The sequence below is a fragment of the Leucoraja erinacea genome, chromosome 10, assembly GCF_028641065.1.
Source record: "Leucoraja erinacea ecotype New England chromosome 10, Leri_hhj_1, whole genome shotgun sequence".
Classification (NCBI taxonomy): domain Eukaryota; kingdom Metazoa; phylum Chordata; class Chondrichthyes; order Rajiformes; family Rajidae; genus Leucoraja; species Leucoraja erinaceus.
In genome coordinates this window covers 8,434,425-8,722,782 of record NC_073386.1, presented here as the reverse complement: position 1 = coordinate 8,722,782, position 288,358 = coordinate 8,434,425, and the positions used below count along the sequence as shown (strand labels likewise).

The 288,358-nt window shown below is 42.1% G+C and overlaps 5 protein-coding genes across 10 annotated transcripts; 2 read left to right on the top strand and 3 right to left on the bottom strand.

Annotated features, from left to right (window-relative positions):
• The first annotated feature begins 25,579 nt into the window (after positions 1–25,579).
• On the top strand, positions 25,580–46,148 carry gfi1aa (growth factor independent 1A transcription repressor a). 2 transcript variants are annotated; one of them, XM_055641416.1, is made up of 7 exons: positions 25,580–25,859; positions 29,339–29,552; positions 31,195–31,374; positions 32,390–32,781; positions 37,159–37,296; positions 37,695–37,860; positions 44,182–46,148. In XM_055641416.1, the coding sequence occupies exons 2-7, from the start codon at positions 29,438–29,440 to the stop codon at positions 44,358–44,360; spliced, it is 1,170 nt and encodes a 389-aa protein (XP_055497391.1). In that variant the 5' UTR covers positions 25,580–25,859; positions 29,339–29,437; the 3' UTR covers positions 44,361–46,148. The 2 variants fall into 2 exon arrangements, with proteins under 2 accessions (XP_055497391.1, XP_055497390.1); XM_055641415.1 differs by lacking the exon at positions 25,580–25,859 and having other exon boundaries at positions 28,307–29,552.
• Positions 46,149–93,863: 47,715 nt separating this feature from the next.
• Positions 93,864–141,939, bottom strand: rpap2 (RNA polymerase II associated protein 2). The gene is made up of 12 exons (XM_055641409.1): positions 141,716–141,939; positions 138,467–138,581; positions 135,891–135,989; positions 133,723–133,788; positions 132,370–132,458; positions 131,838–131,870; positions 129,987–130,956; positions 126,043–126,134; positions 125,455–125,535; positions 116,272–116,340; positions 95,262–95,419; positions 93,864–94,029 (listed from the first exon to the last, which is right to left on the bottom strand). Exons 1-11 carry the CDS (start codon positions 141,922–141,924, stop codon positions 95,266–95,268), a joined length of 1,977 nt encoding a protein of 658 aa, XP_055497384.1. The 5' UTR covers positions 141,925–141,939; the 3' UTR covers positions 93,864–94,029; positions 95,262–95,265.
• Positions 141,940–156,405: 14,466 nt separating this feature from the next.
• On the top strand, positions 156,406–186,322 carry glmna (glomulin, FKBP associated protein a). 3 transcript variants are annotated; one of them, XM_055641405.1, is made up of 19 exons: positions 156,406–156,537; positions 159,821–159,889; positions 165,383–165,508; positions 166,497–166,616; positions 168,244–168,352; positions 168,856–169,102; positions 169,206–169,308; positions 170,036–170,226; positions 171,725–171,778; positions 173,728–173,758; positions 173,954–174,043; positions 174,156–174,197; positions 175,292–175,365; positions 177,971–178,055; positions 179,330–179,439; positions 181,218–181,281; positions 185,133–185,259; positions 185,571–185,653; positions 185,765–186,322. In XM_055641405.1, exons 2-19 carry the CDS (start codon positions 159,851–159,853, stop codon positions 185,888–185,890), a joined length of 1,821 nt encoding a protein of 606 aa, XP_055497380.1. In that variant the 5' UTR covers positions 156,406–156,537; positions 159,821–159,850; the 3' UTR covers positions 185,891–186,322. The 3 variants fall into 3 exon arrangements, with proteins under 3 accessions (XP_055497380.1, XP_055497382.1, XP_055497381.1); XM_055641407.1 differs by having other exon boundaries at positions 156,444–156,464; XM_055641406.1 differs by lacking the exon at positions 156,406–156,537 and adding an exon at positions 156,635–156,926.
• A 972-nt stretch (positions 186,323–187,294) lies between these two features.
• LOC129700751 (protein SPO16 homolog) lies at positions 187,295–196,741 on the bottom strand. Its single transcript, XM_055641408.1, has 5 exons — positions 196,225–196,741; positions 192,884–192,977; positions 188,977–189,148; positions 187,793–187,871; positions 187,295–187,466 (listed from the first exon to the last, which is right to left on the bottom strand). The coding sequence occupies exons 1-5, from the start codon at positions 196,270–196,272 to the stop codon at positions 187,344–187,346; spliced, it is 516 nt and encodes a 171-aa protein (XP_055497383.1). The 5' UTR covers positions 196,273–196,741; the 3' UTR covers positions 187,295–187,343.
• Positions 196,742–197,328: 587 nt separating this feature from the next.
• On the bottom strand, positions 197,329–281,557 carry btbd8 (BTB domain containing 8). 3 transcript variants are annotated; one of them, XM_055641401.1, is made up of 19 exons: positions 281,062–281,556; positions 270,993–271,179; positions 265,603–265,806; positions 251,935–252,230; positions 250,604–250,721; positions 249,973–250,062; positions 245,813–245,893; positions 244,282–244,378; positions 239,307–239,395; positions 239,118–239,220; positions 233,536–233,718; positions 230,126–230,263; positions 229,396–229,525; positions 214,217–214,278; positions 213,027–213,759; positions 211,801–211,879; positions 208,144–208,283; positions 201,238–203,517; positions 197,329–199,600 (listed from the first exon to the last, which is right to left on the bottom strand). In XM_055641401.1, the coding sequence occupies exons 2-19, from the start codon at positions 271,163–271,165 to the stop codon at positions 199,131–199,133; spliced, it is 5,466 nt and encodes a 1,821-aa protein (XP_055497376.1). In that variant the 5' UTR covers positions 271,166–271,179; positions 281,062–281,556; the 3' UTR covers positions 197,329–199,130. The 3 variants fall into 3 exon arrangements, with proteins under 3 accessions (XP_055497376.1, XP_055497379.1, XP_055497377.1); XM_055641402.1 differs by having other exon boundaries at positions 197,330–199,600; positions 213,171–213,759; XM_055641404.1 differs by lacking the exon at positions 265,603–265,806 and having other exon boundaries at positions 281,062–281,557.
• Positions 281,558–288,358: the final 6,801 nt, after the last annotated feature.

The window sequence follows — 288,358 nt, the reverse complement described above, 5'->3', positions numbered from 1 at the left end:
TAATGTATGGCTGCAGAAACGGCATTTCATTTGGACCTCCAGGGGTCCAAATGACAATTAAATATACTCTTGATACTCTTGATATACTCTTGATACTCTTGATACTCTTAATCAGGCATTTGGGTTTTCATACATGATTAACACTGTACATTAACACTGTATATGATTAACACTTATACATATTGATGATTAAAATGCACAAGGTTTTCTGCAGCTCAAGGACAGAATAAACAGGAAAGGTTGTGAGGCAGCTTTATCTCTGCAACAGCGGGGAGAGAAAGGAAACCAACTGTGGTGCAGCATAGCCTTTCTATTGACGTTGTTTGAGTGAGTGTATGTGCTTTTTAAAGAAACAACGATAACCTCTAGTTTTTTAACTTTAAGATAATGGCAGATTATTCTATGAACTGATATAGGTATGATCAAAACACAAAATAATACCTATGGTTTGGTGAGAGGAAATGGTAACTTTAATCAATTTAGTATAAATTGAAAAGTTCCAAGTGGTTCAAAATCTCAGTTGATGATCGGAGCATAGTTTCACTCAGTGTGTTACAAGCAACAGAGGCTGTGGTTATTCTAGATGATAACAACCATAATGCAGTTACCAGCATCTGCAGTTCCTTCTTAAATACATTTTGACAGGAATTGCTATAAATTGATGTGGTGTCTATGAACTTTCGGGCTGTGAAAAAGTCAAGTAGATAATGAGAAATAATGTGTTAATTCTTCAGATAAAGGTAAAGGTAAAGTTTCAGGTAAAGACATTCTCTTGTGTAAGTAGGATGTTTACATTTGAAGGAAGAGTAACCACAGGCGAAAGAAACAGTGTCCTTAGTGAGGCAATGCAAAAGAGAAAGAAGCGTTCTATAAAGAGTTAGCTAACAGAAACCACCAGAATGAAACTAAAATCTGTGGACAACACAGATGAGCAGAGGGGAAATATTAATGCGTTTGGCCATTGCAACCAGAGTACAAGACATTTCCAGTTGTATAAAGAAGTGAGATATTGAAGAAGAAAGAATCAACCAATAAAATGGTGTTAAAATTAATGATTCTTAAACTCTTATTAGTTACTATAGAAGGCTCTTCTATACTTGTGAGACTAGAATGAGACCAGTTGTGATATAAACAGTGATCTATTTTCACTGGGTTGGAAGCAAGTCAATGTGGTGCCCATTTTCAAGGAAGACAATTAAGTGAACCCTTTGCACATAATATTCAGATTGGGCTGGATTTGAACTGCTTCTCCTACAACCACTGTTCAGCCTGACTGAAATTTCAACTACTGGGCCAAGGGTTACAGATGTGCATTGGTAACTTGAACTCTGCTGAAGGACTGAGCTCTGAGTCCTGGGCTGATGTTCAATTGCGTTGAACAGAGTGAGCAAATGCACTTTGTATCTGGCCCCCTTGTCTTCAAGGCATTATGGCTACGGCAGTGGAATTGTGCCTTACGGCACCAGAGACTGGTTTGATCCTGATTAAGGGTGCAGTCGGTACAGAGTTTGTACGTTCTCCCTGTGACCAAGTGGGTTTTATCTGCGTGCTCTGGTTTCTCCCTACTTTCCAAAGATGTGCAGCTTTGTAGGTTAATTGGCTTCTGCAAATTGCTCCTCATGCGTAGGATTCGATAGTGGTATAAGATAGGACTAGTGTACAGGTGATCAGATCACGGGACTCGGTGGGCTGAAGGGCCTGTTTCACCGCTGCATCACTAAACATATATAAAGTGGTGGGGAGTTATCATGTTGAATAGGATAGGAAAGTGGATTGTGTTTTCTTTCCTTATTTATTACATTATAACTTTATGTTAACTATTTTTTCATTTAAAAAAAAATATTTTTTAGTTTTTCATGTTTTTTATTAATTTTTCTCAAATAAAAGACAATAGACAATATGTGCAGGAGTAGGCCATTTGGCCCTTTGAGCCAGCACCGCCATTCAATGTGGTCATGGCTGATCATCCCCAATCAGTACCCGATCCTGCCTTCTGCCCATATCCCCTGACTCCGCTATTTTTAAGAGCCCTATCTAGCTCTCTTGAAAGCATCCAGAGAACCTGCCTCCACCGCCCTCTGAGGCAGAGAATTCCACAGACTCACCACTCTCTGTGAGAAAAAGTGTTTCCTCATCTCCATTCTAAATGGCTTACTCCTTATTCTTAAACTGTGGACCCTGGCTCTGGACCCCCAACATCGGGAACATGTTTCCTGCCTCTAGTGTGTCCAAACCCTTAACATTCTTATATGTTTCAATGAGACCCCCTCTCATGCTTCTAAACTCCAGAGTGTACAAGCCCAGCTGCTCCATTCTCTCAGCATATGACAGTCCCGCCATCCCGGGAATTAACCTTGTAAACCTACGCTGCACTCCCTCAATATCAAGAATGTCCTTCCTCAAATTAGGGGACCAAAACTGCGCACAATACTCCAGATGTGGTCTCACTAGGGCTCTGTACAACTGCAGAAGGACCGCTTTGCTCCTATATTCGATTCCTCTTGTTATAAACCTAGAGGACTCAAGTTTAAGATGAGTAGGGGGAAAGTTTAAAGAACAATCATAACAACATTTAAAAAAAACATTAGAATGGTTGAATGGATGGGAAAGATATAAAGGGATAAGGGCCAATAGAGGACAAGTGTGACTAGTGTAGATGGGACTCCATCTTGGTTGCATGGGCAAGTTGGCCCAAAGGTCCTTTTTCCATGCTCTACGACTGAGGTATACAAGGTCTTTTATTTTACACGGAATGATAGCCAACTGGAACTTGCTGCCACTTACAATGATAGAGGCACATACGATAGCAATGTTTAAGAGGCTTTAGATAGACAAACAAACAGGCGGTGAATAGAAGGATACCGGCTGTGTGCAGGTAGATGGAGCTAGTGTGGCATCATGTTTGGCACAGAAATGGCAAGCCGAAGGGCCTCTTCCTATTCTGTACTGTTCTATGTTCAAGCCTTTTAATATGTCCCTGGCTGTTAAAGACATTTAGGGCTGTGACTGCAAGAACTGTCAGAAAGTGAGCAAGGCCTTGGGTTCTGTCGCCTGAGGCTGACTTGTCCCGTGTGAATTCCTCCACTTTGTGGGATGGCCATTAGCTGCCGGGTCTCAGGGTTGATTGGCCCCACCAGACCACAAAGGTTGAGCATGGACAGGCGAATGGAACACAAGGCACACGTCTGGCCGAGCACTATCTGACCCATTTATCCTTGAATCGATAAAACAGCTGGCCCCTGCAGATGAATTGTGGCACGTAGGGGAAAATGTTGAGTGAAATCATAGCTGATCTCCGCAAAGTTTGTGTTTAAAAATATTTGATCAAATTCATGGTTCATCTCCATCTTCACAACTTGTTCCATACAAGATCTTAGAAGTGAGAGCGTAAGCAAAGGTGTGGGAGAGGTTTACTGGGATGTAACAGTATTGTGCGTATTTGGCTGGGGAGAGGAAGTCCTGGAGTCCGGCTCATGAATTGCTGTCTTTTTTCCAGAAACTAGATCTGCTGTTGATGAAGTTACAGTCACAGAAATACCTTGTCTTGTAGATATAGGTGCGCTTGTAGCGTTTGTGGGTTGTGATCACACGAGTGCACTCCCAAGCACATTTCAGTTCTTGCTACTCTCCGCCTTTCCCAATAACATTGAAGTGATGCCAATTAGCTACTAAAGGGCCTGTCCCACTTACGTGTCCTTGGCACGCAAATTACGCGACCTCGTGGTCGCGTTGAACCGCAACGGTCCCGCGAAGGTCTGGCGCGATTACATGCGTACGCACAGCCATCTGGAGTGCGTGACATCATTTGAAGATGGGCACAAAGCTGGAGTAACTCGGCGGGACCGGCAACATCTCTGGAGAGAAGCAATGGGTGACGTTTCGTGTTGAGACTGTTCTTCAGTGTGAAAAGATGGGTCTTGACCCGAAACATCACCCATTGCTTCTCTCCAGAGATGCTGCCGGTCCCACTAAATTACTCCTGCATTTTGTGTCTATCTTCAATTTTCTTGGCCCCGCTCTGGGAGTAGAAGTGGGGGCGGATCCGGACCGCAACGGCCGTGAGCCCCAGGCCGAGTTTGGCGATCGTTTGCCGGCTTCTGCTGCAGTTGGAGGTGAGGTGTTGCGTCGCACCAGGGTCTTGGGCCTGTCCCACTTTGGCTGTCAGTTCCGCGACAGGCCGTTGGCGCGCAAAGATTTCGTTCACTACAAAGATTTCGGAGCCCCGCGCAATGTCGAGCACAACTACATCCCCCTTCACACTTCTAAGTGGGACCAGCCCCGTGCGGCCATACGATGCCCGTGCGCCTCAACGCGACCACGTGGTCGTGTAATTTACATGCCAAGGACACGTAAGTGGGACAGGCCCTTTACCCTGACCAGAATACTGGTTCTCCTACTGTTAAGGCAAGTACTTAAACAGTCCTTGCTATCATACTGTTTAAATGCACTGAGGGAAAAGAGCACAGCTACATCAGTGAAATAATGTTAAGCAAGCTCATCTCATTTATGTTTGCATATATCAACTGCACCATTGGGAGGCTATTGTAAATGTATCTCTTAACATTGAGCAATAGTTCCGTGCAGCCATAAACTACATTATCTGTGGCCAGGAATTATACAGCAGCCTCAATGGCGACTGGATTAGTCTGACATCGGTCAGTCCATTGTCAAGAGTCAGTTTGCCACTGTACCAAAAACAATGAAGCAATGTTTAAAAATGCCATTTAAAAAAATTATTCCTTACAATTATCATGGTGTATTTTAGACAACATCTAGCAGGTATAAATTGGGAGGGCTTTTCTTACAAATGATATCCATTACCTGCAAAAGAAATGAAGGTGCTTTGAGATATAATGTAGCCGTTCTGGTAACACAGATATATTTTGGTTTACAATTTGTGTTGGACAATACTTCTGTAGCTGTTTGCCTTTGCTCACTGCTGCTGTGATCTCTGATAAAAGTACATTGCTGCTGCCTTGGGGTGAGAGTGGGGTTCATTTGTGAGGGTTCTCACTCCTTATCACTATGTAGCCAAGATGTTCATATGTAAATCAAAGATTCTGTGGCATACTCCCTGCACCCAAGTAACCTAAAAATGTCTTCAAATGACTAAAATCCAAGTGGACAAGTTTACATAAGTTCAGCCCCTAATGTTGCCCCAATAATGCCCACTAATTCACGCTTTTTGGAAGAATCTTGAAGAAAGCAATTGTAGATTGGCAGATCCTGTTCAGCAAGATTTGCTCTTGTCAGAGCTTCAGATTCAGCTGTAGTGAATCTTTAATGCTGTGGTGTAAATAGTATTATCTCTGCTAAAATACTGTCTTTTTGCTCCCTCCTTCCACCACATGCATAAATGACTGGGGCAGTCTCCTTCAGGTAAGTAACTGTATATGTCCCCAGTCCATTCTAACTGGTGCAATTCATACCACTTGCATTTGTATGAGTGAAACTGCCACTGACAATGTAATCATTCTCATTAAATACCCATGTCTTGTATGAAGGTTAGATCACTTTTACACACCTAACCAGTGAGTGGCATTTTGTGTGAACTTATTCTGAAATTCCTCATATAGTTTGAATCATTTTTAAAAACATGTTTATGCATATTCAAAATGGTTGGCTTGTACACTTGTGCCTTTTGAGATATAGAAAAAAAATGTAACAACTGGACTTGTGACTAATTTACTAATATGTTATACTTCCGGTTCGACTGAGAAACTTAAGACTCAACAAGCTAACATCTTTGCACGTATTTTTTTCTTTTTGGATTTCTAGAGATTTGTGAGTTGCCTTGTATTTGCTGTGCTACTGAGAGTGATTAATAGATATATAACAGACATTTTTTTAGTATTCCTTGGTAACTGGGATTTCCAGCCCTTTATTTAAAAAAAAACTAATATCCTTTTCCAGCACAACTAAGGTATCAACATTGTATATAATATAGACATGTTTATAAAACTTACATATCTGACATTGACTTAGTTTATGCATGAATTTATTGCCAAATCTCTTGCTGATAGTTTGATATTTAATTGTCCTCTAATCGATTGTTATTTGCTCAGTTTAGTTTATTGTCACATGTACCGAGGTACAGTGAAAATCTTTTTGTTGCATGCTATCCAGTGAGCAGACAGATAGTTTAGCATTGGACAAACCAATAAGGCTATTCAACAGCTATTATATTGCAAGTCCAGGTTATTATGATCGTGACACCAATTTAGTCAAGATAAATGAAAACTGTGTATCTGGGCTGCCCGTTGGAATGGGGGAGGAGTTTGCGAGGCATTGGAGAGAGAAAAGTAAAACCCATAATCATATGGAAAGAGAATAGGGTGGATTATATTTGCCGTGTTGATTCTTTGTCTAAGGCGATCTGATGAAACCTATTCTTTCTCATTGTAATCTGTGTACTTACACTACTCACTTTATGGGATACATTTGGTTCCATGAGTTTATTTGCTCTGGCTATTAATGTGTACAATAATAATAATAATAATAAAAAACTTTATTATGGACTCAAGGTCCAGACAAGAGGCAACATTACATTTAAAATAATACATTGCATATTAAAAAATATCATAAAGTACATATAAAATCTTAGTATATCACTTATAAGCATCATAAATTATATATTTTTTAAACATGATACATAAGTTAAAAATCCAGATTAAAAGAATGATAGTGTGCCATTATTTTTTGATTTCATTTAGAAAGGCCAGTGTAATTCTATTCATGTCTCCACTAAACTAAAGGGAGGGCAACTGGATGTTCTGTTTAGATGTGATTAATCAGCTGAGTTCAAGGTATAGTTATTTTGCCTGAAACAATCAGATCATTTGATCAACTGTGATTAATTGGTGAGTATTAAGACAATGGAAATATGACTTGAAAAATTCAAGTTGGCGTTTAGGAAAACTTGTCTGAAGAAAATGTGGCAAGGAATGTTTTCATCAAATCAGAATAAAATCTAGTTCTGTTTAGTTCTTTATCATAGACAGTCAATATTGGAAATGTTGTGAAACGGGAATAATAATATCCTCCTTTATTTTTTTTCAACAGGTCATGTGTCTAAAAGGGCAGAGCAACTTCTCAGACCGACTCACTTTTGATAAGATCCATATTGTGAACCACATAGCAGATGATGATTCATTCCACTCCTCCGATGACGATCTGATTCCAAATACTCTGAGTGTTTGTAGTCTTCGGGGTGTTCCTCGCCATTTTCACCACCTTGGCAGAAACGTACAAATGGAAGCTAACGATAAGGACAGTGAGGACAGCACAGACAGTGATAATGAGGAGGCAGCAACGCACCCTCATCACTACGGCCAGATTAGTCATCAGAATGTCTGCCCAAAGGGTCAGGACCAGACAGAATCGTTCTCCACCACCGTGTGACCATCACTGTGAACATGAGGCTCTCCGGTTCATGTCAAAGACCAAATGGGCTCCAGTCATTCAGACTAGAATGCAGGTTTCAGCCTTGCCTGCCGATTAAAATAAAGTGACTGACATGTGGAAACAACAAGGGGGTGGGAGATCTGCCATTGAAATGGTGGAGATGATGTTCTGGATTTCATACTGGGTTTTTTTGGGGGGGGTAGGGGGGGGGGGGGGGGGGGGGTTACAAGGAGGGTGTCATTTTACCTGTTCTTTTGTCTGCCTTAACCTCTGCCAAACCTTTCCGAAATAATTGTTGCCACATGCGAAAACAAGAGAGGGCTTGTAAAATGGACAGGAGTACAGGAGATGAGATAGTGACAGTATTATATACAGTATCATCTTTTGTCTTTTTAAACTTGAAATACACTTCCTAATTTATTTAGAAAAGGGGGTTTTATTTTCCCTTTGCTTGATACTTCAGTCGATGGAATTGAGCTCTTGGATATTGGTTGATAATGGAAAAGATGCATCACCTTGTGCAATATTAATTGTATTTTATGCTAAAGAGAACACATTTACTAGTTTATGATATAAATGTACCATGATGGTCTTAAGAGGATTAATTAAAGAGCTTGTGCCTTTAAGGCATGGTTTGGTCAGGAGTATTGTCGGTTAACAATCTTATTCGGGCATCAGAGTTCAATATGTGCAATTGGAACATGTTCAGGATGCAGCTCCACAGTACGCTATGTCATGGGCTTGCTTCGTATCCCAGCACAAAAACACGTTTCTTCAAGAAAATACTTTTTTAAGTACAAAAAAAAAAAATCAAATGCTAAGATTGCTGTTTATACCTTCACATGATCTTATCCATTTTATTTTATCTGAGTTTTCATTTGAAGTGTTTGATAACAAATAGTGATGTACCAGTGGTATGTGTTCCAGCAATATCTAATTTTATGTGTTACTTTTTTATGACAGAGAAATGTAGTTACATTTAAATATAAATATGTTTTATTGTTAACTGAGAATGCATAGGGTTACATTTCTGACTTTATCACAAATCAACCACTTCAAATTTGGAGATTTCAACATAGGCATGGACTGATTACCCGAGTTTATACCATTCAAGGAAATGCAGAAACACCATCAGGAAACTGTTATTCAGAAGTAAGGAAACCTCCTCAGAAAATATCCGTGTTGAATATGTTAGCTCTGCTTGGCAGTTGTTAACAGTAGCTTTTTCACTTCACTAATGAGAATGCTTGTATAAACACTATCAGTACATCTCTTTTAACTTGAAATTATAACATAATCACAATAAATAAACTTTTCATGATTTTAAAGGGATTATACTGTACCTTGTTACTTTGCTTGCTTTTCCATTACTGATGTAACAGGGAATCTTAAAACTGAAAAGGGAATGCGAATTTTGGACATTGTTCCATGTTTTAAAATTGTGTGACTCCTTATGACCACAAATAAATTGTTGGTATCTTTCACCATCTTTCATATTTCTGTGCAAAGAGATTAATTTCAAAATTACTTCAGAGATTGGTGTGCTGACATAACTTATCTTTGCAATTTCTTTAAGATTTTTAATCCGTGTTACTAATTTATAATCAAATTACTGAATCTGTAGATTACTGCCTGAATCTGCTGCTAATATTGCATTTTCTCAAGTCCAGTAGCATCTATTCACTTGACTCCTGTAGGACAATAACATTTCAGGAATTTGGCACAATCATGAGCAAAAGACAAAGTGCTGGAATAACTCGGCGGTTAGGCAGCATCCATGGAGGGAAAAGGCAGAAGATGTATCAGGATGGGATCATTCTTCAAGACTCAAAACATTATCTGTGCATTTCCCTCCACAGATGCTGTCTGACCCGCTGCGTTCCTCCAGTACTTGATTCTTTGTTCAAGATGCCGGCATCTGCACTCCTTTCTGTCTCCATCTGACGGCAGCACGCTGAGATTACACTTGTATTTCCAGTAAAACGTTTGTGAATCCAATTGTGAGCTGGTAGAGCAGCTGCTCCAGAGACCCGGGTTCGATCCTCACCTTGGGTGCTGTCTGTGTGGAGCTTGCACGTTCTCCCTGTGATTGCATGGGTTTTGTGTTCCAGTTTCCTCTCATACCCCAAAGATGTGCGGGTTTCTAGGTTAATTGGCCTCCATAAATGACCCCTATTGCATAGGGAGTGAATGTGAAAATGGAATAACATAGACCTAATGTGAACGGGTGATCAATGGTTTGTGTGGACTCGGTGGGCTGAAGGGTCTGTTTCCATGCTGTGTCTCTAAACTAAACTAAATTCAGTGGCAGTTTTTATTTTGTATATGACTGTATTTATAAAATGATCTATTACTTAAAGATATAGATAATTCTTTTCTACAGTAAATTCCTATCTGCTCATTTCAATGCAAAATTGTTTACCTGTAGCTTTCATCTCCATTATTAAACATCTTTCATTTGTAATTTTGCTATAACTTGCATACAAAGTTCATCCACCTGCTGATGTTTTGTCATTTTTCCCCCTTTGAAGTATGAAGTGGATGCAGATTTCATGCAATTATTCAAAACCCTTGTGGTTTAATGTCTTGGTATATTGATACACAGTTGAGTTCCCTTCTCCCATTTACCTATCATCCTATCCTTAACTAAATTAATTATCTTTGTCCCTGAAGTGAAGGAAAAAAATCATAAACACAGAGGGCAAGAGAGTGCACCTTTTGTTGCATCGTGTTCCAAACCTGAAAGTGGCACTTTTCATTTCCAAGGAACTTTGAAAGATTTCCATCAGCATGTAAGACCTCATCCAACTGTCTGCCTGACAGAGGATGCTTTATTTTCTGGTGTTAAACTCTCAGTGTTATTTGCAAGTCATTGGACCTTGCTCAATCCAACAAACAGGGCGCCATCACTTTAGATGGGGGGGGGGGGGGGAAGGGGGAGGTGTCCGAAGGTCATGATCTTAATCAACAGCAACCACCACTTCTTCTGAAAACACACAAATAGGAAAATAGTAACAATACCATTCTCAGACAGTCAGTAATTCCACCATAAGTCGAGTTTCATCACCACATTGTTGCATGTGACTGAGGTTGAATTGCTTATGGTAAGACCTACATTGTCTCACTATCATAAAGCTGGCTTTTCAGCGTCATTGTTGACAACACTAATTTTTGACCTGATGCCAGGTAAGTTCATGGGCCATCAATGTTTAAAAACTCCCACAAATTCTCCCAGAAACCCATGACACAGAGAGGAGCCATTCATATTTTAGGCCACGCTGGTCAAAAAAAACCTCGTAGACTAATTCCACATCCCAGCCTGTAGCTATGCTTGTGCAACATTTCAGCCACTCAACCGGGTCCTTGCTCACAGGTAGTGATTTCTAGACCCCCAGCACTGGATGGAATTACCTATTTTCAACTTTCTCCTAATCCAACAATTTATTTTACCTGGCAAATTGGCTTGTTTGCAAAGAGAAATGGGTCTTTCCTCATTATCCCATCTGGTTGTCTCATCTTTTAAATGCATCTCCACTGGCACTTCCAGAGATTTGGGAGGGTGGGGGAGGAGAAGGGAAGGTGAACATGATCAAGCCATTCTCTCAATTCCAGCAACATCTTCTTAATGTGCTCTGCAATCGTATCCTTGAAATATGGTATCCAAAACTGTCCACAAAACTATGATCCAGTTCTTGCTTTATATAATCATAGCCCCCTCTCCCCCTCCCCTCTTCCCCCTCCTCTCCCCTCTCTTTGTCCCTCCCCCCTCTCCCCCCTCTCCCCCCCCTCTACTCCTTTCCCCACCTCTCCTCCTTCCCCCCCTCTCCTCCTCCTCCCCCTCTCCTCTCCTTCTTCCCCCCTCTCTCCTCCTCCTCCCCCCCCCCCCCCCCGCCACTTCTCCACTGCGCTTGTCCGTGGCCGCCCCGCGATAACGACCGCCGCCACCATGTTGTTGAACTTGAAGGAGCCCAGCGGAGCGCGCTGCACAACTTGATCACGTGTTCAATGGCTTCAATCCAGACCCCTGCGGGGGGGGAGGGGGAGGGACAGCTGGGCCACGTAACTCGCAGCACATTGAAAACTGCGCAGCTTGCCGCGAGGAGCAAACGCATTGTGACGTCACCCAGCTCGCTTCAGCACGTTAGATTTTAATAAGATGTCAGATTGGTGAACAATTTTAGTAAAAAAAACTCGGGAAATAATCAAATTTTCAGATGAGGGGTTTTTGAAATCATGAGGTAAATCTCTACCGGAATATGTAAAAATGTCACCGTTCCCGCATCGGGTTTTCAAGTAGACGTGAATCACATATGAACACACACACACACACACACACACACACCATCAGAGTTTTAATAGTTACTAGACCAAGTGCAGACCCGTTGGGTTTGTTCCCCCAACGTGCGGTTGCGGGCGAGGGGTGGGGGCTAGGAGGGGCGGCATGTGGCGTCACACACACTAACAACCACCTCACACACACGCTAACTACCCCCCTTGATATTATATTAATATTATTAATTCGCTCCTTTTACCCCATAACTGCCTTATCCACTGACGCATAGCCCCCAACTCGTAGACGCGGCTCGGGGGGGGGGGGGGGGGTAGAGAGTGAGGGCAGAGAGAGAATGGGGAGAGACAGAGAGGGGGAGCAGAGACAGAAGGGCTAGAGGGAGAGGGGAGGAGTAGAGGGAGGGTGGGGGGAGGGAGGGAGAGGGAGATGGGGAGAGAGTGGGGAGGGGGAGGATGAGGGGAGGGGAGGGGTGAAAGGGAGAGGGGGGTTGAGGGGGGGGGGGAGGGGAGGAGGGGGTTAGAAGGGGTGGGGGAAGGGGTGGTAAAGGGAAGGAAGGGTGGGTGAGGGGGGTAGAGAGGGGGAGTGGGGGAAGAGGAGGTGGAGAGTGGAGGGGGAGAGGAAGGAGGGAGAGAGAAGGGGATGTCAGAGAGAGAGAAGGGGGGATTGTAGTGGGGGGGCACTGTGATCATGGGGAGGGAGGGAGGGGAAGAGATCTCCCACCTCTGTCCCATTGTGATGTCATATATGTAAATGAGATCCGTTGTGATTGGACATCTGTGAGGTGGCACTGTGACTCATGCAGCAGTTTGATTTAATTTTTTTGTGATGTTTTGTGAACAATTTTATTCAAAATCTGGGGAAATAATTGACCAAATCTAGAGAGGAGTGGATTTCTGAAATCATAAGTTAAATCCCTGCCGAACTATGTAAAAATCTCCGCGTTTTTGCATCTGGTTTTCGAGGAGATACGTTTCAAAGGCGAAATGACATACACCCGACACAGCCACACACACACACACACACACACACCACACACACACACACACACGCACACAGTTTTACACAGTATATAAATACATGATTCCATGCTTTGACGTGCACACACACACACTGATGGCACACATTGGACACACACACACAAACGGGCAACCTCACAAACACACACAGACACACACGAACACACACACAGTTTTAAAAGTATATAAATATATGATTCCATGCTTTGATTTGGTGCGTAGTTCATGCTGATGGCACAGGACATTGGACAGGACACGTGGTGCAGTGGCCGAGCCTCTGCCTTACAGCGTCAGAGACCCAGGTTCGATCCTGACTACACGTGCTGTCTGGACGGAGTATGCACGTTCTCCCTGTGACTGCATAGGTTTTCTCCGGCTGCACCGGCTTCCTCCCGCAATCCAAAGACGTACAGGTTTGTAGGTTAATTAGCTTTCTGTAAATTGTCCCTAGTGTGTAGGGTATGATTAGTGTATGGGTGATTGCTGGTCGGCGTGGGCTGTTGGCATGTTTTCACGCTGTATTTCTAAGACTAAAGACACGTAGAATGATGCTGGAACTAGAAGCATTGGCTGTAGGTTCTGAAACAATTGTTCGACACATTTTATCCAACGTAGGCTTCAACTTCCCTCAAAACTGTTGGCTTTGATCAATGATCATCCCACACTGTTCGCACCACCAGTTGAAGGAAGGTTTTAGAAACTCGGTGTATGCGCATGTACGTCAGGAGAAGTAATAACTGAAGAATAACTTCCAAGTTGCTTTAAAAATGGAGTGTTTGTGCAATGCTCAGTGGCAATGGGTTGCGGGACCCCATCACAGTTCTCATTTACTTTAAACAACGTAAAAACAAGCTGCAGAATTTATTTATTTTCAGAAAGACTGACATGAATGTATGGTTATTAAGCCAAGAAATAATTTATATCTGATAAAGCTATTCTCACAAAGCAAGTATTTTATTAATACTATGCCATAACTTGCAACAAATGGAGAGAAGCTAACATTTTGTTTTCATTGTAATGTTGTTACATTCCCCCTCCCCAACACCCCCCAGAATAACCCAAATTTAATTTCTGAGAATTTTCAAGTGGGTTGCGCAACTGTTGTTTATTCTTTTGGTTCATATAACATTGCAGACGTCTGAACATGGAAAAGGATAGTCCAGAGATTCTGGACCAGAGGCGACTGTAATTCGGAATCCAAACCAAGTGTCATCTATTCGCCAATGTTAGCGGCAACCAATGCCCCTCGCATTAGGTCACAATACTTTCTTATTCTCAAGTGGTTGCGGCGCAGCGGTAGAGTTGGCACCTTACAGCGGCAGAGATCCGGTACGATCCTAAATGCAGGTGCTGTCTGTGTGGGAGTTTCTACCTTCTCCCTGTGACTATGTGGGTTTTCACCAGGTTTGCTCTCGCCCTCCAAAAATGTACATGTTTGTCGGTTAATTGGCTTTGGTAAAATTGTAAATTGTCCCCAGTGTGTAGGATAGTGCTAGTGTACGGAGTGGTCGCTGGTTGGCGGGGATTTAGTGGGTCGAAGAGCCCGGTTCCTCATTGGGTACACAAAAATGCTGGAGAAACGCAGAGGGTGCAGCAGCATCTATGGAGCGAAGGAAATAGGCAACGTTTCGGGCCGAAACCCTAAGGGTTTTGGCCCGAAACGTTGCCTATTTCCTTCGCTCCATAGATGCTGCTGCACCCGCTGCGTTTCTCCAGCATTTACATGTACCTTCGATTTTCCAGCATCTGCAGTTCCTTCTTAAACAACTGTTTCCTCCCCACTGTTTCTTTAAAGTCAAATTCTGCTACATCTTCAAATCGTCACAGCACAGAAGGTGACCGTTTGATGAATCGATTGATCTGTTCTCAATTTGTTGAACTGCAATCATCTTAACAACTGGGAGAGGTAATAACAAAAGAGATTTCCAATTTGCTTTAAAAAAATGTGCATTTGTTGAATCAGTCAGTAAGCAAATATTGCACAAATCCATTTGAGGCTTTGTGGTCTATGTCACTCGATTATTGTAACATTGGATTGAAAAAATGGATTCCGAAATTCTAGAGAAATTAACGATGCCCATTACTTGTGCGTGGGCCATGCAGTAAATAGAAATCCCATCAGTCGCCCTGTGAGTTCCAAGAAATTACTGCAAATTACGTTCAATGCAAGAAGTTAGGTCCAGTATTGAAGGAGCTTGTTTCATTCAAGCTGGGAATCCCAGATAAGAAACATTTGAAACTGGAATTCCTCTCCTGCAAGCTGGGTATAGTTTCTAGATTTTGCATTTTTAACCTTTCGCTTGCTGTCACTGTTTCTCATTTTGTCTCAAAATCAATCTTTTAAACTTGACTTCTCATTCTGCAACTGACTGCAGTTCATTCAGCTTTTCCAGGAATGTTGGCCCGTACATCAGTGGTCAAGGAATATTGCCGTGGGATCATTCAACTCTCAAGGAAGGGGAGTTGGTTTAATGTCTTGTCTGCAAGGTGACTCCACTGACATTGCAGCATTCCCTCATTACTGACAGAACTTGCATTAAGATAACAAGATGTCTCTTAGCTCTTTGCAAAACCATGATGAAATAAGATCCAAAGTGGAGCTCACAATTCAGTCTGTAAGCTTTCAGGAGATCTTGCACAGATATTTAGGAGGGAATTCCAATCAGAAAGTCTGATATTTGAAGGCCTGGCTACCAATGGAAAGGTGACAAAATTGGAAATCTAAAGAGGGTAGAATTTCTAAAGAAGCCGAGCTTTTGCTCTTGCCGTTAGGAGTTTTGATCTACATTGGATAATGTAGAACAAGTGCGGAGTGTTTTCTGGTTATTGTATGTTGGCCATTCTCTGTGCAATCTGAGCTTTCAGCTTCTGGGTTTCCTCTGCGGCTGAAGAGTTGCTTCATCATAAATGGTGAAAAATTGCCACTGGATGAAGCAACAGGTCCACTGTTGCAAACTGCCTCAGTCCTCCTGTGTCACATGGTTGTAGTCGGGACCAGGCATGAGTCACTCTGCTAAAGAACTCTGCAAATAGGTAGGGGCAACAAAAATGTTTTTTGTTTGTTGCGCTCATTTTGGTTGCTTTATCATCAAAAAGCTTACGTTTGATGAAATGTGCGTGAAGCCGACAGATGAATCCGTTAACCTTGTGAACTTTGTAACGATTTCTCATTACATTACTGTGTTTGCTTTAACCACTTCAGTTTGGTCGCCAATACTAAACCAGAGCTGCTTGCAATAATATCAAAAGAATTTCTTGCAACAACTGTTAGCTCACTTTACAGAAGTTATTTTACATTTTCCATGGTTTGTAATTTTCAACGCATTTTTAATGACAAGACCACGTGGTAATAGAGGCGATTTAATTGTATATTGTTAATACTAGTTTCTACTGTCTACCTCACTAGTATTAGATGTAATTATGCAATTTTCTAAAATTCATTCAAGGGATGTGGACTCCGCATTTAATCGTTCATCTCTAATTGCCTTTGGGAAGGTGGTGTTGTGTAGCCTCGAACTGCTGCAGCCCATGAGACGTGAGAATACCCACTATGGTGCTGGGGAGGGAGTTCCAGGATATTGACATGGAACTCCTGGAACATTATGAACAGTGACATATTTCCCAGTCAGCATAGAGTGCGGCTCGGCGGGCAACTTCTAGATGGTGGAACTGGTTGGTTGGAAAAGTGCTGTCAAAGATGTGTTGGGGAGTTGTCGCAGTGCATGGTGGAATTGGCACAAACTGCTGTTACTGTGCATTGCTGGTGGTGTGAGTGAAAGGTTGTGGGTGGGGTGCGTGTCGAGCAGGCTGCAAGATTAGATTAGATTAGTTTATTGTTATGTTCACCAGGGTGCAATAAAAGCTCATGGAGTAAAGAATATACATGCAGCAATGATAGAACATCGAAGAGTGCAAAACCGCTGAAGGGTGCAAGATTCCAGCGCACGTTCTGAGCAGTACAAAAGAATATTAAAGTACAGTAACAGAATAACCGATTGAGGTGGAGTTGAGAGTAAAGGGCCGGTCCCACGAGCATGTGACTGCATGCGGCAAGCGCGACCTAACGTGGTCGCTTGAGCTGTACGGCCTCGCGGGGCCGGTCCCACTTCGATCGCCGGAGCCGTATGGAGTTGTGCGGAGCTGGTCCCGACATCGCGCGGGGCTACGAAAAATGGACACTCTTCAAAAATTCCGCGCGGCAACGGCCTGCCGGCCCGCAGCGGCATTGAGGTCGTACGCGCCACCTCGACGGGCGTGTGCAGCGTCTCAACGCCGTATGTCACGCGCGGACTTCGCTCGAACTGCACGTCAACTCGTACGGGATCATTCGACCTCCGTGCGGCTTCCGGTTTGGTCGCGCTCGCCGCATGCTGGTGGGACAGGCCCTTAAGCGAGCTCAGCAGCCCCTCTGGGAATGGGGTGTGAAAACGCTGATTGGTTCAGGAGTTTTGATATCAGTTGGGAAGAGGCTGTTCCTGAGTCTGGACATCCAAGCTTTCAAAATCTTGCATCTTCTCCCAGAAGGAAGAAGAGAGACAGGAATTCTTGATGATACTTCCAGCTTTCCTGATGCCACACAGTGAGGATGGACTGGGTAGAAGGAGATGGCGACCCAGGGCCGTATTCACCACTCTCTTCAGCTTCAGGCAGTCGAGAGCAGAGAGGCTGAGATGCTTCCCATCAGAATACTCTCTAGAGCAGTGGTTCTCAACCTTTTTTAGCTTATGGCCCCCTTGGGATCTTTTAATTTTTCTGTGGCCCTCCCCTGACATTATTAGCGGAAAAAAAATACTTCAATATTATAATACCTTCCATAAAAATATCAGTGTCTATTAATTGCACATATATTCTCTTTTATTCTATTCCACAAACGTCAAAAATATTTAATACATAGATTTAATTTTATTAGAACTGAAATTTAGGAGGCAACAGGGTGGTAGCTCTGTGGCCACCTGTGGCCCCATAAACCCCAAAATGTTTCCGTGGCCCCCCTGAAATTTGCCATGGCCCCTTTGGTTGGGAATCACTGCTCTAGAGCACACCTGCAGAGTTTTGAGAGAATCCTCGTGGACCTGCTGAATCTTCTCGGATGCCTGAGTGAAAGTATATCTGCTGATGTGGTTTCTTGATCACTGCATCAGTATGAAGGGAACACATTCGGTTGCTGGTCATGGTCATAAGTAATAGGAGCATAATTAGGCCATTCGGCGCATCAAGTCTACTCTGCCATTCAAACATGGCTGATCTATCTCTCCCTCCTAACGTCATTCTCCTGCCTTCTGTCCATAACCCCTGACACCCGTATTAATCAAGAATCTATCTGTCTCTGCTTTAAAAATATCCATTAACTTGCCTCCATAGCCTTCTGTCACTGAGAACCCCAAGATGTTGACCATCTCAACCTGTCAACTATTTGCATTTTAGAGACTTGTGGTTAGCAAATGGATGTGCAGGAAATGGAGGAATATTAATTCAGTGCAGGCAGGTTAGAGATGGACTTGGCACGATGTTCAGCACAGATATTATGGGCCGAAGGGCCTGTTCTCGTGCTGTACTGTTCCATGTTCTGTCCACTGCAACTAGGTCCTGTACAATCCTTGAGTGATGTTGAAGCTGCACTCATGCAGGCAAATGGAGAGTATTCCATCACACTCCTGACTTGAACCTTGGAGATTAGGGAGGAGGGGCTTTGTGTTAGGAGGTGAGTTATTCCCTGCAGGATTCCTCACCCCTGACCTGCTCTTGCAACCAATTGTGTATTTGGCAACTCCAGCTCAATTTCTTGCCAATGTTAACCTCTGGGATATTGATAGTGGGGGATTCAGTGATGTTAATGCCATTGAATATCAGGGAGTGAGAGCTGGATTTGCTCTTGTTTGATCATGTCATTGCCTGGTGCAAATGTTACTGGCCACCTGCCACCCCAGCCTGAATATTGTCCAGGTCTTGCTGAATTTGAATGTGAACTTTCGTTATCTGACGAGTCGCAAATGAAGCTGTATCAGGAGATGGTTTGTCACCATTGGCTTACTTCCATTGTTACTGCTCTCATGTTTAATCCACCAAACTAGCAATCCACCAATAGGAAGAAACAAAATGATATTTAATTTCAATGCTCTCCAAACTCAATTGATTAAACAATGGATCATTTCTGAACTGACTTCTTCCAGATGTCCATGTATAACAAAGATGGGTCTTATGGTTAGGAAGGATCTGTCGATGCTGGTTTAAACCGAAGATAGACACCTTTTCACAAGGGTCAATTTTAGTTACCACTAAATAGCCTGAAGGAGGGTCCCAACCCGAAACGTCACCTATCCTTTTTTCTCCAGAGATATTGCCTGACCTGCTGAGTTATTCCAGCACTTTGCATCTATCTTCGGTATAAACTAGCATCTACAGTTCCTTTCTACACACCACTTAAAAAGGTGATATATGAATGCTTTGTTACAATTGGTTCAACCAACAAAAATGGCATGTATTGAATAGAACAGAGGATGGATCCAAGGAGCTGCAGATGCTGGTTTACAAAAAAAGACACAAAGAGCTGGAGTAACTCAGCGGGTCAGGCAGCAGCCCACTGCTGGAACAGAGTCTCATACCCAGTGGATTTACTGCAGAAGCAGAAAAAAAAAGACACTTTTTTCAGCAAATTCTACTCATGAGCTTTAAATGGAAGAAAAGTGTCACAGAATTAGAGGTACACTTGCACCTCCTCCAACCTCATCTGTTCAAGATGTGACCTCTAACACATCGGCAAGACCAAAGATAGACTGGCCGATCGTTTAGCTGAACACCTTCTCTCGGTCCGCCTGAACCTACCTGATCCGGTTGCTAAACACTTTAATTCTCCTTCCCATTCCCTAGGTCTCCTCTATTGTCAGAGTGAGGCTAAACGCAAATTGGAGGAACGGCTTCTCATAGTTTGCTTGGGCAACTTACAGCCCAGTGGTATGAATATTGATTTCTCTAACGTCAAGTAATCCCAGCATTCCATCTCTCTCTATCCCTCCCCCACCGAAGTCGCACCAGCTTCTCGTTTTCACCCAACAAACAGCTAACAATGGTTTATATCCTTTACCATTGTTACTTTTCGGAATACCATTCATTCACTTTTCTTTATCTCTCTACATCATCTCTCGTTTCCCTCATCTCTAGCCAGTTTGATGAAGGGTCTCGACCCGAAACGTCACCCATTCCTTTTTCCCCAGAGATGCTGCCTGTCCCGCTGAGTTACTGCAGCTTTGTGTGTCTATCTTCGGTTTAAATCAGCATCTGCAGTTCCTTCCTACACATGATTAATGGTCTTTATGAAAGCTGGCCTTACAAGATGCCTTCACTCTCATATTAGTGCAATGCACAGATATGCAACAATTGTTGGATGTTTTGCTAACATCACAGTGATTTTTTATCGATTGCTTTATGTGGACAAGTGCTTTGCAAAACATAGATCTGCACAAAACTGTTGGAAGGGATTGTATCGAATGATTTGCAAAAAAAAAAAAGTAGTCAGTGGTACATTATTTGCCTCATAGGGTCATAGAGTGATAGAGTGTGGAAACAGGCCCTTTGTCCAACTTGCCCACACAGGCAACAATGATCCAGCAACACTCGTCCCACTTGCCTGCGCTTGGTCCATATCCCTCCAAACCTACCCTATCCACGTACCTGTCTAACTGTTTCTTAAACCATGGGATCGTCCCAGCCTCAACTATCTCTTCTGGCAACTTGTTCCATACACCCACCACCCTTTGTGTGGAAAAAGTTACCCCTTGGATTCCTATTAAATCTTTTCCCCTTCACCTTGAACCTATGTCCTCTGGTCCTTGATCCCCCTACTTGGGGCAAGAGACTGTGTGCATCTACCCAATCTATTCACCTGATGATTTTCTACACCGCTATATATCTCCCCTCATCCTCCTGCGCTCCATGAAATAGAAACCCAGTCTACTCAACCTCTCCCTATAGCTCACACCCTCTCGTCCTGACAACATCCTCGTAAATCTCTTCTGAACCCTGACAATATCTTTCCTATAACATGATGCTTAGAACTGAACACAATATTCTAAACGCGGCCTCACCAACGTCTTATACAACTGCAACATAACCTCCCAACGTCTATACTCAATACTCTGACTGATGAAGGTCCGTTATTGTTTGTCATTTATATCAATGATTTGGATGAGAACATACAGGGCAAGATTAGCAAGTTTGCTGATGATCACCAAAAGCTTTTTTGACCACCTTATCCACCTGCGACTCGACCTTCAAGGAAAAATTCACCTGTACTCCTAGATCCCTCTGCTCTACAACACTACTCAGAGACCTACCATTTACTGTGAAGGTCCTGTCCATGTTCGATGTCCCATAACGCAACACTTCAAACTTCTCTGTATTAAATTCCATCAACGATTCCTCCGCCCACCTGGCCAATCGATCCAGATCCTGCTGCAATCGTTCACAACCACCTTCACTATCTGCAACACCACTCACTTTTGTATCATCAGCAAACTTGCTAATCTTGCCCTGTATGTTCTCATCCAAATCATTGATGTATATGACAAACAGTAACGGACCCTGAGGCACACCATTAGTCACAGGCCTCCAGTCTGAGAAGCAACCTTCCACCATCACCCTCTGCTTCCTTCCATGGAGCCAATTTGCTATCCATTCAGCTATCTCACCTTGGACCCCATGCGATCTATCCTGCCAGACAGCCTATCATGTGGCACTTTGTCGAATGCCTTACTGAAGTCCATGTGCACAACATCTACAGCTCTGCCCTCATCAACCTTTTTGGTCACGTCTTCAAAAAAATCAATCAGATTTGTGAGACACGACTCCCACGTACAAAACCATGCTGACTATCCCTAATCAGCCCTTGTCCACCCAAATGCCTGTATATCCTATCCCTCAGAATACTCTCCAGTAACTTACCAACTACAGATGTTAAGCTCATCAGCCTATAGTTCCCAGCATTTTCCCTGCAGCCCTTCTTGAAAAGAGGCACAACATTTGCCACCATCCAGTCTTCCGGCACCTCTCCTGTATTTAAGGACGGCTCGTAAATTTCGACCAGGGCTCCCACAATTTCCTCTCTAGTTTCCCGCAATGTCCTTGGATATATCTGATCAGGCCCTGGAAATGTTTCTACCTTCATACATGACAGTACCTTCAGTACTTCTTCGACGGTAACACTAACTGCTCTCAAGACACTTCCAGTGACTGCCCCAAGTTCCTCCGTCCTACTGTCTTTCTCCTCGGTAAATAGAGGAGAAATACTCATTTGGGACCTTGCCAATCTCCTGTGGCTCCACACAGAGGTGACAACTTTGATTCCTGAGTGGTCCCACTCTCTCTCATGGTACCCCTTTTCCACCTTATGCATTTATAAAATATTTTGGGATTGTCCTTAATGCAACCCGCCAGAGTTATCTCATGGCCCCTTTTTTCTCTTCTGATTTCCTTTTTCAGTTTACTCCCCAGCTCCCGAAACTCCTCCAGGGATGCATTTGATCCCAGCTGCCTATACCTGTCCCATGCATCCTTCTTGTTTTTGACCAACGCCTCAATTTCCCTCATCAGCCAAGCTTCCTTACATTTGCCTGCTTTGCCCTTCACTCTAACGGAGATACATAATCCTGAGCTTTCATCAGCACACTTTTAATAACATCCCACTTGGCCGATGTTCCTTTCCCCTCAAATAACCTGCTCCAGTCAACTTGAGCGAGACATTCTCTCATCCCCTCATAGTTGGCCTTACCCCAGTTGAGCATTTTAACACGTGGACCCTCTCCGTCTTTATCCATAACTATCTTAAACCTAATCGAACTGTGGTCACTGGCTCCAAAAGGCTCCTCCACACACACACTTCATCAACTTGCCCGTCCCAATTTCCCAATACTAGATCCAGCGTTGCCCTCTCACTTGTAGGGGGACCTCTACATTCTGCTTAAGAAAACTCTCCTGAACACCTTTGAGGAATTGCACCCTATTTAAATCCTTCACACTATAATTTTCCAAGTCTATATTGGGAAACTTAAAATCCCCGACTGTAACAACCTTATTTGACCACCGAGTTCTGCAATCTCCCGGCACATTTGTTCTTCTAATTCCCCTTGACTATTCGGGGGTCTGTAGGGTGATCATCCCTTTCTTGTTCCTCGGTTCCACCCATATAGCCTCACTTGACGGACTGTACGTAATGTCACCTCTGATCACTGCAGTGACATCCTCCTTAATTAACAATGTAACCCCCCCACTCTTATTCCCTCACCCCTGCCTCTCCTGAAGTTCCTGTACCCCGGAAACATTGAGCTGCCAGCCCTGCCCCTCCCCTTAACCAAGTTTCAGTCATGGCTACAACGTGCATATCCATGCCCTAAGCTCATCTGCCTTACCCGTCAGGCCCATTGCATTAAAATACATGCAGTTTAAACCAACCCTCCTTCCTCGCTCTCCACCTTGCACCTGCCTATTCTGTCCACTACCCTTCCCTACACCACCCTCCCCACCAACTTCTAGCCTCTCACGTGCCTGTGTCCTGTGCGGACCCCCCCCCCCCCCCCCCCCCCCCACCAATCTAGTTTAAACCCTTCCATGTTGCATTAGCAAACCTGCCCGCTGGGATGTTGCCCCCCCCCCCCCCCCCCCCCCCCCCCCCCCCCAGTTAGGTGCAACCTGTCCTTTTTACAGTACAGGTCACCAGGCCCCTGCCCCAGAAGAGATCCCAATGAGACCACTCACTACCCAGCAGACCCTGCACCCGAGGAGCAGTGAAATTTATCTTTGTATCCAGTTTAGTACAAGTGTCATTATACATAAGTACTTAGCTACATCTTAGATAAGCAGGATAATAAATATTGTTCATTCTTATAATGTTCTCCGTTAACTAAATTGTAAAACTCTGAAGAAGGGTTTCGGCCCGAAACGTTGCCTATTTCCTTCGCTCCACAGATGCTGCTGCACCCGCTGAGTTTCTCCAGCACTTTTGTCTACCTTGTACAACTCCAGTAGGTTTTGTTATTTTTGTTCAATATTCCAGCATCTGCAGGTTCCCGAGTGTGAACTTCTCTCTTTTATTCCCCAGCTGGATGTTGCGTGGCATTCGTGGTTTTATATGAGAGGAAAGATCGGGTCACAGCGGGGAAAGGGCGCGCCGAAAGCGGCGAGATTTGCTGAAAGCGCTTACTCTTAAATTAGAAACCAGCCCGCGCATGTAAACCCGCGGCGTGTAACACGCCTTCGCTTAATGTGTGATGAAGTCTGAGCATCTCACTGTTCAAAGGCTAAAACGAGCACCTGAACGAGAAGCTGACTGAGCTGCGACTTGTATCACCAATCAGAGCGCACACAACTAAATCAGAATAGAGACACGAAATGCTGCATTAACTGCCTGTCCCGCTGAGTTACTCCAGCATCTGATGTGTATCTTCGGTTTAAACCAGCATCTGCAGTTCCCTCCTACACATAAATCAGAATACATACGGGGTGGGGCCTGCATGTAGCAAACCCCTACACACGTTCTTGGTTGTTAAAAAAAAAAATTGGACAAATTACAAACAGCGACGAAAAATAGTGACACGAAAGACTGCAACTGGAGCAAAAAACAAACTCCTGGATAGGTGAGATATCCATCACATGCTCCTTTTCTCCAGAGATGCTGCCTGTCCCGCTGAGCTGCTGCACCAGCATTTTGTGTCTATCTTAGTTGTAAACCAGTATCTGCAGTTACTTCCTACATGTTCCGCCAACACCGTCTTGTTCATGTACCTGCCCAGTTGTTTCTTAAACGTCGCCACAGTACCTGCCTCAACTACCTTCACTGGCAGCTCGTTCCTTCCACCCACCACCCTTTGTGTGAAAAAGTCACCCTTCAGATTCCTATTAAATCTTTAAGAAGGAACTGCAGATGCTGGAAAATCGAAGGTACACAAAAATGTTGGAGAAACTCAGCGGGTGCAGCAGCATCTATGGAGCGAAGGAGATAGGCAACGTTTCGTCCATTTTTGTGTACCTCCTATCAAACCCCCCCCCCCCCCCCCCCCCCCTTCACTCTAAAACTGTGCTTTGATGAACATGTTAGTTTGAGGCTCTGGTTTGGACCAGGATAGCGTTCTTTGACCAGGTTTTTAAAAAAAAGGAGGGTGGGTTTTGCACCCTCCACTGTGATGTAGAGTCTGGAAGTCGGGCCATGGATCGTGAAGTGGCCTTTACCATAGCGCCCGGAATTCTCACTGTGAATCATCTGGTTGAGACTGTTGCAGGGAACGGCGGGTCGTGTCAGGTCGGCGCTGATCATTGAACAAACTTGCGTCAGGCACGTTCTGTTCAAAGCAAAACTCCAACTGTGCCAAAGAAAGCAGCCATCTCTGCAGAAGTTTCTGTCTCCGCTGTGATCAGAGCACCCCACTTCCCCTTCTCCTGGTCAAAGCCGGGTTCGGGACCGACCCCCCCCCCCCCCCCCCCCCCCCCCCCCCCCCCCCCCCCTCCCCCCCCCCCCGACCCCGAGCACGCAAGTCTGTGAACAATCAGTCTGAAGAAGGGCCTCGACCCGAAACGTTGTCTATCCATTCCCTCCACAGATGCTGCCTGACCCGCTGGGTTCCTCCGGCACTTTGTGCTGTGTTCGAGTCAGTGCCCAATTTGAACCGGTGAGTTGGATTTGGAGAATGTTCTACTGGTTGGTTGGTTAGAAATAATGGCGTTTTGAAATAAATGAGTGCAATAAATCTCTTGGCGTTATTTTTGGGCGCGCAAGCTCTCGGTATCCAAGAACAGACGAAGTTTCAAATAGCTGTATTTTGGTTTTTTTTTAATGCAATCGTCCGAGAGGGGCTGGCGGTGTGTGGCGAGCGCTTCACCGTGTGTGTGTGTGTGGCAAAGTCAGGAGTGGCAGGTGGATGATAAAGTTGCTCAGTTCTACACCGCAGTTCCCACTCACTCTCGTTACCTGCTCGAGTTGCGAACCTACATGTATTGAATGAGAGTTTACAACCAACCAGTCTATTGCCGCGATAATGTTGAGGAAGAGACACACAGTTTCGGCCGTCATCACTGACGCCGCACTTTGCACTTGACACGCTGAGATGTGGAGGCGCCTGCTCTCACTGACCCCCTCTCTATGACCCATCGCCTGGCCAGAGCCGGTAAGATAAACCATTCTCTTTTTTTCTCTCCCCAAGTTGCGTGATTTTTAAATCCGCCTAAAACGTGCAGGAGTCGCTACACTTAGAGGCATGTAATGATACAGTGTGGAAACTTGCCTCCACAATTAAGTTAAAGTGGACTTTGAGAGAAAGCGGTCGTTGGGGTCGGCTCGTTTCAGCTCTGGGTCTAGCTCGAGGTGTTATTTAAGGAGAGAACCGATGGTTTAAGACCATGTCGGATCCAATAACATTCTCCACTTCAACAGCGCAGATTCGCCGAATCTACAGCAGTAAACTCGCTCCCGCAGCATCTTGAGATCAGCTTTAAACCACGCGGGTTTGGGGTATTTAGGACAGAATTTGCCCTGATTCGGATCTTGCTATTAGGGATCTACGTGTAAAAACCAGCGAGCAGCCTCCGTTCTTAAAGCCAACTCGATGCGTTGCTTCATTTCTACTTCCTGGTAAATCCTGTTATGATTTTATTCCATACTCTCAAATCAGAAACATCGACAATTTTAAATTAAGCACAGGAAGGGCGAACTTATTCAGTGTTTAAAAATGTGTAGTGGAATAACATGAAACATTTCCATGTAATGTGCAAACTTTACATGTTTACTCATCAAGCTACTTCTCCAATCCCTGTCCATTGAGAGAGAGCCTTGTCTGTTTATATCTGCACTCTGGGTCATGTCCGGGTGATTCACCCCGGTCCAGGTGAATTCGGACATCCACTCATCCTTGTACTGCCTTGACCCAGGCCCGCCGTGGGGTGGGAGACGGGGAGCTGTTTTATATTTTATCTCCAATCTTACACATTGATTCTACACAAATCACGTTGGCCAACTGCAAGGTTAAGAAACATTTCAACGGCACCGTGCAGGTCCACCTTGCACCGGGGACCTTAAAAGCTCCGGCGCGGGTGTGTAGGCGAACCTCTGTCCCTCTTGCCACAAGCCGGTGTCATTGCAGTTGTACTTGGAGTTACGACCGCACTTGGCTCCGGTGTGGTGTGACATTCGCCAGCACCACGTCCTCTGCCTCCCGCTCTCCTACGGTTGAAAGACTTCAGTCCTGCACTGAGAGCGACTTCCACAGGCGGGGCCGCCCCGCTCGACATCCAGTCAAAGCCACAGTGGCAAAGATGCAACAATGAGGCAGAGATCCTGAACAGTACAGCACAGGAACAGGCCCTTCGGCCCACAGTGTCCACGCTGTTAAACTAATGTCTTCTGCAGGTGAACCCTGCTTATTCATGTGCCTATCTAAAAGCCTCTTAAACGCCACCATTATATCACCTTCCACTATCAACTTTGAGGCCCCCACCACCCTTTGTGTAAAAAAAACTTGCCCCCCACACCCCTTCCAAAGCTCTGTCTTCGATAATTCCACCCCGGGAAAAAATAGTCCCGACTGTCTACTCTATTTGTGCCTCTTCCCCTCCCTCACATTGTGACACCCCCTTTATTTTTGTCAAACTCGGTGCGGCTTAAAGGCGAGGGTGACGGGCAACATGTTTGGTGAATGTACTTTAATTGTTTGTCGGTTTCACGCTGGGAATTTTGATTGACCTCCCATTTAATGTGGGATGTGCCGCGTTTCAAAAGCAGGGAGAGGAAAATCTAAATCTCCCGAAACTGATCGCAAAACCTTGCCCATTTGATCTAAGTTGTATCCGCACAAATCGGCGGAGACTCATCAAGACAGGCTGTCCCACTCTCCGTAAGGGTCAGTCATTTACCCTAACGAAGGGCACAACAAACGAAATGTCCGCTCCATCGCACGACTTAAGAATCACGGAGCAAAACTGCAAAATAGCGACGCAGACAAAACCAAAACACTTCATAACTGGTGCTTAGAGAGAAACCTATTGACTAAGAGGCTTTGCAAATTTAATCCGCTGCAAGAATCTCCCCCCCCCCCCCCCCCCCCCCCCCCCCCCCCCCCCCCCCCCCCCCCCCCCCCCCCCCCCCCCCCCCCTCCCCCCCCCCCACACCCCCCCCCCCCCCAATAATATGACAAATGCTTTGAAACATTTACTTTGAAACAAAGGGAAAATAACCGCAACAATTGCTGAGGTGGGTTTGATACAGAATTGTAGGGTAGACAATCAGAACATTTGTCCCAGAGTGGAAATGTCAAATACGAGAGGGCGTAGCTTTGAGGTGAGAGGGGGCAGTGTTTAAATATGATCATTTAAAGTTTAAATGAGATGGTAATCTACAGCCTCCAAACGAATCAAATTTCGAGGTGATTTCAATAAGAACAACTAGAAGATAGAACAGCACAGCACGGGGACAGGCCACAATGTCTGTGCCGAACATGGTGCCAATATAAACCGATCTCGTCTGTCTATACGTGATCCATATACCTCCATTACCTGCATATCCACGTGCCTGCTTCCACCACCACCCCTGGCAACGCGTTCAAGTCACTCTGTTGTAAGATAAACGTAACCGCACATCTCCTTTCAACTTTGCCCCTCTCACCATAACGCTACGACCTCTCGTCTTTGACATTTCCACCCTGGAAAAAAGGTTCTGATTGTCAACCCCACCTATGCCTTTCATGGTCTAACAGACTCCTATCACGGCTCCCCTCAACCCCCAGAGAAATCAATCTAAATTCGGTTGAACGCCAACCTCAATTGGACTCTGGTTCTGGACTAGGTATTTAAAGTTGTAGTGGGCTTCTTGATGAAAACGCCCATCATGTCATTGGATCACCTGGCTGCCCGGTGAGTTTCGCCCGTGTTTTATCCCTTCTCTCTGCCCGCACCACACATGTACATGTGACACAGGCGGAATCCAGGTTACCTGAAGCTCCAACGTGGTTTCCAACAATGCAGACAATTGGGACCCTCATTATAACCCGGTGGGGAAAGGATAAATAATTGATTAGCTTCAACTGAAATTCGAATCAAGATTAGGTAAATGGGAATAGGATATAAATAGTTAACATTCTCAGCGTAACAGTTAGTACAACCCATTGGCCGCTGTGTAGGTTGGAATATTTCGCGATTTTTTAGCACCCTTCCGTTTGTGGGTGCGGAAGATAAGAGTTCCTCTCAAATTCTTAGGAGTTTTTTTTTGTTGTAGCTAGAACTTGCTTAGTGATAGCGGTCAGCAGGAAGTTTCGCAACGCTACTGTGTCAATGTGCGGAATCTCACCCTGGCTCCATTTCAGGTACAAAGCTATCATCGTGTCCACTGAGTTAGTATTGTGTAACAGAGGAGAATAATAGCGTCACTTATCCCGATTGCTGTCAGTTTGATTTCCCAGTGGATGAAAGAGAGATGTAAGATTAATTTTGAGTGTGGCCGGCGGTGCCTTGTCCAATCTGGTGGCAAGGATTTGAATGGGGAGCTTTGTGCTGGCAGCTGGCGGGGCCAACACCTGGTAAACGGGGAGCGCACCTGCGCAGGCGCCGAGCCGACTCGCCCAAGCCTATATCTAACCAATGATGTACAACTCCACAGCGCTCAAATCGAGGACTCTTCTCTCGGGGAATTAAAAAAAAAAGATTCAATTGCTGCTGAAACTGATTTTGTCCAAGACGAGCGAGTGAGGCTTGCGAGATGCCACGGTCATTCCTGGTGAAGAGCAAGAAGGCGCACAGCTACCACCAACACAGACCCATCGAAGATGACTACAGCAGCAGACTGGAGAACGTATTGAAACATATCTGCTCAGGTAACCCAGCGCACGCACACAACACCGCAGTAAAACATGTTCAACCCAACACCCCGAGCCGCTGTCAACATTTCTATCAATTGGCTTTATGTTGTAGGATAATGCATGTTAGAATTTGAAAATGGAATACGATTTCAAACAATTATATTTCCTTGAAGTGATTTTACTTTCAAATTATTTACGGCCAAAATATGATGTTTTCAACTGTTTGCCATGTTTTGTTTTTACACATTAGAAATTCGAAAATGGAATACGATTTTAAAACTCCTGTACATTTCCTTATTGATTTTACTTTTTAAATAATTACGGCAAAAAAAAAAAAATGCGTAGGGATGAACTGCAGATGCTGGTTTACACCGAAGATAGACACAGAATGTTGGGGTAACTCAGCGGGTCAGGCGGCTAAAAAGGGAGGACTGACTGTCTTTTCGGGTCGGGACCCTTCTTCAGACTGGGTCTCGATCCGAAACGTCACATATTCCTTCTCTCCAGAGATGCTGCCTGACCCGCCGAGTTACCCCAGTATTTTGTGTCTGTCTTCGGCTAAAGAAATATGATTTCAACTTGTTTGCAATTTATGCTTAGGATGAGTCGGTCACGTCGGATATTATCTTGAATGCATCAAACTGTTTTTGTCAATGTGACTTTAAACATATATTCAGTGTTTTCTTTGATCTTTTTAGATGTTTCATAGACACGTTGATTTATTGATGATTTTGGCTTGTGGTTAAATTAAGCCCTCTATTTCACGGAATGTGTTAATAATTCAGGGGTCAGTTAATTGTCAGCTTCTGTCGTTGTTATTGTTTGTCTTTTCACGGACGTGTAGTCGGCTGTTTAGTTTTGTCAGCTTTAACGTGTCATTTCAGTCAAACTAAAGTAGGGATTTGATACAGTTCCAGACAAAATAAAATTTCTTCATTGCGTAGTGATACACGTGATAATAACACAAGGTGAGGTTGGGGGGAACATGGATTATTCACTCAGGAATCCCAGAGGTGGAGATTTGGTTGAAGCACTGTGACTGTATGTAAAATTGTGAGAGGCATAGCTTTAAGGTGAGTGGGGGGGCAATGTTTGAAGGAGATGTGTGGGGTATTTAGGGGGTGGCGAGCAGCCAGAGTTGGTGGTGGAGACAGGTGCGATAGTGGCGTTTAAAAGGCTTTTAGGCAAACACGCGGAGAAGCAGTGAATGGAGGGCTATGGATCATGCGCAAAGATGTGAGATTAGTTTATCTTGGCGTCATGTTCGGCACAGGCATTGTGGACCGAACGGCCTGTTCATGTTCACTTTGCTATGGTCTGTGTTCTAATCAACCAGAACCAATATCAATACCAATCTCCGAAAGACGTGAGCATTCCACATATTTTCAAATATTTCGTTTTCAATTAGATTATTATTAATTTGTACAAATCACCATAAATAGTAAAGTCACACCGTGGAACTGGTTAATGCCTGAGTCTGGAGATGTGTGTATGTATTGTACTCCTATCTTCTGCTGTTAATAGAGGCGGCATTTACAATAGATCAATTAAAAGCTGATGACAGCAAAATGTTTTCACGAACCCTGCGCCGCCAGTTTGATAAGTTCCTCTGGTCCTTCCCTACCTACCTACCTACCTACCCCAAATGTGATCGCAGACAGCAAGGTGCCGGATGATGCTCCCTGCCCGGACTCCAAGGGCGGAGGTTCGCCGAGATCCCAAGCGGCGGAAGCGGCCGAGATACCGGAGTCCCCAGTGAGCAGCGAGGACAGTGACTGCGGCAGAACCACCGACTATGAGAATTTCTGGAGACCCCCTTCTCCCTCGGCATCGCCAGGTACTTGAGCGCAGCGCTTGTCCAGGGGCGGGACGGGGTCGGCATTCTGCACTGACAAATCATTAGGTGGTAGACACAAAAATGCTGGAGTAACTCAGCGGGACAGGCAGGCAGCATCTCTGGAGAGAAGGAATGGGTGACGTTTCGGGTCGAGACCCATTAGGAGGTAATCAGAATTACAGACGACTGGGGCAGTAGATGGGCAAATATGTCATTTCATAAGTTCATAAGTTCCAGGACATCCAGCTCATCAAGTCAACCCCGTCATTCAACTGTGGCTGGTCTATCTTTTCCTCTCAACCCTATTCTCCTGCCTTAGCCTCATAACCACTGGCAGTTTTACTAATCAAGAACATATCTATTGGCTGGGCCTCCCATATTCCAGATTCACCCCCTGACTTAACACACCAATAGGCATTTCATCGGCAAATCAGTTCCCAGCACAACTGCAAATGGGTAGATCAAATTTGTTATTGATATTACTAGTATTAGCGGAATCTTGTATCGAAATATTTTAAGCCACAATATTTTAAGGAAATGCAAATGCTGGAATCTTATGCAAAATACAAAATACAAAGTGCTGGGGTAACTCGCTGTGGCATCTCTGGAGAACATGGCTAGGCGAGGACCCTTCTGCAGACTGATTGCGGAAGGCGAGGGGGGGGGTTGGGGGGGGGGGGGGGGGGGGGGGGGGGGGGGGGTCGGAGAAAATGGGTGGGGGGTGACTAGGTCTGTCAAGTGATAGGTGCATACAGATGAGGGGGGGGGGGGGCGGTTGAGATTGACACAGTGGAAATATTTTCCTCAACGGGAGATAATGCGCTTTGTGCTGTCCGGTGTTTATTGAACAATTTAGTAACTAGATATAATTAGAATGTTTACAACCCGTTCAAATATCACCAAAACATGTGTTCGTATGCGTGCAATCGTGTGAAATTGGACAGTTTAAACTAAACTAAACTGAACTCAATATTAGTTATGATCTCAGTGCCTTTCCATCCCTGTGTTTATTTAGACTCTGAGAAATCCCTCACCCCGTCTGTGGAGGAGAATCATCCGTTCGCGATGCCAGTGAAGCAATACGCGTGGAATAATTACACAGGTTCCGAGTTAAAATACCTGGTGCAGAATTACCGCCCCCCAGCTCTGGAACGGAGCTCCGTGGTCGGGCTATACGACGAACGCAGCTCCATGCCCGGGATCTACCCCGGCTCTGCCCAGGGCCTGTACCCCGAGCGCGGCCGTGCCCGCGGGATTTACGGCGACCTGGGGGCGGCGCCCGGCCTGTACCCCGAGCGCGGCCGCAACTTTCACGAGAAAGGGAACGGAGTGAAAACTGAATCGGGCCTCCTGTGCACCCGACTACTTCTCAACAATGGCTCCTATAAGTGCATCAAATGCAGCAAGGTATATATCAAGGATGAGTCACACTCTGCTCCCCTCTCCCATCTCGCAAAAGGTATAGAAGTGTGAAAACGCACACCTCCAGATTCCGGGACAGTTTCTTCCCAGCTGTTATCAGGCAACTGAATCATCCTACCACATTCAGAGACCAGTCCCGAACCACCTCTTTTTGGCGTCTTGGACTATCCTTGATCGGACTTTGCTGGCTTTACCTTGCACTAAACGTTATTCCCTTATAATGTCGCTATACACTGTAACTTGATCGATTGTAATCATGCATCGTCTTTCTGCTGACTGGTTGGTTGGCACGCATACAACACAAGCTTTTCACTGTACCTCGGTACACGTGACAACAAACTAAACTAAACTAAACTAAACTCGTGCCCAGCTCACACCAAATGGTTCTGGTATATTGATTTCTTCCATTTTATCCGTGGTCTCCATCTACCTTCTACTGGTGTCTCACCCAATCCAGGTTGGCTGCCGTGTTGTCCTCCAGAAGGGCACATGGACTGCTGCATGGTTGTGGAGAAATGAGCTTCCCCCTGCCCTCTGTTGCTCAATTCATGTTCACGGGGTCTAGGATCAGAATTGGGCCATTTAGCCCAGAAGTCTTCTCCGCCATTCAACCATGGCTGATCTATCTTTCCCTCACAACCCCATTCTCCTGCGTTCACCCCATAAACACCTGACACCCATACTAATCAAGAATTTGTCAACTTCTGCCTTTAACATATCCATTGACTTGTCCTCCACAGCCTTCTGTGGCAATGAATTCCAATGATATCACGACTTAGCCCAACCTCAACCTAGTGCTTGTTTCTCGGGCCCAGATGCCAAACTTTCACGGTGAGCAGGACATCTATCAACATCCCTGCACCCCCAAGGAGACCACTTCCACTGATATTCCTTCCTCCAGCTTCACAATTCGCACCTCTGTTATCCGGATCACACACTTTTTGTCTTTTCATCTCTGTTCAATCATGGATGGGAAAGGTTGAGAGGGATATTGGCCAAACGGGGCCAGGTGGGACTAGTGTAGATAGGGCTTTCACGTCGACATGGGCAATGTGGGCCAAAGGGCTTGTTTCCATGCTGTATACCTATCAACCCACCCCCCTCACCTGTATCATCTACCTGTCACTTTCCAGACTTTGTCCCGCCCCACCTCTCTTCCAGCTTTCTCCCACTCCCACCACCACCACTACCACAATGTGTCTGAAGAAGGGTCCAGACCCCAAACGTCACCTACCCATGTCCTCAACAGGTGGGGCCTGACCCGCTGAATTACTCCAGCACTTTGTTTTTTTCTTGTTAAAAGTGGTGACACAAACTTAGTTAAGGCGTCCAGCCCCTTACCAATCACATAAGCCACTCGTAACATAAAACTATTCACATTTCCCTGCAATTACGATCACAATTAAAACACTAAGGACAGACACAACAAGTTGGAGTAACTCAGCGGGTCAGGCAGCATCTCTGGAGAAAAGAAATAGGTGGCGTTTCGGGTCGAGACCCTTCTTCCGTAATGATTTCTGGACCAGGAGGAACCATAATCTTCGCTAATGAACATGGAATTAATTCTTATCAAATGTTCTGCATTAATTGTATCCCCGTTGCAAAGGAATTGTTGGTAGCCCTTAAGGCATTGAGTTTCATTTCAGTTCATGTTAAATTATCATGCCTTTAATAACTCACATTGGTGATGGGAAATTCACCTAAGGAGATCCCGCCCTGAATCGAAATTGCTCCGGGCTGTTGACACGAACCAAAGTATTTCCCTGTGTGGCCTGGTCAATACATTCATCTATTTATCAGTGGCAACATTGCAGGGATGAAGCATTATGGCCACTTGTAACAAGAGGAAAGGAGCATATGAACCAAAACGCGATTTGCCGTGTGTACAAGCGACGTTTGTGCTTTAAAGATGGGATCAATTGGAATTACATTGGGGCAAAAATCAGATTTAAATGCAACTGGTGTAAAACCGAAGTATGCTGGAAAATCACCAGGCCAGATGCTAACGAAGTGTATATATGAGAGAGAGAGGGAGAGAGGAGATAAAACAGTTCACACAGCACAAAGTGCTGGTACAACTCAACATGACAGGCAGCATCTACAGAGGGAGTGGACAGAAGACGTTTCGGGTGGCGACCCTTCCCCAGATTATTTGTATCGTGTTGATTTGCATCTCTTTCTCTGTCCCTCTTCACCTTCTCTCCTGCAACTGCGAAACACGTCTTCACCACCCGCACCACCACCACCGGAGTCCTTCAATCCCTCTCGATCCCACCCCCATCGCATTACACTCTATTACACAGAGTTCCCAGACACCGTCAGATCCGCTGACAGATTACAATTGGCTATTTATAATTGATATTTTACTGGCTTTGTGTTTGTGGTTTTTAATTTAGTTTATGATGGTCACGTGTACCGAGGTACTGGGCAACGCCTTTGTTTGCGAGCTATCCAGTCAAAGAAAATACTATACATGAATCAATTCAATCCGTCTACAGTGCACAGATAAAGAATAGAGCGTAGCACGGCATTTAGCGCAAGATAGACAGATAGGGCCCTATTAAAGATATTAAGAAAGAACTGCAGATGCTGGAAATTCGAAGGTACACAAAAATGCTGGAGAAACTCAGCGGGTGCAGCAGCATCTATGGAGCGAAGGAAATAGGCAACGTTTCGGGCCGAATCTTCAGGCAGAGTCTGAAGAAGGGTTTCGGCCCGAAACGTTACCCATTTCCTAAGCTCCATAGATGCTGCTGCACCCGCTGAGTTTCTCCAGCACTTTTGTCTACCCCCTATTAAAGATAGTTCGAAGGTCTCTCCAATGAGGTTGATGGGAGATCAGGACCGCACTCTAGCCGATGAGAGGACGAAATGTGTAGGAATGAACTGCAGAACCGAGGATAGGCACAACATGTTGGAGTAGTTCAGCGGGTGAAGCGCCTTATTTCTTGTTGCATTACGTTGCAAAATATGGATGAGAATCATTAATTCATATCCATTATGTGTCTATGCCATGCTCAATATTGTGGCTTCTCATTCTAATATCAACGATTCCTGCGTGCGACAACACATGAATCAATGATTCCAATGGAGACCACACATGCAGTCTCATGCCATAAGGAGAATTGAACTGAATTTCATTTTGACTGTATAGATTCTGATCTCATGAGCGATTTTAATATTGAAAAAGGCTCAGCCGGTCGCTTCGCGCCCCCGGAGAGTGGAAGTTGACCAAACGGTTCAAATCAAGTTCTGATCCACCTTGAGGCAGAGGACATTGGGAGGTGTAGGGGACCTGAAACATTCTCCCAGTCTCATTAAGTTACTCTTCGTCCAAAGAGTTGGAACCGTCTTAGTATTGCAGTTGGCCAAGCATTCATTGCAAATGGCTGTAATAAAAAAAACAAACAGAAGTAGTTAATTCTAAATTAAATAGAAATATACAGGACAGGATCAGGCGCTTTGACCCACGATGGCTGTGGCGAAAATGATGCCAATTCACGAATGCGCACGGGGCACTTTGTTTTGATGTATTCAATCGGTTTTTTAATGTGTTTTTAAATAAACGTTTCACTCTCAGGAAGTGATGGGCAATACTTTTGCTGGGGTTTCGATTTATATTCAAAATAACACAAGGTGCCGGAGTAACTCAGCAGGTCAGGCAGCGTCGTTGGAGAACATGGTTAGGTGACGTTTCGGATCGAGGCCCTTCGATTTAAGATTCAAGATTTAAGAGAGTTTATTGTCATGTGTCCCAGATAGGACAATGCAATTCTTGCTTTGCTTCAGCACAACAGAATATTGTAGGCATAAATAAATACAGAACAGATCAGTGTGTCCATATACCATTGAATATATATATATATATATATATATATATATATATATATATATATATATATACACACGCAGCCATAAATAAGCATATACAGTGCAATAGGCTATTAAAGTTCAGATTTTTGTTTGAGTTGAGTTTAATGGTGGCTGTGGGGAAGTGGCTATTCCTGAACCTGGATGTTGCAGATTTCAGGTTCCTGTTTTTAGACAATTAATTCTATTTAAGGTAAAAATAGACACAAAATGCTGGAGTAATGGAAGGAATCGGCCGTGACCATTCTTCGGACTGAGGGTCAGGGGAGGGTGAGAGACAGACTAGAGATATGGAAGGGCACAAGGGTGTTAAAGGATGTCAGCGTTCACACGGCAACAATGGGAGTTTTGGGGCTCCGTGTTCCCGCTTCTCGTTTCTCGTCACCTCTCAAGGCCTTTGGTCGGGTTGGAGCCCCCGGGAGCACCGGGCGCGGTCGTGGTTTCCTTCATGCTATTGCTAATAACATCCCTGCCTTCCCCCACCCCCGCCAGGTCTTCTCTACTCCTCACGGCCTGGAAGTCCACGTCCGCCGCTCACACAGCGGCACCCGGCCTTTCGCCTGTGATATCTGCGGCAAGACCTTCGGCCACGCGGTCAGCTTGGAGCAACACAAGGCCGTTCACTCGCAGGTACGCCGCAACTACCAGCTTGTGCAGATCAGCGCAATTAAATTATGTTTGCCTTAATACATAGTAAATATTTTGGACGTTTTGGAAATCGGAAAATAGTCAACTCTGGAAAGACTGAGCGGGCCAGGCAGCATCCGTGGGGAGAGACACGCAGAGATCATTTTGCAGGACAGGGACCTTCTTTCACCTGAAATGTTAACATTTTCTCTTTGTATTGTAAACCCCGTTGAGTTTCATTTTCTATTGTATTTGCTTAATTGGGTTGGATGCCATTACCCACATCCGGTACCATGTGTGCCAAGAATTTCGAGCATTCTGCTCGATCGATTAAAGGTCAAGTTGTCATTTAATTATGTTAACTTGATTTGCAATTTATTTATTTATTTATTTTTGTTTAGGAAAGGAGTTTCGATTGCAAGATCTGCGGGAAAACGTTTAAAAGGTCTTCCACGCTGTCCACACACTTGCTGATTCACTCGGACACCAGGCCTTACCCGTGTCAATACTGTGGGAAGAGGTTCCACCAGAAATCAGACATGAAAAAACATACCTTCATCCACACAGGTCAGTGAATGCTCGGCGGATGCTAGTGTGACGACAATGTACATCGCTTGTCCTTTGTACAAAAGCTGAAACAAAGCCTGAAGAAGGATTTCGGCCCTATTTCTTCCTTCGCTCCATAGATGCTGCTGCACCCGCTGAGTTTCCCCAGCACTTTTGTGTACCACCAAGTTATCATATCACTACACAAATGGCGGGCCCTCGAGATAAATCGATTAAACTCGAACTAAACATTCACCGTCTGTAAAATACGATGGTGATTTTTTTTCCACAATGCAAAACGTCGATGTTTTTTAAATATAATATTCGAGTTCTGTTTGGACAGCATGTAAGGCACTGGTTTTCACTATACTTTGGCACACGTGACAATAATATACCTAAACCAATAATAAATCAATAGGTGCAATTAATAGATACTAAAGTGTTTAAGAGGGAACTGCAGATGCTGGAGAATCGAAGGTTACACAAAAAAGCTGGAGAAACTCAGCGGGTGCAGCAGCATCTATGTAGCGAAGGAATTAGGCAACGTTTCGGCCCGAAACGTTGCCTATTTCCTTCGCTCCATAGATGCTGCTGCACCCGCTGAGTTTCTCCAGCTTTTTTGTGTAATAATAGATACTAAATCCTGGTTATGCAGGGATCGAGCAGATATGGATCATGTGCGAGCCAATGAGGTTAATTTAGCTTGCCATTATGTTCGGCACAGATATTGTGGGCCGAATGGCCTGCCATGTGCTGTATTTTGCTATGTATTATGTTCTACATATTTACAAGGGCAGTAAGTTATGACCGAAATGAAACACAACACCTCAGAGAGGATAGCTTTTCATTCTGCACCACGATCACTGGGCACTGGAGATACAAGGACAAAAAGATTAAAAGCACCACCAGATCACCTAATCTCACGGGCAGTAGGTGAGGTGACGGAGACACAAAAGACTGTAGATGCAGGAATCGAGAGCAAAAACAAAACAAAACATTGGAAGAACTCAATCAGTCAACTCCTTCAATCCTGATTCAAAACGTCGAATGCCGAAAGACATTTAGACAGGTGTATGGGTCGGAAATGTTTCGAGGGATATGAACCAAACGCAGGCAGGTGGGACTAGTGTTGATGGGGCATGTTGGTCGGCTTGGGCAAGTAGGGAGGAAAGGCCTGTTTCCACGCTGTATAACTCTAAGATTTCCTCCCGCATTGTCTTTAATTTGTTTGCAGTAAATTAGATAATGGTCGATGAGCAGCAATCTAGCTGTTGAAACCTTCAGTTAAACCTTCACCTTTCCCCTACCGTTGCGAGAAACTCATGTTTCCTGATGTCTTTTCTCATTATGATTCACAAAAGCCCAGTTTCCCGGCTGGGGTTTGTATGCATTTCATGCTTCATAGTTTGCACTGCAACTCAATGCCTGCACAATAATGAATCTCTTCCTGAACAATATCCGACGAAAGAAACGGCTTTTGGCAATGATTTGATGAACGGCATCTGTTTAATAATTGAATCGTGGCAATCCAATCAGTGGTGCTTTAATATGATCCGCCCGCTGTTTATTGAGAGCGGCTGTGCGAGATGACAGTGACTTGCCTGGTATGACTAGCCCAGTCTTGATTTAGAGACCAACGCAAACGACAGGTGAATCACACTTTACTGTGAGGGAAGTCAGCTCGATGCTCATATGCCCTGCCATGTACAAGCTGTGACAATAGAGGGATACAGATCAAGGAGACGATCTTATTTCACATGGTTGAAAACGGGCGACCTTTGTCAGGACTCTTTAGTCATTGTAGAGGGTCAAAGGTAGACATTGGCGTTTAACATAGAAACATAGAAAATAGGTGCAGGAGTAGGCCATTCGGCCCTTCGAGCCTGCATCGCCATTCAATATGATCATGGCTGATCATCCAACTCAGTATCCTGTACCTGCCTTCTCTCCATACCCCCTGATCCCTTTAGCCACAAGGGCCACATCTAACTCCCTCTTAAATATAGCCCATGAACTGGCCTCAACTACCTTCTGTGGCAGAGGATTCCAGAGATTCACCACTCTCTGTGTAAAAAAAGTTTTTCTCATCTCGGTCCTAAGAGATTTCCCCTTTATCCTTAAACTGTGACCCCTTGTTCTGGACTTCCCCAACATCGGGAACAATCTTCCTGCTTCTAGCTTGTCCAACCCCTTAAGAATTTTGTAAGTTTCTATAAGATCCGCCCTTTAAGACGGTGTTAATCGGTTATAAACAGGCTGCCAATACCACGCACAGTATTAAAATCAGCACAGAGGCAAAAAAGCTGGAGTACCTCGACGGGACAGGCAGCATCTTTGGAGAGAAGGAATGGATGACGTTTCGGGTCGAGGCTCTTCTTTTAACCATTCTGAAGAAGGATCTCGACCCGAAACGTCACCCATTCCTTCTTTCCACAGATGCTACCTGCCCCGCTGAGTTACTCCAGCTTTTTGTGTCTATCTTCGGGTTAAACCCGCATCTGCAGTTCATTCTTTAACACGTTAAAATCAGCATTGTCTGTAAAATCCGAGGAAATGTCCAAACACCTTTCTGAATGTTGAGTGTTCATTGTGAATTTCCATTTTCGTTTTCATTTGTGTTCTTATTTCGGGTATCTTTCCAAGTAGTTGTATTTCAGCAAACTCAGGGGGCGTTGATGCAATTCGATGTACCTTGGGTATCTGACACATTCTAGTCTAATAAAAGCTATCGCTTTATTCAGGAGGAAACAGCGCAGACCAATAATGAGCGGCTCTCGTGTTTCAAAGTCAACATTCTCAACTTATCACCTGACATTTAATGGGGGGGAAACGACAAAGCAGCTAAAATCAGGGCTAACATATTTTAGACTGTGTGGTGTGGATATCAAAACGAATTGATATGTTGGAGTGTGTCTCATGGTTCTGGGCGTTGTGCAGCTTATTTATTGCAGCGACGCGTGTAGAAACACCATCGCTTCGCTCTGTCTCTGAACTGTGCTCTCCAGAGGTGAGAATGTCACTGTGCTCATCTCGACTAAAAATAAACACTGAGCACAGCATTTAAGGCAGATCGAGGCCGATGGTTACATTGACACATCACGCCTCGATTTTACAGCCCCCGTCTCTGCATTTCCTGATTTAGCTGCATCACATCTCTGATAGAAACCCTTATCTAACACACTCCAACTGACCAGGGGAAGGAATTACGTGGCGGCCACGCTATTATTACAGTAGGCAACAGACAATAGGTGCAGGAGTAGGCCATTCGGCCCTTCGAGCCAGCACCGCCATTCAATGTGATCATGGCTGATCAGCCCCAATCAGTACCCCGTTCCTGCCTTCTCCCCATATCCCCTGACTCCGCTATTTTTAAGAGCCCTATCTAGCTCTCTCTTGAAAGCATCCAGAGAACCTGCCCCCACCACCTTCTGAGGCAGAGAATTCCACAGACTCACCACTCTGTGTGAGAAAAAGTGTTTCCTCGTCTCCGTTCTAAACATTCTCCCACTATGTCATTCACACAGAGATACTTACAGATTAAAACGCCAGGTGCTGGGGTAACTGAGCGGGTCAGGCAGCATCTGTGGAGAGGAAGGACAGGCAGCGTTTCAGGTTGTGACTCTTAGGTTTAGGTTTATTATAATTGTGACATCGTTGATTATTATGTGTAGGGAGGAAGTGCAGATGCCGGTTTACACCGAAGATAGACAAAGAATGCTGGAGCAACAGCGGGACAGGCAGCATATTATTATGTTTCTTATTATTGTCTTATAGTCACACATACAGAGGTACAGTGAAAAGCTTTGTTTTGTTTGCCATCCAAACCGATTAGATATACCAGAGATATAATCCGTTCAAACCCAATGCCACTATGTAGAGCAATGAGGGCAGAAGATAGTTCTCAGCATTATAGGACATTTTAGAGTATGAGTTCCTTTGACAAACTGCAATACCTTCAATGGGGTAGAGTGGGTAGCAGTATCCCATCTTGTGGAAGGATCTTCCAACAGAAGCTGGGAGAAGAAGGAATGAGAGGGGAGGTCATTTAAGACTGAGGTGAGAAAAAACGTTTTCACCCAGAGAGTTGTGAATTTATGGAATTCCCTGCCACAAAGGGCAGTTGAGGCCAAATCACAGGATGGATTTAAGAGAGAGTTAGATGGCTCTAGGGGCTAGTGGAGTCAAGGGATATGGGGAGAAGGCAGGCACGAGTTATTGATAGGGGACGATCAGCCATGATCACAATGAATGGCTGTGCTGGCTCGAAAGGCCGAATGGCCTCCTCCTGCACCTATTTTCTATGGTATGTTTCTATGAGAGGGGTGACCGGAGTGGGGCATTCAGAGTCTGTCCATTTCCCACCACAGATGCTGCCTGACTCGTTGAGTTTTACGAGCACTTTTGCGTGCGATAGATTTCTAAATGCAAGAGGACTCAAGGAACAAGCCACGGGGTGGTATTGAGGTAAAGGGTCGAACGCTGACCCGGGGCCGAATGGCGTGCTCCTGCCCTGTTTTATATCAGTAATATTGTATACGACATCAATGAAAACGTTTAGAGAAAAACCCTTTCGCATTCTTTGTAGAAACAAAGAACTGCAAATGATGGTTTATACCAAAGATAGACACAAAATGCTGGAGTAACTCAGCGATTCACACAGTATCCCGAGAGGACAGGAATAGGCGACGTTTCGGGACGGGACCCTTCTTCAGACACTTGCATTCTTTCTCATTTCGTTTCAGCATTTCGATACCTTGCCTGCTATTTTGGGGGGTTTGATATCCAACTGTTTTTATACAATAAATTACAGATATTTTCAGATTGCGGATCGTAAAATCCACGGCGTGTGTAAAACACTAGAACTAAGAAGGTACACAAAAATGCTGGAGAAACTCAGTGGGTGCAGCAGCATCTTTCCTTCGCTCCATAGATGCTGCTGCACCCGCTGAGTTTCTCCAGCATTTTTGCGTACCTTCGATTTTCCGCATCTGCAGTTCCTTCTTAAACACTAGAACTAACGAGACCGGCGACAACGGACCTCAAATCACAAATAAACCGTTCCAGAGGCAGCTATTTTTGATTTACTTAACTCACGGGTTGTTTTCCGCGATAGTTTAGTTTATTGCCACGTGTACCGAGGTCCAGTGAAAAGCCTTTCTGTTGCATGCTACCCAGTCAACGGAAAGACTGTACACAATTACAATCGAGCCATTCACAGTGTACAGATACAGGATACAAGGGCATAACGTTTAATCTATGTGGTTATAATCCAAATATGATTGCCAACGAATTATACAAAATATGTGCATTGTATTTATGATATAAGTGCGATCGCGATCAGTCTAGTCTCGATCAAACAATCATTAAATATTTTTACATCAGAGATAGACATATTCTTGATTAGTACGGGTGTGAGGGGATTATGGGGAGAAGGCAGGAAAATTGGGTTAGGAGGGAAAAATCAGCCATGATTGATTGGCGGAGTAGACTTGATGGGCCGAATGGCCTGATTCTGCTCCTATCACTTATGACTTCATGAAACAAATGGAACAGGAGAAAGAGGATTGTCGTCCTTGCAAACCAGGCAGACTCGTTACAATCGGACAGACTCGTTCTCACATCTAAAATACCCGCTTTAAAATTAGTCCCATTATGTGAGGAAGACAATTATATTTCACTCTGCAGATTACAGTTTTCCAGCATTTTTGTCTACCCTCGATTTTTCCAGCATCTGCAATAGTTTGTACTCCGGTCATCTAATTCTCCGACAAATGAAAAGTAAATCAGTTTGCCAGTCTTTGTGTAGAAATAGGAATTCTTCCAAAAGCTTTGCAAAGGGACAGAGTTGCCCTTATAGGATGACGTAGACTTGATGGGCCGAATGGCCTAATTCTGCTCCTATCACCTTATGAACAACGCGACTCCCGCAGCAATGAATAGGAAGGAACTGCAGATGCTGGTTTAAACCGAAGGTAGACACAAAAAGCTGGAGTAACTCAGCGGGTCAGGCAGCATCTCTGGAGAAATGGAATGGGTGACGTTTCGGGTCGAGACCCTTCTTCAGACTGGTTGGGGATAAGGGAAACGAGAGATATAGACGATGATTTAGGGAGATTAATACAATATATGCAAAAAAAATACCGATGATAAAGGAAACACAACATGCCTGTTAGTTCTTTGTTGGGTGAAAACGAAAAGCTAAGTCGACTGTGTGGGGGGGGGGGGGGGGGGGGGGGGGGGGGGGGGGGGGGGGGGGTGCCGGGGGGGCTACCTGTCCCGCTGAGTTACTCTAGCTTTTTGCGTCTATCCCGCAGTAATGATTTTCTTGCTGTTGTGATGCAGGTGAAAAGCCTCACAAGTGCCAGGTGTGCGGCAAGGCCTTCAGCCAGAGCTCCAACCTCATCACCCACAGCCGCAAGCACACGGGCTACAAGCCGTTCGGCTGCGACCTGTGCGGCAAGGGCTTCCAGCGGAAAGTGGATCTCCGAAGACATCGTGAGACACAGCACGACATCAAATAGGCGGCGACAGATCTCGACACCCGCGCTGCAAAGGGGTTCACGTATGAATTACTGTCCGACCGCACGTGTAACCCCCCTCTACCTGTGTTTATGATCAAAGCGTTTGTGTGACCCGTGGCCCGAGTGTGGCCTTGACTCTAACACCGGACGCCTGCTCGTGTTATTGCAGTGTACGTGTTTGCATTCGCGTGCGAACTTTTATTGTAAATACGTGTCTGATGGTTGCAATATTGTTGAAATCCACGTTTTAAACTATTTGAGAGATGTTCTATTTATATACAGTGCATGTCCGCCCCTGGTTACGAACCGCCGACCTATGTACGGCCCAGTGTACGAGAGACCGGCGGCTTGGATGTGCCTTTTGTTACCGGGCTGCGGGAATCTTCAGCCGTGTGTGGACTCAGTTCGCGCCGGGATTTGAATTTTGTTGAGTTTAACGTTCCGGTTGAAATGCTCGTTTACGTTAGTTGGCCTATGCTTTTTTGTTAAATATGTTACTGAGCGGCCGCAACACGTCCCACCTGTGGACTGTTCGGGTTACAGGCAGCTCTCAGGAACGGAAGCCCGTCGCACCCTGGGGCAAATCTGCAAAGCCAATAGTCTGATTAAATTTATTGATTCACGCATGCATTCCAACATGGATTGTCGCGATGTGTACATACGTATCTAAGTTCTATCCAGATATGCTGCATGTCCCGCCGAGTTACTCCAGCATTTTGTGTCTATCTACATAAGTATTTGATGTCTATATATATGAAAAAGGAAAAACAGTAGCCAAAGACACGTGCTAGCCTCGGTAAATATTTCTAAATCCAGTTACAACCTAGCAAGTGAAACACGTTTTGATCGTGTGTATGTGGCGACACGCTACAAAACAGGCAAGATTTCCATCAGGTGCTGGGTAATGGTGACAATAAATCCCGGAACTTCCAGCGGGCAATCTGTGTAGTATTATTGTCTTACTGCTAGTCCAGATTAAACCATCGGACCCAGTCTCTCTACCTACCACCGACATCAGGAGGAGTTGCTGGAACAGACAATATCTCTATCGTTAATCTAAAACTTGGCAGCAAAGATCATTTTCGCTCAAATTTCCATGTGTTGGAAGATGACATGTGCCACGGACCCTCAGAGGAATGGTGATTATGATCATCTCCAAGAATCTACTTGCAGTAACTCCTTGCATCTTGCCAGGGCAAGTATGACCTGGTTCTCCTACCTTCCCAGAGGCTGAACTGCTATTCCTCCACCTAAAACGTGGATGCCATCCACATACAATCAACGTGAGCTTCACCAGGCAGCAACTCCACGAACAATGCAAGGAGCAATGCCAAACCATTCATTGGCCCTTCCTGATTTATCAACATTTTTTGACGCCATTGATCAATAGAGAACGTGGAGCAGTCGCTTCAAATTTGCTGCAATGTGATGGCATGCAAGCCAAGATTTTCCCCCAACATGTCCACAGCAGACCCCATCTCAGTGCAGAACTATGGCCGGCAAGGATGTATATCCCACCACTCGAACACTTCTCTCAACCCTCCTGTCTGAAATGGTGCACTTCACCTGCAACATGCTTCCAATGGAACCAATTCACCGGGCAAATGGGTTAATGTCCAATCCAAGGTGGCCACAACCAAAATGACTTCAACTTCAGTAATGGTGTGATCCAGGCATGCGAGAATTGCGTTTGCACATATTTGGGGAAACAAGTTCCAAGTCTTCATCAACTTATGTTCTGTTATGTTGTCTGTTTATGATGTCTTGTTTATTCTTCTGTACAGCACTTTGGTCTCCACAGGAGATGACACCTGAATGACAGAACAATGGAACCTGTACATAGTCTCCACACACCAAACGCCCTCGCTCTACCAAGCCCACGATGAGACCCTGGCTGACACTGATGATGAAGTTCACCATTGCCTTCAGTGTCCCCATGCAGACTTTGGACATCTGAAGAAGGTAGTCTTTGAAGGCCAAGATCTCCAATCCTATCCAGAAAGCCCTTGGTCTACAGGGGAGGCGCGATGCCCACCATCTTGTACATTTCTGATGGATGGGTTACCTTTGGTACCGGAGAGACATCCCCAACGCTACCTCCTCAAAATTCTCCAAATCCACCGGCAGAATAAATGGGTGAAATTAGTTCACTTTCCCCGGTCAATGATCCCAACACCGAAGCTCCAATTACCCTCAATCGTGCTCTGGTGGGCAGTCTGCATTTGTATACCCAACACTATGCTCCTGGATCACTGCGTATTGCAAGTGTTCACACTGCAAGAGATTGTTAGGTGGACAGAGAGAACAATTCAAGGATATCCTTAAAGCTTCCTTCAAACAAAAAACAATGCCGTATCTTCATGCAGTAGCCAGGTATCCCAGGCTCACGACTGCTCAAAATGCTGAAGAATGGTGGCCATAGCGAATCTCACGTCTATTTATCGGGAGAGCACAAGTGCCCAATTCAAATGGTGGAAAGGGAGGGAGCGCCTCTCTAACTAACCCACTTGTGGCAGAGTCTATAGATCCGGGCATTGACCCCTTCGCCTATCTTAGAACCCACACCTTGGAATGGGAGCATCTCATCAATGGACCCAAAGGGACGGTCAGTGAAGCAGTAGGGTCTGTAAAGAACATCCCCAGCCGTTATCGCAAGAGTGTGAACGTGTGGGACACATGGCATTGTAATAAATTACACCTATAACTGAAGTCACCCTGACACGCTGAGCTCTGGTGGTTCAGAGGATAACGAAAGTTGCATAAGGAAGATGTATTTTGATAGTTACATTTCCGTGACTACTTCTGAACTGTAATCCTTTGTTTTCAAATGAAACGACGAAGTCACTAAATGTTTCAGTAAATCAGTAACCTATTCCTGCACGAATATATATTTTGGCATCAAGTATCCTGCAGTATTCGAGGTTTGCTCGCTGTTCCATCAGTCCAAGTTGGGGGTTTATTTTCACAGCCAGAAGCCGGAGTTCACAGTGTATCCCCCAAACATTCTTTCAAACTGGTAAAATAAATGAAATGTCTCCTGAAAACGGCGCACTAAACTTGGCCTCATTTTGGGCCTGTAAACGGCAAATAGTAGTTAATGATTATTTGAAAAGCATTAGAATTTGTGTAAAGGTGAAGTTAACGTTATGGCTGTTCTGTGTCTGGCTACTAAATCAACAGACGTAATACGTAAATATGTTCATTTTCTGTTAAAACGTGTCGGGCGTGGCATTATAATGTATTATACTTTATTTATTCATTACGCCAATGTCTAAAATAAATGGAGGAATGTATTTAATGTGTTGCCGTTGTTTGCCTGTAAACCACGCCGCATTCAAAGACCAACTTTCCGAATAAAAAAAATTAAAAACCAGGAGTTGAGAGGTGAGAAACTTTGGGAATATTCAGAAGCTTTTGTCTCGGTAAATTAGAAACATTACTGTGCAACCGGAGGAAGAGTGCGATATTGAATCACCACAAGAAATTAATGATTGAATCACCACGATAAATTATTGCAATGATAATGTAATTTCAATGACATCACTTCAGTACAACCTTCAGGGCCTTATACGAGATGAATAGATGGGGTACAAGCACAGAGTCTCTTGCCCGAGTAGGAGAATCGCGAACCAGATGACACAGGTGAAGGGATAAAGATTTTACAGGAACCTGAGTGGGAACATTTTCACACAAAGGGTGGTGGGTGCATGGAATGAGCTGCCGGATGAGGTAATTAAGGCAGAGACTATTGCAACGTTTCAGGAAGATTTAAGACAGAAAGCATGGATAGGACAGGCTTAGAGGGATATGGGCCAAACAGGGGGTACTAATGTAGATGGGGCATGGTGGGCGGCGTGGGCAGGTTGGGCCGAAGGGCCTGTTTCCACGCTGTATGACTGTGACTCTCTGATTCTAAATACATTTCAAGCCTCTTGTAGCAGCTCAATAATCCGGCCGGGACCTATTACTAATGCTGATCATATTGCGAAATTTGAAGATTGTAAATATATTTCTTAACGCGGTTACTGGAGCCCTATTAAAAATGCATTATGCAGATTGCATGCCACATTATTCATGAGGTTGAAGTCGTACCTTTTGAGCGCGGCAGAAACAGTAGACTGGAAGCTGAGCACACCTTTGTCTAGCTGTGTAAATTTTTAATAACACCTCCAGCTCGCCATTTGTTGAGACACAAGTCAATGCACAAAAGTGGAATTTCAGAACTCTCCTATGGAAAGGCAAACCTTTCAAGGGCTTTGGAGACTTTTAGTGTGTCTTCTTCACACACTCGAGTGATGATTACATTACATATCAAGTGTACACGGATATCGAGATTCAGACACTTACAGCGAACCTCGTTTGATCGATTTCTTAATTGGACACGGCTAGTGTCGTTCAGTTTAGTTAATTGTCACGTGTACCGAGGTACAGTGAAAAGCTTTTTGTTACGTGTTAACCAGTCAGCAGAAATACAATACGTGATTACAATCGATCCATTTACAGTGTACAGATACATGGTCAGGGAAGAACGTTTAGTGAAGCCAGCAATGTCCGATGGAGGTTAGTCCGGGGGCTATCAAACAGCAAATGTACAAACCAAACCATTTCTATCCTCGGGCTCATTTTAACCATATAACCATATAACAATTACAGCACGGAAACAGGCCATCTCGACCCTTCTAGTCCGTGCCGAACACATAATCTCCCCTAGTCCCATATACCTGCGCTCAGACCATAACCCTCCATTCCCTTCCCATCCATATAACTATCCGATTTATTTTTAAATGATAAAAACGAACCTGCCTCCACCACCTTCACTGGAAGCTCATTCCACACAGCTACCACTCTCTGAGTAAAGAATTCTATTGATCATACACACACCAGCTCAATTTTAAATCCTCGTGTAATTTTATGTTCCAAATCTTTTAATTAGACAACACCCGAAGAATATAAGAAGAAACTGCAGATGCTGGTTTAAACCGAAGATAGACACAAAAAGCTGGAGTAACTCAGCGGGTCAGGCAGCATCCCTGGAGAGAAGGAACGGGTGATGTTTCGGGTCCAGAGATGCTGCCCGTCCCGCTGAATTACTCCAGCTTTTTGTGTCTAAAAAAGTAACTCCCAAAGAGTATGCTTTACAAATCAAATCATGTCATATAACGCGTCCTGCGTATCCTAGCGAGATTTTAATACTCAGAACAACTCCACCCAGAGTGTGTGTGTTTTTTTCTCTCTCTCTCTGCGCTTCAGTCTGGCCTTTGTGAACTGTTCCCGAAGTGTAGCTCGCGTGGCATCTGGTGCAAATCAAATACTCGTTCTTTTCACAAAACAAATATTTGTCAAATGAATTATAGGAACAACCTTAAAGGCGATGAACTCATCCCTGTTTTCGACTGAATATTAACGTCCACCTCATTTGCAAAGAACTCGGCCGGGATTAAAGTCACTTTAAAATCACTGTTTTATTTTAAAGGCTTAAAATGAAGAAAATGAAGAAACACGTGTTGTATGTTGAAATGGATGTCGGCAGGAGGGGATGATGCAACGTAACAGCCCAACAGTTTAACTCAGTGCAGGCTGTTGGGATAATGCAATACATTTGTCCTGGTTTTGAAAGAGCTGTTGGATTACTGCATCCGTTTGGATATTTCACTTGGGTTCCTGTTTTTTTCCTTTCAATCGAAGGGCAAATGATCAAATGGTGACAACATACCAGGTTGTTCAGCAAGAGGGGCCGGTCTCGTGTGCTTCTGGGAAGGTCCCAGGGACTGGTCGGGATCCCATTCATTTCTATCGGAAACTGAGATTTGCAGCCATCAGTTGCTGAACTGTGATGGAAATCTCTGGGGAAAAGGAATAGGCGACGATTCGGGTCGAGACCCTTCACCAGTTGCAACGTTTAAGTGGCAGTACTATATGAGAGCGTACACGATTACTTGCTTGTACCATTCAACAGGATTCCAACCCGAAACATCACCCACTCCTTTTATGATGGAGAAACAAAGAAATCAGGTCTAATGCCTGAAGAAGGGTCTCGACCTGAAACGTCACCTATCCTTTTACTCCAGAGATGCTGCCTGACTTGCTGAGTTACTCCAGCATTTTGTGTCTATCTAGGGCGTACAGATTCCAGCATCTGCAGTTCCTTCTTACATATGAAGGAAATATGTCTGATAAGGAGAACATATTATTGGTCCCAAGCTAAATCTGTTTCGTTGGTACTCAACGGAAATAATAGGATGGAGACACAAGGAACTGCAGATGCTGGAATCTTGAGCAAAATACAAAGTGCTGGAAGACCTCGACTGCTCAGACAACATTGAGTTACTCCAGCATTTTGGGTCTATCTGTAGCAAAGGTAGAATCAGATAGTGATGCGAGGTCTTTGTAATAAAGCTGATTTGTAATGAGAAGCTCATCTTGGGGTCAAATATGATATCAAGTTTGTTAACGATTTGGTTCAGTTTCATACGAACAGTGGGGGCGAGGTGGAGTTATTGAGCCAAGAATGGAGTTTATGACAGGGATTTATGACAATGGATTTTGCCCCTGCCACATCACCTCGGCTGTATGTAATAGAGAAAGGCACATATAAATGACAAATTCCATTTCAGGACAAAACTCTGCTCAGTTTTGGTGACTCTCCAGGCAGAAATCACAATGGATAACGACACTCTACCAAATCTTTATGCAAACCATTAAATGATAATACATTCAAAGCACCTTGAAGATCAAACTAAATACTGTACATCATTACTGAAGTGATCTATTCAAAATTACGTAAATCAACACGTTCAGATTGGTGGACTTTAAACATTGGTAGCATACATCTGTTAAGAGGATATTTCCCTTCAGGTACTATTTCAAACTACAACATTTCAATTTTCAAGATATTATATTTTAAGAAAATTATTGTTAATGATTGAGCATCCCTTGATGTGTTCAGATTCTGACATCAAATTTAGTATTTCATTTGCACACAGCTGTAGGATCACTTATTTTACGTTTATATCTTTAGTCTAGAGGTACAGAATGAGAACAGGCCCTTTAGGCAACCAAGTCCAGCCCGACTATCGATCATCTGTTCATGTTATCTCACTTTCTCATCCACTCCCTGCACACGAGGGGAGATTTACAGACCCTACTAACCTACAAACCCGCACATCTTTTAGAATGGAGTACATTTTAGTAAATGTCCTTCAGCAAGATTAGGAGCAATGTCTTTAGCCAGAGGGTGGTGGATCTGTGGAATCCATTGCCACAGATGGCTGTGGAGGCCAAATCATTGGGTATTTTTAAAGCAGGGAGAAGGCAGGAGAACGGGATTGAGAGGGAACAATAGATCAGCCATGATCAAGTGGGTGACCCGATGGGTCGAATGGGCTAATTCTGCTCCTATGTCTTGTGGTCTTATAGTCTTAGAAACTGACTTCTCAGGGGATAGTGAGATGGACTTGGCATTTCAGGCTACCGTTTTATGGCGATATCCTAATCCAGCCTTAAGTGTCTTTCTGAGGTTGACTGGTGCATGAGGTGGAAAACATTCAACTAGATCCAAAGATAGGCAGAAAAACCTGGAGTTTCTCAGCCGGTCAGGCAGGATCTCTGGAGAAAAGGAGTAGGTGAAACTTTGGGTCGAGACCCTTCTTCAGATTCCAGTTAGACTCCTTTTATCCAGTTTCATTTGATAATAGACAAACGTACATAAGGCATAAATTAGGAGCAGGCCAAATAATCCTCCATGTCTGATCTGCCATTTAATAGATCTTGGCTGATCATGGAGAAAATAACAATATTATTCCCCTTAATCACTGGGATATAATAGGGGAAATATGTATCTGTTGCTGTGCCACGTGTCCCACTGTAGTACTGGGTGTGAGTACATTGTCAGAGCAGGACTTAGGGAGGCTTACTCCACTGATGATGAAAAAACATAAAATACTACAGCTATGATCCAGGTACAATTTTTTTGGGCTTAATTTAGATCTAGATCTAGAACAGTTTATGGGGGCATGATGGTGCAGCTGATAGAGCTTCTGCCTCATTGGGCCAGAGAACTAGGTTCAATCCTGACATTGCGTGCTGTCCATGTGGAGCTTGCAAGTCCTCCTTGCAACCGTGTGGACTACCTCTGGTGCTCCGGTTTCCCCCCACATCCCTAAGACTTTCATGTTTGTAGGTTAATTGGCCTCTGTAAATACTCAACTGTGTCTGAGAAACTGGGTGAACATAGAACTTGTGTGAATGGGTGATCGATGGTCGGCGTGGAACACGGTGGGCCAAAGGGCCTGTTTCCATGCTGTATTTCTAAATTCTAAAATTTAAAACTGTAAAGGAAAGGGCCGGTCCCACGAGCATGCGACTCCATGTGGCAAGCGCGACCTAACGTTGTCGCTTGAGCCCTACGGCCTCGCGGGGCCGGTCCCACTTCGATCGCCGGAGCCGTATGGAGTTGTGAGGACCTGGTCCCGACATCGCGCGAGGCTCCGAAAAACTGACCGTGTTCAAAAGTTCCCCGCAGCAACGGCAACGCCTGCCGGCAGCCGCCTCGACGGGCGTGCGCAGCTTCTCGACGGGCGTGCGCAGCGTCTCGACGCCGTACGTCACGCGCGAACTTCCCGCGGACTTCGCTCGAACTTCACGTCACTCACTCGACCTACGCCCGGCCCCCGCTTCCGGTTTGGTCGCGCTTGCCGCTTGCAGGTCGCATGCTCGTGGGACAGGCCCTGAAGAGCATGAAGAAAACCAAATGAGGGAGGAAATGCAATGGCCAAGTTATCTTGGGAGCGTCATGTTGTAATGAAAGAGAAGTTGTGAATAGTTCCCCAAATGTCAGTATCAAAGTGTATTTGACATTCAGCACAGACCAGTGCAGGGATTCTACAATTGCTTTATCTAATTTATTGCACGCATTTTGAAACAAGGTTTCTACATTCTAATTGGGAAACTTTCACAGCAATGTGTTCTGTTATACCACAAGGTTCACAATTACCCTGACTGGTAACCTTGAAAGAGAGAGAAATCTGAAACAAAATGGCCTTGTGTAAACCATACTTAAAACGCCGCTCTCCCCAGCACCGGCTTCAGCTAAACTCTGCGAGCAATCTCGGCCATGTTTCAGAGCATCTTAAACTCAGAACTAATGTACTTGTTCTATAAAGGGTTTTTTTGCCCTTGGCTACATTAATGGAAATCTGGGCTGAAACAGGCTACAGAATAAGCAGCCTGTGAAAAACATTGTACTCAAGGGCCTCTGGTCCTGTTAAAGTAAGAGTCCATGTTATTTCCATTATTAATTGTTTAGTCCTATGGATGTTACCCACAGCTATATTGAGAGTCAACCACTGCTTCTTTTTGGTTGCACTCAATAAATAGAGAGATGATTTGAACTTGAGGGTTATACTTCTGTTTCAAATTCAACGTTTTATAATTGATGCCCTCAAAATTATTTATTCGTTTGGTTAATCTTAGGTATGAAATTATTGCCACGGATTGCAATGGGCTGCATCGTGGAACAGAATCAATACCCCCAGTGCTCCATGGCGCAAGTGGACTCAAGTTACTAGAGTTTTTCATCAGCTTCCCGAGTCCCCAAACAGCCAGTAGCAGTTACACAAACAAATGTTCGTGACATTTATTTGTCATGGACATCTGGTAGAGCTGCTGCCTCACAGCGCCTGAGACCCAGATTCACACTGACCTTGGGCGCTGTGTGCGTGGAGTTTGCATGTTCACATTGTGACCAAGTAGGTTTTCTCTGGGTGCTCCGGTTTATCCGAGTTTTGGTCTCCTAATCTGAGGAAAGACATTCTTGCCAGAGAGTGAGTGCAGAGAAGGTTCACCAGACTGATTCCTGGGATGTCAGGACTTTCATATGAAGAAAGACTGGATAGACTCGGCTTGTACTCGACAGAATTTAGAAGATTGAGGGGGGATCTTATAGAAACTTACAAAATTCCTAAGGGGTTGGACAGGCTTGATGCAGGAAGATTATTCCCAATGTTGGGGAAGTCCCAGAACATGGGGTCACAGTTTAAGGATAAGGGGGAAATCTTTTAGGGCCGAGATGAGGAAAACATTTTTCACACAGAGAGTGGTGAATCTCTGGAATTCTCTGCCACAGAAGGTAGTTGAGGTCAGTTCATTGGCTATATTTAAGAGGGAGTTAGATGTGGCCCTTGTGGCTAAAGGTATCAGGGGGTATGGAGAGAAGGCAGGTACAGGATAGTGAGTTGGATGATCAACCATGATCATATTGAATGGCGGTGCAGGCTCGAAGGGCCAAATGGCCTACTCCTGTATCTATTTTCTATGTTTCTATGTTTCTATGCCCCACATACCTAAGACGTGCTGGTTTGTAGGTTGATGGTCTTCTGTAAATTGTCCCTAGCGAGTAGGTAGCAGATGAGAAAGTGATATAACATAGAACTAGTGTGAACGGATGAACAATGTTTGGCATGAGCTTGGTGGATGGAAGGACACATTTGTATGCCACATCTCTCTAAACCTATCTGGCACTCATCGCAGAAACTCACTGTAGAGAAGGATGCCGCCCTGACAAAGAACCATTTACACTAAACCTTTAAGAAGGAACTGCAGAAGCTGGAAAATCGAAGGTACACAAAAATGCTGGAGAAACTCAGCGGGTGCAGCAGCATCTATGGAGCGAAGGAAATAGGAAACGTTGCCTATTTCCTTCGCTCCATAGATGCTGCTGCACCCGCTGAGTTTCTGCAGCATTTTTGTGTACCTTACACTAACCCTTTCTCAGCCCGCTGGCATGAGGGACAAAGGATCCTCTTGGTCGTTGGCGAACCCACATCAAAAAGCTCCAGATGCTGAACTTCGAAAATAAAACAAGTAAATGCTGGGAAAGGAAACTCAGCAGGTCAGACAGCATCTGTGGAAAGATAAATAGTTAACATTTTAGGTTGAAGACCCATCGCCAGAACTGAGGGAGCGAGAAAGCAAGATGGAGACACAAGAGACTGCAGATGCTGGAATCCTGAGCACAAAGTAGACTGCTGGAAGAACTCAGCAGATCAGACAGCCTCCGTGGAGGGAAATGGACAGACAATGTTTCAAGTGGAAACCCTTCTCAGACTGTAGAGAGAAAGCAAGTTGGTCAAAGTTAAAGAAATGTGGGTGGAACATAGGGAATGTAATGCTCTAACACTATAACACTGGAATGTAGTTACAGGAGCACAATTAGACCATTTGGCCCATCAAGTCTATTCCGCCATTCAATCGTGGCTGATCTAACTATCCCCCTCAATCCCATTCTCCTGCCATCTCCCCATAACTCCTGACACCTGCACTAATCAAGAGTTTATCTATCTCTGCCTTAAAAATATCTTTTGACTTGGCCTCCACAGCCTTCTGTGGCAAAGAATTCCACAGATTCACCACCTTCTGACTAAAGAACGCAGGTCCTGCCTGGGTGACGGCACAGTTCTGTTACTGAGATCAGTTCATACCTGGACAATTATCAAGTTGGAAATGTGGCCTTAAACTGTGTTTCCACAGCACAGAAGATGCCTGCAGCAGCCGGCAAATCCATCCCTCCGGTTCCTCCAATCATCGGTTGGAGAGACCTGGGTTCTGTGCAGGTAGATAAGTGATGGTCTTGGCAGACATTGTGGGCTGAAGGGTCTGTCCTTGTCCTGCATTATTCTATGTTCTATTTTTTATGTTTTATGACTGTTTAATTGTCATATCCACCGAGAATGGAACCAATAAAATTATTTCCTGCTGGTGAAGGGTGGATAAAGATGTATAACCATATAACCAAATAACAATTACAGCACGGAAACAGGCCATCCCGACCCTTCTAGTCCGTGCCGAACACGTATTCTCCCCTAGACCCATATACCTGCGCTCAGACCATAACCCTCCATTCCTTTCCCGTCCATATAACTATCCAATTCATTTTTAATTGATAAAAACGAACCTGCCTCCACCACCTTCACTGGAAGCTCATTCCACACAGCCACCACTATCTGAGTAAAGAAGTTCCCCCTCATGTTACCCCTAAACTTCTGTCCCTTAATTCTCAAGTCATGTCCCCTTGTTTGAATCTTCCCTACTCTCAGTGGGAAAAGCTTATCCACGTCAACTCTGTCTATCCCTCTCATCATTTTAAAGACCTCTATCAAGTCCCCCCTTAACCTTCTGCGCTCCAAAGAATAAAGCCCTAACTTGTTCAACCTTTCTCTGTAACTTAGTTGCTGAAACCCAGGCAACATTCTAGTAAATCTCCTCTGTACTCTCTTTATTTTGTTGACATCCTTCTTATAATTAGGCGACCAAAATTGTACACCATACTCCAGAATTGGCCTCACCAATGCCTTGTACAATTTTAACATTACATCCCAACTTTCACGCAGAGAGTGGTGAATCTCTGGAACTCTCTGCCACAGAGGGTAGTTGAGGCCAGTTCATTGGCTATATTTAAGAGGGAGTTAGATGTGGCCCTTGTGGCTAAGGGGATCAGAGGGTATGGAGAGAAGGCAGGTACGGGATACTGAGTTGGATGATCAGCCATGATCATATTGAATGGCGGTGCAGGCTCGAAGGGCCGAATTCCTACTCCTGCACCTAATTTCTATGTTTCTATGTAACTTCTATACTCAATGCTCTGATTTATAAAGGTCAGCACACCAAAAGCTTTCTTTACCACCCTATCTACATGAGATTCCACTTTCAGGGAACTGTGCACAGTTATTCCCAGATCCCTCTGTTTACCTGCATTCTTCAATTCCCTACCATTTACCATGATAGGTATATCTCTTTCAATCTCTTTCTTTTTATTTCCTTTCTTTTTCTCTATCTCTTTTTTTTCCTCTTCTCTTTTTCTCTTCTCTATCCCCTTCTACCTTTTCTTCGGGCTTTCTTTACTATCTCACGAACTAACACTATCATCACTGCTTAGGATAGATACTCTTTTCTTCTCTATCTTGGCTTGTCTCGTTTTCTGTTCTATTCTGTTAAATTTGAAACAAGAAGTTGTACATGAACTGTAATATCTCATTATGTATTAGGTACTTATGTACTACATTATTGTACAAACTTCTAATAAGAAAAAAATATATATATTTCCTGCTGCAGCTTTACCAGCCCATTAATGCAAGAAATGCAACAAATACATATTTAATAAACAATAATACAATACATGGTCAGTTAAACCTGGTAATCACAACATAATAGTTCATAGTGCAACATTATATAAACAGTGGTTTGGTGCTGAGGTAGGGTTGTGGTTAGGGTTGTGCAGGGTGGTTCAAGTGGCTGATGATTAATGGGATGAAGCTGTTCTTGAACCTAGAGGTCAGGTTCTCAGGCTCCTGTGCCTTCGTCCCGATGGTAGCATTTAGATAAGAGCGTGGCCAGGATGCTGGAGGTAAAACTGAGATAGTCTTTTCTGCGGATCCCTTCCAATTCTTTTATCTATTACCTTTATGCTATGTCTCCCTTTTGCTCAGGAAATAGCTGTTTCCTGTTGACTCTTTCAGTAAATTTTTCACAGCTCAGATAAATCTACCCTCAACTTCCTCGGTTCCAAAGGAAAAAAAAATATCATCTGGCCAAGTTAAATCTCATCACTGAATTCCTCAGGCAATTTGCTTGTTTTAACATCTTTTAAACTTTGTAATTTTACTCAGATCAGATGAGTCTCCCCAAACCCTATTTGCAGCAGCCCAGATATTTCTAACAAACGACTCTATTTGAAGCAACCTTACATAGATTTTGTAACATCACAATTATATTGCAAAAAAAAAGTAGACACATGGAACTGCAGGTGTTGGTTCCGGAGTAACTGCGCGGGTCAGGAAGCATCCCTGGAGAACATGGATAGATGATGTTTTGGGTCGGGACTGAAGAAGTTCTCCAGAGATGTGCCTGACCTGATGAGTTACTCCAGCACTTTGTGTCCAATGCATTAAGTCCATTGTGAACACTTAAAAAACAAAAAAAATATTGCTTATCCATAACAGTTATCCCTTATGTTTGTTCGTAAGGAAAGAGTAAAATATTGTAGACCAGATGCATGTAGAAGATATGCTTTGCTTCACTGTTCTTTCATCCAGTCCTTCACGTCCATAACGTTTGCTGGGAATCTGATGCCAGCTTCCTGGGGGACCTTATTGAAACTAACGGATTTTGTGAAAGGCCTCTATAGAGTGGATGTGGAGAGGATGTTTCCACCAGCTTCGGAGCATGGAGAGCTGTAGCGAGGCGCAGCTGCAACCCGGCTCTGGAGCTTGGAGGCTCCAGCCGCAGGCCCGGTGGACGGCATAACGGGAGCTCGCGGGTTCCTGGTGGGAGACCGCTTTTCGGAGCTCCCGCAATGGTAACTTCCCCCGCCCGAGTTGCAGGGCTGAGGGCGACCCGGAGCGGGGCCTTACATCGCCCGGCGCGGCTTTAAACGGCCGCGGGACTTGCCGTTGCCCGCCGGGGGCTCCAACATCGGGAGAAGAATAAGGAACAGGGGAGAGACAAGACTTTGCCTTCCATCACAGTGAGGAGGTGTTTGGAGATTCGCTGTGATGGATGTTTATGTAAATTGTGTTAATTGTGTCTTGGGTTTTTTTTCTTGTTTGTATGACTGCAGAAACATAATCTATATAATAAAATATCTTGTATCTTGTAGTGGGAGAGTCTAGGACCAGAGGCCATAGCCTGAGAATACAAAGACTACACCTTTAGAAAGGAGATGTGGAGGAATTTCTTTAGTCAGAGGGTGATGAATATGTGGAATTCATGCCATGTTTAGAGGGATATGGGCCAAACACAGCCAATTGGGACTAATGTAGATGGGGTATATCGTGGTCGGTGTGGATGAGTTCATAAGGTCATAAGGACATAAGTGATAGGAGTAGAATTAGGCCATTTGACCCATCAAGTCTACTCCACCATTCAACCATGGCTGATCTATCTCTCCCTCCTAACCCCATTCTCCTGCCTTCACCCCATAACTTCTGACACCTGTACTGATCAAGAATCTATCTATCTCTGCCATTAAAATATCCACTGACTTGACCTCCACAGCCTTCTGTGGCAACGAATTCCACAGATTCACCACCCTCTGACTAGGGAAGTTACTCCTCATCTCCTTCCTAAAATAACATCCTTTAATTCTAGGGCTATGACCTCTAGTCCTAGACTCTCCCACTAGTGGACACATCCTCTGCACACCAACTCTATCCAAGCCTTTCACTACTCTGTATGTTTCAATTCTTCTTCTAAACTCCAGCGTGTACAGGCCCAGTACCGTCATGCGCTCATAGGGCTGACGAGCCTGTTTCCATGCTGCATGGCTTTATAACTCTGTGACTACTTTTGGCAACTCATGCCATGCCCTCATCGCATTCTGTGTGAAAAAATTACCCCTCAGATTACCTCAAATCTTTCCATTCACAACTTAAGTATTTTCTTTAACTTAGATACCATCTTTAATATTTTTACTTACGCAGGTAGTGGGATCTCCCCTTGAATTTTTTTCTCATTGAAATGTGTGCATTCTGAAAGATCTTCTTAGATAGCTGCCACTGCATTTCTACCAACAATTTCCTTAACCTAATTGGCCATTTCTCTTTAGCTAGCTCTGCTTTCATGCTGTTATAGTTGTTCTACTTAATGGGGGACACTTGTTCCACGTAGGTTTCCCCCGTCTCCTCCCGTCTCCCACATTCCACAGGATGTGTGGGTTTGTAGATTAATTGGAGTCTGTGCAATTGCCTTAATGTGTAGGGAGTGGACGAGAAAGTGGGATAACAGAACTACTGTGAACGGGTGATCGATGGTCTGTGTGGACTTGATGGGCCAAAGGACCTGTTTCCATGCTGCATTGTTAAATTAAACTGACCCGCTGAGTTACTCCATCATTTTGTGTCTATATTTGGCATATACGAGCATCTGCAGGTCCTTCCTGCACAAGTTCTTTATCAAGACTAGCGTCAGATTTTCCTGGTTTTTATATAGATTTAAATCCCCTCTCTACCCCTGATCAGATCGATATATCTTGCTTTATATTCCATTATCTGGTCGCTGTTAGAAGACTTTTACTTCTCCTCTCTTTTATTTCTCACTTCCCCCCAAACCACTTCCACATCTTGCTTTCTAGAATTTAGATCATCCTTCCCTGTTGCACTAAGACCATCTTTAGTTAGCAGACTGGTTCTTTAGTCTTTAGAGTCTTTAGAGTTGCAGTGTGGAAACAGCCCCCTTCGGCCCACTGAACAGCAAACACAAACACTATCCTACGCACTAGAGACGATTTACAATTTACAGAAGCCAATTAACCTACAAACCTCGTCATCTTTGGAGTGCGTGAGGAAAGCGGAACATGCAGAGAAAACCCACGCAATCACAGGGAGAACGTACAAACTCCATACAGACAACACCTGTAGTCAGGATCGAACCCAGGTCTCTGGCACTGTGAGGCAGCAACTCTACTGCTGTGCCACTGTGCCACCTCTTCTGAATGTCATGTACCTTTTAATATTTGGCTTGCAATCTATGTCACCCTGCTGCCTTGGGCCTACCTACAGTGGTGACTAGATCATAACTATTTCTCAGACGGACACAAAGTGCTGGAGTAACTCAGTGGGTCAGGCAGCATCTCTGGAGTAAAAGGATAGGTGACATTTTGGGACGAGGCCCTTCTGCAGACTAGACTTGACTTATTTGTTTCTACATCATAACTATTTCTATTTTCTGTCTCTGATGCATTTGTATACGCAGTTATTAGTCCTTTTAGTAAGGCTGGACGATACAAAAATAATAAAACGGCAATAATGACCACTTTGCATCTGAACGCACAGAATACTTCCATTAAGTATTAGTCTCAGCGTGGCCTTCACTTATCTTGTCAGCCATCAGGGGAATACTGAGCCAGATAAATCCTGCCCTCGGTTATCTCCATTAACTTGCCTTCAGGAAGTGGACAACGTACAGTGGACATCAACAGAAATGTCTACTACAGAAATTCCACTCATTTCAATGTCAGTAACAAGGAAGATGCCAAAATATAGAACTAGGGATCTGGTGACGTTCTAACACAATATTAAGCAGATTGAATGTGCAGGAAAGAACGGCAGATGCTGGTTTACACCGAAGATAGACACAAAAAGCTGGAGTAACTCAGCGGGCCAAACAGCATCTCTGGAGAAAATGAATAGGCAACGTTTCGGGCTGAGACTCTTCTTCGATCTACACCCGATACGTCACCTATTCATTTTCTCCAGAGATGCTGCCTGACCCGCTGTCCTGCTGAGTTACTCCAGCTTTTTGTGTCTATCTTAACCAGATTGGATGTGGTTTTAGGAACAGGAAACTACATTTAACTAGTCCATTACGGCTATTTACAGGTATAATTATCAGACTGAGAAAAAGGGAATAAGTTGCATTTCTGCAGCTGTTTGTGGAAAATTAGCCTGGCCTTTGGTCATCTGATGAAATGACTGTTTGAAGGTCGGGACCTCAAAACCAGCACAGAACACATGGCCCATGGGGAAGCTTTGCACTCTTTGCTTCGTACACTTCTGGGAGATAGACTACCTCCAGCAGATAGGTTCCTCAAAGCACTGGATGTTCACCTGGGGAATAAGTGAGTCAACATCAGTGTCCTCTCTCAGGTCAACATTCCCAGCACTGACTTCCTCTTCATAGAAACATAGACATAGAAAATATGTGCAGGAGTAGGCCATTCGGCCCTTCGAGCCTGCACCGCCATTCAATATGATCATGGCTGATCATCCAACTCAGTATCCCATGCCTGCCTTCTCTCCATACCCCCTGATCCCTTTAGCCACAAGGGCCACATCTAACTCCCTCAATGAACTGGCCTCAACTACCTTCTGTGGCAGAGAATTCCAGAGATTCACCACTCTCTGTGTAAAAAATTATTTTCTCATCTCTGTCCTCTTATCCTTAAACTGTGACCCCTAATTCTGGACTTCCCCAACATCGGGAATAATCTTCCTGCATCTAGCCTGTCCAACCCCTTAAGAATTTTGTAAGTTTCTATAAGATCCCCCCTCAATCTTCTAAATTCATTTCGAGCTCACTCACTCAGCACATTCTGCCAGTCAGGCCATTTTGTTTACTTATCCAACACCAAATATTCCAAGATGGACATTCACTGCAAAGGCAAGCAATTGCCAGGTGGATAGAGGTAACCATTTAAGGAAGTGCTTCAAAGTCGTCTTATGTAAGTGTAAGATTCTTAGCAGCTCTTGAGAATTCTTAGACTATGGTCACTTCAAATGATGAATGAGTATTTGTGAACACATTGAGTACTTTGGGAGAACACAAAAGCCCAGTGTAAATGGTGGAAGGAGACCCCATCTCTCAAACTCAGGACCATCAAACATCTTCTGTTCCGCCATTGAATTCATCGGCTACCTCAGAAGCAACAGAAATGGAATGGAAGCAAGCCATCCTTGATGCCGAAGAAGAAGATGGAAGTAAAGTAAGTAGTTAGAGGCTCCAAAGAGATGGAGAAGTGAACTGACTTTGACTCTGACATCGGGGGGAGAGGGAAGTGCAGGGGAGAGATAAGTTTTTTTGCCTTCCATCACAGCGAGGAGGAGATGCGCTGTGATGGATGTCTGTGTAAATTGTGTTGTGTCTTGGGTCTTTTTTTTCTTGTATGTATGACTGCAGAAACAACATTTCACTTGAGCCTCTATGAGGTTCAAGTGACAAATAAATTGTATTGTTTTGTATTGTATTGTAAGTGAAGGGCCAGCAGTGATGTTTGAGTGGAGATGATATCAGGAACATGCCTTCTCCCCCACCCGAACCATTGCTGATCATGTTCACTACACTATCTACTTAACTGGCCTTTCCAAAAGGAGTTTAAGTTGAATTTTAAATTGCAAGTGTGCTATAGTAGGGCAAAGTGTGAAATTATTCTCTTTGGCAGGAACTTTGGAAAAAATGTTTTTTTTTAAAACATCGATAACAGGTGAAGGTTAGGTATCCTTGTACATGGATCAAGTTGTTAACATGCAGGTACAGTGTGCAGTGTGACCAAATGGTATCAAAGCTTTTATTGCAAACGAAGATCATAGTAACACACTAAGGAATTTTTGCTGCAATGATAATGTAAGATCGTCCTTGGAGTTTGGTCTTTTTAGACGATAGACAATAGACAATAGGTGCAGGAGTAGGCCATTCGGCCCTTCGAGCCAGCACCACCATTCAATGTTATCATGGCTGATCATCCCCAATTAGTACCCCGTTTCTGCCTTCTCCCCATATCCCCTGACCGCTATTTTTAAGAGCCCTATCTAGCTCTCTCTTGAAAGCATCCAGAGAACCTGCCTCCACCGTCCTCTGAGGCAGAGAATGCCACAGACTCACAGCTCTCTGTGAGAAAAAGTGTTTCCTCGTCTCCGTCTAAATGGCTTACTCCTTATTCTTAAACTGTGACCCCTGGTTCTGGACTTCCCCAACATCGGGAACATGTTTCCTGCCTCTAGCATGTCCAAGCCCTTAACAATCTTATATGTTTCAATGAGATACCCTCTCATCCTTCTAAACTCCAGAGTGTAAATGCCCAGCTGCTCCATTCTCTCAGCATATGACAGTCCCGCCATCTCGGGAATTAACCTTGTAAACCTACGCTGCACTCCCTCAATAGCAAGAATGTCCTTCCTCAAATTAGGGGACCAAAACTGCACACAATACTCCAACTGCACACAATACTCCAATGCTCCAGGTCTCACTAGGGCTCTGTACAACTGCAGAAGGACCTCTTTGCTCCTATTTGCTCTGTGATAAAGGGTGTGACAAAGGATATACCTGCCTTATAGAGAGTGCTGAAAGATTCACCAGATGATTCCTGGGACAGGAGAGATGTTCTATGGGGGCGTTTGAGTAGAATGGTTCCATCTTCTCACAAATTTGTAACAGTGAAAATTGTTTTCATCAAAATGCATAAAATTCTACACTATGACAAAAGGTTGCCTTGAGTACTGGAGTAACTCAGCGGGTCAGGTAGCATCTGTGGAGGGAATGCATAGACCACGTTTTGAGTCGGGACCTTTCTTCTCTCAGATATCTGATGGACCTGACTGATCTGACTGAAGTAGTTTCCTGACCTGGAATGGTCGTATATCCATTAGTTACACTGGACATATATATATATGGTGCTGCTTGACTCGCTGAGTCACTCCCGCACTTTGTGTCTTGCTCAAGATTCCATCTTTTGCATTTCCTTGTTTTGCTGTCTTGACCTGGATGGGTGATTGGGAAGTATTGATCATGGGGTTGCAGGATAACTAGCAAGGATTCAAGATTTTTTTCTCTCAGTGAATAGTTGATCTTTTGACTGCCGTTCTTAACTTGTCTTCCAAACCTTCTGTGCTTTCACTTCAAATGTACGTCATGGATTTTAAAGAGTTTTGAGACTTATTTTTCAGTTTGTTATTCTCAATGGGGGTTTAATTTTATCTTGGGGCTCCGCCAGGTGTGATCACAAATGAGATCTATTTCTTTACCACAATAACGAGTTTACCAATTATGGTCATACATGATAATTCAACACTTTATAATATAATTCTTATACAAATGTTATTTTGCAATAAGTTCCTGTGTAACCTTTTGAAATCCAACAAGGTGCATGCAGTTTCCTTAAAACCATAGCAACATTCAATATTCCAGACTGAATCAGTTCATGTCAGTTTTGCAGAAATCTATGCAATAGGTCGGCCTATAAACCACAATGTAGAAAATGTGGAATTTACTTGACTCAAACATGAGAAATGTTTCACTGATGGTTTAATAATGAATAGCTAAAAGTGAGTCCAAGCAACGCGCTTGCACAAGTGATGTTAGAAACCACAAGAAACAGAGTTTTAAATTAGTCTGATACATGAGAATAAAAATCTAGGCTGATGCTGCAGTGCAGTCGTGGTACAGTGATGTAAAATCAGAGGTTGCACCTCTCAAAGGAGATACAGTATTAACCATGGGACAAATGCCCTTTTAAATGGAAGGAGCTGCCAGAGGAGGTAGTTGAGGTAGGTACTATAACATTAACTGAAAGACATGTGGGTAGGAAAGGTTTAGAGGGTTACAGGCCAAATGGAGGCATGTGGGATTAGCTTGGATGGTCCATGTTGGTTTCCATGATGAGTTGGGCCAAAGGGCCTGTTTCCGTGCTGTATGACTCTCTATCAGTGGTTCTTAACCTGGGGGGTCGGGACCACCATGGGGGGTCGTTTGGGCTTTACCAGGGGACATGAAGGAGTCAAAAATAACATATCAATTTGTTGAGTACATTTTTAGAAACCTAACAAACGTACCTACCACATACAGTATTTTGTTCGCGTATGCCAAAAAGATTAAGAACCACTGCTCTCTATGAATCTACCGAACCTAAAGATTACAGGATACGTTTTCAAGCAAGAATAATGCCCTGGTCAATATTAACATAGAAACATAGAAAAATAGACGCAGGAGTAAGTCATTTGGCCCTTCGAGCCAGCACCGCCATTCAATATGATCATGGCTGATCATCTAAATTCAGTATCCCATTCCTGCTTTTTCCCCATATCCCTTGATTCCTTTACCCCCGACTAAATCTAACTCTGTCAATGTCACTATTAAAATGCTGTGCCTGGGAGCTGGCTATTTACAAATTGGCAGCTACCTTTCCGACACTGTAATAATGCATTTTAAAAACAAATCATTGTTTGCAGATTGATTTGGATATTGAGAATCTTTCTTTCGTTAACTATTGGAATTTGTGATATGCAGTTTAGAGGAAAGATATTTCAAGTAATGATAATGGTTGGCAGTTATTATTGGTTTGTGATTGGGTGAAATTTAGCTGTGGATTCATTACACAGGCTCACCAGATCTCTTTTTTTTTTTTTTAATATTTTATTTTATTAGAAGTAAGCACAGTCATATGGCACCAAAGTGCCTAATATATATTTTCATAATACATTTTATGTACAACTTCTTTTTTTTTTTTTTTACATTGAAAAAAGATGAGAATAAGAAAAAGAGGTTAGATAGTAAAGGATAGAAAAATGTGAAATATATAGTGTGTGAAGAAAGAAAACGAGTAAATGAAGAAAGTTGAGAGAGAAAATAGTGAAAAGAAAAGGAGATCATTATTTATAGTCTTGACCAACCCTCGTCCAGTCCTGAAACAGTTATTTTTTACAATTGTGTTACACCATATGATTCCAAAAAAACGACGAATGGAGACCAACTCGTTATGAATTGGTCTGATTTATCCATTAGGAGGAATCGCATTTCCTCAAGATGAGCAGTGTCCAACATACTTGCAATCCACATTTTAAGCGTTGGTATTGATGTACCCTTCCAAAATTTAAGTATTAATTTTTTTGCTATTATTAAACCATAATTAAGGAATAGATTTTGAGATGTGTTCAATTTATTCCCATCTTCCATTACACCAAATATAATCATTTCAGTATTAGGTTCCATTCTTGTCTTGAATAATTTTGTAAGTATTTCAAAAATATCATTCCAAAATCTATAAAGTTTTATGCAGGAAACTAAGGAGTGTGTTATAGTTGCCTTTTGGGCTAGACATTTATCACAAGTGGCGGATATATTTGGATAAAATTTGTTCAATCTTGTTTTTGAATAATATAATCTATGTACAATTTTAAATTGTATTAGATTATGTCTTACATTAATTGAACATTTGTGAATATATATCAGGTATTTTTCCCATTTAACCTTCGTAATTTTTATCATTAATTCCCGTTCCCACTCTTCTCTAAGTACCTCTGTCGATGGTAGGTCTATATTTAGAATACTATTATATAAATAGGATATTAATTTTTTTGAGTCAGCTTCAATATTCATTGCTTCTTCCAATAAGTCAGGAGTTACTTTTTGATATCCTTGTATATATTTTTTCACAAAGTCGCAAATCTGAAGATATTTAAAATATTGATTGTTTTTCAATTTAAATTTTAATTGTAGTTGTTGGAATGATAGTAGGTTTCCTGTTTCGTACATATCCCTGATCCTTCTAATTCCGAGACTTTCCCATTGGTTATATGTCTTATCAATAAGAGATGGTTTAAATAAAGGGTTTATTCGCAATTGGCATTAACAGTGATAGATTTCTTAATTTTAAAGATAATTTTATTTGTTTCCAAATTCTTATTGTACCATATATAATTGGGTTCTTCTTATATATTGTGTTATTCAGTTTTTTGGGGGAAAAGAGGATCGTTCCTATATTACAAGGATGACAATCCTCCTTCTCCATTTTTATCCATTCTGTCTGTTGTGTAGAACTATCCAACCAATAAATCATATTCTTAATATGCACTGCCCAGTAATAATACATAAAATTCGGAAGTGAAAGTCCCCCGACCTCTTTTGGTTTACATAAGTGTTTTTTTGTGATTCTATGTGATTTATAGTCCCAAATATAATTTGTAATGTTAGAGTCTAATTTTTTTAAAAAATATTTTGGTATATATACCGGTATAGACTGAAATAGGTATAGTAATTGTGGTAGGAAGATCATTTTTATTGCATTTATTCTACCTAATAATGATAAGGGAAGTGTTTTCCAAAATTTAATCTGTGTATTAAGTTTATTTAATAAAGGTATGAAATTAGCATTGAATAATGCTTTATATTTTCTAGTAATCTGAATACCCAAATATTTAAATTTTTCTGTTGCGATTTTAAAGGGGAACTTCAGTAAGTGTGTAGGTTCTTGAGGTTTTAATGTCATGATTTCGCTTTTGTTCCAGTTTATTCTATATCCAGAAAAAGACCCAAATTCCTCTATTAAGTTTAATAAATTTGGTATGCTCGTTTGTGACTTTGTAATATATAAAAGTATATCGTCTGCATATAATGAGATTTTATTCTTTGAGTCCTTGGTATTATAGCCCTGAATATTCGGATGAATTCTTATACTTTCAGCCAGAGGTTCTATCATAAGGGCAAATAGCAGGGGTGATAGTGCACATCCCTGCCTATTACCCCTTGATAGTTGAAATTTTTGAGATAACATGTTATTAGTTAAAATTCTTGCCATCGGTTTATCATATAATAATTTTACCCATGTTATAAAATTCTCTCCCATGTTAAATTTTTGTAGTACTTTATATAAATATTGCCACTCTACCTGATCAAATGCTTTCTCTGCATCCAAAGAAATAATTGATATATCTTCTTCCTCTACTTTATGCGAGTACATTATATTAAACAGACGTCTCAGATTATTAAATGAGTATCTTTTAGGTATAAACCCCGTTTGATCAGGGTTTATCAGTTTACTAATATATTTGCTTAATCTACTTGCTAAAATCTTTGCTAAAATCTAATCACCAGATCTCTGATGCAAAAATATAGAAGACTCAATGTCCACACCAATCTGAGGTGATCACGTGGCAAAAACAAACATAAGGACAATCATTTTTTCTCATTTAAATTCATCCATCAAGGACGGTCTTCCCATTGAAATGCCTAATACAGAATCCAAAGATTTCTTAGTGTCGAGACAGCATTTCTTCCCATCCTTTGTTCCCGATGTTGGGGGAGTCCAGAACCAGAGGCCACAGTTTAAGAATAAGGAGTAAGCCATTTAGAACGGAGACGAGGAAACACTTTTTCTCACAGAATGGTGAGTCTGTGGAATTCTCTGCCTCAGAGGGCGGTGGAGGTAGGTTCTCTGGATGCTTTCAAGAGAGAGCTAGATAGGGCTCTTAAAAGATAATGGAGTCAGGGGATATGGGGAGAAGGCAGGAACGGGGTACTGATTGGGGATGATCAACCATGATCACATTGAATGGCGGTGCTGGCTCGAAGGGCCGAATGGCCTACTCCTGCACCTATTGTCTATTATCTTTTCCTGTCATAATGAGTTGCATGTGGAGTTAAGCTGGGTGAATTTACAGACCCAAGAGTAGCAAATAGAGAGTGACACAATGTTATGTACATAAGGTTACAAAACCCAAACACTGCTTAAACTTTTCAGGAATTCCTGTTAAAGATGTTGATCAAGGAAAACTAAAACACAAAGTACTGGAGTAGCTCAATAGATCACTCGGCATTTGTGAAGACCGAATAGTTTGAAGAAGAGTTCTGATCCAAAAAGTCGCTTATCCTTTTCTTCCGGAGATGCTGTTTGACCTGTTGAGTTCTTCCAGCACTTTGTGCTTTATTCAAGATTCTAGCATCTGCAGTTTCTTGATCAAGAAAATAATCTGATCATAATATAAGGTGATGAAGCATTTCATATCTCAGAGCGTCATGACTCTTTGGATTTCTCTGGTCCAGGGCAGTGCAGTCGGAGTCATTCAAGGCAAAGGTTGACAGACATCTATATAATTAATAGTCTCATCTTGACCACTTTCTGTCTGCGCTGTATATTGATTTTAGAAAAAACGCTACCATATATAGCTATGATCTTTGGCCATCTTACTCACAGCTGAGCAGGCCCCGAGGATTTTCCCCATCGATGAAAAATAAAAAAGTTATGAGTGTTTAAAAATCCTTGAGATCCTCTCGCCTGTCAATCACCACGATGAAGGTAACGCCCCTTCCGGGGGGGGGGGGGGGGGGGGGGGGGGGGAGAAGTCAGCACAATTAAACCCCGGATGCCTGGATGTGACTCAGTCACTCTGCAAGATCGCGAGGGAGAGGCCACGACTCTCATTCTAAGCTGTGAATCAACTGAACTGAGAGTCTGCAATGCACTTGCAATAAATGATTTGTTAGCCCTTAATGACAATGCCATGAGTTGTTTGGCCTGTTGCCCTGCCTGTGCTTGAAACTGCAATGCTTTATTAGGTCCAACTGTGTTTGGAAGGAATAAATGCTTTATTAGGTCCGAATGTGTTTGGTTCAAAAGTCCCCCTTGGTTCAAAAGTCATGATTGCGTAATTTCCGGTAAGTGCAGAGGTCACGCTGATTGCGGAAGTGCCACTGACTGCGGAAGCCCCAAAGTGAACAGGCCGCGCTCAGCCGTGTGAGTATTCAAGAAAGTTTACTGCCATATATATGGTGTGTGAGTCATTGAGTGTGTGTGTGTGTGTATGTGTTTGTGAGTGTATGTGTGTGTGAGTGTCTGTGTTTGTGTGTGAGTATGTTAGTGGCTGTGTATGTGAGTGTGTGTGTGTTTGTGTGTGTTTGTGTGAGTGTATGTGCGTTTGTGTGTGTGTGTATGTGTGTGTATGAGTGTGTGTGTGTGTGTGTGCGTGTGCGTGTGCGTGTGCGTGTGTGTGTGTGTGTGTGTGTGTGTGTTAGTGTGTGAGTGGTCTCAGTGACTGAGCTGCCAACCCAAGAATCCATTCGGCCCACAATGTCCTTACTAGCCCTCTGGAAACCAGTCCCTTCGGCCCACAACACTATGCTAGCTCTCCAGAAAGCCCCGCCCCATTGGCCAGAAATATTGGAATTGGTGGAGAGGTGGAATATTGCGTTGGGGGATCAGCCCTCCCGTGTGAAGCTGGGACCCAACGGGTCCCACTTAGTCTAGTTTGAACTAAAAGGGAGTCAAGGGGTATGTGAGTGAGTGAGTGAGTGAGTGTCAAGGTGAAATGGTGTCAAGGTGAAGATTGTAGTAGTCATGAATGATCAAATAGCCCAGAAGGCTAAATCCTAAAGTGTATCTTCTTGTAATAAAAAAAAGTCAGATTTATTTAGTGATTTTCATAAACTTGGAGAGTGTTCCTGACCTGCTGAATGTCTGGTATTCTAGGTAGTTAATACAGTTCTGTGGTGGATTGTCAGTATTTTCCAGGATCTGCATGATTACCTGTCATGTTTCTGAAGGGGAAGCATTTTTAATCTCTTTGTTGCTGCTCTCCATTAATGCGTGTCTGGATTCCTGTTATAGAGTTTGTGTAACCGCTAAAACTGCACCAGGTTGAGCTAGCTAACTAACAAAATTGAGATTAATCATGTCATGTAAAAACAAGGAACTGCAGATGTTGTTTTACACAAAATGACACAAAGTGCTGGAGTAACTCATGGGTCAGGCAGCATCTCTGGAGAACATGGATAGGTGACGTTTCGGGTTGGGACATTTCTTGAGACTAACAATCATGTACGTAGGTCGTTTGCACGAGTCGCTCTGCAGCAACTCCACCCACACCACATAACCTTCCTATTGCCTATAAAGAGAATAACCACAAACCTTCCTATTGCCTATAAAGAGAATACTAATCTTTTGCAGTTTTAGAACTTTTTCACTTAAGTCGGAGGTTTATTTAAATCTGGAACATACACGGGTGTGTAAAAATCAGGCCATTCAAAAACTGTGAATTGTTTAATTTATCTATGCTATCCACATAAACATTACATGGGAGTCAGAATAAGTTCCCTTTGCCAGTTGTCACCTGGGCTATGACTCACCTAATGTTTCACTCGATAGCCATCTGCTGTGTAGCTCTATGTCCCCTCCCTAATGTTAAGGTATATACTGGATAATTAGCCCTAATCACGTCACTGGATTTTCTATAAATATTAGATTATAGCCACCCCTGCCCAAGGAACAAGACCAGGTACTTTTGATTCTTTTCAAGCTTGTATCATTGCAATACATATTATTTTAACTCTTAGATGGAGGATAATTTAAAGGAAGGTAAATTTCACTTTGATGACTCCACACAAGAATTATAATGGCAATGACAAAATGTCACCCACCAAAAAATATATCATTACATTTTATTGTTAAAACACTGTACCTGCGCTTTATATTGTCCATGATCTTTAACATTTAAACCTCTTTCTTTTCTTACCCCGATGTTAAGCACAGAGACACAGTTGGTGTGTGTGCGCGCTTGGATTTATGTCACCACTCATTTATAATTAATTTTAATTTTATAAAGTGAATAATAATGAGTGTACCATTTTAACAACCCAGCTCCATGTAATATTATATGAGGGAAAAGCTCAGCTTTGGAAGAGCTTACCTGACTGCAGACAGCAATCAAATTATTATGTATTGTATTTCCAGAGCCACAGTCACCAGGTTATAAGAATATTCTAATCTCACTGGCTGACTGCCCATTGCCTCTTGTGAGTGTTTGAATACATTAGGCATGCAGCTTCAAAGGTAACTTTGAAAAATACCAGAAATTACACTCCACTTATGTTCCAAGGTTTGGCAATCACATTTCTGTGGAACATCCTGCTTGCCTGTTATCTTCTTTGAACCAAGGGCAAAGTCGAATGATCAGTTGAAGCAACAGGTGAATGCACGCAGTCTTTTTCCCAGGATTGGGGAATCAAAAACTACAAGGCATAGGTAAAAAGTGAGCGGGGAGACATTTAATCGGAACCTGAAGCTCAACTTAAACTTATGCCCTCTTGAGTAGACCATGGCTACTCTACCCTGAGAAAAGACATTTCATCCACTCTACCTATGCCCCTCATCATCTTGTATACTTCAACAAGATCCTGCACTTTCAGGGGAAAATAAATCCCTGCCTATCCAGTCTCACCTTATAAGGCAGCACGGTGGTGCAGCTGGTAGAGCTGCTGCCACACGGTGCCAGAGACCCGGTTTCGATCCTGACCTTGGGTGCTGTTGGTGTGGAGTTTTCAGGTTATCCCTTTGACCATGCGCGTTTCCTCTAGGGGCACTGGTTATCTCCCACATCCCAAGTTAATTGGCCTCTGTAAAATTGTACCTCGTGTTCAAGGAGGTGATGAGAAAGTGGGCTAATGTCGAACTGATGTGAATGGGTGATCAGTGGTCGGCGTGGACTCAATGGGCCGAAGGGCCTGTTTCCACATTGCATTGCTAAACTGAACTAAATTAAACTAAACTCAACTCCTTGAGCCCCCATATGTAAGCCTTCAGCACACTGAGCTGTTGTTTAGCCATGATATTTCATGATCGTCTTCCCTAGGGGTAACTTAAGCATCAGATTTGTTTAATTATCCATTACTTTTAAAAAGATCAGCTTGCAACATTAACATTTCACTATTCCAAAATCCCAGAGGGGTAGAATATACTTGTAGTGTACCAGATGGTGAATTTGCAAATTTTAACAAGAGGGATAATAAACAAAGCAATGAAAACAATGGAAATATATTGCAATCTAATTAAGGGTAGCGTGGGTTACTGTCTGAGATAAGAGAAGTAGAGAATCACTCACACAGATTCAGTGGTCAGTCCTTTATCAAACTCGTTAAGTGAGTGGAATAGTGATCTGCAGAGGAAATGTGTAGGAAGGAACTGCAGAAGCTGATTTACACCGAAGATAGACACAAAACGCTGGAGTAACTCAGCGGGACAGGCAGCATCTCTGGATAGAAGGAATGGGTGACGTTTTCGGATCAAGACCCTTCTTCAGACTGAGCTGGAAGTAATGGGTGATGCTACGGGTCCTTCCACCCAGAGATGCACCTGGTCCCGCCGAGTTACTCCAACATTTTGTGTATAACCTCAGTGTTCTGCATTGATCACCTGTTCACACTAGTTATTTGTTATCTCATTTTGCATCCTACAAACTAGCGGCAATTTTCAGAAACCAATTAATTTATGCCCCTGTCCCACTTAGGAAACCTGAACGGAAACCACTGGAAACTTTGTGCCCCACCCAAGGTTTCCGTGCGGTTCCCGGAGGTTCCTGGGGGATTTTGTCAGTCTTCCTACCTGCTTCCACTACCTGCAACCTCCGGCAACCACCTGCAACCTCCGGGAACCGCACAGAAACCTTGGGTGGGACGCAAAGTCTCCAGTTCAGGTTTCCTAAGTGGGACAGGGGCAATACTAACCTGCATGTCTTTGGAATGTGGGAGGAAACCGGAGCACCTGGAGAAAACCCATGCAGTCACAGGGAGAACAGACAAACTCCACACCCATAGTCAGGATTCAACCCGGGTCTCTGGCACTGTAAGGCAGCAGCTCTACTGCTGCGCCAATGTGATTCACCTACTAGGGAAATCTAACAATATCTGTTTATCTTCTTTCCAAGCAGTTAACTAGTTCCCAGGAAAGACACAGAATTGAAATATGAAATCTGGTTTACTTAAACAAGTGAAAGATTACTTGTGTTTTCTGAGAATACGAATTAGACTAACAGAGTCTGACAGTCTATGGTGGAAGGAACGAGTTTTAAGCTGTCCGCAACATAATGCCTCTACTTCCTCAGAAGGCTAAGGAAATTTAGCATGTCTCTTACCAATTTCTACAGATGCAGCAAACATCCCATTCAAATGTAGCACACTGCAGCTGCTCTGACCAAGACCACAAGACATTACAGAGAGTTGTGAATGTAGTGCAGTCCATTATGCAAACCAACCCTCCCCTATCAACATGATGCTGCCTCAGGAAAACAGGCAACATAATCAAAGACCATTTATACCGAGTCATTCTTTCTTCTCCCCTCTCCCATCATTGCTAAATGCAAGTTCATGAACAAATTCTAATGTGCTCGGGATGACTTCCCGATCTTCCAATCTACCTCATTGCTGCCCTTACACTTTTATCTTCCCTGCACTTTCTCTGTAGCTGCAACACTATATTCTGCACTCTGTTTATTTTCTCTTGCCCTACCTGGTTTACTCACGTATGGTATGAGTTTTTCACTTGAGACACAAGAAACTGCAGGTGCCGGGATCTTGAGCAAAACATACGGTGCTGGAGGAACTCAGCATGTCAGGCAGCATCTGGGAAGGGAATGGACAGACTGTGTTTTGGGTTGAGATCCTTCTTCGGACTGAAGTCTTTCACTGTGTCTCAGTACACGTGACAATAATAAGAAACCTAACCAAACCAAATCTTCCTTGAATTGCTTTCTTTATCTTCCTGAAAAATCTCTCGTGGAGTACCTCTTGGAATAGAATGCTTATTTCGGGAGTGTGATGTGATCAAATACTGTAGACCTGAGTGTGGCAGATGTTATTCTGGGAGACGCTGCCAATATTGGCTTGCTTATCCTGCCACTGGATTACAGGATTCTGAAGAGACGGCATATAAGGTGCCAGCTGTGGGTAGGTCAACAGAAGCATGCAGGGAGTAATAGATCACTACTGCCCAGCACTACTGCCCATTGGTGAGACCAAATCTGGAGTATGGTGTACAATTTTGGTCGCCAAATTATAGGAAGGATGTCAACAAAATAGAGAGAGTACAGAGGAGATTTACTAGAATGTTGCCTGCGTTTCAACAACTAAGTTACAGAGATAGGTTGAATAAGTTAGATCTTTATTCTCTGGAGCGCAGAAGGTTAAGGGGGGACCTGATAGAGGTCTTTAAAATCATGAGAGGGATAGACAGAGTTGATGTGGACAAGCTTTTCCCTTTGAGAATAGGGAAGATTCAAACAAGAGGACATGACTTCAGAATTAAGGGACAGAAGTTTAGGGGTAATATGAGGGGGAACTTCTTTACGCAGAGAGTGGTGGCGGTGTGGAATGAGCTCCCAGTGGAAGTGGTGGAGGCAGGTTCATTGGTATCATTTAAAAATAAATTGGATAGGCATATGGATGAGAAGGGAATGGAGGGTTATGGTACGAGTGCAGGCAGGTGGGACTAAGGGGAAAAAATTTGTTCGGCATGGACTTGTAGGGCCGAGATGGCCTGTTTCCGTGCTGTAATTGTTATATGGTTATATGGTTATATGGTTAAATACAAGTGCTATGCCAACTTGGAGGTAGTTTGAGCACACTTCCTTAAGGCAGCTCCACTGCAAGTGGCAATGAATTTCATCATAAGTATCTGCCTTCATTGAGAGGAGATATTGGGGGTGGTCTCTGTTTTCCAAGGTCTCTATTCTCATGGGTGATATTCTGCTATCATTATTAACATTGGTCACCTTTCACCTTATGTATTCGTGGCTTCCGCTATCTGTGTGAGCCACAACCCTTAGCGTAGATTTGGTGGGACTGCTGGAATGTTGACAGCTTTAACATTTGCAACCTGAAGTCTAGAGGTGAACTGAGAGAAAATACTTCTCTTTTTAGCAAAGAAGAAACTTTACCTGACACCCATCAACATTTTTGTTTACCTCAATAGTTCACAATTAATTAATTAATTAATTAATTCACTTGTAAAATTAGTTTGAAAAATGCAAAACTTATATCTGGGCAAAATAGCATCAAATCTGAGGACGATATGTAGATAAATATGACCAATTCTTAAGGAGTTGGTCTCCTTTCATCGACTTTTTGGAATCATGTGATGCAGCGGTGCCGTAAGGATTGCTGATTTCAGTTCATGACGCGGATAGAGCTACATCTCCGAATACAGATTTGAAAAATTCTCTTTTAAGGGGCCTTCTCTTCTATTTCTACCTTTCCTCTTTCTCTCTTCCTTTTTTTATTTTTTATATACACACTTCACGTTTTTCTACTCTCTACCATCTATTTCTCCACTTTTTCCCCTTTCTATTGCTTTCTTTTTCTTGTTCTGCTTACTTCTTTCTTATAACATAAAACTAGAGGTTGTACATAGAATGGATTACGGTATTACATAGTTGGCACCTAAAATTAGGTGCCACTGTACTGTTTTGTGATGTATTAACTTCTAATAAAATAAACAAAAAAAAAAAAACAAAAAAAAAATCTGAGGACGATATGTTAAAATACAAATTAGGGTGGAGTTACTTTATTCATGTTTCTGACAGGAAACATCGAAACAGTATTAAGGGCCTGTCCCACTTGGCAACTTTTTTCGGCGACTGTCGGCATCATCGACTGACATATCAGGTCACCAAAACATTTGCGGCGTGATACAGTGTGACACGGCGTGACGCGGTTGGATGACGTATGATGCATGGTGTTTTTTCAAGTGTCGCAACATTCCTTTTTTTATTTTATTTATTTAGTTATTTTTATTGAGGGGAAAAAAATTACAGTACATAGAAACATAGAAAATAGGTGCAGGAGTAGGCCATTCGGCCCTTCGAGCCTGCACTGCCATTCAATATGATCGTGGCTGATCATCCAACAGTATCCTGTTCCTGCCTTCTCTCCATACCCCCTGATCCCTTTAGGGCCACATCTAACTCCTAACAAGGGCCACATCTAACTCCCTCTTAAATATAGCCAATGAACTGGCCTCAACTACCTTCTGCGGCAGAGAATTCCAGAGATTCACCATTCTCTGTGTGAAAAAAGTTTTCCTCATCTCGGTCCTAAAAGATTTCCCCCTTATCCTTAAACTGTGACCCCTTGTTCTGGAGTTCCCCAACATCGGGAACAATCTTCCTGCATCTAGCCTGCCCAACCCCTTAAGAATTTTGTAAGTTTCTATAAGATCCCCCCTCAATCTTCTAAATTCTAGCGAGTACAAACCGAGTCTATCCAATCTTTCTTCATATGAAAGTCCTGACATCCCAGGAATCAGTCTGGTGAACCTTCTCTGTACTCCCCCTATGGCAAGAATGTCTTTCCTCAGATTAGGAGACCAAAACTGTACGCAACACTCCAGGTGTGGTCTCACCAAGACCCTGTACAACTGCAGTAGAACCTCCCTGCTCCTATACTCAAATCCTTTTGCTATGAAATACATCTGACGTATGGCATTACATTTCCCTCCATTTTGTTTTTTATAAATAATAACAACAAAATAACCCTAACCCACCCTCCCTAAACACCCCTTGGCAGCTAATGTTTTCACAATATAAATATATCACTAAATCAAATGCACATATTTAACAATAATAAAGTAACAAAACAGAATAAAGTCGGCTCCCCACTTACTGTCAAGTGCCCTCAGTCAATAGGTAGTTCCTTTAGACCCTCAAAGTATGATAAAAAAGTGTTCCCATTTCAAATAAAACTTTTTCACAGACCCCCTCAATGTGAATTTAATCTTTTCTAGCCTTAAAAAAAACATCACGTCTTCCAGCCAAGCAGCAGCATTTCTTTTTGTGGGACAGTGGGACAGGCCTTTTACCAAATAAAGAAAAGAGACAATATTTGACTTTAGATTAGGAAAAATGCTAAAGATTCACACCTGGTCTGTCCACAACCGCTCACTATTTTCAACAGGGCTCTTGCATTGAAAAGTCATTGAAGTTCCTTATGCCCCTGTCCCACTTAGGAAACCTGAACGGAAACCTCTGGAGACTTTGCGTCCCACCCAAGGTTTCCGTGCGGTTCCCGGAGGTTGCAGGTGGTTGCCGGAGGTTACCGTGGAAGCAGGTAGGGAAACTGACAAAAACCTCCAGGAACCGCACGTGGGTGGGGTGCAAAGTCTCCAAAGGTTTCCGTTCAGGATTCCTAAGTGGGACAGGGGCATTAAGTGTGAAGGATATGAAAAGACCGGGCAAATGCTGAGCATCATAGTTGTCAAACTAGTGCAACAGTAGTCTGCAAATCAATTATTTTTTCTAATGGGGGGAAAGAAGTGAAAAGTGCTAGCTGAAAACCACACGTCATCTCGGTCAGGCTGTGAAATGGTGTTCGAGCAACAAGTCAAAGGGGCACCAAAGCAGCAAGAAAGTAAAAACCAAACCAAGTCGAGCTACTTTTTAGTTTGCTCGCACTGTAACACTGCATCACTTCTCAGGGACAAGGTCTGTCAGATGTGGTCACACAATGATGAGAGTGTTCTAAAAGACACTACCGCCCAGCCTCTACTTATTAAAAAAAATTGTTTTGAAATCACTACTGAACACTACATGCTTTCCTGTACACATGTATATCTTAAGATAGTCTCTCAACAGTACGGAGGACATATTGGTCAAAGTGCACGTACAGAATGTAGATTTGGTTTGTGGCACACCCTCCCTCTATGGCACCACACAGTTGAAGCTCGTAAAAAAACGGAATTGTTACTTAAAAAAACAACAGCTTTTGACAGTGAATCACACTCTCTTCAGGATATCATGCACTCCACACAAAAAAGAAGCTGCTATCAAACAAGTATTTCTGTTCTGAGAATTCAATAGTAGAAGTTAATTTGGTGTTCATTAATTCAGGTCACGATCATGTCCCATGTCACAGGAGTGGCGCGGTGGCGCAGCGGTAGAGCTACTATCATAGAGCGCCAGAGACCCGGGTTCAATCCCGACTACGGGTGCTTGTCTATACGGAGTTTGTACGGTCTCCCCCTGATCTGCGTGGGTATTCTCCAAGATCTTCGGTTTCCTCCCACACTCCAAAGACGTACAGGTTTGTAGGTTAATAGGCTCGGTAAAAATGTAAATTGTTCCTAGTACTGGAGTCAAGGAAAGAGTGTTCACGTCGCGGCCCCGTTTCCACCAATCTTTCCACCGCCACGCACATGAAGCACAAGAAGCGCAAGATAGACACCATTGTGTGCAGATGCCAAGAAGTGTGTTCAGCTCTGGCTGAACAACTTCTAATCTTGTGTATGGACTCGACAAGAAGAATGACCTTAGTTTAAATAGCTCTAAATTTCTGGAATTTCCTCTCTCTCCACCACTTCTTTCCTCATTCAAGCCACTCCTTTCAACTGGGTCAAGTCAAGTCAAGTCAAGTCAAGTTTATTTGTCACATACACATACGAGATGTGCAGTGAAATGAAAGTGGCAATGCTCGCGGACTTTTGTGCAAAAGACAAACAACAAAACAACCAAACAAATTATAAACACAATCATAACACACATATTCTTTCACATAATAAATAATAGAAGGAAAAACGTTCTGTAGAGTTAGTCCCTGGTGAGATAGGCGTTTACAGTCCGAATTGCCTCTGGGAAGAAACTCCTTAGAAAACTCCAGAAGAAACTGGGTATAAGGGTATCAGGGGTTATGGGGAGAAGGCAGGAGAATGGAGTTAGGAGGGAGAGATAGATCAGCCATGATCGAATAGCGGAGTAGGCTTGATAGGCCGAATGTCCTAATTCTGCGCCCATCACATGAACTTATGAATCCATCCCTTTGATCAAGTTTTTAATCATTTGCCTTAAATCCATGGGGTTTGTCTTCCAATGGTTCTGTGAAGCATTTACACCATCACACATGCTACATAATCCATTTTACTCAAACATGTAAGATCCTAAATGGGCACAACAGGATAGATGTTAAAACATTTGTTAAAGAAGGAACTGCAGATGCTGGAAAATCGAAAGTAGACAAAACGTTGCCTATTTCCTTCGTTCCATAGATGCTGCTGCACCCGCTGAGTTTCTCCAGCACTTTTGTCTACTGGTAGAAGAATCTTGATCAATAGTTACAACACGTCATTTACAACTGAGGTTCACAGGAACTTCTTCTAGTAGAGGGTGGTGAATCTCTATCCTGTAGGTTTGTGGAGACTAGAATATTCTGAGTATTCAAAGAGGAAGTAGATAGATTTTGAAAAGTTCAGGGAACTGGAGGCTATGGGGAGCTGCTGCAGCACAGACAAGGTCTGGGGAAAATCACCCATAATCATCTTGAATGGTGGGATGGACTTGAGGGACCAAGTGGCCAACTCTAGCTCTTATTTCCTTATTTCTCACTGTTCAGTTGCATGGGCAAACGGTACACTGTAGTTCTCCACAGATCACTACTGCTGTGAGCGTCTCCCTTACTTCCTCTTAACACCTTGCTCATCGCGAGGTTATTTGTGCTGATTCAAAATTCACAGAGGCGATGGTGTCAGATGCTCATTTGTCTCCTATGGAAGATAGTCGGCACTGTGGCGCAGCGGTAGAGCTCCTGCCTCACATCACTAGAGGCCCAGGTTTGATCCTGACCCTAGGTGCTGTCTGTGCGGAGTTTGCACCCTTCTCCCTGTGCCCACATGGGGTTTCTTCGGGTGCTCCTGTTTCCTCCCACGTTCGCTCACGAAGGGATAGGAGAGCATGGCTACGTGAAATAGGAATTGATGTGAAAGGTGAGGTGAGTAAGGGATTAAAAGTACGAATGCATGAAGTATAAGAAGTAGACTAGATGATCAGTTAGAGATTGGTGGATATGACATTGTGGGGATTACAGAGACATGGCTGCAGGAAACATAGAAACATAGAAAATAGGCGCAGGAGGAGGCCATTCGGCCCTTCGAGCCAGCACCGCCATTCATTGTGATCATGATCATCCCCAATCAATAACCCGTGCCTGCCTTCTCCCCATATCCCTTGATTCCACTAGCCCCAAGAGCTCTATCTAACTCTCTCTTAAATCCATCCAGTGATTTGGCCTCCACTGCCCTCTGTGGAAGGGAATTGCACAAATTCACAACTCTCTGAGTAAAGACGTTTTTTCTCACCTCAGTCTTAAATGGCCTCCCCTTTATTCTAAGACTGTGGCCCCTGGTTCTGGACTGGGAACTGAACCTGGGTGTCCTTGTACACCAGTCATTGAAAGTAAACATGCAGGTACAGCAGGCAGTGAAGAAAGCTAATGGCATGTTGGATTTCATAACAAGAGGATTTGAGTATAGGAGTAAAGAGGTCCTTCTGCAGATTTTAAAATTTAAAAAAAAAATGTTAGTCCGTCAAAAAGTTTTGTTTTGGAGGTCTTTTAGTCTTTTTATGTGGGGGGTGGGGGGGGGGGGGGGGGAAACTGTTTTCTTTGTCACTATCTGGTCGAGGAATGGGTCTTTCCTCCGAGCCGCATCTTCGCCCCCTCCTCGCGGCCTACCATCTGGATTGGCGCGGCCTTTCCTGCCGGAGACAGGCCAGAGCTTCAGCTTCAGCGGCAGCGCATCACTTAAGTACCATCGCGGAGCGGACGATGCCTTTCTGGGGTCGCCGTGTGGAGCTCCGGACTGCTGGGCCTGCCGACTTTAACACCGTGGAGCTGTGGTCTACGGAGCTTCCAGCCGCGGGCGGCACTGACTTTAACAACAACGGGGTCCTGGAATCCTTCGTCGCGGATTGCCATGTGGAGCTCCGCCCAGCTCGGCCTGTGGACTTCGGAAGCCGCGGTCTCCGGTAAGAAGCGGACGATTCGGAACTCCAAGCTGAGAGTGTTCTTCCCACACTGGAGTGCTTGAAACATCGGGCCGCCGTTGCGGCGACTGCGGAGGGCTCAATAGGCCCCAACCACGGGTGAACATGGAGGAAGTGGACTGAACTTTTAGTGCCTTCCCCCACAGTGGGAAACGTTGATTCCGCTGTGTGGGGATGCTCATGTTAAATTCTATCACGTGTTGTGTTCTTTTTATTCGTATGGCTCTATGGCAACCCAAATCTGGCTGTACAAATTGGTATAGTGACAATAAATGTAAACTTGAACTTGAGATATACAGGTGAGACCACATCTGGAGTATTATGTGCAGTTTTAACATAGAAAAAAATAGGTGCAGGAGGAGGCCATTCGGCCCTTCGAGCCAGCACCGCCATTCATTGTGATCATGGCTGATCGTCCCCAATCAATAACACGTGCCTGCCTTTTCCCCAAATCCCTTGATTCCACTAGGCCCTAGAGCTCTAACTCTCTCTTAAATCCATCCTGTGACTTGGCCTCCACTGCCCTCTGTGGCAGGGAATTCCACAAATTCACAACTCTCTGGGTGAAAAAGTTTTTTCTCAGCCCAGTCTTAAATGGCTTCCCCTTTATTCTAAGACGGTGGCCCCTGGTTCTGGACTCACGCAAAATTGGGAACATTTTTCCTGCATCTGGCTTGTCCAGTCCTTTTATCATTTTATATGTTTCTCTAAGAATTCCCCTCATCCTTCTAAACTCCAGTGAATACAAGCCTAGTCTTTTCAATCTTTCTTCATATGACAGTCCCACCATCCCAGGGATCAATATCATGAACATACGCTGCACTGCCTCAATCACAAGGATGTCCTTCCTCAGATTTGGTCTCCTAATTTGGGGAAGGACATCCTTGCTATTGAGGCAGTGCAGCAAAGGTTCATCAATTCAGCTGAGGGCAAAACTGAAGCTGGAAAGAATAATATAGCAGACTCATTTTCCAGATTGCTGAAGATAAATAAGCAGCAAGGGTCTACTCTGGAATCAGAAGCAAAATCATTTGTACAATTTGTTGCAGTACACTCTACACCAAGAGCAATGAGGACAAGTGAAATAGAAGAGGCAGACGAGGATCTAGAGCTACAACATGTTAGAGAGTGGATCCAGACGTGACTGGGAGGAATGTCCACATAGGATATATGCTGAGTGGAAACAGGATTATAGTGCCAACAAAGGTTAGATCAAGGATGATCGAATTGGATCACGACGTTTGCTGACTACATGAAGAACACAGGTTTTGTTGGAACTAAACAAATCATCGAGCAAAAGTATGATGGCCAGGGATAGAAATAGTTGTGGAACGACATGCGAGGTCATGCCATGGATGTCAGATGGTAAGCAGACCCAATCTACCTGGGCCAATACAAAGCACATTGTTACCGACAGGTTCACTTCCATCAGGAGAGTTGTGATACTAGTTGTGATTGATTACTACAGCAGATTTTAGTATGCAATAGTGAAGTCTACAACATCGGACAAGACTGTAGCAGTTTTGATGGAAATCTTCGCCAGACACAGTCCACCAGTGACATTATATTCAGGCAAACAAAAATGCTGGAGAAACTCAGCGGGTGAGGCAGCATCTATGGAGCAAAGGAATAGGTGACGTTTCGGGTCGAGAGCCTTCTTCAGACTGATGTGGGGGTGGGGGGGGGGGGGGGGAGAAAGAAAGGAAGAGGCAAAGACAGTGGGCTGTGGGAGAGCTGGGAAGGGGAGGGGAAGGAGGGAGAAAGCAAGGACTACCTGAAATTGGAGAAGTCAATGTTCATTTACAAGATGGAAGAGCAGGCAAGTGCCGAGAAAGTAAACGTGGCTGTGGTAACGGTTCTGGGTTAAGATGTGGTCGTACAGCTAAACATTATATTCAGGCAATTGGCCTCAGTTCATTTCTCAGAAGTTTGCTGACTACATGAAGAACACAGGTGTGTACCATCACAACGTTACATCAAAGTTACACCAAAAGCAAGCTAATGGAGAAGTGGAACGTCAGAACCTATCTCTAGAGATGAGGGTGAAAATTTCCCAAGCAGAAGCCAAAGATTGGAAGGAGATGGTCTTATCATATGTAGCAGCATATAGAGCTACACCGCACAGCACAACAGGGAAGAGACCGGCAGAATTGTTGTTTGGAAGGAAAATCTGGACCAAGATACCATGGGTTAAAGAAAGGGGCATCAAAGCTCTATGCAGACAGGAGAGGAGTTGCCAAACCATCAGATGTGATGCCAGGAGATGAGGTGCTAGTGAGGAAAGTCCAAGCAAAATGTACACACCCTTCTTTCCACAATCATACACAGTGGTGTCCAGACAGGGGAATATGGTGATGGACCAATCGACAGAAGGAGTCAAATATGATAGAAACACATCGTATGTGAAAAAGTATTACCATTGTGATAGTCCAGAGACACTGCAAACTGAGGTTGAGACTGTGGAAGATCAGACACAAGACTACGTAATTGAAGAGCCAAGAATGCACGAGTCTGGGGAGGAGACTTTGCGAAACCAGAATCGAGATGATGAACTGGGGGAACAGGACATGACAGATCAGAATCCCGTACCATTGCAGAGGGAGTGGTCGGACCAAAACGTCAAAGACCACCCAAGAGATACGAGGACTATGAGATGTATTGACATGTGAAAATGATGAGTTATCGAATGTAACGAATGCCATATCCAAAATGGTGTTGGAATGTTCAGTTTACAATATGCTAATTCGGATATCCTTTTAACATAGAAACATAGAAATTAGGTGCAGGAGTAGGCCATAGGTCCTTCGAGCCTGCACCGCCATTCAATATGATCATGGCTGATCATCCAACTCAGTATCCCGTACCTACCTTCTCTCCATACCCCCTGATCCCCTTAGCCATAAGGGCCACATCTAACTCCCTCTTAAATATAGCCAATGAACTGGCCTCAACTACCCTCTGTGGCAGAGAGTTCCAGAGATTCACCACTCTCTGTGTGAAAAACTTATTAGTTTGATAAGGGAGGGATGTCAAGGTAACTGATGTCATATTTTAAATGTATCACGTGTTACTATGGGTCCGAAAGGTCAGAGGACACATGTTGCCAGGATGTAAAGGGATGGTGGACAAATAACATGTTTATGTTCAGTGTCGTTGAAGCGTATTTATTACATTCGGATCAAGGCGAGGATCTGACAGCACTAGGTTTTGAAATGGTTAAGCTTTCATTAATTGAAAAAAGATGAGGTTTATTGGACCTGGGCTACATCTTCTGTTACTGATGGGCTGAACATTGGGTTTTTGAATGCTTTTATATCTTTGCTTTAATCCAATCAGTATTGTTAAAACAATGCAAGAAAATAAATAGAGCACAAAGTGCAAATACAAAATATTGACACATTTATTTGGCAACTTGGTGCAAAATGATGGAAGAAACGTTTCACTTGAAGTTGGAGAGTTCAAAGGCAATAAGAGTAGAATATTTGTAGAAAATGAATGTGCATTACTAAACATGAAAAAAGATTAATTTTCCCATCAACAATATTTCTAAACCGATGACCTTGGAAACATTTGTTGGCATTACTCATATTCACAAGCTGAGTAAATACAGAGATTTGTGATAAGATGAAGGGCAACTTATTCAGTTCAATAAAATCTGGGTATAAATAAGATCAAGATCGTTCCTAAAGTTTGAATATACATTAGAGGGCCAGGGCTTTAATCTCCTCTTATAGTGTTATTATGAAATGGTAGTTATTTATGACAAAGAAAGTGGCAATTTAGCCTTGTGCTTACATTGTGAATAAATGTGTTGTACAGATTAATTCAATTTTTTTAATCCCTTGTTCATTACTTCAGGTTTTAGGTCTAAGTTTAGGTTCATTATTGTCAAATGTGCCAAGTTACACATGGTGATTAATATTGTCGTAAAAGTTCTTCTCTTATTCAATTTCTTAACTAAAACATGTACATTCTTCTCATTTAACAGGACAATAAAATATTAAGAACTAAACCAAAGGTAGACAAAAATGCTGGAGAAACTCAGCGAGTGAGGCAGCATAAATCTCCATAGATGCTGCCTCACCCGCTGATTTTCTCCAGCATTTTTGTCTACCTTCGATTTTTCCAGCATCTGCAGTTCTTTGTTACACAAGAAACTTTCTTAAAGCTTCCTCACCCAGCTTAGCATTTAGTTCTCTAATGAAACCTACCCTCCCATTAGCTATTCAGTTGTTTTGAGTTGTGAAGTATCAGAGTATTTGTCCATGCTGTTTTTGCTACTTTAATTCACGTGATTGATGGGAGTTATAATGGAAATGCACCTTCTGGACACAATGCAGGTGGTCAAAAATAGGTTAAAAACTGTTGCTAGGCTGGGTAGAAACAGGAAGAGATTGGGTTTGGAGGAAGTAGCAACAACAGTTTTAAAAAGGGTTGATATTAAGGGCCTGTCCCACTTTCACGACTTAATCCAAAACCTCTGCCGTGTTTAAAGGACATTTAAAAAAAAAATCAAGAATTTTGGTAATCTACAAGCTACTACGACCTTCCATGAATATGCTCATGAACTGGAGTGACAGAGGTCACATGCTGATGTTGACTGATGTTGAGTTTTTTTCACTCACCTTTTTTCCTCTGTGCAGCTGCCGAGCTACGAATACCCACGAATATCTACGAGTACCAACAACTACCCTCATGGCCTACTACAGTCTGCCCACGAACTAACTAAGTAAAAAGTTGCTATTTTTTTCATCCTGACTATTTTTTTTACTCGTGGACATTTTTCATCGGGTTGGAAAAAACATCCCGACTTACCTGATGCCCCGAGTACCTACGGCAAGCATAACGAGCCGCTATGGTATAGCTACGAACTCCTACGGCCTCGCTACGAACATTCTGCAAGTTTGAATCGGGGAAAACTCGGGAGAATTCGTGAATTACCTCATGAAAGTGGGACAGGCCCTTTAGAGACAAATGCCTCTCAGGTTTGTTGTTGAGAGGAAGATGGCTAAATGGGAAAGCAGGAATTATGAAAGTGGTCATCAATTTCAACATGAAGCTGCCCTTGCCTCTTAAGGGACCCCAATATACCTCGGTGTTCCTTTGACTTGCAAGTATAAATAAGGATCAATGGCAGAAAGATTGACTTGGACGGGGGGCGCCAATGAACCTCTATGACACATGAATAACAAAATGTCTCATTCACTCCCACACAAGTCTTATCATTGCTGATATGATTGGAAACTTGATAGAACAAGAATGTTTCCTGTAAACTATTTGCATGTTCCCCAGCAGTTGAACTTGCTGGACTATGTCTAGTTATATTGTGGGGGGTTTCTTAAAATAGTATGGACATTCAAAAGCTGATTGGATCTGGTTTATGGATAAATTATCAAAAAGATATAACTTTTAGATCAAAGTGAAATATAAAATATCAATATTAATAGTAGCAATTATCATTTAGTTTGGAGACACAAGAGGAAGGGTCTCAACCCAAAATGTTGACTTCTATTTGTTTTTTTTTGCTCATGATTTAGTTTGACTTGATGTGTTCTGACATAAAGATAAATCAATCTTACACTTGTGCAATTTAGGGAAAGAATGGGTTTCATTTGCAGAAGAATAAGACCACTAATGCCTTGCATTGAATTTCCCATCAAGTCCTATGTATAAGAAAAATCAGGGGGACTTGCTTGAATAGTTTAATTGATTAACTATTTTTAGACCTCTAACACTAAAGAATCCACAAGCACACCCATAAAACTTCCAAAAGCAAGTTATATAAATTGTTAAAACGTTCTCAATTATTTAGCTTGCCACAAAGAAAGTCTTTTGAATTGATGCGTGACAATTTAATTCTACATGGTATCTGGGAGCAATTTTACAATAAAATCATGGAGGAACACAGCAAAGCAAGCATCTCTTTAATCCATTGTGCCTGGGGGCCTTTTTGATAGAGTTATCCAATTAGTGCTGCTCTCATAGAAGAGTACGGCACAGGGCCTGTCCCACTTATGCGACCTTGGCTCGCAAACTGCGTGACCTTGTGGTCGCTTGGGGCGTACAGGCACCGTATGGCCGCGCAGGGCCAATCCCACTTAGAAGCACGGAGAGGTATGGAGTTGTGCGGGGCTGGTCCCGACATCGCGCGGGGCTCCGAAATTCCTGCAGTGACCGAAATCTTCGTGCGCCAATGGCCTATTGGCCCGCGTACGCTCGCAGGCGCATTCAGATTCAGATTCAGATTCAATTTTAATTGTCATTGTCAGTGTACAGTACAGAGACAACGAAATGCATTTAGCATCTCCCTTGAAGAGCGACATAGCAAACGATTTGAATAAAAAAAAATAATAAGTGTCCGGGGGGGGGGGGGGGGGGGGGGGGTGGTGATTGGCAGTCACCGAGGTACGTTGTTTAGTAGAGTGACAGCCGCCGGAAAGAAGCTGTTCCTCGACCTGCTGGTTCGGCAACGGAGAGACCTGTAGCGCCTCCCGGATGGTAGGAGGGTAAACAGTCCATGGTTGGGGTGAGAGCAGTCCTTGGCGATGCTGAGCGCCCTCCGCAGACAGCGCTTGCTTTGGACAGACTCAATGGAGGGGAGCGTGGAACCGGTGATGCGTTGGGCAATTTTCACCACCCTCTGCAATGCCTTCCGGTCGGAGACAGAGCAGTTGCCATACCATACTGTGATGCAGTTGGTAAGGATGCTCTCGATGGTGCAGCGGTAGAAGTTCACCAGGATCTGAGGAGACAGGTGGACCTTCTTCAGTCTCCTCAGGAAGAAGAGACGCTGATGAGCCTTCTTGATCAGAGTAGAGGTATTGTGGGTCCAAGAGAGGTCATCGGAGATGTTGACTCCCAGGAACCTGAAGCTAGAAACACGTTCCACCTCCGTCCCGTTAATGTGGATGGGGGTGTGCGTGCCGCCTCTGGACTTCCTGAAGTCTACAATGAGCTCCTTGGTCTTCTTGGAGTTAAGGGCCAGGTTGTTGTCAGCGCACCATGCTGCTAAGTGCTGGACCTCCTCCCTGTAGGCCAGCTCATCGTTGTTGCTGATGAGGCCAATCACCGTTGTATCATCTGCATACTTGATGATGGTGTTAGTACCATGTACAGGTGTGCAGTCATAGGTGAAGAGGGAGTAGAGGAGGGGGCTCAGCACACAGCCCTGAGGAACGCCGGTGTTCAGGGTGAGGGTTGAAGAGGTGTGCTTGTCTAACCTCACAGACTGGGGTCTGTTGGTTAGAAAGTCCAGTATCCAGTTGCAGAGGGAGGGGTCGATGCCCAGGTTACCGAGTTTGGTGATCAGTTTTGATGGAATAATGGTGTTGAATGCTGAGCTGTAATCGATGAACAGCATTCTTACATAAGTGTCTCTGTTGGTCCGCATTGCGGTCGTATGCAGCGTCTTGATGGCGTACGCCTAGCGTGTGGTGTTACGTGATGACGTCACCGCCCGGCGTGGTGTTGCGTGATGACGTCACCGCCCGATGCCCAAATTTAGTCGGCCCACCACCTGCCCAGCTGATTTGTAAGCATGAGGGCTGCTGCTAACAGAAGTCTCTGTTGCTGTTGCAGCAATGCAGTCTGCATCTCTTCCATGATGATCATGGAATAGCAGCCAGCAACCCCCCATTTTATGCGTAAATGACGTCACGCGCGAACTTCGTGCGACCTCCGCTTCCGGTTGGTCGCGCCAAACGCACGCAATCGCCTGCAAGTGGGACAGGCCCTTGAAACCCACAATATTTGTGCCGAACATGATGCCCAGTGAAACACATCTCATCTGCCTGGACAGGATGCATGTCCCTCTATTCCCTGCACTTCCATGTGCCTATCTAAAAGCTCTTAAATGCAACAATAAAAGATACTTTACTTTACTTTATCTATTCTGCCCCACTGCCACCCCAGGCAAGGCATTGGCCCGTTCCTTTGTCTGTGCAAACAATCTGCCCATGCATCCCCATTAATTCCCCTGCTCTCTTGTGAATTTATTACCGTTCCCATTTCTCCCAGACAAAACAATTAATTCTTTGTTTACTTAATGCCCTTAGAATGCTATTCTAAGCAGTAATTACATGGTAAAAATGTCTGAGGAGTTATGTTCTGCGGGTAGTTTTTTCCACCACACCGATTGAATATGGTTTAATCTCAGATATTAAAGTTTGCCGTTTCACCATTAGATTTTGCCATGCTTCAGAAATAAGTATTCAAGAATAAGGCCAAATCATAACAATTAAGTTAGTCATCTTTCCTAAATAAGGTTTCCAAATTCTTTTTTTTCCCCTGGAAACCCTGTGTCCGTGTAAAGAACAATGTTCCAAGAATTTGGAACTGCCCGCGCCACCTGCCACAAGGGTGATTAGGTGCCTTTTTTGCATTTGTTGATGAGCCGCTTACAGATGCAAAAAAGTCACTTCAAGAAGCACTCTCAAGATAAATGTAACCTAGCCTGGGGGGGGGGGGGCTGCCCATTGCTTCAATGTACAACTTTGACATTTTGTACTCCACCTGTTCTATTGTATATTTTAGGGGAATTGCCAAACCTGTGCCCATTATTCTAAATTAGGCCTCTGCCCACATGAAGTTAAGACAAGTTTATTATCATGTGCATAGGTGCGGTGGGGTGCAGGCACAATGAAAATGTTGTTTGCAGCAGCATCGCACATGCATAAACTCAGAGAGCATACAATAACATAATTATACTTAGATGGTGAAAATAAAAAGACAGTTAAAAAACAAGCAAGACATTAATGCAAATGCAATTTCCATGGTATTAGTGTTCTGTTGCTGAGATAGGATTACGATTCAACAGATTGGTTCAAGAACCTAATGGTTGTAGGAAAGTAGCAATAAGAATAGGGGATAGCGCAGGTTTTGGGGATCCTTGATGACAGATACCAACTACTTGGGGCAGTGCCACATAGATGCTTTCAATGGTGGTGAGGTCTATGCCTGTGATGAACTGGGTTGAATCCACCACTTTGCAGCCTGTTTTATTCATGTGCATTGGAACTGCTGTACCAGGCCCTGTGATAAACCCAGTCAGGGTACTTTCTGAAGTGCATCTGCATAAGTTTGTTAGAGTATTAAAAGACATGCCAAATCTCTTTGAACTTCTAAGAAAGAAACTACTTTATCTGTTTCCTTTCTATTCTTAGTTTCTGCTCTGAGATTGAAATCTAGGAACAGGCAACCTGTGTTAAGGGGAAGAGTGCATTATGTGAAAAAAACACCTGTAGCACACTTTTGTGTTATGTTAAGCCACATCATCTGCGCATGCATCAAGAAATGAGAGTTGAAAGAAAACTGACAAGTGAATTCCACGAGCGTAAATTTTTATTCCATACCTTAGATATTTTGGTAGCTACTTGTGAATTCCATAGGGGAAATTTCCATTGCTTCAACTGCTGCAATGTGGGGGTGTTGCCTGTATTACTTGAGATACCAGTGTGAACACTATTGCACTAATCAACTATTCTCCCTCTAATATCATTCCCATCTTGTTCATTTACCTCAATTTTTGTTTATATGGATTTAGATATAGATAGCCACATCGCTGCTGATATCTCCTGGACAGACAACACGACAGCGGTCATCAAGAAGGCTCAGCAGCGGCTGCACTTCCTGAGAGTCCTCAGGAAGCACAACCTGGACTCTAACCTGCTGCTGACCTTCTACTGCTCGTCCATCGAGAGCCTGCTGACATACTGCATTACAGCATGGTATGGCAGCTGCACCATGGCAGACAGGGAGAGGCTTCAGAGGGTAACTAGGACAGCGCAGAAGATCATTGGTTGCCCTCTCCCCTCCCTGATGGATATCTACACCTCCCGCTGCCTTAGCAGGGCAAAGAATATCATCAAAGACAGCTCCCATCCTGCGTTTGGACTGTTCGACCTGCTGCCCTCTGGAAGGCGCTATAGGTGCATCAAATCCAGGACAAATAGACTCAGGAATAGTTGCTTTCCGAAAATTATAACTACTCTTAATTCAAATTCACACATGCACTGACTTCACAGCCCAACACCCGGACTTCCATCTGTATATATGTATGTAGCGCCGCAGAATTGTGCACCTATCCCCCCCCCCCCCTTCTCCCTTCTGTTTTTTTGTTTTTCTGTTTCTTGTTTTTTGTACTAAATTATATGTATGCACTGAGTACGAGCAGCTTTCAATTTCACTGTACATGTATAGTGACAATAAATGGCATATCTATATCTTTACTGATCAATGTTTATCTTTATTTCACAATTCACAATAGAACAATTTGGCAATGATAATTTGAAAGCTTATCAAAGAGTTGGGACCATTGCACTGCAAATGTAGTGCGTTGTTGTTCATACACTTGATCCTCAATTAACAACAAAGTTACAGAGGCTACAAATACTTTAATATGCTGCATCCAAATCATTAATTGAAATGACATTGATCACTTTAATAATGAAATAGTGTATTGTCATCCTGTACTCATTCTGATTCAAATAACTAACTTGCTGAACTGCAAAATACTCAAATTTAAAAAAATTAAATGATAAATAGAATATTAAATTATATCAATATAATATTAAATAAAGGTCTTGCACCTTAATTTTGCTTTGGTTGAGATGTTGCATCATAGCTGTGTTTGGGAACAGCTCTGGCCAAGACCGAAATGAATTGCAGTGGTAGATGTAGCCTAATCCATCATTCAGACCAAATGCTGTACCACTGACTCCATCTACACTTTACGTTTCCTCAGCAAAGCAGCCAACATAATCGAAGACTACTCCCACACCTGTCATTCCTCTTTCTCCCTGCTCCCTTATGGGCAGAAGCTTGAAAGCTCACACCACCAGACTCAGGCACAGCTTCTTCTCCTCTGTCATCTGGCTTCTGAATGGTCCTTCCCCAAGCTTGGATACTGTCTGATTCACCTCTACCCCATTGCAGACATTGAACTATGCCTATGGAATTGATATGCTACAATGCTGAGAACTCTGTATCTTCCCCTTTGCTCGTCATATTGTATTTAAGTTTGACTTGATGGCATTTAGGCATAGTATTATCTGATTTATTTGGATATAAAACAAAGTCTTTCGCTGTACCTCAACACACGTGAAATAAACCTAATTCTATTCAGGGCCCCTTCTGATTTGTGATGTTGGGGAATATGAAGGTGTCGCAGCAGTGTGCCAAGGATGGATATTGAAAACTAAATGATTAAGGTTAAAGACAACAGATAGATGAGGACACGAATGTGGTGGGCCAAAGGGCCTGTTTCTGTGCTGTACCACTATGACTTCATAAAAACCAGCCAGTGTTAACTTCCACTCGAGTCATATTTAAGTGTAAGCTAAAGCATGGTGATCTAAACAGGGCAAAGGCTTACTTTACAAAGACTGTCAACAAATTAATTTTAATTGCTGCTAACGTTATTAGTTAGTGGCTGCTAATATAGCTAATCAACTTACATATTATTAGTTGTGTTATCAATTTTTCCTCACTTTTCAGTATCTACATTTAAAACCATCCCTCATCTAGAACTGAGAAAACATACTAAAACTAGAATCTGAAATAATTATGAGGTACAGAACCTTTACATTTCTGTTTGGCCATTTGTACATCTTACCTATTATTGATCAGTATATTTTCCTCATCAATTGTTCCATTTTGTTTAAAAAAAATCACACAAGTAGCAGATAAAGAGTAGATTTATTTAGTTATTGATATGTGACATAATTTAATTTATTTTCATTGGGTAATGTAGCTTAAATACAACCAGTATACCTTTGGATTTTGGAAATACATTACATCATTTATCTTTTAGGAATTAATTCCGGTTGATGTGATCTTGGGTTCCACTGAAATAAACAAAAAATATTAAATGCAACCAAATTTCTTTATATCTAGAGCAAAATCAAGAAATGCAAATACTTGTTATTCAGTGGTGCATACAAACTACAGGAAAAGTAAATTTATTAAGGTGGGCAAAATAACAAAATAACTTCAAAAACTGTCAAAACTTAATGTGCCCACATAAATAACACATTAAATTACAATTGACACAGTTTAGCAATCTTCAGTAGTTATAGCATTGAATATTATGGAAATAGATCTGAATATACGATTACAATGGTAAATGGAATAATGGGAATATGACACTATGACTCTAAATTGACATATTGGGGGGCAGTTTCAAAGAAGTTAAACTACACTGAATTGACAATCCAGGAATGTTTTTCTGGCTCCTATTGAATTGTAACCTATCCATTTTTCTTCGTGTTGTCCTTTTATATAGTAAGTAAGTAAATAAGTAAGTTTTATTTATATAGCACGTTTTAAGTCAACTCGCATTGACACCAAAGTGCTTTACATAAAATAAATAATAAGTTTCCATACAAACCATAGAAAAAGGTAAAAAAATAAAGAAAATGAACACAACACGTTATAGAGTTCAACACAAACGTTCCCCCACAGCAGAATCAAAAATTTCCACTGTGGGGAAAGGCACCAGAAAGTTAAGTCCTCTTCCTCTGAAACACCCGAGGTCGGGGCCCATTTGTGGCCTTGCAGCCAGTCCGATAATTTTCAGGGCACTCTTGCCGTGAAGATGGAACTCCGGCATCGGGTGAAACAATTCCCTCAGCGGCTTGGAAAGTCTGGAGAGGCTGCCTCCTCCCCAGAGACCGGGGCACTCGTAGTCCTCAGTCCATTATCTCGTATCTCCACCATTCCCCTGAACTAAAATTATCATCCACAATATTTCAAAATCTCCATATAAAACTTGAACAAAACTCTTATCAGACAACAATTCCATGCATCCTTAAGGGCCTGTTCCACTTTCACGATCTAATTCACGATCTTTTTCACTCGTGGATGTTTTTCATCAGGCTAGAAAAATACCCCGACCTACTTGATGCCACAAGTGCCTACGACTAGCATCACAACCTACCTACGACCTCCTGACGACCATGCTGCGAGTACGAGTCAAGGGCAAACTCGGCAGAGGCCGTGAATTAGGTCGTGAAAGTGTGGCATGAAATATAATTTGAAACCAAGTTAGATTATTTTTGTTTTCAAACATTGGTCTGACCTTATCATCCTCGATCACTATCATGGCATTTGAAAATATTCTTCAGGTTCTCTAGCTCTTGAATCTGGATATGAAATTCCTTGAGAATCGTAGATACAAATGGTTCTGAGGCGAGCGTCTGCAGGGATTCCTGAAGGGGTGAAACCTTTACATCCAGCCTGCATCAAATTAATTTCAGAAAGCAAGAACATTACAAACTCATGAATTTAAGATTGATATAGCATCTTAAAAAGATTTTCTGCATCCATTTTTTCAATCAATTTCAATTGAATGATTTATACTTTACTGTCACATGTACTTGGTACAATTAAATTCTTTGCTTTGCATACAATACACATGTATTTAAAGAGTCGCCATGTATAGGGCACCAACAAAGTTACAAAAAGTATTCAACAAAGTCGCAATGATCCATCTTTTTTCACACCTCCTATCAGGATCAACCAGCAGAAACAAAAGATGGTAAAATAAAAATCTCAACCATTTAAGAATAATAAATAATAGCCAACCAATAAGAACAATAAAATGGATGAATTTGGAACACCAAGCAACCTCAATATACAGAATATTTTATACATTATACCTTAATGTGTATCTCCTGTGGTTATTTGAGAAAGGTGATAGTAAAATATGTAACTGCAAGAAATCTTGAAATACATCTTTGAATTTGAACTTCAATCATATGTTCAAAATATGTTACAGTATTTTACTACCATGAATTGGACTTGCAATGACGCCATTCATATTGCAACTGTGATGTCTTGGAACACAATATATATTCAGCGAAGGCAACAATGAAACATGCCTAAGTGTTTAACATCTGAAAGTTAAGTTCAATGCACCCACTCCTTCTCTCCAGAGATTATTCCTGTCCCGCTGAGTTACTCCAGTATTTTATGTCTCACTTCGGTTTAAACCAGCATCTGCCATTCCTTCCTACACAATGTCCCCATTATGTCATTTATCCAGTTTTGAGTTCAAACCTTATGTCTTGTTTTGTATTTTACAAGCCAGAGAAGAATTTTGGAACTTAGTGATGTAATCAGGCTCTGCATTACCCTACAAATCAGTGATGCATACAAATTCAAAGCATACAACTTCAGCAAGTTTCAACTTGAAACAACAAACTGTACAAATCTTGCGCCTCAAACACTCAGGCTTGCAAGATGTCAAATTTAACATTATTTACCAGCCAGAGCTATTACCTGAAATAGCCTGCAACATATGGGTAACGTGAGATTTTCATCGACCTGCAACTTTCTGTAAACAAGCTGCTGAGGGTTGTATAAACAGACGCACACCTCTTTAAATAAAATAAATTGAGAAGTAAGGGCATCTAGGAAAAATAATCTGGAATCAATGCTGCTTTTCTGCTACAATCTGAGGATTTGCCCCACATCAAACGTTTAAAAAATACATTTATCAGAGCTAGTCAGTAGAGAGGCATTTAGTCTTAAAGACTACATTTACCAGATTACAGTCAATTTACTTTCTGAGAGAAAATCTCTGATCGGGATGTGTCATTATTGATTGTGTCAAAGACATGACCAATTGCCAAATTTGCTCCTCCCAAATTAATAAAAATACCAATATCAATTTTGATAAAGGTTTACTATTTGCACAAAATTCTGGAACTATAGGTTATTTTATTTGATTTTTTTTCAAATTAATGATTAACAGAACAAAAATTACTTCACACTCGTTAACAATTGGTTAGCGTGGGCAAGTTAGGCCGAAGGGCCTGTTTCCACGCTGTATGACTCTAATACGTGTCAATAAACAGAGACTTGTTGTTCAAGAGAAAGGAATTAAGTTTGTAGTCTTGAGAACATAGTTTTAATTGTCACTTTCAATCAATAAGTCTATGTACTGATTTTGTGAATGCAAATGTAAATGTAAAAATCCAGACACAAGGAACTCCAGTTGTGGGTTTACAAAAGAAACACACCAAGCACTGGAGTAATTTAGCAGGTCAAGCAAAAATCCAGGCAGCTAAACAAATATGGAACAGAAAAAATAGGTAACAGCAGACACAAAATTACCAGATTGCTGTATAATCCACCTGGTTCAGTTTGTCATCAAGTAAATCTGAATACCTTACTATCTATTCCCAAACAACAATCCTCTTAACTCTCTGCAAAAGTCCAGCAGGGCAGCACTCATTTCAAGGGTTATTAGAGGATGCCCCGTAAACACTGGTAATAAACACATTAAACAAACATGTAGTAAAACCAGCTTGAAATAAGCAAATACAAAAGGAACAAAAGTATGGATGAGTTGTAACACCTCATCCACATACTGAAAGTTTATGGTTTTCAAAGCAGGATCCAAAATCTGAATGTACACAAAAAAGCTGGAGAAACTCAGCGGGTGCAGCAGCATCTATGGAGCGAAGGAAAAAGGCAACGTTTCAGGCCGAAACCCTTCTTCAGACTGATGTTCCGTAGATGCTGCTGCACCTGCTCCATAGATGCTGCTGCACCCGCTGAGTTTCTCCAGCTTTTTTGTGTACCTTCGATTTTCCAGCATCTGCAGTTCCTTCTTAAACTCCAAAATCTGAATGTAGTGCAAAGATAGGGAAGAGTTAAAAACAAAATCTTATTTAAATTATCATTTAGTTCCCCAAAATTCATGTTGAAAATTGAAAGTCTAAAAATAAAATTTGTAGATCAAAATTTAGAATAGATTCTACGCCCATAAAAATTAGATGTAAAACTTTGTAGATCAAAATTTAGAATAGATTCTATCATCTTCATCTTTTGCTGTATTAATTTATTTTAGTTGTACATGTTTTGCATAGACCTATTGCCCTTGTATTATATGGAGTTGCCAATGTGATCTGCTGAGTTTTACATTTGATATTGGTTATTAGTTTATTATTGTCATGTGTACTGAGATAGTGCTATCTAGCTGCACAGGATAATTTTAAGAAAATGTAGATACTGGAGGATAACTACAGAACAAAGCTGGAAGTAAGGACAAAATGCAGTCTTCCAACTTAAAGTATCAGGAGGCAAATGTATTCTTTTTAAAATGTAGGTTTTGGCCAGAACATATAATTAAGAAAGCAAGCCAGAGTCTATAGTAAATTTTGCCCTGTGCAACAAGTTGAGGTATTACATAGAAACAAAGAAACATAGAAAATAGGTGCAGGAGTAGGCCATTCGGCCCTTCGAGTCTGCACAGCCATTCAATATGATCATGGGTGATCATCCAAATCAATATCCCATACCTGCCTTCTCTCCATACCCCCTGATCCCTTTAGCCCCAAAGGCCACATCCAACTCCCGCTTAAATCCAGCCAATGAACTGGCCTCAACTTCCTTCTGTGGCAGAGAATTCCACAGATTCACCACTCTCTGTGTAAAAAAATGATTTTCTCATCTCGGTCATAAAAGACTTCCCTCTTATCCTTAAACTGTGACCCCTTGTTCTGGACTTCCCCAACATCAGAAATAATCTTCCAGCATCTAGCCTGTCCAACCCCTTAAGAATTTTGTAAGTTTCTATAAGATCCCCCCTCAATCTTCTAAAATCTAGCGAGTACAATCCAGTCTTTCTTCATATGAAAGTCCTGCCATCTCAGGAATCAGTCTGGTGAACCTTCTCTGTACTCCCTCTATGTCAAGAATGTCTTTCCTCAGATTAGGAGACCAACACTGTACGCTATACTCCAGGTGTGGTCTCACCAAGACCCTGTACAACTGCAGTAGAACCTCCCTGCTCCTATACTCAAATATTACTTGATTATTGATGGATGGGTCCATTTGCAAGCTGCATGGGCATTATAAAGGTGGGCTTGGGAATAGCTAGTGGGAAAACGTGATAGAGCAACTTCATTGAGCAAGATGCAAGATAGTCAGAATATGATATGTGCCACATTAATGAAAATATAATGAAAGAAAGATAAATATGCATGCTGTTTTGGCAGCAACATGATCATGTACTGAACCTGGCACTTAGCAGTGTGCGGCAATTTATTGCAGTGACAACATGACAACAGCAATTCACATGAGTGCTGATGAAATGGATTCAACATCTCTGGAAAGTACTGGAATACACTTTCAAAGCAGTTCAATAGGAGATTGAATGCACTATTTAAACAAAACTACAGTGCCCTCCACGATGTTTGGGACAAAGACCCATCATTTATTTATTCGCCTCTGTACTCCACAATTTGAGATTTGTAATAGAAAAAAATCTCATGTGGTTAAAGTGTACATTGTCAGATTTTAATAAAGACTATTTTTATACATTTTGGTTGAGCTCACCAGTGCTCTCTTTCGTCTTAATGATGTTCCAAGGTTGATTTTGGTTTGGCTGATGTCTCTTACAGTGCTATTCTTGTTTCTCACTCATAATGGCTTCTTTGACTTTCATTGGCACAACTTTGGTCCTCATGTTGATAAACAGCAAGTTAAAAAATCCAAAGGTGATGGAAAGACTGGAGGGAAGACTAGGTGCTGAGGGCTCTCTTATACCTGCATTAAGGAGGCATTTAAACACACCTGAGCAATTACAAACAACCTGTGAAGACATGTGTCCCAAACATTATGGTGCCCTGAAATGTATAAACACAGCTGTAATTTCTACATGGTGAAACCAAAATGGCCTTTAATAAAAGCTGACAATGTGCACTTTAACCACATGTGATTTTTTTCTATTACAAATCTCAAATTGTGGAGTACAGAGGCAAATATATAATTGATGGGTCTTTGTCCCAAACATTACGGAGGGCACTGTAAGTGTGATGCACTTAGGTACTCTCTTAAGACCCAGTCTGCAATATAAAATAAAGTGAAAGATTATATTTATAGCATCATACTTCCCACAAAGATGGCATTGTACATCAGACTAACACCTCTGAAAATAGTTTGAAGTATTTGATTGAAAAGCGTGGGGTTACCCAAAGTTTTTATAAAGAGAGAAAAAAAATCAATAAAGTAGCAGCAGATTACTTTATTGCAAAGAACTGAGTCTTAGATACAAACTCTTATTTGATAGTTACTGCGCCTCAGCTGAAGGTGGTGGTTTCAATGGAATATCAGTCAATGGACTACACAGGCCAGGAATACCAATACAAGCGATTATATAATAATGGCACTCCAAATTCCATATTAAGTACGCCTTGCGTTATTAAGCGAGGCTTTCAGGTCATGATAATACAGCCGTTTGGCCCAACTAGTCCACACTGATCAAGAAGCCCATCTAAGCTAGACCTCATTGGCCACATTAGGTCCATATCCCTCCCAACATTTATGTACCTGTCCACGTATCTCTTAAGTGTTCTTATTGTACCTGCCTCTCCCACTATCTCTTGTAGCTTGTTCCATATGCACATCACCTAACATGTGGTGCGTATATGGAACAGGCTTGGAAGGAGTTGCCACTCGACAAGATCACTGCTCAGCCTCCTAACCTCCAAGGAATAAAGTCATAGCCTGCCCAACCTCTCTCAATAATTCAGGCCCTTGAGTCCTGGCAACATTGTTGTAAATCCTTTTTTGCACATTTTCCAACTTAATCTTTCCCGTAGCAGGGTAATCAAAGCTGTACACAATACTACCAAGTGTGGCTTCACCAATGTCCCAATGTCTCCAGTACTCGATGCAGAAACAAGGAACCGCAGATGTTGGTTTACAAAAAATGGCACAAAGTGCTGGAATAACTCAGTAGATCATGAATAGGTGACGTTGCGGGTGGGGACCTTTTTTTTGAGTCTGAAGTAGAGTCTCAACTTGAAACATCACCTATCCATGCTCTCAAGGGATGCTGCCTGAGCCACCAGTTACTCCATCAGTGTCTTTTCCTGTACTGAATGCCCTGACCGATGAAGGCCAGCATACCAAACAACCTCTTCACAATGTTTAAGAAGGAACTGCAGATGCTGGAGAATCGAAGGTACACAAAAAAGCTGGAGAAACTCAGCGGGTGCAGCAACATCTATGGAGCGAAGGAAATAGGCAACGTTTCGGGCCGAAATCCTTCTTCAGACGTCTGAAGAAGGGTTTCGGCCCGAAACGTTGCCTATTTCCTTCGCTCCATAGATGTTGCTGCACCCGCTGAGTTTCTCCAGCTTTTTTGTGTAACCTCTTCACCATCCTCTCTATATCACTATTTATTAAAATCAGATATCTGTTGAAGTAGTTAAAGATTGAAAGACACATAGAATAGAATCAGAGGACATTTTTAAACAAAAACAAGGTCTGTTTACCGTGTCCTGGAAAAATCTTCAAATATTAATAAATTATTATCTGAACATTCTAACACCTTATTATTGAAGTGGCCTGCTACATGCCAAAATATCTGTCTTGTTTGATGATATAACATGAGAAAGGAAATTAAAGTCAAGTGGCCCGGATCTTCTTAGAGAAGTAATATGATGTTACAGCAATCCAATACCTTTCTATTTCTTTGAAGAGTTCATAACCAAAATAGCCATGGGCTTAACTGTGTTGTTACAAGGTACCCAAATTCTGCTTCAAAGGATCAGTGTATAATGTTATATAAAAGGCTATAATGACATGTGATTCCTTAAGAACTGCAAATAATTTCACATTATTACCTAATAACTTTGATAGGCCATCATTGGGGATCAGTTGTGAATTGAGGAGAGCAGGGCAAATACATCATTGTTTACTACAATCTCTGTCACTAGTAATGATTTAGCATGGTTTTACATATCTACATTTCAGATGATAAAGGAACCTTGGAAGAGTTACAAGATTAATCCTGTTAAAATAACTGAAACTACTAAGAGGGATCTACCTACAGGGGACTGTGTAATTGTGGACTGGGGTAGAAATGTGGGGTTATAGTCCTCCAGAACATATTACTGAAGTAGGTTCATGAAACCAGCTGGTCTTTGTGCTGTTGTTTGTTCTTGTCATGCGTTATAAATTGACACAAGTGGAAAAAAGAATTGGCAGAAAATGTTTGTTCCCCTCCTTGGATGGCAGAAGCACCAAACTAGCAGCAAACAATTCAAACCAATTCCTTCCATTAAAAAGCAGTCTAAATGTCAAAAATCTTTCATCACTTAAATCATCACATGCTCACTACCATGCTATATCCAAACGAAAGATAAATTAAAATATAGCAATGCTGCTCTCTGAATGTACTCTCCAGGGTCATGAGTTTCCATTAGAAGTGATTAATATTTGATGGAAGGGTCCTGAAAAGGCAATGCCTATCGGGCAATCGATTTGAACAGTTTAAAGTGTTTGTTCAAGGCCAGTAAAGGTATTAAAAACATTGACTACAAATATAAATCCTAATCTTATTCAGAAAACACAGCTACTTTTTGATTCATAATAAATCTGACACTACTGTTCAAGGCCTACTGTTCAAGGCCTACTGACAAAATCAAATTGCCTCAAAACACCTTTAAAAAATAAGATATACAAAGGATCAAAAAGTATTTTGTCATTATAATATTGGCTCAAACGTTCCAATTTAACAAAACTGCCAATTCTGCCAGGAATTGCTAGTTTTGTCCACACCAGAAGTCAGGGTTCCAGTGTGAGAACAAAGACATGTAAGTCACAACTAGTTTCCCAACAGGGATGCTAAGAAGTGCAACTGCTGGACCAGGTTAGAGATGCTTCATCTTTCTCAGTTCTAACAAAGAGTCTTCAAACTGAAGTATTACTGCTTCTTTTTCCACAAATGCTGCCTGACCTACAAATCATGAGAGGAATACATCTGGTAGACGCACAGTTTCCTGCCCAGAGTAGGGGAATAGAGAACATAGGTTTAAAGTTAGGAGGGAAAGATTTAATAGGATTCTCAGGGATCCTCAGGTAACTTTTTAACACAGTTGGTTGAATGGAATGAGCTGCCAGAGGAGGTAGTTGAGGCAGGTACTATTGCAGCTTTTAAGAAACATTTGGACAGGTACATTGATAGGTTTAGAGGGATATGGGCCAAACGCAGGCAGGTTTCTACACTCTCTCTCTAAAATCTGAAGTAAATTCTAAAGGAAATGAGACCATAGTATGAGCAAAAGGGGCAAAGCCAGAAAATAAAGCTGACGGTTGGAAAGAAAAATGAAGTTGAGAGAAAGAAAGTTAAAGAGGGTAAAAATGACAGTTACAGGGATGGGTCGTTGACAAACTGGGGTAGGTATAGATCTACTGGTGTCAACTTGTTTGTATGTACTCTTTGTTCCAATCCTAAACAGCAAGGCCCTGTGTTATGGCTGTAGAGGACTGTGAATGTTTCAAAAATACTGCTTTGAAAAATGTGAAACTAGAATTATGAAGATTATTAAAAATGTAAATAACAAGAATTAAAACAATTTAATAATTCTTAATCGACTCTGGTTCCTCATCATTCCTCTTCATTAAAATGGGAATGGACAAGCAGTTCCTTTGTCAGGTCCAACATGGTGCATGTTTAATGGAATGATTCCCCTGCATAAATTGCTGGGAAACTACAGCATTTACATTTCACTGCTGGACTACATTGGAACCTCAGCAAAACCCTGAAAGAGCAACCACCAAATCCGAGATTTTATGCCAGAATGGTGGCATTTACACTGAAGTGCTACCAGTTTAGCTTGGAACCATTACCTTTCAGCAAGTTCCACCCGCTTTCAGATGTACATAAAAGCAGTATACAACAGAGAACAATAATACATTTGAACTTGAATCATTATTTTCTCGTCATCTCTCGTTGCAAAAAAAATGCTACTGGCCTGCACTTTCTTGCACCTGCAGGTCATAAATCACTATCTTTATTAATGTTTCACCTGACACCACAACTCTGTCGAGTATGCAACAGGAAACTTTAAAAGTAACATTCACATGATTTTCTTGAGTAAGAGATGACAAATGTTGGTCTATCATAGTTTGCAACTAATATATGAAAGTACATTAGGTTGAATTTTATATCAAAAAATTGAGTTAATAAAAATAATAAAAACCTGCTTTGATCAATGACAAGATGAATGCAGTTTATTTTCTAAGCAAGAGTGCTTTTACAATTGACACTGCTCCTCCAAGTGTCAATTGAACAATTGCTCCCACTACAGGTGGTTACATAGCACACAAACGTAAGAGCAAGGTCATTGCATTATATCCAGGCTGGATCACAGAGGAACTGTTTTATACTGAATCTAGAATGTATGTAACTAAAAAGCAGAATGGCAACAGGTCAAGTAATTATGAGTTTATTTTGATATTCACGTTCTTATCTGGACCTTTTTGTTTGCAAAGACAGGGAGAGAAAATTGCTTATGTTCAAAATTGTAATGAAAAGTAAGCTGCTTGTAGTAAAATCAAATTGGGAAAATCAACTACTGAAATTTATGCGGCTTCCATAGTTAAACATCAATGATTACTAAAACTATTGGAGTAAGAAAATTCAATGCTTTTGAATTAAAGTTATGAACAAAATCTAAGATTAAAAAATCTGAAAATATGTGAAAGCTAAATTAAGGCCAGGTTACTCTTAATTCTTTCTTCACAAGACTTTCCATGGTCCTTACATTATCTCTGAGAATCATTAAATCCACCAAATTGGAGCTATTAGTCAAGTAAACGTTCTCTGAACTGTGTCCCACCCATTAACACTTTCATAAATAAAACCAATACTGTACACAGTATTCCACATGTGTTACTGACACCCTAACACCTAACTGACGTTCAGCCGGTTTAATCTGGTATTCAGTTCCTCTAGTAAATGATAACAGATTGGTTCTCCTAGCTACTTGATGTAGCTGCTACTAGCCTTATAACTCATCGTTATGTTCTTGGGGAGGGGGCTTAAATATCAATAAAATGATTTGAATCTATATTTGCTTAAAATACAAAAGTCTAAAAACATTAATATGCGGAAGTTACATAAGAGTGAAATATATTGAAGACACGAGAAATTGCTGACGCTGGAATCTGGAGCAAAAAGTAAACAGTTGGAGGAACTCAGTGGGTTCCTCAGGTCTCGCAACAGGGACCCGATCCAAAACACTGACCACCCCTTTCCATCCACAGATGCTACTTGACCTGCAGAGTTCCTCCAGCCGTTTGTTTCTTTTAACTGGAATACACTACCCACCGAACCAATCTTTGACAGCCTTTAAAGTGATAATCAAACTTCAGCATACTGTACAAATAAGTTACTTTTATTATGGCCAAATTAAGTTACAAAATCTGATTATAGCCAAACCAGAAACTCTCTGCAGCTGGCTTTACTTCAAATTAATAAAATGTTATGCCTGATTGTCAGCTGCCAACCACCTAAGATAAGGAAGTGCAAATAATTTGTAATCATTGAATTGAAGGTATTAATCACAAAGGGCATAAAAACTGACATAAGAAAATTAAGAGCAGAGAATTCATCATTTCCATAATTAATAATTCTTAATTTTCTTCTTTGCAATTCACAGCCACTTCACAAAATGTATACTGCAACCAAATTGCAACTTCAGAAATTGTAAAATTGAGAAGAAGAGCATGTGTTCAATTTTATGCCAATGTTTGAAACAAGGTTGAAACAAGTTTATTCATGGATAACCCCTTGAGATGGACAGTCATCTCGTTTTCGAGGGGGTCCAACATAAAACATACAGCACAAGACATAACATACATAAAGGCTCTCATTGACCCACCTACCCACACACCAATCCCATAACCCCTCCATCCCCACTTGTTATAGTTTATAACAATTGTTAATTGACTTTACATATCCAATAATAATAAGTTATATGTTACAGCGCAAATGATCACACACATTGTCACATTACCAAACTACAAAAAAAAATCACGAGAGGAATTACATTAGTATGAAAGTAACGTTTTGTAAAAGGGGTTGGAAGGTTAATTACATGCATTAACTATTTTCTGGTTGAATAAACCTGCATTTCTTCACAGCCCAACTGAGGAAAAGGGAATTTACAAATCATTTGCATGATATACAAGAAATTGTAATTATTTATTTTGATCCTTCAAACAATACTTAGGACATTAGAAAACCTTAATTTCAATTAAGTGCAGTATACAGTATATCCAACTTTTCAGCAGGGCTTCAATTAAAATTTAAACAAATCTATACATTTTACATTTTTCAATGTTATTTCTGAACTTTACTTTAGTTTAGATTAGTTTAGAGATACAGCATGGAAACAGGCCCTTTGTCCCACCGAGTCTGCACTGGCCACCTTACATTAACACTATCCCACTCACACTAGGGAGTTTTCAGAAGTGTACATGGGTATCGGGTCATTTTCAGAACTGTACACAGACAGGTGAGAATCCACAGCAGTAAGTTATAGCTCTATCAAGATACAACCATGAAAAAGTGCTCACCTGTACAAACTATAAAGATAATATTCATAAAATTTATTGTAGTTTTAATACTTTCTAAAGCAATAATCAAATTGACAATATTTAGCTCCATAAACATATGCAGTTTCTCTCAGCAGCTGGATAAAGCAAAGCCACTGCAGACATCAAGCCGTCAATCGGTAGATAACTGGGTAATAAGCTTGAGACCGGCAGGATAGTAAATACTCTACAGAACAAGACTGTAATTGAAACATTTAAATTATTTAGACATCTCATTGCTGCTGAAACTTTGCACAATTTCACTTTTAAAGTTCACAAATAATCAGTTTTATTACTGTTTAAGCTTATTGTATTGTCATTTAATTTCACTGTGGTCCATAGAAAGCCTGCAACTTGCCACAATTATAACTAATACTCCCTTTAGTCTTACACTTCAGTGTCTCCATAATATGTACATCATATTACACCTTTCTAATTTCCCTTCCCCCTGTCCAAACACATACATCAAGTCTCACATCCGCCATGTCATTAAAACCTCCTTCTTTCATCTCCGCAACATCGCCAAACTCAGACCCTCTCTCACACCTCCCGCTGCTGAAAGACTCATCCATGCCTTCATCTCCTCCCGACTGGACTATTGCAACTCACTTCTCCTTGGCATCAGCTCCACCTACATCAACCGACTCCAACTGGTCCAGAACGCAGCCGCCCGACTTATCACCCACACCAAATCCTGGCATCACATCACTCCAGTCCACAAACAACTTCACTGGCTTCCCATCTCCCACCGGATCATCTACAAAATCCTGATCCTCACTTACAAAGCCCTCCACCATCTGCCCCCCCCATATCTCACTGACCTCCTCTCCCCCCCTACCAACCCTCACGGTCCCTCAGATCCACATCAGCCGGTCTCCTCTCCATCCACAAGTCCAACCTCCGCAGTTTTGGGGACAGAGCCTTCTCCAGGGCAGCTCCCAGGCTCTGGAACTCCCTCCCCCAACTGATCCGCAATTCCGTGTCCCTCACCACCTTCCAGTCCCAAGACCCATCTCTTCACCTCTGCCTATCCTTAGCCCCACGTCCCCCTCCCTTTTCATCTGTGCATTAATTGCCTCATATTGTGTTTTGAATTGAATTCTGTCTTTACTTTGTGTACTAGTCATGTCTCTACTATTTATTTCATTCCCCTTACATGTTTTTCCTCCACCTGCTAAATTTTTGTAAGGTGTCCTTGAGACTCTTGAAAGGCGCCCATAAATAAAATTTATTATTATTATTATTATACAAGCTGTCTGTATTCTCTCAACAGATCAACTTCACCCTCGGCTTGCTAGAATGACAAAAACAAAATGAAAATCTAATTTTCTTTACCGACATTTGTTCTGTACATGTAAAATGGTAAAACTAACTTGATGACTTTTGTCAGGTTGCTATAGACAAGATGAATTTACCGCAAGCTTAATATTATTTCCTGGCTAAGAGATGTAAGCCTGTTTCTCCATCACATCAAGAATGCATTAAATAGTTTTATTCTGATTCACAGATTTAATGCTTATCCAAATGTTTGGATCATTTCCCCAATATTTATATCTGTCATTAATGAAGTATGTAAACGTCAATGGCAAAATCATGATTGTTCTCAAGATGGATCTACAATCATCCATAGTATGCCTACGGGAAGGTAGCCAATTTGTAATCCAACAAAGCAATTTACCATATATCTATCCTTGAGAAAAGAACAGGTTCCTTTAATAACACGTGCAACTATCTAAATAATTCCTAATGCTTTACCTCACCCACCAAAACAGTAAGTTCCTCAAAAAATAAAAATAAATTTCCCGAATACCATTTTGAGTGTCTCAGGTAATATTCCTCTATTCAGGTTCTTTTGATCCACTCCATCTTCTTGACTATAACTGAAGCAAACTTAAAATTCATTGAGCAACCTTACTGAAAGATCAAAATGATTTTTAAATCCTAAGGAACAAAACCTAGCAGAAGATTTCCCAAATCACATCCTTGTGACAAAAGCACGTGCATAGTTTTGCATTTCAGTAAGGATGAACAATGAATTTTCCGCCCATTATGTTTGCCTCAATTATCGGTGATTGGAGATGGGATGTTCTGTTTTGGAATTGTAGATATCAGAAACCATATCCTCACCATTTTTATAGTGAAATATATTGCTCACAACTGAGCAGCATCCAATGGAGTACAAACTGGAGCAAATCTATCCCTTCAGTCTTTTTCCAGAGATTACTTTCAATATTAGCCCTCTGAATCCTGCAATGGGCCAAAATAATTTTCTGCTGCTCTCCAATGCCCAATGTAGTTAAATTAGCTTTTTACCACTTTTGGAGGAAAGAAGGTATAAGTTATTTGCCTTCCATCACAGTGGGGGATGTTAGGTCACCGAAAAAACAAGATGGACGTGATGCCTGCACTGGTGAGGACTCAGAGGAAATGCCGTGAGTGCAATGATCTCGGTGTTTGCGGGGACATGAAGACATCCCGGAGTATAGTGCGAGTGTGGATGGTTTTCTGACTGTTCGGGAGTACAGGGACTGCAACGCCACATGTCAGAGCATCGATTGGGACAATTTTAGAAGGCAAAGAAGAGGTGGAATCTTTAATGTGTTCAGATGTACTTCTTTCATCCGTATTTTATCAGGAAAAAAAAGGAAGGAGGTGGTGTAGGACCTGTGTTTAGGCAATATGTTGGGTGAAATGTCAGTGAGGGAATTCTTATAGTACAGTGATCACAACGTTTAGACTAGAAACGCAGAGGTGGAAGGTGCAGTCCTAACTGGTGGAGAGCCAACTTCAACAGATGAGGTGGGATCTAGCCTGAAGCCAAAGGGCCTGTCCCACTTGGCGATTTTTTCGGTGACTGCCGGCGTCATTGACTGACATATCAGGGTCGCTGAAATATTTTGAACATTTCAAAATCCAGCGGCGGCAAAACCAAAAGTGGCGACACTTGAGGAGACACCACGTGTCGATATGTCGTCATGCCGCGACTTTTTCTGTGACCTGATACGTCAGTCAATTATGCCGACAGTCGCCGAAAAAAATCACCAAGTGGGGCAGGCCCTTTACTGAGCATTCTTAGATCAATGATGAGTCCGCCTGGTCATAAAATCAATGTCATTGTGAAACACATTTATGTTTCCATGCTTATACTGCTTTAGCAGAGCCATCAAGTGGTCAGTATGATGGAGTGCGCATAGAGCAAACCAAGAATTGGGCACACAAGACTACAGATAATGGAACATGGAGCAATTATAAACTGCTGGAAGAACTTAGCGGATTAAATAGCATCTGTGGAAATAGAATGTTTCAGGCCGAAACCTACATCAAGATTCAAAGTGTATCCAGTAGATCTCCATCCTCTCCCCCTCATCTGGTTTCATCTATCACCTACCATCTTCCATCTTACCCCTTCCACACAGCTATCTTCCATTTACATCTTGACCCGAAACAATGCCCATTACAATTAGTGCTTAAATATGATGCTCCAAATGACAAAATCAACCTGGTGGTAGCAACCTGGAATTACACAACACTTTAATTTAGCAAGTCTCACAATGTTCTTTGCAGGAACATTTTCAGACAAAATTTGACAAAAGAAAGGTGGTGTTAGGGGGCATTGTAGGGAGAAATTGCAAAACAGATATTTCAGATGATGCAAATGAATGAGGATTTACATGCACATGCTTTCAAGAGAGAGCTAGAGCTTTCAGGGGAGAGCTACAAGATACAAGATACAAGATACAATTTAATTGTCATTTGGACCCCTTGAGGTCCAAACGAAATGCCGTTTCTGCAGCCATACATTACAAACAAATAGACCGAAGACACAACATAATTTACATAAACATCCATCACATCGCTGTGATGGAAGGCCAAAATAACTTATCTCTCCACTGCACCCCCCCCCCCCCCCCCCCCCCCCCCCCCCGATGTCAGAGTCAAAGTCAAAGCCCCCGGCTGGCGATGGCAATTGTCCCGCGGCCATTAAAGCCACGCCGGGTGGTGCGAGGTCGCACACCGGGTCTTGATGTTAGAGCCCCCGGCGTGCGCTCGCAGAGTCCCGCGGCCATTCCAAGCCGCGCGGGGCGGTGATGTTAGGCCCCGCTCCAGGAGCTCTTCAACCCCGCAACTCGGGCGGGAGAAGTCGCCGTTGCGAGAGCCCTGAAAAGCGGTCTCCCTCCAGGGACCCGCGGGCTCCCGGTACCGCCGTCCACCAAACCTGCAGTTGAAGCCTCCGACTCTCCGGAGAGGGCCGCAGCAGCAGCAGCAGCAGCGCTCCTCCACCGCTCCACCCGCTCCGGACTCGGCCAGCCCCGCGACGGTGACGGTGAGTCGTCAGCACCAGAGTCCCCGGTCTCTTCCTGTTGGAGGCCGCTCCTCGTTGCAGCCCCAACGATAACGGAGACCCGACAAGAAAAGGTCGGGTCTCCCGTGCAGGGAGAGATTTAAAAGTTTCCCCCTCCCTCCCACCCCAACCCCACCCCACACACACCCCAACAAAAAATAACAAAAACTACATAAAAACATAGACAGAAAATAATAAAAACACGGACGGACTGCAGAGGCCGTTGCTGACGAGAGTCGCGCCGCCTACCGCCTACAGCTAGACAGGGCTCTTAAAGATAGCAGAGTCAGGGGATATGGGGAGAAGGCAGGAACGGGGTACTGATTGGGGATGATCAGCCATGATCACATTGAATGACGGTGCTGGCTCGAAGGGCCAAATGGCCTACTACTGCACTTATTGTCTATATCCTTGGCCACCAATGCGGAGACACCAACTCACTCAAACTTAGATGTAAATAGTTTCTCCACATGAAATCTTAATTGTAAGCTTTTAACAACTTTAACTATTTAAATTCCACCCAAAAGGTATGTGCCTAAAATACCATCACAACCAAGTATTTGCATGTTTTTATAATTATATGACTTAGCTCATATTATAGACGTTAATCTAATTAACAAATCTAATCTAATCTAATTAAGACCAATTCAACTGCTCTAGCTCAAGAATTTTTGACAGTGCTTAAATGATGAAGATAATTTCATGAGATTCTGATCACTGTAGCAACAGAAAATCAAACAACAGTATAGCATTTGGAAGACTATTCAGACCGTTCAAATCTGCATTAGCTCTTATAAAAGGCAACCCAGTCGATTCCACCTCATTTGTTCAAGCAGTCATCCCCATCCCTGCTACAAACCCACTTTATCACAAATATCAAATATTTCTATTCCAATTAGCCCTTGTGATTCAGATTCACTCCCACATCAATAGTGTGCATTCAACTTGGATATGTAGGATTACATATAGAATAAGCTACCTCCAGATATTTTGGCAGTTAGCAAATTTTATGGTACATGCCACTGCAGAATATCCTGGCCTAATATGAAAAATAATCCGCTACACACCATGAAAAAGATTTAAAATAATTGCCAGGGTAAGTGCAAATTCTGCATTTGAAAAAAACTATTTCAGACTAAAATTCAATTTATACATGTTTCCTTCTACTTAGGTGTTATCTTGCATCTTACAAAGCAAATGATGTTAAACAAAGAACATTCTGAACGGAGACCATCCTGGAATCTATTCTGAAGCTGTGCATGTCAGTTGAACATTGCCTCTTGTGTATATCTTTGAACATCAGAGTTAACTGAAATGACTGATGGCTTTTGTCTTGTGATCCACATCATTTGAAGTATGTTTCAATGGTATGTCCCAAAGCTAACACTCTACTCCCAGTACAGCACAACCACGCTCAAGCTTTTAGGTGAAAATCTTGAAGGATTAAATCTAAGCACTGTTGGCAAAATTGACCGCAAGACAGTGCCATCAGCCAGTTCAGACAAAAAAAAATCATCCAAGACATTTTTTCCAGCTAAGAACTGAAAGCTTTCCATTAGCTTTCGCCCAGGGTATACAATACATATACAGCAGGAATCCTTGCAAAGTTAGGCAATGGAGAAATATAATCACATGCATTTTATACTACCATGATTTTGAAAGATGTATTTATCTGCTTCATTTGATATGGCATATTGCTCATTCAGTCTAAACATGAATGCAAACTCCGAAGGGATTCCGAAATTCATACCCATGACACAGATAACTTGAACACAGTTTACAAATGACATTTATAAGGATTTCTATCCAAAACAATGCAAGCTCAAAATTAAAGTTTGCAGGCATCGATAAAAACCACAGTTCTAAGACAGCAACTTAAATTTTTTTAGATCCACAAATATTATTTTATAACTGGTCATGACTGAAATCACAGCCCTGAACAAAACAAACACTAGCATGACTTAATTTCAGGTACACAAAAATGCTGGAGAAACTCAGCGGGTGCAGCAGCATCTATGAAGCGAAGGAAATAGGCAACGTTTCGGGCCGAAACCCTTCTTCAGACTTAATTTCATTTTGTTGATGCTTTACAAAATCTATTTAAGTGTGTACAACATTAAATGATTAAATTTATAGAAATTAAAATGCTGCATTCAAATGCTACCAATGAAGGCAGTGAAATTTGTGGCAGAAAGTTTTAAAAATTCATAAGATCTGTTTCACAAATTAGCCGTTCACCCATACAACGTGGTAGCAAAAATGACAAAAGATTTGTTCTTATAGTCTATTAAAAATTGATATCAAAGCATTCCAGTAAAGTTACTTTCTATGTTCTGATTTAATGACTCATTTCAGCACTAGTTGGTTTTATAACAAAGATTTAAGGCTTACTGAAGCCTTCACTAACACTTGCTTGAACGCACTTCCCTGGGACAGGAAAGCTGGAATAATGTGTCAGACCGAAGCAATATCAATGGTAGGAAATGCAATGCTGAGGATGCTTTGAAGATAGCCTGCAGCATATTTTGACCTGCAAACGTCTACTAAGAATATCTCCACCCAAGAAGTTCCACCGATCTGGCAGGCCTAAGGAGAAGCACAGTGCAGCCTGGAGTAGATTTCTACAATTCTCTAATTCAAGTTGAAAATACCCCAACTGTATGAAAGCTTCAATCCTGATGAAATTTATTCTTCTGTCAGTGCATTAAATCACCAGCGATTTTGTTAAAAGGCAGACATTATGTTAAACATTACATGTGGTACTTAGTCCAAACACAAGAGATTTTGTTGTAATTAACCAATGCTGTTCAGGTTCTTTCAATGTTAATAAAAATAGATGCGATTGGAAATGCACATATATCTGAAGTGCTTAAAAAAACTCTCTCCACTGTGTGTATGATTTGCAGTCTGTAAATTAAATCAAATGTTGATAGTTATCTAATTTTGTCTTGAAATAATGCAAGTTATCATAACTAGCAATTGTTATTCATTCTCACCGTTTGACCTGTTTTTACAAAATGTTAAATGGTCAGCTCGACATAGACTACAAGACCTACATCAAACCCAAACCAATTAGGAGCAGACGAGAGCATTCGATCCAATTTGTGATCCCAGCTACAAAGACAGATGTGTACAGCAATCCGTTCTTCCCCCGCACAATTAAAGCATGGAATAATCTCCACCCAACTATAGTTACCCAACCAGATGCGACTAAATTTAAAGTAGCTCTTTCTTCCCAATAACCCTTTCTGGCTTAAGCCCTCCCTTCGCCACCTCCATTTAAATTCCATTTGGAATATTTTGGAGGACCAAGTAACCAAGAACCAAGACAAATCGTTTTCTCAAAATTGTTCCTCATAACTTCCATGCCTTACTTTCAACACTTCATAAATTTCCACGTACCACTGCAAATTCAAATATTTTTGTTTTTTCTTCCCAAAACAAAATGTTTTAAATATTTGAACTGGTCTTTTCACACCATGCCATTAAGCTGCACAAATTGGACCAATTTTGCTGGAATGGAGTTTCTCCCAGTACACAATTAGACTTTACTCCAACTTCCAGTTAAATTGTTCAAATTTAGAGCTGGTAACAATGTGTGTACACCACGTACTCACCTAAATTTGTATCTAGTTTAATGGGCAATTAATATGAAAATTCAGCATATTAAAAAAAATTGACATTAAAAAAACCCAGCAGAAAATGGGTAAAATAACTGATAAGATTTGGTTGTTAACTTGATAAATCTTAAAATCGGAAATTTCTGGTCAACTTACACAATAATATCATGCATGATTGATTAAATAATGGTATCTTAAAAAGATCACCATAATTACCTATTATTTATTTATCATGAAAATGGACTGAAACATTAACCTCTGTGCAGAAGAAAGTATATATTTGCCACTATGCTACTGGTTGGCAACATTTTGAAATTTGTGACTTTTTAAAAAGAAACAATGATTGAATAAATGGAGAATACAACAATATGATTAGATAATTAAGAGTTGAATTATCATAATATCCGAATTTTTTTCACATTAGAATGGTTTAAAGACACTGCAGTGGAATGATTATTAAATGTAAAGATATGAAGGACTTGGGGATGAACAACAAGAACAATGCTAGAGGCCTTCATGAGAAACAAACATACAAAGTAATGGTCACATTGGCCAAATACAATGATTGATGATTAAGCAAAATATTGAAAAGCAATCTTTCAATCTTCCTTATACCATATTTTAAAATACACAATTCTACATTATAATGACTGTGTGGTTCTCTATAGAAAAACTCATTTTTAGACACTTATTCCATTGAATTCAGCTTTCCTGCAACTGGATTTGGAAATATCTCTATACTTATAATAGTGTTTGTGTGTGTGTGTGCTTGTGCGCGTGTGGGTGTGGGTGTGGGTGTGGGTGTATAATGACATCTTCTCAAAAAACAACACGTTAACACGATTTTTCCCCTGGAGTCTGAAATCGCCTTATCTGGAAATTTCATTCTTTATTTCTCGAGTTATTAATGAAAATGTTCAAAAATCTGGAAAAAAAAAATTGAAAAAAAACGTCTGTCTGTCGCCGATAACATCACAATGACTCTGCCTGCCTGCCTGCCATTCTTGCTTGCGCTGCGAGTGACGTCACCTCCCCACCCCTCCCCCGGCAACTGTGCATTGAGGGGACGGAACCCAACAGGTCTCACTTGGTCTAGTATTTAAATAAAACCTAAACCAGTCCTTGTATTTAATTATCAATATAGCAGTAATTCTTTAATATTATAAACTAATTTATACATGCACTTATAGCACAAGAACCCAGAACTGCACCACAGGGAGAAAAGAGTTATAGGATTCCATCATATCAATTCAGAACCAATGGTGTTTACTAAAATAAGTTGGCACTCAAATATCAGTTAAGGACATGATTATATCTGGATAAAAGGCCTAGAATCGAACAACCCAATGATACTTGATACAAACATAGAAATTAATCATAACACTGGCATGATTTTCAAGAACACCACCTGGAATTAGTTGAAGCAAATCCAAGACAACAGGGTTGGACAAAGTCTAGAATTTCCTTTTCTGAAAAATGTACAACATTTTCTACTGTAAAAATAATTGTCTCAATTATCCTATTTAATGTTGTTCTATCCAATCCCTACTGTGTGAAAACAAACCCATTGCAGTCTATGTTTTAACAGATTATGAATAAAGAAAATGATAGATGTAAAGTCTTCACTGTTTTAAAGCACATTCTTGGACTCTACTAATAATCATTTCCCCAACTTATCAAGAATTTTACATTAACCTCTGAACAAAAATAATATTGTTAACACTTACACTGAAAACAGCACAACTGCAATTAATGTCCACTCTGGAGTTCTGTGAATAATATTGGTGTTGGTCAGTCTGTAAAACAATTACAGAAAATAATCAGCCACAAGAGGTGAAGTTCAAATGTTCAGACTACTTCCTTTATTCACTGAATACTTTAAAAAAAGTTACTAGATTGTTATTTTTATCTTTTAGTGACTACACCACTTTTCCCTGCCAAGAACATTCATTGGGGCATTGTTTAGGTAAGGTGGCAGAGCTCCCACCCTATTCTGTTTTTTACCCAGCTCCAGTAAAGGTACATGAATACACCTTGGTATACTTACTCCCTGTCTATAACGTGGCAGTGATTAAAACATTGTATGGAACATCATTGCTAGAAAGTGACATGCTACTATTAAAAGGCTTTGTATTAAATTTTTCAAAACACTGCCAGAAAGTATTGTTATATTTTCTCATCATTACTTTTAAATCGGTTGTACGTAGTTACAAAAACCCAAGGAGAGGAACAAATCTGGAACAAACATGCCATATTTTAAATCAATGGCCAACATTTATGGGTAGTTTATTATTAATGGTTTAATTATTACTGTGGTAATACTCTGCAATTCCTTTTATCTCCAGTTAGTATTACTTGCACAGCACTAAAATAACATATCTATTAGAGGACAAATGTTTGAGGAAGTCCTTTGTTTGTGTGCAAACTGCTTAAGCTTTTAGAGTTCCTTCATAAAGCTTCAGTTGGAAAAATGGAATATAGGGGTGCTGGGTAACAGAAGGCCCTACTTACGAAAAATCCAACCTTTACGCAAATTCTCCCAGTCGCTGCTCTCAGGGCTAGTTCACAAGGGAACATTTCAGAGATCGCCCCATAGGAAAAGCCAATGACTTCTCCAAAAGATCATAACTCATATTATTAAATTTATTTTTTGGATACATCTCTGTTAAGCTTAGCATTTATTGTCCATCCACAGTATAATGCAGCAGCATACGATTGAGAGATTCCAATATACAGCAAGACCCAGCAAGGATTTAACAAATAAATAGTTTTCTACTCAAGATATTTTGCATTATTTTTAAATGCAATCTCTAAAGCCAAAGTGTAGTTTGTCCCAGTTACTTGATGAGGCTATACCTGCAAACATCAAACAAAATGAATGACAGAATCATCTTGACAGCCTGTTCAATTGCAACATTCTGGCTAATCTGCGATGAGATACAACGAAAGAGACAGCTTAAATTCACATGGGGTAACAGTGAAAAATACCAGTGAAAGCATCTTTATTCTTATGCTCTACAAGGATCCATTATTGATTGCAGCATGGGGAAGCAACATACTTATATATAAATCGAAGAATGCAGTTATATGTGTGTCAATTAACTGAACCTCTTTTCATATCAATTTGTAGCAACTTCACACCCAGTATATTGCTATCAAGAAACAGTTTACAAACCAAGCAGTGTGAGGAGTTGAATGATTTTCTCAAGTATAGATCTGTTGTTGCATTAACATCACCAGGCTGTTCAATGACTATGCAGTGAAGCTTCTCCAAACAAAAACCTTTTGCTCAATCACTAGTCCCAGAGCAACCACCTGTCATAGTGCAATCATCTTATTGTGGCTGTATTAAAAGGAGAGCTAAAAGCATACAACCTACAGGTGTGGCACGTTTATGTATGCAGTAGCAGACAAAGGTCAGTCACTTTTAAAGCAAACTGTACCTCAGGGCCAGATTCTCAGATGAACAAAGCTTTCAGTGCAGGGACAAATACAAAATCATAGGCAACAGTGGTCCATTAATTCTAGATCTCAGTAATGGTTAACTGTAGCAGTATTAAAATTGCCACCTGAAGAAAAGAAAAAAATATTCTGCAGGGAAAGAGAAGGCCATCGATAGGTACAATCATTAGTTTGTGCTTCATGTGATGACAGTGGCATAAGTGACCTGTCATAGAAAGCCATCATAACATTCCACTACCCATCAGTATAACTGTCTGGTTAAGGCAGTGCACCGTGGGGTGTGGGGGACTTCCTAAACTTACTTTTACAAGATAATTTTTAATTGTGTTTTAAAATTTGTGATATAAAGCACACCTGATTTTTCCCCCTATAGCTACAGTGCCCTCCATAATGTTTGGGACAAAGGCCCATCATTTATTTATTTGCCTCTGTACTCCACTTTGAGATTTGTAATAGAAAAAATCACATGTGGTTAAAGTGCATATTGTCAGATTTTATTAAAGTTTTTTTTAATACATTTTGGTTTCTCCATGTAGAAATTACAGTTGTGTTTATACATAGTCCCCCCATTTCAGGGCACCATAATGTTTGGGACACATGGCTTCACAGATGTTTGTAATTGCTCAGGTGTGTTTAAGTGCCTCCTTAATGCAGGTATAAGAGAACTCTCAGCACCTTGTCTTTCCTCCAGTCTTTCCATCACCTTTATTGCTGTTTATCAACACGAGGACCAAAGCTGTGCCAATGAAATGTCAAAGAAGCCATTATGGGACTGAGAAACAAGAATACAACTGTTAGAGACACCAGCCAAACCTTAGGCTTACCAAAATCAACTGTTTAGAACATCATTCAGAAAGAGCACTGGTGAGCTTACTAATCGCAAAGGGACTGGTAGGCCAAGGAAGACCTCCACAGCTGATGACAGAAGAATTCTCTCCATAATAAAGAAAAATCCCCAAACACCTGTCTGACAGATCAGAAACACTCTTCACGAGTCAGGTGTGGATTTGGCAATGATCACTGTCTGCAGAAAACGTCATGAACAGAAATACAGGGGCTACACTGCAAGATGCAAACCACTGGTTAGCCGCAAAAATAGGATAGCCAGGTTACAGTTTGCCAAGAAGTACTTAAAAGAGCAACCACAGTTCTGTATAAAGACCTTGTGGACAAATTAGACGAAGATTAACTTATATCAGAGTTGTCAAGAGCAAAGTATGGAGGAGAGAAGGAACTGCCAACGATCCAAAGCATACCACCTCATCTGTGAAACACGGTGGTGGGGGTGTTATGGCCTGGGCATGTATGGCTGCTGAAGGTATTGGCTCACTTTATTGATAATACAACTGCTGATGGTAGTAGCATAATGAATTCTGAAGTATACAGACACATCATATCTGCTCAAGTTAAAACAAATGGCTCAAAACTCACTGGCCGGCGGTTCATTCTACAGCAAGACATTGATCCCAAACATACTGCTAAAACAACAAAGGAGTTTTTCAAAGCCAAAAAATGGTCAATTCGTGAGTGGCCAAGTTAATCACCCGATCTGAACCCAATTGAGCATGCCTTTTATATGCTGAAGAGAAAACTGAAGGGGACTAGCCCCCAAAACAAGCATAAGCTAAAGATGGCTGCAATACAGGTCTGGCAGAGCATCACCGGAGAAGACACCCAGCAACTGGTGATGTCCATGAATCGCAGACTTCAAGCAGTCATTGCATGCAAAGGATATGCAACAAAATACTAAACATGACTACTTTCATTTACATGACATTGCTGTGTCCCAAACATTATGGTGCCCTGAAATGGGGGGACAATGTATAAACACTGCTGTAATTTCTACATGGAGAAACCAAAATGTATAAAAATGGCACTTTAACTACATGTGATTTTTTTCCTTAACAAATCTCAAATTGTGGAGTACAGAGGCAAATAAATAAATGATGGGTCTTTGTCCCAAACATTATGGAGGGCACTGTATAAAAGAATGGAGAAAACTGAATTTATAACTGCGGCAACTTTACCCTGTTAGCACAGGGTAACTTCTCCAGAAAAAAAGGCAATGCTGCACTATATATCTGTATAAACGACATTCACAAAATCAGTATTTGGCTTTTACATCAGTCCGCTCACTGTGTTGGACTAGCAAGCATATTTCTTGTGGCTGGTAATAATGTTCGCACAATGTATATTAAATTCAAAACTTGGCCATGCCACTCAAACATCTGAAATTCTGACCCTTGTGTTTCTTTTTGCAGAGTACAACGTAAACAAATAATAATTGTTCCAAGTAATTTTATTCATGTTAGCATTCTATTCTCATAGCATGAAATGCGAGTATTTTACTTTGGAATAAAATCACAATTGTTGTGGATAATAAGGTTTTATGTAGCTTCACATATCTACTAAAGAGCAGTATAACAAATCCTTCAAAAAAATGATAACAGCTATGAAAATAGTTTTGCCCAGTTTATTGTTAAGGTGTTAGTGTAGTGAAATGTTTCCAAAAGACTTAGCCATCGGTATCAGAGTTCACATGTGTAGCATTGCATTCAAATAGCGCAGTCACAGAAGGCCAATGCTGCAGTGGTAGTTAAGGAAATAACAAGAGGATCTGATTGTATTGATGGACAAAGAGAACATGGTCATTTTTTTAGATTTAATAAAAAAGAACTGCAGATGCTGGTTTATGCTATAGATAGACACAACATGTTGGAGTAACACAGCAGGTCAGGCAGCATTTCTGGAGAAAATGGATAGGTGACGTTTCGGGTCGGGACCATTTTTCAAACTGACCTTTCAGGTCTGGATCCTTCTTCAGATTCTGAAGAAGGGTCCCGGCCTGAAACCTTCTAGGTTCTTTAGCTGCTGCAATTAGTTAATTATTTTATCCCTGACCATTGACAATCAATATGTTGATAAAATTAGAACATTAGTCTGAAAATTTGCTCATTATGGTCTGGTATAAGTCAATGTTCACAGGCTTCAGCAGCGTGGAGCTTGAAAGTATAGTTTTGGAAAACAGAGGTATAAGGTTATTCCTAACCTACAGCAGTGACATTAAAAGTAAATTGGCTGTAAAGCTTTTTTTAAATTACATCGGCTAACAATATTATTTTGTTTAGCAAAAAGTGATAACACCATTGGAAATACTAAACTGGAATGCCATGCCTGAAATAAATATAATATATTCTCCTATGGAGGTTTTTTTTTTGTAATACAGAAAAATTTGATCAGCCATGATCATATTGAATGGCGGTGCAGGCTCGAAGGGCCGAATGGCTTACTCCTGCACCTAATTTCTATGTTTCTATGTTTCTAAAAGATGAATGATACATACGATTCCCTTACATAGGCTTTATACTCTGATTTCACTGCTCATTTCTTGTGTTATACTCCAAAAATGTATTTTCACTCAATTCTCACTCCCCTGCTCCGTTTATTATTTTTTCCATTGCAAGTGAGAAGTAGATTGTGTTGTAGTGGAGCCTTAAAAACGAGAACATCTTTGCTGCTTCCTTCCTTTACCCAAGTCCATTGAGCCAAACTTCCTTCAACGTTGACCCTATATCAGCCCTAAATCTGTAGCCCCCAGCTTTTCCTCTCATTGGAGTCTGTGCGTTTCCCAGTGACCTGCATGGGTTTTCTCCGAGATATTTGGTTTCCTCTCATACTCCAAAGACGTACAGGTTTGTAGATTAATTGGCTTGGTCTCAATGTAAAATTGTCCCTTGTGTATGTTGGGTAGTGTTAATGTTTGGGGATTGCTGGTCGGTTCAGACTTGGTGGGCTGAAGGGCCTGTTTCTGCGCTGAACTAAACTAATTTCCGTACGATTCTCCAACCTCAAATTATTACAAGATCCTTTGGTTGCTCCTTCAACCATATTCTCAACAGAGTACCCTACCATATCAACTATTGATGCTTCATTCTCCTCCTGGACTGCCCACCAGCCTTTAAGATTTCCACAAGTGAACATAGTAAAATGGAGGAATCGCCCTTCAGCCCACGATGGAACATGATGCCAAATTAAACTAATCTCTTTTACCTGCACTTGATCCACATCCCACCATCGCTGCATATTCATGTGCCTATCTAACAGCTATCATCATATCTGCTTCCTTCACCACTACCCCAGCACCACGCTAAGGGCACCCACCACACTGTGTAAAAAAAAAAAATTGCCCCACATCTCCATCAAACTTTCCCCCTCGCACCTTAAAACAGCACCCTCTAGTATTTGACATATCTACTCTGGGAAAAAGATTCTGGCTGTCTTGCCTATTTATGCCTCATCAGCCTTCTCAACAAAAACATCTTGTCTCTTCTATTCTTGCAAACTACCATACAAACAATCTCCCATTCCCTTCCAAACATTTAAATAGGCTGTCACCGACAAAATCTAGGCCCCTTTTCCCGGAATTCCAGTCCAGAAAAATGGGACTTCCATAGTTTATGACAGCAGTGAGACAGTAATCAAAGACACATATAACACATTGTACATGACCACAATACATCATCCTTCTTAACTTGCCTGTAAGCCTATGATACCACACTTTTCCCAAGTCTGTTCTTTATCATGTAGTTGGGGGAATTCTCGCTAAACTTGGTCCTTCTCTATTCAATCTTACCTGCAATGTCCTTTTTTTCCTGTCCTTCAAGGTTTCCTCTCATCTCTCCTTAGCATCTATTCTTGTCACTTACTTTAAATACAACCTCCAAACAACTGAAACATGCTACGATTAGCCCAATAGACACAAGACGTTGACTCTGTTTCTCTTCCCACAAATGTGGTGTGACCTGCTGAAAATAAAACACTGCAGATGTTGGAAATCCAAAATAAAAACAGAAAAGGTTTGTTGCATTTTCTGTTTTATTTTATATTTCCAACATCCGCATTTACTGTTTATTTTCACCGCTAGCAATTTGTGAATTCTATAAGGGTGAATTTCCGTTACCCGAACAGCTGTAACACGGGGGTTGTGGGTTGTCTTTATTCCCTCCTCCACGCAAAACCCTCAACGTGTGCTAGCTCTAGAGAAAAATCCAGTGTCTCAATTTTTCTTAACAACTGCTTAACAGGCACCTGGAGATTTGCTGAGAAAATTGGTTGCAATGCAAGGGTTACCAGGGCATCTTCAGTCCATTTCTCAGCTGCACAGACAAAAAAAAACTGTTAACTGAAAGGAACCGTGAACTGTGTCTTCTTTCTAAGGTAGTGAGGCAGAAAATTGCTACTGCTGAATTTTTTGTTTGTTTGCCAAGTGCATTAAGACAATGATTTTTTTTCTTCTCCAAGCTTTAAGCAGTATTATTTGGAGGGAAATAAGTTTTACAAATAATTATCTTACTTTTACTTTCGCATTAATTCAAATGAATTATGTTCTAAAATGTTTTATCTAGAAACTAATTTTAAAATAGATTTATATTTATATTAAAATTGAACTTGTCTATAATTTCTTATGGAACAGCAAATTAACATGGAAAATGAAAAGGTGGTTAATAATTTTTTGTTGTTGTATCTAAAGGCATGGAATCAAAAAGCATAATCATTCTTGCTAGGTAACACCAGTTCTAAGATTGAAAATGCTATACTTGTCGCTCTACCTCCCCCCTTGACTCCATCCAAGGACCCAAGCAGTCTTTCCAGGTGCAGCAGAGGTTCACCTCCTTCAACCTCATCTATTGCATCCGCTGCTCTAGGTGTCAGTTGCTCTACATTGGTGAGACCAAGCGTAGGCTTGGCGATCGTTTCGCCCAACACCTCCGCTCGGTTCGCAATAACCAACCTGATCTCCCGGTGACTCAGCACTTCAATTTCCCCTCCCATTCCGAATCTGACCTTTTTGTCCTGGGCCTCTCCATGACCAGAGTGAGGCCCAACATAAATTGGAGGAGGAGCACCTCATATTTCACTTGGGTAGTTTACACCCCAGTGGTATGAATAATGACTTCTCCAATTTCAAGTAGTCCCTGCTTTCTCCTTCTTTCCCCTCCCCTTCCCAGCTCTCCCATAGCCCACTGTCTCTGCCTCTTCCTTTCTTCTTCCCCCCCCACCCCCACATCAGTCTGAAGAAGGGTCTCGACCCGAAACATCGCCTATTTCCTTCCCTCCATAGATGCTGCACCCACTGAGTTTCTCCAGCATTTTTGTCTACTTTCGATTTTGGCTATTTACAGGTTGTAGATCTAAATAATTAGTCTAATGCACATTAGATAAAAATGGGTTCCTGAAATTAAATCTAAGTAATTCGTTAAACTTGTTGAATTATAAATTAGTGCATTTGTTTTCATTATATAAACTACTACAGGTACAACTTTAAACATTTCTCAAGTGTTTCATTGGCTGGAGTTTTCTGACCAAAGGTATTCCATAGAAATTAGGAATGGACCTCGCTGTTTGTGTATATATATGATTAGGACAAAAATATAGATTGGCTTATTTGCATGTTTGCATATGACACAAAAATTGTTCAAGTTATGGATAGTTTAGAACGATGTGAAAGGATACATCAGGATATAGATCAGGTGAATATGTGGGCAGAGAAATTATGTATGTGAGTTTAATTCAGACAATGTTTAACTTTGCTTAACTTTGGAATGTCAAATGTAAAAGTAACCTTACATAAGTACCCATTCCCATTGTCTCCTAATCTGCAGATCTGGATTGCCTTTGGAATGAATGAGTCACGAGTTCTACGCCTGTCCAGATCTGGCGGAGCACCTGTGTGTAATCCCTACAAGACTCAGTTCCAGCATGGACTCTATGTGGCAGAATGACCTTGCGAAAATTAACTAGTACATCCTAGTTACAACCTTTAAACAAAATCAAGAAATTTGCCGTTGATGGTTGCTCCTTTAATTCATGTTGACTCTGCCCAATTCTATTTTTATCTTTCAAGATCCTCATTGTCACTTCCTCAAAAATAGATCCCAGTATTTTCTCTGGAGGATGGAAAGGTGTCCAGAATAGCATTGGAAATTGCAGCACTTAAAATGTTAACCTTGATGTACTGAATCAAGTCAGAGATGAGCAATGGAAGTAAAACACTCAGCTTAGGGTCAAAGTTACAACTGTCTAGTTATACTGGGGTTGGTAACTTTGGAGATGGATAGGACTGCACAGCAAGGATAGGACATTTGTATTATGATGTCAATTTGGTCTCAGCTTTAGTGGGCAAACTCATTAATCTTTTGCATTTATGTTTGTGGGAAAGATTGGAGGTGGTAAAGGAAACAAAGCGAAGAGAAGGTTGACAGGTTATCTTTCCTTTCTATGATTAGACTGGAGCGACGTGACATGTTTTGGCAGAGAAAAGTACAAGTTTGCGTGATGTAATCCAGGAAGATCCAATAATGGCCGTTCACAAAGACTGTTAAAAACATGTAAATATTATTTACCTATATTCACATATGCATGTAGCATTTGACAGTTGTATCACTTACCTGAAGGTTTTTACAAGGCTATTTAGTTGAGAAAATATATCAGACATCGAGAGTTGACAAGGTCCCAATAACTTGGGTAAACTAGAAATGAAAAAGTAAACTTTTACAATTGTTATCAAATTCTCTTTGAAAATTCACATTACAAAATAATTTTACTACAGCACATGAACTTTATTTTTGGATTAATTAATTTAATTAATTCGGCGTTAATTGAGGAGCATTGTAGGATAACCGTTGTAAACATCAATATTTAATTAATTAATATTTAACAATTAATATATTCTTACAGTAGATGTATTACTTTAAAATGTATCTAATTTAAGGTGGACATTGTATTACACGTTTGAAAGGCATTGAAGCTCTTCACCACCCTATTGATGATAAATGGGGATAGCAAATCAGCCTTGGCTTTGGCAGGGACATCTGCATGCCATGAATACAAAATACAAACAAAAATCTATTTTTTCTGACCAAATCCTAAAGACGACAAGATTTGAAAAAATATATAGTTTCCATGCATACTAGATATATTAAAGTGTAAAAATAAAATTTATGTAGATTTTGATAAATATCTATGAATACACTTACACTTTTTTAAGTGCATCTAAAACGATACCTTTGCGGATATGGTGTTGTGCTTCAGAATCAACTAATGGAAGAAATGGATCCTCATTACTTTCCTAAATTAAAAATAGAACAGTATTATTTAAGTTATGAATTGTTTGTCTGGACATTGGTAAATATAGTGGATCAATGATCTCCTTTTCATGTTTGGCAGCAAAAATCAAAACCTCTAAAAGATGTGAACTGATTATTTAATTCTACCTTCTAGACATTTTTTACACTGATTCTAAAGATGGGAAACATGCAATTCAAAAACAGGCTTGGGGTTTCAACTCTAAAATAAGGTAACATTCATTAAAGTTCAGTATGTATGTTGCTGGGTTAAAAATAAAAAGAGAAAATATTTTTCACTGTGCATTTCACATACTCGTCACGGCAAAATTCTGTATTTAATGATTTTTTATTATCTTTACAAAATGTAACATTATGTCACAAATATCATTAGAAGCACTTTACCTTCTTCATTGACCATTTAATGTAACATTTCACTGTGCTAAGCCTTTAGTCATAGTTATGCAGCATATACACAGATCTATCAGCCCACCTTCATGCCCATTTACAACAATCCCACTTCCCTGCGTTAATTCCATATCGTTCTATAACTTGTTCATTCAACTACCTATCCAGATGTCTCTTAAAACTTGTTACTGTTCCTGCATCAACTATCTTCTCTGGTAGCACATTCCAGATATCAACAATTTTGATGTGAAAAGTTTACTCCTTTGACTATCTTTAAATCTCTTTCCTCTCACCTTAAAAGTTACGGCTTCTAGTTTTAGATACCCCTACCATGTGGAACATGCCCTATCCTGTGCCTCTCATAACTTTATATACTTCTACCATGCCAGCCTCTGTCACTCCAGGATAAACAGACCCAGCCTATCTAATCTATCATAACTCAAGCCCTCCAACCTAGACAACATCCTTGTGAATCTTTTCTGCACCGTTTCTAGCTTAATCACATCCTTCCTGTAGTATGACAACCAAAACTGCACAAAATTCTCCAAGTGCTGCCAAGCCAACATTTCGTACAACTGCACTATAAATGCACTCATAAACTAAAAGCCTCGGCTAATGAAGGTGAACATGCCATTTGCCTTCTTCGCCATCATTGTGTACGTGTTGCCACTTTGAAGAAATTACATACCTGTATCCCTAGGTCTTTCTGCTCATATTCCCAGAGCCCTTCCATGTATATGGAAAGCAGTGATGGTCAAAGTCAGCATGGATTTATGAAGAGGAAATCTAATGTCCAATCTTTTGGAATATTTTGAGGATGTAACAAGTAGAATGGATAAGGGAGAGCTAGTGGATATGGTGTATCTGGACTGTCAAAAAGCCTTTGACTAGGTCCCACACAAGCAATTTGTTTGCAAAATTAAACCACATGATATTGGGAGTAGGGTATTGACATAGGTAGAGAACTGGTTGGCAGACAGGAAGCAAAGAGTAGGAATTAACGGGTCATTTTCAGAATGGCAGACAGTGACTAGTGGGGTGCTGCAAGACTCGGTGCTGGGACTCTAGCTGTTTACAGTATATATTAACGATTTAGATGAGGGAATTAAATGTAACATCTCTATGTTTACAGATGACACAAAGCTGGATGGCAGTGTGAGCTGCGAGGAGGATGCTATGAGGCTGCAGGGTGACTTGGATAGATTGGGTGAGTGGGCAGAAGCAGTATAATGTGCATAAATGTGAGGTTATCCACTGAGGTGGCAAGAACAGGAAGGCAGATTATTATCTGAATGGTGTCAGATTAGGAGAAGGGGATGGGCAATGAGACCTGGGTGTGCCTGTACATCAGTCACTGAAAGTAAGCATGCAGGTACAGCAGGCAGTGAAGAAAGCCAATGGCATGTTGGCCTTCATTGCAAGAGGATTTAAGTTTAGGAGCAAGGAGGTCGTGCTGCAGTTGTACAGGGCCCTGGTGAGACCGCACCTGGAGTATTGTGTGCAATTTTGGTCTCCTAATTTGAGGAACGACATTATTGCTATTGATGGAGCGCAGCGTAGATTCACCAGGTTAATTCCCGCGATGGCGGGACTAATGTTTGATGAAAGAATGGTTCGACTGGGCTTGTATTTGCTGGAATTTAGAAGGATGAGAGGAGATCCTATAGAAACATATAAAATTCTTAGAGGATTGGACAGGGTAGCTGCAGGAACAATGTTCCCAATGTTGGTGGAGTCCAGAACCAGGGGTTACAGTTTATAAGAATAAGGGGTCGGCCATTTAGGACTGAGACGAGGAAGCACTTCTTCACAGAGAATTGTGAGTGTGGAATTCTCTGCCTCAGAGGGCGGTGGAGGCTGGTTCTCTGGATACTTTCAAGAGAGAGCTAGATAGGGCTCTTAAAGATAGAGTAGTCGGGGGATATGGGGAAAAAGTCAGAACAGGGTACTGATTTTGGATGATCAGCCATGATCATATTGAATTGCAGTGCTGGCTCAAAGGGCTGAATGGCCGACTCCAGCACCTATTTTCTATGTTTCTATATCCTATATACTGTATGTAGTTGTATGCCCTACAACTGTATGTACTGCCTCAGTTTACCTTAGAAAATTGTAGAATGTCACACTTAGCGTCACATAGTTATACAAAGCGGAAACAGATCCTTTGGCTTAATTCCTCCATGCCAACCAATGACTCTACTTGGGCTAGTCTCATGTGCCTGCATTTGGCTCGTATCTCAATCTTTTCTATCCATATACCTATTTAAATTTATTTTAAACAAAATAATTGCATCTACTACTTCAGCACCCTCCAGCAGATTGTTTCATATACATACCACCCTCTGAGTGAAAATGCTGCCCTTCAGGCCCCTTTTAAATCTTTCCCCTCTCATCTTGAATCTATGCCCTCTAGTTTTAGACTCCCCTATCTGGTAAAAGGACTGCTGGGAAAAGATTATTAGACCTCTGGCAGATTTTTTGTAACTGCGTTAGTCACTGGTGAGGTACTGGAAGGCTGGAGGACAACCATTGTTTATGTTATTTAAGAGGGAGGTAATTTAAAGAGGGAAGCAGAGATAAATCAGGGAATTACAGGTTGGTTAGCCTTACACAAGTGGGGGAGTTTATTGGAATAGATTTTGCGATTCAGGTTATTATGCATTTGGAAAGGCGGGAACTGATACGGGATACCTAGCATTATTTTCAGTATGGGAAACTGTGTCTCATGAATTTAATTGAGTTTTATTTTGAGGAGGTAACCCAGAGGATTGACAAGATTGACAAGGTTTTGTCTATGTGGATTTCAGAAAAGCCATTGACAAGGTCTGGCATGGTAGGATGGTAGTGGAATGTTTTCATTTTTCATTTCGCTGCACATCTCGTATGTGTATGTGACGAATAAACTTGACTTGACTTGTTTTTCAGATTGCAGAAAATATCTGATTTTAAATACCGTAAAATATAATTAACCACTGTGCCATCAGGAAGATAATTTAACAGATAACAAGTTTGTTATTTTGCCTAAACTGCTCTTTCTCCTTGCTACCCACATGATTATTGAATGTAACAAGAGCTATTGGGGCTGAATGTGATGGAAATTGATGCCATCAGTTCATGATGTAATAGCTGTCAGATTCAATATTAGGAATTGAATCCAAGACCATTCTAGTTAACATCTATGTTAACTAGAATGGCCTTGGATTTAATTCCTAATATGGAAAGCAGTTACCAGAATTATTACCTAGTCACCCTTTACGGGGCTGTGGAATGGAACCCACTGGGGTAGTCACAAAATAAAGTTCTAAAATCTTCAACAAAGCATCATGAACTAAAATTTGGCAAACTTTTGAATGAATTAAAAAAAATGATTTACTCGTATTGAGAATTATATTGATTTTTTTCTTTGATTTCTTCCAGAAAGATATCAGTGTGAAGAATGTATAACTTACGGAAGTTGTGGACTGATAATTTCCTTCACAGTTGTCTTCGGTGTTGTCAGGTAAAACATATCGTCCTTTATAAAACTCTCTGACCTTCAGATGAAGAAATTCAGATTCCTGCTTTAGTTGTTCAAATTTTGGTAATGGTCTAACAGAGGCATCTAACTTTTTGACCTGGATGCTCTTGTGAATATTTTCATTAGGATGAATGATTTCAACTACTTCCAGGCTATCCAAGTCATCTTCATCAAGTTGTTCTTGTTCAGTAGCATAACATGGCAACCTACATTGTGTTCCTTTGTATTTTAAATTTGTACCATAAAGAAATCTTAATGTTTCTCCTGTGTTCCATTCACTTAATGTTTGTCTTAGTAATTCAATCACATTACTTTCTACATGTGAAGTAGATCTACTTGAACAAAGAGAGTTACGTTGTTTTGATATTGCTATTAGCTTTTTCAGAGATGCAGCACCTTTCTTACTTAGACCTTGTGTGGTAACATTGCTTGCTACAACTTTCTCATCATCTTTTAATCCAGTCAAGGAAACTGTTGGAAGTACATCTTGGTCCACTGACAGAGGTGCTTTTTCCTTCGGTGCAAAAGTCAATTGATCTGTTCCTGCATTCTGGGACAATCTGGAACTAGATGTCTCAGCATTATTAACATGATATTCCTTCAATTGTTGTGCAGCATTTTCTACTTCATGATCCGTCTCTGAACATTTTGGCACAGTTACTGTTTTTTCGGGTTTTGTAGTAATACCGTGCTGCTTTTTTTTAACCTGTTTGTGCCTTGCACATTTTACGTTATACTTTTCTCCAGTCATGACAGATGAAACAAATTCTTGATCGTAGCCACTGCTATCACTTTCACGTGGAGAGTTAGATACTTGCCGATCGTCCACAAAAGAAGGGTCATCAACATCTGAAACCTGGATACTTAAAGTTTGAAATCTCACTTCTTCCCCAGCTCTCCCCCTGCACGGTTAAGATATAAAAAAAAGAATAATTGATTCAAAGCTTATTTTCCAGGCATTATTCAGAAGCCAGATATCTCAAGGACTGTATTTACTGTCCTTCCTCAATAATCTCTGAATCGAGGGTGCACAAGGTTCAAAACCTGTACTTTTTCTTAAGGCTCTTTCCGAACATCTACTGATACTGATCTCTAGATAGTTAATTTCTGAGAAAATAGCATCTTTTAACAAAATGGAGAAACTCCCAATTAGACAGGGAAGCGTAGGTCTGTCCACTTGCAGAAGAGATCTGGAAACAGAAGAACTGTTTGTTTTTTGCTGCAAAGTTGGATCTTTTGGCCATTTATATTTGAAACATCGCATACAACCAGTCCTAATTATAACTCCATGCAATTTTGTTTGTGCCATTTACAATACAGTATGGAAAGTGGACAATTACCTTACATTTACAGGCAAATGCGCCACCTCGTGGCCAATGTTTTAGAGCAGCAGTTTAAAAAAAAATCCCAAATCTCTCCCATTGGCACCAAAAATAACCCAAATTGTTTGTTTTCGCTCGTATTTTCTTTTACACATTATGAAACTAAAAAATCAACAGGTCTCTTAAATAGGTATATCTACAAAGACAGACAATAAAAAGGCATAAAAATCAGAACACAGGTGAACAAAACCACATTAGGGTAAATAATTTGAGTTACCAATGCTATCAGCACATGCATCAATTGCAACTCCATAAATGATTAAATAATATTGATTGATGAATAATCTATCCAGACCATTATTTGCACATACAAGCTGTGATATATGATATTTAATGATCTTGAAATGATCAATTCTTAATACTAAATTCTAAACAATTACACTAAAGTTTAAAATACATACCTTTGCTCTTTTAATAATCGACACACTGGAGGTCTACAATACAAAAGAAAATATTTATCATGCATTAATAAAAATATTCCCTGCTCAGGTTTTTCCAATTTAGCTATGTACGAGCCTCTTCAAAAACAGCTGTGGTAATTGGCCAAACCATAATTTTCTTAGTCAGACACAAGGAACTTCATATGCTGGAATCTTGCGTTAAACACGAAGTGCTGGAGTAACTGCGTGCTCTGATGCTGACAGACCCGCTGGGTTACTCCAGCACTTCACTTTCTTAGAATCAGATTTCATTTTGTATTGCAATGGAACAGACCAAGGCAAAAATTCACATTACCACCCAACCACCCACTTTACTTTTATTGAATATCTACCATATATTACATTCACAATAACCTTTTAAAAAGACAATTTATATCTTAACTTTAGCTCAGTTATTTACCCGTCATTACACTTCCTTTACACTGCAACTAAAACTGTAAAAAAATAAAATTATATATAACTACAAATCAGAAATATAGAATAAATACTTCACCCTTCTTGTACACGTGACCATATTGGGTCTTTTGGAATCTGAGCTTCTAAATATTTGGAGGCTTTATAACAAAAATTGCTGCAAAAATGCTGAAAATATAGAAAAATGTGTTGTTAAAAACTCTAATAAGATTATACATTTAGTGATAACACATTATCTGCAATTGAAATATCTAGAGTCCTAAATTCCACATCCTTTAATATTCTCCCTTCCTATCACCTCATGAAAGTTAATGTTTGAAATGTAATACAATTCCTTTGGCAATTCCTTCAGTTTTACCTTGCCGAAGAGTGAACAGGATTTTGCACTGTGTGATAGCCACAGAGCAAAAACAGGCAATTGATGGGAGTGACACACTAACCAAAATATTTGTTTGTATACAGATGGCCAACTCGTCTTTTCAGATTGAAATTATTCAAAACAATCAGCCACAAGCCAGGGAGCTTACATTATGTTACCACCAGGCATTATCCTGATCCAATGGTGAACTCCAGCAAATGGAGCAGCAGCACATCTGGGACAGGTAAGTGGGGCATAGGGAGACATCAGGCAATTGGAGAGACTGGGACAGCTTGATCCAATGTCCTGTAGACGTCTTTCAAAACGTCTTTCAAAACAACATTGAACAGGAACAAAAAATTATGGCATTGTTATATTAATAAAATAAGATTCGCCAAAATTATTATTATCACGATATTCGTTTTATCGACTGGGCCAATTTTATAAACAGAGAAATTATGTTCCACTAACTAACGATCTTCCATTGCGGATTTCAAGGTAGTTCATTAGAAACACACTCTCCAGTTAATTGGTGAGATGCTGGATAGTGCCTAGCACAGAGGCATAATTGACAAACTCTGACCCCAAAACATCTTGAGATCCTGCAAACTATTGGCTGCCAAAGCTATCATAAAAAGTTAATATTTGTGCATTCAAAAATCTATGAAAAATCAAAATAATATTAGTGACTTTCAGAACTACCAATGCCAAATTGAAATTCCATAATAGTGTTTTACCTAACTTTTTCTGAATTGCACAATTTGCATAGAAGATTTATTTGATGACTAGACAACTCTTGTGTGACATTTGTGGAAATATGTTTTACATTTGGTGTCACTAAGCTAAATGTAATGAGGAAAATTATTAACCTTTAGCTTTTAAAGCTACACTCAAGTTGTTAGAATTGTTGCTTCAATTATTACCCTGGTGAGAAATATTGATGTATGTGCTCGAAAACAATGGTGAATCCAGAGTAAGATGCAAACATAATAATCATGTCGAACCCCCGGATATGCCAATATATCTTCTTTCAACACTGAATAAACCAACTAAAAATGATGGAAATATTCTTGCCTTTCTTTCTGTGATATCATAAACTCGATTCGCTTTTGTAGATATTTTGTACTGCTGCTTAGATACCTAAAATTATAAAAAGAAATGTTAAACAAAGTCAGAACCGGCAAGGGACTAACAAGACAGCTGATTAACACAAATTAGATTCATAATTGAGTCCAAGTTCATGATAAGCTCCATGTATAAAGTTGACTGATTTGTGCTTGGAGACACAAGGAACTGCAGATGCTAGAATCTTCAGCAAAACACAGTGCTGAAGAAATTCAGTGGGTCACACAGCATCAATCTGAAGAAGAGTCCCAACCCAACACATCACCTGCCCTTTCCCTCCACAAGATGCTGCCTGGCCCACTGAGTTCATCCAGTGCTTTATTTTAACATGCCCTGTTGTTTTCTCTTTCTCTGTGATATCATTAATCAACAAGATAGCTTCATCAACAGCTTAATACCATAGCAGTCCCGTCTCCACTCGTAGAGATTCTCCTACTTTTCTGCAATATTCCTATATCCTTCAGTCATGCAGTGTAGAAATAGGCCCTTTGGCCCAACTTGCCCACACTGACCAACATGTCCCATCTACACCGATACCACTTGCCTGCCGTTTGCCCCATGTCCCTCTAAACCTGTCCTATCCATGTACCTGTCTAATTGCTCCTTAAACGTTGCAATAATCCCTACTTCAACTACCTCCTCCGGCAGCTCGTTCCATACACCCACCACCCTTTGTGTGAAAAGCTCCCTGCAGATTCCTATAAAATCTTTCCCCTTCCCCTCAAAACAAAGATTGGCTGCCCACCAAAACTGCAGAGCATGATAGAATCCTTCCACATCAAGAGGACAGTGCAGTTCAATGGCAGCTTCTCGGAGCCTTCGACATCCACAGTGGCGTCAAACGAGGCTGCGTCCTCGCTCCCACACTCGTTGGGATTTTCTTCGCTCTGCTCCTGAAACATGCCTTTGGCACCGCAACAGAGGGGATCTACCTGCATACTAGATCAGATGGCAGGCTCTTTAACCTCACCCGCCTCAGAGCTAATACAAAAGTGCGTGAAGCTCTCATCAGAGACGTGCTGCTTGCCGATGATGCAGCAGTTGTGTCCCCACCCAGCAGGAACTAGTCACTGATGGACCGCTTCTATCGGGCTTGCAAGGACTTTGGGCTGACCATCAGCCTGAAGAAGATGAACGTCCTGGGGCAGGATACAGAGGCACCACTGCCTGTCATCACCATCGACGACTACGAACTCTATGCCATCCATCAGTTCACGTACTTTGGTTCCACCATCACCGACAACCTCTCCTTGGACACAGATTGACAAGAGGATCGGGAAGGCAGCTACAACTCTCGCTCGCCTCACAACTCAAGTGTGGACCAACCCAAAGCTGACAATGAAGACAAAGATAGCAGTCTACAACGACTGTGTCAACAGCACGCTGCTGTACGGCAGTGAGACATGGACTACATATGCCAGACTGGAGAGAAGATTCAACACCTTCCACCTTAAAAGCATCCGCCGTATCCTGGGCATATCCTGGCAAGACAGAGTGTCCAACGCCGAGATCCTGTCTCGCGCTGGCCTTCCCAGTAATGTACGCTCTACTCAGGCAGTGCAGACTGCGGTAGCTGGGCCATGTCCATCGCATGGAGGATGGCCATATTCCGAAAGACCTTCCATGGAGAGCTGAGATCTGGGAGGAGAACCATCTGCCGTCCCCAGCTACGTTACAAGGATGTCTGCAAGAGAGATAGGAAAACGCTCGACATTGATGTGGAGTCCTGGGAGAGCCTTGCACGAGGTGGAGAGGTACCCTGAACCAACATCTCAAAACGGGGGAAGAGAAACTGATGAATGCAGCTGCAAACAAGGGGGCACGCAGAAAGGAGCGCAGCAACTTCAACAGACCAGAGACCACACACAAAGGTGACCTTTGCCACAAAGACTGTCATTCCCGCATTGGTCTCTTCAGCCGCAAGCGACGCTGCTCTAGCCGAGGTTTGGAGCAAACGGCCAACAACTGGGATGCATCACCCATGGTCAGCCATGACCAAGGGGGACCTAAATACTAATTTTATCTAGTTTTCAAAAACATTGACCTCTGTCGTAAATATACTATCTAATACATAAACAATTTCCTGAATCAATTCCAAAGGAATTAAACAGACTTACAATTTCCAGTGTCTTTTGACAAACAGGGTAACCGCACTGCTTAATTATGGAACGTTCTTCCACAACATCCTGATAATGGGCAGCAGTAATAAATGTTATCTAAATTAGAACAAAAATTAGAATAGATGAAGACAAATACATCTATAAATATTAAAAAACAACATTGCGTACATAACAAAAAATACAGATTAAGTATCAGTTGGTACTTACTCCTTAGGAAACTTAAGTACCAAACTCTAAAGGCAACATTAAATCATGATATTTCTTAAGTGATAATCAGAACATCAGCACCTTCACAACCAATGAAGTACCTTTGAAGTGAAATCACTTTAACAGCATTAAATATTTCTCAACTAATATACACAGCAGACAACTACAAATGGCAAAGTGTACTGAGGCAAATCATGCTGGACTCACTATGCATATCTAATTGGCCTGATAGTAGGAAACAGAGACTGCCAGTGGAAAGTTGTTTATTAGACTGGAGGCACGTAACTAGTGGTGTGCCTCAGTGATCAGTACTGGGCCTAGTGTTGTTTTTGTCATCTATATCAATGTGGATAAGAATGTAAAAGGCATTGTTCATTAGCTTACAGATGACATTAAAATAGGTTGCACTGTAGAGAATGGAGAAAGTTATTAGTGATTACTAGAGGATGGTGATGTACTGGGTAAATTGGCTGAGAAATCGCAAATGGTGTTTTCTCTTCTGATAAATGTGAGACGTTGCATTTTGGGAAGTCAAACCAGGATAGGACTTTCACAGCGAGTGGTAGAGCTCTGGGGAGCGTTGTAGAACAAAGGAACTTGTGTTTTATCTTATACAAACAATGTGTAAGTGCATTGTACCCTGAAAGTGGCCTCACAGTTAGTCAGGGTGGTGAAAGCAGTGTTTACAACGCTAGGCCTCATCAGGCAGGACATTAAGTATAAGACGTTGGTGTGGCTGCACATGGAGTATTGTGTACAGTTTTGGTTACTTTCCTATAGAAAATATGTAATTCAGCTGGAAAGAATGTAAAGAAGATTTACAAGAATGTTGCCAAGTTTGAGGGCCTGAATTATAGGAGGTTTGGCAGGCTACGACTCTGTTCCTTCAAGTGTAGATGACCTTATAGAACTGGATCAAATCATGTGGGGCACAGATAAAATTAATCTATTCCCTGGGAATGGGAATCAAAAACTAGAAGGCATAGGTCCAAGGTGAGAAGCGAAACATTTGAAAGGGACCCGAGAGAATGATCTTCCAGAAAGAGGTTGAGGCAAGTACAATAACATTTCAAAGATATTTTATGTTACAGTTGTACAAGATGTTGGTGACGCATGATTTGGAGTATTATGTTTGGTTTTGATCATCTTGCTACAGGAAAGACGTTGTAAAGCTGAAAAGAGTACAGAGAAGATTTATGAGTATGTTGCTAGGACTTGAGGGCCTGAGCTAAAGGGAGAGGTTGGGCAGGCTATGTCTTTATTCCTTGGAGCGCAGGAGGTTGAGGTGTGATCTTATAGAAGTGCATAAGTTAATGAGAATAGATAATGTAGGTGCACAGAGTCTTTTACACAGAGTAGCTGAATCAAGAACCAGAGAACATAGGCTTAAGGTAAAAAGGGGCAACTTTTTCACCGCGTAGTTGGTGGGTATATGGAACGAGCTGCCAGAGGAGGTAGTTGAGGCAGGTTCTATAATATTTAAAAGACAATTGGACAGGTACATGGTGGGATGAGTGTAATTGGGGCATCTTGGTCAGCATAGGCAAGTTGAGCCAAAAGATCTGTTTCCATGCTATGACATTTGGACAGGGACATGGATAGGAAAGATTTTGAGGGATATAGGCCTAACCTGGGCAAACAACTTAGATACACTTTATGGTTGGGATGGACAGGTTGGGCTAAAGTACTTGTTTCTGTGCTGCATTACTCTACGATAACGTATAAATTGCTATTAAGTAAATAACAAGAATAAGAATTTAAATGGTTATGAAAGAGTAATAAATGGGACTAACTAGATATCACTTTTTTTTTTAAATTACATAATGGAGCCAACAGCTTCTTCATATTATTTATTTAATTGCCTTTAGTATGACAATAGAAAACAAGCAACAACAGTGACTACACTAATTGTGAAGTGCTTTGAGACACACTGAGGAAATTATAACTACACGTTCTAGATACGACCCAGGAAATTAAGGTGGCGCAGAGGTAGAGTTGCTGCCTTACAGCGCATACAGCGCCGGAGACCTGGGTTCGATCCTGACTATGGGTGCAGTCTGTATGGAGTTTGTACGTTCTCCCTATGACCGTGTGGGTTTTCTCCGATATCTTCGTTTTCCTCCCACACTCCAAAGACGTACAGCTATGTAGCTAAATTGGCTTGGTAAATGTAAAAACTGCCCCTAGAGTGTGTAGGACAGTGTTATTGTGCGGGGATCGCTGGTCGGCACAGACCCGGTGTATCGAAGGGCCTGTTTACGCGCTGTATCTCTAAACTAAAGACAATAAAATTATTGTTTTCTCTTCACTTTAGTTTACACTAAATTTAAATTACACCTAAATATTAAAAAAAATGCCTCACTTACACAATCCAACAGAAATTCTTCCGTTACATTTATTTCAAGGAGACGTTCAACAATGTGAAGAGCTTTTGTCTCACAATCATGGTTTTTCTGTAGAGCGGTCTGCAATGCAACTTTTCTATAGGTGATACAAGTAGACAAAAGGGGAAATCACATCAGGATGGGTTGAATTTCAGGATAACATTTATTTTCAATGTGAACTATTTGCTCCAAGAATAGTATTCCAGAGTTTTTACATCTTGCCACTCAGATTAGTTTAATTTGCATCTTTTGAGATTGAGAGGCATAGATAGGGTATATAGTTAGGGAGCATTTTCCCAGGGTAGAAATGTCAGATTAGAGGGCATAGCTTTGAGGTAAGGGTAAAATAGATGTTTTCCCCCCACAATGAGTGCCGGGAACCCACTGTGGGTTGCAAATACAATAATGATATTTAAGAGGCTTTTGGATAGGCATGTGGACATGCAAGGAGGGATATGAAACATATACAGGCAGAAGGAATTTATTTAGATTGGCATGATGTGCTCCAGGACATGTTCCTGTGCTGTACTTTATTGTTTTATCTGCTTTCTTTAATTGGACTGTTTTTTTTAGACTGAATACAGTTGTGGGAGAAGCAACTTTGTTCCACTCAATGCTGTCATTCCATTTCCCGATCCCTAATTCCACCACCCCCACCCCCATCCCTCCAATTCTCTCCCTCTGTCCATCTACCCCACCAGCTCCACATCCACCACAGGAACATACAAAATAGGTGCAGGAGTTGGCCATTCGACCCTTCGAGTCAGTACCGCCATTCAATATGATCATGGCTGATCATCCAGAATCAGTACTGAGGTTCCTGCTTTCTCCCCATATCCCTTGATGCTGTTAGCCCTAAGAGCTCTATCTAACTCTCTCTTGAATACATCCAGTAAATTGGCCTCCACTGCCTTCTGTGGCAGAGAATTCCAGATTCATAACTCTCTGACTGAAAGCATTTTTCTTCATCTTAGTCTTAAATGGCCTACCCATCATCCTGCACCAATCCCTCCATCTCCTGCACCAACCCCCATCCTCCTCCTGCACAAACCACCTCCTCCTGTACATTCTCTCCTCTGCTCCCACCCCTCCCTCCCTCCGGCACCACTTCCATCTGCTCTCTACAGCTCCTAAATAATTTAAGAGCTACTAACAATTTCAGACCCAATAGGATTTCTACCTGCACTATCACCCCCTTCTCCTGCACCATCCCTCCATCTGCTCTTGTACCACAATCCTCTCCTTGTCCACCACCCCTTTCTCTTCCTGCACCACCCCCTCCTCCTGCACCACCACCCCCCTCCTCCTGCACCACCACCCCCCCCCTCCTCTCCTGCCCACCACCCCCCCCTCCTCCTGCACCACCACCCCCCCCTCCTCCTGCACCCACCACCCCCCCCCCCTCCTGCACCACCACCCCCCCCTCCTCCTGCACCACCACCCCCCCTCCTCCTGCACCACCCACCCCCCCCCCTCCTCCTGCACCACCCCCCCCCCTCCTGCCTGCACCACCCCCCTCCTGCACCACCCCCCCCCTCCTGCACCCCCCCCCCCTCCTCCTGCACCACCACCCCCCTCCTCCTGCACCACCCCCCCCCCTCCTCCTGCACCCCCCCCTCCCCTGCCCCCCCCCCCCTCCTGCTGCACCACCACCCCCCCCTCCTCCTGCACCACCACCCCCCCCTCCTCCTGCCCACCACCCCCCCTCCTCCTCCACCACCACCCCCCCCCCTCCTCCCACCCCCCCCCCTCCTCCTGCACCACCCACCCCCCCTCCTCCCTCCACCACCACCACCCCCCCCCTCCTCCTGCACCACACCACCCCCCTCCTCCTGCACCACCCCCCCCCTCCTCCTGCACCACCACCACCCCCTCCTCCTCCCCACCACCACCCCCCTCCCCCCCCACCACCCCCCCTCCCCCACCACCACCCCTCCTCCTGCCACCCACCACCCTCCTCCTCCTGCACCACCCCCCCCCCTCCTCCTGCACCACCACCCCCCTCCTCCTGCACCACCACCCCCCCCCCTCCCCTGCACCACCACCCCCCCTCCTCCTGCACCACCACCCCCCCCCCTCCTCCTGCACCACCACCCCCCTCCTCCTCCTGCACCACCCCCCCCCTCCTCCTCCTGCACCACCCCCCCTCCTCCTCCTGCACCACCACCCCCCCCTCCTCCTGCACACCCACCCCCCCCCCTCCTCCTGCACCACCACCCCCCTCCCTCCTGCACCACCCCCCCCTCCACCACCCACCACCCCCCCCTCCTCCTGCACCACCACCCCCCTCCTCCTGCACCACCACCCCCCTCCTCCTGCACCACCCCCCCCCCTCCTGCACCCCCCCCCCCTCCTCCTGCACCACCCCCCTCCTCCTCCTGCACCACCCCCCCCTCCTCCTCCTGCACCCCCCCCCCTCCTCCTCCTGCACCACCCCCCCCCTCCTCCTGCACCACCCCCCCCCCCTCCTCACTGCACCCCACCCCCCCCCTCCTGCACCACCCCCCCCCCCCCTCCCACACCACCCCCTCCTCCTGCACACCACCCCCCCCCCTCCTGCCCACCACCACCCCCCCCACCACCCCCTCCTCCTCACCACCACCCCCCTCCTCCTGCACCACCCCCCCCTCCTGCTGCACCACCCCCCCCCTCCTCCTGCCCCCCCCACCCACCCCCCCCTCTCCTCCTGCACCACCCCCCCCCCCTCCTGCACCACCCCCCCCCTCCTCCTGCACCACCACCCCCCTCCATCCTGCACCCACCCCCCCCTCCTCCTCCTGCACCACCACCCCCCCCCCTCCTCCTGCACCACCACCCTCCTCCTCCTGCACCACCACCCCCCCCTCCTCCTGCACCACCCCCCCTCCTCCACCACCCTGCACCACCACTCCCTGCACCACCCCCCCTCCTCCTGCACCACCCCCCCTCCTCCTGCACCACCACCCCCCTCCTCCCCCCCCCCTCCTCCACACACCCCCTCCTCCTGCACCACTCCCCCCTCCCTGCACCACCCCCCCCTCCTGCACCACCACCCCCTCCTGCTCCTCCACCCCCCTCCTCCATCCACCTTTCCAAAACCCACTCTCAATCCTCCTCCATATTCCCCAAGCTTCCACCAAGGGGACGGGTGGCACCGCGCGGGGGGGGGGGGGGGGGGGGGGGGGGGGGGGCGGGGGTTCCGCGTCCCCGCTGCCGGGCGGGAGCGCGCAGTCCGCGGGAGCGCGCACTCGCCTTCTCTGCGCCTCCACGCCGCTCAGCGCAGCGCTCGCCGGTGTCGCGCCCTTCAACCCTCTGCGGCTCGAGCTCTTCCGCCGCCCGGCCTCCGCCATGTTGGCTCCGCCGACCTTTGACCGACGGCAGCTGTCAGACCCAAAGCGCGCAACCCCACGGCGGCGGAGCGGCTTCCCTCGATCCGCCTGCGCTTTAGTCGCTGTGTGCATGAATCGATTGTCAAGTGTTTTATTGTCATATGCCCCTGATAGAACAATGACATTCTTACTTGCAGCAGCACAACATAATATGTAAACATAGTACACTAAACAATATAATAAACGAGAGAAACAAAATGTAGCAGGCAAAGTTTCTTCTGCTTATGTGGACATTTTAATTTACTGCAATGTGCGATATAATTGATTACAATTATTCGTATTGAATTGAATAATTTCATAAAGGAGCCGTGAGTTCTCTGATGTCTTGCTTGATGTTTATCCCCCACTGTTGAAATTACGTCATTCGCTCATTTCCCACGTTGCTGTTTAAGGGAGTTGCTAAATACAGAATAAACGTTGCATTTCTTAATTTTAATAGAAGCAACACGTTTCTTTAAATGCAAGGCATTACCTGATACAATTAAAAGTATTGCATAGGTTATACTACTCAAACACCAAATTGAACAAGATCTTCCCAACTGTCTCCCTCTTAGTGATAAATGTCACTTTCAAGAAGCCATCCTAACTCATTCTTTTGTATCCTGTATATAAATACAAAACTTCTGGACGGAAATATTCAATATTATTTCTAAAACACTTAAAACTCAATTGGAGTCAGATTCAAAACTAATAATATTAGGAATGTCAGAGGGCTGCCCTAATCTAACGATATCTCAAAGACGCTTCCTTGACTATGGTTTAATAACTGCGAAAAAACATATACATAAATTCTGGAAAAAGATAACAGTCCCCACAGTGAAGATGTGGATCACAGACATGACCGAGACACTACATCTAGAAAAAAAATTGTCTTGACTGACAAACCAGATCAATTTTCCAAAATATGGTCTCCTTTTATTGAATTTCTTCAACAACATAATGGTTGAACACAAACTCAAAACCGACGCTAGGGTCGGGTGAGCGGGCGTATGGAAGGGCAGTGGGATATATCTCCGCTTCATTAGCTCTTGGGTTTTCCTTTTTTCTTTTTCGTGTTTTTTTCTTGAAATTCTTTCTTTTCTATTTCTCTTCTTCTTTCTTTCCCTTTTTTCCTTTTCTTTTTTTCCGATCTAGTTATTAGTTTATAAAATGTTAAAACTGAAGCAGTACGAAAATTGTATAATTGTTATGTAGATTATTTTCTCTTTGTACAATTGCTTCTAATAAAAATAAATATATTTTTTAAAAGCTACATGTTAAATTGTACTTCTGTGACAACCAAAGATTATAGAGGAGCTAGTATCTTTGGTGACAATATCCATGTAATTTATGCGTATGAACTTGTTCTCGCACATGCTCAGTAAATCAGTCAGTGGCCTTTGACTTGGAAATAAATCATTCCTGCTTTTGATCCCAACACGAGTGTGTGTGGAGCCATCTTTCTCCGTATATTATGTGCTAGCTTACCTATTTTGTAAGTAGACACATATCAAAACATGGTGGCAGCGGTGAAAGTTTAGATTTGTGAATCAAATAGACGCTATGATGATTAGCAAAAGTGCTTTGAAAAGCTTTCAGGAATCAGTGTTTCAACGCTCAGCGACCGGCATAGCTGCATGCATGAGAGGAATGGTATGCAGGTCAGTGAGCACACAAAGATAAGACGCTGCATGTAAATCAGTGCTGTGGGAGTCGAGGTTTGAAACGACGTGCTGTGGGAGACTGCTTAAAGATAAAATGAGCTATTAAGAGCAAGGGGATACGCTGATATTTCAAAATGGTGCAGACCAGTCCATCTTTCCACGTGGCTCCCCACCCAAGAGAACAAGGTTGAACAGTGGAAAATGTTTAAACACACATATGCAAATTATGCAATGATAACAGAACTGGATAGGAAGGAGAAAAATAATCAAAAGGCAGTATTCTTGCATATTGTTGGACCGTAAGGACTGCAAATCTTCAATACCCTGACGTTCGAAACGGTAGCAGATGAGACAGATGTGAAAGTCAGATGTCTACCATCATCATAGGAGAGACGAATGAAACGAATGAAAGATTCATTTTCAATAAACGCGACCAGAAATCTGAGGAAAGCATTGAATTGTATGTTGCAGAGCTAAAGGAGCTTGCTAAGACATGCAACTTCTGCGATTGCCTGAGAGAAAGCCTCATTTGAGGTCGCATTGTCAGTGGTATTGCAGGCCAGTCAATGAGGAAGACACTCCTTCAGAAGAGGAATCTGACACTGCAGGGGACTGTGGACATATGTAGATCCTCGGAGGTAAAAGCGACAATACACAAGGTGAAAGATTCAAACCGAGGGAAAAGATGGTTGATTTTCCTTCGCAGAGGAAGAATCAAGGACTAGTCAAGTGCAAGTTCTGTGCGCGGACACACAAGCGCAGGAAGGAGGAACGCCCAACGTATGGGTAGGACTGCAACAGATGCGAACGACAAAACCACTTCGCCTGCTGCTGCAAGCGTAGGAAGGAGAGCACGCAGAAACGGGGTCTGCACAAGATCATAGAGACATCTGACACAATGTCCATTTCCGACACAGAGTCTGTGAGTTGCATTGAGATCAATGCAACTAGAAACAATTCGTCTTCAGGCCTTTTCGCTGAGATGCAGGTCCGCACAGAAGCCATCAATTTTCAGATTGACTCGGGTGCCAGTGTTAATGTGTTTCCCAAGAATCTTGTACCCAACAAAGAGGACATTAGATGAGAGAAAATCATCTTAAAGATGTACAACGGATCCAACCTGCTGGCGGAAGGTAAGACAAAAGTCATTCTCCGGAACAAGACGAACAACAAGAAGTACAATGTTCCTGGATGCCCAACCCAACCAATCCAACAGAAATCCAAAGATTACAAGGCAAGATTCCAGCCAATGTTGTTGGTCACATTCGAGCCTTTGAGGAGATTGACCCACAAGGAAGCAGAGTGGGAATGGTCATCAGAACATGACATGGCAATGTTAAAGATTAAGGAGCTGTTGACAACGACACCTATCCTGGCGTACTACACACCAGAACAGCTGACCATACAATGTGATGCAAGCAAGCCAGGTCTATGCAAAAGGACAACCACTGTCCTATGTGAGTCGCGCATTGAAGCCAACCGAGCAGAGATATGTTCAGATTGAGAAGGAGGCACTAGCAATAGTGTTTGCCCTCGAGCGCTTTCATCAGTACACCTACGGACAGAGAGTGATCGTTGAGAGTGACCATAAGCCATTGGAAGTCATAGTCAAAAGGCCTCTGCACAGAGCACCAAGACGTCTTCAGGGCATGATGATGAGGATGCTACACTATGACATCGAGATCAAATGGGTAAAGGGAAATGTCATGCATCTAGCAGATATGCTCTCCCGAGCATACCTCCCGGACACCACAAGATCAACCAGATGCACTGATGTCAACGTAGTTGAGTCCTTGAGCATGGGAGAGGACAAGGTCAAATGCATCCAAGCCCATACCAGGGAAGACAAAACACTACAAACAGTTAAGAAAGTAATCCAAAATGGGTGGCCAGATCACAAAGCAGAAGTCCCAGAGGCAGCACAACCGTACTTCAATGTCAGAGACGAGTTGAGGGTGCAAGACGGCCTAGTATTCAGTGGAGAGAGAGTTGTAATCCCTGTCACTCTACGGAAAGATATGAAGGAGTTACACCACACCTCTCATCTAGGAGTGGAAGGAACCCTCAGACGTGCTAGAGAATGCATTTTCTGGTCCGGAATGAACTCTGATGTGAAGCAGTTCATTTCAAAATGTGAAGCCTGCAGGACGTACGAACAACAGAATCAGAAAGAAACTCTGATGCCCTATGACCTCCCAGATCGCCCGTGGGAGATAGTGGGAACCGATATGTTCGAACTTGAGGGAAAGCAATATTTAATCATAGTTGCCTATCTATTTAATTTCTGGGAAATAGACTGTACGACCTGAGCAGCAGGACAATCATTGTGAAACTCAAGAACCACTTTGCAAGATACGGAATTCCCAGCACTGTGGTAAGCGACGACGGGACACAGTTCTCATCAGAGGAGTTCGCCAAATTTGCCAGGAAATGGGAATTTGACCACTACACAATTTCTCCAAGACATAGCCAAGCTACGGTAAGGTGGATTCGTCGGTCAAGGCAGCTAAGCGAGTACTGAAGAAAACCACTCACTCCAAGACAGATGTATACTTGACAATACTGGAATTGCGCAACACCCCTGCGCAAGGAGTGAACAGTAGTCCTGCACAAAGACTACATGGAAGGGGAACAAGAACTACACTTCCAACTACATCAAACCTCCTCAAACCACGTGGTGCTGAGATACTCACAGAAGAGAGGAAAAAGATGAAGGATTTGCAAGGAAAACGTTCAGAAATCTACAACCAACATGCCAAGGATCTGCCAATCCTGGAAGAAGGTGAGGTCGTAAGACTCAAACCCTATAGACTAGGAGACGGCAGATGGCAGAGAGCAACAGTTCAGAAACGACTGGATGAGAGATCATACAAAGTCGAGACAGAGTCAGGACTTCTAATCCGATGTAATCGAGTGGATCTGAAGAAGACCGGAGAACTACCCCCACACATAACTCCAGAGAAACCACCAGACGCGGAGAAGACAGAGAAACCTTTGCAACCTCAGCTGACACAGAAAAAAACAACACAACATGCATGAGCAGAAAAAGTTGCAACTCGTGAAACTCATAACACAGCGAAATCTAAACAAAAACACAGTGACACAAGAGAAGAAACTAGAAGTGATGCATAGAATGTACACACTGAAAAGAAAGACACTTATGAAAGAAACACCATCACAAAGACTAGGGAAGGAAAAGTTGTCAAACCGCCAGAAATGTACGTCGAGTATGTCAAGAATGTGCTTTGTTGTGATGTACATACATGCTTATGAGAAGAAAGCATGTGAACATTATTTTGAGTGGTTATGGTTGAAATTGTGAAATAAGACAGAACAATTTTATTCCGTTAAGTTAAACCATATTACTAGCGTAATATTATGAAAAGTGTTTAGGTTTGCTTTGTTTTGGATCGTTGGAAATGTAATCCCAAAATGGCAAAAGGGAAGAATGTGACAATATCCATGTAATTTATGCGTATGAGCTGTACTCATTCTCGCACATGCTCAGTAAATCAGACCTTTGACTTGGAAATAAATCATTCCTGCTTTTGATCACAACATGAGTGTGTGTGGAGCCATCTTTCTCCGTATATTATGTGCTAGTTTACCTATTTTGCAAGTAGACATATATCAAAACAACTTCCTTTGCGGCAAAGCACTTTAAAATGTTCTGAGGTTGCAAAACAATTATGAGCCAAATCTTTTGAGTACTGAAACTCTTTGGGCCCAGTCTAAGATCTTTGAAACAGAAAGAAAAAATGCAGATGCTGGAAATCTAAAATGAGAGCAAAAAGTTCTGGGGGTTTTCAATAGGTCAGCCACCACTGTAGAGTGAATCAGCGTTAACACTTCTGCCGACAATCTTATCAGAGCTGGAAAAATGTGAAAAGAAGCGTATTTTAAGTTGTAGAAAGGCTGAGTGATACAGAGAACAAAGATAATGTCTAAAATAGTGGAGACCTGAGATGTCCAGGTGACATAATTGCATTTGATACTATCAAAGAGAAGGAAGACTAATGGGTGCAGCTGAGAAAAATGAACATGGTAAACGGACCGTTACGTATCGGCTGTTATTTAATTCTGTACACTTAATTTATCAGTTGTGTGGGTTTGATAATCGCTGATGAGATCAATGTGGGAACAATGTGGGACTTTGCCACACATGGGGTACGAGGTGCCCGATCGGCCGGATGAGTAGTTTGTGAGAGGGTGCACTACTTCTGTCATTTACCCAGGCTCCTGTGTGCTCCTGTTCATGGACTTGATGTTATAGAGTCGTAAAGTCATACAGTATTGACCTAGGCTCTTCAGCACAACTCGTCCAAGATGCCCCATCTAAGCTAGTCCCATTTGCCCGAATTTGACTCATATCCCTCTAAACCTTCCCTATCCGTACCTGTTCAAATGTCTTTTAAATGTTACTATTGTACCATTGTTCTTATATGTGCTCAATAACATACTGTATTCTCTTTCTTCATCATGAGTTGTCGCGAGTCACAGAGTTTATGTGATTGTTGGATGTTTTTCAAGGTTTCAAGAGGCTTTTGCATCATTCCCTCTGTTTGCCTGTTAATCTTCTCCCCTGACAGAACTTGGAATACAGTGTCTGTTTGGGAGTGGTGTCAGGCACATAAAGCAGCCGACTAAATGTAAGCAAGGCCTTGATAATAGCCTGGAAGAAGATGCTGACGTTAGTTTGGTTATTCTTCTATTGGAAATCCTATTAATGGATTGCATGAAATAAGATCTCCTACAATCATCTTATCAGAAAGCTGTCACTAGTATGACAGACAAAGTCAGTATCATTGCTGAAACAATAATTGGATTGATGTACCCATTCCACATTGGGGTAGGTAAATAATGTCAAAAATGGTTTTTGATAATTGCTAACTCTTAGATATAAATGTTTGGGCAATCTTGTTTATTGATTCTAGGAAATAATTCACTCACAAAGGAAAAGTATATACGATTGTGTCAAGAGAGGTTACATGTATAATAGATATCAGTAACAATCTAAGCTTATGTCTATAATCCTTAAAAGTTTCAGATAGGAGCAAAACCAAATGTTCACATTAAAATAAAGTTTCTTATAAAACCCATGTTCACATTAGCAATAATCTTCTTAGAAATAAAAGGATTATGATGTGAGGTCAAATTGCAAATAACATTTATTAATAATTAATATTTTATATACCTATATGTTATGAACAAGTGAGAAGTACAGAAATTTAACATTTTGGAAAATCAGATGACGTTAGGAACAAAGGTAATCACACTACCGAGCTTATTTCTTATTACTTAATAATGATCTCTAGCAGCTGTTAAGTATTTCCAAAGGCTGCTGGAAGGTAAGCAGCTTTATAGCCTACAGCCAGTTTCCAAATCTAGTTCAGGATTATGCATGACAGATCTATTAGGTTTCAGCGAAGTTGCCAGTTTATATATTCTGACATATGCCAGAACAAGTCTTGTTATTTAATTGAGGACACAAAGTGTTGGAGTAACTCAGTGGGCCAGGCAGCATCTCTGGAGAACATGGATAGATGACATTTTGGGTGGGTCGGGACCATTCTTCAGACTAATTCGAATCCAGCACTTTGTGTCCTTTTGTGTAAATCAGCATCTGCAGTTCCTTGTTTCTACATTAGCCATTGATTTAACTTATCCATTAGTAAGCAACATTCGTCTCTGAGGGTAGAGATAATAAGAAACATTTTGTTTTGTAGATCAAGTACTTCTTTCTTTACAATGTGGTGTGGTGACTACTGTGGTGACAGCTTTGATGTTAAAATTAAAAATACAAGAAGACAATTGCTAAAAGGCTATTAGTAAACTTTACATAGGACTGTAGACATTGAATGTTACTTGGCATCTATCAAGAGTAGACTCGAATAAATGTGCCATTTAGCGAAAAAATAAAATAGAACACGTAAATATTTCTGACAATAGATTGTCGTAATCACATTTCCATTTGTAGAAATTTACAGTGTTCAAACTGGCAGCCAAGATTCCCACGTTACAAATATGTAATTGGCTGTAAAGCATTTAGAATGCCACAAGGTAGTGAAAGATACTCTATAAAAGTAATTATTTCTTAAAATGAAACATAAGCTGTGGGTTAGTGGCACTTCCATCTATTGAGTCAAAAAGTATTGGATTCAAATCACTTCCCACAGGATTTCAGCATAAAATAATTCAGCTGATATTCCACTGCAATACCAGGGAAACACTAAAATATTGTAGGTGCCAACTCTCAGATGAGATATTTGGTCTCTATGGTGAAATAAAAGATCTCATGCATTATTTTGAAGAGCACAGGAGTAATCCCTGGTGTGCTGGTCAATATTTATCCAACAGCCAATATCACTAAAATATCCAGTCTCTGGTACTTTGCTGTTTTGAAAATAAGTTGCTACATTTCCTACATCATTATAGTATCTACACTATACATGCAGTCACAAGAGACTGCAGATGCTGGAGTTTACATCAAAAAAAAGAAATCCTAGAGGAGATCAGGTGATCAGACAGCATCATGAGAGGGAATTACATAGTTCATGTTTCACATCCAAATTTTTCATGTGGATCTTACATTTGAAGTCATGAATAGTGTTATTTAAATGATAGTCTTTGTACTATGTGAAATAACATCTTAGGATATTTCAAAGTGTTACTTAGGAAAATTAAATGGAAGCAGAGGGTGACAGTGGAAGGATGCTTCTCAAACTGGAGGCTCGTGAATGACTAGTGGTGTCCCTCAAGGTTCGGTGCTGGGCCGTTTACTACTGGTCATCTACATCAATTATTTGGATGAGAACATATATGGCATGATTAGCAAGTTTGCTGATGATACACTATTTTGTAGATAGTGAAGATGGTTGTGAAAACACGCAGCAGGATCTTGATCGATTGGCCAGGTGGGCTGAGGAATGGTTGATGGAATTTAATACAGAGAAACATAGAAAATAGGTGCAGGAGTAGGCCATTCGGCCCTTCAAGCCTGCACCGCCATTCAATATGATCATGGCTGATCATCCAACTCAGTATCGTGTACCTGCCTTCTCTCCATACCCCCTGATCCCTTTAGCCACAAGGGCCACATCTAACTCCCTCTTAAATATAGCCAATGAACTGGCCTCAACTACCTTCTGTGGCAGAGAATTCCAGAGATTCACCACTCTTTGTGTGAAAAATGTTTTCCTCATCTCGGTCCTAAAAGATTTCCCCCTTATCCTTAAACTGCGACCCCTTGTTCTGGACTTACCCAACATCGGGAAATGTGAGGTGTTGCAATTCGGGAAGTATAACATGGGCAGGACCTACACAATGAATGGTAGGGCTCTGGGGAGTGTTGTAAAACATGGTTCCTTGAAGGTCGAGTCTCTGGTAGATAAGGTGGTCAAAATGTTTTTGGTACATTTGATAAAGTTCCCTACTTAAAAACAGACAACGCACAATGGGTTAGGTAATCCAACTGAATCATCAGCCAGCAGAAGTGTCGGGGATTCACCAGTCAAGTAAACAACAGAGACTTGACTTCCCCGAGCCACCACTTCTCTGATCAAAGACTCACAGGCTGTTTTTATACTGTATATGCCATGTGGACACATTCCAAAGGTATTTGTCATGGTCACAAGATGCAGCCAATATTCATTACTCCAGGACAAGTCTGAGCTTGTCTCTTATCAGCCTTCAGAACAAGATATTTCAAAGGCTCTTATCAGATGGTACAAAGTTCAAAGGCATCTTATCAGATGGTACTTCCAGGACAAGACATTTTAAAAGCATCTTATAATAGTAATAGACAATAGACAATAGGTATAGGAGTCGGCCATTCGAGCCAGCACCGTAATTCAATGTAATCATGGCTGATCATCCACAATCGATACCCCGTTCCTGCCTTCTCCCCATATCCCTTGACTCCGCTATCTTTAAGAGCGCTGTCTAGCTCCTTCTTGAAAGCATCCAGAGAACCAGCATCCACCACCCTCTGAGGCAGAGAATTCCACAGACACAACTCTCTGTGTGTGAAAAGGGTTTTCCTCATCTCCATTCTAAATGGTACTTCTTATCAGTTGGTACTTCCAGGACAAGACATTTCTAAGGCATTAGTCATTAGTCATTGTCTCAATAGGCGTTAGGCATAATAGATCTCCATCGCAGGGGACAGACTTCTGACCGACATACACTACAAACCAACTGACTCACATGGCTATCTGGACTACACGTCTTCCCACCCTGCCTCCTGTAAAGACTCCATCCCCTACTCCCAATTCCTCCGCCTACGCCGCATCTGTTCCCAGTATGAGACATTCCATACCAGGGCATCGGAAATGTCCTCATTCTTCAATTCCTCCGCTACCATAGATGAGGCTCGCACCAGGGTCTCATCCATACCACGCAACACTGCTCTCTCTCCCCATCCCCGCACTCGCAACAAGGGCAGAGTCCCCCTGGTCCTGACCTTTCACCCCACCAGCCGGCAAATACAACGCATAATCCTCCGCCATTTCCGCCACCTCCAACGTGACCCCACCACTTGCCACATCTTCCCATCTCCCCCTATGTCTGCCTTCCGCAAAGACCGCTCCCTCCTCAACTCCCTTGTCAATTCTTCCCTTCCCTCCCGTACCACCCCCTCCCCGGGCACTTTCCGTTGCAACCGCAAGAAATGCAACACCTGTCCCTTACCCTCCCCCCTCGACTCCATTCAAGGACCCAAGCAGTCGTTCCAGGTGCGACAAAGGTTCACCTGTATCTCCTCCAACCTCATCTACTGCATCCACTGCTCTAGATGTCAGCTGATCTACATCGGGGAGACTAAGCGGAGGTTAGGCGATCGTTTCGCCGAACACCTCCGCTCAGTCCGCAATAACCTACCTGAACTCCCGGTGACTCAACTCCCCCTCCCATTCCCAATCTGACCTCTCTGTCCTGGGTCTCCTCCATTGCCAGAGTGAGCAACACCGGAAATTGGAGGAACAGCACCTCATATTCTGCCTGGGTAGCTTGCGTCCTGATGGCATTAACGTTGAACTCTCCCAATTTTGCTAGCCCTTGCTGTCTCCTCCCCTTCCTTAACCCTCGAGCTGTCTCCTCCCATCCCCCCGCCCTCGGGCTCCTCCTCCTCCATTTTTCCTTCCTTCCCCCCCCCCCCCCCACATCAGTCTGAAGAAGGGTTTTGGCCCGAAACGTCGCCTATTTCCTTCGCTCCATAGATGCTGCTGCAACCGCTGAGTTTCTCCAGCAATTTTGTGTACCTTCGATCTTCCAGCATCTGCAGTTCCTTCTTGATGGCATAATAGGCAATTAGGCATGTCATTGTCTCAATACACACAAGTCTGGGCTTGTGTCTCTCTGATCAGCTGGTACCTTCCCACTAGAGAAAGCCTGTTTTAGAAGAAATATAAAGCTACAAACTATAGTCAAGTATCCCATAATGTATCTATTATATATTAAAGAAAGAACTGCAGATGCTGGAAAAATCAAAGGTAGACAAAAATGTTGGAGAAAGTCAGCGGGTGAGGCAGTATCTATGGAGCGAAGGAATCGGTGACGTTTCGGGTCGAGACGCTTCTTCAGACTGATGTGGAGGTGGGGTGGGGGGCGGGAAGAAGAAAGGAAGATGCGGAGTCAGTAGGCTGTGGGAAAGCTGGGAAGGGGAGGGGAAGGAGGGAGAAAGCAAAGAGAAGTCAATGTTCATACCATAGATCCTATAGCAAGCAAGATAGCCCACTCGACGAAAAAGACGTAGTAGGGTCATGGGCAGATTCGTGGATAATCTTCAGCCCCATTTCCGTAACCGGCTTCCATTTCCGCACTCCTATCTTACAATGGTTAGAATGAATTACAGAGTGCAAGTTTAATACAAACATCAACTCAAACACACCACATGAGCCATTTAAAAAGATTTTTTTTTAAACTTAAAAAAATTAAAAAATTAAAAAAACATAAAAAATCCTATTCCCTCAGTGCCTCGCCTAATGCAAGTTTTAAAGGAATATGGATATATTCCCTCAGTGGTGTACAGTGGTGTATGGCTGGTTATAAAATAAATGATTCTAAATCGGAAGCAATGATGTTGTCAGGTACATGGCCTTCGCAACTAAATGATCAGGTCAGGTTTCATTAGTCATGGGAGGGTTTCAGATACCGAGGCATTGTCATCACCCCCTCCATCTCAACACTGTACAAAGCCAACTATGGAAAGCTGCTAAAGGGGATAAAGGCAGATATGCTCAGATGGGAGATTCTCCCTCTATCTCTAATTGGTAGAATTGAATCTGTTCGAATGAATGTTTTGCCCCGTTTGTTTTTTTTATTTCAATCTTTGCCAGTAGGGGTCCCTGGGGTGGTATTTAAAGTGTTGGACAAAGAGCTATCAAGATTTGTGTGGCAAAATAAGAAACCTAGAGTTAGACTCAAGACACTGTTACTACCAAAACAAAAAGGGGGCCTAAATTTGCCCAATACTAAATACTATTACTGGGCAGCGCTGCTGAGGACCCGGAGAGCATGGATAACAAATGATAAGGAAACGGGGTGGGTGAATATAGAGCAAAATTCATGCCCCAGTACTGCCCCGGCAGGGATCTCATTCTTAAGTTACTCGTGCTGACACAGGAGTAAGCTCCACCGCCCGCTGGCCGGCTCCGCTTTATGATCTTTGCTCTTGAAAGACACGGACCGGGCAGTGAATGCCATGCAGTGTCACCCAGCGCAGCAAGTGAGGCTCCCGGAGGCAGTCGGAATTTAAGGATTTGCGGGAAGCGGCTGACATGAGCGATGCCGGCGAGCCGCAGGAGAGAGGTGTTCAGACGGAGAGCACTGCCAGAGGTGAGCGGGCCAGCAGAAGGTGCTGAGGTGGTCTGTTCCCGGCAGCCGCTCGCAGCCACCCGAGCTGCTTCCCTCCCCGGCCACAATGCAGTGGTTCGGCACCTGGAGCGCTGCGGCAGCAATGAGTGAGTGAGTTGCTGGCATGATCCCAGACCCCCTCCTTCTCAATGCTCCTGCCCAGGCTGACCCGGGCCAGACTCCCCACACGCTGTCAAAGGAACTCTCCCCCCAATTGGTCCCTTGAACTAGTATTATCATTCAATAAGATAAAAACTGATTCAACTTGTCCCGGTGTGCTCCCGTTTTTACCACCATTTCTCCACCTCCCGTCACCCTCCACCCCCCAGCCATTCAGTCATTCAGCATGGAGGAGATCTGGAAGCCTTGGGCAAGTTGAATTGTTACTTACTTTTTTTTTTGAGCGGAGAAATTCTGTCCTGCCAGCCTTTTGTCAAAATTTAGCAACTCAAAATAAGGGTGCGTTTTCGACGCAGGTGCATCTTCATTGCCGGGAAATATGGTAATACCTGCATTTCAATTCATTTCTCAATCCTCAACATTAGCTATGTTAATTTAACAATGGCATAAATTATTTTATAGAGCTTTTATATAATTTGAAAATACAGGAAGATACAATTATAACACATTTCTGCTAAAACGTGAGTGTGCACAGCAGTTAGTGCCGCCACCTCATAGCTCCAGGGACCCGGGTTCAATACTGATCTCGGGTGCTGACTGTGAAGTTTGTGCATTTGTTCCACGGCCGTGTATATCTTTTGGATGCTCTGGAGAACATGGATAGACATAAATTTGGCTCAGGACCATACAGCAGTTGGTTGTTTCCTCCCTCACCACAGATGCTAATTGACTGGCAGTGTTCTTCTTGCATTTTTGTTTTTGCTACTTAGCTTTGCAATTTACAATTTATGCAGCTTGGTACATGCAGCACCATCTGAGTTCTTTCAGCATTTCTGATCTTATTACTCAATAATCATATATTGAAAAGACAACTGATGCAGCTCAGTAAACACAGCATCATCTTGCAATTTTGGGGTGGGGTGGTGTAACACAGCGGGTGATAGGCAGCATTTCTCGAGAACATGGATAGGTAAAGTTTTGAGTCTTTAGACTTTTAGACGCTAGAGATAGTGGAAACAGGCCCTTCGGCCCACTGAGTCTGTACTGACCAGCAATCCCCATACACTAACACCAACCTGCACACTAGGGACGATTTATAATTTTACCAAAGCCAATTAACCTAAACTTGTATGTCTTTGGAATGTGGGAGGAAGCTGGAGCTCCTGGAGAAAACCCACTTGGTCACAGGGATATTGTATAAACTCCATACAGACAACATATGTGGTCAGGATCAAACCCAGGTCTCCGTCGCTGTGAGGCAGCAACTCTACCACCGTGTCAGGGTCCTTCTTCAGACCGATTGCAGAGGGGTGGGACGAAAGCTCGAAGAGAGGAGGGACGGGACCCTCTGCTATAGGATCTTTGGACGGGACAAAGCCTGGCAGATAATAGGTGGAGGAAGGAACTGCAGATGCTTGTTTAAACTGAAGACACAAAAAAGCGGAGTAATTAATGGGTAAGGGAGCTTCTCTGGAGAAAAGGAATAGGTGACGTTTTCAGTCACGACCCTTCTTCACCCTGAAAGTCAGGGGAAAGGTAGTTTGCAAGTGAAGCCAGAGGAAGAAAGGGAGGAAGGAAGGAAGCAAAGATCTTAGAGCAGAGCTCTAAGATCTTTGTAAGGAAGGGGGGGAGGAAGGAAGGGGGGGAAGAAGGAAGGGGGAAGGGGGAAGGGGGGAGGAGGGGAGGAGGAGGAGGAGGGAGGAGGAGGGAGGAGGAGGAGGGGAGGAAGAGGAGGGAGGAAGAGGAGGGAGGAAGAGGAGGGAGGAAGAGGAGGGAGGAAGAGGAGGGAGGAGGAGGAGGGAGGAGGAGAGGGAGGAAGAGGGAGGGGGGGGGGGGAGGAGGGGGGAGGGAGGAAGGGAGGGTGGTTAATTTCAGCACTTTGTGTCCTTTACCATCTTGCAATCGCTTTTTTTGGGGGAGATTTTGAGCTGAGGGGAATGGGCCCCTGGATAACCACGTGACCGAGGATAGGCCGCCATGCAGCGCGCGCGACCCGAAGTACGTACGCAAGCGGACGGGCGCGCGCGCGACCGGTGGGGGTAGCGGGTGGTTGCTCGGCTGCGATGGGAAGGTAAGGGGAGGCGCGAGGCTCGAGGGCGGGGGAGGGAAACGGTCCGTTACGGCCAACGGTCGGCGGCCCTCGTGCGTTTGATTTGTGCGGCGCGCGGGGCCGTCTCCTCCCGTCAACTGTGGGTTAAAACGGCGTCTCTCCGCACTCAAATGTAAAACACAGCCCCATTGACACATGCATTTAATACACTGTTTGTGGAGTACTACTCTTCCCGATCTCCAGTCTCCTTCCCTGACACTCGGTCTGAGAAGGGGTCTCGCCCCGAATCTTTCTCACCAGAGACGCTGTCTGGCCCGCTGTGTTTCTCCAGCATTTTTCGTCTATCCTCGGTGTAAACCAGTTCTTTCCGAGATATTTTATCTGCTCCACTTCGAAATCTCCTCAAGAAGGTATGTCTATTTTGAAGAACTTCTCTCTTCCAGAGTTCTGCAACACCCTCTCGCTGCTCCCCCTCTGATTCCTCCAGCTCTACGACCACCTTACAATGAACCATTCTACATTTCCTTGAGCACCGCCTGCTTTGATCTGTCGTTTCCCCCTGACTCTCAGTCTGATGAAGGGACTCGACCCATACCTTCTCTCCAGAGATGCTGCCTGTCCTGCTGAGTTACTCAATTATTTCGTGTCTATTCCGTTTAAACGAGAAAAACTGCAGTTCCTTCCCACCTAAACCTTATTTCCTACCCAATAGTAAAGCCATCCCACACCATCCAATGCTCAGGAAATAAACGGGGCAAATTATTTTCTACACAATCGAAGATATATCACTAAGATAGGACTGCATATAGTTGAAATCTGAAATAAAACCAACAATTGCCAGAACCTCGCAGTTGGTCAGGCAGTATCTATGAAAAGAGAAGTTTTATGGAGTTACAAGGAACTGGTGCTGCAATTGAATTTGAAAGATATAGCATGGCCCTTAGGCACACTGAATTCATGCCCACCATCCATCGCCTGTTCTTGCTAGTTTTATGTTATACCACTTTCAAATCCATGCCCTACATTAGGGGCAATTTACAGAAGCCAATTAACTTACAAACCAGCACGTCTTTGGGATGTTGGAGGAAACCCATGTAGTCAGACGCACAATGTGCAAAGTCCCTACAGACTAGCCGAGGTCAGAATTGAACCTGGGTCTCTGGCACTGTGAGGCAGCAGCTCTACCAGCTGTGCCACTGTGCTGCATGACTGCTGCCGTGCCTCATAATCCTGAATCTTGAGCAAAAAACTAGATTGTCCTGCTCAAAACATTATGATATAACTTCGATGGTTGGTGTGGAGTTGATGGGATAAAGGGTCGGTTTCCATGTTGTATCTCTAAACTAACTAAAACAAAGTGTTGGACGAACTCAGCAGGTAGGCAGCATCTGTGGAGGGAAATGGACAGTCGACGTTTCGGGTCAGGACCTTTCTTCAGACTTCATCAGTGAAGAATGATCCCAAACCAAATCATCATCTGTTCATTTCCCTCTACTAATGCTACCTGACCTGATGAATTCTTACAGCACACTATTAAGCAATTAATGTTTTATGTTTGGAATCCTTAATTGACAGGGTATTCATTTAAGATATTTAAAATAAGGTTCTTCAGATAACCGCATCATCTCTGTCTGAAGAAAGGTCTCAACCTGAAACGTCACAGATTCCTTTTCTCCAGCGATGCTGCCTGACCTGCTGAGTCACTCCAGCATTTTGTGTCTATCATCTCAGCCAATATCAGTCTAATGTGGAAAGTTAATTTGTCATTTGAGCCATTGTGGGAATAATTCGTAAAATATTCAGACATGCATGCAAATGAGAAGTTAAACCCCTGAAATTTGAGAATTACATTTGTTTCCCGAGCATTGAAAGACATGGGATGACTTTTGAAATATGATTTGAAATCAAAAGCTGATGTAAACATCAACAGTTTTTTGTACAGCTTTTTACAATAAGAATTTGCAGCTGTATTTTATATTTCAATGAAAAATATGGTAGTTTTAACCCATAATTGAAATAAGGACACCGGTAACAGTCAATCCTGGGGAAAAATGGTTTCTGTTGAAAGGCAGGTTATTTCAGTTATGTCTTGACGGTCTGCATTTCTCAGAATGAATGGTAAATATCTTTCAAACTAGATTGCCCTGTTCAAAACATTACGATATAAATTCAAATTTTTAATATACATTTCAATAACTTTTGCCCATTTATTTGCATGCCTGAAACTTTTAAGAATAATAATTTCTGCAATGGCTCAATTGATAATTTCCCACAGAGACTGAGCCACAAGGTGCAGAAAATACTTGATTTTAAACATGGTAAGTTCATTTGCTTCAACTGCCATAATGATATGGGCTCCCCAATTTCCCAAGATTTTTCAGCTGGTTAACAGTCATGGAGTCATAGAGTGATACAGTGTCAAAACAGGCCCAACTTGCCCACACCGGCCAACATGTCCCAGCTACACTAGTCCCACCTGCCTGCGTTTGGTCCATATCCCTCCAAACTTGTCCTATCCATGTACCTATCTAACTGTTTCTTAAACGTTGGGATAGTCCCAGCCTCAACTGCCTCCTCTGGCAGCTTGTTCATATACCCACCACCCTTTGTGTGAAAACGTTATCCCTCAGATTCCTAATAAATATTTTCACCTTGAACCTAGGTCCTCTGGTCCTCGATTCCCCCAACTCTGGGCAAGAGATTCTATGCATCTACCCAATTTATTCCTCTCATGATTTGTCTTGAACATTCTGGTTGCCAAGTCGATGTTTACATCAGCTTTTAATTTGAAATCATAAATGTGGATAACTGCATAACCTTAGCCAATATCATTAAATTTGCATAGCATGGAATATCGAAACTAAACTGTTCCTGATTTGTAGTTGGTGCAATGGTAGTGGGATATAATTAACCACTGTGCCATCAGGAAGATGATTTAACACAGATGATAAATGTACGTTTCATTTTTGGATAAACGCTCTTTCTGCTTGCTATCGATATGACTGAATATACAAGAACTATTGGGACTCAATGTGATAGAAACTGGTACCAAGCAGTTCATGATGTAAATGGCTGTGAGATGTAATATTAGGAATTCAATATGAGACCATTCTAGTTAACACATGTGTTATCTAGAATGGTGTCAGATTCAATTCCCATTATGGTAATGTGACCTAAATCAGTTAACACCAAAAAATACCACCTTTGCAGAGACAACTGACCTTCATAATTTGGCAGGGCACACTTCAACCGCGGTTGAAAAGTGCAGCAATGTCTAAACACGTTTTTTTTTTGTGTGTTCCAGTTGTAAGTGTGGGTAGAAAGCAGAATCAAAATGGCTTTGGAAGAACTGCAAGGGGTAATCAAGAGATGTGTAAGTCTGGTAATTTAATTATCCTTTCTGTATGTAGTTTATCCATACATGAACCGGTATACATCAAAGCTCCAATAATTCTTTATCCAGAAATCCTGAAAGTTCTGCATATGGTTAACGTAGGGTGTTTCCTGCACTCCCCTGAAACTCAAAGTTCTCCTGGTTCCGAGTACAGGAATTCATCTGGTTCACTGGCAAAATTAATAAAATACTGTGAAACATCTAAAAAATTGAATCAACAATATATTGGAATAACATCAAATAGCCTGAAAAATCCACCATTCCTACACTGTCAAAGTCCTACTTATGCTGGATCATTAAAGTTTCACTGCAAGTTGGAAATATTCATCAACAGTTTTTCCCTTTGATAATGTTTTCACATTAGAAGTATAGACATCTCGGTTGGCATGGATCTGTTGGGCCTAAGGGCCTTATTCATGCATATAATTCTATAACCTCAGTTGGTTGTGCTCCAGATCCATTAAGAGCATTATTATTTAACAGTGATTAATGCAGTAATTCAGAGACTTAACCAAAGAGAGAGTTGTTTATTAAATGTGACAACTGATACATATTTGCTTGAGAAATGGATGTCAGCTTGTCCTCATTTTCTTTCATTTTGAAAAATAATAAATTATAGTTAATATTTAGAAATGTCACAGGGTGTCTAATCAATTCACTAAAGTGATATAATTTAAATGCTGTATCCTGCATGGAAATATGTGGAGTAAATCTTATTATTTTGAATTCTGTTATCCAATACCATGGTTTAAAAAGTCCTGATCAGACCACACCAGAAATATGGTATGCATTTTTAGATACCACATCCTATAATAATAATATATTTTATTGTCATTGCACGTCAGTGCAACGAGATTTAGTATGCAGCTTCCAACCGATGTAAAAGAAGTGTAAAATAAATAAATAGCTGTGTGACGTGACCATCCGAAGGAGACAGTCCAGGGGGGATGGGGGCACTCAGCAGGGCCGGTTCAGAGCCGCTATAGCTCTGGGAATAAAGCTGTTTCTGAGTCTGGAGGTTCGGGCGTAGAAGGCCTTGTAACGTCTGCCGGAGGGAAGTAGTTCGAACAGCCCGTTACAAGGGTGTGAGGAGTCTTTATGGATGCTGATGGCCTTCCTGAGGCACCGTATGTGGTAGATGCCCCACAAGGCTGGTAGCTGTGTCCCAATGATCCTCTGCGCTCTGTGGACGACGCGCTGAAGAGCCCTTCTCTCCGCCTCCGTGCAGCTGAGATACTATGAAGGATGTATTGGAAGGAATATAATTTGACTGTACAAAAATAATACCTGGATATCAAAACGTTTAAATTAAGAGGCTTGGTTACATTAAGTGATGTTGATTTATACTATGTTTTGTATTTCCTCATGGCATAGGAGGTGGTCATTTGGCTTATCCAGTTCATGCACCTCAGCAAAGAGAGCAATCCCAGTCTCTTTAATTTCCCTATAACCCATTCTCCCCACATTCATATTAATTCTCCCCAGATCTTATCACTCCATGTACTAGGGCAGTTTACAATGGCTGATGGACCTACTACCTGCACCTCATTGGACATAAAGGTCACAGGGATTTCCTGGAATAAACCTTGTGGGCTGAGGAGCTTTTTAGTTCAAGTTCGTGACCCAACTCACGGAACTACCTGAATTTTAACATATTGTGTAAAAATATTATATAAATCATACCTGAAACTCGTCAAGACCAAATCCTGCAAAAAAAATTTAATATGAGAAAAACTTCCAATTTTCTGAGTAGTAATTGTCCAATTAATGCACGTTTGACATTGAGGTTGGACGCTAATTGACCAATCCCGCGCTTTGTTTTATGGTTGCTAGGCAGCGAGGACCCTGGGGATCATGACTGCCTCCTCATTACATCAAAACAGCAACAAGGTTTCTAAGAAATAAACATAATGCTAAACTTGTTGATAATTTTATTTTTCAATTGATTTACTATATAAAGTTATGATGTGAACTGTTAAATAAAAATGATAAATAACAAATGTAGGGTCAGGGGGTCAGTCGGTTGGTCAGTGTAGGTCGGGCTTGTCAGAAGGCCGACGGATGCTGTGGAGGATCGGTCGGGCTGTCGGGCCGCCGGTGGATGGTGAGAGTGGCCGGGCCGCCGGTGGGTCCTGAGAGTGGTCGGCCAGGCTGGGCCACCGGTGGATGGTGAGAGTGGCCGGGCCGCCGGTGCGTCGTGAGAGTGGTCGGCCAGGCCGAGCTGCCGGTCGATGGTTAGAGTGGCCGGGCCGCCGGTGGATGGTGAGAGTGGCCGGGCCGCCGGTGGATGGTGAGAGTGGCCGGGCGGCCGGTGGGTTGTGAGAGTGGCCGGGCGGCCGGTGGGTTGTGAGAGTGGCCAGGCTGCCGGTGGATGGTGAGAGTGGCCGGGCCTCCGGTGGGTCGTGAGAGTGGTCGGCCAGGCCGGGCTGCCGGTCGATGGTGAGAGTGGCCGGGCCGCCAGTGGGTCGTGAGAGTGGCGGGGCAGGCCGGGCCGCCGGTGGATGGTGAGAGTGGCCGGGCCGCCGGTGGATGGTGAGAGTGGCCAGGCCACCGGTGGATGGTGAGAGTGGCCGGGCGGCCGGTGGATGGTGAGAGTGGCCGGGCGCCAATGGGTCGTGAGAGTGGCCGGGCCGCCGGTGGATGGTGAGAGTGGCCGGGCCACCGGTGGGTCGTGAGAGTGGTCGGCCAGGCCGGGCCGCCGGTCGTTGGTGAGAGTGGCCGGGCCGCCGGTGGATGGTGAGAATGGCCGGGCCGCCGGTGGGTGGAGAGAGTGGCCGGGTCGCCGGTGGATGGTGAGAATGGCCGGGCCGCCGGTGGATGGAGAGAGTGGCCGGGCCGCCGGTGGATGGTGAGAGTGGCCGGGCCGCCGGTGGGTCGTGAGAGTGGTCGGCCAGGCCGGGCCGCCGGCCGGTCGATGGTGAGAGTGGCCGGGCCGCCGGTGGATGGTGAGGGTGGTCGGCGTCGGCCCGGGCTGCTGGTCGATGGTGAGAGTGGCCGGGCCGCCAGTGGGTCGTGAGAGTGGTCGGCAAGGCCGGGCCGCCAGTGGATGGTGAGAGTGGCCGGGCGGCCGGTGGGTTGTGAGAGTGGCTGGGTCGCCAATGGGTCGTGAGAGTGGCCGGGCCGCCGGTGGATGGTGAGAGTGGCCGGGCTGCCGGGGGGTCCTGACGGTGGTCGGCCAGGCTAGGCCGCCGATGGGTCGTGAGAGTGGTCGGCAAGGCCGGGCCGCCAGTGGATGGTGAGAGTGGCCGGGCGGCCAGTGGGTTGTGAGAGTGGCCGGGTCGCCAATGGGTCGTGAGAGTGGCCGGGCCGCCGGTGGATGGTGAGAGTGGCCGAGCGCCGGTGGGTCGTGAGAGTGGCCATGTCGGGCTGTCGGTAGGCCGGTGTTGCAGCGAGCGAGCGGGAGGTCTGATGGAGCCAGCGCTATGGTGGTGCTGAAGGTGGCTTGGGCGGCGTGCAGGGCAGGGCTGCTCCCCACCATCATCACCATGATGATCCAGAAGGGCATGCTGGCCGAGGTGGATACACTGCGGGGCCACACTTACGGAGCCCACAGCCGGTCCCAAAGCGGCTCCAGCTCCAGCCGTGGGCAGTTCTGGAAGGGGGGTGAGTTAGGGTCAGTGGAAGATGCCTTAGCAGTCCCCCAGCCTGGCACTGCCCCAGTCCCACTATGGCCATGACCCCCCACTCTGCACACTGGCGGTCAGTGGGGCTCAGTAAACGGTGGAACGCACAGGAACTGCCCTCACCCATTAATTAGTCAGGTTCCGGAGCCGGACCTCTGCAGTAGTCTCATTCAAAAAACACACTCACAATTATATTCATAATATTATTTTAATATAATATAGTTATACATAATTATATATGATTACAGACATATTCACAAGTCATATATATATGGTCTAAATAGACTGCAACATGGAAATAGGCTCCCCATGATGTAATATGGGCATTGGACACAAGAAGGCGTTTACTTTTTCGATCTCATTTTCTAATTAGTTTAATTAATTAATATGCAACTTTTGGCACTGACGAGTTATGATTTCCTTCTCAATTATATTTTATCTAAATCTGAAAAATTTCATGTAGTTCCGAGACATGGGTCACAAAAGTTGATTTCTAGACACATTTTTGATGCTCGGCCTACAGCCTATTGTGAACACACATTGTGCAAAATGCACACAGACTGATGTCAGGATTGAACCTGTCCTTGGTGCTGTGAAGTAACAGGTCTACTAGCTGTACCATCATGCCTCCTATCTGTTTGGAACCTAGAAAGTTAAGGGGTGATTTGATCCAATTTTCAAGCCATTGTAAATACAATATTATTTTCACGAATTGTATCTTCGAGACTGGCACGAAAGGCCGATTTTAAAAGTCAAAGCAAAAGTTTTCCAGGAGTTAGACTGAAAACACATTTATGCACAAAGAGGAAGTAACTTTGAACACTTCTGCAAACTTAAATGAATACTGGGTCATGGTATGATGTGATACTTTATTTGTCACATGTACCGAGGTACAGTGAAATTTATTTTTGTATACAGTTCAGTACAAATAGTCACTATACATAAGCACTTAAGTACATATTAGATTAGCATCTCAGATACTGTACATGTGTATAATAGTAGTACACTGAGACAGTATAAAGAGTGGCTAGTTTGTCGTCATTTTCAAGTCCCAGTTGTAAGTGCAGGGATCTTGATCTGACCATGAAGGTTTGTTGTCTTGGCGAAGCTGGCGGTGTTGCAGTGTCGCAGTGTCCGCACCGGTGTAGGCTGCATTCGGTCCACGTGCTCGTCCTCTTGGAGCGGCACCCACTTCCAGCCGAGCCCCGGGTTGTTGCAGGGCCTCCTGCGGCCCACTCCATCATCGAGGTCGTGTACTCCCTCCCATAGACGGTCTACTCCAGGTGGGTTCACGTGGGTCCTCGATTCACGGCGGGCAAGCCGGGCCTTCGGGTGAGTTCCGATCCATGGAGTGGCTCCACCATCCATGATAGGCAAGTCTCCGGAGTATGGGATGGGCCTACCGTGCGGGTTATTGTCAGTGACGCGGGTCCACCGTCTGCGGTGGGCGAGTCGGGCCTACCGTGGTGAGTGGGTCATCCGTCTGTGGCGGGTGAGTCTCCGGTTTCCGGCAGGTGAGCTGGGCCTCCTGTGCGGGTCCTCGGTCTACGGGCCACGGCTACCAGGGATACTAGGGATAATCTGTCAATGATAGATCTTTGTTAACTGAAGGTATTAAATGATATCGGATAAGAGTATGTATGTGGAGTTTAGGTTAGTGTTTTTCAACTGAATTGTCCAAAAGAAACCAGAGACTAAATATCCAGCTCCAATCTCGTGTCCCTTAATTTGTGGTTATGCTGCCATAGAAAATTTAGATAATGCCACATGCATATGTTTTACTTGATATGGTATTGGTTAAAATTATTTGAAATTATTTCACACTTGACATGAGTGTTACTTTTTTTAGCAAGGTTTACCCGAAACAGAGTTTAAAGATGAAGATCACAGTATATTTCAATCAGCAGCCCGGCAGTGCCTGGAAGATGGGCATGCAGCTGAACTTTTGAAAATTCTACAGGATAAACAAAATAAGGTACTATTACAATTTGAATGGTTTTATATTACTAATCTTATTTTCCATTAAATATAACATGGACATGTATCTTACTTTGAAACAATTACATTGGAAATTAATATTTCTCAATCAGCTATATTTCATGTAGTAAAAGTAATCACAGTCCAAAAGATCTGGTTATTTGACTTCCAACATCTATAGTTTAAACATTTTTTTCAAAATTAGGAACACCCATGGTGATTATCATTTCCATTAAAGATAATTTGGTTCAACAATTTGGTTTAAGCTAATTAAATATATTTCTGTGATCTTTGATCTATAATCTTTTAATGAGGAATAATAAAGAAATAGTGACTTTCACAACTTATAGGAACTAATACCATAATTAAAGTCGCTAGCAGTGGCCCCTGATGCGAAGAACAAATTTAGTCTTTGTGTTTTATTTTTAAATAACTGTCCAATGTTGCCAGAGTGACTTAAGCAGTTAGTCAAAACACTCATGCACTTCTTATTGTACCATTGCAATTTTTTTGGTTGCAAATACGGAATGACAGTTTCCATTACCCCAGATAAATGGGAAAAAATATGGAACAAACCAAAAATATAATTTGAAATATTGTTACTATGTTCACTTATGCAATTTATGCTGTGAAAACAACAAATAAATTGTTTGCATTAATTTGATTTCTATTTTGTGAAGCTGGCGACAAGACTTGTTTCCTTTCTACAAAATTGCACGTCATGGCTTCATAATGGTAGTGATAGCACAGTCGAGATTATATGCTGAAAGTATCAGATTGGTCTCAAACCCACAATCTGGAATTGAGAATAAAGCCAACAATTCTTCCTTTAACTTTGGCTAGAGTTGGGGAGGGGTGGGTTGAGGTGGGGGGGGGGGGGGGGGGGGGGGGGGTTATTCACCTAACGTAGAACAAAATTGATGTAACATTTGTATAGTTTGAACCCATTTAATTTACCATCATAATTTACATTGAATATCTTATAGGACTTTGTTATCTGCATGGGTTGGAATCTCATTGGACCTGTTGTCAATTGTATTTTAAGAGATGAGCAACAGATTGAGAACAGCGAAATCTGCTCAAAAATACTAGATCGTGTTATAGAGGTAAGAGAGCACTTGCAGAGGAAGCTCCATTAATCGTAATGTAAGTTTTTTGCATTTATCAGGCATGATATACTTCCGATTTAAATCGGAATTCTGATTTTTATTGTTTTGCTGGCCTATCAGCCGCTTTCGCCAAGGGCGTCGAGTCCAATCACATAATGCTCTCCGTACCAGTCACTTGGCGGCTAATCAACCGCTGTCTCTGAGAAGGTTACGTCCAATTACCGACCAGCTTCCCTTAGAATCCGCTTTGGCCTATATTTCTCCAATCAGCCGCTGTCTCCAAGGGCGTTGCATCCAATCACATAATGTGCCGATCACTCGGCGGCCAATCAGACGCAGTCTCCGAGGGGCGTTGCGGCCAATCACTGACCAATTTCCATTACTGAAGCAGAAGATGGCTGCAGAAGCCGAGAGAAAGGAACAAGTTAGCAGCTCAACAGGCAAGAAAGAAGCACAGGGAAGCCATGTTGAGCAAGTTTATAAAAAGCAAGTGTCAGGCAAAGAGAAAGTCAAACTGGAGTTTAGGTAATGTTAAAGAAGGAACTGCAGATGCTGGAAAATCGAAGGTAGACAAAAATGCTGGAGAAACTCAGCGGGTGAGGCAGCATCTATGGAGCGAAGGAAATAGGCAACGTTTCGGACCTGAAGAAGGGTTTCGACCTGAAATGTTGCCTATTTCCTTCGCTCCATAGATGCTGCCTGACCCGCTGAGTTTCTCCAGCATTTTTGTCTACTTTAGGTAATGTTACTTATGTCATTGGCTTATCAATCACTTTTTTCTGTGCTGTTTGCACACATTGCTAGGCAAAGAGACATTTCAGGTAACATTTTTTGTAAAGATTTGTTTAACTGTATGAAGTCATTTATTTCATTAAATATTTATCTTTTGGGGATTATTTTACTGGTTATGTCTTAGAAAAAGCTTATGTTATGTGAACTACCAGCAGAAAGCTTGGGAATCACTTTCAATTAATTGAAAATGCAGGTGCTAATAGGACCCCCTGAACCCCCCACCGGGGCGTTGCCCCTGGACCCTGCCGGGGGCCTAGCCGGCCTCCTGGATCCCCGGCCAATGCTTCCTACATTTTTTCTGGAGGTGAATATCATGCCTGATTAATTGTAGATTTTAAGAAGAGAGAAGAATCTTGCCTTGATCAACACTGAAACTATAAATCTACTCTATTTGGCTTTGGGAACTTGGTGTGCATACATTCGTGTTTTTCTGACATTAACAGTTTTGGCACTTGAGAAAGTACAGAGTTTCCTGTGAAGCACTTTTGGATGACTTGCAATTTTTAAGTGGCCATGTACAAATTGAAGTTGTTTCTTTAATATTTTTTCCATACATTTATAAATGCATTGTTACATCTTATGCACATTTCTCTCATGTGGGTGAGATTTGGGCTCTGATGTTCTACCCAAATTAAATACCAAGATGATTCTTGACAGGGAGCTTCGTAAAGTGAAAACTTCAATAAGATGCCAAGTAATGACACAATAATGATCTATCAAGGATTTTATGATGAGTAAATATAGCTTTTTAAAAAAACCTGAAAATATAATTTAATCTCACCTTACAAAATTATATAAATTTGCTTCTCAAAGATATGTTCCTTTCCTGCAGATAAGTAACCCAAAGGAACTTCTATTGGGTTTACTTGAACAGATTGAGGATGTTTTTGGAAAGAATATATCTAAAGTTATCTTACTTCTCCTGCAGCCACTTCAGGCAGGTAATTCGAAAATGCACATGAAAGCTTAGTATATTGAAAGTTAATACTTCATAGTTAATAGTTTCATCAATGTACTTTAAGACCTATCTGTTTATATTACTTGCGTTATCTTTGGTCAACATTACAAGGCTGTATATTTGCTCTAGTCCTGTACCATACCCTGCGTGATCTTGAAAGATGAGTTCCACTACTAACTGCTGCTTCTGGGTTTATTAATGTAGCTGTCCATATGTTAACTCTTAAAGTTCCTGACTACCTCGTAGCATTACCACGATGAATGCTGACAGTTTTATTATAGTCTTAAAATCTGGGTCATTAAATCACAACTTGACTAGTTCCAATTTATTTAAATGTTCTTCCATCGCAAGATTTTACTGTAGATAAAATATTATTTTTATTTTCCTTCTGTAAAATTGCATCTCCAGTTAAGAAGTTGTTCCAGTTGTATGGGGGTCTTAACTTGAATCATTTCATGAATCTAACAACAAATATATTTTTCCCAGTGCTACTAAAAATGAAACATAAAAAGACATATTCTGTGGGATTGTCTCTTGCAACCATTCAAAGGCAACTCTCTAAACTGCCTGTACCTATTAATGATGAACAACGCATACAGGATGAACATGAACTTTGCAAGTGTTGTACTGCTGTTAGCTCTTTTGTTAAACCATTTGTGGATGAAGTGACTCAAACAACAAATTCCAAGAGAAATCCTTCCAATAATGAGCTAAAGGAGGAGCTACTAAAATTGTAGGTACTTAATTTTCAATATAATAATCTACATGCTTCAACTAAGCTTTAGTCGGGTAAATAAATGTGTGTAAGCCTAACTGGTATTTTGTGATTAATATAGCTTTATGAAAATATTGGAATACCCATTACTGACTGCACAATTACAGCCATTAACCAAAGGGATTGAAGACAACTCATTAAGAGCTTTTGCTGCTGAAATTGTAGTAAGTTTAAAGCCCACTCTGTTTTATGCACAAAGTCATTCCTCACACAGTTCCTTTGCGTTTGCAATGGAATTAACTTAATTCGGTCATTTAGATGTTTAGTTCACATCAGTATCACTTCACTAAATAATATTTTTATCATGATCATTATTTTTATTGATTGCATAACTGAAAAAAAAATTCTTGATTCCACTAATCATAAGTTCAAACGTAAATCTTAATATGGAGTTCTGTGCATTTTGCATTTAGTTGGTTTATTGTGCGTGGCTTATAGTAACATTTTCGTGGGAATTTTGAGTTGGCTCGTATGCTCCATGCAACAAGTGTGAGAGGTTTGGAATACTGATCACCGGGGATATAATCAGATTGACTATCATTTTGGAGTTGAAAGTGGTTATGATTGGATGAATTCTACTTCCAGAGGGCAGGAATCAAGAAACGAGTAGGCTTGTACAAAAAGTGGAAGAAAACATTAGTACATTTTTTGGTGAAAGAAGGACAAGGAAAGCATAAATAAATCTTTGCAGAGCAAGATATAACAATTTATGAAGATGTGCCAAAATTACTATATAATGTGCATAATTCATCTTTGACAGCATAATTATGTAGAGTCAGTTCCAGAATTATTTCACTTATAATAAATATTTGAATGTGCATTCATATTTGTATTAATAAATGTAATAAAGAATTATACTTAGACTCAAACGAGTGTCGTCATCTCTTGTAGGTTTACTTGGTGGCAATTGGTGAATCGCTTCCTGTGTTGATGGTTCATCCATTGTTACAGTCCAGAAAGAAACTGCAAGAGATAGACGCTCTGCAAGAAGATATAAAATACCCGACAAATTCATTGGCAAGCCTGGCATATCTTTTATTTGTTCAGCATATTGGTATTGCTCAATTTCCAGCTGTATACAGGTATGTGAAGATGAGAGTCCATTATTTAGGACGATATTCTTGAGAATTAATGGGACGTGACTAGAAGTTTAGTGCTTGTTGTCGACAATTTATGAAGATCTTTGAACATTTATTTCATTGTTGCAGTATTAAGATCCTCTCTGGAAGTAAGCCCCTGTCCCACAGTATCTTTAGCTTGAAAATTCCCATTCATAAAAACTTTCTTATTCATTTGGTCAACTTGTGTGTTTCTTTTATTATATGAGGCACTGCAAATGTTGTTACATTAATCGTGTTTCACGATGCAAGATATTTTAAAATATGATTTTAAACTAGAAAGTTCTTAGTTCATTTTTATTGTATCAAAATGATATTCTGCGGTTGCTTTTGGGTACAGAAAAAAGCAGTTACAAGTTGAAATACCCCTCCTGCTTGCTCCTCAAATCGTAGCTGATTTTATGCTTCAAGAGCCCTGTCCTGAACCTCATTTCCTTGTTTTGAAAATGTTGTCACTTTTAAATATATACACAGCAGATAAGCATTCGCAGCTGCCTAGATTTAGGTTTATTATTGTCACGTGTACTGAGGTACAGTGAAAAGCTTTGCAGTGCTTTGTTTTGAAGCATCCTACAAGATGAAAACATTCTCCCAGTCAGTCTTAAAGTGGTCAAATTGTTATTCCTACACCATGTGAGCCATGGGTTCTAGTCTGCAACCAAAAGAAATGGCTCTCTCAGAATTGTTCATGATTTAGTGAAATAAAAAAAATATTTGAATTAGGAGCAGGAACAGTTCACTCAGTCCTCAAGCCTGCTGTTGCACTTAATAAAAGTGTCCTACCAAACCTTGTCATGAGCAAATTTATCAACCTTTCATACCTTCATCTAAGTCTTTGATATGAATTGTAAAAAGTTGAGGCCCCTTGAGGCTTTGAAATTCTTGCAATAGCTTACCAGCAGAGAAAGACCTTGTATGCCTAGTCTCTTTTTCCTGTCAGCCAGTCAATCTACTCTCCACACCAATAGGGGATCTCTACACCATGGGCTTTCATTTTCCACAATAACCTTTGATGCAGCATCTCATAATGGATCCCAGAGCTACTAAACCTCAATATCAGCCTCATTCTGTTCAGTCCATCCTCAGAGAACAGTCACTTGGAAATTATAGTTGCCTAAAAAGGCACTTTAACTGTTGCATTGAGGGCTAACATGTTTTGCTCGTGGTGTGTTGTTGGGAGACTCAGTAAATAGCTCATGAGGTCTGAGATTACCTCCACAAACAGCCTTTCATGATGTTAGTGTAAAAGAGGGAAGGAAATCTTGAGAGTCTGATTCAGGATAGTGCACAATCAAAATAACATGTAATTTTACCCCCAAATTTATAAAAATGGCTGTAAAGTAGTAGAGAACAGAGGAAATTGATACATTTTTTTATTTCTAGGGGGGTGATTAATGTAATAGATTTTAATATACATTTTATGTTTTGTGTTTGTAACTAATTGTGACTGAAATCTCTGCAGCCCTCGGTATCTACTACAAGTGAATTTGGAATATATATCTGCATTAATAAGCAAGTAAGTTAACGGAAATACATTCATCCATCTTCAAAAGTATTATTGCACTAATCATTATATTTGAACATATGCTTGTTTATAGGTTTTAGTGAACTATTCTTTCTTATCTCCTTTAAATTATTGAGTGAGGAATGAGTCTTTGGTGGCCAGTGCTAAACTTAGGGTATTTGCTGCATATTTGGTTCCACTGAAATCATTGGAGCTGAATTTGCAGAGCTAAATACAACTCGTCTGATAGTCTTACATGTAAATAGTGCTGGCAATCAAAGATGAATGTGTTCCCAATTAAGACTGTGTGGCTCAGCTGGCGGAGCCTCTCCAGACCATTTCAACCTGAGTCTCCAGTCAGGGAGGGTACCAGGTCTGTGGAAAACATCACGTCTCGTGCCGGTTCCCAAAGCAGGGCGGCTGACCGAGATCAACGACTACAGACCGGTGCCCCTTGCATCTCATATCATGAAGACAATGGAGCGGCTACTCATTCATCTCCTGAGACCACAAGTCCAGCACGCACTCGACCCACTACAGTTTGCGTACCAGGAGAACATTGGGGTGGATGACGCAGTCCTCTACATGCTGCACCGGATGATCTACTTTTTGAATCAACCAGGTGGCTATGTGAGGATTATGTTCTTCGACTTTTCAAGTGCGTTCAACACCATCCAACCCCTGATTCTGAAAGACAAGCTTAAGAGGATGGGGATAGACTCCACCTTTATCTCCTGGATATACAACTACCTGACGGGTCGACCACAGTTTGTTAAGCTGGGGGACTGTGTTTCCAGGGCAGTGGTGTGCAATGTTGGAGCCCCACAGAGAATGGTTCTGGCCCCGTTCCTCTTCACCCTGTATACTGCAGACTTTAATTATAAGTCTGACACGTGCTACGTACAGAAATATTCAGATAACACAGCGATTGTGGCATGTGTAAGGAACGGTCATGAGGAGGAATACAGGGACTTGACCAGTGCCTTCTGTGCCTGGAGTAAAGAGAACTGTCTCATCCTGAATACAACCAAGACTAAAGAGATGATGGTTAACTTTGGCAGGTCCAAGCTCCCCCTTCAGCTGGTCAACACTGCAGAGACTGACATTGAGGTGGTGCAGCCATATAAATACCTTGAGGTGCACCTTGATAACAAACTGGACTGGTCTGCCAACTCTGACGTCCTCTACAAAAAAGGCCAGAGCAGACTCTTTTTCCTCAGAAGGCTCAAATCCTTCAATGTGCGTAATGATATGCTGTACATGTTTTACAATACTGTGGTTGCAAGTGTCATTTTTTACGCTGTTGTCTGCTGGGGCAACAGCATCAGTGCGAAAAACAACAAGAAGCTGGACAAAGTGGTAAAACGGGCTAGCACAGTGCTGGAGGGGAGAGTGGATTCTGGGATGGATGTGCTTGAGAGGCGTATGAGGCGCAAGGTGCAGGTCACCCTGGAAAACCCCGGGCATCCCCTCCATGTAATTCTGGAGAGTCAAAAGAGCACTCGGAACAACAACCGGCTCCTCTCCCTGCGCTGTAGAACAGAGCGATTCAGGAGATCCTTCACCCCTGCAGCCATTAGATTTTATAATACGGCTGTATTATAATTTATAATAAGGCTGTAGGGGGATGCGTTTTTGCATTCTTTAATTGTTAATTATTGGTCTTTTTAAGTATTTATTGTTCTCGGGTATTGTCCACATTGTATTTTATGTATTTTCTGTCCGTGTTCGTTTTGAATGTGTGGGTTTGTTGTTTGGGGGCTTCTGGACATCTGCATTTCCTTGAGGGGATCAATTATTTATTATTATTATTAATCTAGGCCCATTTGCCTGTGTTTGTACAATATTCCTCTAAACCTTTCCTATCCATGTATCTGTCCAAGTATCTTTTAAATCTTGTTATGCTGTTAAGTTGTATTTTCTCTTCTAGATAAAGTAATTGTTTATTTAAATTATCTTAGGACAGAAGAGTCCATGTTGTCTAAAGGATTGGTAAGTATTTATTTACACTACAACCAATCTTACAATTCTTATTTGAAACATCTATCAGAACTTTTTACTGCTAACTTAATACTTTATCTAACAATCATATACATAAACATCTTCTAATGTGATATAATATATTTTTTGAAGTCTGACCAAATCTACACTTCAGTGCAAGTCTCTAAATCAGTTTTCCCCTTTCAGGAATTATATGAACATTGTTTATTAGCAATTGAAGATAACACTCTTTCCCACAACTATTTGGAAATCAAAAACATTCTTGGTGTTCCACAGGTAATTCACAATAAATGCCTAAAGTGGATTTAGTACTTGCTCTCTTTAATTGTTATTGCATGTACTTCTGGCTCACATTTAAAAAAAAAAATTCTCCATTTTTTTTCTGTAGGAGTTAGTGAAAGTGATGACATTATGTCCTTTCGAACATATGGTATGTATTAATGCCACTATATAAAATGACTTGTATCTAAATAATATTGAGTGCTTTATTAAAATTACCTGTTATCTGTGCATACTATCTTATATTGATGGTGGTAATTATCCTGAAATAGGCAAATACAATACGATAGTAAAGAGCAAGAATGTTAGGAATTCCTGAAATACATTCATGAAAATTAATTTATTTGGTGTTTTGGGACACGTTTGGGTAAACATTTGCTCAACATTTGATTACATCAGGTTTAAAATTACTCCAGAAAAAAAGAAACAATTTAAAGTAAAAACAGCATGAGGGCAGATTTTAAGTGAGTTAAAAAGAGAGCTAGCCTGTTGCATTCTAATTTAAAAAAAGGCCTAATTGGTAGTAGACCAAAGGAAAGATGGTGCAGCTGGAGAATGTACATATTTCCAACCGGGGAAGAGGAAGGGATACCAAATCTAGAGTTTCTAGATTAGCATAAAATAGGAAAAATTGGCTTATGTCAAATACAGGTTGAATACAGATGGCATAGAGGATTTAAAAAGGAACTAAGACACCCAAAGAGAGTAGTGAATATATTCAAGGCCAAAAGAACAGGGATTCCCAAAGTCTATTACATATTCACACTGAAAGGGCAATCAGAATTGGGATGAGTTACCAAATAAGCATTCTTCTTTCACTGGAGATGGAGATGATGCTAATGAAGTACAGAGAGACTTGCCAGAGATGAGTGAGTTCAGTCATATGGAGATATTGGGTTATTCTTGTTGGAGCAGGGAAAGTTAATGCCTTTGCAAAATTGGAAACAATGGATTAAATAGGAATTAATTGTTTCTGATCATGGAAAAGTCAGTTAACCAAAGATGTGGGTTTAAGGTAATAGGGTGATGAGTGCCTGGAACACGCTGCCAGGGGTGGGGGTGACGAATAAAGTAATTTTCAAAAGGGAATAAGATAACTGAAGGGAGAAAATATAGTCATGAGGAAAGAATAGGGGTTTGAGACCAATTGGGTCGTAACTTTTAAAAGTTGATGCAGATAACAAGGGTTAAATAGTTTTCTTTTTCTGCTGCTTCATGATTCTAATTTCCTTTTTCATGTTTTAGCGGAAATGGAGCCTGAAGATATTCCAGCAAAACATTGATAAATTTGATTCGGAAGGAAAATACAAATTATTTAGGTGAGTATTGTCAGGAAAGGATGATTTTATATTGAAGACGATGTCTTTAATGTCTGCAGTTTCTCGCAAGATATTTGAAAATAAGGAATGCAGTTCATATACAATAGGTTAGGAAAAGAATAAGCGGTAGGCCATTTAGGACGGAGATGAGGAAAAACTTTTTCACGCGGAGAGTTGTGAAACTGGAATTCTCTGCCACAGAAGGCAGTGGAGGTCAATTCACTGGATGTTTCAAGAGAGGTAGATTTAGCTCTTAAGGCTAAAGAAATTAAGGGAAATGGGGAAAAATCAGAACTGATTTTAGATGATCAGCCATGATCATATGGCTCGAAGGGCCGAATGGCCAACTCCTGCACCTATTTTTCATTTTCATTGAAAACCACTAGGAAACCTACAGAAAACGACTTACTAGGCCTGAAGAAAAAGCACATCAATTCAATTTAAGAAAATGTCAAATACCTGTAACATTACATTGTTCAAGATGATATCAATACCCAATGTTAATAAACATAATTGCTTTTAAGCTTTATTAGATTAAAAAACAACATAATCTTTGAATTTATTTTAGAATTATATAATGTGCTGACCAGAATCAAACACAATATTCCAGTTGTGACCTTATGAGGGTTGAGTAAAAGTGCAATTTCACTTTTCTGTTCTTTTACTCTAAACCTCCAATTACTTATTTTGCAAGAAATGATTTTGTTAAAGTCAGTCTACTTGGAAGTAGTCTTTTTCAGTTGATAATTTATAGCAGTTCTAATGCATATATTTTGTGTGATTGCATTGTACTGGAACAATTCAATTTTAAAAACATGCCAAAACATTGTTAACAAAATTAATTCAATCGAGAAAATAGCTTTTTTCATTGCACATTGATTACCTTTCGGCATTACTTGAAGAGAGGAAAATTAAATTTGATTACAAGTCAGGATAGACAAAAATACTAGAGAAACGCAGCGGGTGAGGCAGCATCTATGGAGCGAAGGAAATAGGCGACGTTTCGGGTCGAGACCCTTGATTACGAGTCATCTTAGTTTAAAGCTGCGTCATTCACAATGCTGTATTTGATGTAGATGTAAATGCCAGTGCCCCTTTAATATAAAGGGCTGTGCCTCGTGATCGAGAGCAGGTGACCTTGGAGAAGGGTCCGTGGGTGGGGCACAATAAATCATACTTACAAGATGTCGGACGTGTTTTCCTTCTGTTTGTGCTAGTCACAACAGGGCCTTGCGTGGTCTCAAACATTACATGGTGTCAGAAGTGGGAAATTGTTCCATATGCCAGGTGACAAGGAAAGCACAAGCAAGCGAGCCACTCCAACCACACTTCATTCCCAGCAGACCTTGGTCTAAGGTCGGCGCAGACATCTTCCATCTGGATGGAGTTGACCATTTGCTTGTAGTGGACTATTACTCCAAGTACCCAGAAATAGCGCAACTGACAGACATGACGTCACATTCGGTGATACGTGAGATGAAGGGCATGTTTGCCTGGAATGGCATTCCTGACTTGGTGATGACTGACAACGCGAGACAATTTGTCTGTGCTGAGTTTTGTAGGTTCCAGGATGACTGGGAATTTGCCCATGTCGCCTCAAGTCCCATATATCCACAGAGCAACGGGCAGATAGAGCGCTGTGTGCAAACTATAAAAGGTATCATGAGGAAAGCCAAACGCAGCGGCCGTGACCCGATGTACGCCATCCTCGAATACCGCAACACCCCACTTGATGGGACAGGCGGCTATGCCCCTTCACAGATGTAAGGTAATTTAAGGGAAGGGGGAGAATTGTAATTAAAGTAAAGGGGGAGATGTGATGTATATGTAAATGCCAGTGCCCCTTTAATATAAAGGGCTGTGCCTCGTGATCGAGAGCAGGTGACCTTGGAGAAGGGTCCGTGGGTGGGGCAGAATAAATCATACTTACAAGATGTCGAACATGTTTTCCTTGTGCTAGTCACAACAGGGCCTTACGCGGTCTCAAACATTACACTACATGAATTTCAGCCGTGAGGTTGACGAGTAGATTATCATAATTCCAAAGTTAAATGCTAATCTGCCACTGCATTGACCAAACAGTTGTGAGTAGTTTCTGTGGTATCTCCACATTGATGAAAGCCTTTCCTAATCTATTGGATCTCCTTGAACGTTTTATGAATGGATTGCACGTCTTTAAATCCATTCCACAAAATCATAGTGGAATTTGCTTCAAATTCTTTCTTAATGTTAAAAGTCGCTGCAAGGCACATAAGTATGATTGATGGAAAACACACTTTATTAAGTAACAGAAGTTTCGCAGTTGTGGTTCAAGCTTTACATGTTCAGTCATCTCAAATTACTGAACTGCAGGCTAAAGGAGTCATAATAATTCTACGGAAGTCTCATTGCAATGCTAAAGAGGATCTTGAACTTTGAGATTATTCTAATGTATTGCATTATTATGGGAACCATGTTGCAGTGTGAGTACGACAGAATTGTAACTAGATTTTTAAAGATATTTCAGAATGGCTATGTAATGGAAGAAATACACATGGAGAATTAGGCTCTTAGGACTGAAACTGTCATTTAGATTTTTCTATTTATACGGTTATTCTTTTTTCAGGTGTTTATTGAAGACAACTCATCATGCTGGAGTACAAGGTTATATTATACAAAATATTAAAAATCAGATTGATCTAGCATTGAAGGTAAGCATGCTCTTAGGTTTCTGTGTAAGTATAGGTTTATACTATTGTTGTATCTTTAAATGATCGAAATATGCCGCCTCATTTTTGTGGGTTTCATAAGTAAAAGCCATGGCTGTCATTTGAGTCGGATATTCCATATTATTTGACATTCCTACTTTATGAGCTTTATGCAAAGAAATTATTCAGATAACTTTGACATGTAGTGCAAGCATTAACGGAAATAATCTTTTTGTATATTTTATAAAACATTTTTTTTGCTATATTGTTCATTTCATAAAGTCTCACATTGTATTATTTATTTTTGAAATATGGGTGATGCTAGAAAGGCCAGAAATTGCTGCTCATCTCAAATATCCCTTGAGGAGTGGTGATGAAAGTGCCTTTATGAATTACTGCAACCCTTCTGGTGTAGGTCTTCCCTTGGTAATGGGTTATTGTTGGGTGATAGTGGAGAAATATTATTTCATGTGCTATTCAGTCAGGTCTTGCCATACATAATTACATCAGATAGTGCAAAGAGAAAAATAATCAATGTGCAGAATATAATGCTACAGCGTTACAGTTGCAGAGAAAATGCCGATTTAAAAAAAAAAAAGTGCAAGGGTCTAAATGAGGTAGATTAGGAAAATACTCTTAGTTTATGAGAGGGAATGACTGACCGAGGTATAGGTTTTTAATTCAGTGAGAGTATCTACATAAAGGTTGGCACAGTGGCACAGCTGGTAGAACCGTTGCTTCATGGCGCCAGAGACCCAGATTCCGTCCTAACCTCGAGTTTGCATGTTATATCCTCTCCCCACGTGGGTTTCCTCCCATATCCCAAACACGTGCGGGTTGTAGGGTAATTGGCCCTTTGTACATTGCCCCTAAGGTGTAGGGAGTGTTTGCAAAAATGGGATAACAGAACTAGTGTGAACAAGTAAACTGGCATGTACTCGGTCGATCAAATGGCCTGTTTCTCTAAACTAAAACTTAAACTAAACATATGTGCAACAAAATCACATTATTATGGAATTTGCAATTGATTCCAGGACCTCCTGAAGCTGATGAGATTTCAGTGCTTCATCTTCATGGCGATGTTGTTCAAGCACTCACTTAAACTTATGTTGCTTAAGGTTGAGGTGCTCCAGATGGAAGCCACACGTCTATAACCAATAGTCATGCCAGTGTTTGACCATTTTCCACCTTACATAATTATTTATCTGTTCTTTTCCCCAACTTTTCATTCTAAAAGATCTACCTTTTAGTAAATTTAAACTTGTTTTTGTTTCTAGGTCAGCAATGGAAATATGTGGTTCTCAGGCCAACAACTGGTCCCTCTTCTTCACTTAGTCCTTTCACTTCCTGAAGGAGCTGAAACAGATTTACTTCAAAACACAGACAGGTAAGTTTCATGCTTGATTTAGCCATGCAGTAATTGTAATGAGTCAGTGCAGTGTGCTTTGCAGGGATGGGGAGAGAGAAACCTTTCCTTGGATACATGGACCCCGTGAAAATGTAATTTAATGGCTGTGCATTGTACTCTGCTGTCGGAATTCAGTTCCATCCACTTTAGTGAAGGGGGGGGGGCACTTCAGGAGCACTGAATTCCCATAGACAAGGTTTGAGGAGGTACACATGAAGATCTGTCTCTGCTGGATGGCTGCTGGGGTCCCTGGAGGAAAGTGAGAGAGGTGTAGGGACAGGTGTTACATCTCCTGTGGTTGCATGGGAAAGTACTTGGGGAAGAGGTGATTTGGGTGGGAAGGGACAAGCAAACCAAGGAGTTGCAGAAAGAGTGTAGGAACTCTGCAGATGCTGGTTTAAACTGAAAATGAACACAAAAAGCTGGAGTAACTAAGTGGGACAGGTAGCATCCCTGGAGGGAAGGAATGGGTCTTGACCTGAAATGTCACCCATTTCTTCTCTCCAGAGATGCTGCCTGTCCTACTGAGTTGCAGAGAGAGTGCTCTACAAAATGCAGAAAGGGGTGGAGACTAGAAGATGTGACTCATTGTGGGATTGTTGAAGGTGGCGGAAATGTCAGAACAATGTGTTTGATGAGGAGCCTGATGGGAATATGTAAGGACCAAGCAAGCTCTGTCCTTCTTCTGTCAGGGGGAGGGGCAGAAAGAGTCAGACAACAGGAGTCATGGGTGTCATGACAGAGGACAGAGGAAACATGGGTGAGGGCTCCATCCACAACAACAGAGAGGAAACCACGTTTACCGAAGAAAGAGGCCATCGCGGATATCCAAAAGTGACAAGCCTCATCTTGGAAGCGGATGTGGTGTAGATGGAGAAATTGAGTAAAGGATTGTGTCTTCGATCGAGGTGGGGAAGGGGGTTAGTCGAGGTTGCTGTGGGAGTTAGTGGATATTTTGCCCTCTTGTGATGGTGACGGAGAGATTGAGAAAAGGGAGAGTAGTGTCAGAGAGTTGCGGAGGAAAAGTTGGGGAATGGTGTTGGGGTATGTTTGGAACAAGGAGTATTCAATGTAACCAACAAAAAGACAGGCAAAGGCTCCTCTCGAGTCAAAAGAGAGATTGTTAAGGGTGAGGACAAGTTCAGCCAGTGAGTGGAGAGTGTGAATTAAGGTGTACTGATTTGGTCTCTGTTCAAGGAAGAATCCATGGGTCCCTGAGGCCTTCCTGGTGGGGAATGGAGATGTAGAGGGACCGGATGTCCAAGCTCAAGATGAGACAATGGGGGCTTAAGAATTGGAAGTTGTTGAAGTAATGAAAAGCATGCAAAGTGTCTTGGATGTAGTTCGGAAGGAACTGCACGAGGTACAAGATGGAATCGAGATATTTGGAGACAGTTTTGGGAAAGCCGCAGTTAACTAGTCCGATACGAGCAACAGAAGAGAAAGTTCCGATTTATTTGGCAGAAATGTTGGTAATTTCCAACTTCCATTGGAAGAGCCCATCTCTTTTAGTTATTAAATAATTACATCTCAATAGCACATTTCAGTTTTAGAGTATCCCAAAGTGTTGGGAACCAATGAAGGTATTTTAAAATGTAATCACTATAGAATAAATGATAATCTATTTGTACACAGCAAACAGATTTCTGGTGATAAGTAGAAAAATAATGAAATCTTGATGATAAATAGGGAAGAATAAGTTGCCAAGTAAAGATGTTATACCTGGAATTGACAATTTGTTTGTCTCTTGGTATTAGGATCATGGAATCACTGAATCTTCTGAGGTACCTTGTAATCAGGGATAATGAATGGGAGAATCAAGTAAGTATTTGGTAAATGAAAAATATCTTGCATAATCCTGTCGTTTTTGTACATTGATTGATACAGCTAGGAAACAAGCTCTTCAGCTCACTGTGTTATCCCATTTTCACATTCATCCCTTACACAATTGGGGCAATATAAAGAGGCCAATTAACCTACAAACCAGGCACGTGCCGTGAGTAATTAGTCAGGGGAGGCAGTGGCTTTTAAAAATCTTGAAAACCGCGCATGCGCAGAATGTTCTCTCGACTTTTATCAAGTAATTTGTCTTCAGTATCTCTTAATAAAGTATTTAAAAACATAGAACTCAACTAAATTTACTTACCATATTTAGCAATGTTACAAAATTTTGAGATTTTAAAAATCAAGTCTGCAATTTATCCCATAAGATAAAGCATAAAAAGAAGTTTAATTTGACATATAATTCACTTTCATATCTTCAGTATTAAAAAAGTTATGGCCATTTTCATACTCAGAAACTAGCATCTTGTTCCCTATTGATTTTCCATTGACTTGATCGAGGACAGTAAAAAGCCCATAACTTTCTTAAAAATGAAGAGAACTGAAATAAATTTTCATTTATTATAGATTGAAGCATTCTGAAACAAATATGAAACAATCTTACTTAGATGACCTGAAATTAAAGCATATAATTAGTTAGTTACCCAATTGTAGCCAATTCCAAAATTCAATTTTTAGATCTAAACATCTATCCATTTCTTAAGGAAAGATTAACATTTTTAAATAGCCTAAGTATCCAAAGAACATTCAGACAAGAATTCACAATAAAACATGATTTTTAAATCTCATTGACATTAATTTATAGGCCAAATGGAAGGAATTTAAATCAGCTTTCGAGTGGGATCCTGTGGAACGCGCTGGTTTGGAACGTTCCCATTGCGGTGGATTTGTACCCCAGAAAAATACTGCGGGATTTAATGGGCCCCCAAATTAGCTACTCGCAACATAAAATTTTGTATAAAGGGATCTTAAGAAGCGCTTTTTAATGTAAAAATAAACAGCCTGCCTTCCGTTTTCCCCTACATGAGATCCGGCCCGTTGGTGGCGGTCGCGGGTTTAGAGGATGATTTTTAACCTACTATAACAATTAAATTAACCAATATAGTTTAAAAATACCTGCAGCAAACGAACCTCGCAGCGATTTTTCGTCAGCAACTAAGTAGGCTGAACAACCTCGATTTGAATAGCCGAGAGAAAATCGCGTTTTAAACCCGCCCCCCCCCTCAAAGGCGCCAAAATTGCGCACTCGGGCAGCGACAAATCTGCAGCGCCGCTGAAGGTAGGTTTTGCAACATACCTACCATATTATTTGTACACAAAATCTATTCTTCTCTCTTTGTTTCCTGTTGTACCAAGCTGTTTTAAATGTTCTAATTATTTTTGTTCCTTTGCGCTGTTGAAGTTTGAAGTTATTTAAGTTCCAGTGTTGGTCTGCCATTTTCAATTATTTTGGTCTTTACCTCGTCAGTTTGCTTCAAGAAACTCTTCAGGTAATCACTATCCATCTTTGAAAAACCCGCCAAGAAACTTGCACATGCGCAGTAGGCTGGTGCGCATGCGCAGTGTACAGCGCAGCACATGCACGCAGTCCACGGTGTAAAGGCAGAATTTCAGCTGCCTTTACGGACCGTTCCCACTGATGGCTTGAAGCATCGTCGACGGCACGTGTTTTGAATGTGCTGCGGATGAAAGGCACGGGACAATTATGCCTCCCTAAGAGATCGATCTCTTAGGGAAGCATAATTCTCCTGTGCCTTTACTATTTATGACCATTATATATATGTTTTATATATATTATATATATATATATATATAAAATAATGACCATTTTATAATTTTAGTCAGGGTAGGCACTGCCTACCTTGCCTACCCTGACGGCACGTGCCTGCTACAAACCCACATGTTTTTGGGATGTATGGGGGGAAAACGGAGCACCTGGAGGAAACCCACATGGTCACAGGTAGAACATGCAAACGCCACATAGAACAGCGGTTAGGATTAAACCTGGGTCTCTAATGCCCGTCCCACTTAGGAAACCTGAACGGAAACCTCTGGAGACCTTGCGCCCCACCCAAGGTTTCCGTGAGGTTTCCGGAGGTTCCGGTCAATCTCCCTCATGGTGGAAAGTGGTTTCCGCGTAGCTGAGGCTTCTATGTTCCTGCTATAATTTTTTTTTTAAAACAAAACCGGCCTCGACTAAAAATAGGTTGCCGTTTGGTCGAAGCCAGTGGAGTGGGGTCGCTATTTACTTACAGGCAGTCGAAGGCAATCTCCTTCGCTGACCGCACATTTTGATTGGCTCATTTGAGTTTTCAGCAAAGATCCTGTCTGATCTTTGGTTTTCAAGACCTAGAAGATCTGCCGGAAGGTAAAGTGCCCGCTAACTTTATTAAACTTCTTAAAACTCTCTCCCCTTCACTCTCCTTCCCTCACTCCTCCCTGCGCTCTCTAAAGGACTTACCGTGCTCCGTGGCAGCCGTTTACCTTCCTCTTCACCGCACAGACAGCGCTCCCCTGCTGTCCCTGGCCCCCACCTTCGCGGTCGGTCGGTAGCAATGATCCTATGGGATCTTTGATCAGTAGATGCAGCTCATGCTTCGGTCGAGGCTTTCCAGGCAAGTGACCAAAACCTCTAGTGACTCATGGAGAGTGACCGGAACCTCTGGGAACCTCACGGAAACCTTGGGTGGGGCGCAAGATCTCCAGAGGTTTCCGTTCAGATTTCCTAAGTGAGAAGGGCATTATGCTGTGAGGCAGCAGGTCTCCCTAATGCATCATCTAATTGTGTTGTGATGCTGAGTGCCTCCAATCCGAGATTTGATATATTGTGCCCGATGCATGGAGAGGTTTAAGGGATTGCAGTATTTTGGGTTGTGGAGAGTTATTATTACAACAGTGGTCAAATTGACCAACTGGCCAGTAGAAAAAACAGGGATGGATGCTCACTGGATATCAAGACTGGATCAGAGCCCAACTATTGAGCGCAAAAAGGTCAGGATTGGTGTTGGTTGGTTGACATGATTAGTTTGTCATTAAGCCTGAAAGCATGCAGAGAAGATTTATGTTGCCAGGACTCAAAGACCTGAGCTATAGGGAGAGAATGAGTAAGCTTGGACTTTATTCCCAGGAGCTCAAGAGCCTGAGGGGTGATCTGACAGAGGTGTCTAATATCATGAGGTGAATTAATAGGGTTAATGGCCAGAGTCTTTTATAGGGAGTAAGGTATAAAGAACCAGAGGACCTAGGTTTAAGGTGAGAGGGGCAATCTCTGCAGTCAGAGGGTGGTGGGTAAATGGAACAACCAGCCAGAGGAGATGGTTGAGGCAGGTACTGTAACAGCAATTAAATGACAATTGGGTAGGTACATAGATAGGAAAGGTTAGAGGCATATGGGCCAAACATGAGCAAATAGATGTAGCACCTTGGTCAACATGGACAAGTTGGACCGAAAGGCCTGAGTCTGTGTCTGTGCGGTATGACTACTTGGGAAGGAGGGTGTCAATCACCAAATGCAGAAGCAAGGTGTATTGGCAGATAGCAAGCATCATATTTGACTAGAGACGACTGGAGCATGCCTGCTTTTCTTAAAATAGGATTCCTCTGAAAAGGCACTTACCTTCTGAATCCAGATGCCAGTTTTCCATTAAATTGTAATCAGACCCCCTACTGCACACTTAAATATGATATTGAATATATTTTCCTCTCCATCAACTGACACACACACACACACACAAACACACATGTAAAATCATGGTTATATAACTTCCCTCTTTCAATTCTAACATTCTTTATTCTGCCAGACCAGTTATTCAATTTTAAATCTTCCACAGACTGGATTATGGACTGATCTTTTCTGGATTGAAAAGTTTCTGAAGCCACTGCGAACTGGCTTGAATATGTCCAAGGCGCATTATGAAGCAGAGATCAGAAACAAAAAGGATAATCGGAAAATTAAAGGTTTGTTTTATGTTTTATTTTAAATTGTACAACTGTTTTGCTGTAATAAATTCATTTGTTAGCATTAATTAGAAATCATACATCCTATTCGACATTCCAAATCAAAATACTACAGTGAAACACAGTGACAAGATTATCAAATTAATGTTTCTGCAGAACAAAAACATTTTCCTAGTTAAGCAATGAGGAAAACTATATTTTTGACAAATTGCAGGTTGAAAGCAATACTGGAAACCAGTATAATTTGATAAATGTAGTTTTTCTACAGGGTAGCAAAGATAACTTAATTTATTTCATTTTAATAATTTCAGATGCGTCTAATCATGAAACACGGTGTTCCTTGACAGTTGGTGGTAAAACGTTACCAAAAATGACAAATGCTATGCAACTGGAGGTAAACGTCTCGATTCTTGAATTTGTTTTACTTGTATCACCTTTAATGTATGTTTTACATCAACTTAATCATAATGTTACATTATTTCACACAGTTAACTTATCATTTCAGGTTCTGCAGTCAGCTCTCTACACATTTGATGTAATGGAGAGTATACAGGCCCGAATAGAAGAGCTGATGGAGTTAAAAATGAAATCCGGAACGGAGACAAAAAATGTGAACAATAGTGCATTTTAGATTTACATGGGAAAAGTGTGGAGACTATGCAAATATAATGTTTGATCATTTATTCCAAACATACTGTTCTTCCCGGAGGGATTCATTTTGTATGCTATTATTTAAGTTGTTCAAATCAGTCTGTATATGATTTTTTTCAAATATTTTTATTGTGAAGCAGATGCAGATGTACTGAACATGCTGTCCCAGAAAAAAAATGACAAGAAAAATCCCTCCATTTTCAATGTACTACTTTGGTTTCGAATGATTGTACCATACATTTGCGGTTAGCTAAATCAGTGGGGACATAATTAAGAAAAATGGCAGATGAACTTTTAGAAAATGCTTTTCATGCAGTGTGTCAGTATCAGTTAGGGGAGAAAAATATTTTTCTTACTCAAGTTATTTCAAAATACACTAAAAAGCAATAAAATATGTATATAGTTCTCACCATTCTGTAAGTGCATCACTGTTATTTCATGTTCCTGACAATGCAATTTTAATTGGCGTTTGATTAAGACCCATATGTTTTGGTAGTTCACACCACACCAAGATCTGCATTTTATGTCCGTTGTATATTATTTGTCTTCATATACCATGATAGCTAATGGTTCCAAAGCAGGGATACGAGCTTGTACCATTAATGTTAATTAATACCAAATTATTGCCTTGCTACACCAAGTTTCTGAGTAAAGCCAAACAATTTACATCAAGAGGAAAACATACCTATATAATCTGTTTCTGTTTGTTTCTCGTGAGAATACTCTCATATTTTCATATAATTATCAATGCCTTCTATCTTTTTAACTATGTTTTTTAATCCTCAGTTTTACCGATACTCTCTTTTAGTTCTAATTCTGTCTTTACTCTGGATAGTTACAGGTGAACCGATTTAAGTGTCCTAATGTCTGTCATTCATTTTCATTTCAATGCATTTTATTTTGCCTCAATGGTGATTGAAGTATCTTGCACTCTGGACAAGCTAGCTTTGGAAAGCTCCAACATGGAATAAACAACACCTGCTCTCTTCTTGAACATGCTATGTAGAAACTGGGCAACCTTTCCAACTAGTATCAGCCAGTCTTTCTACTCCACACAAGTCTGGAAAAGTTATTTGCTATCACCCTGCAAATTGTTTTTATAGTATTATCACATTTTTAACTATTAAGTATTGTGCCTTTGGTACTTTTAAATGCAGGTCAATGATAAATCTGGCCACATTTTACATTAGTAATTCTGGATACAAGTAAATGAGGTACTGATCTACATCTTATGTTATGGAAACCTTGTTGGGTTCTGCCTGTAAATGAGCAAATTATTATCTAGCTTTTTTAAAGGCTAACGCATTTCAATTGGAAGAATATTATGAATGAAATAGGTCTGTGAATCAATATTAATTTTTCAACAAACATTTTATTTTCAACTATCTTAATCATGTTGGTCACAAACATACTTTTGAAACATACAACTTATTTCACTGGAGAAAGTTTAGCTGTCGCTTGTGTAGCATTTCCCAGACAGGGCTACGTTCAATAATTTGAGCTCGGCTCATGGCGATGCGATCACGAACACTGTCCGCGTGTGGTTTGCACGTTACCTTCGTAAGGAATACATACTTGAATCACTAACCATGTTTGAAACATTGTATAAGCAACATTACTGCAGATCCATAATACACAACAGCCAACAGTAAGTCCTCATACAAATAAAGAGTTTGAAACCTCACTGCTAAAATGCTCTCATCAGTAAGTTCAATGAAGCTTTTATACAAATAACACTTCTATTGTTATCACTATCAGATCAGCACTACAGTAATCTTTAGAAAATTTAATTAAAGCAGCTGCCTCATTTTGCATGTTTTGGAGCATTAATATATAAGACTCAAAAGTTCAATTAGATTTTAGTTGTTAAAAGTATACTTACCTTGGCTAAAGTGAGCATACTCTTGACTATATCACTGGTATTGTGTGAAGGTATGATTTTCAGATTATTACCTAGAAATCTAAAAAAACTCCATATGTAATGCAATAGTTCAGTGTTAGTCAAAATAAATCAATGATACACAATACATAGTTGGGTTATTTGTAGAAATAGATTAGCTTTTGTAATAATCTCTTGTTACTGTTATTTTTGGGATCATTTTTGTTCTTAATGCATCGTTAGCTTGCCACAGTTGATGGTACTTACTTGCCCATGTCTGCATGACTATTGCTGTCTCTTAGTTGAGATAGTAAGCAGAATCTGAATGTTCTCATGCTATTAGAAGATGAACAGCATTCAAAGATGCATCTTGACCCGCTGAATTACTCCAGCACTTTTTTTTTTTGGTAAACCATCATCTACAGTTATTTGTTTCAACAATAACACATTTAATCTTGGTCTCTCACTACCACCAAAAACATCCAATTACCGTTTACAGAACTTTTTAGTTGACTTATGATAACCTTGTTTGAACAACTGTAAATTTCAAACATAACACTCCCTTCTCACCCCCTCTCTCTTGCCCCCCATCTCTGCATAATGACAATCCACTACTGTATTTTCATCTCTGATCTTCTTTGAGCTTGGGCTACAGACAAAAATCTAGATAGCCTCTTCCAGCTACATGCCAAATTACAAAGATGAACTACTCTAAGTTTATCAAATTTTAGACCAAATGTTTGTCAGTTACACAGAAAAAAGATGCAGCCACCATTCGTAGCTTTACACTGCAATCGTTCTCTTGCCCTCTCATCTGGGTTATTGAGTGTAGTAGATGGAGACTGGAAATGTTTTCCTTTATAAAGCTTTTCCAAAAAGGTAATATCTTTGGCATAACAAACAACACTGACACACCAAAAGTCAAAGGTTTCTGCTTAAGGTCAGCTCAAACATTTTAATTTTTGCAATTTATTGCAATACGCTCTCCAAATGTTATTTGAAAATCAAATAGTTTAGTGTTATTTATAAAACTTTCTTTAATGGTGAAAACATGTATCATTAATATAACCAGTAAGATTTATTTTGCTAGCACATTCTCAGTTTAACGAGAATTTCATTAGATCATGAATAACCTTTAGATATGTAAATAGTAACGTTTTTAAATAACTAATTTCCCTAGTAGGTACCTTAGCTGAATTTTAAATAGTACATCCCACTCTTTCTGACCATACAGGCCTGCAGTCAAAATCAGGAAACTGTTTCGATGAATGCGGACAAACAGCTCAATGCGCTCCATCAGTTTTGTTTCTGTAGAATTATCACAGAAATCTTGAGTCCCTATAATAATAAATGCGACACCTGTGAAAATGGAAAAAGGTGCCTAATGTTACAAAAATTCAGTGTTTCTAAAATGGGGAAAAATCTGAGTAAATCAGCATCTAGAACATAGAACAGTGCAGCACGGGAACAGGCCATTCAGCCCACAATGTCCATGCCGAACATGATGCCAAGTTAAATTAATTCCGTCTGCCTGCATGTGATCGATATTCCTCCATTCTCTGCATATCCATGTGCCAATCTAAAAGCCACATATGCCACTATTATATCTGCCAACACCACTGTAAAAAAACATCTCACAAATCTTTAAATTTTGCCTTGTCTGACATCTAATAAACATTTCGAAGAATTCAAGCTTGAAGATCATTTGCCTATTTTGTACATAAGGAATATCAGCTGAATAATATAAATCCAGGATAGTCATGGCATTTATAGATGAGAACAGGGACGAAGACTTTAGGAGAAGACAGGTAGGGCAGTGGCAGACTAGTAGTGTGGGGGTGAAAGTAAGCAGTCTGCTGGAAAGGCTATAGGGGTCAAGATCAAACAAGATGTATTTGCTGACAATGTTAGCAGATTCTGGTGGTAAATGTATGTAAATTATTTTGGGAGATTGAACCTTCCCAGTATTTAATTGGAGAAAGTCACCCTTTATCCTTGCTGCTCTCTTGACTGCAATTTCTTAGAAAACAATATATTAAGGTCATGATGTGGGTTAATACATTTCTGAGTGCCAGAACACAACCCCACTTCCACTACTACAGCAGTCTGACCATTTTCTTGCTGGCAGCCGTAGGCAGATTAATTAAAAAATGAAGCTGCAATGATTGTGTAATTATGCTGTAACATTTGGCTACATAAATTCCTATCAATGCCAAAAAAAAATCACACTCAATTATGCAGCTGATCTTTATTGGTTGAAGTGACAACCAGGAACTGGTATTTAAATTGCATTTTTGCAAATCATAAACAAAACTTCACATTTCTTACTATTGCTATGAAGTCTGATGGTCAAGGAAATTGGCAGAGAATCTGAGGTAACTTTATGTTTCTGCGCAGAATAGAGGTTCTTGTGGGCATTTGGTAAATCATTTGAAGGAAGAACAGAGGGTGCAAAAAACTGCAAGGTTTCCAGAGCAGAAAAGCGATATTTCCGAGACAACTCTCACCCTCCATTAGCCTGGTGATTTTTTCAAGCACAATGCAATTATTTGGACTTGACTGAAATTCAGCAGGGAGATGTCAGAATTATGGCACCAGTTTCATGATAGCCTCCAGAGACACAGTGTGTTGATGACTGTGAAGGTCACTGCAGCCCTGAATCTTTTTCCTCGGCCTCTATCCAAGTTGACAGATGTACCGTTAACAATTCTTTCAGTTGACAATGCACACAGAAGGAGAACGACATGTCGTTCCCAAAATAAAAAGTTGATCATTTGGTGCAAGAGGTAACAGGAAAGCACAGGGTCATAAATAGAATCATAGAACATTACAGTGTGCTATTCAGCCCATCAAGTCTGTGCTGGCAATCCCATAGGTCTGTAAATTATTCACCTATTAATTTATTACCATTTCCTCTTGAAAGCCTCAACTGAATAACCTTTCAGAAAGTTGATTCCCGAATTCCCACCATATTAAAAAAGTATTTCCTCATTCCTGTAGCTCTTTACAAATTACTTTAACTTTTTCCACAAGTCCTTCAACCCTCGGTTATTAAGGTTTTCCGTACTCTTATCAAAATCTATGAATGCTCATATAACTCTTTTGAGACTTTTCATATTGTTCAACTCCAAGAAAAGTATCAACAGGTTTGTCCTTGCTGTTCAAATTCTTCATCTCTGCAACCATTCCATTAAATCTCTTTAGCATTCTCAATAGTCTTCACATTATTACATAAGTGGAATGATTAGAATTGACTGCAGTACAATGGTTGTGGCTAAACAAAAATTATATAAAGGTTCAAATTACCTTTTTACTTCAGCACTTTACCTGTATTGAAGTCTAGGATGCTTTCTAAATTTGCTGTGCCTACTTCAACGATGTCAAGGATTATGGGGAGAAGGCATGAGAATGGGGCTTGGAGGGAGAGATAGATCAGCCATGATTTATTGGCGGAGTAGACTTGATGGGCCGAATGGCCTAATTCTGCTCCTATCATTCACGACCCCTTATGACATATATGCATTTATATCCATGTTCCTAAATTGCTTTCTGAATTACACAATTTTATCCACTTTCGTGTTCTTCCTGCCAAAATATACCATACACTCTGGATTGTATTTCATCTGCCACAGGAACATTTCACCTACTATGTCATCCTGAAGACCACTTTTACCACCCCCTCCACTAAACACATCACATTTGAAAATCTCCTGCACAAATGTATCAAAATGGTGGTTTCGGCACTTGCCTCCAAAAAACACCAGTCTGGATAGAGGTAGATAATTGTTTACCACAAGCCCTTCTTTCTGCTTTTGTCACCTCTTAACACTATGCAGAAATTAATCTTGCTGCATACTGTTTTATGTTCTTATTAAAAGTAACTTAAATCACAAATTTTACTAACATGTACCTGACTTCTGGATATCTTTGTTCTACAATCCACCTCAGAATCATATCTACGCACATCTTGTGTGGCCTCATTATTCTTCCTAACAACATCCTTATATTGAAATTAATTTACAAAGTTGTTATTTATTCAAGGTATCTGGATATTGCTTGTAAGGCCAGCATTGTTTATCCCTAGGTTACACAGAAAAGCTGGAGAAACTCAGCGGGTGCAGCAGCATCTATGGAGCAAAGGAAATAGGCAACGTTTCGGGCCGAAACCCTTCTTCAGACTGATCAGGGGTGGGGGTGGGTGGGGACAAGAAAGGGAAAAGGAGGAGTAGCCGGAAGGCTGGAGGGTGGGAGGAGACAGCAGGGGAGCTGAGGAAGGGGAGGAGACAGCAAGGACTAACAGAATTGGGAGAAGTCGATGTTCATGCCCCCGGGGTGCAGACTCCCCAAACGGAATATGAGGTGCTGTTCCTCCAATTTCCGGTGCTGCTCGTTGTGGCCATGGAGGAGACCCAGGATCATGTTTATCCCTAAATGCCCTCATCTAAGTGGTTTGTTCATGCATTTCAAATGCAGTTAAAAGTCAACCATGTTGGTGAGATTAGAATCACTTACAATCATATCAGTAGCCGTTTACCTCCTCTTAAGGGCATTAATGAATCAGATTTATTATGGCAATCCAGTGTTTTTGCTATTATTACTTATAGCTTCTTCAGATTTACTTATTTACTTAAATGTAACCATAGCTATGTAACGAACGCACGTGTTTGAACAAGACCTCTGGGTACAAGTGCAGTCATGTAATGACAATGCCATCAGACTCCCAATTCAGAACGTTTCATAGTATTCTCTTGCTTGCTTCAAAACAATCTTTTATAGAGATATTTTTGTTTGCATGGGCACGATTTTGATTATCAGATAAAGCCAATGATTAAGTTATGATCAGACATTCAACACTCCTTTTGAACTCTAGGTACTAATTAAATCCTAATGTTTACAATTAATTAACAGACTGCATAAAAGGATGAACTACACTATAATTTTTGCTTGAAGTATTGTAAACAATTCCAAATGGTTGCAAAGTGGTTGATGTAGTAAAATCAGAGTAATAGTGGAAAATAATTTATTTGGTTAATGCATTTTCTAATGTAGCTGCAGAATAAAACTATTATATACTACTAGTTTAATTAATTTTACCAGAAAGTGGGAAGATGATTGATCCAGTTACTACTGAGTCAGAGAATCTAATTCGCTGGTGCTCTCTTGACAAAGACAAAATTGTATCATGACGCTGGAAAAATGTGAAAAGCAAAATACATTTAGGTAAAACCCAAAACAACACTGAAAGAATTACTAAATATATACAAATATCCAAAGGTTAATTAAGTTTGCTGTTACAATACGCAAATTAATTTCCTGCAATTGTTAAATGTATCAAAAATGTACTGAAAATTATATGACAAAGTTCAGCTAAAATATTGGAGATGCAAGAGGTTAATGATACTAGAACCCGGAGCAAATAAAAAACTGCTGGAGGTTTGCAGGTGGAGGAATTCTATTGCAGGTATTGAAAAGCAAAAAAAAAGGCAAAATCAGATCAGGTAGCATCTGGAAAAAAATGATAGGTGATACCTCAGGTCTGGACCCTTCCACAGACAGAGTCTAAAAAAGGATCCCGGATGGAAATGCCACCTCTCCATGTTCTTCAGAGATGCTCCCTGACTTCTTTCTTGGTTGTTGGTCCTCCAAAATATTCCAAATGGAATTTAAACTGGAGGTGACTTATTCTGTTACTCCAGCACTTTGTGTCCTCCAGCAGTTTGTTTTATCCACCAGCCAATATACTGTTGGGAAGACCTACTGCTTACATCTATTTTTTAGATGAACTTGTCGGCCAGCAATATTTGTTGGCCAGCAATGCAAATACACTAACACATAAGCCCCTTGGATTTGGGAACCCCCAGTACACTTAAGATCATCACCAGATTGCTTAGGTAGTGTTGGAATTATCTAATGGAACCGTGCAAACTGTTTGAATGATACAGCATGGAAACAGGCCCTTCAGTCCACAGTCCATGCAGATCATCCGTTCACTCTTTCTCATCCACTCCCTGACCATTAGGGGCAATTTACAGCGGTCAATTAATGTACAAATCTGCACCTCTTTGGGATGTAGGAGGAATCTGGAGCACCCAGAGAAAACCAAGGCAGTCACAGGGAGAACGTACAATCTCCGTATAGACGTCACCCGTAGTCAGGATCGAACCCGAGTATCTGGCGCCGTAATGCCACTGTACTGCAGTCGATAACCTCCTTTAAGGTTAATAAAGTGGCCAGAGTGAATGTGTGTGTTTGGCGGAAAGCATGCCCCGTGTTCCAGGCAGCAGAAGTTCATACACTCATGAGTAAGAAGGAACTGCAGCTGCTGGTTTAAACTGAAGATAGACACAAAAAGCTGGAGTAAGTTTCCTTCGCTCTCTCTCCATCGCTCCCCCACCCAAGTCGCATGCTCTCACTTCAGGTAGCCCCGGCTTTCCTCTTTGTACCCCTCCCACCCAAATACACTAGCTTCTCGTTTTCACCCCACAAACTTTAACAATGGCCTGTTTCCTTTATCATCGTTACCTTTTGGCATATCTTTCATTCATTGTTCTTTATCACTGTACATCAATAGCTGTGAGGAGGATGCTAGGAGACTGCAAGGTGACTTGGATAGGCTGGGTGAGTGGGCAAATGTTTGGCAGATGCAGTATAATGTGGATAAATGTGAGGTTATCCATTTTGGTGGCAAAAACGGAAAGCAGACTATTATCTAAATGGTGGCCGATTGGGAAAGGGGGAGATGCAGCGAGACCTGGGTGTCATGGTACACCAGTCATTGAAGGTAGGCATGCAGGTGCAGCAGGCAGTAAAGAAAGCGAATGGTATGTTAGCTTTCATTGCAAAAGGATTTGAGTGAGTATAGGAGCAGGGAGGTTCTACTGCAGTTGTACAGGGTCTTGGTGAGACCACACCTGGAGTATTGCGTACAGTTTTGGTCTCCAAATCTGAGGAAGGATATTATTGCCATAGAGGGAGTGCAGAGACGGTTCACCAGACTGATTCCTGGGATGTCAGGACTGTCTTATGAAGAAAGACTGGATAGACTTGGTTTATACTCTCTAGAATTTAGAAGATTGAGAGGGGATCTTATAGAAACTTACAAAATTCTTAAGGGGTTGGACAGGCTAGATGCAGGAAGATTGTTCCCGATGTTAGGGAAGTCCAGGACAAGGGGTCACAGCTTAAGGATAAGGGGGAAATCCTTTAAAACCGAGATGAGAAGAACTTTTTTCACACAGAGAGTGGTGAATCTCTGGAACTCTCTGCCACAGAGGGTAGTTGAGGCCAGTTCATTGGCTATATTTAAGAGGGAGTTAGATGTGGCCCTTGTGGCTAAGGGGATCAGGGGGTATGGAGAGAAGGCAGGTACAGGATACTGAGTTGGGTGATCAGCCATGATCATATTGAATGGCGGTGCGGGCTCGAAGGGCCGAATGGCCTACTCCTGCACCTAATTTCTATGTTTCTATCATCATCGATCTCTCGTTTCCCTTATCCCTAATCAGTCTGAGGGGTCTCGACCCGAAACGTCACCCATTCCTTCTCTCCAGAGATGCTGCCTGTCCCGCTGAGTTGCTCCAGCTTTTGGTGTCTCTCGTCAGACTCATCTTGTCGTTTTCTGTGCTGGTTTTCAAATATACTATATATTCCAGCATTGTGTGTCTATCTTCGGTAAACCTCCAGTTTAAATTCCATTTAGAATATTTTGGAGGGCCAAGAAACCAAGAACCAGCATCTGCAGTTCCTTCCTACACACAGTTTATAAGCAATAGTTCTTCACAATATGGGTGGTTACACAAAAAAGCTGGAGAAACTCAGAGGGTGCAGCAGCATCTATGGAGCGAAGGAAATAGGCAACGTTTCGGGCCGAAACCGGCCCGAAACGTTGCCTATTTCCTTCGCTCCATAGATGCTGCTGCACCCGCTGAGTTTCTCCAGTTTTTTTGTGTAACCTTCGATTCTCCAGCATCTGCAGTTCCCTCTTAAACAACGTTCTTCACAATATTCTGGCTCATGTCATGTGTAGGAAGGAGCTACAGATGTTGGTTTAAACCACAGGCAGACACAAAATGCTGGAGTAACTCAGCGGGACAGGCAGCATCCCTGGTGAGGAGGAGGGATGGGGGAGGAGTAATCGAGACCCTTCTTCAGACCGAGAGTCAGGGGGAAGAGTAAACGAGAGATATAGACAGTGATATCTGGAGAGATAATAATATGGAACAAATGAATGGAAGATTTCTGCAAAAAAACTCAAAGCGGCTGAAGGCCACAAAGTGCTGGAGTAATCAGCAGGTGTGCGGCGATCCAACAGGATAGGAGCCGCTTGTCCACAGCAAAGGCCCTATAGCTATGATCCACAGCATCGTGTGTAGGCGGTGGGACCGGGCGCCGCCTCCACCTCCCGCCGCCGCCGCCATTCGGCCTCCAGACTCCACCTGCAGGTCGGCGCTGACGATGACGATGGCGGCCCCGCTCGTCGCCATGACACCCAAAGATGACACCGGCCAGGATCCAGACGTCACAGGTCACGACCTCACGACCCGCCCACTGTGCACAGGCCCCGCCCCGTTGAGAATAAATTACATCATTGCAATTTGCATGAATTAATTAAACATGCTGGCCAAATTTACATAGATTTTTTTTAAAAACTTGTGCATCTGATGTAGAAAAGCAATCTTCAATTCTATTTTTTGGTAAAACGACTCAAGTCACCGGTTAAGAGTGTAAATTAATGTCCATTGATCTTGGATGAGATTGTCAAAGGCCAGTCTTGCAATAGTAGTAAGAAAAGCACAAAACATAAAAAAGCTGGTGATTCTCCAGGAAATAACTGGCTGACATTTTCTTCCAACGATGAGCAAAGTAAATGCGAATCCACTGCCATGTTTCTCCAATTTAAAAAAAGAAAGCTAATGCATTTCACTTGTGGGAGAGTAATAAAATGAAGTTTATACAAATAGAATTTATGTTTAATTTCAGATGGTATTTATTTCACCTGTTACTTAATTTCCCATTTATTTGAAGTAGAATATAAATGTATTGTGAAAATTGTAAAAATGAAATAATAACATCCACACAGAAGATGGAAACCATGAAAGTCCCACCGAACTTATTTCCACATACCTCGACTCCATCCTACCCCCCCCCCCCCCCCCCCCCCCCCCCGTCAAATCCCTCCCAACCTATGTCCAACACACCTCACACGCTCTTAGTCTCCTCCATGACTTCCATTTTCCAGGCCCCCATTCCCTCATCTTCCCCATGGATGTCCAATCACTCTACACCTCCCCTCCCCCTCCATATCAGTTTGAAGAAGGGTCTCGACCCAAAACATCACCTATTCCTTCGCTCCATAGAAGCTGCCTCACCCGCTGAGTTTCTCCAGCATTTTTGTGCACCTTCCACACAAAGATATTTTCTTTGGTGGAAATCATCCTTTCCATCAGTAGATTTTCTCATGAAAGACTATGGAATTAAGGTATATTAAAATTACGATTACTTTCATTTTTAAACTGAAGCCATGTTAGAACTGATATCCTTTAATTTAGGCCATAGCATCTGATTAAATGGTAATCAATTCTGAAAATATCCTATGCATTCAAAGAAATTTAAAAATTCACCATGTAATGCTGAAGCTATCTGCTGGCGTAAAAGCATCTCATTTCTCAATCTTTTTCATCTTTCAGAGAGACAGACTCCGGTCACTGTACAATATTGCATCTGATGCAGATTTTGCAATTAAGGTTAAGAATGTGTCATTTAATGATTATATCATTGAAAAATGTAAAAATACTCAGATATGTAGTCAACATATTTTATTGGTTAAGGAATCTTGAAATGACAAGCACTACTTCCACACTGCATGATTAAAATATGTATTTCAAAATAACCTTTTGCTATTAGGTGCTAAATATTCATGTTTTAAAAAATGACAAGTTGGGACTTTTCTTCCTTGTAAAATTAAGATACTGAACTTGAAATAAATGTCCAAGACCACTTTTAATGTTCATAAATTTTGCTTTATTGTGTTTTTCCACTTTAGCTGGAAATCACAACCAGAACAGGATTGTAAAACATTTGAGAAAATATTTTCCAAAATTAGGTATGATTTGAGGAAAGAAACGGGAAAATTTATTTCAGAGTAATACTGCACATATGAACATCAACCATTTCCTGGTCAGGTACTTATGTTAGCAAGTCTCGCTTGTGTTGGTCTGATCACTGACCGATTTGAACATACCCAATTTTCCTGCCTACACAGTGTATTTTGACTATTTTTGCCAGTTCCTGTTCTAAACGGAGGCATGAGATTTTGAAATGAAGTTCTCGAGTTCTGATGAAAGGTCATTGATCAGAAACACTACAGCCTGACCCAAGTGTTACCAATATTGTTTTCATTTCAGTTTTATGGCATTTGCAGTATTTTTCTTTTAGAGTTTCAAACTTAATTAGTGTGCACTTAGCCCAGCCTCAGGTAGGACGATATTAAACTTAAGTTGAAGCTCAGCCAAAAGGCCAATTCCCTTAAATTCCATTCCATTTCTTCAGACGAGGTCTCCATTAATGTCTTGACCACATTAAAGGATAATCACGGGTAGTTCAATTTACAAACATCAAAAATAAGTCGGTAAAGAAAAGCCTATTTTTCCACAAGTCAAAATAGTGATGAGTGAAATTGTTCTGGGAAATGCTTCATGGATTTGAGTTTATTGTATGTCAATCAGGTCACCATTTAAATTATCAACATGTACAGGAAAAAATCCACAAATCTCAAAGATTTAGTTTGCAATTTGTTTTATAACAAAAGTAAGGAAACTTGTTTAGATCTTGGGTCCATGAACATCAATATCTATATTTAAAAAATTCAAGGTTCAAAAATATCATTGCAAAGACCATGGGTGCTTTGGATTCCAGAACTAGATCTTGCACAATAAATACACGGTCGATTAGAAATGCAACCTAATTTGAGCTTTTAAAGAAAGTTCTAGTAAGTCGTTTAATACTTTCAAAAATGAAAATGAATTTAGTTTACTAACATTTGACATTACGACAATGTGAATGCTTACCCTTTAGTTTTTAGACATAAATCAATAATTTACAAGAGTTTTCTAATTGGAAACCTTGACCACCACATTTCTAGATATTTAAAACGAGTGATTATCCTATTAAACAAAATAAATTTACAAAAAGATTTATTTAATGGTAACTTTTTACTTTACATTGCAAGTGTATCATTTCACTGCTGCATTCTGCAGTGACCCAGGTGATAATACCTGGTTAAGTTGGAGGATGACGCGGCAACAAAAATAATCCAGTTCATACTTACACCTCCCCGTATCTGCTAGTGATGAGTTTCCAGTTCTACAATTGTCCATTCTCCCTGTGGGGTCACAGATTCTTCTGGGGAGAAACTAGCCACTGTAATGTTAGCTGTAGAGTCTTCCAAAGGAGATAGCAATTCAGTCCATCTATACAGCGCCTCTTTTTCAACTGCAAGTTTACCTGGCATTTGAGAAGTATCTCGAGAAAGAAAAAGTGTTTGGTTGATAAGATACTGAGCTAGGTTGGCATCTTCAGGCAGACAGTTGACAACATCATAATTTGGGTCCTGATCTCCAATCAGTTGCTTGAGTAATATCCAGTCTCTTTCTGCAAAGTGTTCATTTTCTTTCTGTTGCAAATAATTCACTTCAAGTTCCGAGCTCTGTTCCAGGTCTTCTATTATTTCCATCTCGTATATGGGTGAAAGGGTTTTTGAAGGGCGACGATCATGTGTGTAGTTTTGTGATCGGTCAGAATCAGCTAAGTCTCCTGAAACAATTCATAATACTAAATGTTGTAAAAATTCCGATGCAAGCAGATATTTAAACTGGGGCTGTTGTAGTCTACCTTGGAGTATTTGACTAAAAGAATTACTACAATGATGATAACAATAAATTAACTGCAATGTGGCCTTAAAGGAGATAATAGGAGATAAATTAATATGTAACAACAAAATTAACACATGCAATTACAGCGAAAAATGAGAATGATCAAAGGATTCATGTAATTCAATTAATCCTGAAACCTGGCAACACAAATTATACCGTCAGAACATTTTTACAAATGCCTAATGCCACCTTCTCAAATTACTTCCCATTTTAAGGAGGTATTTGCTGCTTCACAATTGATGGGTTAGAGCCTCTGCTAAAGCAGGAGAGAAAATATGACAAAGCCATCCAGCTGTGCCACAATTGGTAAGTTTTTGATTCTAGGAAAAGCAAAAAGTAGTAGACAATTCAACATTCATTGTTAGTCCAGTGGTCACGCATGGTACTTCCTTAATGATTCACCCAACCAATAACACAGCGATTTGCCACATTAAGGTCAATTAAGCTTCAGTTGTTATCATTTTAATCTCAGTTACTGCAGGTTGCATGTTAATGTTCTGTGTATGATTTCATCCTGGATTGGTGCTCTGTACACAGTTGCGCTCCTCAATGTACAAATTAAAAAAATAATAAAATGTCAGGAAAATCTGATGCAGTTTATTAGGTTAGTCAACCAGTTAAAAGATCAATCATTCATCAAGCAAAATATTCATTAAGGACCTTAAATATCATTGTTAAATAAATCAGTCATCAATTTGACAATTTAAATACATTTGGCTTAATTTAACTTTAGGAATACAAACATAAATAATTTGAATTACATTCTGGACAAAACAAGTACAGTATCCACAATACATTGTTGTTGGGCAGTTCCCTCAAATCAAATTTTGATTTACAGAAGTTTACATGTATTACTATTAATATTTCAGTGCAAATTTAGTTTAGATTCTCCAAATGGTCAAATAAACATTTATTTTGTCTTGCGACCAAAGAAATTAGTTCAAAGATGTAAAAAAACAGTTATTGCAAATACTAATTTGTAAACAAGTCTAAATCTAATTACTTTGGCATTCCACCCACTCAAAAGGGCTGTGTAGGTTTAATCTCGCATGCCAGCATTCATGGAATCAACGTGCAAAAGATTTCCACAAAGCTCTAAACAGTATCTGGCCGAACACATTCAGTTATATTACACGTCTATCAAATACATGGCTTTGGCTAAATGATCTTTCATGTTATTTACAGAAAATGGCCAGAAGATTCAAGTGCAGATGCTTTCAATAACCTATTGTTATTAAGTATGTAAATAACTAAAGTCCTACATTCATGCTGACAATAGGAAAGAATGTACAATGTTCACATTTAATAATTCTTGAGATAGTTGCACATTTTTGTACCTTGCAAACTCAACCTTCTTTCTACTGCACTTTGCCACTTAATGTTAAAAGCCCTATGGTTCTGCAAACTACACTGAAGTGGTCTTAGTTTCATTCCCTAAAACAGGTGCAATTTGACAACGAAGCTCAAGTGCCATCTTCAGACCAAGTGCTATGAAAGGTTAATTATGACATACATTACCTGTTGGTAAAGTATTACTAGCTTGTTCACTGGATGTTGAGTGCCCCCCTTGCACATTCCCTTTTCCCGTGTTTGCTACATGATCAATGGTGTCTGTTGCAAAGCCCTCGCTGTGCTCAGTGGAAGATTGCTCTTTTTGGCAGAGCTGCAAATGACAGGGTCTTTCCTGAGGTCGACCATCACTGCCACCACCCGCATCACCACTGCCATCCCCAGCGGCTGGCTGGATATTATCTTTCACAGGTAAGACATTGTCCTCCTGCTGTCGTTCAGGTGCACTTACTCCCATCATGTCCTTTTCTGCAAGTTTATTCCTTCCCTCGGCAGCATCATGATGGGGAGCAGCTGGTGTAGTATCCACTTCTTGCTCCGATTCTGTTGAAGCAACTTGCAAAGTTAAATTATTAGCCTTCATACTGACGCCATCAGCAAGTGGTGAGGGACCGGGAGCTTTACACTGTCTTTTAGGCTGCTTTGGAAAGTCATAGTTCAAGAGGTCATCCTCAATTTCCAGGGAGTACCGGGAATAGTAGGTTCTCCCTTGAGGGTGACAATCACCTTCATGGACACCGCTGTCAAATACATCAGAGGGGGTAAGAGAATCCATGGAACGGGCAGGTGTTTCAGCATCTCCCTCGTCAGAACCAAGCTCTTCACACTCATCCACAGAGAGCAGGACAGAACGCTTAAAATTCGCAGCCGAGGGAAACTTTGTCACCTCCGTCTCATTTTCGGCGACATCTTCAAAAGCCAGGTTATCAATACCCTGGAAGTGGTAAGTGTTCTGCTCAGGAGGGGGAGGAGCAGAAACAGTTGGGAGCGTTTTCACTGCATTCTCGACTTCAGACTTGTCTTCCTCAGTAACGTCACACAAGGACAAGATTTCCAAGGCAGCATCTAATTTGCCACCAACGGGCACAACGCATTCCTCACCACTTTTTTCATTTGTCTTATTTCCTTGATGAGAGTTTTTGAAACCATGATCGCTTACGGACTCTCGTGCTCCAGTCTGACCATGAGGCTCCTCCACTCCTTTCATTTTCACTTCTACTTTCAATCCGCTGTCATATTCCTTAAGTTCTTCCGGTGTACTGGTGTCACTGCTACTTCTTCCAAGAAAGTCATGACAAACAACAGTACTGCATTTGGAAATGCCTCTCTCATTTGATCCATCATCATCTTGGGAACCTCCAGCATCATAATCCTCAGAGTTAGGTTTAATATCATCAGATGACGTTGTTGCACTTCCAGTGTCCGTGTCCGGACTTTGTTTTGGGAAAGAAGTGTCTGAAGATGGATAGACCTCTGTCCCCAAGTTCCAAGACTCCACCAATGTTTCAAAATCATCCTCTTGATTTTCCATGCCACTTGGTATATGTATTTCTTTAGGCAAGTCAGGCAGAACTTGCATGTCACCAGGGTTCAAGTTACGTTCCGAACCTTCTCTAATCGCATCAGCAGGTGTTGTGACAACACCACAGTTTGCAGCTTGAGAACTTCCACTTTTGAGACGGTCTTTTGAGTTTTCACATTCCTCAAGGATTTTCAGTTTGGTTTCAGGATCACGTGAGAATTCAGTATTTGTAAATACTGAAGAATGATGTTGGGCAACCCTTTGATTTGGCTTCACGCAGGATTGGCCATCATCTTCAGAGTGTTTCAGAGTTGTTTCAACTTCATTAGCAGCCACTTTATTCCCAATTTGCTCCTTTTGATGAAGTTTAGATTGATTTTCTGAGGTCAAGATTTGTTGAACACCTTCCAAATTCTGCTCTCCTTCTGCCAACTTACAATCCTCTGATGATATCTCTGTACCTGGGCGAGGTTCCAACAGAGCGTTTGCTCCCATTTGATCTTGTTCAGCATGAACAGTTCCATTTTTTGATCGTGCCACACTTCTCACATTTTGGCGATGAGTATTCGGAGCAACTTTATCATGACAACTAGAGGTGGACCTTTTCAATCCTGTACCAGTTTTGTTTGTGGCTGTGAGCGACTTAGTTGACGGTTTTCTTACATTGGGCAACGATACACTTCTCTCTTTCAGTGCAACCTTGTTATTTAAATTAATGGGTGTTCTGGGGCTTGAGGTGCCAGTTTGCACTGTTCTCTTTATACTTGTCCTTAATGCTGTGGGAGTAGCTGTTCTTACAGCTTTAGATTTATTCGATTTTGTAAACATTTCATTGGGGGCAGTTATTTTTTCATTGTTTGTAACTTTGCTCGCCAGCTTTAAAGCATCTGTTTCTGAAGCAAGGCTCACTTTTCCCAGCTTCGGATCTAAAATTATAAGAAAGGTTAAAATTGTAAACATTTTTCACGCAGAATTAATTTATTTTTGATAACTACACCGTCAAAAGGGAACAAACAAGACTAAATATATAGTCTTTAGAAAAGTGACATATAATTACAACAGAAAATCATGCTTTCTGATTTAAATTAACGACGTAATACAAACTTTCACCCATTGAAAACTATTGTTTATTTCTATTGGAAACGGGTTCCAGCTTCTAAAATATATCCATGTTAATTGTAGCAACTTACATGTGGTGACAAGTTCAACATTCTAATCATTTCCCGAGTAAAGCAGCTCCTGATTTATTACCTCCATAAGCATTGACTCTGCAATTATCAGAATTTATATAATGTCTTTATCACAGTGAAACAACCCAAGGTGCATAACCTCTGGTCTCTGACCCTCACTATTTCACTAGATCCATTCACTCTATCAACATAATATCAACCAAATCAATTGTTTCACAATCTTTCCACATTCTTACTAGCACCTCATTAAAATTCTAGCTTACTACTAACCAAGGACTAGAACATGGAACAGTGCAGCACAAGGACAAGCCCTTGGGCCAACGATAACGGTGCCAAAAATGAAGCCATGGCCATCACTTATCTACCTGCACATAACCCATATCCCTCCATTCCCTGCACCAATCCAAAAACCTTGAAATGCCACTAACGTATCTATTTCAACCATGATTCCCGGCAGCAAATTCCCGGCATATCACCTTTAAACTTTTGTCCTCTCACTTTAATGCTGTGCTGTCTAGTATTCGATTTTTCCATTCTGGATTAATTCCAACATTGTAATTAAATCTGCAATAAAAGTTGACGCTGTTGCTTACCTACTGAATGAAACCTCAGAAGCCAATTACCAGCTTCCTGACATCACCTCGAATCTCCCCCTGGGTCTGTGACCCTACATGTTCATAAGTCATAGGATCAGCATTAGGCCATTTGGCCCATCAAGTCTCCTCAGCCATTCAATCATGGCAGATCTATCTTCCCCTTAACTCTATTCTCCTGTCTTCTCGCCATAACCTTTGACACCCTTGGAACATCAGATCGTCATCTGGCCACGTGGCTACAAGGCTTCCCGGCAGGCCACGGCTGAGGACAGGAAGCGCGGCTGGATGCCTTTATTGAGGCGCCAGTCTCGATGCCTCCCAGATCGTCGTGTAGAAGCCCGGGTCGGTGACGGGCTAGGGCTTCGCGGGTCAGAAGGAGGAGCCGGGCCTCTTGGGTTGGAGTCAGAGTTGGCGCAGTGCCCGACGGACCCCGCGGCTGGGGCCCGGGTCGGCATCAAGGAGGCGTGAAGTGGGGCATCGACAGCGGTGAGGCATCGCAGGGCGACCTGTGGTCGACGGTCGATGAGAGCGTGGAGGACCATCGTGAGGGGGGAGGGGAAGTACAATGGAAGACTCGGGGGGGACACAGCCGTAAGGGAGAATAATGGAGGACCCAGTGTGGGGGGGACCTCTTGAGGGAGGTGGGGGGGGGGGGGGGGGGGGGGGGGAGAACAATGGACAATTGTGGAGAGGAGGAAAACAAAGGACAATGGGGACCCGGTGTGGAGGAACCGCTGTGTGTTTGTGGGGGGGGTGGGGGAGAACAAAAGATGGTGCCGGTGTGCTTTGTTATCCAGGTTAGCCGGGAAGTGGTGTTGGGTAAATTGAATGGATTAAAGGCCGATAAATCCCCAGGGCCAGATAGGCTGCATCCCAGAGTACTTAAGGAAGTAGCTCCAGAAATAGTAGATGCATTAGTAATAATCTTTCAAAACTCTTTAGATTCTGGAGTAGTTCCTGAAGATTGGCGGGTAGCAAACGTAACCCCACGTTTTAAGAAGGGAGGGAGAGAGAAAACAGGGAATTACAGACCAGTTAGTCTAACATCAGTAGTGGGGAAACTGCTAATCAGTTATTAAAGATGGGATAGCAGCACATTTGGAAAGTGGTGAAATCATTGGACAAAGTCAGCATGGATTTACAAAAGGTAAATCATGTCTGACGAATCTTATAGAATTTTTCGAGGATGTAACTAGTAGCGTGGATAGGGGAGAACCAGTGGATGTGGTGTATCTGGACTTCCAGAAGGCTTTCGACAAGGTCCCACATAAGAGATTAGTATACAAACTTAAAGTACACGGAATTGGGGGTTCAGTATTGATGTGGATAGAGAACTGGCTGGCAAACAGGAAGCAAAGAGTAGAAGTAAACGGGTCCTTTTCACAATGGCAGGCAGTGACTAGTGGGGTACCGCAAGGCTCAGTGCTGGGACCCCAGCTATTTACAATATATATTAATGATCTGGATGAGGGAATTGAAGGCAATATCTCCAAGTTTGCGGATGACACTAAGCTGGGGGGCAGTGTGAGCTGTGAGGAGGATGCTAGGAGACTGCAAGGTGACTTGGATAGGCTGGGTGAGTGGGCAAATGATTGGCAGATGCAGTATAATGTGGATAAATGTGAGGTTATCCATTTTGGTGGCAAAAACAGGAAAGCAGACTATTATCTAAATGGTGGCCGACTAGGAAAAGGGGAGGTGCAGCGAGACCTGGGTGTCATGGTACACCAGTCATTGAAAGTAGGCATGCAGGTGCAGCAGGCAGTGAAGAAAGCGAATGGTATGTTAGCTTTCATAGCAAAAGGATTTGAGTATAGGAGCAGGGAGGTTCTACTGCAGCTGTACAGGGTCTTGGTGAGACCACACCTGGAGTATTGCGTACAGTTTTGGTCTCCAAATCTGAGGAAGGACATTATTGCCATAGAGGGAGTGCAGAGAAGGTTCACCAGACTGATTCCTGGGATGTCAGGACTGTCTTATGAAGAAAGACTGGATAGATAGACTTGGTTTATACTCTCTAGAATTTAGGAGATTGAGAGGGGATCTTATAGAAACTTACCAAATTCTTAAGGGGTTGGACAGGCTAGATACAGGAAGATTGCTCCCGATGTTGGGGAAGTCCAGGACAAGGGGTCACAGCTTAAGGATAAGGGGGAAATCCTTTAAAACCGAGATGAGAGAACTTTTTTCACACAGAGAGTGGTGAATCTCTGGAACTCTCTGCCGCAGAGGGTAGTCGAGGCCAGTTCATTGGCTATATTTAAGAGGGAGTTAGATGTGGCCCTTGTGGCTAAGGGGATCAGAGGGTATGGAGAGAAGGCAGGTACGGGATACTGAGTTGGATGATCAGCCATGATCATATTGAATGGCGGTGCAGGCTCGAAGGGCCGAATGGCCTACTCCTGCACCTAATTTCTATGTTACTCTGTCAGCAATGTAGGTGGCTGCTAATGGTATACATTGGCTATGGAAGCAAAGAATTTCACTGTGCCTCTCACATGTGACAATAAAGTATTCCATTCCATCTCTCCCAGATAGTCACAGACCTCATTTCCTCTTGAGGACTTCCCTCCAGACTCAGATGCCCCAGCCACAATGACCTTATTTCTATGCCCTTCCCAAGATCCATAGGCAAGACTGCTGGCAGACCCATTTAATCAGCAGCTCTTACCCACTGACATTATTTACCTTGACTCCACTTTTTCCTGTTGTCCAGTTGCTTCCCACATATCCAGTACACATTTAATGGCCTCTGCCTCTGATAATTCCCAATTTTCTTGGTTCCAGAGGATCACTAGGGACATCTACCTCCTTTGCAATTCCATCCCACACTAGGATAGCCTGAGGGCACATTTGCTTCTTCTCTGAACAGAGACCCAACCTATCTTCCTCCTCCACTATCCTGCCTCAACTGACTGAATATGTTTTTTTGAACTCTACTCACCTCCGTCAAATCAGGGGTTGATGTGGCATGTAAACAGAAAATGCTGCAAATACCAAAGCATTGGTGAGACCAAATCTGGAGTATGGTGTACAATTTTGGTCGCCCAATTATAGGAAAGATGCCAACAAATTAGAGAGAGTACAGAGGAGATTTACTAGAATGTTGCCTGGGTTTCAACAACTAAGTTACAGAGATAGGTTGAATAAGTTAGGTCTTTATTCTCTGGAGCGCAGAAGGTTAAGGGGGGGACTTGATAGAGATCTTTAAATGATGAGAGGGATAGACAGAGTTGATGTGGACAAGCTTTTCCCATTGAGAATAGGGAAGATTCAAACAAGAGGACATGACTTCAGAATTAAGGGACAGAAGTTTAACTTCTTTACTCAGAGAGTGGTAGCGGTGTGGAATGAGCTTCCAGTGGAAGTGGTGTCGGCAGTTTCATTGGTATCATTTAAAAATAAATTGGATAGGCATATGGATGAGAAGGGAATGGAGGGTTATGGTATGAGTGCAGGCAGGTGGGACTAAGGGAAAAAAAGTTGTTTGGCACGGACTTGTAGGGCCGAGATGGCCTGTTTCTGTGCTGTAATCGTTATATGGTTATATGGTTGTTATACTCAGCAAGTCAGGCAGCATCTGTGGAAACTCTCTCTCCACACACCCAGAAGATATTCCAGCTCTTCTTCCACCTCAACAGCTGCCATATTCAGAGCATTCACCAATTTCCACCAACTTCAACCAGATGCCGCACTCAACAATCCCACACTCTTTTCCTTCTGTTCTTACTCTGATACATATATTTAGATAACATTAAAACTGTACCTTTTGCCTTGATTGTTGCTCCTGATGTTGCCCTTGCTTTTTGCTGAGCAGATAGGTCACTGCTACTATTCCAAGCTCTCTTCACTTGAGCTGGTGACATTGCTTCATCTCTACTTTGTGCCTTCTGTTTGTTGGACATACTAGCAGTCACAAAAAAAAATCAATTCATATTTTGCTTTTCATCTATGAAACTTCACATAATTTAAATACAGCATTCCATTCTATTCATTCCATTCCAATCCACAATGTGTGTAACAACACACTTGGTCAATAATTCTAACTAGTAACTATCTTCAACTAATTTAGTGTACTATAACCCCGCTTTGAGATCCTAAAATAGATTTAAATAAAATAGACCAGCTGGGGAGATGGCAGCCCTGCCGACAGTATGTTCGCTTTTTTCCTTTCTTTTAGTTATTTTTTTAGTGCGTTAAAAGTTTGTTTTAATGTTCTTCGGTATGTTTTATGTGGGGGGGGGAGGGGATCGGGGGAACCTTTTTTTTCAAGTTCCTACCTTCCCGGAGATGTGATCAATTTTCGGATCACCATCGGTCTACCATCGCTGGAGCTGGAGGCCTCCTCAGACTGTCGTGAGCCCCACCGTGGGGCGCGGACTTAACATCGGTGCAGATCCCTTGCCTGGGATCACTCCCACCGCGACCACAGTGAACTTACCATCTAGGGCTCGCAGTCTCGGGAGAGGCTAGTCAGGAGCTCCAACGCCGCGGAAGGCTCGACCAGCCCTGACGCGAGGTTCGATCGAGCAGCCCGGGGGAGCTGACATTCCCCCGACGCGGCAGCAGATCGCATTGATGCGGAGGGCCCAAACGCCGCCGACTACGGGAGTCAAGACCGTCCCGTTAACGGAGGGCTCGAGGCCCCCCGACCGAGGAAGAACAAATGGAAGAACTTTATTTTGCCTTCCATCACAGAGAGGAATGTGTAGGAGTCACTGTGGTGGATGTTCATGTTAAAATGTGTTTTTGAGTGATTTGTTGCTTTTAATTGTATGACTGATCTGGCCAATGAAATTCCTCGTATGTTGCAAAATATACTTGGCAAATAAAGTGTGATTCTGATTCTGAAATATCAGTTAAATATTGCACTATTGAAAATTAAAATTTTCTTCTACCACGGATGCTACCCGAGCTGTAGATTTCCCAACTGTTCCCTTCTTGGTTAAGTGGAATGGACCCATACTCTCTACAGTTTAGAAGCACAAGAGATTATCTCATTTAAAGTTGCAAAACAATTAACGGGCTTGATATGGTAGATGGAACAGGTGTCAGAAGGCAAGAGAATGGGGTTAAGAGGGAGAGATAGATCAGCCATGATCGAATGGCGGAGTAGACTTGATGGGCCCAATGGCCTAATTCTACTCCTATTCCTTATGACCCTATGATAACATTAATTCTGGCTGCAGCTTCTGTAACCAATGGTCAGTCTCGAAAACAATTTAGTACAGACACTAGAAGAAATGTTATTACCCCGGGGCGTGAGAATATTTAGAATTTTCCACGCAAGAGGGTAGTGGAAGATAAACCATTGAGTATGTTCAAGAAAGAGATGTATAGACCTTTGGACATCAAGGGATAAGGAGTCAGAACAGAAACACGGCACCATGATCAGCAGCAAAGGGCAGGGACTTCAGGAGAGACAGAATGTTTTATTCCTGCTTTTACTTATCTTCTCGACATCAGTAAGACCAAGTAGTTAATTGTTGACTTTGGACAAGGAAAGCAGAGGATCCACAAATCTGCCTTCATTGACAAGTCAATGGTGGAAAGAATCAACTTCAAGTTCCTGGGCATGCATATCTCTGAAGATTTGCCCTGGGCCCAGCACGCTGATGCAATCATAAAGGATCCCATCGACACTTCTACTTCCTTAGAAGATTTGGTGTGTCAACAAATACTCTTGAACTTCTACAGCGGTATGGTTGAGAATATTATGTAAGAAGGAACTGCATATGCTGATTTAAACTGAAGATAGACACAAAGCTGGAGTAACTCAGCTGGACAGGCAGTATCTCTGGAGAGGAGGAGTAGGTGACGTTTCGGCTCGAGACCCTTCTTCAGACTGGTTAGCGATAAGGGAAGAGAGATGGATGGTGATGTGGAGAGATAAAGAATGAAAGATTTGCAAAAAAAGTAACAATGCTAAAGGAAACAGACCATTGTAAGCTATTCGTCGGGTGAAAGGAAAGGGAATGCTGGAGCTACCTGAAGTGAGAGAAATCAATATTCATACCACTGGGCTGTAAGCTGCCCAAGCAAAATACGAGATGCTGTTCTCCAATTTGCAGTTACCCAAGTCTTTGGTTGAGAGCATCATGGCTGAGTTTGGCAACTTTAATGCCCAGGAATGAAGGAGATTACAATAAAATGGTAAACACTGCCCAGTCCATCACAGATACTTACCTATGTATGAAGGAACTGCAGATGCTAGTTTGAACCAAAGATAGACACAAAAAGTAACACAACGGGACAGTTGTGAGAAGGAAATCTGCTTTTCACTTTTACCCCTGGCAGTGTGTTCCTAACACCCATTTGTGTAAAAAAAAACTAAAAAAAAACTGCCCCGCACATCTTTAAACTTTGCCCCTCTCACCTTGTTAGTACCAATTCCTGCTCACATTTAATCGATCTCTCCAGTCGACCCATTTCCTCTATCCTTACAAATAAAAATCCTTCACTATCACCTTCCCGTGCCCCTCAGTGAGGACAAAGAGATTGGTTATCTACACCTGTTCTGGAATTATTTCTGCAAACCAATCTGCCTCTTACCCCCAATACTTAAAGACACTACTTTAATAGCAGTGCTGTGCACCAATTTCTGCTCCCTTGGGCTGAAGTAACAGTGCCTTCTAAGGTACTGTTACTTCAAGAGTTTGCAGTGGTGCAGTGTGTTTATCGAGTCACTTAATGATATCATCAAGTCTCAGTATAATAACATTAACTCTGACATGTTTGAGGTGTTCCACTTTAGTATGTCAAACTAGTGTCTGACCTACACTGTAAATGATAGCGCCTTGTAGAATGTTGCTGAACAGTGAAATCTGGGAGTATTCATTCTTTTGTGAAAATCTGTGCGAATGTATTCCCAAGTTATTACAATTCTCTTCAAAGAAAATGCATTAATCCAGCAGAGGGCACCAAACCTACATTAAATCAGATTCCTGTTTACATACCACATTGGATCCAATAAAATCTCACATTTACGGTAATGTGGCACACTAAATAATTTTATTTTATTTTACATGCAACGTTTTGTTGCTCTGTGATCATATGTATGGATTCCTATGACTGTAATACCCAGAGGAAGTATTTGAGGCTTCCCCTTGGCATTACAGTCAAGGAAAGTACTATTACAACATTTAATAGACATTTCGACAAGTACATGGATAGGATAAAGTTTTAGAGGGATATGGGTCAAACACAGGCAGCATAGCACTTGCATAGATAGGGCATCTTGATCGGCATGGGCAAATTGGGCTGAAGAGCTTGTTTCCGTGCTTTACAACTATAACTTAAAGGGCTACATTTTTGAAAGCAATAACTCTTAATATATTCAAACCCATCTGTGCAGTGGTGATGGGGGGGGGCGAAGAAAATAGAGAAAATAAAAATCATGAAAATATTTATAACTATTGCTCACCTACTAGAAATGGGTCTGGTGGTTTTCATTGAAGCAGGTGGTGTCTTTGTTGCTTTGACGACAGTTGCTGGCCTGTTAACTGTGAAGTAGTCATGGGGAGGAATAAAATAACAGGTTACATTTTAATGCAATTGCTCACCATCAGCTCAGCAACAGAGCAGCCCACTGACATCGAGAACAGTGGTGTGGGTCATTAGGTTTATTAGGTGAGAGCACGAGCACACCGGAGGGGAATGGAAAAGAAAGTCACACTGGCTAAGTTCGCTGGGGCACGATTTACATCTATGGAGGTCACAGATGTTGAAATTGCAACATATCAATTTGTTTGATCTGTAAATCCCACTAAAAGGATTTCAGCTGCCTTTGGAGTCCACACTGAAGAACTGAAGTTAAAATCCCAGCTCACATTTAAGCTCGAATTATTGACTAAGCCATCTGCCAATTCAATTTGGTGTTACATTTAGTGGAAAAGACTTAATGGGGAGGAGAGAGAAAGCAACCATCATGGCAAATGGGATGGAAGGAGACAAAAATAAACATGCCTCTTGTTTTGAATTTAATTTGAGGGAATACCTGGCAGGGTCAAATTTTATTTCCCAACCAACTCCAAATGCACATCAGGCTAGAGGAACAGGGTTCCTTGTACACGCTTCCCATATCTATCTTTGTACTGAATGTCAGGGGTTTGGGAGGTACAGCATAGTCTGCAGTCTACATCATGCAGACTGTGATCCAGTTCAGGAGAAAAGACAATCTCTCCACCACACTACAGCACACCTACAGAAGGAGGGAAAAGGTTGACAGTTCCAAAATGGTCACGTTGCAGAGAAATTTAACGAGGATGTTGCCAGGACTCGATGGCCTGAGCTACGAGGAGAGGTTGACCAAACTGGGACTCTATTCCTTGGAGCACAGGAGGATGAGGGGTGATCTTATAGAGGTGTATAAAATCATGAGAGGAATAGATCGGGTAGATGCACAGTTTGTTGCCCAGAGTAGGGGAATTGAGAACAAAGGTTTAAGGTAACGGGGGAAAGATTTAATACAAATCTGGTACATGGTTAGGACAGGTAGTTGAGGCAGGTACTATCGCAACATTTAAGAAACATTTAGTAGGTTGGACTAGTGTAGATTTGACATGTTGGCCGGTGTGGGCAAGTTGGGCCGAAGGACCAGTTTCTACGCTGTCAGACTCGATGACTCTATTTAACTGCAAAACAACAAACCTGCAGAATAAACCTTCTGGCTTAAAGGGGTCTTTGCAAACTCTTGGACAATACTTTCAATAGGATTGCTGAAAGATGCCAGCTTTTTGCCACAATTGTTCATTTCATTTGTTGCTCTGCCCTCCAATTCACTGGTGTGCCCACCTGTGTCTACAGTGAGGCTTTTGTTTGAAAGTTCCAGCTTGTCAGAATTGCACCTATTCCCATTTTTCTCTGGCTGTGGCTGAGTGGTTTTCTTGAGTGGTTTTCCTGACTTGGGTTGGACACCAGACAAATTAGAAGGAACTTTAGGCCGGGCTCCTGTAGTTGATTTTCCATCGTGACCACCAGTCTCTTTGCTGGCCATTGTAGAGACCCCTGGACATGACAAACTGGCAGAATGTCCTTTTACTTTAATAGCCACTCCCTCGCTTTTTATCCTGGCCTCTGATCTGGTTTTTGCAGAGATGTTAGCCTTCGTTGAAGTGCTTTTCTCATTGCCTTTCCCACCTTTTGGCATTTTTTCACTTGGCTTTTTAACAATCTTGTCCTTTGTTTCCTCCTTTCTTGAAACGTTTGCATGCATTCGCCCATTTGATTTTGGAACCGATGCCCCCAATCCTTCAGATTTCATTTTTGAAGCACTAGCCACACAACTTTTGTATAGATTTGTACTTGACCGCAGCTTCCCCTTTCTGCAGGCTTGCCCTTCCGTGTCAAGTGCGTCCGAATTGAGCGTCGGATTTTCTTTATGCTGTGAGCAAATGTAAAGTTAATGCACATCATTAAATAATTTTAAAAAAAAGTTTGAGTTACATGTACACAACTAGATTAATCCTGGATTTTTTTACTATTTAAAAATTACAGATGGTTCTTCTATAAACTAGGGTACCATCAATTCTTCTCTATCCCATTACAGACATTGGGCTTTCTCTATGGAGCTGGTGAGCTACTTGGCTGAGAACTATATTCTGCTCTCTGAATCTTCCCATTTGCTCCATCTATTGTGCTTAAGGTTGACACAATCGTATTTGTGTCGTGTTATCCAATTTGATTGGATAGTACGCAAAACAGTGCTTTACACTGTACCTTGGTGCACATGACAATAACAAGCCTAATCCTAACCAAAATGTAAAATTAGGTATAATTCTTGATTTGCATTCTCAAATGTATACACATAGAAAATAATAGACCTTAATCATAATCCTTACCTGGAAACTGGTCAAGGTTGGTTTTTTGGCAAGTTTTCTATTGTCACCTTTGTCCAGAGCAGCTGAAACATGATACACAAAAACATAAGTAGAAGCCTAAAGCCTACTCTGACATTTAAGTTCATGTTCAACTTTGCACTTCAATTTACTTTCTCGCCTGATCCCCACATCTCTCAATTTCTTAAGTGTCCAAGAATCTATTGATTTTGCTCTTGACTGAGCATCAACAACCCTTGAGGGTAGAAAATTCCAAAGATTTACAATGCTCCGAGTAAATAAATTTCCCCTCATCTCAGTCCATTAGTTAGATACACTCTCAAAATGCCAGCAAAATTCATTCTTTTGTCATAACACTTGGCTTAAGTAAAATACTGGAAAGGATTCAATGGGTTGAATGCATTAGGTCAGAGGATTAAATATTTAAAATGACACATTTTTCAAAGAAATGAGACTGAACTTATACAGTTCAAACCCAATACTTTCTGGAATTTAGAGAAAAGTCCAATGCCTTATCCTCTTGTGTGTAATGGGTTGGCACTTGTTATAGAACATCCAGACATTCAGTCCTCTAAAGTGGATATAAATACTTTGACAGATGGTGAAAAAGTAGTAAAAAGCTTAAACAGCTGCACAAAAGGCTCACTTTCAATTACTTGCTTTTGCTATGGAAAATGCACAGGACATCTTTCAACATTTACACTTGATGGCTGCACCAAAGGAGGAAGGAATGAAGGAGTTTTAGATTCCATTCACTCAGCTGGAGCTCTCTGAAGGGAGGCAGCAAGACAATTCATCCACCATGTAACCACAGAGTACCTTGGTCTTGATTGCCATCTTACTGATGACAGTAGCTTGGCGATCAATGTATTGGATTTGGCAACGGCATTAAAACTTTGTGTAAATATTACTATTTAAGATACCTTTGACTAAGGTCATAAGGAATACGAGTAGAATTAGGCCATTCGGCCCATTGTCTACTCCGCCATTCAATCATGGCTGATCTATCTCTCCCTCTATTAATCCCATTCTCCTGCCTTCTCCCCATAACCTCTGACACCTGTATTAATCAAGAATCTATCTACCTCTGCCTTAAAAATATAAACTGACAGCCTCTGCAGCCTTCTGTGGCAAAGAATTCCACTGATTCACCACCCTCTGACTAAAACCATTTCTCCTCATCTCCTACCTAGAAGAACATCCTTTAATTATGCTATGACCTCTAGTTCTAGACTCTCCCACTAATAGAAAATCCTCTCCACATCTACTCCATCCAAGCCTTTAACTATTTTGAATGTTTCAATGATGTCCATCCTCATTCTTCTAAACTCCAGCAAGTACAGGCCCAGTGCCGACAAATGGTCATCATAGGTTAACCTACTCATTCCTGGGATCATTCTTGTAAACCTCCTCTGGACCCTCTCCGGAGCCAGCACATCCTTCCTCAGAAAAGGTGCCCAAAATTTCTCACAATATTTCAAATGCAGCCTTACCAGTGCCTTACAGAGCCTCAACATTGCATCCCTGTTTTTGTATATAAACCCTCTTGAAATAAAGGCTAGCATTGAGTTTGCTTTCTTTACTACCAATTCGACTTGCAGATTAACTTTTTGGGAATCCTGTGTCAGCACTCCCAAGTCCCTTTGCACCACCAATTACTGGATTCTCACCCCATTTAGAAAATAGTCTACGCCTTTATTTCTGCTACCAAGATGCATAACTCCACACTTTGCTACACTATATTCCATCTGTCTAACTGGAAAAGGTTTATGGTAAACTTAAGTGGCCATTATTGATCCATGGTCCCGCTGGTTTTCATAAATCGTTGGGTCTGTTCTCGACTACCCAATAAGTTTATTATTATCTCTGATTATTTAATGTCACCAATGCATAACATGACATCCAGGTTGGAAGGTGGATTAGATGTCCATGGTGCATTTTATAACCTGGAAATTTATGATGCTTCTTAATCCTCACAGAATTGAGGCATGATAAATCTCCAAGTTGTTGATAAGCAAAGTAAGGCAGTGGTTCAAAATAAAAACAGAAAGTGCTGGAACCACTCAGGTCAGGCAATATCTGGTGAAAGAGAAAAGAGTTAACATTTCAGGTTGCCCTGTGGAAGTTAAAAAAAAAGATTTAAACTTACAAAATGGATTCGGCTAAAACTAAGACAAGCTTTTACTTTCTCCTATTAAATTGCAAAGCCAGCAAAACGCACTATCCTTTGCTTTCAGTAACAAAGCTAACAACGGTTGATATTCCCTTTCCAATAACATAAGCGAGATAACAAGCACAGCTTCATGAATGCTTGATAGAGCCAAAATGATGAATAGACAGAGTTGACTAAAAGCTTTTCCCCACTGAGAGTAGGGAAGATTCAAAACAAGGGGACATGACAGAATTAAGGGACTGAAGTTTAGGGGTAACATGAGGGGGAACTTCTTTACTCAGAGAGTGGTGGCTGTGTGGAATGAGCTTCCAGTGAAGGTGGTGGAGGCAGGTTCGTTTTTATCATTTAAAAATAAATTGGATAGTTATATGGATGGGAAGGGAATGGAGGGTTATGGTCTGAGCGCAGATGATATGGGACTAGGGGAGATTATGTGTTCGGCGTGGACTAGAAGGGTCGAGATGGCCTGTTTCCGTGCTGTAATTGTTATATGGTTATATGGTTATTGTCTCTATAATATAAACATTTAGAAAATAATTCAGACTATAAGATTATGTGCTTCATAAGTAGAAAAATCAAAAATGCTTGTTGTTCAGAAATATAGCCTTCTCATATAACCATATATGGCTAACCCTTCCTCTGTCAGAAGAACCTGTCAATCATAAGAAGCTGTCAATCTTAAGAACCAAGAGGCTGTACTATGATCTGTTGATAAGGTATTGCTGAATCGTTGGTTATTGGAGTATATATGTAATATGATCACTGCCCCTTTGTGTGGGGATGAGAACTCTGTATAGTCTGTAATCTGCAGAGCTTTACCACACCCGCCTGGCGAAATAAAGATTGTACTGCTTGATCACTGATTTTATTTCCGTTTGTCTAAGAATACTGAACCACAACAGTGCAAGTTGTTAGCCGAAGAGGTTCAAAACAAATTATGCTTTCAATTTTTCACTCATTCTGGAAAGGATTTTAGGTTTTTAAATTTACAATGATGCAGATTGTCAAAGACTCCAAGACCTATTCAAATGATGCGGTTCTACTGACAAATTAAGATCTTTAATGAAATAAATGCACTAATCTTCAACAAATCTTTGGTATTTATCAGCCTTCTAGTTCATCTATTTTCTCATACTATCTTTTGACCAGCACTCAGTTCTTTCAGCTCCACACTCACTAGATCCTTGATCCAAGACATAATATAGCATGGTGTGTGTCTTTTTCTTAAAGAATGACCCAGAGCAATTGTTTCATTCCTCTGCCATTTCTTTATTTCCCTTTCATAAAAGATATAGGCGATTAATCTTTATCCCCTTTATATTGTTTTCTTTGAGCTTATGCGGGATTTCAGGATTCCTAGAGGGCACAGTCAGCTATTGTAAATGTGCTGTCGTCTGCCCTTAATGCACTGAGAAAGGCTCTACATGACTGGAAAAGTAAATTGTGGTGCAGGACAGGGCCGGCACGTCTCCGTTCAGTCACTTTGATGGTCGTATACTGCAAGACTAACAGATGGCGAACAATATTTAATTTCAGAGTTCACATTGTGTATTTCCTCAAAGCAGCAACCACAAATATCGGTGTAAGGAATTACTGCTTTCACTATTTTGTTCCAATACTGCATTCATGAACTGTGAATTCTATTTAACAATGACATCTTGAATAGTTTCCTGCATCAGACAGCATACTTTAGTGATGTTCCCTCCCATTTTACCTCCTAACCTGTCAACCCAACATTGCTGGACTTGCAACACTGATCAGACAGGGCATGCAAATTTACTGCCTCATCAGGGTCTCAGTGCTGCCTGAAATACAGTCACAAGAAAGGCTACAATTTAGGGGTACATCCTAAAACTCAAATGGAAGAGAAAACGTAGATATAAAAAAGGTCCTATAGAGAAGCTGTGAAATTTGTTGAGAGTATATATGCAGCTAATTATTGCTGGGACCAGCGACAGCTATTCTACAGAGGTTGTATTCTACTGAATTCTGTTTCTCAGCTGAAAATGCCTATTCTATCAACATTCCCTAAAATGATCCAACACCCTGATTTCAGCTATACTTTCTATTCAACCAAACTGATCAAAAAGGCGCAGCAGCGCCGTTACTTTCTGAGGAGGCTTAAGAAAGCTCACCTGCCCCCCCAGATCCTGTCCAACTTCTACCGCTGTACGATTGAAAGCATCCTGACCACCTGCTTCACGGTATGGTACAGCAGCTGCACTACAGCTGACAGGAAGGCACTGCAACGGGTGGTGAAAACCGCTCATCACATCATCGGTGTCCCGCTCCCTGCCACGGATGCCCTCCACCGCAAACGGTGTCTGAGACGGGCCGGGAAAATCATCAAGGACCCCTCTCACCCTAACCATGGACTATTTGCCCTCCTCCCATCAGGGAGGCAGTACAGGAGCCTCAGGTCTCGCACAAACAGGCTGAGGAACAGCTTTTTCAATAACACCATTAAAATACTGTACTCACAGTCCCGTCGCTAGCTATCTTTTATACTCTACCACTTGTATACATTTATTTGCCTATGTACCAGTTTAATTCATCCACAGTGCACACATTGTTTAACCAGTATTTTTATTTCTACTATCTTGCACTCTGACCAGACGCTAAACTGCATTTTGTTGTATCTGTACTCGTATTTGTGCAATGACAATAAATTTGAATTGAATTGAATACCAGCCTGATGCAGTTGGTTGAATCTTATCTGTGAATTCTCACTCCAATGGCATGCATAAAAATCTAGGCACAGTATCTAGATCGCTGCCAGATACTGTGGAAGCAGATAATGTCCACAGATATGATGCCAATTGAAGCCAGCTGGGCCCCTTGTTAGTTAGAAGACTACTAACAGTTCTTGATTCCCGTACCCTGAGAAAAAGACTACAATCACATCAATTTTTATCATGACTTTATACACCTCTGCAAAATCACCCTCAGATATCTGCTCTCCAACGATTACTTATTCTGCCCAGCAGACAGCTCAGGGCCTCGAGTCCCATAAATCTTCTCGGCAACTTTCCCAACTTAGTGGCACCTTTCCTGCAAGGTAACACCAAATTCCAAAGGTGACCCCCACCAGTGTCTTGTACAATTGTGACATATTGTCCCAACTTCGAGACGCAGTTCCCTGACCGATGAAGGCCAATGTGTCAAAAACCTTCTTCACCACCTTATGTGGCACCACTTTCAAGTGTACTCCGAGATCCCTTTGCTCTACATCATTTCTCAGGGCCCTGCCTTTCACCATGAAGGAACTGCACTGGTTTGACTTCCCAACATGCAACACCTCACTTATCTGAATTAAATTCCATTTGCCATTCCTCCTCCCATTTGCCCAGCTGATCAAGATCATGTTGTTATCCATTTTGGTGGCAAAAACAGGAAAGCATTATCGATACAGATACTGTTGCCTGGATTAGAGGATATTAGCCATTTAGAGAGGCAGGACAAACTTGGATTCTTTTCTTTGGAGTGTCAGAGGCTGAAGGGAGACTAGATAGAATTAAAGAAAATGAACACACACACACGCACGCACACACACACTGAAAGCCTTACGTTGAATCATTGCATTGCTCCCTCTCAATTATCAGCACAACAGATTTCTCCAGCAGCTTGGCTGCTCTACGGAAAAACGTACTATGACAGCTATATCATTTCTACTTGCAAATAGCAAGACTGCTCTATGGTTGAATTGGTCGGCACGGTGGCGCAGCAGCAGTTGTTGCCTTACAGCGCCAGAGGCAGTTCTCAGAGTGGAAACAAAGACTAGAGGGCACAGCTTTAGGGTTGGAAGGGTAAAGTTTAAATGAGTTGTGCGGGACAAGCTTTTTTCCCCCCCACACAAAGGGTGATGGGTGCCTGGGGTGGTGATGGAGGCAGGCACAAGTGCGATTTAAGGTTTTTAAATAAACACAAAATCATGCAGGGAATGGAGGGATATGGATCATGTGCAGGCAAAGGAGATTAGTTTAACTTGGTATCATGTTTACATGGACATTGTGGGCCAAAGGGCCTGTTCTTCTTCTCCATATAACCATATAACAATTACAGCACGGACACAGGCCATCTCGGCCTTTCTAGAACATGCCAAACACTTATCTCCCCTAGTCCCATCTACCTGCACTCAGACCATAACCCTCCATTCCTTTCCCGTCCATATACCTATTCAATTTATTTTTAAATGATAAAATCGAACCTGCCTCCACCACTTCCACTGGAAGCTCATTCCACACAGCTACCACTCTCTGAGTAAAGAAGTTCCCCTCATTTTACCCCTAAACTTCTGTCCCTTAATTCACAAGTCATGTCCTCTTGTTTGAATCTTCCCTACTCTCAATGGGAAAAGCTTATCCATGTCAACTCTGTCTATCCCTCTCATCATTTTAAAGACCTCTATCAAGTCCTCCCTTAACCTTCTGCGCTCCAAAGAATAAAGACCTAACTTGTTCAACCTTTCTCTGTAACTTAGTTGTTGATACCCAGGCAACATTCTAGTAAATCTCCTCTGTACTCTCTCTATTTTGTTGACATCCTTCCTATAATTAGGCGACCAAAATTGTACACCATACTCCAGAATTGGCCTCACCAATGCCTTGTACAATTTTAACATTACATCCCAACTTCTATACTCAATGCTCTGATTTATAAAGGCCAGCACACCAAAAGCTTTCCTTACCACCCTATCTACATGAGATTCCACCTTCAGGGAACTGTGCACAGTTATTCCTAGATCCCTCTGTTCAACTGCATTCCTCAACTCACTACCATTTACCATGTACGCCCTATTTTGATTTGTCCTGCCAAGACGTAGCACCTCACACTTATCAGCATTAAAATCCATCTGCCATCTTTCAGTCCACTCTTCCAAATGGCCTAAATCTCTCTGTAGACTTTGAAAATCTTCTTCATTATCCACAACCCCACCTATCTTAGTATCATCTGCATACTTACTAATCCAATTTACCATACCATCATCCAGATCATTGATGTACATGACAAACAACAGTGGACCCAACACAGATCCCTGTGGCACCCCACTAGACACCGGCCTCCAACCTGACAAACAACCATCCACCATTACTCTTTGTATCTCCCATTCAGCCACTGTTGAATTCATCTTGCTACTCCACCATTAATACCCAACAATTGAACCTTCTTAACCAACCTTCCATGAGGAACCTTGTCAAAGGCCTTACTGAAGTCCATATAGACAACATCCACTGCTTTACCCTCATCAATTTCCCGAGTAATCTCTTCAAATAATTCAAGAAGATTAGTCAAACATGACCTTCCAGGCACAAATCCATGTTGACGGTTCCTAATCAGACCCTGTTTATCCAGATGCTTATATATATTATCTCTAAGTATCCTTTCCATTAATTTGCCCACCACTGACGTCAAACTAACAGGTCTATAATTGCTAGGTTTACTCTTAGACCCCTTTTTAAACAATGGAACAACATGCACAGTACGCCAATCCTCTGGCACTATTCCCGTTTCTAATGACATTTGAAATATTTCTGTCATAGCCCCTGCTATTTCTACACTAACTTCCCTCAATGTCCTAGGGAATATCCTGTCCGGACCTGGAGACTTATCCACTTTTATATTTTTCAAAAGTGTCAGTACTTCCTCTTCTTTGAATCTCATAGTTTCCATAGCTACTCTACCTGTTTCCCTTACCTCACATAATTCAATATCCTTCTCCTTGGTGAATACCGAAGAAAAGAAATTGTTCAATATCTCCCCCCATCTGTTTTGGCTCTGCAGATAGCTGTCCAATGGACCAATTTTATCCCTTGTTATCCTTTTGCTATTAATATAGCTGTAGAAAACCCTTTGGATTTACTTTCACCTTACTTGCCAAAGCAACCTCATATCTTCTTTTAGCTTTTCTAATTTCTTTCTTAAGATTCTTTTTACATTCTTTATACTCAAGCACCTCATTTACTCCATGCTGCCTATAATTATTGTAGATCTCTCTCTTTTTCCGAATCAAGTGTCCAATTTCCCTTTCCAATTTTTACTATTTCTTTCAACCGAACAGGGACATAAAGATTCTGTACTCTTAAAATTTCACCTTGAAATGTCTTCCATTTCTCCTCCACATCCTTCCCATAAACCAACTTGTCCCAATTCACTCCTTTTAAATCCTTTCGTATTGTGATCACTGGACCCGAAGTGTTCCCCAACACATACCTACGCCACCTGACCGTCTCATTTCCTAACAGGAGGTCCAGCACTGCCCCTTCTCTAGTAGGCACCTCTATGTATTGCTGCAAAAAACTCTCCTGCACACATTTTACAAACTCCAAACCATCCAGCCCATTTACAGAATGTGTTTCCCAGTCTATGTGTAGAAAATTGAAATCTCCCACAATCACTACCTTGTGCTTACTACTAATATCTACGATCTCCTTACATATTTGCTCTTCTGTACTGTTTAATTTTCTATGGGCTAACCAGCAATGGGCCCAACAGATTCCTGAGGCACACCATTAGTCTTCAGGTCTTCAGTCACAGAAATATCCCAACATTAAGCCAATTATGTATCCAGTTCACAAGCTCTCACTGGATCTCATGCAATCTAACCTTCCAGAGCAGCCAACCATGCGGCCTGCCGAAGTCGATGTAGGCTATGACTGTAGCCCTGCCCTCAACCGACTTGGTACTTCAAAAATCTGAAATTCACGACACACAATATCCCATGTGCAAAACCCATGCTGACTATCCCTCATCAACCCTTCTTTCCAATTGAATGCATATTACTTGCACCCAATGAATGTTCTGTACATCAAGGTGCCCAAGAGTTCTGCTATTTAGTGTATACTTTCCTCTAAGGTTGACCTCAAAGTGCAACAGCTCACACTTGTCTAGATTAAACTCCATCTGCCCTTTCCGACTAATCTATATCCTATATCCTTATCCTATAATCCTATATCCTTATATCCTATATCCAACCTTCCTCACTAGCCATAACTCTGCCAATGTTTGTGTAGTTTGAGACCAAGCCAATTTTGAATTGAAGCTACCAACTCACTGTGGATCCCATGTGCCTTAATCTCCTCGATCAGCCCACTGGGAGACCTTGTCAATTACCTTAAAGCCCATGTGGATCAACATCCATTGCCCTACCTCATTATCTTTTTTATCTCCTCAAAAAACTCATGTTTGTATGACCTGACTGCTCTCCTTCACAAAAATAAGTCTACACTGTTCTAGATGGGAGCAGATCCCATCTCCAAGAATCTTATCTAATAACTTCCCACCCACTGAAGTAAAAATCATTGGCATCCAAATTCCTAGTTTGTCCCTATTGCCCTTAAATAAAGGAACAGCACTGACACAAAGTGCCAGAATAGCTCAGCATATCAGGGAGCATCTATGTAGGGAAATGGACGGACAGCGTTTCGGGTGGGACCCTTCTTCTCCAGTCCTTTACGACCCCATTTGGAACAAATTGAATTGGTATTAAGGAAGGCAAACTCAATGCTAGCAATTATTTCAAGAAGACTAAAATACCGAAACTGGGATGTAATGCTGAGGCTCTACGAGGCGCTGGTCGGCTGATTTTGGAGTATTGTGAGCAATGTTGGTCCCCGTATCTGGGGAATTATGTGCTGGCTCTGGAGACGGTCCAGAGGAGGCTTACAAGAATGATCCCAGGAATGAGTGGGTTAACATATGATGAGCGTTTGACGACACTGGGCCTCTACTTGCTGGCATTTAGAGGGATTAGGGGGGGGGGGGGAAGGGAAAGATTTCAAAAAAAACTTACCAAATAGTGAAAGACCTGGATAGAGTGCATGTGCAGAGGATGATTCCACAAAGTGGGAGAGTCTAGGATCAGTCATAGCCTCAGATTTAAAGGTTGTTCCTTTTTCAGAAGGATGAGGAATTTCTTTAGTCAGAAGGTGGTGAATCTGTAGAGTTCATTGCCACAGAAGGCTGTGGGGGCCAAGTCAATGGATATTTTCAAGGCAGAGACAGATAGATTCTTGATCAGTACGAGTGTCAAGGGTTATTGGGTTAAGGCAGGAGAATAGGGCTTAGAGGGAGAGAGAGATCAGCCATGATTGAATGGCAGAGTAAACTGGTTGAGCTAAATGGCCTAATTCTGCTCTGAAGCCTTATGAATTGATGAACTTATGAAAGGCTATGGACATTACCCATGGCCTGGCCAATACTGATCCATCATCAATAATGGCTAATTGACTTCCATGTTTCTTACAATGAGTATATTACTAGCCATAGTGATTTGAAATGTCTCAAGGCTGTGGAAGGTATAAGCCTTTTTCCAACCAACACTACTCACTCAGGCAGCTTAGTTGATTATTATCCTTTCCTTCACAACCCTGTGGTTGAATGCATATTAATATTATTTGTTTATCCATTTCAATTTGTAATTGTATTCTGATTTCCTAATATTCTTAATTTGACATGAGATCAGCTTCTGATACTTGTTCCAGATAGTCTAAGGATAAATACTACACTTCCACCCAACTATACCCTGTACATGATTTCATACCATAGCTGAAAGTTTGAATTCATGTAGCTTGACATTAAATCCTAACACCCTCTTGCTACCTCATATTATTAAGATGTTGCAGTTAATGATCTTCCAAACTTCTGTCCAATCAATGTTCAAAATATGACAAATATATATCTTCTATGTTCCATTTGTCAGAACTGAAATCCTTTGGCAACAATCAGATGGGTGAAAACCCCAATATTTAAAAAAATCTTGGTTATGTTACATTATCTGTAATCCTGTGCCGAGATGATTGTGGGTCACTTGTGAACACCAGTGAAACAACAAATACTTTCTTCAGTACAATGTCATCGTTGGGCCATTAAATCACGATCCTGAATACTCCAGTAATGAGCTCAAAATAGAATTAACACAGCTATTCTGAAAACAGCTTCCAAACCACTATTCAAGAGAGAGTTAGATTAAGCTCTTAGGGCTCAGGGAATCACGGGATATGGGGAAAAAACCAGAACGGGGTACTGATTTTGAATGATCAGTCATGAACATATTGAATAGCGGTGCTGCATGGAAGGGCAGAATGGCCTACTCCTGCACCTATTTTCTATGTTTCTACCACCACCGAGAAAGATAAAGGGGAGCAGGCACATGATCGAAGCACAACAATCTTTTTCTCATCCCAGATTTCTCTCAATATTCATAGCGACACAGTAATTTTGTTACTATGCACGTAATATAATTATACCTGTGCATTATCAGTTGATCCCTTTCATAATTTTGTTATGACCAAGTAGAGCATCAAATTCTCCGTATAATGCTAAAGTAAAACCTGACAGCAATAAAAATGAAAAACATTGGCAAAAAAGTCAAAAAAAAGTCAATGCAATTTATTTTGCATAATGTTTTGAAAAATTAACTCGATGAAAATGTAAAAACTGATTAAAGCAATTCTACTTTAAATTATACTATATCGTTAAAATGAAAAGGCTCAACATTTCACATTAAAAAGAAATATAAATGTGAAAAGGATTTTAAAAACCTTTTAAACGCATTTTATTTAAAGAGATTAGAAATATCTACAACACACATTGTTTTTTTTTTAAGGTTCTTGATGTAATCTGTTGGACAGCCTTGAAATTTGAAATGAGTTTTTGCCAGTAATGTACTCATTCTCCTGACAAGTCCGTTACGACAATTGAACTCTCAGAAAAAGCAAATTCTTCAATAAACAATCTAAAAATAAAGTAATCTAGATGATATTCAATTCTGTCTCAAATGATTTGCTTCACAAACACTTGCACTGTATTCATAAAGACCAACATGGATTATTACAACTTATTACAATATTGAATGGCCCTCAATTCATTACTTGGAGCAACAAATTTTATTCAATGCTGATAGTTTGGTTTCTTTGAAGATTTATTTTACAATGCAGTTCTGGGAGGAATAAGTTATAATATTAAAAATTAGAAGAAGGGTGAAAATGATGGCAAAAGCAACAATAGTGCTGGACAGAATGCTGTGCATCTATTACCCTCCCTGCCTCCCTCCCACCATGTCCCTGTTCAAGCGATGGAGGTTTGTGAAGGTCTCAATTAGCTTATTTAGAACTTCACTTAGTAACTCCAAATGATCACACCCTCTCTTGTGCAGGAAGGAACTGCAGGTGCTGGTTTATACCGAGGATAAACACAAAATACAGGATCAGCGGGTCAGGCAGCATCTCTTGGAGAAAAGGGAATAGGTGACATTTCGGGTTGGAACCCTTCTTCAGACACTCTTATCATGGACCATTCTTATCATTGAAAGCATCTACCTTGTACACTCAGATGGAGGACCCAGTTGACTTGAAATACTATCTATTGCTGGTTTGTGGTAAACACACAAATTACAATAAGGGCACTATAGGGAGTCACAAATTGTCATTGCTAGCTTAACATAGAAACATAGAAAATAGGTGCAGGAGGAGGCCATTCGGCCCTTCGAGCCAGCACCGCCATTCATTGTGATCATGGCTGATCGTACCCTATCGTTTGCTATGTCGCTCTTCCAGGGAGATGCTAAATGCATTTCGTTGTCTCTGTACTGTACACTGACAATGACAATGAAAATTAAATCTGAATCTGAATCTGAATCTATCAATAACCCGTACCTGCCTTCTCCCCATATCCATTGACTCCACTAGCCCCTAGAGCTCCATCTAACTCTCTCGTAAATCCATCCAGTGATTTGGCCTCTCCTGCCCTCTGTGGCAGTGAATTCCACAAATTCACAACTCTCTGGGTGAAAAAGCTTTTTCTCACCTCAGTCTTAAATGGCCTCCCCTTTATTCTAAGACTGTGCCCCTGGTTCTAGACTCACCCAACATTGGGAACATTTTTCTTGCATCTAGCTTGTCCAGTCCTTTTATAATGTTATATGTTTCTATAAGATATCCCCTCATCCTTCTAAACTCCAGTGAATACAAGCCTAGTCTTTTCAATCTTTCCTCATGTGACAATCCCGCAGTCCCAGGGATCAATTTCTTGAACATACACTACACTGCCTCAATCACAAGGATCAATGCCAACATTCCATTAGCTTTCTTCACTGCCTGCTGTACCTGTAAGCCAACTTTCAGTGACCGATGTACAAGGACGCCCAGGTCTCGCTGCACCTCCCCCTTACCTAACCTAACCAAACATGCTAGTGTTGCTCCTAATTCCCTCTTCCAAGTCATTAATATATATGGTAAACAGTTTGCCATGAATTGAAGAAAACTTAATCTGAGATCATGAGATGTGGTATGTGTCAGACCTTCAACATAACTTGAAGAACGTATAAATAAATTGGAGGGAAACATTTAGGATGATAATTTTATACACTTCATGGATTCATAAGTGATATGAGCAGAATTCGGCCATTCAGCCCATCAAGTCCACTCCGCCATTCAGTCATGGCTGATCTATCTCTCCCTCCTAATCCTATTCTCCTGCCTTCTCCCTTAACCCCCAACACCTGTACTAATCAATAATCTATCTATATCTGCCCTAAAATATCTATTGACTTGGGCTCCACACCTTTCTGTGGCAATGAATTCCACAGACTCATTACCCGTTGACTAAAGAAATTCCTCCTCATCTCCTTCCAAAAGGAACTTCCTTTGATTCTGAGGATATGACCTCTGGTTCTAGGCTCTCCCACTAGTGGAAACATCCTCTCCACATCCACTCTATCCAGGCCATTCACTATTCGGTAAGTTTCAATGAGGTCCCTCCTCATCCTTCTAAACTCCAGCAAAAAAAAGGCCCAGTGTCAATGAAGGCAGTAATTACTACATTTTACAGTTAATCTCAAGAACAGCGATGCATGCAAGGATTTATACTTGTCAGTTTCTAAAGGAGCATGCACGCACTTATGGGCCGAGTGTCTTTGTGATCTCGGGTTACCGGGCTGAGGGGTTACTTGCTTCCATTTGAACAAGGCCTTGACCTGAAGAGGTGGGAAGTTTGTGAAACTTAATTTTATCCTTATTGTAGCTAACCTGTATTAAATGTGAAACAGTTTGAATTGAAGGAGATAGTCCCTGGAGGTGGTCTCACATAAACCATCTAAATGCCAGTGCAAATGCTACGCCAAGTTTGACTACTTAGATTACACCGACAGGAAACCATAATTACATATTTTCAATTTGATAATATAATAGATGATGCTTATTGCCAAATCCTAATACAAGCACTTCAACCTAAAGTCAATTTTAGTGTTTCTATTTAAGTTTAAGTGTTTCTGTTCAGTGCTGATCTCACCTGTTTTAACAGCAATAAATATTGCTGCTTCAGGCTCGGCTGCTTCAAAGCTTCACACCCATAATTGTTTAATTCACAACTGCGTAACGTACTTTGAAACAAAGGATAACATTCACCATGACGAGCAATTAAAGGTTCATCCTACAACTGCTGCCATCCATCGAACAGGAGATATTACTGAATGAATGTTAAATAATCATCCAGATCCACAGTGAGACCTCAACTTGCTTGATAATAAGGAATTAAGAATCTAAATATAACCACAGCTTGGAGGATAAAACGACCAGGACACACACTATCAGCACACACACTACAGTACTGGTTCACCAGTCTTACTCGCTATGAAAATAAACCAAATTGGTTCAGAAAATTGAACAGAATACAAAGAGAAACTATAAAAAGGGAAAGAAATTATTCAGCAGGCAGAACATCAGCCTTCATACTATAATCCCATTTCATTGTTTCAATTTAATGGTCAAAGAAATGATTATTTAATTAGCACATTAAACCACATCCGAGTTACTTGGTCAGTTAATGCCACGGCAGCAAAACTGCTGGTTTCAAGGTTATCTATTTCTATGAACCAGCATGCATGCAACAATTACACTTGCTCTTGCAAACAAAGATGACAAAAGCGATTCTCCACAAAAGCAATTTCGTAGGTGACAAAACTCCTAAACAGTGCGATTCACACCCTCCAGCCCACAATTTGAACATCACAAACCTGCTTCTATTCGCTCCTTGTTGTGAGGTTTCATCAGTTTCCAGCCTTCTGTGTGACGGACAGCGTAGAAAGACTGAACCAGAAACGTCCAGAGCTTGTCAAAGAGGGCCTGGATCTCAATTGCAAAACCCTGTGTAAGGGGACGAATCAGAGGCGGGTGAACTACGTTACTATGGTAACCATATTCCTTACTCCACTCAGATTCTGCTTACTCCCTCAGCTAATCAATGATGTCACTTGGTCTGCCTGGACAATCGTCTGGTGTATGGTTTTTACAAATAAAAAGGCTCCGTCTGGTGCTCACAGAACAGCAAAGCGGTCATGTAGACGGGCAATTGTAGCAGGGCAGAAATCGCAATCTGTGATCCCTTTGCTTGCCACTGGTTAACTAACTATCAACGCCCAGCTATTTCCTGCTGGCACAAGGTTAAATTCTCTGAAGACACATGAAGTGATCGATTCATGTTGCACATTCACCACTGGTATAAAAAACATCTGCACACAAGCGATTTGCTAATTATCCTTCCCACTCCATAGGAGAGGAGAGGGGGATTTACATTTTTTATGCTGAATAAAGGAAGTATTAGAATTACACGAGTAAAAATGTCAAGTGCAGCAAGAATTGGTGTATCAAGGCTGAACAATAGACAGAAATCTAAAACAGATGAGGTGTTATTTATTACAGATTATTGAACACTGCCTTTCCTACATTAGATAATTACATGCTTACCAGCTCTTCATAAGCCATTTGGCTCTTCAGCAAGTCCACAGCCATAAAGAGCAAGCAAGCTTCTGATACTGTAATATTTTGTTCAATAGCTGCAAAAATTCTTTCAACCAAGTATGGTGTTCTGGTCATTCTTTGTGCCTGGAAAATTGAGATGTAATTTTTGTCAGCATTTTGTGAAAATATATTTCATTTTTGGTTTATTCCCCCCCACCCCCCCACCCCACAAGAGGTATTGAGACCAAGTTGAACGGGTTGCGTTGGGGAACCAGGCCTCCCGTGGGGGCCCAAGGGTGAGTGGTGGAATATTCCGTTGGGGGACCAGGCCTCCCATGTGACAGGGACCAACGGGTCCCATTTGGTCTAGTATAACAGATAAAACTAGCAGAATTTCTGAAAATTATATTCACATTCATGAGCTGGAAGAATCCATTAAATCCACCTACAGATTATAAAACTATTTCTCAGTGTCATGAAGCTTTTGTTGTGTAATTAATCAAAAGCAGCTGCAGTGCAAATAATATTTAAACATAAGATAGACACAAAATGCTTGAGTAACTCAGCAGGACAGGCAGGCCAACATTTTGTGTCTATCTTCGTTTTAAACCAGCATCTGCAGTTCCTTCCTACGCTAATATTTAAACATGTAGCTGTTTGAGGTATGATAAAGGCAGAGCAAATATGATGCATTTTATCAACACCAGCTACTTTGAATGAAACTTCTAAAGTCAGAAAAATATTCAATTATTTGATATCCTTTCCCTACACTCACAAATGACCGCAAAAGGACTTTTCCCCCTAATCTCATTCGCAATCATCTGAATGCATGGCTGAGTGTAGAAACAGCCCGAAATACTTTGCACATTTCGGAGAAGTGTTTGCTTTTTGCTCATTCCTTTCAATCCAGTGTAGTGGCAGAAGATTGACAACCACTTGTATGAAAGAACCTTGGGAATGAAAGCACAGCAGAATTCAAGGCTTCAAGTACCCTACCACAGAGCATTTTGACATAATGGTTAACAGTTTTGCCTATAGACTTATCTTTTAATCTCCTTTTTAAAAAAAAAAGGTGTTTGTCGTGTCTCCTTCTAACCCACCCCCACAACCAAATGTGTACACTTTTAAGTTTTGAAGTTGCTTGTTATTTTGCCAATTTACAATATGTGTCAAAGCGTAGCTGCTCTTGTAAGTTGAGCAGTTTGTCAGTGGGAGTCCTGCATCCATCTGTTCACTGCCAAAACATGTACATGCAAACATTCACACAAAACCAATGTGAAAGAGATCAGATCTGGCTGCCAGCAAAGCTTTTCATCCTGTGTAAATCAACTATTTGACATTGGTTCCTGAGCTCTACCTTAATCAATCCAGGTATATATTTTTGCATAAATCGCTGTTGTATGCATCCATATATCTTCATTATTTGGGAAATACGAGAAAGGGCACCAAGTGTAAAGATATATATTACCAAAGCCTTCCCTAGACAATAAAAAGAAAAATAAATCTCAGTGCTAACTGACTTCTTGTTTCCTCAGAACCACAAGCCCCATCTCGTAGCTGTCTGTATGAAACGTGCCAGAGATAAAGCAAACCTTTGTTGCAAATACTTGAGTGGCATAAATGAGCAGGCAAAAGAGGTGCTGGTTCACAGCTTCAGTGACTTGGGTTCAATCCAGACCCCCAGTACTGTCTGCATGCATGTCCTCCCAGTCGGTGCATAGGTTTACTCTGGGTGCTCCAGTCTCCTCCCAATGACATGAAGGTCGATAGATTAATAGACTGCTGTAAACTCCCCCCATGTTTACAGATTAATGTAAACATCAATGTAGAACGTGGGGTAGAATCAATGGGAATGTGGGGGAATGTGGACGGGATGGGCCAAAGGGCCTCTCTATGTGCTGAATAGTTGAATGGCATTAACATTTATGGGACCATAAGGAATTACACTAATCTAGCAGATTTATCAACAATATTCTCTTCCAGGAAATAATGCAGGTTTCTCCTCCTCCTCCTAATGTACAATCTTTCATTAATAGTCACCTAGAAATTCAGTTTAACACTAAACTCATGAGTAAGTATTAAATGTTTAATCCCCTCCCCAAAAAACCTGGCTTCCATTACACATCCTAAAAGCATAAATGGATTTTACATACATTAAAAATACCTTAAAATTATGCATTAAATCTTGTAATTAGCAATGAATTTGAACTCCTCTGATCTTGTCTGAATCTAGATTCCGTCGATCTTTAATGAGCCCAAACTCATGTTTCAATAATACCACAGAATCATTTTTCATTCTACTAAGTTTTGGACACAAGGCTTTAGAGAGGCTTATTATGCAATTTGTTCTGAAGTCCAGGCCAAAAACACTTTCATATTTAATGGAAAATTACCATCAAAATTTCCTTCATTTCTGTTGTTGGCCTTGGGACAAGCAACATATCCAGAAGAATAAATAACTTTACCATAATTCTTTTGTAAGGCTAAAGATAATTTTCCCTGAGGACAACCTTAGAGCCTAGTAAACAAGAATGTCTAACGCAAAATAACAAATTTGGAATTCAAACCTATCGCAATAATTACATAAATGCAGAATGAAATAGCAAAGCACAAAGACATGACTTTCATTACATGCTTCATTGCAAGCGGTTTCTCTCTTTCCCTTGCTTGAAGGATCCCAGCTGAGTGAACTGTTCGCAGGCTTCCCAAACTTCTCCCTATTGCTGGTACAATGCTGCAAGAATGGAGTGAGCAAGCTCACAATTTCCCTCCTCAGATAACTACATATAGAACCAAGTGGAGGTAAATCCCAGGATTGGGAATACCAAGAGGATGGGGATTTCATTTAAACAAATAATTGTGGCCATGATGTCCCTTGATGACAAACAAAGTAATTTTTGGCATGAACCGTGTCTTATCTTAGCTTGGTTCTGCAGCAGTTAGGCTCAAGATTCACTGCCGCATCTGGTTGGAGGACTTAAAATTAGTTTGGAATTCTGCAGTATTCCAGCAATACCCAGGAAATAACATGCCTTATGAAGCACTGCCCTTTGGGATATTAGATGGCTGGCCATGTCCAATGATGCAAGCACCCATTTGTACTATTAGGAAAGCAGGGTATCATGTTAAACGCTGATATTATTTTGTCTGTTTGTGGGGCTTTGCTGTGTACTTTCCCCTACATTATAACAGCAAGTACTGCAGCGGGTTTGGTACTGCCAAAAATCATGGAAGGTTTCTTTGACAGCAACTACCTCCTCTGGCAGCTTGTTCCATATACTCACCGCCCTCCGAGTGACTGAAGCCAAGCAACTGGATTTGTAAAGGACAAGCTCAGTTTTCAAAATGTGTAGATAATCCTGTTTCCTATCAAAATGGAAAGTTGTTGCACATGAAGGTGAGAAAATGGATCTTACCTTCACCAGAAGGAGGAAGCTTTTATTTTTAATCACCGAAAGGAAGTTTGGCACAATGAACTTGATGCATTCATCTTGTATATTTTTTGTCAAGGAAACAGCTTGCTCTGCCCATTTCACTTCAGGGAGGCTCCACAGCAGACGGTCACTTTCCAGCAACACCGAAACTATATTCTCCGCATTCTGCAGCATTCAAGTAAAAGCATCAGTTACCTGGGTGAACTCTTAATCACAGTGGGCCAAAATATTTAATGAAACAAATTGTGACTTTCAATTCAATTTCTGTCTTTTAATGAATCCTTGGCCTTCAAATTTAGAATTTTGAAAATATAACAGAGGCATCAGCAATAACAATTTAAACAGTCTTATTTGGGAATTAGATACACTTTAAAATAAAGCAGGACGAGGATGGGATTATTGATCAAGGATAATATTACAGCTTTACAAAAGGGATGATATGACTAGAGGAGTTAACATACCTCAAGGGGGACTAATGAGAAACCCTGTCTACAATATAGCAGGCCATTCAGACCATCAATCATGTCAATGGTGGGAAAACCACTGAAACTATTATCAAAAGCAAAATTGATTTTCACACGGAGAAGCCTGCTCAATAAAGAATATCCAACATATTTATTACAGGTAAATAATTTCTGACCAATTCAGTTTTTTGAAGTAATCAGAGTTATATTTTACATTCAGTTACAGCACCACATTGAATCAAAGATAAACTAGCTATAGTTTGCCAGGGTGACAGGAGAGACCAAGTTGTTAGTGAATGGATTTTTCTGATTAGAGGGCAAAATGCAATGGCAGTTCCAGGAATCACTCATAAGAATATTACTTTTCTGGATGCAGAGAAAATTACTTGGATTTGTCAGCGAGTACAGCGTTGACATTTGGAATGGTACAGCACTTGCAACATAGCAAATATAATGCAGACTTGAAGACTTGGATTAATGAGATAGGTTGGATGGACAGAGGTAATTTAATCTAGATGCTTCCTCAAGATGGAAAGAATAAAACTGAGAGTGATGAGTTTTGGATAAGAGGTTGGCAAAGGGGAAGCCATTTAAGACTGAGGTGAGAAAAAACGTTTTCACCCAGAGAGTTGTGAATTTGTGGAATTCCTTGCCACAGAGGGCAGTGGAGGCCAAGTCACTGGATGGATTTAAGAGAGAGTTAGATAAAGCTCTAGGGGCTAGTGGAGTCAAGGGATATGGGGTGAAAGCAGGCACGGGTTATTGATTGGGGACGATCAGCCATGATCACAATGAATGGTGGTGCTGACTCAAAGGGCCGAATGGCCTCCTCCTGCACCTATTAATGGAAATAGTACATCATGCATTTTCCCTGCATCTTTGAAAGTTGCAAAAAATGGTTTGTAAACTAGTTAAGAATTGCTAGAAAAATACTATTGTATACTTATTGTATAAAATATGAAAATAATGTAATGTTTAGCCTTTACAAATCATTGGTTAGGTCTCAGATGGAATACGGTTACACTTTTGAGCACTGAAATTTAGAAAAATGTCGAGGTACCAGACAAGATGCAAAGTTATGTGGAGTTATGTGGAGTGATTGGAGACTTTGCAAATATTCTCTAGATCAGAGCAGGTGGAGCAAAGACCTAACATATTCAAAGTCATGGAGTGTTTATTACTACGAGAAGGAAGCAACTGTTCTTGACACAAACATTGTTTCTCTCCTCGCGGATGTTTGACATGCTGGATGCTTCCAGCATTCCTTGATGTTCCTCTCATAAGTGGAGCAGTAACCATAGACATTAGAAAAAGGCAAAATAACCAGAGGGAAACAAGTAGTGTTCAGCTCCGGAAATTACTACCTTAAACAAAATTTCATAGCAACTTTCAAAAGGAAATTACATGTATTTGGAGAGGATTAGTTTGCAGGGTTATGTAAAACAGCTAGGATGGAGAGCTAAACTGAACCACTCTTTCAAATAGCTCCTCTGCTGAATGCTGCCCTTCAACTTGATGATATTCCACAATAGCCTCCAACATCCCTCCCCAAACAAGATTTTTTTTATTTTTATTTTTTAAATGAGAAACATTTCGCTTCACATTCAATTCCAACCTGTTTTTCACTCAAAAGTTAGGAAGTAAATAAGTAAGTAAGTAAATTGGCCAAATATTCACATACAAGGAATTTGCCTTGGTGCTCCGCCCACAAGTAACAACATGACATACAGTGACAGTTAGGAATGACTCAGAAAACACTAAACATTAATAATAATAAAACATTAATGATAAAGCACCATTGATCAAGCATGTGAACCAACAAAATACCAGATTAAAGGGAGGCTACAGATTTTTGGCTGTTGAGTAGAGCAACTACTCGTGGATAAAAATTGTTTTTATGTCTGGCTGTGGCAGCTTTGACAGTCCGGAGTTGTCTTCCAGAGGGAAGTGATTAAAAGAGTTTGTGGCCAGGGTGAGAGGGGTCAAAGATGATCTTACCCACTCGCTTCCTGGCCCTTGCAGTGTACAATTCATCAATGGAGGGAAGGTTTCAGCCAATAACCTTTTCTGCTGATCGGACGATTCGCTGCAGCCACCAGGTGTCGTGCTTGGTGGCTGAGCCAAACCAGACCATGATGGAGAAGGTGAGAACAGACTCTACGATGGCCGTGTAGATTTGGACCATCATTAACTGTGGCAGATTGTGCTTCCTCAGCTGCTGTAGGAAGTACATCCACTGTTGTGCCTTTTTGACTGTGGAGTCGATGGTAGCCCCCCACTTAAGGTCCTTGGAGATGATAGTTCCCAGGAACTTAAAAGACTCCACAGATGTGACTGTGGTGTTGTTGATGGTGAGTGGGATGACTGGAGTGGGAGCTCTCCTAAAGTCTACAATCAATTCCACTGCCTTAAGAGCATTGAGCTCTAGGTTATTGCGACGGCACCAGGACGTCAGCTGTGACGCTTCCTGTCTGTAGACAGATTCCTCCCTATCCTGGATCAGTCCAATCAGTGTTGTGTCATACACAAACTTGAGAAGCTTGACAGATGTGTCTTGTGGAGGTGCAGTTGTTGGTGTAGAGAGAGTAGAGAGGAGAGAGTACGCAGCCTTGCGCTGCTCCTATGCTGAACGTTTGCGGGTCCGAGATGTGCTTTCCAAGCCTCACATGCTGCTTCCTGTCTGTTTGGAAACTGGTGATCCACCGACAGAGGGGTTCAGGCACAGTCAACTTGGAGTGTAGTAGCTCTGGCACAATGGTGAATGCAGAGCTAAAATCAACAAACAGGATCCTCACATAGGTCCCCTGGCGGTCTAGGTGCTGTAGGATGAAGTGCAGTCCCAGGTTGACTGCATCATCCACAGATCTATTGGCCCAATATGCAAACTGCAGAGGGTCCAGCAGGGGGTTAGTGATTTTTTTTAAGCTTGGCCAGCGCAAGCCTTTATAGTGTCTTCATGACTACAGACTAAAAGATCATCCTTTATTCCCTCCACTGTGTATCCCATCCACCAAACCAATCTGCCAGAGATTCAGCAGCTACTGATTGCTGAGTGTGCTAGATAGTCTGATTACTGTAACAAGCCAATAACAAGATCAGATAATAAATCTTCACAGAATTTCCCCATCAGTTATGCCTTGCTAGCTATAAATGTTTTTTTTAACATTGGGGATTTAAAGAACAAATACTATTCGCTGATATTTAAGTTATTTTAAGAAATAATGGATTTAAGCACTTGCTGTGCAATCAGATCCATTGATATTTCCTTTCATTGTAATCAACCGTCTGTATGCCGAGTAAAACCTCTATCTTATTACATCCTACTTTACAATTGACCAAGTTAAACGGATCCGAGCTCGATCCTATACTTTTACTTATACTTATCCCATGCCTCCTTTTTCCTGATCAGGGCCTCAATTTCTCTCATCATCCAGGCTTCCTTACTTCCACCTGCCTTGCCCTTCATGCTAATAAACATGTACTGTGTCCTGAACACTCCTCACAGCTTTAAAGGAACCCCATGTTCCAGACATTCCTTTGCCCACAAACAATCTACTTCAATCAATTTTAGCAAGTTCCTGTCCAAAACCAAATTTAGCTTGCCCCAATTTTAAGTTCTGGGCCTGCCCCATCTTTATCCATAACTATTTGAAAGTCAAGTCAAGTCAAGTCAAGTCAAGTCAAGTTTATTTGTCACATACACATACGAGATGTGCAGTGAAATGAAAGTGGCAATGCTCGCGGACTTTTGTGCAAAAGACAAACAACAAAACAACCAAACAAATTATAAAACACAATCATAACACACATATTCTTTTACATAATAAATAATAGAAGGAAAAACGTTCTGTAGAGTTAGTCCCTGGTGAGAAAGGCGTTTACAGTCCGAATTGCCTCTGGGAAGAAACTCCTTCTCAACCTCTCCGTTCTCACTGCATGGCAACGGAAGCGTTTGCCTGACCGTAGCGGCTGGAACAGTCCGTTGCAGGGGTGGAAGAGGTCTCTCATGATTTTGTTTGCTCTGGAGTTGCACCTCCTGTTGTATAGTTCCTGCAGGGGGGTGAGTGAAGTTCCCATAGTGCGTTCGGCCGAACGCACTACTCTCTGCAGAGCCTTCTTGTCCTTGGCAGAGCAATTACCGAACCAGATGGTAATGTTCCCGGACAAGATGCTTTCCACCGCCGCTGCGTAGAAGCACTGGAGGATCCTCGGAGACACTCTGAATTTCCTCAATTGCCTGAGGTGGTAAAGGCGCTGCCTTGCCTTACTCACCAGTGCTGAGGCGTGTGATGACCATGTCATATCCTCAGCACTGGTGAGTAAATAGAGTTCAGGACACAGTACATAGAAAGCAAATAGAACTGAGGTTGCTGGTCCCAAAAGGCACACTCACTGATATTTAAGTCACTTAATTCTTCCCAATTTCAAACATTGTCCTTTCCATTGTAGGGTCCCCGATATATTGCCCGAGTAAACTTGCTCCAAATACATTTGACATATTCCACCTCATTGAAGGCCTTGGCACTGTGACAGCCCAGGTCTACAATGGGAAAGTTAAAATCCCCTACTATGACGACCCTATTAGCCTTGCAGCTGCTGCAATCTCCTGGCTTATTTGCTCTTTCAATCCCCATTGACTATTTGGGGGCCAACAGTACACTCCCACCAAGATCACAGCCCCTTTTTATTTTTCACCTGAAACCCACATAACTATAAGAGAATCTGATTTTTAAAAAGTGCTGGAGTAACTCAACGAATTAGCATCTATGGAGAACATGGCAGCATCTCTGGAGAACATGGATAGATGACATTTTGGATCAGGACCCTTCCTCAGACTCAAATCTGAATTTGTGATGTTACAGATTTAAAAATGTCAGCCATCCATGTTCTCCAGAGATGCTGCCCGACTCGTTGAGCTACTCCAGCACTTTGTGTCTTTTTTTTAAATCAGATTATTTTATAGTTATGTGGGTTTCAGGTGACCAGGTGGAACTCCTTTTTCAAACGCCTCCATTGTACAATAATGATGTCGCTATAAGCAGCTTTTAAAATTATGCTGTTAGACATAAAATTAAATCATTGTTAACGGATGTGACTTACTAACGAATGGACCACTGCGACATAACAAGCTTTCTGTAGCTCTACTGGAAGGCAAGAAAATTCTTTTCCAGACCAACATTTCACAAAATATTTGGTAATCCATCTGCAAAACAATAAAAGAGAATTTTGGAATAGATTCATTTTCAAAAAAGTTCCAGCAGTTTCACACCACAATTTAAATCATCTTACCTCATGCAAGAGTTGTACAGAGCATCAATTCCAACAGAGTGAGATATTTGCAAACATTCCACTATCGACTGCTGCATGCCAATAACAGGCTGTAAATTAAAATAAAACCAAATTGGAAAGGGGGCAAATTTAAACTGTTTCATGTATTAAATCTCTGTAATTAGTGTATTTACATTTCAGAAAATCCCAGAGAGACCACAATAATTAATTAGCATTTATATGTGGCTCCTCTGACTGTTGCAAATGAAGGTTATATTCAATTTATTTTGGCAAAAATATCATCCTAGGTCTCAAACCCACACTATTCTATCCCCAGAAATACATGCAGACACATTCCATGAATACACTTCAATCCTCAGCTGTTGCTAAAATAAATCACAACCGTGACAACAGAGAAGTGGGAACTTTAAAAACCCTGCAAATCTCAGAGGTGGGATGTACACAAAATCGTCATTCCTCATAAATATAGAACATAGAACAACACAGCACAAAAAAACAAGCCCTTTAGCCCATCATGCCTGTGCCATGCCCAATGTTAATCTACACTAATCCCATCTGCTTGCACGTCGTGGAGCTAAACAGAATGGAAAAAGGCCATTCAGCACAACCAAGCCAGGCCCACTTATTCATCCAAACCGTTCTTATCCATGTACCCGTCGAAGTGACTTTAAAATATTGCAATTATTCCCACCTCAACTACTTCCTCTGGCAGCTTGCTCCATGTATGCACCACACTGTGTGAAAAAGGTTGCTCCTCGGGTCTTAAATCTTTCCCCTTTCACTTTTAGACTCCCCCACCCTGGGGAAGGGACTGTAGTTATTCACTTTATCTATGCTTTTATAAGATTTTATAAACCTTAAGATCACTCCCCAACCCTTCAGGGAAAAAATATGTCTCCTATCCAGCCTCCCCTTGTAACTCAAACACTCTAAATCCATTCACATCCTCAGCAGAAAAGAGACTGATGACAGTCGGGAACAAATTCTGAAGACCGTCAAGAGCAGAACAAAGACAGAGGACAGATCAGTGGTTTAAACTGCCTTCATTTCAATGCAAGAGGCTTAACAGGCAAGGTGGATGAACTCGGAGTGGATTAGCCCAGGAGATTGGAATATTATCGTCATAATGGAAACATTGCTGGGAGAAGGTGGGAGTGGTAAATCTGTATTCCAAGGTGAAGATGCAACAGGCATGACAGAAGTATAGGCATGAGAGGAGAGGAGGCTTGATGAGGGGGGACTTAACACTAGTGAAAAGAAGATATTCAATAAGATCTTTAAGGCTCTTAAAGACAGCGGAGTCAGGGGATATGGGGAGAAGGCAGGAACGCGGTACTGATTGGGGATGATCAGCCATGATCACATTGAATGGTGGTGCTGGCTCGAAGGCTACTGCTGCACCTATTGTCTATAATATATTTAATATATTATAGACAATAGACAGCATATTTGGATAGAAGGAATGGGTGACATTTCAGGTCAGTCTGAAGAAGGGTCCCGACCCGAAACATCACCCATTCCTTCTATCCAGAGATGCTGCCTACCCTGCTGAGTTAGTCCAGCATTTTGATTCTATCGTCGGGACATTTTTCTTGCTGTGTTGATAAATACACTCTGCTGGGACTAGATCTGCAGAATTGAGGAAGAAAAATAGCTTTTGTGGTTAAATAATGGCATGGGGCAAGAACAGTCAACTAGTGTAAGCTGAGACACTGCACAAATTAACTCACTGGTGGGAAGTTGGGAAGTTATAAAAAATTAAAAAAAACAGGAACAATGAATTGAGGAAAATGTTTGGAGTAGTTCTTTGACGAGGTGATTTCTAAATTTAAGGAAGAGAACTTATGCCAAGCAACAAACGCATCTTTAAGATGGAACAGGGAAAATGTCAACACTTTGATTTTCAAATGCACTCTGGCCAACCTGCTGTGATGACACAATGGATTTCTGTGTTTGCAATCAAGAATTTTTATTACTACCTGCAGGCAATACCGACGAGCCCAGAAATGAAAAATAAAGAACTGCAGATGCTGGAATCTTGAGCAAAAAACACAAAATGCTGGAGTAACTCAGCGGGCCTGCAGCATCTTTGGAGTGAGTATATGTTGCAATCCTACTTGGCCAGAATTTAATGCCCATATCCAGCTGCCCTCAAGGTGGTGATGATGAGCAGTTTGCATCACAGTACCCATACTGTGTCTTGTGTTAGGTAATTTGAGGGTTCTGACCCAACACCTGAAATTAATATATCGACTTTTAAGTCACCGGATGGCAAGTTAGATGGGAATCTGCAAATGGTTATGTTCCTGTGCCTGCACCTCATTATCTTACTTGGTGGGAGGTAGTTGCAGGTTTGGAAAGATTATATTGAAATAGCCAAGGAAGTTACACTATTGCGTGTTGTGATGGCAGGGAGTGTTCAGGGTGGTGGATATAGTTTCAAGCAAGTGAGTTGCTTTGTCCCAGATCATTCCAAGGTACTTAAGGATTTCTGAAGCTGCACTCATCCAGCTGAGAATATGTTGTCATATACCAAAATGCCTTAGAGTTGGTGCAAAAGGCTTTGGAGGATTATTCACTGAAATACCTTCAACTTCTTCTTGGGTCCATGTTATTTACAGTTTATCCAACTACTTTTCAGATTAAACCAGCATTTGCAGTTGTTTCCTACACTTTTCAGGTTATTGCTGTAGCTATGTGACAAGGGAAAATGACTGGATTTTTCAGTTGGGGATCGTTATTGCCAGGCACAGACATTACTGAACGTAAATGTTTTGCAGTCCTACTTGGACCATTTTGAGTTATGACTGAAAGTTAACACTGCCTCATTCTGAAGTTCTGAAGGAAGGAAGGCGCTTGATGAAACTCCCAAAGATGGTTGGATTTATAACACATCTCTTCAATGCTACATGATTGATTATTGAAGGAAACCCTTCATTAACAGAAGTTTCATTGGAATGCATTGCATTATTTGTGAACATACTTAGTATTCTGCCAAGGACAGCGGTTAGTCATTCAAATAAACATGTCATCAAGCATCCATCTACACTGAATGCATTTTTTTAAATTCTCCCCACATTCCCTTCACCCCCCCCCCCCCCACAGTAAAGATAGCAATAAGAAAATATAGTAGTTACAACTAACCAGCTGGAGAAGGGCAATAAATTCTGACTGTCAGTAATGCCCACATGTCATAATGAGAAGCATTATCTTGACTGCAAATGCAGAATTTTAACTAACCAGGATACTTTAATGAGCTCTTTATGTACATCAATCTTACAATTAGTTGTTGTGTCATGTTTTAGACACAGAAATGCTGGAGTTACATGGGCCTTGGTGAGAAGGCACCCAAGTAATATGTAGAGTTTTTATTTCCTTAGCTAAAAATAGATATATTCACTACAGAAGGAATGCAGTAAACGTCTATTAGACTGCTTCCAGGAATGGCAAGTTTGTCGCTTGAGATATAGTCGACTAGATCTGTATTCTCCAGAGTTTCAAATGATGTAAGGAGATCGCATTGAAACTAGAATTCTGATAGGACTCCGCAGGTTGGATGCAGTGGAATATGTCAAAGTAGCAGAAGACCACTTTGACACTCCATGAATGGTATCCTCTACATGGGAGGAACCAAAGGCAGCATTCCAGCAGCTGTCACCCAATTTGCCTTTGGTTCCTCCATGTAGAAGAGGCCATCTCCAAAATGTCAAAGTAGTTCTTGACAGTTTGCAATTTCCAGCTCACAATTCTTTTGTCTTCTGTCTGCAATGGAAACAGAGTTTGCATTTGCAGATCACTATAATTCTCCACCCTACACCCACTCTGATCGCTTAGTATTTGATCCTTTAACCAGACTGCTTTATTTGTGACTCCCAAACCATCCATGTAATTGAGTTCTAGCAGTCTCTTCAGCTGCAGGGATTGACAATTGAGTCAGAGTAATAGACATCTTCTTCTTCTTTCGTGTGGCGTGCACAGCTTAAAGTTGTTGGACAACTTGTTCTATTTGATCTTCCGTTTGTGCACGTCGAGTTAATTGCATTAGTTGAAACAGGGCGGGCCACGTGAAGGTTGCAATCTTCCACCCCATGCAGCACAGAAACTGCCTTATCAGCCAACCGAATCCATGACAAACATCAACAGCCAGTTTTTCACTATGCTCGCCACATTCCCATCTAAATCCACCACTCAGCCACATACCAAGGGCAAATTACACTGGTAAAAGAACCTACCAACTCTCAAATTAGTAATGTGGGACGAAACCAAAGTACCCAGAGGAAACCCAGACAATCACAAGCAGAAAGTGCAAGTTCCACACAGAGTCCTGGAGGTCAGGAGTGAACTTGGGTGTGTGGAGCTGTGAGACAGCAGCTCCAGCCATGCCACAGTCCAGACTACTGCTGCCCTTGATAGTGACGCTCATTTCACATGATCAAATAAGTTTCCTGCTCTCATCTGGCAGAAAGTACAGAAGCTTGAATGCATGCACCACCAGTCTCAGTAGTTTCTTCCCATTTTATCAGGCTTCTGAATGGTCCTTCCAAAAGGTAGGGTACTGTCCAATTCACCTCTAATCCATTGAGGAGAGTGGACTTTGTCTATGGAACTGTTACATTACATTACTGAGAACTATTCTACACTCTATCTTCCCCTTTGCTCTATCTATTGTACTTGAGTATGACTTAATTGCATTTATGTATATTGTGTCTGATCTGTTTGGATAACTTGCAAAACAAAGCTTGCGACAATAATATACCTAAACCCAAGCAAAATAATGTGGCAGTTGACGAAACACAGTTAATCATAATTCCACAAAAAATACAACCTATTCTCGAGGCAAGATTTTCTCAAAGCTAACTTAGGGCATGAATGTAGAGGGCCTGAAAGCAATGGAATTAAAAAAAATTAAAAGTGAACATTTATATGAATTTCAGGCTTATGTATAATGCCTACTATACACAGAAAAAAATGTTACCTTGTGAAAAAACTTGCAATAATCCTTCTTCAGAACATGCAAGACGACTGCTTTCAGCCCATCCAAGTTGTACATATCTGCTAACAAAAGGATGGAACTGAAGAAGAGGAAAATGTTGAGTTAGCACTAAGATTTACTTAATTTATCACTTTGCTTTCAGGCCTGTGGTTGTGAGCCATCATCATTGCAGAAGCTATTCCTACAGTTAGGAGCTTGTGGAATGGTAGCTGTACACAGCACATATGTACCTAACAGTTTACAAAATTTGCTTTATGGTCAACACATTAATAACCATGTTTGAAAAGCAAAAACAGGGCTCTCCCTTTGACTGTAGATTGATTACCAGCACAACAATCAAGTTCACTAGAATTCAGAATGGATATTCAGGAATTCTCGCCAAATTGCTATTAGTAATGTTGGAAAGGCTCAAGCATTCAAAAAGGTCTCCTTGTCGCCATTAAAATCAGACATGGAACCAATTTTGAGCTGCATTTATAGAAAACGGGCAACAATTCTGATGTTTTACTATTAAAAATGAAATCGAGCCAGAGAATAATAGGCATTTGATCCAATATAAATTAGCGAAAACTCCTCCTAAAACTTCAGATTTCAAGCATCAATCAATACTTAACTAAAAATCTTAATTTAAACATTTTACTTCCCCAACTTTATAGTTTGAACTCATGTCGACTTGTCTCTTGCCTGTGGCACAGCCAACTTGTAGATTATTCAGAAATACAGAACTGTACTTGCTGGTTTAAAAAAATATATTCATTCTGATTCTGAAATTATCAACTTCTTATACAGAATGGTCCAAGATGGGTGAAAATTATTCCAGGCAAATTTTAAATGTAAACATTTCCCACAGCAGAGGAAAATAATTGTCTTTAAAACATTTTTTCATACCAGGACAGTATTTAATCAATTGTTAGTTTACAAATCTATCTAGACACTGCCAATTCCAGACTGCCAATAAGAACTCTTCTGTAAATTTACATAGGGTTCAAAGCCATAAATGCTAAATCTAGGTGTATAACAGATCTGTTGATCATGCAAGTGGGAGAAAGTTATGCGATTGATCCAGCTTCATTCTTGGATTATTCTGTGGGCTCTTCCTCTGCAATTCCTCATCCTGTATTTTATGGCTAACTAAATTCCTTAATCCAAACCCCAAAATTTAGCCTAACCCAAAATGCAAAGATTATTCCCCAAATGTATAATCCTAACTAATACTACTAGTTCCTAAAATCTAAACATCACCACACCAAATATTCACTGTAGTTCATGACTATCCTTTAAATTACATTTACCGCTGGCCTTGAATTCTCCAACATAATCCCAATTGCTTGCAAACTTAAACCCTTAACCCAACCAGTGCAAAAAAAAACATTTTAAAAAGGTGCAAAAAATGAATAGACACGTTTTTATTGGTGAGAACAATTAATTAAGTTTCTCAGCAAGATCTCTAAGGTAAACTACAAGACATACTTCAAAGATCACACTTAAATCAATGAAATAATAACACACTTACCACGGGAAAATTCCTCTTGGCAAGTCTAAAATGGCCCCATATATAAAGTTCATCATGACGCCCATCTCCACATGGTTCACACTGTAAACAATTATATATTTATAAATCTACTGAAAAGCTACTGGAACAGTGAAGACAATTTACTAACAAATATCAGCCTGGGAATAAAATGAACAATAGATCCACCATCACCCAGTTTGGGCCATTGCCAATAAACATAAATTCACTTTTATACACGTTTCAGATTTCTAACACCCACATAAATTACTGACAAATTGGAAAGTTTCTAATGTTTCTTTAAGTTAACAAAGCAAGGATTTAAAAAAAAATCTATTCTCTCACACATCACTTTCACAAAACAAAAAGTGCAAGATAGACAACTTGTTCTTTAGACCATCAGTACAAACCCAAATTCTTAATTGATAATGAGAAAATGTGCACACATATCTTCTTCAGTCACCATGAGATGCTTGATCAACTGATGCAGCTGTCAAAGAATCCCACTTTGTAATTCAATGACTTTTTATATAGTGGACGAATGTGGATACCATTGGCACTATTGGATAGCATTGTTCCTGACACGAGATGAAGTGCCAACAATATTGGTGGGTCCGACTGGACAAAATTCCTTGATAGGTATTAATGAACCAGATGGTTTCTTACAAGGCAGCACAGTGGCACAGCTGCTACCACATAGCTCCAGAGATCCTGGTTTGATCCTGACCTTAGGTACTGGCTGTGCAGAGATTGCATGTTCACCTCGTGATTGTGTGGGTTTCCTCAGGGTGCTCCAGTTTCCTTCCCAAAGACACGTGGGATTGTAGGTTAGCTGGCTCCTAAATTACCGCAAGTGTGTATGAAGTGGATGCAAAAGTGGGAATAGCATAGAACATAGGGAGTTAAATGTGGCCCTTGTGGCTAAAGGTATCAGAGGGTATGGAGAGAAGGCAGGTACAGGATACTGAGTTGGATGATCAGCCATGATCATATTGAATGGCGGTGCAGGCTCGAAGGGTCGAATGGCCTACTCCTGCACCTATTTTCTATGTTTCCAACTAGAGTGAAGGGGTGATCGATGTCCATGTCCGAAGGGCCCATTCCATGCAGTGTCTCTATAAAACAAATCTGAAGAAGGGTCTTGACTCGAAACGTCACCCATTCCTTTTCTCCAGAAATGCTGCCTGTCCCGCTGAGTTACTCCAGCTTTGTGTTTATCTCTGGTAGTTTCATGATTAGCGTTACCGAGAGTAGCTTTATTTTCATGATTCATTTGATTTAAATTTCCCAGCTGCCATGGTTAAATTTAAACTTATCCCTGAAACAGCAATTGAGAGATCTGGCTGTTGGTGGAACAACTTAATCATTATGCAACCATAGTCCCAAGTGTACTTTCAAACCACCAACTGAGCGCTGATTTCCTCCACAAAGTGCTGGAGGAACTTAGCGGGTCAGGTAACATCTGTGGAGGGAATGGACAGGCGACGTTTTAGAACAGGACTTGTTTTTCAACCAGAGGCTGAAGAAGGATCCCGATCCAAAATGTCACCTTTCCATTCCCTCCACAGACCCACTGGGTTCTTCCAGCATTTTGTGTTTTGCTCAAAATTCCAGCATCCATAATTTCTTACGTCACCACATAAATGTATTGTACATCCACAAAATACCCACGTTCCTTACAAAAAGTCAATGAATTAAAATAAACCTTTCTATTAATAAACATGTGTTGCGTTCTGCCGTTAAATACTAATGATTCACAAATTAGGGTTCTGTTTCCTGGAAGTTTAGGGCCTGTCCCACCAGCATGCGCTAGCATGCGTCTAGCTCAACCAAACGTGGTCGCTTGAGGCGTACGGCCTCGCGGGGCAGGTCCCACTTCGATCGGCGGAGGCGTATGGAGTTGTGCGGGGCTGGTTCGACAAAATCTTGCACTGTTCGAAATTTCCGCTTGCCAACGGCCTGTCGGCCCGCAGCCGCATTGAGGGCGTACGCAGCGTTTCGACGGGCGTACGCAGCGTCTCGACGGGCATACGCAGCATCTTGACGTCCTACGCAGCATCTTGACGGCGTACGCCTAGCACGTGGCGTTGCGCGATGACGTCATCGCCCGACGTTCCATTGCGCGATGACGTCACCAACCGACGCCCAAATTCAGTCGGCCCGCCTCCTGCCCAGCTTTAGTGAGTTTGACGTAAATTACGTCACACGCAAACTTAGCGCGTACTTACTGCGAACTCTGCTTCCGTTTGGTCGCGCTAGACGCATGCAATCGCATGCTGGTGGGACAGGCCCTTAAGAAGTCGAGAGATTAATTAATTAATGGCTTAAACATTAAAAAAATAAGAATTGATGAGGGGAACTGCACTCCTTTGGCGTGTAGGTAGGAAAAATCTTCATTACCGAGTGGGAAACAGAAGTTCTACTTTATACAAATGGCAATTGATGCAAAATCAATCATTAAGGCAGATATTGAGAGGCTTTTGTTAAACAAAGAAAATCTAAGATATGGGGCAAAATTGATCAGGAGCCGAAGTCCTTTAAAAAGGTTCCTAAATCTGCATCACATTGATTATGCAGTTTTCTATTCATGATTAACCGTTCAACCTCACAGTTTGTTATCTTCTGCCCAGAGCCAACACTTTGAAACTGAAATTTAGATTGCATGGACAAAACTACTTAAGAATTCAAGTATATTTCTGAATATCTTTAAAATAAAATTAAACTGCTTCTGTGAGTTCCTTTTGCTCAAAGCAAAATGCAAATGCAGTACTAATGATACCCTAATGAATGTATTTATATTAAAAGCCATTTCATTTCATTTCCATGACTGATTTATCTCTGATGGCTATTAGGTCATTTACACATTAGGAAGTTTGATGCCAAAATGCACTCCAGTTCACAAAATGATTATTGCACACTTTATTTCATGATTGGAATGTTTTTCATGAAATCCTTAAATATAACAGAAAATAATGAAATGTGACAGAAAGCAATGAAGTTATTGGCATGCACCAAGATTTCTAAAGGCTGGAGTAACTCAGCGGGTCAGGCAGCATTTCTGGAGAAAAAGAATAGGTGACGTTTCGGGTCATAACACTTCTTCAGACCGAGGAATATTCTACAGCCTTCTGTGGCAAATAATTCCACAGATTCACCACCCTCCGACTAAAAATATTTCACCTTATCTCCTTACTAAAATAAACTTCCTTTAATTCCGAAGCTATGACCTCTAGTCCTAAACTCTCCCACTAGTGGAAACATCCTCTCCACATCCACTCTATCCAAGCCTTTCACTATTCCATATGTTTCAATGAGGTCCCCCCTCATTCTTCTAAACTCCAGTGAGTACAGGCCCAGTGCCAACAGATGCTCATCATAGGTTAACCTACTAATTCCTGGGATCATTCTAGTAAACCACCTCTGGACCCTCTCCAGAGCCAACACATCCTTCCTCAGATATGGTGCCCAAAATTGCTCGCAATATTCCAAATGCTGCCTTATCAGGGTCTTAGAGCCTCAACATTACATCCCTGTTTTTTGTATACCAGCCCTCTTGAAATACATGCTAGCATTAAGCTTGGGTTCTTTATTACCGATTCGGCTTGCAGATCAACTTTTTGGAAATCCTGCACCAGCACTCTCAAGTTCCTTTGCACCTCAGATTTGTGGATTCTCCCCATTTACAAAAGTCTATGCCTTTATTCCTACTACCAAAATGCATGACTCCACACTTTTCGACACTATATTCATTCTGTCACTTCTCTGCCCATCCTCCCAACCTGTCCAAGTCCTTCTGCAGCATCTCTTAAGTCGGCAACCAGATTACATGGAGCATTGCAGCGAGGACAAGCTAAAGTACGAGCTCTTATCTCTCTATTAGAACTGTCAATATGTTGATCACTAATATTGGACTGCACATTTTCATATGATCACCTTGATTATCTTTTAACCATAAACAGTGCTGTATTTTAGTTAGCTTTGAGAAAAAGTCTCCATTGAATTACTGCACACAGAATAAAACATTACCCCACTAGTCAGCAACAGCCAGACACATTGCATATGAAGCTGACAAAGCTCTCTTTAGATACATATTTTAAAATGTGGCCCACGAGAAAGTACTGCATATTTAAATGTTAAAAGATCTTTTGGTTATCATTTCCTACCCTGTAAGAGTGATCGACTTCTGAGAACTTTCAACCCAATTGCCACTTAGCATAGCTGCAAAGTAACTGGAGCGTGCACACAGGATGGCCCTGGTAGGTAAAGCAGACAAAGTTTTCATGACAATTCACACTATATAACATTAAATCTGCATGGTCTAAATTATATTTAAAATCCAAATACCTTTTTCTTTAAACTAATGCAGTGATCATTAGATTAAGGTCAGACAACTAATTTGTACAAATAAAAAAGAAAAACTCAATTGCTTATTAATTTATTCAAGGAAAATGATTGACTGACCAATTCAGCAGTTAAAAAGCTCCAGCATTAATCTGCCATGCAACGTGCAAAGCCTGAGCAAAGAGTGCCCCTTCCCATCCCACTCAAGTGAGAAAGATTTGATACGAAAATAATCAGAAGACATTTAACAGCAGATTTTTTTTAAAGCACTTTGAAGATAAGAGTACACATGATTTTCTCTGCTGCTGTTACATCAACTAATTCCACTCTAAAGGAGCAAATTTTGTTTTCTTTGTTTGATTGCTTCAAGCCATATCAATATATTGGTGCAAAATAAATAGCTTGGTTCATTAACTCAGTTCATGCTGGTTTGTACAATGGAGAACTGCATACCTGTGCACTTGAAAAACTTTGTTCTCAACATGAAGAGTTATATCGGAACAACAACCTTCCTGGTAGAGGGACAAAAGGTCCGCACCTAAAGTGGAGGCTGGCTCTGGTGTGGGATCATCTAGTCAAGAAACATGAAAATACATTACAGAAGCAAGCCCACCTGCATTAAGGAGATTAAAAGCACAGTTGTCAGAAGTTGCTTGAAACATCTCTGCAGCTGGCCATATCTACTTTATGAAAGTACTGAAAGCTTGGGCAAAGAAGCTGGTTTTCAAGCTTTCAGACAGACTTTAGAATATCAATACAAAGATGGTGCTGCTCACTCAACATTTTTAGGGAAGGGATTCCAAAAACTGGAACAGGAGATTTAGAACGAAAACCCTTTTGAAATGTTTACATGAAGTAATTGGTGTACAGAGGAATGATGTGTAAACAACTCTTTCTCCACCCCCCCCAATCCAACGGCAGCTCATCCAAATTATCAGATCAGGAATTGGTGGATAGATAAGGATGGGCTTTTGGTTATCTTTTGTGTTTAACTGGAGCCAATTTTGCACAGGTAATTATACAGCTGGTTGTGCAAGAGGGAATGCGATATAATATACAGCTTTCACGAATTGGTATTTAACTCCAGATTCAAGGACAGTTTCTTCCTAGCTGTTATCAGGCAACTGAACAGTCCTCTCATCAGCAAGAGAGCAGCCCTGACCTCCCAATTACCTCATGGACACCTTTGAACAATTTTTAATTGGACTTTATCTTGCACTCATTTTGTATCCTTTATCTGTACACTTTGGATGGCTTGATTTTAATTGTCTATAGTCTTTTCTTTGACTGGATAGCACGCAAACAAAAAGTTTTCATCATACCTCAGTGCACGTGACAATACTACAACTAAAGGTAGGACTGATGAATAAGGATAAATCTTACAAGGATAACATTAGACGGAGGGGGGGGGGGACGGACGGACCACAAAGCAGTGGTGGGACATCTGCAGTTTTCTACAAATGTCCACTGATGCTTGAGTTAGGCTCGTAAAATAACTGCAATTTCACTGTTTTAAAGATAGAAATACAAAGCTTTAAAGAAGTCCATAGAATTTTAACAGTTCAAAACTGGAATAGTGGCAGCTAGGGTGCAGTCGTGATGAAAGAAATGTGGATGCTGAAGTAAATCATTGATCACCAGACAAATACATGTGCAAGCATTTTTTGTTGCTATGGTACTCCACTCCCACTAATTGTTCAATGGACTTCAATGATTGATACACCAAATGTTGAGAATCGGCAACCAAAGCTCAATATCAACCCTTGTTCTTAGCAGCTTCTTACCTACAAATGGGACCTGATCCTTTTCTTCCATTTCTTCAGGCACATCAAACATTCCTTCAGGCATATCGTCTTCCAACAGACTAGAGGTCAACATCTCAATTTCACCCGCGGCACTATCGTTGGGAGCAGCTGGGACTTTTCCACCCTCAATAGCTTTCCCATTGCACATCTTCACTTTCTCAAAGTCACTTAAGGATAGATTGTGGCCTTCTGTCAATCTCATCCCATTCTGATCATTGCTCAGCAGTAGCTCCTCTTCCAATTGATTCACTTTCCCGTCTGCTGTATAAATCTGTCTATTACAGAAAAAAGATTAAAACAAATTTAAAAAGCAACAGATGACTGCACACTAAAAGGACATGTAACCACTATGATTCTTACAAGACATTGGCGAGATACTTGGGAATCCCCACACTTGGGAATACTGGGTACAGTTCTGGTCACCTAGCTATAGGAAGAATGTTATTAAATTGGAATGGGTGCAAAAAACACCCCAAAAGATTCACAAGGATGGTACTGGGGCACGAGGCTAAAGTTGTAAGGACAGACTGGGTAGGCTGGAGTTATTGTCTTTAAAGCATAGGAGTCTTTATGGAGGAGGTATATAAAATCATGAGGAGCATAAAGTGAATGGTCAGAGTTTTTTTTCACCCATGGTAGTGGAGTTTAAAAGTAGAGGGCGCAGATTTAAAGTGAGATGGGAAAAACATAAAGGGGCAATATGTTCACACACAGGATGGTGGGTATGTAGCCATTTGGATAGGTACATGGATAGAAAAGGTTTAGAGGTACATAGGACAAACAAAGTACCTTGTAAATACAAGGAAATGTTCAAGAAACACGAATAGAATGCCTCAGATCAGAAATGGCAATTGAAGTCCAGAGGCCAAAAATCCAGTGTGATATCTTGCGATAGAGTAAGCACGTTTGTTAAATAAAGCGTTGTGAGCAATTTGTTGCTACTTGTTAACCTTATCTACTTTTTACCATTCCATTGTTTTCACTTAAAAATAAAGATTATGTAACATCTTATAATGCAAAAAAGATAAAGCATTTGTAAGAGTTACCACTTTTGTTGATATCTACTGATATATACTTTTAAAAAATACATAATTAGATATCAGACTTTGTACATTAGCATTAAATGGGAAATGCAGGTAGAGGACTAGAGTTCCCTCCCAATTATAAACACTGTAGCCACTGGAAAGGAACACCAGAATCAAGAGTGTTTAATTGTCATATGTACCTACAACGGAGCAATGAAGCAGCTAAACAGGCCCATAAACATAGTACACATAATTTCTTTTAAATTCAATAGATTAATAACTGTAACACTAGTGCAAAAACCCAAAGTCCTTAGTGCAACCTAAGAGACCCTAAAACAAGGGTTCCCAACCTGAGGTACATTTACCCCCCAGGGGGTAAATTTCACCTACCCAGGGGGTAAATTTGTTGATTCTGGATTTGTACAAAATGTTCTTTTCATTGAATGAATGTGTTTGGTTCTGGTATATCTGTTCATCATTAGTTGTTCATAAACAAGTCAAATAACATTGTTATGTACAATTAAAGTTGCCAGGGGAAAACGGGACGAAAAAGGTTGGGAGCCCCTGCGCTAGAAGTCCATTTTGCTGAAGTTATTCTTGAGCAGTATTCAAGAGCTTGATGGTTATTGGGAAGCAGCTAAGCTTGAACCTAGTGGTCACGGCTTTATCGGATCCAGTACCTTCTTCCCATTGTTAGGAACAAAAAGGAGAGCATGACCAGGGTGGTGTGATCTTCGATGATATTGGCTGCCTTTAATAGTGGGGAGGTCAGTACCTATGACAGACCAGGCAATATCTACCACTCTCTGCAATCTGGAGGGCGACTTGGACAGGTTGGGTGAGTGGGCAGATGCAGTTTAAAGTGGATATCCACTTTGGTGGCAAAAACAGGAAGGCAGATTATTATCTGAATGGTGTCAAGTTAGGAAAAGGGGAAGTACGATGAGATCTGGGTGTCCTTGTACATCAGTCAATAAAAGTAAGCATGCAGGTTTAGCAGACAGTGAAGAAAACTAATGGCATGTTGGCCTTCATAACAAGAGGAGTTGAGTATAGGAGCAACGAGGTCCTTCTGCAGCTGTACAGGGCCCTGGTGAGACCACACCTGGAGTATTGTGTGCAGTTTTGGTCTCCAAATTTGAGGAAAGACATTCTTGCTATTGATGGAGTGCAGCGTAGGTTCACAAGGTTAATTCCCGGGGAGGCTGGACTGTCATATGTTGAAAGAATGGGGTTACTGGGCTTATATACACTGGAATTTAGAAGGATGAGAGGGTATCTTATTGAAATATAAGATTATTAAGGGATTGGACACGCAAGTGGCAGGAAACATGTTCCCGATGTTGGGGGAGTGCAAAACCAGGGCCAGTTTAAGAATAAGGGGTTGGCCATTTAGAACAGAGATAAGAAAAAACGTTATCACCCAGAGAGTTGCGAATCTGTGGACTTCTCTGCCTCAGAAGGAAGTGGAGGCCGATTCTCTGGATGCTTTCACGAGAGAGTTAGATAGAGCTCTTGAAGAAAGCGGAGTCAAGGGATAAGAGGAGAAGGCAGAAACGAGCTACTGTTTGCGGATGATCAGCCATGATCGCAGTGAATGGCGGTGCTGGCTCGAAGGGCCAAATAGCCTTTTCCTCCACCTATTGTCTATCTCCTTTGTTCCTGGGTTGCATTCCAAGTTGCTCTCAACCACACACCTGTAGAAGTTTCAGAGTGTACATTAACATATTCTTGTTGTCCAAATGGTCCAGTGTAGAATGGAGAACCAGCGAGATTGCATCCCTTGTTGATCTATTTTGGCAATATGCCAATTGTAATGGGTCCAGTCCTTACGGATGTGGGAGTTGATATGCGTCATTACCATTCTCTCAAAGCACATTGTCACCAGGGACAATAGTGTCACCAATTGGTATTGGTTCCCACTTTACTCTTCTTGGGCACATATTATTGATGCCCTTTTAAAGCAAGTGGGAACCTTGCACCATAGTAAAGGAAATTTGAAGGTATCCACAAAATCTCCAGCTAGTTGATCTGCACAGGTTTAAGAATGTAGGCAGGTATACCATCATTGGGGCCAGACAGAATAACAATGACAGAAACCTTAGCACACATTTAGTGTTGGCGATTAACAGATAACTTTTACTCCCAAAAATTGCTTCTAAATCTGGACTGGTGATATTACAGCTCTAACAGTGTGGTCACTAAAGAGCCCAACAATTTAATGGACATGCACCAGGGAGATCAATATATTCATTAAGTATTTAACTACAAGCTGGATTAATTCAGAGGCTGAAATCGTTATTAATCACCAAAGACAATTTTTAAATTAGGAATAGTTTTAACAAAACAATAGCAGGGATCTTGCAGCAGTTAAATAAAACCATTTATTTTAAAACTAGATGAGATCCTGTTAACAACAACATTTCTTTGCAGTCTGACTCCTGCTCACATTTCCGCAACTCAGTAATTTGTATTTTGAGCTCTTTACAGAAAGACCTGTGAACCATTGCCATGTGACACAAAAACATCTATTTCTGAAAAGGGCTTACATTTGCAATTGGCTCTTCAATATTCATGCCGCGCTTCGACCCTGCTCCCCCACAACAGCTTACAAGGCTGCAATTTAGATGCTAATTTCACACAATATATGTTTTTCAGTGGTTCACCTTAGTTTCTATTTCACTAGCTAACCACTAATTTATGTCCCAACATCAAGCTCCCTACAGATTTATAAACCCACTGAATAGCAGTAACCAATCTTCAATTTTGGAATAAATCATTTCCAATTTATTTAGCACTACAGTTTTCTTCCCCCACTGACAATGTACAGCTGCTCACATGATTCCATAAACACCAGACACCTCTCATGGATCTCCCACAGGAAATATGAAGGACCAGCATTTAATCAAAATGGTAATCAAAGTTTGCTTTCATGCAAAAAATCTGTAATTTAGTTTGTCAAGGAACATAATCCACTGCACGTACTTTTCCAATGGAAAAACAAAATTATTCTCCTTGCAGTAAGCTACTGAGGTGTTATTAATTACCTCGCATTTGATACCTTTAATCACAACAGTTTGCTTCAATCTTTACACATTAAACACAAGTTCTTACAGCCATATTGGGGGAAGGGTGTGCAATAATGAGAAGACAGAAATAGAAGTGACAACTCCAGCGCTTCTGGTGTAACACCAGATATGACATCTGTATCCTAGAATAAACCACAGGTTCAAACCCCACCCCAGACATCATTCTCGTTAGGGAGATTTACTGGAATGAATATAGAAGGTGGAAAGTGGATTGATTAGATCTTTCAATCATGGAAGGTTTAGATAGAGTAGACGGAGAGATGCAATGCAGAGTGGCATGGGAAGAGGGCAAGAATGTGGTTCTGAGGATCGGTCATCATCGTATTGAATAATGGAGCACGTTTAAAGATCCAAATGGTCTTTTCACACTTGTATTTTTCTGTTATTAATGGTGGAAGGTCAAAGTAGAAATCATTGACTGAAGATGGTTGGCAAAACTACTAAAATTATCCAAGGTGGTGGTGGTGGGGGGGACCTGTTTCTTTTAAATATATTACAAATGGCAAGGATCTGGAATGCATTGCTGGGGGAGGAACAGAGGTAGATTCAGTCATGGCAGTCAGAACCAACCAGATGAACACTTGACATTAAGAACATTCATAGTTATGGAAGAGGATTAGGGAACAAGGCGAGCAGGATTGCTCTTGCACTGGGACAGACTCAATAAGCTAAATGGCCTCCTTATGTGCCCTACTTTTCTGGAAACTTGGTGGTTAATCAAAATTACACTTCGGTAAAGGGAAACGGGCTCAAAGAAATGGCCTTTCAAATGAGAAGCCACATCTCGGCTGCCGTTGATCACCTTCTCATGCATATAAGTTTCAATGAGACAAGACATGAAGTGCTGGGAGAAAGTCACAAGGCAGTTGATTTTAAAAAAAACTGAACCCAAAATGTAACCATAAAATAATCTATGGGAATCAGAAAAGGAAAGGGGCTATCTAGGAAAGTGGTAATGCTGAACAGAAAAATTAAATTCATGGAGGTAGTGGTAGGCCAAGGTACCATATGAACTCAACATGAAATGCAGTACTACTAAAATTACCTGTACGATAAAGTACATCCTCCTGGGCCAAGGTCCGACAGTATAGTCGTAAAAGGGCACATACCCACTGAGTAATACGACCTGCACCCCATATGAAAAGGAGAAAGGTCCTTCTAACTCCTTGTTAAACAGGTTGAGATCTGGAAAAGGGTCAGTGGTCTTAGTTGAAATTGATCCCCAACATCTGCATTGTACATTGTTCTGCTTTACTTTGCAATTGCATTACAATGTATTGTGCTTTGAAAATTTTGCAGTCAGTACTGGTTCTCCCTCTCTATCACTTTGAAGTGCCTGCAGTTGGTCTAGATGATATTAGTGATTCCGAGTAGACTATAAACCCATAAGCCTTAATCTTCAAACATTTTTCCTGATGGCTTTAGGGTATGTTGGCACTTTTGGCAGCAGTAATATATTTGAGCACAGATACGTGCCATCACTGAGGAATTAGTCCAGAATATGCTGAACAGTCCAGGGTTTCTAGGGTTCAGGCAAAGATTTTTATTGCTGGGGTCAGTTTTAAAAGTTCTTTGGTGGATTTCATTCCCATCTCAGTGAATAATAACTTGATGACTTGAAGCTTAACTGCTGAACTCATGCATACACAAGCATTGATTAAAAGGTCTTTCGTGAGGCCCATTCTCATCTCAGTAAATAACTTGTTGATGTCTGCTGAACACATGCATACGCAAGTATTGATGACGTTGCTTTCTTGAGGCATGGTGGAATTTCCAACCCAAGAGCAACTTGCTTGTGGTTAATTAGCACCTGAATCTTTTGAGTGAATCAAAGCAGTCCTGCTCTTTCCTGGAAGAAAAGCCAAGAACCTCTTAACATAGAAAATAGGTGCAGGAGTAGGCCATTCGGCCCCTTCGAGCCTGCACCGCAATTCGATATGATCATGGCTGATCATCCAACTCAGTATCCTGTACCTGCCTGCTCTCCATACCCCCTGATCCCTTTAGCCACAAGGGCCACGTCTAACCCCCTCTTAAATATAGCCAATGAACTGGCCTCAACTACCTTCTGTGGCAGAGAATTCCACAGATTCACCACTCTCTGTGTAAAAAATGATTTTCTCATCTCAGTCCTAAAAAAACTTCCCTCTTATCCTTAAACTGTGACCCCTAGTTCTGGACTTCCCCAACATCGGGAATAATCTTCCTGCATCTAGCCTGTCCAACCCCTTAAGAATTTTGTAAGTTTCTATAAGACCCCCCCTCAATCCCCTAAATTCTAGCGAGTACAAGCCGAGTCATTAGCCTCTTCACAGGGGCTAATTGCAATGGACCTCAGGGAGGGCTGGTACTGTGTAACTACCATTGGTTGGATGGTGTTAGACTGCCTGCAGGGCACTGTCTGTAGTGGCTGTTTTTGGTGAGAGTCCTGCCAATAATCCTCTTAAAAAGCAAAATGAATCTCATAGCTGTCACATTTTTATGGCTAGTTTGTTTTCTTTGGCTTTGAATAGCCTTCGTTAAGATGTGGAAACTGTTCAAATTTCAAAATGCTGAGCACATGACAATTAATCAATGGAAGAGATACTGGGGAGGTTTCATGGACAACAGCTGCTATATCAGTGGTGGTTTTGCCCCCTCCCATGCTCTTAAAGTTCTGTAATTGGCCCAAGCCAAGTTCAAATGGATTAGCTTTGTTCTGCAAGATTAAATTAAGACATTTATCTTTAAAAAAGAATGAATGAACTTCATGAAACAATTCTGAATTAAGTATTCTCCATTATATAAAATGCAATTAAAAACTCCCCCTTAGCCACAGATTGGACATTAAGCCCGCAGTATTAGCCGAAGAGATGCAATTAAGGAGTTCAATGATTTTTAACACACAGCCGATTTAAAAAGAATTATTCCATCATTTAGATCTTCGCAGTATCTTTCACTTTACATTCTGGCGACATTTAGATTCTACTTGATTTAAATTGTACTGCAATTGAAAATTATCCAAAAACTAATGCCCCATTTCAAAACACACAAAAGGATCAGGAAGATATTGTGAAGGAATATGCCCAAGGCCAGAAATCGTATAAAAAATGAAAGCTCAAGCAACATCAGTGAGGAAAGAAATAGTTGTGCTATTGTCATGTGATGTGCTGATCACTGCTTCACAGAAGCTGAACACAAGCTGAATATCACAGCTCTCAGACCCCTCTTCATACCTCCATCTCGATTATGAGCCCATCTCTGAACTTCAGGCTGTTGTCTCCCAGGTGATCACTTTATTTCCTTGGGCGATCTCCCACCGCAGTGTTCAGCCATGTAGACCCCACCCCACTTCACCTGCTCAGGAGCACAAGGATTGGACTGGCAGACCCATTGTTTTAGCCTGCGCTTGTCTCTTCTCTTTTATCAACAGCATCTTTGACACCCTCTGCCACTTTGTCAGTTTCCCAGTCTCAAATGGCTCACCACCATGGATTCCAATCACTCTATACTTCCTTCCCACACTTGGATGGTACAAGGACCCTTTAATTCTCTGAATGGAGGTGAAACCAAACCCTTCCCAACCACTCTACTTCACTTGGCAGAATTCATTCTTACATCAAGCAACCATTTCTTCAACTCTCCTCAAGTCAAAGCTGTGGCAACTAGCATTGGACCAAGCAATGCCTGCCTCTTCATTATGTCTCTACATAGGGAGCAATCCTTCGTGCAGTCCTAATCAGGCCCCACCCCCTCAACTCGTTCTCTGTTTCACAGATGGTGCTGCTTTTTGCACTCGTGCATTTGAAATTTTCTTTTTGCTTGCTGACATTTTCCATCCTGTGCTCATCTCTGACTTCTTGACCAGAACAAGTATCTCATATGCTTTCATGAACCTATCTACATCTATTATCACCTTCAGGGATCCTTAGACATGTACCTCTGTTCCTCAATTCTTCATGTTTGTCCTACACATTTAGTCATCTCCAAGTGCATCATCTCGCATTTATCAGGATTAAATTTCATCTGACATTGCGATGCCCATTTTCCCCAAATGATCAATAACATCCTGTGCACTAGGACTATTTGCATCAACATCAATTTTCATGTAATCTACAAATTTATTAAGCATCCCTATTCTGTTCAGGACTTCAAAAGCAAGTGGCTGTAAATTTATTTTAGAAATGCAGACAATGTTGTAAAATTCATACACACAGCAAGCCACCACAAATAAGTTTGTAATCTATTTATAGTATTTATGAATATAGGAAATACTATAGAATAAACTTGGTTTAACCTCCAATCCTCAATTCAGGAGATGAATGTAGAGATCTCCTCCAACTTACTTCCAAGTGCAGGAACAGAGATAGGTGCGACCCACTGTTGGTCTCAGTAGGAACTACACTTGACTGCTGGCAATTACTGCCATTGCTCTGGGCCGGAGAATGTAATCCACTCTCCCAATGGGAACTCTAAGAAACAGACCATGAAATTTTCAATTCCTTAATGCAAAAACAAAAGGAGATTATTGTCTGCTATTATTCACCCTGGTTTTACATGTCCAAAATAATATACAAATTATAATTATGGCTTGAATTTTTCCAAACTTTATTTTCGTTCAGTTTGGGGCATTGTTTTTTTTTTTATTAGTGCCCAGCTAAATCAAATTGTTTGTTTTATTAAAAAGAAGTCAAGTGCATTTTTGATGGAGAACATCATGACGCAAGTCAGAGATGAAATTACTGAGGGATCATCTGGTGGGGCTTTATGGGTGGAGCAGAGGAATAAGAAGGGATGATCACCTGGCAATATCCTTGTAAACCTTCTCCACACTCTTTCCAGATTAATGGCATCTTTCCCAATGTCCAAAACTGAATATAATACTCCATCAGCTTCACCAACATCTTGTAACTGTGACAAGAGTTACAACTTCTATGGAGACACAAAGAACTGCAGATGCTGGAATCGTGTGTAGAACATTCAAGAGCTGGAGTAATTCAGATTGTGAGGAAGCATCTCTGGAGGACATGGATAGGCCTCTACATTTCTTCAGAGATATTGTCTGATCCACTGAGTTACTCCAGCACTTTGTATGTCCCAACCTCCTGTACTTAATTGTGTAGGAAGGAACTGCAGATGCTGGTTTAAACCAAAGGTAGACACAAAAAGCTGGAGTAACTTAGCGGGTCAGACACTATTCCTTATTTAATCTCTTAATCTATACTTCCCCGACTGATAAAGCCAAAGTGCCAAAAGCCACCTTCACCACCTTATGTACAAGTACAGTGCCACCTTCAAGGACTTAGGCACGTACTTCTAGATCCCACATTACATTATGTTAAGTATTCAATATGAACAATGGTTTTTGGATCTGTTGCTGCCGCTTGATTTATGGTCATTTTAGTCCTACAATAAAACAAAAATGCTGGAAGCATTCAGTAGGTGAGCCAACATCAATGGAGATGGAAACAGAGTTAAGGTTTTGGGTTGATGACCCTTTATCATTTGAATCCAGCTTTGTGTAATAGTCTTCAGTGACGAAATTTATGTACGCGTGCCTGTGCAGCAAGAGAGCGGTAATGGTAACTGATTTAATAAGAATGTTTTCACTATATTACATGTTATCTATTCAAATGTAGCAGCAAATCTTCAAGAATCTTTCAACCAAAACTGGTTAGAAAGAGATGGGTAATGAGCTCATGAAAACACCACAACCTGCAAGTTCTCCTCCAAGACATGCAGTGCCTTGACTTCAAATTGCATTACCAATCACTCATCCAAGATTCTACACGTGTGGACCTGGTAAAGTATCTTCACCATGTCCTCAGCAGCAACTGAAGATTTTGATGCAATTTAAAATAATAAGCTAAGAAAGTTGTTTCCAGTTTTGATAAAGGCTCATTGACCTCAAAATATTACCACTGATTTCTCTCTCCACAGATGCTGTCTGACCTACTGAGAAACCCTGTTCAATTTTTATTGGAAAATTCCAGCAACTACAAGCTTTTTTGCTTTTCAAAATTACAGCATTGTTTCCTTGACAACAGCTCAGTATCTGCATCACAAAACTAAGTCTTACATCCCAAGGTGAAGGGACTTTGACCTTTTGTTCACATGATATCTGCTAAATTTACAAGGCGCTATTTTACCTTTTGACGGATTGTCTGACCTTCAGATTAAACAGGCCTCATTCACCATATTCACACCCATTATATTTTTAAAAAAAGACATCTTTATCAACAACTACAATACCGCAAGCAATTTCAAGGAAACATCAAAATAAATAAAAAAGATTCAGCAGAAATAATCCGATCACCTCTGTCTGGCTCAATTCAGAGCGGTCTCACTTTTCATCTTTAGTGTATTATCCCCTCCAGGTGTTATTTAAGAATTATATACAGCCTCCAGAAAAAAATAGCCTGCTATTTATTAAATGTCTTGAGCAGCTCACTAGCTTAAAGATTATAAGTGTATGTTTTCTTAGGTAAGCTTTCTTAGCTTATAGAGTAGATAGCTGATACCCATATCTCCTGCTTCTTAACTTCTCAGTGAGAACACATTTATTTTCCCAAACCCGTCACATGCAGGTTCACTTTTTTAGGGAAGCTGTTCAACACTAAACATTTAGATATTATTTTAAAACATAGCCTGCTAATGCATAATAACATTTTCCAGTCTATTTCATGTTGACTGAGGTGGTGTTGAAGAGCAAGGGATTTCTATTTCCGATCAATAACACTCTGGATTTTTTTTTTAATTCCACCAAGGTGTTTGAACAGAAGACTACTCCATGTCTGGAACTACCTCAGCTGGATATTGAAATAGGGAAATTAAGTGAAAGGCTAAATTTGGAGGTATGTCCCATGAACCTTCTTATGCAGCAACTTTCCCACTATTTGAAACACCTGATGATACTTTAAATTTTCATAAAACAGACAAATTTAGGATTATAATATGACTGGAAATCCTCCGATTCGTCAACATCGGTGGAGAGATTATGGTTCACATTGATGAACTTCCATGAACTCCAAGACTCGGTAAAATAACTGCCACAATATAATGCATGCATGCCTAATCCACGCTGGCCTCGATTCCTCTTCCATACCATTTCTCCTTACCTCTCCATTCTTCAATCTACCATATTTATCCACCTCCACTTCAAATATTTCTAATGATTCAGCTTCCACCACCCACCGGGATAGAGAATTCTAGAGATTGATCACCCCCAAGAGAATGACTGACCCTTCATTTTGTTGTTATGTCCCATTGTTCGAGACTTTCACACTAGCGAAAACATCACAACATTTAACCCCTTAGGATGTTATATATTTGAATAAGTTTACCCCTCGATAAGTAATACAAACCCAAACTATTTTGTCTCTCTTCCCAGGAATTAGCCTAGTCCATTTGCACTGCCTTCCGTTAAAGAGACCAAAAATATGCACTATTCCAGGTGAGGTCTCACCAACACCCTGTTCAATTCAAGTCATGTGTGTTTAATTGTCATATGAACCGGGACTGGAACAATGAAGTTGTTGCAGATTTAGACATTAAAGCAACATAAATAACTATAATGCAATACATTTTCAGTTATGCATGGTAACCAGTCCATAACAGCCATCAGCCTCTCTAGCACAAAAAAGGCTCAGGAAAATATCTTAGCTATAACCATAACCAAAGAAAACATCACCTAAGATAGTTTGCTCCACCATTAGATTATTCATCCCCTCCACCGGCAGTGCTGTGTTTACAGTAAGTACACCCAGTTCAGCAAGTAAATATCGTGCAGTCGGATGGATGGCTGTTTAAGTATCATTTGGACATAGTAAATATACTTTTTCTTAATACTGATGCAAGGATAATAATCTAATAAAAACATAAAGAAGTAAAAAATCACAGATGCTGAATGACATCTTTTCTGTCACTAGGATATGATCCAATATCCAGAGACCGAATACGAACTGAAGTTTCCAACCTATTGAGCAAGAAATACTAAGCAGCTGTACTAATACAAATTAATTCCTCAGTATGTTGTGAGCCACAATGAAGCAAGAATGTTAAAGCATGGATTATAAAAATAAATCCCTTTACTTACTATGATAATCAGGAGAAGTGCTTGTCATTTAATCTGTTAGAAACCATACAAAGGGTGATCAAATAGCATCTTGCAAGCCACATTCACCCCTCTAACTGTTCAAGTGCAGCTCCCAGAGATTCAATGAATGCATACCATTTGGGGAATAATTTCATCAGATATGTATTGGGAGTTATGATGTCTAATACACATTTGTCCTCCAACCCCAAAATGGATGGAGGGATGATGGACTCTTATCTAGCCCGTGTTTTCACCTAATCGCAGGAGCCCGGGCATAAAACACTTGCATCACAGGATTATAGCTTCATTTGGCCACAGTGAGACTCAGCCAGGGCAAGTAAACATCATGCATTTGCAGAATACAGTACTAGTGCATTACTGTGTGCTCACTAATCAAATATTTAAATGTCGGCACTCAACAACAAAACTGTTTTCATGCCATATTGCTTGTGTTATATTCTGAAGGAGTACTTAAATAATATATGCATCAAGAGCTGCAAATTTATAGACAAACAGAAAATATCAGTGACAAATAAAGCAAGTTAAAATTTCCAAAAGAACTTACAATCAGGATGGAGACTCAAGGCCTCTAGTTTCAATAGCGAGCAGCAATGATACATCAAATATTTAATGTTCCTTGATTAATGCATTGAGGTGGAGTCTTAGTAATAGGAACGTATAAAACAAATGTGTGTCTTGCAATTCTCAAACCTCTTGATATTATTGTACATGACTACAAAAGGCCCTCATGTTTGACCATCCTGTACTATCTACTCCAAAACAAGTGCCTTTTGAACAACTATTGTGTCTTATCAGTGAATGTCAGATTAAAGGGAAAAGGAACATAAAGGGGGAGCAGAAACCACTTCTGCTTGGGATGCAACTTCTGCTTGGGATGTATTTCATCCTACAAGCAGTTGTGGTCTACTGAAAGCTGAAAACTTACATTTATTATGTTTAAGTAGTAGATGTTCATAGACAACAGCCTGATAATTATTGTGAACACTTAATTTAATCACCACTAATAATTTGTAATTGCCAATATCTTGTTTATAGTAATTTTCGAAGAGAGGTGATAATGTCTTAAATATGACATTTTCTACCTTGTATCCTGATAAGATTCCACTTTTACCAAATTGACAACCTTCATACACAAGCATTTGCTTTACAGCATTAGCAACATTCAGATTTAATCAGTGCTATAGTATAAACCACTGTGGTATGTCCCAAGGTTGCCAAGAAACCTATACAAATGTAATTTATTCAGATAATTAATGTAACTGATTGGGTTGGGAAGGGTTAACTCAAGTTTGCCATGGGAAAGAATGCTCATTGCTGTGAATTTAGAAATATGTTGTTTTGAGTCCAATTGGGAAATAATGTGAAGTAGCATTGATAATTAGTTTAAATCAAATCTCCCACACACACAACACATACTGCAACTGTTGGAAACACTTACTGCAAGAAGTATTTAAACTGTGAAGGCCTGAAACTCTCAACAGGGACGATTGATGGACAGTTCTCAGCCTCTTCTTTCAAGTGCTTTTCAGAAACTCTCGAAAAAAACTCTGGAACCCTTGCAAGCAGCACAGCTCTATGGGCCTTGAAGACAGCTGCACCCACATGGAATGTGACATCTGCTTGAGTTCCTTCTACAAGAAGCCTTTTGGGAACAAAAAACAGACCAATTGTGCAATATTGTTTCTGGAGCTCCTTGGATTTAAAAAATATATAATTAAACAGTCAGAGTACCTATTGAAATATTATTTCTGCAATAAGTATATGGAATGCTGTAGTATATGTATAATATAGTACAGTGTTGAACATCATACAGTATTAACAAGTAGTGTCACAATAACCAAGAACAAGATCCCTGTCTAACCAGAATGAATTGTAAAAGTTATACAAATGCACAGAGTTAATAATTAATGATTACAAGCCTTATCAATTTTATCTTTGTCTTAAACATATCTATGAAGTGCAAGATTAGCACGGACTAATTTTACTAATTGTTCATGCCTCCACCCATCCATCACCATTTTGCATACATGAACAGTCAATGAAACATCAGTGCACAATTCAAACTGCATTTAAAACTCCAAGACAGATGTCGCATTATATGCACATCTCCATATAACCATATAACAATTACAGCACGGAAACAGGCCACCTCGGCCCTACAAGTCCGTGCCGGACAATTATTTTCCCCTAGTCCCATCTACCTGCACTCAGACCATAACCCTCCATTCCTTTCCCATCCATATATCTATCCAATTTATTTTTAAATGATAAAATCAAACCTGCCTCCACCACTTCCACTGGAAGCTCATTCCACACAGCTACCACTCTCTGAGTAAAGAAGTTCCCCCTCATTTTACCCCTAAACTTCTGTCCCTTAATTCTGAAGTCATTTCCTCTTGTTTGAATCTTCCCTACTCTCAATGGGAAAAGCTTGTCCACGTCAACTCTGTCTATCCCTCTCATCATTTTAAAGACCTCTATCAAGTCCCCCCTTAACCTTCTGCGCTCCAGAGAATAAAGACCTAACTTATTCAACCTTTCTCTGTAACTTAGTTGCTGAAACCCAGGCACCATTCTAGTAAATCTCCTCTGTACTCTCTCTATTTTGTTGACATCCTTCCTATAATTGGGCGACCAAAACTGTACACCATACTCCAGAATTGGCCTCACCAATGCTTTGTACAATTTTAACATTACATCCCAACTTCTATACTCAATGCCCTGATTTATAAAGGCTAGCATACCAAAAGCTTTCTTTACCACCCTATCTACATGAGATTCCACCTTCAGGGAACTATGCACAGTTATTCCTAGATCCCTCTGTTCAACTGCATTTCTCAATTCGATGCCATTTACCATCTCTCTGGAGAAATGTGTTTTACTGCCATATCTTAAATACATTCATTTTCATTTGAGCCTTTAGTGAGGGATTGTGTAATAGTGAGAAAGTATTTACAATTTGTACTTATCAGTTATCCTTCCTCACAATACTCCTCCAAAAACAAAATCTACCTTCTGGATTCAGTCAGTTTCAGAATTGACCATTCTCAACACTAATCAAACCTATCTTGGCAACTCCCATGCATCCAATTTAAACTCTCACCTGTAAGGTCAGAAGTGATAGGAGCAGAATTAGACCATTCGGCCCATCAAGTCTACTCCGCCATTCAATCATTGCTGATCTATCTCTCCTCTTAACCACATTCTCCTGCTTTCTCCCCATAACCCCTGACACCCGCGCATATAGCCAACCAGAGCCAAGGAAGCTAGGAAAAAACAAATGTATTTCCAATAAGATGCAATCCACTTAGGTACAATTTAACCCACAATTCTTTAATTTCTGAATATTGAAGAATAAAAACTTAAATCCCCCAAAGAGACTCACTTCTAATATTTCATCCAACAGATCCTTGTCTGAGATCAAATCCTCTTCATTTTCCCATGAATATTCATGGACAAACTCAAATTAATATTCCATCCATCATAAACTCATAAATCAAGACAGAAGCTCACTACATTCAACCACACAGGGTATGTAATTACATCTGCAGGTGGTATAATGGTCAGAATCTAATCAGCCAAATTTCCTTTATATACAATAAAGCTCCAAGGACACTTGTTCCTAATAGTTGCCATGGAATAATGTCTTCCTTTCCCCTTTGTTATTTTTAGGTTTAAGTTTATTATTGTCATGTGCACCAAGGTACAATGAAAATATATCGTGCATGCTATCCAATCATATCAGACAATACTAAATATCAATGCAATCAAGACAAACGCAAGTACAATAGCTAGCCAATGTTCACAATGAGGTAGAGGCGAATCGACTGTACAATAGTGTATGGAAGGACCGTTCAGAAGCCTGATAAGAGGGGAAGAAACTCCTACATCCTATTTTCATTATTTATTAACAAAATACACTGGATACAAAATCTAATACAGGTGCACAACCTTTTATCCGGAGTTCCAGAAACCGAAAAGCTCCGAAAACCGGCCATTTTTTCCAGATGTCGTCTGCGCACCAAAGCTCGCGTTTGGCGCCAAACTTGACCCAAAACGACCCACGGTCAACCCAGGTCTGTACTACTCTAGCGGCTGCCTCCTCCCTGGAGACCGGGAGACGCTTAAACATCTGTAAATCATTGCTTAAATGTTAGTCAGTTAGTAGTTAGTTTGGAGGGCTTTTATGTGAAGGGGGGTGAAGGGGTAAACTTTAATTCTTAGTCCCCTACCTGGTCGGAGAGGCGGGGAGCGGTCAATGCCTTACCGGGTCGCTGTGCAGTAAGCTCCGCAGCGCTGTGGCCGGTGGGGCCGCGGGCGGCGCCGGTTGTAGCTCCGACCCCGGCAACTCTACCCCTGGCTGCGAGGCACTCCAAATCCAGCGCGGCCCGCGGCCGGACGCCCCAGCTCTGCGAATGTCGGGAGTCGGCGGCGTCGCAGCGCTGGGATACCAGCGGGGTGCAGGCAATGCCTTACCGGGTCGCCGTGCGGCAAGCTCCGGAGCGCTGTGGCCGCCGACACACAGCATCGCGGAGCGTCGCTGGATTTCGAGCCGCGCAGCCAGGGGTAGAGTTGCCGGGGTCGGAGCTCCAACCGGCGCCGCCCGCGGCCGGACGGAGCCCCCAGCTCCGCGGCTCCAAATCCAGCGACGCTCCGCGAATGTTGGAAGAAGGCGGCCACAGCGCTCCGGAGCTTGCCGCACGGCGACCCGGTAAGGCATTGCCCGCTCCCCGCTGGTATCCCAGCGCTGCGACGCCGCCGACTCCCGACATTCTCGGAGCTGGGACGTCCGGCCGCGGGCCGCGCTGGATTTGGAGCGCCTCGCAGCCAGGGGTAGAGTTGCCGGGGTCGGAGCTACAACCGGCGCCGCCCGCGGCCGGACGGAGCCCCCAGCTCCGCGAGGTTGGGAGTCGCCGACCAGGTAGGTAGGGGACTAAGAATTAAAGTTTCCCCCTTCACCCCCACCACCACATAACCACATAAAATCCCTCCAAACTAACTGACTAACATTTATGCAATGATTCTCCCGGTCTCCGGGGAGGAGGCAGCTGCTCCAGACTTTTCAAGCCGCCCGCGCTACCTACCTAATCTACGCTAAAAATCTTCCATTCTGAAATCCGAAAATGTCCGAAATCCGACAAGTGTCTGGTCCCAAGGCTTTCGGATAAAAGGTTGTGCACCTGTACATCAATGCGTTCAGGCAATTTAAACAAAAGAACAACTTGATTTAGAGTATTTCTTAAATTAATGACCTCGTGTTCATGTTCTCTCCTCTCCACAATTCCTTGGAAACGTATTGCAAGTCACAGGTGAGTGGGCTACTGCATCTATCCATGGTAGTTTACATCCACTGCTAATCAAGGTCACTGGATAAAGATCAGAAGCTAAATTTCTAAATCAAACTCCCAGAAACCAATGTGTTGCAGTCACAACTGAAATGAACTACTTCAAAGCATAAAGGGCCTGTCCCACGAGCATGCGACTCCATGCGGCAAACGCGACCTAACGTGGTCGCTTGAGCCGTACGGCCTCGCGGGGCCGGTCCCATTTTGATCGGTGGAGCCGTATGGAGTTATGCAGAGCTGGCCCCGACATCGCGTGGGGCTCCGAAAAACTGGCCGTGTTCAAAAATTCCACGCAGCAACGGCCTGGCAGCCTACAGCCGCCTCGACGCCGTACGCACCGCCTCGAAGCCGTACGTCATACGCGAACTTCCCGCGGACTTCGCTCGAACTTCATGTCACTCACTCGACATCCGCGCGGCCCCCGCTTCTGGTTTGGTCGCGCTTGCCGCATGCAGTCGCATGCTCGTGGGACAGGCCCTTTTAGGTCGCGCTTGCTGCATGGAGTCGCATGTTCTTGGGACAGGCCCTTTAGGATTAAAATTTGGTGAGTACTGGCAACATCCTCATGAATCTTTTTCGTGAATTGTTTCCAGCTAATGACATTTTTTCTATAGCAGGGTGACCAAACGTAACGATACCATTGCAAGTGCAGCCTCAATAATGTCTTGAATAACTGCAACATACTATTCCAACTTCTATACTCAATACCCTGACCAATGAAGGCCAGTGTGCCAAAAGCCTTCTTCATCATCCTATGTACAAGTGCAACGCCACTGTCAGTAAACTATGTACTTACACTCCAAGACCCCTTTGCTCTACAACACTCCTCAGGACCCTTCCATTTACTGTGCAGATCCTGTCCTGCTTTGATAACCAGAGTGGCAACAAATGACAACCCGATTGGTTCTGTGCACTAAAAACAAGAAAGGCTGACAAAGAATCTTCAACGCAAAATAGTAGTTAGGGTAAACTGGGTTACGAAAAGAACCAACACATCCATTGCAGCCTGAATGCTCCAATTTTATATAGCTTGCTCTTTCTATCTGTTTGTGTCAAGAATCTTCACTTTTGCTTGCCATTCTTCACTTTCTTTTTTCTTTCATTTATATATTGTGGCTTGCTGGGCATGTCCCAGTAAGACAGACTGCGCAGAATTACCTAAACATTACAACAACATTAGCACTACAGCATATAAACAATTGCCTTTTTAATTATTATAACCTATTATAGACAATAGATTTGTTCCACCCACTGCCCTACCCCACTTACTTTGCTACCTGGACTAACTTGTTTTCTTTCCTCAGTTCTGTTGAAGGATCTTTGACCTGAAATATTAACTGTTTCTCTTTCCACAGATGCTGCATGACCTGCTGAGATTTTCCTTGCTGTTTTACTAAAAAAAATGCTTGAAAAGATAAAAGGATGTTGAATTATATTAAGTATTTGTTGTACCAAACACAGTTTATAAGAAGGCATTGCATACCTGAGAAGGTCCTTGTTTAACTGTGAAGCCAGGGTTTCTTTCAATATCTGTCTTTCACTTCTAACTCTCTCTTGGAAACCTTTGCTGTTTTCCAGATTGGGAATTCTCTGCACAATTCCTCCATTCCACGTTGCCATTTCCAGGTCTGTTGATTGTTGTTTATACTCATTCATCTCATGGTAACCATCTATTTAATAAATATTAAAATGAAATTAACCAATTAAGACAACCATACCATGTAGGAAGGAACTGCAGATGCTGGTTTAAACTGAAGATAGACACAAAAAGCTGGAGTAACTCAGCGGGACAGGCAGCATCTCTGGAGAGAAGGAATTGGTGATGTTTCGGGTTGGGACACTTCTTCAGACTGGTTAGGGATAAGGGAAACGAGAGATATAGACGATGAGAGATGTACAGAGATAAAGAACAATGAATGAGATATGCAAAAAGGTAACAATGATAAAGGAAACAGGACATTGTTAGCTGTTAGTTGCGTGAAAACGAGAAGCTAGTGTGACTTGGGTGAGGGAAGGATAGAGAGAGATGGAATGCTGGGGCTACTTGAAGTTAGAGAAATCACTATTCATACTACTGGGCTGTAAGCTGCCCAAACGAAATATGAGATGTTGTTCCTCCAATTTGCGTTCAGCCTCACTATGACAATGGAGGAGACCTGGGACCGAAAGGTGTGTGTAGGAATGGGATGGAGAGTTAAAAGTGTTTAGCAATCAGCAGATCAGGCAGGTTCAGGCAGACTGAGCAAAGGTGTTCAGCGAAATGATCGCCCAGTCTACATTTGGTCTCGCCGATGTATTATTTCTTAGTACAATATGCAAATCACTAACAATTAGAAATGGTAATTTAGTGATTTAAAGTATGGATGAACATTTTCAGTGGAGTTTCTAAACCAAACAGATATCAGATAGAAAATTAAAAGCCTGTATTTAAATGTCAGGATATTTAAATGTCCTGATATTTACAACCCACACCATATAGCAATGCTATTTGACTTAATTACAAATACTTTCTTAACATTCCACAATACCTTTTAATATTAACCATTAAGCTACTGAAAAGTCAAAATAGTTTACACCGTACAAACAGGCCCTTTATCCCACAATGTCCATTCCAAACAAGATGTCAAGTTAAACTGTCTAGGAAGGAACTGCAGATGCTGGTTTAAACTGAAGATAGACACAAATAGCCAGAGTAACTCAAGGGGCAGGCAACATCTCTGGAGAGAAGGAAATAATTACTTTTCGGGTCGAGACCCTTCTTCAGTCTGAAATGTCACCTATTCCTCTCTCCAGAGGTGCTGCCTGTCCCACTGAGTTATCCAACTTTTGTTTCTATGACAAGTTAAACTAATCTGAACTGCCTGCACATGATTCATATCCCTCCATTTTGTATGCATTTCAAATTATCTGTTATTTTAATATCACACTTAAACACTTCGCAACTTTCATAATTAAAGATCTGACAACCTGAGAACATCCAAAAGCACCTTTCTGCTAAATACATGATTTTAGAATATAATTATCGTTAGCCACAGTGCGGTGAATCTGTGGAATTAATTACCACATACACATGGCTGTGCAGGCAGTCTGTGCATATTTTTAAAGTGAAAGTTGTTGACAAGATCCTGATTAGTAAGGGCGTCAAAAGTTACAGGGAGAAGACAGGAGAATGGGGTTGATAGGAAATATAGATCAGTTATGATTGAATGACAGAGTATATTCGATGGGCCTAATGGCCTAATCCTGCTCCTATGACATAAACTTAGGTATTGAAGGAGACACGAGTAGACAAAAGTGCTGGAGAAACTCAGCGGGTGCAGCAACATCTATGGAGCGAAGGAAACAGGTAACGTTTCTGGCCGAATCCCTTCCTGAAGGAGACAGAGCAGGAAATTTGCACAAACCAAGATCCCATGGATAACAATGAGAAACACCCAGATTAACAATGCTGATTCAGCAAGATAACTTCCATACTCGCCTCCATAAATAATGCCATGTGGTTTCTCACATTAATCAGAAATACTGGACAAAGCCTTATGTTTAATGCAAAACACAAAGTACTTGAGGAACTCAGCAGGTGATGCAAAATCTGGGAGTGAATGGGCAGGTGAAGTTTCAGGTCAGAGCCCTTCTTCAGTGCTGATGTGCTGAGAGGTGTTTTGCTCAAGTTTCCAGCATCTGTAGTCTCTTGTGTCTCCTTGGTTTAACGGGAGTTCTGGTAGCAAGTACAGCAGGGCTGCCAACTCTCACGAGAGAGGGGGGGGGAGAGAGAGTTAGGGGAAAGAGAAGGGGGAGAGGGGGAGGGGGGGAGAGGGGGGGGGGGGGGAGGGGAGAGGGGGGGGGAGGGGGGGGGGGGGGGGGGGGCGAGGGGGGAGGGGAGGAGAGAGGGGAGAGAGGGGAATGAGGGGGAGAGAGGGGAGGAGAGGAGAGGAAATAGAGAGGAGAGGGGAGGGGAGGAGAGGGGGGGGGAGGAGAGGGGGAGGGGAGGAGGGGGGGAGAGGGAGAGAGGGGGGGGGGGGGGGGGGGGGGGGGGGGGGGGGGGGAGAGGGGGAGGGGGGGAGGGAGGGGGAGGGGGGGGGAGGGGGAGGGGGGGGGGGGGAGGGAGGGGGGGGGGAGGGGGAGGGGAGGGAGGGGGAGGGGGAGAGAGGGAGAGGGAGAGAGGAGGGAGAGAGGGAGAGAGAGAGAGAGAGGGAGAGAGAGAGAGAGAGGGAGAGAGAGAGAGAGAGAGAGAGAGAGGGAGAGAGAGAGGGAGAGGCGAGAGAGAGAGAGAGAGAGGAGAGAGGGGAGAGAGAGGGAAGGGGGAGTGAGAGAGGGGGGAGAGAGAGAGAGGGGGATAGAGAGGCAGGGCTGCCAACTCCCATGCATTGAGCGTGAGAATCACGCATTTCACCAAATTCTCACGCTGATCACAAGTTTCTCTCGCTCTGTTGTGAGAAATTCTGTGATCAACGAAAATTTAAAAACTCATATCAACTGCATGGGCCACAGGTGTTGAAAGCAGAAGCACCGGCGGGGACAGATGCGGACGGGGAGTGGGGCTGGCGAGTGTTTGCCGGGCTGGCGAGTCGCACGCTGCAGCTCCGGCCATGGAGCAGTCTCAGTGCAAAAGTCCCGGGCCGTCGGAGGCATCTAAGCGTTACTCCGCTGCCATGAGAGTCTCTGTGCCGAATTCGCCCAGGTGACCGGCATGGATCAGGCTGCGGCTCAGTGCATCCTGGAGGACAACCAGTGGCTGCTGGAAGTAAGTACCAAGCACTGGGTAGATACGGTGGAAGATAGTGGACTTCAAATGGGGGTGATTGATGAAAGCATCCTGCTTGCCTGCTAGATTTTCACTTACTGTAACTGCAGGAAAAATGTTCCCGATGTTGGGGGCGTTCAGAACCATGGGTCACAGTTTAAGAATAAAGGGGGGGGCAGTTGGGACTGAGATGAGAACAAACTTTCTTCATGCAGAGAGTTGTGAATCTGTGGAATTCTCTGCCACAGAAGGCAGTGCAGGCCAATTGACACATGTGGACCCTTTGTGTGGATAAAGTTACCCCGTAAAAAGTTACCTCTTAAAAATACTTCATACATAAAACATTGAAATCATACTTCTACAGTGCACTAAAACATGATTTGAATACATCAAATTTCAAAAAGTTCCTACCCTGGGAGGGGGGACAACCTTCTTCTACACCCTCTCCCCACTCGGTTGCTCCACTCCCTCACCGGGTACCCCCAAGGCCAGTGATCAGTGATTGCACAGCCTCCCCCCTTTCAAAAACGCTCCAATCCAATTTAAAGCATATATATTGCATTCAAGTGTAAGTTAAAAGACTCGCTACAGTATGCACCATATTCCACAATTTCAAGCTGAAAAATGCAAATGTTCCATACCAATGGGAGGGGGACACCCTCCTCTCCCCCCTCCTCTCCACCCCCTCCGGTCGCTATGCTCCCTCGGGCTTGGTCTCTCTCAATTTCTCACTCCCAACTCTCACCCAATGTTGGCAGCCCTGAAGTACAGCCTTCCTTCAGTATTAAAGTGAGAGCTCTGCAGCCGAGCCACAACTGATATATTTCCAGTGCAACACAGCTTTACATGTTTATTTGGTTTTTACATTACTGAAGAAAGATGTTTGCAGCAATTTTAAACTATGTCAGGATTATGAACAGTACAATTACAACAAGACTGTGCAATAATAGACATTCAAAGAAGCAAGTAATGGATAAATTCAATTTTATATGAAGTGCATTAAGAACGGTTGATGTAAAGTGAAATTAAATTATGGGGCTTTAATGAAGCAATTAACCTGAAGAATGAAACTCAATTAACTTATCATCCACAGCCTGCGTCGAATGATTAGTTTTAATCTACACAAACTGTTCCCATTTATTATGTGTCAGCTGCAACTTTGTTGGTAGGATTCTCATACAAGTTCAAAGGTAGTAAATCTAGCTCTCAATCCAGAATACCAAAAGCTGGCTGAGCATTCCAGCACAGAACAGAAGACGCATGAGACAATTATAAGTGCCACCTTTAAACAAAATATTAAGTCAAGGCCTTAAATGATGGATAAGATCCCATGACACAATACAGGGAATTTCAAAGGAGTTCTCATCAATCAACATTAGAGAGTCATAGTGATACAGTGTGGAGATAGGCCTGTCGGCCCAACTTGCCCACATCGGCCAACAATGCCCCAGCTAAATTAGTCCCACTTGCCTGCGCTTGGTCCATATCCCTCCAAACCTGTCCTGTCCATGTATCTGTCTAATAGTCTCTTAAACAATGGGATAGTCCCAACCTCAACTACCTCCTCTGGCAGCTTACTCCTTACACCCAACAGCCTTTGTGTGAAAGTTACCCCTCGGATTCCTATTAAATCTTTTCCCCTTCACCTTTACCCTATGTCCTCCATTCCCCTACTCAGGGCAAGAGACTTTATACATCTGTACACCTGGAAGGGGGCGCCATCTTGGGGCACGGCTGCTAGCTAGCAACTGTCCATCTTTTTCACTCTTTTCTTTAATTTATAGTGAGTTTCAGTGTTTGTTTTTAGGAGGTCTAGACTTTTTTATGTGGGGGGAGGCGGGGGGGGGAAAGAAGGGGGAAACTACTTTCTAGGTCCCTACCTGGTCGGAGAGGCAGCTTTTCTCCGGGCTGCACCGTCGACCCGCCCTCGCGGCCTACCAGCGGGCATGGAGCGGCGTTTTCCCGAGGGGACCGCCCAGCACCTCAGCTTCGGCGGCAGCACAGTGCTGGAGCGCTATCGCAGAGCGGAGCGGGCGATGTCTTGCCTGGGTCGTCGCGCTGGAGCTCCGGTGAGCTGAAGACCGCTGATAAAAACATCGCGGAGCTGTGGGTCTGCGGAGCGGGCAGCGGCGCTGACTACAACATCTGGAGCCTGGGATCTCTCGATGAGATCACCAGTGGTGGAGCTCCAACCGTCGCGGCCTTGTCGGCTTCGGAAGCTGCGGTTTCCGGTAAGGAAGCGGCCGTTCCAGGTGTCCCTAGCCGCTGAGAGGACTCTCCCGACGCCGGAGCACCATCTCCCGGCGAGAACGGCCTGGAACATCGGGCCTCCATAGAGGCAACTGTGGAGACCTCAATTGGCCTGACTATGGGTGAACTGGGGATGGGGACTGGACATTGTGCCTTCCCCCATAATGGTAACCATTGTGGGGGGATGTTTCTATGTTAAAGATCCTTATTGTTCCATTTCCAAGATGGCTGTCGGAATGGAGAGTGAACACTGACGCGATTAGCTGCCGCTGCTCTCTCTTTGAATTGTGTCTTTGAATTGTGTATTGTTGATGTCTTTACTATTTATTTTTTTTTTTTTTGTCGTTATTTTTTGTTTTGTTTCATTCTGCTTACATGTTTTGTATTCTGTTTACTAAATTTTGTAAGGTGCCCTTGAGTGTCTTGAAAGGCGCCCATAAATAAAATGTATTATTATTATTACATCTACCTGGTTTATTCCTCTCATGATTTTGTACACCTCTATAAGATCCCCCCCTCATCTGCGCTCCATGGAATAGAGACCCAGCCTACTCAACCTCTTCCTATAGCTCACATCCTCTAAAAACATAGAAAATAGGTGCAGGAAAGGAGGCCATTCGGTCCTTCGAGCCAGCACCACCATTCATTGTGATCATGGCTGATCGTCCCCAATCAATAACCCGTCGCCTCGCCGCGACCGCTGAAAACCAACGCAGAACCACTCCCTGGAGTAACTCTTGCTTCTTGATTTCCTGGTCCTCCAAATATATTCCAAATTGAATTTAAACAGGAGTGGACCCACCACCACCAAACTCCAAACTCTGAAAAATAACAGCCTATTGCATTTTATCTGCTTATTTATTGTGTATATTTATGGTCTATGGTATATAAACACACTGAACCTTTATCTCCTGTTCTGTATAATGTTTACATATTCTGTTGTGCTGCAGCAAGCAACAATAAAACTCTCTTGGCTCTTGACTTGGACTTAAGCAAAAAAGGGTTATTGGGGAAAAAAGAGGTATCTTAAATTTAGTTGCGTCTGGTTGGGTAACTATGGTAGGGTGACTATTCCATGTTTTAATTGTGCGGGGGAGCAGCCAGCAACTCTGGATAGAAGAAATTGGGTGACATTTCGGGTAGAGGCCCTTCTTTTGATTTCCTCTGGTTTTAGTGTTTTTAGTTTCAATTAAAGATACAGTGCTGAAACAGGCCCTTTGGCCCACTGAGTCCACGCCGACCACCGATCACCCGTACACTAGTTCTATCCCACACATTAGCGACGTAAGTCAAGAGTCAAGGGTGTTTTATTCTCTCACGTCCCAGTTAGAACAATAAAATCCTTACTTGCAGCAGCACAACAGAATATGTAAACATAGTACTCTGTAAACAATGTTATAAATGAGATAACAAAACAGTGTATATTTATAACACCTTTGGAATGTGGAAGGAAACACGAGCACCCGGAGAAAACCTATGCTATCAAAGGGAAAAGGAGCAATCTCCATACAGACAGCACCCATATTCAGGATCAATTCCTGGTCTCAGAGTTGAAGTGCTTAGCCACCAGGAGATCAGGTTAGTTATTGCGAACTGAGTGGTGGGGTGTTGAGCGAAGCGATCGCCAAGCCTACACTTGGTCGCACCGAGGTTGATCATATGCTGAATAATCCAATTTTTGTTTGGAAGTGGAAAGAAATAATAGAAATTGCATTCATTGCAATGTGTAAAAAGAGATGAGATACTGTATTATAATTTTGCTGCATGTCATTGTGGTATATATCATGTTTTTATTGGTGAATATGTTTAGTTTGCGACTTTATTTGATGCAGAAATAATATGTGAATGCTTCATTGACCACAATTCCAACTGGTAACTACGCACTTCGTCCGAGCACATTATCGCACATGTCATGCCATCTTAAATGACCACCTAAACTGTCATTTGGCAACCTAAAAAGCTGCCTAGGTTGCCCGGTTTCTCCAACAGAGAAAAAAAGTTAGGTGAGAGCCCTGCACACCATCCTGGCCACACACTCATCTCTCCGCTGCCATCAGGTAGAAGGTAACATCCAGGTTCTTCCCCACAGCCATCAGACAATTAAACACAACTTCAAACAAATTCTAACCTATTTATGCCTACAATATTCTGTTGTGCTGCAGCAAGCAGGAATTTCATTGTCCTATCTGGGACACATGACAATAAACTATCTTGACTTGTCTTGACTCTTGACTTGTTTACCATAGCACAACTGCGTGAAGTGGCTGTTAAAGTTGCTTTATAAATGCAAGACATGGAATTTTCTTTGTATATGCTTTCATTTTTTATGATTTTCTTTCATTTCCCTGTCTAACCTAACAAATGACATTAGTAGCACACATATGAAGTGTATATAATATTTGCTCAGGACCGACATAACATCTTTAAAGGTTCACAAAAGTGCTGGAGAAACTCAGCGGGTGCGACAGCATCTATGGAGCGAAGGAAATAAGCAACGTTTCGGGCCAAAACCCTTCTTCAGACTGATGCAGGGTGGGGGGGGGGTGGGGCGGGAAGAAGAAAGGAAGAGGAGGAGCCAGAGGGCTAAGGGAGAGCTGAGAAGGGGAGGAGACATCAAGGGCTACCGGAAATTGGAGAAGTCAATGTTCAAGCCGCTGGGGTGCAGACTGCCCAAGCAGAATACGAGGTGCTGCTCCTCCAATTTCCGGTGGTGCTCACTCTGGCCATAGAGGAGGCCCAGGACAGAAAGGTTGGATTCGGAATGGGAGGTGGAGTTGAAGTGCTGAGCCACAGGGAGATCAGGTTGGTAAATGCGGTCCGAGCGGAGGTGTTCAGCGAAACAATCGCCAAGCCTACGCTTGGTCTCACCGATGTAGATCAGCTGACATCTAGAGCAGCGGATGCAAGAGGTGAGGTTGGAGGAGGTGCAGGTGAACCTCTGTTGCACCTGGAACGACTGCTTGGGTCCTTGAATGGAGTCGAAGGGGAGGTAAAGTGACAAGTGTTGCATCTCCTGCGGTTGTAAGGGAAAGTGCCTGGGGAGGGGGTGGTGCGGGTGGGAAGGGAAGAATTGACAAGGGAGTTACGGAGGGAGCAGTCTTTGCAAGGTTCAGGTCACTTGCAAATTTGTTTTAGGAGTTAGTGCAATTTCCAGCATAAATGAAATTCATATTAAATCAGGAAAACATTGTTATACAAAATAATGCCCGTTAACTGTCAAAATTAACTGTTAAAAACTATCATCTATAAAATTCATTTTGAAATCTGACAGCATCAAGAACATCCAAGAGTGAATCATGACAATATCTGAATGCACGCACAAAACTCAAAGTACTGGAGGAACTCAGCAGGCCAAGCAGCATCTTTGGAGGGAATGGGCAGATAAAGTTGAGTCAGGACCCTTCGTCAGACCTCGGGTCACTGGGTTCCTCCAGCACTGTTCTGCTCAAGAGTACAGCATCTGCAGCATCCTGTGTCTCGATATCTTTGTTCACAATGCCTGCCCTATTCTTACACATTGCATTGGAGAAAGATTGTCATGCAAAGCATGGATAGAACAGGTGACGAATCAGATAGTTTAGGGCAGGATTATTTGGCCTAGCATGTCTGCACCTTTTGATCTCCAGCATGATCTCATCAAGCGTTTGACCTGTTTATACAAAATGTTAAATGGTCAGCTCGACATAGATTACAAGACCTACACCAAACCCAAACCAATTAGGAGCAGACGAGGGCATTCGATCCAATTTGTGATCCCAGCTACAAAGACAGATGTATACAGCAATTTGTTCTTCCACCGCACAATTAAAGCATGGATAATCTCCACCCAACTATAGTTACCCAACCAGATGCAACTAAATTTAAAGTAGCTCTTTCTTCCCAATAACCCTTTCTGGCTTAAGTCCTCCCTCCACCACCTCCAGTTTAAATTCCATTTGGAATATTTTGGAGGACCAAGAAACCAAGAACAAGAACCAAGCAGCACCAGGTGCATAACCCTACAGGCCAAGTGAACACCAAGTACTTTATAAACATGTGGGTTCCAAATCTACACACCCTGTTGATGGGGGGGAAAAAAACCTCATCCTGCCCCCTAGTTTTGATCTCTCCACTGGGTGATACAGGTCCATTCTATTTACACTACATCAGCCCTCGTAACATTACACATCTCAATAAGTGTCCCAATAGCTTCCTCGGTTTCAAAGAAAATAACTCAAACATTTTATGGTCTCCATAAAAATTCATAATTTCCTGTGACCCGTGCACAATATGCAAACTGTGACTAGGGTCCAGTCCAGTGCAATTTGTGCATAACTTTCCTGCACTTGAATGTCTCAAGAAATGACAGACAACACCATTTAACCACCTTATTGCTCTGACCCATGTTTCAACACGACTCTCTCTTGAATCTCGTGGGTTTATACTTTTTTTCCACCAAACTATGAAATGCTCAGTCTTGTTAAAATCCACGTATCAAGCCTCAGTGTTACCTTCTCAAGAGAAATATTTCAATTGAGAAGTAGTGAATGGGGAGGGAAGAGCAGGTGCTGATTAACATTACCTCAGGTCTCAGCAAAGTGCACAATCGTTTCACTCCGGCGCCTGTTCACTTGCACTCACACCTGGGTCTGTGTGCCCGGGGAGACGATCGGCTGGATCAGCTCCCGAGCGGCGCGCACCTCCACTTCAGCAGCGGTGGATGTCCATATCCAGCACTACTGCAGCTGACCGTGGACAGAATGTGTGTCTCCCCGCCCGCGCTGTTGCTGCTGCTGCTGCACCGGGTGAGCGAGACAACGTTATCACCCCGCGCGTTGCTGTTGCTGCTGCTGCACCGGGTGAGCGAGACAACGTTATCCACCCCGCGCGTTGCTGCTGCTGCACCGGGCGAGCGGGACAACGTTAACGTTGCTGCACCGGGTGGGAGAGCGCTGTCTCCCCGCGCGCTCGCGCCTCTGTTCTGTTTACAACCGCCACCCTTGGAGCTCCACTCCCAGCTCGCGGGCGGGTAGACACGTGATTCCCCACGCCCCGTCTGCGTCACCGCACGGAACCTCCCTCACCCGACGCTATGATGTCACAATCCGTGTTCTAAACGGACGGCGTGACGTCACAATCCGCGCTGCAACGCCCGGCGGCCTGATGTTACAATAGGCACCGTCGCGACGTCAGGGCCGAATGGCCTACTCCTGAGGGCCGAATGGCCTACTCCTGCACCTAATTTCTATGTTTCTATGTCATGGGGGGCGACAAGATGGCGCAGCTGGTGGAGCGGCCAGGGACGCGGGTTCGATCCTGACCTCAGGTACTGTCTTTGTGGCGTTTGCATGATCTCCCTATCACCGCGTGGGTTTCCTCCAGGTGCTCTGGTTTCCTCCCACATCCCAAAGACGAGCAGGTGTGTAGGTTAATTGGCCACTGTAAATTACTTCTACCTGTGTAGGAAGTGGTTGAGAAAAGTGGGTTCTAACACTGAATGAGTATGAGATAGACACAAAATGCTGGAGTATCTCAGCAAGTCAGGCACCATCTCTGGAGAAGAAGGATCAGTGAGGTTTTGGGTCGGGAACCTTCTTCAGACTGAAAGGAGAGGGGGAGAGGTGAAAAGTTGGAAGTGTGAAAAGACCAGGATCAATCAGGGTCAGCCACAAATAGGGTTACCAACTGTCCCACATTAGCTGGGACATCCCATATATAGGGGGGTTGCACGTAAGGTCACTGGGTCATAGGGCTTGACGCACGGAGCCGCTCAATCCATCTGGAGGACATCCGTAACTTCCGGTATATGTTATTAATGTAAGAAATGCGTACTTTCCTACCTGTTAAAAATGTTGAATTTTTGCGCTGAAAAAAATTGTGGAAGTCGGGGTAAGTGTGAGACATGTACCCAACTTTAGAATTCCAAACGTGAAGCGAAATGAAGGTAAAGAGAAGCCAGAGCTGAAGGGACAACAGCTAAAGTGCTTGGTAAACATTGGCCGTGCAGATATCGGAATTGAAAATATTGGGAATTATCGCGTTTGCTCACTGCATTTCATCAACAGTAAGGCATTATTTGTGGTTTTTCTTGATTCCTTTGGTATCTTAAAAAGTCTCAGAAGTGATAAATCTGGCTGTAAATTTTTCTTCAGATGCGTTTTCATTTTGTATTAAAAACCCACGAGAACCATGGGCGATTTAAAAAATTTATAGCCAGATTTATCAGATGCCAAAAGGAATCAAGAAAAAACACAAATAATGCCTTAGTTGATGAAATGCAGTGAGTAAACGGCCAATGTTCGCTAAGCACTCTGTCTATTGCTGTCCCTTCAGCTCTCACTTCTATCTACTGTTATTTCTCCTTACCTTTGGAATTCTGAAGTAGGCTAAATGTCTCACACGCTTATCCCGATTTCCATAATTATTTACAGCGCAAAAATTGACAATTTCAGCGGGTTTTAACGGGCCCGCTACGCTGGAAACAATGGTAAGTGCTTACCTTCAGCTCATCACGTGTACTCCATTTGGAGTAGTGTAGCAACAGTACGGGTCATGGGTCGTGACCCGACTGCCATGAAACCTCCCTATTGGCTCGAGGGTAACGGCGCTCCCGTGAGGGCAGCCTGGCGCGGGGCTGAGACGCTCATGTGAGGGCGACCCGGCTCGGGGCTGGAACGGTGCTCCAGTGGCTGAGACAGCGTTCTGGCGGCGGCGGCCTGAGTCCGGGGTTCGGCCGCGGGCCAGTGGACGACGCCATCAACAGCTGCGTCCGCTGGACTGGAGGGCGGCAGCTTCGACCACCCCGGGCCGCGGTGTTTGAACCGGCCCGTTCGCGGAGCTCGGTGAGCCGCGGGACTGATTTACCATCGCCCGGTGGGGTATCGCATCAGCGCAGAGGGAGAAGAGGAGGGAAGAGAATGCAGCCCTAAGATTTTTGCCTCCATCACAGTGAGGAGGTGCTTGGTGGACTCACTGTGGTGGATGTTAATTTGTGATTACTGTCTGTTCTGTTGTCTATTATTGTATTATTGTATGTATAACCATATAACTATATAACAATTACAGCACGGAAACAGGCCATCCCGGCCCTACAAGTCCGTGCCGAACAATTTTTTTCCCCTTAGTCCCACCTGCCTGCACTCATACCATAACCCTCCATTCCCTTCTCATCCATATGCCTATCCAATTTATTTTTAAATGATACCAATGAACCTGCCTCCACCACTTCCACTGGAAGCTCATTCCACACCGCTACCACTCTCTGAGTAAAGAAGTTCCCCCTCATATTACCCCTAAACTTCTGTCCCTTACCCTTCTGTCCCTGTATGACTGCAGGCACGAAATTTCGTTCAGACTGAAAGGTCTGAATGACAATAAAGGAAATTCAATTCAATTCAATTCAATTAAATTCAATTCAAAAAATTGGTTTGTCCAATATGGGACTGCCCTTGTCCCATATTTGACTGCTACTACTCGGGTCGAGGGGACTGTCGGGTCGGAGCACCGCGTCCGGCCCTGCCTCACCCGTCCCAACATAGTGCAGCCCATGGAGTGCAGCAACAGCACCTTGCCCGTGACAGCTGTCCGACCTTCGGACCTTCGCTTACCGCCGACACCACCACCCCTCCTTCTCATGGCCGATCATCAGATCATGAGTTGGATGGGATGCTGGACTTTGCATGCAGCAGAACACAAACCCTGCCGGCGGGCCAGCTGAGGAGTTTTGGCCCGGGCGTCGGACTTTGCGTGCAGGCGGGCCAACCCATCATTCACCCAGCCACGGTCGGGTCGGTCAATGAATTGCCCTGGACTTGGTGACTTGGTTGACATCATGTCACTTTCCGTGCATCAGTTGCACACCTGGTTCGTCGCAAAGATCAAAATTCAAAATTCGAAGTACGGTTTCTACTGAATGTGTATCGTTTTTGCACCATCGTAAAGTCGAATTATCACAAGTCGAGGAGCATGTGTACTCTGTAATCACCAGAGGGCACGCTTACAGACAGATCCTAGATCTGATACAACACAACAACGTGTGTGCCTGTCGCATGCGCTGTTGATGCCACGCACAAGTGATACACCTGTCATCCAATCACGGGCCCCCTTATGCGCATCAGTTGTACGCTAAACTTTGCCAATTCCTGCCAAAACAATGCCGTCGGGAATTTGTCCCTTATTTTGACCTTTAGTCTGTTATTTGGGAGTGGGAAAGTTGGCAACCGTAGCCACAAATAACCTCAGTCAGGGCTATGTAGTGAATTAAAAAAAAAAACACACAGAACGCCCGTAGGAACGATTCTTCTGCAAAATCTTGCACTCCAACAAAATATAATACAGGACAAGGTAGGAAAAAAAACGCGTTTTAACCCCGCCTCTCCCCCCCTCTCCCCCCCTCAAACGCGCCAAAATCGCGCACACGGCCAGTTGCAGAATTGCAGCGCCGCTGAAGGTAAGTATTGTAACATACCTACACTGTCATATTTTAATAAAGGCCATTTTTATACATTTTGGTTTTACCATGTAGAAATTACAGCAGTGTTTATACGTAGTCCCCCCCCCATTTCAGGGCACCATAATGTTTGGGACACAGCAATGTCATGTAAGTGAAAGTAGTCATATTTAGTATTTTGTTGCATATCCTTTGCATGCAATGACTGCTTGACGACTGCGATTCATTGACATCACCATTTGCTGGGTGTCTTCTCTGGTGATGCTCTGCCAGGCCTGTATTACAGCCATCTTTAGCTTATGCTTGTTTTGGGGGCTAGTCCACATCAGTTTTCTTTTCAGCATATAAAAGGCATGCTCATTGTGTTCAGTTTGGGTGATTGATTTGGCCACTCAAGGATTGTCCATTTTTTAGCTTTGAAAAACTCCTTTGTTACTTTAGCAGTATGTTTGGATCCATTGTTTCGACTTTTTGTAGTTTTTTTAAAGTATGTCCAAAAGTATGTTTTAGTGTTTCATTGTATGTCCTGTGTGGGTGGTGGTGAGGGGGAATAGGGGGAAACCGTTTTCAGGCACCTACCTCGATGGAGATGCGACTTTCTTCCTTGTCGCTTCTTCGTCCCCCTCCTCGCGGCCTTACAGCTGGTTTGGTGCGGTCTTTCCCGGAGTGTGGCCCAAAGCTTCAGCGGCGGCGCAGCGGGGACTTTAACATCACGGAGAGGAGCGTCCCCTTGCCATGGGTCACCGGAGAAGCGCTCCGACCGCTGGCCGCGGGCCTACAACATCTTGGAGCCTCGGTCTGTGGAGTTCCTGGCGGCAAGCGTGGAACGGACCTTCCATCGTGGAACGGGTGATCCCTTGCCGTGGGTCGCCGGGGAAGTGCTCCAACCGCCGGCCTGCGAACTACAACATCTGGAAACCGCGGTCTCCGGTTAGGAGGTGGCCGACTGGGAGCTCCAGGCCGCGGGGTGTGCTCGACCTGTACCAACATCGGCGTTTCGACCATCCCATCCAGAGGGCTTGAACATCGGGCCATCCGTAGCGGCGACTACGGAGGGTCAGGGCCCCGACCACAGGTGAACGAGGAGGACTGTCTGAACTGTATTGCCTTCCACCACAGTGAAGAATGCTGTGGTGGATGTCTGTGTTGAATTATGTTGTTTATTGTGTCCTTTTTTAATTGTATCGCTGCATAGTAAATTATATTTCACTGCACCTTATGGTGCATGACCAATAAATTTGAACTTGAATTGTCTTGCTGTAGAATGAACCGCCGGCCAATGATTGTTGAGGCATTTGTTTAAACTTGAGCAGATAGGATGTGTCTATACACTTCAGAATTAATTATGCTACTACCATCAGCAGTTGTATCATCAATGAAGATAAATGAGCAAGTACCTTCAGCAGCCATATATGCCCAGGCCATAACACCCCCACCACACCGTGTTTCACAGATGAGGTGGTATGCTTTGGATCTTGGGCAGTTCTTCTCTCCTCCATACTTTGCTCTTGCCATCACCCTGATATAAGTTAATCTTCGTCTCATTTGTCCACAAGACTTTTTTCAGAACTGTGGTTGCTCTTTTAAGTACTTCTTGGCAAACTGTAACCTGGCCATCCTACTTTTGCAGTTAACCAGTGGTTTGCATCTTGCAGTGTAGCCTCTGTATTTTTGTTCATGAAGTCTTCTGAGGACAGTGGTCATTGACAAATCTATTGTCCGTGATAGAAGGGAGATTCAGCCTCATGTTCAAGAGTAAAGGGTGTAACAGGCACATGCACCAGGAACAATTGAAATCTTACTTGCTGCTGCTTTACGGGCACATTAACACCACAAATAAATTCTCGGTAAACAGGACCACAATAACGCTAGCCAAAATACTTAGAGTAACCAATACAAAGTTCAAAGTACAGCAAGTCCCCGTTTTTTTACAGACATCTCTATAACGGACTATAACAGATGTTTATAATGGACGGACCTACCGATCTTCATCACCATACCGGGCTGCCGTTGCTACCCCTGGCCCACACCACCGTCCCGGCCACTTCCATGCCGGACCTACTGCCATCACCCCCGGCCCACACTGCTTTCTCGGTTGGCACTTTTCTGTATTCCAGCCACCCGCAGACTGCGACCAATTATTCCACCAATCCTCACCTCAACTCAACCAAATTCCAGGCCCAGTTCTAGACTGAGTCTAAAGAAGGGTCCTGATCGGAAACATCACCTATCCATGTTCTCCAGGGATGCCGCCTGACCTGCTGAGTTACTCCAGCACTTTCATACATTATCCAGCATCTGCAGTTCTTTGTTTCTACTGTTTATAATCCTTTAGGTAGACACAAAATGCTGGAGTAACTCAGCGGGTCAGGCAGCATCTCTAGAGAGAAGGAATGGGTGATGTTTCAGTTCGATACCCTACTTCAGACTGATGTCAGGGGAGGGGGGCGGGACAAAGATAGAATGTAGCCAGAGACAGTAAGACTTGTGGGAGAACTGGGAAGATGGAGGGGATATAACCCTTTTCACAGTTATAGTGGACAGTCGGCAATATCAGACACCATTGACCCCTCCCCCCCCCCCCCCCCCCCCCCCCCTGATTTTTAATGATGCAAATTTAGGTTATGATGGTTTATGTGAAACTGGTTATCAAAAATTACGTCAGGCTGTTGATCAGCTGGGCAAGTGGGCTGAGAAATAGCTAATGGAGTTTAATGCAGATAGTATGAGGTATTGCATTTTATATAGAAACATAGAAAATAGGTGCAGGAGGAGGCTATTTGGCACTTTGAACCTGATGAATTTAAAAGTTAAATAGAGCTCTAAGGGCTAGCGGAATCAAGGGATATGGGGAGAAGGCAGGCACGGGTTACTAATTGTGGATGATCAGCCACAAACGCCATTCATTGTGTTCATGGCTGATCATCCACAATCAGTAACCCGTGCCTGCCTTCTCCCCATATCTCTTGATTGCGCTAGCCCTTAGAGCTCGATCTAACTTTTAAATTCATCCAGTGAATTGGCCTCTACTGCCTGTGGCAGAGAAATTCCACAAATTCACAACTCTCTGGTGTCACATCCTGGCCTCAGATGTGGGATAATAATGATACTGACACATTATTTAGAGGTTACATTCCTTGGCCTCCGAGTTTATTATCTCACTCGGCCATGGCCTCACACCTAGGCTCACACAGTGCACATGCGATCTGACCTCCAGGTCAACTGATACAAAGGTCATGATATTTGCATATCATCATCATGACTCATCGTCATTGACATCCCTCCTTTACCAGAATTAAACTTTACATTAATATGTGATCTTTCTAATATACTTTCCAATTAAATTCTTACAAAATATATTTGTGTTTTCATTTGTGTTCCAATAACTCATGAAACAGATGCATTACAAGGCAGGCTAGGACTTTATTCC

Coding starts and splice junctions, on each gene's coding strand:
- rpap2 (XM_055641409.1), bottom strand. CDS start 141,924: ATGCACACAGCGACTAAAGCGCAGGCGGATCGAGGGAAGCCGCTCCGC. Junction 132,459..133,722: donor ATGATATCACAGAAAGAAAG/GCAAGAATATTT, acceptor CTATATTTTCAG/CATTTTTGCAGCAATTTTTG. Junction 116,341..125,454: donor AGCCTTGTAAAAACCTTCAG/GTAAGTGATACA, acceptor ATTGTTTTACAG/ACTGACCAACACCAATATTA.
- glmna (XM_055641405.1), top strand. CDS start 159,851: ATGGCTTTGGAAGAACTGCAAGGGGTAATCAAGAGATGT. Junction 165,509..166,496: donor TACAGGATAAACAAAATAAG/GTACTATTACAA, acceptor AATATCTTATAG/GACTTTGTTATCTGCATGGG. Junction 178,056..179,329: donor AGATTGATCTAGCATTGAAG/GTAAGCATGCTC, acceptor TTTTGTTTCTAG/GTCAGCAATGGAAATATGTG.
- btbd8 (XM_055641401.1), bottom strand. CDS start 271,165: ATGAATGAGTATAAACAACAATCAACAGACCTGGAAATGGCAACGTGG. Junction 239,221..239,306: donor CTGTACAACTCTTGCATGAG/GTAAGATGATTT, acceptor ATTGTTTTGCAG/ATGGATTACCAAATATTTTG. Junction 230,264..233,535: donor GCTTCCTCCTTCTGGTGAAG/GTAAGATCCATT, acceptor TCAATTTTCCAG/GCACAAAGAATGACCAGAAC.
- gfi1aa (XM_055641416.1), top strand. CDS start 29,438: ATGCCACGGTCATTCCTGGTGAAGAGCAAGAAGGCGCACAGCTACCAC. Junction 32,782..37,158: donor AGTGCATCAAATGCAGCAAG/GTATATATCAAG, acceptor CACCCCCGCCAG/GTCTTCTCTACTCCTCACGG. Junction 37,297..37,694: donor ACAAGGCCGTTCACTCGCAG/GTACGCCGCAAC, acceptor ATTTTTGTTTAG/GAAAGGAGTTTCGATTGCAA.
- LOC129700751 (XM_055641408.1), bottom strand. CDS start 196,272: ATGGCGACGAGCGGGGCCGCCATCGTCATCGTCAGCGCCGACCTGCAG. Junction 187,872..188,976: donor CTATTTAAAATTCAGCTAAG/GTACCTACTAGG, acceptor GAGTTTTTTTAG/ATTTCTAGGTAATAATCTGA. Junction 187,467..187,792: donor GTATGCTCACTTTAGCCAAG/GTAAGTATACTT, acceptor TTCCTTACGAAG/GTAACGTGCAAACCACACGC.